A 288,358-nucleotide genomic window follows, 5' to 3' on the forward strand; every position below is an offset into this window, starting at 1 on the left:
TTGGATACTTTACGTTGAGAAGGGGACGTGAATATCTGGCACCAGGTAAGTATGTGTGAGTGTGTATGGTTGTAATAAATCTTTATTTTCACGGTGTGTGTTGTCTTTTTACACATTTCTTTACAGGTGAACTACACGTACCAGTGGGCCCTTAATGCCCTGCATGCTGGTATTTGTGGTTCTCCAAGTACCAGCATGCCAGTATGCTAAGGAGGCTTGCTGGGACCTGTAGTAAAGACAATGTGAATAATTCTAATTTTTACACACTACACCTACACTATCAACCCGCCACCCACCGCCAATGGGTGGCGGGGCTAGCCTCGGGCTATCAGCCTAGGCCAGGGGTGCCCTGGAGAGGGGGATCCCTTAATTGGGGCAGTCCCCAACTCCCCAGGGATCCCTGGCCTGGGCTGACTAGCGATCAGGACCGATGCTGCGGCTGGGGGGCCCGGTGAAAGGGCACCCCTGGCTGTGGCATCAGTCCCCCGCTAGAAAAGGCCCAGAGCTGGTTTTAAATATAGGTGGACCTCACGCATTTCCCCCCCCCCCCTATATTTAAAACCAGGTCTGACCCTGCAGCCAGGTGCTGGTTCTTAAATTACGGTGGAACCCTAAATTTTTTATTCCCCGTAATTTTAAGAACCAGGACAGGCTGGCAAGTCTGGGGCTGGTTAAGCCTTAGGAGGGGGGGCCCTATGTCATTTTTCTTTTTAACTTTTAACCTTTTTTTGTACGGGCTAGAACACAAGCAGCTTACACATATCTCATTGATATGTGCAGGGTACTTGCTCGGGAGAGTTTTGGAGAGCGAAGAAACTGCAATCTCGGGTGAGTAATCTCCTGCAAAACCTGCTACTCAGGGGAGAAATCTCGTTCTGCTTCACCATTGAACTTCTCACTCTCAGCTAAACGCACTTCTTGGTTAATTTGGGAGTTTCAGGAGCCACAAATCACCCGAGTTTCAGTGAAGCTAATCGAGTTGAAAAGGAATCAAACTCTCCCAGACTCGATTATTAGTAAATTTACCCCCTGGACTGATAAATCTAATTGCATTGTATTTTCATTCAATGACATGCTACATTAATTGTCAGGCATTAGGCCCGTGGCCACTGTGGGCGTTAAGCTCTAATCAGCAGGGACAGCCTTTGTTAGGCGGACAATAAGCCTGAGCCAGAGAGGGCACTAGTCCCACAAGGTATAAGGGGCATTAGGCCCTATAGGGTTAATTTGGGTTACAGATCATGAACCCATTGTTAGGTGGGCAATAGTCCCTACATAGTGTCATTGATCCCCTAGAAGGCAGGCACTAGGCCTGAGGCAGCAGAAGATCATTAAGCCCTGTAGTACTGTTGTTCAGATCTGATAAGAATGTATTGTGGTTTGTAACCTTGTTACCTCGTCATCTCAGCTACTGCAACCAGGTCTTCATTATAAGGTAGGCTGTAGTAAGGTACCTGTTTGTGAGTATTGTAATGCTTTGTAACTGAATTATTTCAATGTCCTGCAACAATTATTGCATTATTGGTGTAGATACATTGTTGGGGAGCATAGGAGTAGCATGGTGATATGGAGTGCACTACATCCAGCCTGTATTGCTGTTGGCAGGGTGCTGATGATGTATGTCAGGTTGGTGTGGGTGGTACACACTAAAGAAAGAAGTCAGTATAGTGAAGCCGTGTGGGTGGTTGTTTTTCTTTTTTGTTTATGTATAGGTACCGAGATCGGGACCATTTGTCCGTTGCCCAAATTATTTATGCCCAAATCCATGTTCGTCAAGGCAAATTGCAGGTGAGTCATATGTATGTGTCCACCCTCTGTTGTATTTTTTAAGTGTAAAATTTGATGACCGAAGCTAGTTAACCCCTGCACAACTACAGCTTCTTATTCAAAATGTGGTACCTGTGCCCGCTTTAATGCCCTATTCATGCCAAAATCCTTGTTGGTCAAGGCAAATGGTAAGTGGGTTATATGTATGTGACCACCCTCTGTGGGTTTCAAGTGTAAAATTTGATGACCAAAGCTAGTTAACCCCTGAACAACTATAGCTTCTTATTCAAAATGATAGAATCTGGTGCCTATGCCCACTTTACTGCCCACTTTACTGCCCTATTCATGCCCAAATCCTGATTGTGCCAGGAAAATAACAATTGAAAACTATGTAAGGGACACAGGGCCCCATTTACAAACGAAAAATGACCCCTTTAGCGCTCGCTAAAGGGGTTATGCCGCTTTTCTGTATTTAGTATACAGCGGCAATCTTAGATTACCGCTGTTTGTACAGCATCGCTCTCGCCATCTTTTAGATAGCGAGAGTGATGCGGGCCCTATTGCCGGCAATGGAGACCCGGCTGTGCCTTTCCGGCTACCACGAAGCCTTCCAGGTACTGCCGGGTCTCCCTGTTATGCATATGCGCAGACGTACCGTCGTGCATGCGCATAACACTGTAGCCCCGTTGCTTGCAGCGTTATGCTGCCAGCAGCCCAGCTGAGGACCTCACTGAGGACGAGGATTCCGCTGTACTTCGCGGGACCTCGCCGGAGGGGTAAGTATTACTAAGTACCAGTGGAATTTTCGTTTGTATCACAGTGATACTAAACGAAAATTGCTGCTGGTATTTCCCTTCATTTGTAAATGGGGCCCACAATTCTTTGTTTACATAGTGTTACTTTGGTGATCTAACTTTATTTAAATGTTTTAATATTACATTTCCTGAATAAGAAGCTGGAGCCTGAATAAGAAGTGGATAAGAAGCTGGAGCCTGAATAAGAAGTGAATAAGAAGCTGGAGCCTGAATAAGAAGTGAATAAGAAGCTGGAGCTTGAATAAGAAGTGAATAAGAAGCTGGAGCCTGAATAAGAAGTGAATAAGAAGCTGGAGCTTGAATAAGAAGTGAATAAGAAGCTGGAGCTTGAATAAGAAGTGAATAAGAAGCTGGAGCATGAATAAGAAGTGAATAAGCAACTGGAGCCTGAATAAGAAGTGAATAAGAAGCTGGAGCCTGAATAAGAAGTGTATAAGAAACTGGAGCCTGAATAAGAAGTGAATAAGAAGCTGAGCTTGAATAAGAAGTGAATAAGAAACTGGAGCCTGAATAAGAAGTGAATAAGAAGCTGGAGCCTGAATAAGAAGTGAATAAGAAGCTGGAGCCTGAATAAGAAGTGAATTAGAAGCTGGAGCCTGAATAAGAAGTGAATAAGAAGCTGGAGCCTGAATAAGAAGTGAATAAGAAGCTGGAGCCTGAATAAGAAGTGAATAAGAAGCTGGAGCATGAATAAGAAGTGAATAAGAAGCTGGAGCCTGAATAAGAAGTGAATAAGAAGCTGGAGCATGAATAAGAAGTGAATAAGAAGCTGGAGCCTGAATAAGAAGTGAATAAGAAGCTGGAGCATGAATAAGAAGTGAATAAGAAGCTGGAGCTTGAATAAGAAGTGAATAAGAAGCTGGAGCCTGAATAAGAAGTGACTAAGAAGCTGGAGCATAAATAAGAAGTGAATAAGAAGCTGGAGCCTGAATAAGAAGTGACTAAGAAGCTGGAGCATGAATAAGAAGTGAATAAGAAGCTGGAGCCTGAATAAGAAGTGAATAAGAAGCTGGAAAATGAATAAGAAGTGAATAAGAAGCTGGAGCATGAATAAGAAGTGAATAAGAAGCTGGAGCCTGAATAAGAAATGAATAAGAAGCTGGAGCATGAATAAGAAGTGAATAAGAAGCTGGAGCCTGAATAAGAAGTGACTAAGAAGCTGGAGCCTGAATAAGAAGTGAATAAGAAGCTGGAGCCTGAATAAGAAGTGACTAAGAAGCTGGAGCATGAATAAGAAGTGAATAAGAAGCTGGAGCCTGAATAAGAAGTGAATAAGAAGCTGGAGCATGAATAAGAAGTGAATAAGAAGCTGGAGCCTGAATAAGAAATGAATAAGAAGCTGGAGCATGAATAAGAAGTGAATAAGAAGCTGGAGCTTGAATAAGAAGTGAATAAGAAGCTGGAGCCTGAATAAGAAGTGAATAAGAAGCTGGAGCCTGAATAAGAAGCTGGAGCCTGAATAAGAAGTGAATAAGAAGCTGGAGCCTGAATAAGAAGTGAATAAGAAGCTGGAGCATGAATAAGAAGTGAATAAGAAGCTGGAGCCTGAATAAGAAGCTGGAGCTTGAATAAGAAGTGAATAAGAAGCTGGAGCATGAATAAGAAGTGAATAAGAAGCTGGCCGAATAAGAAGCTGTTACATTGTGTATATTAAAATCAACATATAATGTAGAATATATTAAAATCAATATATAATAATATGAATTCCTTATACAACTGTGGTCACATGATGGTGTGACTTGTTTATCCCAGAACTGGTTTTGCCAGATGGTTTAGATGGGGACAGATCCCACAATACAATCTAATTAGCATTTACATATAGCCAGCCTCAACACAGGAAGGCTTAAGAACAATAGCCCACGTTTCAATTGACCCTTCCTGAACACACCTCACAAGAGGATGGGACTCTACAGAGACACAGGCTGGGATTCATACAGAGACACAATGGGAACACACATTCTTGCAAGGACACACCAGGCACACACTTCTGGCAGAGACATTGAAGAGAGAGGTCTTAGGCAGGGTACACACCTAAGTGACCGGCAATCGTGCCGATGTTTAGGGCGATTTGCCTTCACCCTGGACATCGCATGATTGCCGGTACAAACTTTAAAGATGTAACGAAAGACGGAACAATCACTGTTCCGTCCTTCATTAACTTGTACAGGCTCACATGTGATATCGTATGATTGACTGTGCAGCACAGTCAATTGCACGATATCACATGCGACCACGGGTACGCGCAAATTGGGCATACACACTGCATGATATGCCTGATTTGTCATTCCGATTTGGCTAATATGGTGTATGCACCCTTACTCTCACAAGACAACAAAGATGGACCTAAACACTCCTGGTGGATAAGTATCTATCTCTCCAACCACACATGGTTTACAGGGAATATGTTGAAATCATGTATTTTAAGGGTTAATGGTTAATTAAGCTTTAGTTAAATATATGGCTAATGGTTAAGTAGTTAATGTAATGTCTGTACAAGTAGTGTGTCTGCACCAAGTTTGTGTTGATGTGTAGCAGACTATATATGTAACAAGTTTGCAGTGATTTAGTAAAATGTTCATAGTGGAGATTTGTCTATTCATACATCAGTTTTATGGCTGGCTGTGATATATAAATTGTTAATGGTAGATGTGTGTTATATAGTTATACTCCTTCCCCTCCACCTTCCCATGTGCTTGAACAATAGCACTGCTTGGGAGAGATAGGCTTGGTATGTTTTGTATACTTATATTTTAGCTACTATATGGGCTTACTAGAGATATTTGATGGAGATGACATGGTTGGACATAATAGAGGGCAGAGGAATCAGCTCATATATATTATACAACGTTATAGTATGTGATTAATTTGTATAGTATCATGGATGTAATCATTGGCTGGTATCAGTGTTATATCATGGAAGTTGAATTAATAACAGCTTTGAATGGGATAAGGACGACCCCCACATACCAAGATGGAGTCTGCAGTTTTTGTCAAATATGGCTGCCACCATGTTGGTTAGACAATGGCATTATGGGAGTCTTCAATGTGAGTTTTCAAAATGGAGTTTGTCTAGGGACCATGAGGCTTGTAAACAAAGGAAGTCCATGCGATTCCCCTCCCCCCATTGAACCATGTGCTTGATTCAATGGAAGTTGTGAATTACTACTCTTGTGATCATAGTTATAATTCTACCCAGTTTTGGTGTTGTATAGTACAAATAGGTTTGTTATAGTTATTATAATTATGATCATTAATGGATATATATGATTTACAGAGTTACAACATTATGTGAGTTTTCTTACATTCAAAATGGAGGGTATTATGGGAGTTTTCAAAATGGAGGTTATCCTTGTGCCATGAGGTTTGGACAAAAGCACCATCCCACCCCCACGCATCCACATTCTCATACACTTTTCTCTCTCCCTTTCTGTTGGTTTCTCTCTCACTCTCTCTCTCTCGGTCTCCCTCTCTTATCATCTTTGTATCGTTTATATTGTATTTTAACTAGTATTGTTAAGTTTAAATACTGTTTTATGAGGATTGATTTGATGAATATAAAAACACTTTACTTTATCACATCTTGTGTGCAATGTTATTATCCAAATGAACCAAATGATTTAAGTGTATATAATTTTGGTTAAACACTGTGCGAGTTCATATATATATATATTAGGGGTGAGCGGGTTCGGATTTCTGAAATCCGAACCCCCCCGATCCGAGGCAGATCCGAGTCAGGCTCGGCTTTTCCCGCCTGACTCGGATCTGAAATCGAGGCAAAACGTCATCATCCCGCCTTCCGGGTCTCGCGGGTTTTGGACCCTATATAAGGTACCCGCGTCGGCGCCATTTTCTCACTCGGCTGTGGACAGTGAAGAGGGAGGGTGGGAGTTAGGGCTGGCTGGGCTGTGTAGTGTAGTGCAGAGTAGTGTTGTGCTGCGCTGTGCTGCTGTTGACCATAGGGGCTGTGTCCACTACTTCAAAGTCCATAGGGGCTGGCTGTGTTGTGCTGTGCTGCTGTTGTTAATAGGGGCTGTGTCCACTACTTCAAAGTCCATAGGGGCTGTCTGGACTGTGTTGTGCAGTCAATTCTCCATAGTGTCCACTCCTGTGCAGTGTCCCAGTCCTAAAGGGGTGCTGTAGTGTTGTCCAGGGGGTGCTCTGTCCATCAGGGGTGCTCCCCCCAAGTGCTAAAAAAATAATATTTTTTCTGTGTTTGTGAATTCTGTGCGCAGTAGCCGCACGTGCATCAACAAAGTAGTGCCAAGCGTGCGCCTGTGTCATAAGTAAAGGGCCGGCTGGCTTGACCGTTAAAGGGTGCTGTAACCCCCAAAGTACACTCCAGTCCAAACCAAAAAAATATATATTTTCTGTGTTTGTGAATTGTGTGCGCAGTAGCCGCACGTGCATCAACAAAGTAGTGCCAAGCGTGCGCCTGTGTCATAAGTAAAGGGCCGGCTGGCTTGACCGTTAAAGGGTGCTGTAACCCCCAAAGTACACTCCAGTCCAAACCAAAAAAAAAAATATTTTCTGTGTTTGTGAATTGTGTGCGCAGTAGCCGGACGTGCATCAACAAAGTAGTGCCAAGCGTGCGCCTGTGTCATAAGTAAAGGGCCGGCTGGCTTGACCGTTAAAGGGTGCTGTAACCCCCAAAGTACACTCCAGTCCAAACCAAAAAAAAAATATTTTCTGTGTTTGTGAATTGTGTGCGCAGTAGCCGCACGTGCATCAACAAAGTAGTGCCAAGCGTGCGCCTGTGTCATAAGTAAAGGGCCGGCTGGCTTGACCGTTAAAGGGTGCTGTAACCCCCAAAGTACACTCCAGTCCAAACCAAAAAAAATAATATTTTCTGTGTTTGTGAATTGTGTGCGCAGTAGCCGCAAGTGCATCAACAAAGTAGTGCCAAGCGTGCGCCTGTGTCATAAGTAAAGGGCCTGCTGGCTTGACCGTTAAAGGGTGCTGTAACCCCCAAAGTACACTCCAGTCCAAACCAAAAAAAATTATATTTTCTGTGTTTGTGAATTGTGTGCGCAGTAGCCGCACGTGCATCAACAAAGTAGTGCCAAGCGTGCGCCTGTGTCATAAGTAAAGGGCCGGCTGGCTTGACCGTTAAAGGGTGCTGTAACCCCCAAAGTACACTCCAGTCCAAACCAAAAAAAAAATATTTTCTGTGTTTGTGAATTGTGTGCGCAGTAGCCGCACGTGCATCAACAAAGTAGTGCCAAGCGTGCGCCTGTGTCATAAGTAAAGGGCCGGCTGGCTTGACCGTTAAAGGGTGCTGTAACCCCCAAAGTACACTCCAGTCCAAACCCCCAAAAAAAATATTTTCTGTGTTTGTGAATTGTGTGCGCAGTAGCCGCACGTGCATCAACAAAGTAGTGCCAAGCGTGCGCCTGTGTCATAAGTAAAGGGCCGGCTGGCTTGACCGTTAAAGGGTGCTGTAACCCCCAAAGTACACTCCAGTCCAAACCAAAAAAAAAAATATTTTCTGTGTTTGTGAATTGTGTGCGCAGTAGCCGCAGTGCATCAACAAAGTAGTGCCAAGCGTGCGCCTGTGTCATAAGTAAAGGGCCGGCTGGCTTGACCGTTAAAGGGTGCTGTAACCCCCAAAGTACTCTCCAGTCCAAACCCAAAAAATATATATTTTCTGTGTTTGTGAATTCTGTGCGCAGTAGCCGCACGTGCATCAACAAAGTAGTGCCAAGCGTGCGCCTGTGTCATAAGTAAAGGGCCGGCTGGCTTGACCGTTAAAGGGTGCTGTAACCCCCAAAGTACACTCCAGTCCAAACCAAAAAAAAAAATATTTTCTGTGTTTGTGAATTGTGTGCGCAGTAGCCGCACGTGCATCAACAAAGGAGCAGCGCCAAGCGTGCGCCTGTGTCCCATAAGTAAAGAGGCGGCTGGCTCATTTCTTAAAGGGTGGTGTAACCCACAAAGTGCACTACTCTCCAGCAAAAATAAAAAAATATTTTCTGTGTTTAGCCGCACGTATATATCAAATCGATATAACATAAATGGAGGACCAAACTTTCTCCGATAAAAATAAAATAGAGAAAGATCAAGAACCACTTCCTCCTAGTGCTGAAGCTGCTGCCACTAGTCATGACATAGACGATAACATGCCATCAACGTCGTCTGCCAAGGCCGATGCCCAATGTCATAGTAGAGGGCACATACAATCCCAAATGACAAAGTCCAGGAAAATGACCTTGAAAAAAACATTTAAATCATCTGAAGAGAAACGTAAACTTGCCAATATGCCATTTACGACACGGAGTGGCAAGGAACGGCTAAGGTCGATCCCTAGTATGTTCATGACTAGTGGTTCAGCTTCACATGACGATGGAAGCCCTCCTCCCACTAAAAAAATCAAAAGAGTTAAGCTGGCAAAAGCACAGCGAAGAACTGTGCTTTCTAAGAAGATATCACAAATCCCCAAGGAGAGTCCAAGTGTGGTGGTGGTTGCGATGCCTGACCTTCCCAGCACTGGACGGGAAGAGGTGGCTCTTTCCACCATTTGCACGCCCCCTGCAAGTGCTGAAAGGAGCACCCACAGTCCACTTGCTGATATACAAATTGAAGATGTCACTGTTGAAGTACAACAGGATGAGGATACTGGTGTAGCTGGCGCTGAGGAGGAAGTTGGCGAGGAGGATTCTGATGGTGATGTGGTTTGTTTAAATCAGGCTCTGGGGGAGACAGTTGTTGTCCGTGGGATGAAAAAGCCCATCACGGTCATGCCTGGGCAGAAGACCAAACATTCCACCTCTTTGGTCTGGCAATATTTCTATCCAAATCCGGACAACAACTGTCTTGCCATATGTACCATATGTAAAGGTGGAATAAGTAGGGGTAGGGACGTTAACCACCTAGGAACATCCTCCCTTATACGGCACCTGCAGCGTGTTCATAATAAGTTACTGTCAAGTTCAGAAACTTTGGCTAAGACCATAAGCAGTCCAGGGACACCTAAATCCCGTTGTTCTGTTGTATCCAAGCGCCTGCAAACCACACCGTCAACTCCCTCCTCGTCAATTTCCTCCTTAGTCAGGATCGGAAGTAGTCCTGCAGGCCATGTCACTGGCATGACTGACTCTCCTATCCGGGATTCCTCCGGAGGATCCTGCATTGCTACGCCTCCTGCTGCCGCTGCTGCTGTTGCTGCTGCTTTGAGTCGTTCATCATCCCAGAGAGGAAGTAGGAACACCACTACTTTTACTAAACAATTGACCCTCCAACAGTCCTTAGCGAGGAGGATGAAGTACGACAGCAGTCATCCTGAAGCAAAACGTATAACTGAGGCCTTGACTGCTATGTTGGTGTTAGACGTGCGTCCGGTATCCGCCATTAGTGCAGTGGGATTTAGACAATTGATGGAGGTAGTGTGTCCCCGGTTCCAAATCCCGTCTAGATTCCACTTCACTAGGCAGGCGATACCGAGACTGTACAGAAATGTCAGAAAAAGTGTCCTCAGTGTCCTGAAAAATGCGGTTGTACCCAATGTCCACTTAACCACGGACATTTGGACAAGTGGAACAGGGCAGACTAAGGACTATATGACTGTGAAAGCCCACTGGGTAGATGTATCACCTTACGCAGCAACAGCAGCAGCGTCACCAGTAGCAGCATCTCAGAAACGCCAGCTCGTTCCAAGGCAGGCTACGCTGTGTATCACCGGTTTCAGTAAGAGGCACACCGACGACAACCTCTTAGAGAAACTGAGGGAAATCATCGCCCAGTGGCTTACCCCACTTAGACTCTCCTGGGGATTTGTGATATCTGACAACGCCACCAATATTGTGCGGGCATTACATCTTGGCAAATTCCAGCACGTCCCATGTTTTGCTCACACAATAAACTTGGTGGTGCAGAATTTTCTGAAAAGCGACAGGGGTGTGCAGGAGACGCTTTGGGTGGCCCGAAAAATTTCTGGCCACTTTCGCCATTCAGCGACTGCGTGCCGAAGACTGGAGCGCCAGCAAACACTCTTGAACCTGCCCCGCCATCACCTGAAGCAAGAGGTTGTGACGTGGTGGAACTCAACCCTCTATATGCTTCAGAGGATGGAGGAACAGCAAAAGGCCATACAAGCCTATACATCCACCTATGACATAGGCAAAGGAGGGGGTATGCACCTGACTCAAGCGCAGTGGAGAATGATTTCCGTGTTGTGCAAGGTTCTCCAGCCCTTCGAACTTGCCACACGTGAAGTCAGTTCAGACACTGCCAGCTTGAGTCAGGTCATTCCCCTCATCAGGCTTTTGCAGAAGCAGCTGGAGAAAGTGAAGGAGGAGCTAAGACGGAGCGATTCCGCTCGGCATGTAGGACTTGTGGATGAAGCCCTTCATTCGCTTTGCCAGGATTCCAGGGTGGTCAATCTGTTGAAATCAGACCACTACATTTTGGCCACCGTGCTCGATCCTAGGTTTATGTGGTGTCTCTCTTTCCGGCCGACACAAGCCTGCAGAGGTGCAAAGACCTGCTGGTGAAAACACTGTCAGCTGCAGCGGAACGTGACACGTCAACAGCTCCTTCTTCATTTTCTCCCACAACTGGGGCTGCCAGGAAAAAACTTAGGTATCCTAAGCAACCCGCTGGCGGTGATGCAGGGCAGGCAGGACCAAGTTTGGACATCTGGTCCGGACTGAAGGACCTGGCAACAATTTCTGACATGTCTACTGTCACTACTTATGATGCTGTCACCATTGACAGAATGGTGGAGGATTACATCGGTGGCAGCATCCAAGTAGGCATGTCAGACAGTCCATACCTGTACTGGCAGGAAAAAGAGGCAATTTGGAGGCCCCTGTACAAACTGGCTCTATTTTACCTGAGTTGCCCCCCCTCCAGTGTGTACTCCGAAAGAGTGTTTAGTGCAGCCGGGAACCTTGTCAGCGAAAGGCGTAGGAGGTTGCTTCCACAGAATGTGGAGAAGATGATGTTCATCAAAATGAATTATCAGCTCTTCCAGGGAGACCAGCCTCCAGAATGTACAGAGGGACCTGTGGTGGTGGATTCCAGTGGGGACGAGTTAATACTCTGTGAGGATGAGGATGTACACAACACTGAAGAGGGTGAGGAATCGGTGGATGAGGAGGATGAGGATGACATCTTGCCGACGTAGAGCCAGTTTGTGCAGGGATAGATTAATTGCCAGCTTGTTTTGTGGGGGCCCAAACGAACCAATAATTTCAGACACAGTTGTGTGGCAGACCCTGGCGCTGAAATGATTGGTTTGTTAAAGTGTGCATGTCCTATTTATACAACATAAGGGTGGGTGGGAGGGCCCAAGGACAATTCCATCTTGCACCTCTTTTTTTCTTTGCATTATGTACAGTTTGGGGCCTAGTTTTTCAAACTGCCATCCTGTCTGCCACTGCAGTGTCACTCCTAGATGGGTCACGTGTTTGTGCCACCCACTCGTGTCGCTTAGCATAGTCATCCAGCTACCTTGGTGCAACCTTTTGGACATAAAAACACTATTGTGAGGTGTGAGGTGTTCAGAATAGACTGGAAATGAGTGGAAATTAAGGTTATTGAGGTTAATAATAGCATAGGAGCAGAAAAACCTACAAATTCTGTGATTTTAGCTGTTTTTATGCTTTTTTTCAAAAAAATACAGATCCAAAACACAGAACCCAAAACACGGAAGGGTGGTTTTGGCAAAACCAATCCAGATCCAAAACACGAAGAAAGATCCAGATCCAAAACACGAAAAGTGGCCGGTGCACACCCCTAATATATATATATATATATATATATATATATATATATATATATTACGTATAACCTGAGGTTATTTAATTAAAAATAGAATATTTGCTTCAGATATATTAGGTTTAAACTGGCAATTGTCTGTGTGTACTAAACAAAGCAGAATAAGCATAAATACACAAGGAGGGAAAAAGAAAGCACCCCCTAACAGAAGCCAACTTCATCCTTGTGTCAGCACAAAGGTACGTAATACTGTGTGTTTTAAGCTAATGAAGGGATCTGATCTAATTAGAGGGAGGAAGGCACCTGGTATTGGAAAGTAGCTTAGCCAGTGAGGGTGCCGCTTGCTGGACTGAGGACACGGGTGGGTTAGTGAGATCCACCACAGTGTTATAACTACCAGAGGAGGGAGGGTGAGATAGCATGGACAAAGCACAGAGATACTGGGAGAGAAGGCACAATTTGCTGTAAAAAATGTTCATAGATAGCAACCAGACCTTTTTCAACCCCCCCCCCTCCCCCTCCTTCCTCCACTTAGCACATTACTGATAACAGTGTAAGCATGCTGTGGCACACTAATAAATATATCACTGTTAATAATCTCAGTGTGGGCTCTATTTACTACAATCCGCATTATGAATGCAGGTTGTAGTGTGATATTACTGACTAAAATCGCATTGCGAATTCAGCCAATATCACAGGGATTTACTAAAAATCCCTTGCATGGACAGAGCTTGTGATAAAGCTCTGTCACTGCGAATCCCCTCCACACACTTATCACAAAAAATACCGTGACAAGTGCCCACACATGCGCCGGCCGCCGCTAAGCCCTGCCCCCGTTGCTAAGCCCCGCCCCTGCGATTGCGACCCCCTTGACCCACCCCACGCAACTCCCCCCACGACCCCCCTAACGTAATTGCACTTACCTCCGGTGAACGGGCTCCGGTGATGTCCTCCATGGCTCCAGACACCTGACATCTCATCCTGCACTGGGATCTGGTCACCTTATGACTGGGTCACAGTGCAGAACGGGAGACTAGGAGACTAGCTGACCGGAGGGAGGAGATCACCGGAGCACCGATCTCCAGTCCCTGGACTCAGGTAAGTTATTTATTTATTTTTACTATTTTTTTTTTTTTTGGAGTGTGTCAGCGTGCAGAGCCGTAACTAGATGTTTTGGTGCCCTGTGCCTGAAAGAGTATTGGCGCCCCGCTCATTTTTCAAAGATACATAATGCACCCAAAAAAGGGCAATGGCTTCATGGCGAAGGGCCAGGGAAGAGATAGGAGAGGCCAGGGGATGCTGGGGATGAAATAAGATAGTGACAAACAAGAATGATAATAAACAGAAATTTGACAGGCCCAAACAGTGCCCCCTGACCTGTGGTGCTCTGTGAAATGGCACCGGCTACTCTACCCTAGCTACGGCCCTGTCAGCGTGTGGTCTGTTTAGACCACACAGCTGATCACTGGGGCCGGCTCCAGGCTCTGCTCTGCTTGTTAGAGCGGAGCAGGAGTCCGGTAACCAGGGGAGACTCCGGATAATATTATTATCACAGGGCTTCCCCCGGTATTTTTTTCACAATTTATTTTTAGTAACTACCAGGCAGATCGCATTTTCCATTACAATTATGGGAAATGCGGTCTGATTACTAAAAATAAGTGATACTTAGGGGTTGGAGTAGAATTTTAACGAATTCTACTCCAATTGCCCTTTAGTAACTTTAGGTGAAACTAAAATAATGTGAAAAGGGTGTGAAAACACCCTTTTTCACTTTATTTTAGTAAAAATAATGATAATAAATAGAGCCCTATGTGAGGCAGGGGTATGGTATAAGACATGGTATGTATAAGACATAGGGCCTGATTCAGACCCACTCGCGAGCGGCTGTCCGCTCGCAAGTGGGTCGATGTTATGGACTGAGCATGCGCACGACGGAAAGTCCTTCGCTCGTTGTGTCCGATCAAAGGGGGCGTGCTGTCAATGTTGATTGACAGCACGCCCCCTTTGGTGGGCGTGCCGGGGGCGTGCCTCCCTGACGGGGGCGTTCCCACGGGAACGCCTCCCGTGAGAAGCCGGCCCACTGACATCACTAGTGATGTCAGTGGGAGTGATTTTGGCTCTGATAGAGCCAAAATCACTCCGGAGCTTGCGGTTGAAAACCTCAACCGCAGGCTCCGGCTCGCAAATTCGATGGTCTCGACCATCGCGACCATCACAATGCACGCTCGTATAGCCTGTGGGTGGTGACCCACAGCTATACGAGCGTCCAGGAGGACGCTCCATGAAAATGGAGCCCGGCCCTCATTCAGAGCGTGCGCTCTGCTCAGAGCGTACGGCTCTGAATGAGGGCCATAGACAGTAATTAGACTAGATAGACACCAGATGTTAGACAGTTAATAGTTAGACAAGGATAAAAGTTCGACACAGACAAAAGTCAGACACACTAAAGTTAGACATGTAAAAAGTTTGACAGGTACGAAAGGTTGTATGTGTGTATATATATAATATATATATATACAGCATGTGTGTTTGTGCATGCATTGCTATATATGAGCAGAAGAGTATATAGGAAGGTACAAGGACAGAGTGCATGTGTGAATCAATACATTGATTGCTCCAAATTCCAAAGGCAATTTTATAGGGGGAATGCATTGTTAGCATAGGTGTTAAATGGCGCTATAAATAGTCTTTTCAGGGACATAATTAGTATACCTGCTACCTGTATATTCATGTATTGTTGCTGTCCTTTCTGTATGATCACACGGAGCGGTATTGAGGAGCAGATCGGCTGGCTTTTTGCACTCATGCAATGCTCCAAGGAAGAGGTCACATGGCCCGTGAGAATTCAGCATGTGCAACAGGCCCATGAACAACAGAATAGCTTAAGGACTACGACGGGCCAAGGGAATTTAACATCGGACAGCATATTACAGCAGATGGTCAATGCCAAATGTGCCGGACCAGGGACAGCATAGCCAGCATGGCCCCAGCCGTGTCGCAAGGTCCACGCCAATGCAAGCGAGACGCCAATACCAGCAGAGATGTCACCAAGGTCAGAGTACATATGAACATTGCAACAAACGGAGGTGAGCCAGCGTAATCCAGCACACCTAACTGAGGACAGAGCAATAAGAAATGACACTTTATGCAACATGTAGGAAAATAGGAATTCGATATATATAAGAATAAGCAACATACACTACCATTCAAAAGTTTGGGGTCACCCAATTTCATATTTTACAAGTTGAGTATCTGGACTATCACATTTGTGGGTTCGATTATACTCTCCAAATGGCCAGAAAAAGAGAACTTTCATGTGAAACTCGACAGTCTATTCTTGTTCTTAGAAATTAAGGATATTCCATGTGAGAAATTGCCATGAAACTGAACATTTCCTACAACGGTGTGCGCTACTCCCTTCAGAGAACAGCACAAACAGGCTCTAACCAGAGTAGAAAGAGAAGTGGGAGGCCTCAGTGCACAACTGTGCAAGAAGACAAGTACATTAGAGTCTCTAGTTTGAGAAATAGACGCCTCACAAGTCCTCAACTGGCAGCTTCATTAAATGGTACCCGCAAAATGCCAGTGTCAACGTCTACAGTGAAGAGGCGACTCCGGGATGCTGGCCTTCTAAGCAGAGTGGCAAAGAAATAGCCATATCTGAGACTGGCCAATAAAAGGAAAAGATTAATATGGGCAAAAGAACACAGACATTGGACAGAGGAAGATTGGAAAAAAGTGTTATGAACAGACGAATTGAAGTTTGAGGTGTTTGTGAATCACACAGAAGCACATTTGTGAGATGCAGAACAACTGAAAAAATGCTGGAAGAGTGCCTGACGCTATCTGTCAAGCATGGTGGAGGTAATGTGATGGTCTGGGGCTGCTTTGGTGTTGGTAAAGTGGGAGATTTGTACAAGGTAAAAGGGATTTTGAATAAAGAAGGCTATCACTCCATTTTGCAATGCCATTCCATGCCCTCTGGACAGCGCTTGATTGAAGCCAATTTCCTCCTCCAACAGGACAGTGACCCAAAGTACATCTCCAAATTATGCAAGAACTATTTAGGGAAGAAGCAGGCAGCTGGTATTCTGTCTGTATTGGAGTGGCCAGCGCAGTCACCAGATCTCAACCCCATTGAGCTGTTGTGGGAGCAGTTTGACCGTATGGTACACAAGAAGTGCCCATCAAGCCAATCCAACTTGTGGGAGGTGCTTCAGGAAGCGTGGGGTGAAATTTCTTCAGATTACCTCAACAAATTAACAGCTAGAATGCCAAAGGTCTGCAATGCTGTAATTGCTGCAAAAGGAGCATTCTTTGATGAAAGCAAAGTTTGAAGGACAAAATTATTATTTAAAATAAAAAACATTATTTCCAACCTTGCCAATGTCTTGACTACATGTTCTATTCATTTTACAACTCATTTCATAAATAAAAGTCAGTTTTCATGTAAAATACGAAATTGTCTGGGTGACCCCAAACTTTTGAATGGTAGTATATGTTATTTATTGGCTAACATTCACATAGATAAGCACAATCAGAACCAAAGCGTTAATACAAAAAGAAAAGGAATAAATCAAGGCTGGGTACCGACAAAGCAGCGTATTAGCAAATCCTGCCAGTAGTTGGTTCCCGCAGCTGCATTCAAAAATAGATTATAGGAGTAAAAAGGAGACTGGCAGAAATCAATGTTTGGAAAAGGGTCAGACAAATAGTAGATTAATTTTACAGGGTCATTTGTGGGATAACCAGATCTTTACAGCTAAGCCGCATCTGTCTAAGACACTCACATGTGCTCCCTACAGAGACGCCAGTGTGTGAGACGAATGAGATTAGCACAGACACCGGTCCGGCATTTCACGCTGGATACACTCCTGGCTAGACATATGGAGAGCGCACCTTGACAAGTGCAGGCTCATTGAAGCAGTGTCGGGAACAGATAAGTAAATACGGGGTTATACTACGATTACAGCGGACAGTGTGTATGGAGATCTAAAGAACTGTCTTTTACACGCCGTGCACGGCCAGACCCACTATCTCCCTACACACAGGCTGGGCTGCGGGACATTACAATATACATCTCTCAGCCAGCATTGTGACTAATAAAGTAAGGATATTCCGGTAACCATACACTCACTCTATGCACAGGGTGAGGGGTTCTCCTACATTGTTTCTAAAGATTGAGCTAATTTGTTACATACTAATGTAGCACTGTAAGTCAGTGGTTCCCAAACTGGGTACCGTGGCACCCCGGGGTGCCTCAGGGCACTTGCAGGGGTGCCTCGGGTTGGAGGTCCAGTACCAAATAAAATTATTTTTAGTCAGTGTGATAGGCAAAACCAGTGCTAATGGCTGTCAATCAAAAATAATGTGGACAAAAAGAAGCGCAGCCCTGTCAACCATCACATAACTGAAACTAAGGGTGACGGGGGCGTGGCCATGGTGTCTATGGAGTAGCACACGCAGCTGTGAGCTCTCCAATAGTCTTATCCTGCATCATCTCCTGCTACAGCGCCCCGGGGATATAGTGTACTGGGCAGTCGTCGGAGGTCCTGGAGTACCTGTCGTGCCGGGTTCGGGAGCATTCTGCAGCCTCCTGAGCCTTATTGGAAGCAATCTCCTCGGCGGGTATACTAGCCGCGGCGGGTCACGTGGGACGCCGGTGGGCTCCGTGTCTCCGCGCAGTGCTGACACACACAGCCCTGCTTGACTGGCTTTCCCTAGCGCTGGTTCTAACATACAATCCTGCCTCCTACTGGAAGCCCTTGCTGCTGCCTTGATCCTGTGCCTGGGTGCCTCTCTCTCCTGATTGCTGGAAGTGCTGCTGGATGCCATTTTGTTTTCTGGACTGTCTGCTGAATCTGTGGCCTCCTCTGTTACAAACACAGTGTTGCTGCTCCTGATATTTATTTATCTACTTTATATTACTATACAGCCTCACCTATTTAAATATGGGGAAAACTCATCATGCTGCTGCAGCAGCAAAGCTGGAGCGTTATTCTCGCTCATCAACGCCGCAGCCCCCGCCACGAGATGAACGGGATGTCGGATCTCCTCCTGCGTCTCCTCTTGCCGATACTATACCACATGACTCCTCTGCGGCCACTTTGCAGAGTGTGCTGAATGCAGTCACGGCCAGTGAGAAAAGGCTCACTGATAAAATTGGCTAAGTGCAGTCTGACCTATCTATAATTCATCATGATCTACAACGAGTCCGGGAGAGAGTGGGAGAGGTGGAAACACGTACTTCTACGCTTGAGGATACAGTATCTCCGCTAAAAGAGAAAGTGGCTGCTTTGGATTCTCAGATGGCTGTGGTACATAAGAAGATGTCGGATATGGAGGGGCGCCTTCGGAGTAATAACGTCAGATTTGTGAGGCTACCAGAAAAAGAGGAAGGCTGGAGCCCTGAGGAATTTCTGGAAAAATGGCTGCTGGAAACATATGGTCAGGAGGCCTTTACTTCACACTTTGCAGTAGAGCGGGCTCACCATGTGCCGACCAGACCGCTTCCTCCTGGAGCACCCCCGCGTACTTTTATTGCCAAATTCCTACACTATCAGGATCGGGACGCTGTGATAAGGCTTGCTCGCACTAAAGGTCCTATGGAACGTAATGGCTCTCGGATTTCGGTGTTCCCTGACTTTTCCGTCGAGGTTCAAAAGGAGAGGGCACAGTTTCTTCCAGTCAAGCGTCGCCTGCGGGATCTCAATCTCCCATACGCCGTGGTGTTCCCTTCTAAATTACGAGTGGTTGCGGATGGTGAAACAAAATTCTTTTTCACCCCGAGAGAGGCTGCTTTGTGGTTGGATCGCCGTGTCCCGGCCAGGAGGCCGTTAGTCAATGACTGAACATGGATCCTAGCTCCTGATTTGCATAGCACGTAACTATGCTATATATGTGTCTGCCAACATGGTCAAGTGTTCTTTTTTCAGGTCTTACTAATATTGATATAGAAATGTTATTTTAGATGGTATGTGAATTTTGTCATCGTATTCCCATATCTTTTTCCTGTGATTATGTATATGGTTACTTCAATTGCTGTGCGATTGTGCGGATTAATATAATAACCATTTTCTCAAATATCTGTGTAATATCTATGCTCCTTAGCCTAATAGTATTTTATTTTAGGTCAGGACAGTATTTTGTTCTTATTTTTTATTCTTATTCCCGGGGTGTGAAATATTGGGGGGTTCCCTGTGTTTAGGGGTCATTATATATTTTGCCTCACCCTGTATACGGGATAAATTGTTATATGTTCACTTGGTAAACTTATTTTTCTATTGATTACCTGTTGAGGGAAGGGTGTGGGAATAGGTATGCCACAGTTGGGGTTGGATATACAGGGAGGGGGGACAGAACGGATATGGGTTGTAGTTTTACTATTTTACTATTTTTTATTTTTATTTTTCTTTGATTTTCTATGTGGTCACAAATTATTTTATACTGCAATATTGTGTGTTTAATTCAGGGTGTGCTTATATTGTGGGTCTATACAGGCTTACCCTCTGGATATATATCTTGGGAGGAGAAGCTATACTAGCTAGAATATGACGCAAGCTAATATCAATGTTCTCACTTGGAACGTACGAGGTATTAACGACAAAATAAAACGTTCCCTAGTGCTGCGACAACTTAAACATTATGGAGCAGATATAGGGGGTCATTCAGACCCACTCGCGAGCGGCAGTACGCTCGCAAGCGGGTCGATGTTCCCCACTGCGCATGCACACGACAGAGGGATCTCCGTCGTGCGCATGCGCGAGACCCAACGAGCGACGGGCTTTCCATCGCTCGGGGTCTCGCTCCAAAGGGGGCGTGCTGTCGATGTTGATTGACAGCACGCCCCCTTTGGTGGGCATGCCGGGGGCGTGCCTGCCAGATGGAGGCGTTCCCATGGGAATGCCTACCGTCTGGAGCCACCCCCACTGACATCACTAGTGATGTCGGTGGGAGTGATTTTGGCTCTGATAGAGCCAAAATCACTCCAGGGCTTGCGGCTGGGAGACCCTACCGCAGGGTCTCCTTCGCAAGTCCGATGGTCAAGACCATCGCGACCATCTTTTAGGACGCTCATATATGCTGTGGGTGGTGACCCACAGCTATACGAGTATCCAGGAGGATGCTCCATTTTAATGGAGGAGGGCCCTGATTCAGAGCGAGCGCTCTGGTCAGAGCGTTCGGCTCTGAATCAGGCCCATAGTCTGCCTTATGGAGACACACCTGGTAGGTGGGAAATTACTCTCCCTTAAAAAGCCGTGGGTGGGTTGGGCTTATCAAGCGTCACACACGTCTGCTTCTAGGGGGGTTTCCATTCTTGTCCGCAAATCGGTCCCTTTTGTACTCGAGTCGGTGCAGATTGACCCAGGGGGTCGCTATGTCTTTTTGAAATGTAGGATTAATAATCTATCACTTTTATTGTTGGCATTATACATACCGCCTCCTTACTCTTCTGCAGTTTTAAAGAAAGTAGTGGAGTTTATGGCCCTATCCCCGGGAACGGCTACAATATGTGTTGGGGATTTCAATAATGTTTTGGATCAGGTTTGGATAGAAGGAGTACAACTCAGAAAAGTCCCTCATCGCAAGGCAACAGGTTTTCGGCTTATGTGTCTGGGCTTGGTCGATGCGTGGAGGACGAAAAACCCTACTGCAAGGCAGTTTCCTGCTTTTCATATTCTCACCTCACGTTCTCCCGGATTGACCTGGCGCTGCTCACGCGAGATATGCTGCCTAGGATTAAGTCTGTGCGCTATGAGACCAGGGGAATCTCGGACCATTCTCCATTGACACTTAGCTTAGTTCTGGGATGTCAAAGGGGCCAATCATTTTGGAAACTTAATTTATTTTGGTTGACCCGCATGGGGGCGGGCTCTGGTTTGGAAGAAATGTGGAAGGATTATTTTTAAATTGCTACGGCCCCAGATCAGATAGTATGGGACACTTTTAAGTCGAGTTGCTGATCTATGGTCTTTTTACAACAAAAAAAGAACTGGAGCTGGAGGCTTCATGCCAATCATTAGAGCTTACTTACCTTGCTGATGGATTAGAGTTGTCCAAGGTTGCATGGCTGTCTTCACAGAGGGCATGGAACAACTGTTTGACAGATAAGGCTCGATATAAATTTCGATTCAACGCACACTCTAGATATGCAACAGGTGATAGACCTGGTAGTTATTTGGCCAATCTGGCAAGATTGGAACGTCCTTCAATAACTATAGTAGAGATTGTGGGTCCAGGGGGTATAATTTATGACCAAACACCAGATATTACACAGGAGTTTGTTAGATACTATCAGCCGACTATATAGTTCTGGTGTGGCATATAGTATTGAAGAAATGCGCCACTATCTTATGACTATAGTTCTCCCTAAATTATCTTCTGGGGCTAAAGATTTCTTGGAATCCCCTTTGACTATGGAGGAAATTGACATAGTTATAAGATCCTTCCCAAACGGCAAGGCCCTGGGGTTAGACAGGATCCCCTTGGAGTTGTATAAAAAACATAGCCAGTTTTATGTGCCCCGCCTACTCAAGCTATTCAATCAATTGTACGAATATAATTCTCTCCCTCAGTCCATGTCAGAAGCCCCTATAGTTGTGTTACCAAAGCCGGGAAAAGACCCTAAACAGACGGAGTCATATCGGCCTATTTCTCTCCTCCAACAGATATTAAAATCCTTGCTAAAGTTCTGGCCATTAGGTTAAATCAGGTGATTGCCCAGTTGATACATTCGGACCAGACTGGATTTATGCCAGGAAAATCAACCTCGCTTAATCTCCGATGCCTTTTTACCCAATTGCAGATCTCACATGAGGACCCCTCTTCTAAAATAATAGTGTCACTAGATGCCGCTAAGGCGTTTGACTCTGTAGAGTGGTCATTCCTATGGGAGACAATGAGTGGCTTTGGGATAGGCTCTGGTTTCATTAAATGGGTTAAATTGCTGTACTCTGCGCCTGTGGCCAGAGTATCGGTCAATGGATTTACCTCATCCCCCTTCCCTCTTTCGAGGGGTACACGGCAGGGCTGCCGCTTGTCACCCATTTTATTTTCCATGGCCATTGAGCTATTGGCTTGTTTGATTAGGGCTAGTCCTGCTGTTCAGTCATTTTCAATGGGAACTAGATCGGATAAAATAGCATTATATGCTGACGATATCCTGCTCTTTGTCTCAGAGTATGACACTTCCATGCCTAATGCTCTTGCAATTATTAATTATTTTGGAAAATATTCGGATCTGTCGATAAATTGGGACAAATCATGTATACTTCCCATTAGAGGAGCGTGTCCTGTTGTTCCGCTTATATCACTCCCATTGAATTCAAATATTTAGGTGAATGGATAACTAATGATCCTCATAATTATGTGTCTTTAAATATTAAGCCGCAAATAGAATATTTAATATCCTGGGTGGATATATGGGGGAAATTGCCATTGACGCTCACTGGTAGAGTAAACCTTGTAAAAATGGTTCTACAACCCAAACTCCTCTATGTGGTGCAACATTCCCCAATTTATCTCCCTCAGAGTGTGTTCAGACAAATAGATGGATTGTTATCCTCCTTGATTTGGCTTAAACGTAGAGCCCGTATTCAATTGAATACACTTACTAGGTCACGAGATGCTGGGGGACTGGCGCTACCCCATTTTAAGTTTTATTATTATGCGTCACAATTGGCGCAATTGTGGACATGGACACAGGTATTGGAAGTAGATGAATTATCTGCTTTTCTGGTGGGACAGGAATCCCGGGGGCATACTCCACGTCAAATACTACTTAGTAGCAACCTGAGAGGTGTTAGAGCTCCATTAGTTAGACAAGCGGTCTTGATTTGGAGGCAGGTCACGCAGATTTTTCAGGGCCAGGGATGGGATCCTGATACCCCTTTACTCAATACCAGGGGACTCGAGGAACTTGCTTTGCTGCAGGTTAATAAGGCCTGGGGGAAATGGGGGGTGAACGCGTTAGGACAATTATATACGTCTGGGGTGTTTAACACGTTTGAACAGCTGCAATGTGAGTTTAATATCCCCAAACAATATTTTTATAGATATCTTCAGCTTCGTCATGCTATAGACGCACAATTTGTGGATGCCCCTCCAGTGTTCCGAGATTCCCCTGTTAAAATATTATTACAAGCTGCTGGACCAAGACATTTGGTGTCTGTTATGTATGCAGCCTTAATGCGAGAATATCATGTTACACATTTACCATCCATTAGGCAAAAATGGGAAGCTGACCTTGGACTATTGCTAGATGATGTGTGGAAAGGAGCTCTGGGTAGTCCAAAAATGGCTACTACAACAACTCGGTTCAACAAATTCAGTTGTTCCTGCTACATAGAATATATTTAACACCAGATCGCTTGTTTAAATTTGGTGGTAGATCTGATTCAAAATGTCCAAAATGTAATTCCCCTAATGCTAGTTTTTGGCACTTATTATGGACATGCTCTACTGTCAGTTCCTTTTGGGAAGAGGTTCATTGTATATTGGTGTCCACTGGTGTTCCCCCGGGATGTGCTAACTCCAATGGTGTGCACTCTAGCCGTTATTGGAGAAGATACATTAGATAAATATTTTGCACAATATGTTATTAATTTATGTATGCTTGCCAAGGTTTGCATAGCTAGAACATGGATGGCTCCTGAAGGTCCAACGATAGGACAATGGATAGCACTGGTAAATGAGACCTTGGCGCATGAGAAATTTGTGTATTTAGCTAGAAAGGCTGAAAAGAAATTTCATCTTATTTGGGGTAGATGGCTGGATTCATCATATGTGCGGAGACTGGGAGAGACTAGACTTGATATTATGCAGATAACCACTGGGGATAGAGCTGTGCGTAATACCGAGCTTCCTTATATGTATTGTGATGTAGTTGAGGGGATGTGTATATGAACAGGGATATATATTTGCATAAAGAAGTTGTGTAGTTGCTTCAATGTAGTTATATAATGTGTACCTAGGGTGTATGTCCTAAATGAGAACCCGCATTGAAGTATGTCCTGTTTGAGTTATACTATTGGATATAATCTATGTAAATGACCACACATAGACTGTTTACTGTGATGTAAAAAAAAATTTTTATTTTTATTATTGTTTATGTGAATGTTTTTTCTTGAAAACAAATAAACACTATTGAATTAAAAAAAAAGAAACTAAGGGTGACATATAAGCACAATTTACTTAATTTAATATTTGCTGAATTTCTCAATAAGAAACTGTTGACTCTTGGAAAAAATGCTGATACTCTAAGCGCCGTAATTCTAAAAAGTTTGGGAACAACTGCTGTAAGTGCAACCGGGAGCAGTGGGGTATTCTGGATGTTTAATGCTCCCAGGGTTTGGGGAGTATACACCCTGGTGGCCAGTAGCACTGTTCTCCACAGTAACAGAAATAATGGTATTGCGCAAAGAGGGAGCCTGTGGGTTTTCTGTACGGTTGCAGCATAGCAGAGAGTCTTAGGTCCACGTCTATACAGAGCAGACGTGGCTGGAGAAAGACGTGCAGAGAAGCGCGCAGTAGCACAGGCTGGAGTCCAGGCCTCAAAAGAGTTCTGGTTGGTTTCTAGAGACTGCTGGCTCTTCGGTTAAGGGATTGAGGCAGTGCTGAGAGTCCTCATCCAAACGTGGCAAGTTGTTAACATAACTTTAGTGGTAGGGCTGAGCCTTGCAGTCTCCAACCAACAGAGTGACTGGTGATGAGTTGAACCAGAGAACAGAAGAATGGAAGAGAGATAGTACAACTAGTATAGGGCAGTCCTAAGAAAGGTAGCTTGGTACGGGAGGAATGTGGGGAATCTGGGGAAGGTTTAAAAACTGATTCCAGGCTGGAGTGGGCTCATTAAGTGGAGCAAGGTGGATGGCAAGTCTTTCAAGCAACTCATTTGGAGGAGAGTTTGGGACAGAATTTTGTTGTTGTAATATAGTGTTCACCCATGTTAGGAAGATGCACTTAATGGACAGATACCAGTAGACTAAAAGACCATACAGATTTTAGTTAGGGGTAGATCGAGCACAGAGTTTGACCGAATTGGGACAAGAGGTGGCAGAGCAGTAAGATCATAGGAGAGTAGGTAAGGTACTTTCACTTGTGGGATCAAATAAGGAGGTGCCGGAACATTCAAGAAAGGAAGGGGAGCAAGGGGGAGGTCTAGGGAATGGTGATGCCATTTAATTGTGGGTCATTTTCAAGGTGGTCCTAATATGACGGTGCAGGATTGTTTGTGTGGATAGGAGCCTTGAAGTGAGATGGCCGGAAGGAGAGTAGGATTGGAGGCGGCAGCATGTTAAAGAGCTGTCACTGCAGTTAATTTTTACAGGGGTCAGCCCGTAATATAACAGGAGGCAGTTGTATAAAAGAGCAGGTCGGAGCAGAGGTTAGGAGTGAATAAATAACAGGACAGCCTGGTGTGCTGGCATTACACCAGGAGGTGCAAGCGGGTTAAGCAAACTCTTGCGTCAGTGAGGCACAGTCAGAGGGATTTGGGATTTATGTAGCAATAGTCAGGAACATAAGCAAGCTGTGTCACGATCAGCATACAGCTATAGAGTGGAAGATTTTGCAGGGACAGCAGTGGCAAGTACGACAATGCCTGATCAGTATAATAAATAAAAAAAACTTAGGCTGCAAGAGAGGGATAACAAGTTCCTTATCATAAAATGCCACCAGGTCATAAAGTAGCAGCCATCCCTTTGATATGGACAGCAGCGGTCAGGATCAAACTAGGAAGAGCCATGGTTTTGAAGCTGGGTCATAAGGGGCGACCGTAGTCCCCATGGAGAGTTTATTATGTGAAATATTTCTGCCTTAAGCTATTTGCCGCAGAAATGTGTAAAATGCATTTGAAAGAAAGCTGAAAAAGCATTCCCAGGCTTATCTATCATGGCAGGCTGGAAGGAGTCTGGTGCTAGTGGCTTGCAAGGAGGGTCATCAGGTGCCAATGCAGCCATCAGTAAGTTGGTAGCCTATTACAGTGGAGGCACCATTCAGTACAAGGGTAGTAGCTTAGTGTATATGTTATACAGAAGTGACGGAGAGCACCTGGCTGACTCAGTCTGGTCATATTCAAAAGCTGCTGGCAGGAGTGAAGGGGTAGATGTCGCATGGTGGCGCTTTGGTCCTCAGGTTACTGGGACCTCGTGTGGTGGGGGAAAGCAGTGGCATGGTAAGTGGGGGTTTGTCAGAATGACTCGCATATTCACCAATTAGTAGGCCGCACGCCTTGGTTCCAGCAAAATGCGGCATGGGCCATATGGGCTGTGCACCGGGTGAGGGTGTTATGCGCATGGTAGCTGGTCCCAAAGGTAGGGGGCGTGGTTGCGTGCCTACGAGGTTGGACCGAGCATGCCCCAGGTGGAAAACGTGGTAAAGGGTGTGGTTGTGTGCCTACAAGGTTGGGCCGAGCACGCCCCAGGTGGTACCACATGGAACTTGTGAGAGCCTTTGTGCACCACTTCCTTTTCCTTGCCCTGTGATTCGTTGTAATTGTAAATAAAGCTGTGACCTATTTATTTTGCCAAAAATTACTAGTATCGAGTCAGTTATTAGCTGGAACAATATGGTGGGGCACCGAAAAGTCAGCCTCTCTACCCTTATGCTGCAGAACTCGCAGTATTATGTGGCAGTGAAATTTTTACTTCCTCACTTTGAACTTAGCCATGGAAAAGGAAGGGAAGATGCCTCTATCACAAATGTATAATTCACCTGGCAGCACTTGGGGACACTGTAATACTTGTTTCACTTGCAGGACAGAAATATCAGTACCCACCCTACCTTATCTCTGTACACAGACAGATCATCCGACCTACTGTGTGAGGCACAACAAGGGCAAGCAGCAGAGCATCTCCACTGGCTGAGCGGTGTCACATGTTGGAATCTAATTGACAGACTGGCTCGGCATGCTGGGAGTTGTAGTTTACACTTTGCAGCAGACAGTGTCAGGCAACGTGCGGCTGCAGCATAGCTTAGGGCTAGAAGGTGCGCGCTGTGTTATTATACACATGTGATAATATATATTCACAACAATGATAATGTAATGTATCCACATACTGTATCTGAAAGGGAAATATGCTTGACTCATATCATCACATTCTATTTTGTGCTATAACCTTGTAAATTTTATTCTACATCATGTGTTTTATTTAAACAGGGAAAAAATATTTAAAACAGGGTTCGGGAATGGAGATTTAGGATCAGTGTTTTTGACAACTCCCCATGTTGGTCTATCTGTAGTAGTAGCTTCAGTCATAAGAAGGGAGCTTGGATGAGAGTTTGCTGTATTTGTTTTTTATTCCCTGTAGTTTGCTTGACAAAAAGATAGACATTTAACGATTGATAATAGTACATGGTAAGCTGAGACACATATATAATTTAAAATACAATTAAACCTGGCCTTGACAGATTATCAATCGATCTATCTGTATCTATCTATCTAAGGGATGGCCATCGGGGGTGTTCATCGATAGGTCCATCGGTGTTTACCATCAATATAATAAAAATATCAATGGTGAACCATCGATGGTTTGCACCCCTCGATGGTCACTGCTGCTGGGGACACAGCAGGCCGCGAGCCAAACAAAAATGGGGGCTTGCGCTGGGGCACGGCTATGCTCCGTCCCTTGAAGAAAAAGAAAAACTATTGGCTCCCACTCGTCCATCGATGATTGCAAACTCAATGGTCAATGACCATCCCTAATCTATCTATCTAACTCAGAGCCAGTCCTGAGCATACTGTAGGCCATGTAGGCAAATCCTTAGGGCACCATTGCTACAGGGGGGCACCCAGCAGGCACCATTGCCTGCCCCCACATCATAGGCTGCAATATAAGTGGCACTAGACAGAATATCACCTAGGGCACCAGTATACAATATAATTGGTCAGAGCTGGCTCTATCTATCTACAAAGAACTTAAAAAGAACCGCACTCTCCAGAGGTGAAAGGTTTAATAATCTAGAGACCAAAATGCTGGATTCATTATTGTTGTTTCATTGATCTAGTCAGACAAATTGCACTTTGATACATTTGTAGACATTAAGTTATCTCTGGTAAGGACCACAGTTTTTATAAAGTCTTTCATTATAATTTAATCTTTTTTGATTCCTTTTAATAATAATGTACCCCAGTTGTTCCCAAACTTTTTTGAAGCATGGCACCCTAGAGTATCAGCGTTTTTTGTACCGCACCCCTATTCCAAAAGTTTCTTATCGAGAAATTAAGAAAAATAAATTAAATTAAGTAAACTGTGCTTACATATTCTTAGTTTCAGTTATGTGGTAGTGGACAGGGTTGTGCTTCTGTTTATCCATATATTTTATGATAGGCAAAACCAGTGCTAGTGGCTGCCAATCACATTGACCATAAATAATTTGTTTTGGTACTGGACCACCGGCCCATGGCACGTCTGCCCTGGGGTGCCATGGTACCCAGTTTGGCAACCACTGATGTAGCCCATCTCTGAACCATCTGAAGTTATCCTGTCTTTTTTATTCAAAGATCCCCAAAAATGTACCACACAGTCAAGATATTGGGGAAACTTTATTAAAGGGCTTTTATCATTAACCCAGTTCAACAAAGGATTACCACTAGTAATAGCTTCACCTTACCTTTGTATCACTGAAATACTTGTTTTGTTACCACCATTTCTGCATAATCATTTTTTAATGTTCCTTTTTTTGTTCTAACTCACTCATGCACATACATATCAGTAAAAACTGGCCTGGCAAAATGGTTAGCCGACTTATTTTTAAAAAATAAATTATGGCAATTATGTTTTTTTTTGTTCTCTCTATGATAGGCGGTAATACAAAAATAATATATTTATCACTGGAGAAAGGGGCCCATTGATAAATAGACCCTATGTGCCCCATATTAAGCATCCCATGATTATATTATCTCTTGCAGCAGCTGTATGGTACTCATCTCAATATCTGCTTGTATGCATTATGTCCTTTTCCAACCCAGAACTCTCAGTTGTATCCCATTGAATGTGCAGGTCTCATACTTATTACCACAGATATAAATCATTAATTTATACTTTTCTACAAGAAACCTAAGATACTATCACTCTGCTGAGCTTCTGAATAGGGGTTTTAAGAGGAAGAAGAGAACAGCTATCTACAAAATTAGCTCATGAGAGATCTACAGTACCTGGTAGTTGAAATAGAAACCACACAATGCCATATCAACAATTTCTATACCATATCATAAACAAACTGAGCCTGTTAATGGGGGCCCCAACCTAAATAAGTCATCTTTATATACATTGGATAATTGAATTTCAATCCAAATAGTATGGAATTCTGACATTAACAGACATTATTATATCTTCTATGTCTCTTTATACATATCAATTTTTGTAAACCACTTTTTCACAGTTGGAGGGGATAAGCACTTCTAGCAAACTGGTGTCGCAAAGAGGAGGGAGACAAAATAAGTGGGGACAAATCACAGCTGTACCACCGATGCAGTGATACAGCTGTGATTTTTTGTCTTGTGCCAATTAATAAAAAGTCCTACTAGTAACAAAACATGTTACAGCCAACTTTTTGTTTTGTTTTAAACTTCTTTACATAATACTATTTATCAGAAATAAACAATTATAAACAGCACAACCCTCTTTGAAAACATTATTATAGCTAGCACTTTTTAGCAATGCAACAAAAAAATAGGTCAGTCTAAAATGCCTATTTATCATCTCTACAATTACTGAATAAATGCCTCTTCCATGAAGTGTTAGAAAGTTGTTCTTCATTTTAAGGGTTTGGAAACTAAATTTGGTATGTTAAAGACTGAGCAGGCACATTTTATTATGATCGGAGAGCTACCCTCCCTTCTTCCTGAGAAGGAAAAAGGAGTGAACACATTTAATAAAATATGGTGTCTGTATATTGGCTCTTTAGCAGTACATTTACAGGTTGAAATTGAGAGATCAACAGAATGGTACTTGCTTAGACAGCTATGAAAACTCATTTTACTCTTTCACTGATATTCTAATCCATTTCAAAATAACAATAAAAATTGAAACTCTAAATTGCGCATATGATGCAGCCTATATCCATACTTACCTACCTTTAATAATCTCTTCCCGGGAGAAGCCCGTGTAAGAGAATCAGCAGGGAGCCGATGGGGGCGGGGCCTAACGATTTGCGTCATTAAGCCCCGCCCCCTCGCGGGGAAACTGCAGCGATTGGGTCACATTTACATAGGGGGCGGGGCCAAATGCTGTGATTCATGCGATCGCCGCGGGTATTCTCCTCATTCTGCCCACTTCACTAGGAAGTGGGCAGAATGCAGGAGAAATGCCTACCCTTCCGGGTGTGCGGGGGGTTACCCGAAAAATCGGGAGCCTCCTGCGAAAACCGGGAGGGTAGGCATGTATGCCTATATCACACTTTCAATAAGCTCCGTCTAGTAAGCTTATAAAACAGAAATCGACACAATATACACGGAGAAGGTGGATACTGGTGCTTCAGTTAACAGAGAAACTTAATTTTGTTGTGGCAAATGATCTCAGTATCGTATATATATATATGTGTCCTTGTAGGCGGTAGTTTTTTTTTCTTCCGTATATTCTCCGTACACATGGGTCATTCCGTGTCAAATCAACACACTGATTTTACCTCACCAGCTCAGAAAACTTTACATAGCCATATTTTGGAAACAGCATGAGATATTTAAATAAGTTGTATTTTTCTTAGACTACATATATACTCTCCATATACCAAATTTGAACAAAATGTGAGCTGGTGAGGTAAAATTTTAACAAAAATTATGTTGATTTGACAAGGAATGGCCCACATATAATAAAGGAAACAAGAAAACTGATGGTGTAGTATGTCCAATACACTGATGACATCCTTAGTGCCTGAAACCGGTGTCCTACTGATGTGAAGTTTTTATGCTATTTTGTATTATATTAAATATAGTATTTTTTATCGATACCCACTGATTGGGAATTTTTTATCCCTTTATACATATACTTGGGAGCACTAATGCTTAAAAAAATAGAGATTTGAGGCGCGGTGGATTCCATAAAGAAACCTTTATGAGATCTTCAGCTGTGTATTCCTTGTGAGTAAGGGTACGCCCTATAAGTGTTTTCTGTGGGTCCTTTATATCGCACATTGTGATAAATGGAAACTAAATGAAGTTTGAACATAAAGATACCTTGATATATGGGTATTTGACGCTCACATTGTGAGTGGGGTATGATAATTTACATATGGTGTATGCACATGGGGATAAAACTTAAAGATACCTTTGTGGAGACATTAGAACATATGGCTATGTAAGTGAGGGGCATCCCCTTACATGTTGTGACGGGTGTAGAGACTATCAACACTGTTCCATCTAATTGAGTACTAAGGGTGTCATCAGTGTATTGGGCATACTACACCATCCGTTTTGTTGTTTCCTTTTTATATGGGTACGGAGAATATATACGGAAGAAAGAAAAACTACCGCCTACAAGGACACATATATCCGATACTGAGACCATTTGCCACAACAAAATCAGGGCCGACTCCTTGGGTTGTTCGACCAGTGCAGTCGAACAGGGGCCCACCCCATAGAGGTGTCCCTGCAGGTGGTCTAATCGGGAGGTTGGGCACCCCACCGCCGCAGCTGTGTGGTGGTGCCGGATCCCGGAGTAGCTGAATGGATGCTGCGCACATGCGCGCGGCATCCATTCTCTGCCGGGAGTGTTAGGGGGGAAGCCCAGCTAGCCCCCAGCCTGTTACACAGGAGGTGTGCCGCGTGACCTATGGTAATTAGACCAAGCCCCCATTTCAGTCGCGCTCGGCTTCACCGGGCACGACTATAGCCACTTTACACCAAGCGGGCAAAGGAGGCCGCTACCCCTGGAGCCGGCCCTGAACAAAAGTATCTCTGTTAATTGAAGCACCAGTGTCCACCTTCATATATATTTGTTGAATTCTCTTCCATTTATCTGTGAGCCCTTCCACGCACACCACCAAGATTCATACGGGCATTAAATAGAATAGATATCAAATAATATCTTTTGTTGACTTATTTGGATCCATGCTTCCTCCAAATATGGCATGTTTATTCTAATGCTCTGATGTTCATGATTTGAACTTGCTTACTGTAACACTGTTATTCTCATGGTTTTCTAAGCATATTATATGATATTGACTGTAAAGGCTGATATAGGCAAAATTTTACTTACCATGTAATTGTAACCAAGTTTGCCTAATTTTTATGTATTGTACTTTTCAAGGGATTTGTGATTCATACTTTTTTGTGTAATTCAATAAAAATGTCCAAAATGTACTAAAATTAGAATGAAAAAAAAAAAAATTGGACTAGTGGTGTTTTACTGTAGTCATTTTTACATTTACAAGCTATATATGTGCACTCACATTAAAAAAAATCTAATGAGAAACATAATATTTTATTAAGATAAAACAAGAATACAAAATAACATGTATTACAGATATCACATACATTTGGTTTAAACAATAAGCTAAAAAATAAAGACTATAAAACACATAATTTAATACTGATATGTTATATTTCATGTAAACTTTTTCATGGATATCCTTAATTCACTACCAGTTTTGTTTAATTAATAGTAGAGCCTTTTACCTACTGGAACTTTCATTGAATAATGAAAAATATAAATTGCTTTTAATCACATTTGTTCACTGTAGAAGTATGTATCTGTAATGATTAAAAAGCATGAAGAGAGCTAAATGACATATTTCACAATGCAGCAATTTAAATTATTGTTTTTATATCTGGATAATAAGACGGTTAGTCAGCATAATTACTGGTGTTTTAAACCATAAGACAGAAAAAAACAACATTACACTTACCAGCTTGTTTGCAGAAGGATAGGTGTTTTGTATTTAGCAGTGTGAGTGCACAATACACACACACATACACACACACTTATATTGGTGGAGGTTCAGAAGATGGACTTCCCCTTAGGGCTTGGTGCAATCTGACAGCCATCTGTTATCACATTGTACATCGCCATATTCCCCCTGTCAGCGTCATTTTGCGCTAATATTTTTTCCACAGAATCCTGCTTCCCATGCCCTAATTAGTCTCCCCACCAAATTTGGTGACATTCTGATTGTTAGATCAAGCTACAGATAGCTCTGAATAGGGGTAGTTAATTATGGGCACTGTGTATAGATGGATGGAAGATACTGTAGATAGATAGATAGATAGATAGATAGATAGATAGATAGATAGATAGATAGATAGATAGATAGATAGATAGATAGATAGATTATGTTCGGCAAACAGAAATATCGGTTATGTGTTTCTATTTTTGCTAAACCCTGGAGACTGCTGTTTCTTCCTGTTTATATGGAATCTAAAAGATATACAGTATACATTTTTTGTATGCATGTAAAATAGTGCCTGTTTTTTTTCCTGTAGCATTCACATACTGGGCTGCTTTATTTGTTGCTGAGATTAAAGGCATACATACACTAGCCAATTTCTATGAGCAATTGAACGATATCGTTATCGTTCAATCGCTCATGAATCGTGCATGAATCGGCCACACTGTCGGAAACGACCAGCGACGCGCGCTCCCGCTGGTCGTTTCCGACATCAATCATCGGCTGAACAACCTGACGATAACGTTAGGTTAAGCATGTTAGGGGATGATTGATGTGCCTACACTGAACGACTCCTCGTTCAGTGTAGGCACAGCACAGACTGTCAAACGATTGCACGATTACAATGTCGTAATTGTGCAGTCGTTTTTTGGTCTGCTAGTGGATGTGTACATTTAGAGTTGAGCTATGACCTGCCTCCCTCCAAACTCTTAATCTGCTCTCACAATTTCTACTTGCACCCTCTGGCTAAATTTACTATTAACGCTAAATGACTCCCAGAATTGGCAGTCATGTCATATTTTTCTGTACTACTTATGTGTCACTTATATTAACTTACTTAAACAACAAACAATACAAACTTAATTAGGTGCAAGTTGGCTTGGAGGGTGTGAAAAGGTAGGGAAAATGTATATTTCAAGGTAAAAATGTCAGGACACAGCACAGAACCCCTTGGAAAACCCCACTAATGACTAATTAGGCATTTGGAAGTTTTCAATTAGCTTAATTGACCCAATAATTACATGTCCTTTTTGGGTGTTAAAAAAATGGCCTCAAATTAGCCAGAAATCAACTTTTTTGTTAATTTAGGCACCCAAAATTTAATGAAACTATTTTTAAATGAAAAAAATAATTGCTTATTATAATTTTTTGGAAATAAATTAAAATGGCCTCAAATTACCACAAAATCACTTTTTTCTACTTTCTTTGCATTTTTTATTTAATTAGTTTGAGATTAAACTAAAAAAGTTAGCATAAATCACCCATTTGACACAGTTTAAAAACTTCCAATACTTTCCTTGCCCCTTATGATTCTGCTAACGAATTTGTCACTTTTGTGGGGTCCAGGGTGGTCTCACCACTTTTTCATGCACTTTTCCCAAGTCGCATTCTATAGAAAATTCGCACACCCTCGCTGTGAGTAGTGAAAAGAGGCATTTCTATTTGTATCTCACGGTTCTCGGGAGCGCGTATTCATGCGATGATTGAGAGTATCCTAAAACAAACTCGCTTTTGCAAACTCACACCTAATTGGATTGACCCGAATGACTGATTAATTGAAAAAATTACTTACATTCTAGCAACAAGGTAAGTAAAATTGAATATTATATAGTTTCTGCATGTAATAGGAGTGATACAATAATAATATGTATTCTCTTTCTCAAATTAATAATTTTCCAAATTATTTAGAAGGAACATTGTATGAGATTGTTTAAAGTGGAGTACACACAGGTACTAACACAGCTACTTAATTCAGCCTGGTGATTGCAGCTTAAAAAATTATAACTGATTTCTGTAAAGATGAACACCTGGGAATATATTTACTAAAGTTCAATTTTAATAAGTTTTGATCTATTAAAAAATCGATCTAAAATGATCAACATCAATGTTGTGTTTCTGGGACTAAATCACACATTTAATAACAGACAATTTATGATTTTTAAAAAAAAATATTAGTAAATGTTTGATTAAACCCCAGAAACACAACAAGGATTTTTAATTGATTAAAAATCGACCTTTGGCAAATATACCCCCGGCATTGAAAGTAAATGGTGCATGAACCATGGGTGCTAGAAAGTTGTGGTAGATCCAGTGCTCAATTAAAAGACTGTTATGTATTTCCCCACTGGGATCCAGAGCGATTACTTTAAAGCAATGACCATTAGGCAGCTCTTGCTGGATAAACACAAATGCATAAAAAGTACTGGATATCCAAATTAATTCTATCCAAACAAAAGTAAACTATGGATTTAAGGCAAAACAAAATCTAAACACAGATGTAAAACACAGATGTAAACACAGATTAGGGAAAGCTTTAAAGATGATGCTCTCATGTTTAAAATATTTTGGTTAACACTAGTACCGTGCCAGCATTATGTTGTCGGCATTACATTGTAACTGTCGACATATCAAACCAATCCCAAATTAGGCAGGTGTATGACTTTTTCAGGGCTATACCTATATAAATCATTTATTGAATTTATACATTTATTTTATAAACCAGCTACATTTAACTGAATGCATAATTGTGTGGAGGCAATATTTGTGTGGAGGGATAGGGCCTCTTATCCAGAAATGCATTATACTTAAAGTTCCAAAACCAGTAAGAAACAAAATGAAGAAATGTATGTTTTTTGGGGGCAAATGTTCTACACATTGAGATGATTCTATTGTAATTTGGCTGATTCTACTGTAATTTATCAGTCAGTAAAAGACTGACATACCGCCTTATATATATAGTAAAACATCATAACAGGAAAGCTGCAAATCTCTAGCATTTCAGATCATAGAGATCATACCTGTCCATCCCAGTTATTTAACTTATCTACCTAACATTGGTTCAGCTTCTCTCATCCAGAATTTCCAGGGCATGCCAAATATGTCCACATGCTAATAGGCCACAATAAACTAAGTATAAGCGAGAGATACAGCTGCTTTGCACAATATGACATTGATGTTTGCCTTAAATTGGTTGAAAGTATTTTTGACAATGCTACAGTACTCCAAGAAGAAGGAAAATGTAAGGCATGCAGGTTTCAGTGCAAAGATGTATGTTGTGAATCCTCTGCTGTACAATACAAATAATTCCTGAGGAGATAAACAGGATTAATGTCTAAACTGAACAAACATTCTCTGCTTCAGAAGTTAGGTCCTTTTCTGAAAGGGTCGTCCCTTATTCCATATGCAGAGAGACACATAGAGATGTCACAAGTACCAGCAGGTCCAGGTGATCCATGTTTTCCTGGTGATCCAGGTACTCCATTTTTCCCTGGGTTACCTGGAAGGCCTAAAGTTCCTTCTCCATTGCTCCCATTTCTTCCAGGTGATCCTTGCAGACAAAGATAAAAGTTTGTCATTGCTACATTTCATTTTATAAAGTGATACCATACTTTCCTGAAATACTCAGTTTTGCAAACTTTCATGGTTCTCTTTAAATGTTGTAATATATGCAGAAAATAGTATACACAAATATAAGCATGCGTAAACGTTATTTACCTTACTGATGGATAAAACTATTATGAATATAATTGGCATCTGTCAATAACTACAGTTCTGAACATGAATTATTATCTTTTAGTTATATGGTGCCATCAAGTGTCTGTAGTGTCGTACAAAGAGAATTGCAATGGCATATAAGAAAAATACATTATAGAAAGCAGCAGCACAGAATAAAAAATCATACAGTGATATAATTATACAGCTAAATGAGTGACAGTAATTAACAGCAATGCCGGGTACACACTGGCCGACATATCGGGCGTTCAATTGAACAGTCAATATACTGTGTGTGCGTCGTCCAGTGTGTACAGACAGATAATATGTCTGTGAACGATGTACACAGAATATCGCGTCGGCTGTGCAGCACAGCCAATGGCAGATATATCTGCTCATCGTGCTGTGTGTACAGGTGGTCAGATGACCGCCCATACACTTGCTGCACAGGCAGATGGCAGTGATGGTTGTTCAGTGTGTATGAACAACCATCATCTGCAGATATAGCTGCAGATCAGTCTATCTGAAGATATACTGTTTACCGTTCAGGAGTGTACCCAGCTTAACACTTAAAACCTGGGCCCTCATTCAGACCCGCTCGCAAGCGGGTCGATGGTGAGGGCCTGCGCACGCGCAGCGCTCGCAGTGTGCGTGCACAAGCCCCGGAGTGAGTGACAAATTCACTCGCTCCGGGGCTCACTACAAACGGGGAGGCTGTCGATGTTGATCGACAGCTCGCCTGAAAGAATGCCTGCCGTTTGTAGGCGGCCCTACTGACATCACCAGTGATGTCAGTAGGGAGCTTCCTGCTCTGTTAGAGCAGGAAGCTACCTGGGGTTTGCGGTAGACGAGACCCTACCACAAGGGTCTTGTCGCAAGCCCCAATGGTCGCGATGGTCTCGACCATCACCTGGTTACTCACTAAAGCTGTGGGTGGTCACCCACAGCTTAGCGAGCGGCCAGGAAGCCGGCTTTTAAAACAAAAGCGGCTGCCCTCATTCAGAGCGAGCGCTCGCATTCTGCGAGCGGCTCTGAATGAGGGCCCTAGTGCGCTGTGTGTGGAAACGCACTGGAGGCAAGTTGTTCAGGGTTAGAACAAAGAGTATGAAGACCCTACTTGTGAGATCTTATAGTCTAGGAGTGCTGGAGGACTGGTAGGTGAACTAAGAAGAGATGAGGAGAGAGGACAGAGGGTGTGAATTAAGAGAGTGAGGAGAGCTGGTAGACTTTAATGAACAGGCCTGTTTGCAGGGGAAATTTTAATCCATGCCAGCTGGTTAGACATTCTGTTAGGGTGGGGTAGTTTGTACCAGAGGAGAAGAGTAGCATGGATGTGTGAGTGGTAGGAGGTAAAAGGCGAGGATTCAAATCAGAGGAATAGCGGATAGGGTCAGGAGACTGTGTATTGAAATGAGGTCGGAAATGTATGAGGGAGATGAGCAATTGAGTGCATTTTTAGTGAGGGTGAGGAGTTTAAACTGGATCCTGTAGGGGAAGGGGAGCTAGTGAAGGAGTTGAATGAGAGTATTGATTGAATCAGAGGAACACGATGGAAGGTCAAGACAAGCAGTGATACTAAGCACAGATTTAAGAGATGGTAGAGAGGAAAACCAGACAGCAGGAGGTTGCTCATGGAGGGATTCATACAAGTTGCTCTGATTTATAAAGCCTGAGGGTCTCCAGGTAAACCTAATCATGAATTATATGATTACCACATTTTTTCAAAGAATTTCAATGTACAGTTAAGTTGTGAGATATACATTTTTGAAACTCGTCTCTCAAGGAGAGAGGGGGCCCAGGATCAAAATTCGTCATGGGGCCCATAATTCTTACTGGCAACCCTGAGGAGGAGGAAGGGGTACTTTGGCCAAGTAAAGCATTTATTACTAGCTTTCTGGGTGTTACACTGCTATGTCCAATACAGGAGAAAGCAAAGTAACTCCTGAATAGCATTTTATTATTTCTTTAGATCAATTACCTGGGGGTCCAGGTGGTCCAGCGTGCCCTATGCTACGTTCTCCTTTAGAACCTTTGTTCCCTTTTTGTCCTGTATCACCTGCAAGAAAATTAAATATTTCCAGACCTGTTTCCATTTATGGGTAATAGTCAAACCAAAGTCTTTTTAGGGTGCAGTCAGTTATCACCTGCTCTAATCACAACTGAGTGAAATTGGATGCCTCAAATAATGATTGTATTTTGTACTGGCTAATATTGTTTCCAAAAACAGCTTAGAAATTGTCATTTTTTTATGATTGATTTAAGTGAAAACCATCTATTTATAACTTATTCAACACAATTTTATTAATAAATATATATATGTTTGAAACCTATAACATTAATATAAATTTTTAACATGTCGGTCATCAATTTATTGGACTATAATTGATTGGGACATCATGAAATCTCGACTTTGCATTTCACCAGTGTTTGCTCCTCTGAGCAGCTGCCAGATATACACTTGGGGGGCTGAGGGCTCCTGGATTTACATATTTTCAGTGGCTGCTCCTCTCTGCAGCGCCAGGTGAAGGGTGCTGAAGGTGCCGCCCGATCAGCAGTGATCTGCAGCACAGCCGACAATATGGGGAGGGGGCAGGAATGCAGAGGATCTGGGAGGTTCCTCTGCCATTGGTGGCTGCTGAAAGATTACTTTCCAGCAGCCGCCCAGTGTGCTATCCTAATTAGTCACATTGTTTGCAACCATATCAGGTAAGGCACAGCCTGGCGCGGTCGCAAACAACGTGACCATGCCAGGCAAGTGGTTAAATAATAGCCTTGTAAGTGTCCTTTAAGTAAAAAATGTGCATATGTAGGACATAAGAAATTACTTACCAATGTGTCCCAAGTCTATTGTCATTATTTTTTATATATCCTTACTTTAGAGTACATACAAAAAATGCAGTCAAATGTCACCTTTCATCCCCTGGGGACCCGGTAATCCCTGAAGCCCTGGATAGCCAGGTCTGCCTCCTCTCCCCTGGTATCCATGTGGTCCTCTGTCACCAGGCCTGCCCTGGATACCTGGTAACCCTGGTATACCTTGTTTTCCTTCACAAGGTGGGCAGGTAGGGATCATGTTCTGTAGTAAGGATGGTAACTGTGCTAGAAAGTAAGGGTTACTCCATTAAACTAAATATAAATACAATCAATATGTGAGTTTAATGTGAGAACACATTTTAAAACAATTTAATTCTTGTACTGGTGCAGGCAGAAAAGCAAACTGGAAATGTGTTTGATGAGGGTTATTATTGATAATATACTTAATATATGTTAAGCTCTTCCAGCAGAATAATGTGCCCCGCCACTCTCTGCAAAATGGTACAGGAATGATTTGAGGAACATGATAAAGAGTTCAAGGTGTTGATTAGGCCTCCAAATTCCCCAGATCTCAATCCAATCAAGCATCTGTGGGATGTGCTGCAAAAACAAGTCTGAGCCATAGAGGCCCCACCTCACACTTTACAGGATCTGCTGCTAATGTAGTGCCAGATACCACAGGACACCCTCATATGTTTTGTGGAGATCATGCCTCGATAGGTCAGACCTGTTTTTGTGGCATAAAGGGATCTACACAATATTTGGCAGGTGGTTTTAATGTTATGGCTTATTGTACACCAGCAATACATCCTAAAACATTTTATGTAAATATTAGAACTAGACTATATCTGGTGAGGTTCTACACCGTTAATGCTGTTCTGTAAACACATTTCAATGTCCAGTACCCATTTTACTTTTGTGTGCTATTAGAAATGCATGTTGGGCTAGGCTCAGTGATAGTTTTTGAGGGAAATATACGAACATGTATCCCTTCATTCCCCTTTATAATTGGAGGAAGGGGGGGGGGGTTGCTACTGATTTGATATAATTTCTTTTAATAAGATGATTATTGAATACAATAAGAACTATGGTCAACATTTAATTCTGAAACAATGTCCATGTTAATAATTATGACAATATAATATGCAGAAACATATCACAGATCTTTTCAACTACAAACACATACAACTTACCACGCAACACATTACTACACAGTTTCATAATATGGTCCTCTGTCATGGATTTCCCCTGTAGCAGAAAAATAAGGTATGCTTTTATTATACGATAAGTAATCATTCACATTCATTTTAGAGATGTGCCCAGACCCCAGTGTTTTGGTTCTAATTCATCGTTGTATTTTGGTTATGCCAAAACCACCCCCACATGTTTTAGTTTTGGATCTGGATTTAGGAAAAAGAAAAATGATAAAAACAGCTAAAATTATATATAATTGGACCTATTTTTGGTCCTACAGTATTATTAACCTCAATAACATTAATTTCCAGTCAACTTTGGTCACCCCACAGCTCACAATATTGTTCACCAATATTGGCCAAAGGCTGGCTAAATTTAACAGCAGCGGCACAAACACACAGCAGTTTATAATAATGTAGCACATGTATGAAACATTGCTACAAAGCAGTGGCAGAAAGAATGACAGTTTAAAAAACTATATGACCCCATCATTAATCAAGGACTAGATCAGACAGAGGCCCAAGGGCTGTCCAGGGAAATGGAGGTGGAGTATGTAGTGGAAGTCAGGTAAAAAAGATTGATTAATTAAAACATTTAAATTGAGACGTGGCCTTGCAAGAGTTGTTTTGCAGTAACTGAGAAAAGTAGAGGCCATAAAAGAATACAATGTTAATAGCCAAGGATTCCTGACAAGGGTTGCAAGAGACAAAGTCCATACTACTCCCCTCCTTCCTACTAACACACCCCTGTAGGACATTTGTGAGGTGCACCAGAGAGTGAGTATGAGGGAACTAGCTCCGAGGCCTGAGGGCAGTACAGGGAAATGGAGGTGGAGTATGTAGTGGAAGGCAGGTAAAAATGAATGATCGATTGATTAATGAAAATAATTGAAATTGAGACATGGCCTTGCAAGCTGAAGAGAAATGCCATAAATGAATACAGTGTTGATAGCCAAGGATTCCTGACAAGGGTTGCAAGAGAAGTTGGCCATACTACCCCCCTCCTTCCCTCATTAGGTAACACACCCCTGTAGTACATTAATGAGGGACACCAGAGAGTGTGTATGTGAGAACTAGCTCAGAGGCCGGTGGACAGTACAGGGAAATGGAGTTGGAGTAAGTATGTATTTAGTGGAAGAGAGGAAAACGATTGATTGATTTATTAATAAAATCAATATTGCGACTTTGCCTTTTACCTTTTTGTTCATATTACCAAATAATACTAAATATGCTCCATAATTCTGTTAATTTGTTTTAATATTTTTGTGAGGCACACAATTCTGGCTAAAAATGTGTTGTAATTTAGTAATGTGTTAGTGCAATAACAAATAAAAATGTTTGTCTATACAAAAAAGACTTTCACCAATGCCCCCAAACAGCCCATAATAAAAAAAAAAGCTGTGTAAGATGGAATTGTCCTTGGGCCCTCCTACCCACTCATTGTGCTTAAGGCAGCTGTTATTAATGACCTCTACAGTTGGAAGACAACGTCATTATCCCCATCCTCATCAGTGTTAATATCATCATCACACAATATTAACTCATCCCCACTGAAATCCACCATTACAGAATTCTCTGTACTTTGAAAGGAAAGGTATTGGGCAGCACATACAGTGTAATGGTTAGCATCACTGCCTCACAGCACGGATATCGTGGGTTTGATTCCCACCATGGCCATACCGGTGTGGAGTTTGGATATTGCCCCAGTGCTTGCGTGGGTGTCCTCCGGGTACTTTGGTTTCTTCCAGCACTCACATACTGGTAGGTTAATTGGATTCCAACAAAAAATAACCCTAGTGTGTATGTGCGTGTGCATGTGATAGGGAACATAGATTGTAAGCTCCACTGGGACAGGGACTTATGTGAATTGCCAAATATTCTCTGTTAAGCGCTGCAGAATATGTGTGTGCTATATAAATAACTGGTAATAAATAATAAGGTCTTCCTCATGGAATTTGTAGTTTATTTTTCTGAAAATCATCTTTTCCAATTTTTGAGGAAGAAGCCTCCTATGCCGATCACTAACAAGGTTCCCGACTGTGCTAAACACTCTTCCGAGAACACACTGGAGGGTGAGCACCTTAAGTAAACTTTAGCAACTTTGTACAAGGGGCTCCAAATGGCTTTTTTTCCACTCAGTATTCAAAGGGACTGTCTGACATGCTTATTTGGTGGATTATTTTAATGACAATGTACAATCTATTGATGGTATACTGTACATGACTCTGTATTGATGGTATACTGTACATCGGAAAGGTCAGGTTTTTTTTTTTGGCGGCAGCAGCAGTTGCAGGAGAAACTGAAGCCGGAGACGTTGTTGTGTCATGTGCCACTCGAGCTGACAACTTGCTCATAAATAGCTCTATGCATATCTTAAGATCTGTGTTAGTTTAACTAACGAATCACCTGATTCAGGCTGGCAGTGTCTGAACTCACATCATAGGTTATTACTTCATATGGTTCCACAGTAGCTTGCATAAAATACAAATGCATACAGAACATATTCTCCACTGTGCTGGACTAAAGTACATTCTCCCTCCTCTCTCTCCATTCACTAAAGCATATTCCACATAGTTACTACCTCTTGCTTCAGTTGGTGGCAAGGCAAATTGAACTGTTTTTGCAGCCGCTGCAAACTTCTACATGTTGCTGAATGCCGATAATGTCCAGAATTTTTGGGGGCCACAGACAGCATCTCCTGCACGCACTTTAAAAATGTTTTAAAAAATTCTGGACCACCAAATTTATTGTGTGTGCAAAACATGGGACTTGTTCAAATTCACCCAGTTGTAATGCTCTCACAATATTACTTGTGTTATCAAAAATGACAAATCCTGAGGAGAGTTCTAGTGAGGTAAGCCATTTTGCTATGACATCCCTGAGTTTTTCTAATTGGTTGACACTGGTATGCCTCTTAGCGAAGCAGTTGAAACAGGGAGTAGCCTGCCTGTTAATGAGCAGGCATTGTGTATTAGATGCTGCTGCTGCTGAAGGCGATAACCCACCCAGTGGGCTGTCACAGTCATGTAATCTTTAGTTTGACCAGTATCGTTTGTCCAGCTATCTATGATTAAGTAGATAGTAGGTACAATGGCATTTTTTAGACCAAGAATTAGCTTATTTTAACCTCCTGGTACAGGTGAGGAATTGCTGTTCTAGTAAAATGGAACTGAGATGGAATTTGGTAGCGGGGACACAGGACCTCAATTAACTGTCTAAAACTAGCATAGCTGTCATGGCTTGAGATCTGCTGTGCAACTGGATGACAGCTGTAGCTGTCACACTAACTTACAAAGGATTGTTTCACAGTCAATTGTTTTTTTAAACCACTAGTCTTTTGCTCCCCTTCTGGATGAAGGTTCACCCCCAGCAGCAACAGGCTTAGCGCACAAAGGAATCCTGGATAGGGAAGGAGTCAGTTAGCCTTCACAAATTGGATGCAGAAGGACTACCTCCAATCATTAATAAGGAGACTGATGATGAAGGTGTTGGCGGTGGAGATTGCATGTGCTGGGATATAGCTGAGAGCTGGGAGCTAGATTTTTCTGATTTTCCCAAGTACTTTGCATGAACTAGCTGCAAGTGACATAACAGGGAGGAGGTTCCTAGATGTTTAACATCCCTATCTCTACTTACTTTGACTTCACAAATGGAACAGATGGCTTGACAAATTGTGTCTGGATTTGGATAATAATAATAATTCCACACAAAAGAGGTGGCTTAGGTGGCATTTCTGGTGTTTTGTCCAGGCATGACAATCGCCTTCTTTTTATCACGGGCAAAAACTGCTGCCACTGGTGGCTGACTTACACAAACAAAATGCTCATCATCAACATCCTCATTAGAATCAGATACACAAATATCCCCTCATCCTTTTGCACTTTCACAGTGGCATCCTCAATTTCTATGTTACAATCTTTATTTGTGCTGCTCATCCCCACATTTGCAGGGGGTGCATAAATGGTGGAAGGAGGTTTCTCTATGAGTACAGTGTCAGAAATGTCAGACTCACACATAGCACTCGTGGATACCCTTAGACTCTCTTCAGGGATTTGTGAAGTTTTTGATCACTCAGTTTGTTCTTCAGCCTTAGTGTTTTTTTCTGCACTGATTTGCCTGTTTTACATTTAACACTTCTTCTGGGCTCAGGGCCTGATTCATTAATTATCGTAACTGCGATTACGCACGCAATCGGATGATTGTTGCATATTGAGCATGCATCGCAGTGCTCGTGCACGATCCGGCCACTGCGATCGGGACTGCGACTGCAGTGACCATGCAGATCCATCGCATAGTGATTGACAGGAAGTGCTATTTGTGGGTGGTGATGAGGGGGTGGTCGGCAAAATGTAGGCGTGCCAGTGTGTTTGAACGCCATTGCAGGGGCGTGCATAAATTAGCCACTGCAATGCCGTAAGCAGCCTGAGCACTCATAGCGTGCGATGAAGTTAGCAATTTCTGAGTAAGGTCAGAGCTTGTGCAAGTGTGCGTGAGGCTGCGATGGTACACGATTGTACCGATGGTTTTGCAGTCTTGCTAAATATTACAGATGTATGTAAAGCATGGGTCTTCAACCCGTGGTCCGCGAGCCGTTCCCCGTGGCCCGCCGATGGTTAGTGTAGTGGGCAGAATGGGGAGAATATTACCGTGGATCGGCGGCTCCGCACATTGGAGGCGGGGCCTAATGATGCGATTCTATGGGAATTGCGTCATTAGGTCCCGCCTCCTCTTGTAAATATCCGGCGGTCGCGGGTAATTCCCACGAGGGGTGGGGCTTAATGACGCAACCCATCCCGCCCTTAACTCCGCCCACCTGCTTCTCCCCAGGCTTCTCCCGGGGAGGAGAAATGAAAAGTCGGCAACCCTGGGCTAGCTACATCTGTAGGAGAGAAGACAAAGCTTGAGGAGCATGTGAACCAATGCTACTAGTTGGTATTATATTGGACAATATGGGTATCTGGATACTCTGAGATAGCGATAGAGTATATATTGTCTGTTTTATTTTCAATAGACAGCAGTGTGAGGGTTAATTCCTGACAGACAGAATGCCAATTTGATGGACTTAGACTAGACATTTGATTCAGCAGTTTTTCATGCCTGCTGCCTAGAGATTCTCTGGTATTTAAATGGTCTATGTCTTATTCTACACCATAGATTTTAAGGAAGAATAAATTGTATATCTGTCTTTTCAAGTGAATACACTGCACACAAGCAATGTCCTTCATTACCCTGTGATGACCCTTTGCTATGATACCTTCATTATACTGCTGATGCTATATTTTTTTGCCTCTATAATATTTAATACAATATATACTGCACACATATTTTGTTCTGCACTACCATCTTTATTATGATGTACTTTACATAATACTGCTGCTAAGTAATTGTCTTTGAACTCTGGGCCCGATTCAGACCCGCTCGCACATAGCCTGCCAATGTTTGCAATGTGCGCATGCGTATAAGACACAGTGCGCTTGCGCAAACTAGTCCATGCGATCGGGAAGCGTTCGCACCTTGTACATAGACGCCTCGCTAGGATGAGTGAGAGGACGAGCTGTTTGTGGGTGGTGACAGGGGTTGGTCGATGGAAACAGGGGTGTGGTGGTGCGAACTCAGGCGTGTCAGTGCGTCTTAACGCCGTTTCAGAGGCGTGCATAATTAAGAGCAGCCAGATAGGCATGACAGGGGGGCATTGGCAGCACAAGGTGGCGGGGCCGGCCAGACTACGAGTATTTGTGGGCGTGGGGCGGGGCCACGCGATCACATCATTTTGACACCACACCCGCTATACAATGCCGATATTACAGTCATTGTGAAGCAGGGGGCGGGACCAAAACAACGCTAGCTAGGGTGGCCGGCAGCCGGGAGGATTACCTGCCTTCCAGGGAGGACGGGTGCGACAGACGATTTTCGGGAGGCTCTCAACCAAATCGGGAGGATAGACAAGTATGGATACAGCATTGAACACAAGTCAGTTTGGCAAACGTTTTCTATGTGGTTTTGCACTGCAGCCAGACATATGCTGGTATCAGTGATGCACAGTCATACACAATTTAGTTGCAGCAAAGTTGTGAGTAGGCTAATTCTGATATTTTGCACTAAGAAGGAGCACTGATGATGAGAGCAATGAAAGGAACTGTACAGATGGGATGGTGTAACTGCGTGGTTGTGTACAACTCTGCATAAGGATGAATATATGCATTTTCAATTATGGCATTCAACTCTGCATCAGCCCCTCTTTGTATATAGGGTCTGATTCTGAGATGTATGCTAATGCATCGCAGCTGCTGTGCTAAAATATGCTAGTGTTGTAGTTGGCTGTATATGCACTAAGAAGCCCACCGGCGGCTTCGCAGATCCAAGTAACTGCGTAGAATTATGCAGCCACTATCGCAGATCATTTGATAATCAACCATCTGAGTAGCCCTAATGGCCACCTGAACTGAACCGTCGGAACCACTTTATCTGCATAGGGGATCGCAGACTCAGGCTACGACACGCTCTGAAAACTGCTGGGACACAGCTGCGTTTTGTGCCTCAGCTCCCTGATACCTCCCCCAAACGGTCCCTGACTGTCAATCACTTAGCAAGTAATCCTCACAGTGAGCGGCATTGTATAGGTACCTTTGGCCTGCGCAGTGCGACCATGATACACGCGCAGTTGACCGATAATCGCTCAACTGCATAAATATCGGAATGGCGTACATCTCTGAATCAGGCCCATATTCAAGTGACGACTGGTCAGGCAATGTTTTGAGGACAAAACCTCAATCTGAAGTCAACATAAAGTAATACCCCTTTTCCACCAAAATTCCGGGTCTGATCCGGAGTTGGAACAGAGGGCCTGATTCAGACCCGGTCGCAAGCGCTGAGCGCTCGCAACCGGGTCGATGGTGGCTCAGAGCGCATGCACACGATGGATCCGGCTCCGTTGTGCGCATGCGTGAGACCCGGATAGCGACAGGCACTCCGTCACTCCGGGTCTTGCAACAAAGGGGACGAGCTGTCGATGTTGAGTGACAGCTCGCCCCCTTTGGTGGGCGGGCCAGGGGGGTGGCTGCCCAAACTAAGGCGTTCCCATGAGAACGCCTGTCGTTTGGGGGCGGCCCCACTGACATCACAAGTGATGTCACTGGAGAGCTTCAGGCTCTGTTAGAGCCAAAAGCTCTTTGGGGCTTGCGGCCACGAGACCCTACCACAAGGTTCTCGTTGCAAGCCCGATGGTTGCGATGGTCTTGACCATCATCATGGCCGCTCGCTATAGCTGTGGGTGGCACACAGCTATGCGAGTGGCCAGGAGGCCGCTCCATAAAAAAAAAAAAAAAAGACGCCCTGATTCAGAGTGAGCGCTCTTTCAGAGCGTCCGGTTCTGAATCAGGGCCAGAGTTCCTATCCGGATCAGACCCGGAATTTAGCCAGCAATCCAACCCACGTAAATAGCAGGGTTTAACACGAGAGTAACCCGTGAAACCCTGCTGTGTGTACGGTGCACTCCGGGTCTTGATGACCTGCAGTGCGCCGCAACCCAGCCGATTGGTCTGGCTTCAGTGGCGCTTGGAGATGACGTCATCTCCAAGCGTCCACTTCCATGCCAAAAAAGCCGGGTCTATGCAGACCTGACTGCGGTGTGAGCGGCGCCGACTCGGGAATATCCCGAGTTGGCGCTGGCTAAATTCCAGGTCTGATCCGGATAGGAACCCTGTTCCAACTCTGGGTCAGACCCGGAATTTTGGTGGAAATGGGTATTAGTAACAAAGGGCCTGATTCAGACCCACTCGCGAGCGGCTGTCCGCTCGCAAGTGGGTCGATGTTCTGGACTGAGCATGCGCACGACAGAGGGAGCTCCGTCGTGCGCATGCGCCAGACGCGACGAGCAAAGGAAAGTCCTTCGCTCGTTGTGTCTGATCAAAGGGGGCGTGCTGTCGATGTTGATTGACAGCACGCCCCCTTTGGTAGGCGTGCCGGGGGCGTGCCTCCCTGACGGGGGCGTTCCCACGGGAACGCCTCCCGTCAGAAGCCGGCCCACTGACATCACTAGTGATGTCAGTGGGAGTGATTTTGGCTCTGATAGAGCCAAAATCACTCCGGAGCTTGCGGTTGAAAACCTCAACCGCAGGCTCCGGCTCGCAGTTTCGATGGTCGCGATGGTCAAGACCATCGCGGCCATCAACCTGCACGCTCGTATAGCCTGTGGGTGGTGACCCACAGCTATACGAGCGTCCAGAAGGACGCTCCATTTTCATGGAGGCCGGCCCTCATTCAGAGCGTGCGCTCTGCTCAGAGCGTACGGCTCTGAATGAGGGCCAAAGTTCATTAATTAATCAGGACACATGCACAGTACTTACAACATCTGCCAACCAAGTGCATATTGACAGTGCATGCAAACTTATTGGGATAAATATAGTCACTTGTAGCATGGCATGCACTGGTTTTGTTTCTCTTTTTCTCTCTATTTATACATGATGGAATTCCTCACTAATATTGATTGTGGAGCTAAAGTACCTTAAATTATCAGCACATGGAGTCACACTGTGTCAAAATGTGATCTCTCCAGGAACAGGTGAGCATATTCACTCTACACAGATTTATAATATTGTTTTAAACAATCTAAACTAATATATATATTGGATCTCTTGTATTTTGATTTATATCGGAAGTTGACACATGAAGGAACCCCTTGTAATTATAATGCAATAACATTACCATTATCAGATGACTGTCTATAAGTATATATGTAATGTGCAAGCCATTTCACCTCTAAACAGCAAATACTATATTTAACTACTCTCCCTGGTTTTCCAGCTGCGCAAAGGAAACAAAAATATATATACTGGACCCTGAGACCCTCCCATGTCCCTTCAGGCTGTAAAATGTGAACTGTGTATTATTCTCCTATCTAATGGCACATCCTGTAAGGTATCGTTCATTGTAAAAGAAATTAGCAAATTAGTCTTCTATGCTCCAAGCCTCTGATATTGACCACAGGGTTATCTTGAGATTGGCTAACCAATAGGATTTCTGACATGGAAGCAGTTGTCATAGCTGGCATTTAACATTGTACAGTTTAACTAATACATTCATTTAAAGCAGAAATAACTAGCGAATGCCGATTTAGGCCTGTATTCAATTATTGACGAAAATCCTCGACCGGCGGAAAAGTTTCACCGATTACGTCATTTCGCCAGGCGGAAACTTTCCGCCCAATTCAATTGCAAAGACTTTCCGGTGCAAAAAAAGTCTGCGCCTTCTAACCAGCTGAAAATATTCACCTATTAAAGCAGGCGAGAAAAAGTGAAAAATTGGGGTTTTGGGGTGCAAAGTAGCGGGCACACCCCTGCAGCCTTGGGACAGTCCCCCAAAGGTAAACTGTATCATAAAACATTTTAAAAATACTTTAAAACACCCCAAAAAAGTACTTTCGCTTTGGGGGCAAGAAATACCAAAGTTGGGGAACAAACTTAAAAACTAGCAAAATAGACTTCAGGGGGTCCCCCAAGTATGCCCAAGCTGTTTTTTTTTATTGCAGGTGTTTGTTGAAGGTGTGATTTTTATGTTTTTTAAGCCATGCTTGCACCCATTTTCATGTACCCCAAATTTGGTGGGACTTATTTAAAAAAACAAAACACTGCAAAATGCTATTCTTCACCACTTGTGTAAAGACGCTAAATAGCAGCTATTGAGACCATTCACACACCCCAAATACCTTCAGCAGGGCTAATCGGAGGTATCCATTGGGGGGTGTCAGGCTGATCTTCCCATTTTTGACAGGACTTTTCGCCTCTCCAAGTTTCACCGGGACGTGTTTTCGCGTCCTTTGCAATTGAATAGGGCGAATAGCGGGGATGCGTGCAATACTTTTCCGGAGCCCAAACCAGCGATGTAGACGGAAAGTTCACCAGGACAAAAGTCCGGCACTTTTCGCCGGGAATAGAGCCTTCGAAAAGCTATCCCCATTTTTATCCCCCATTTCTTCCCCACACAAAGACTATTACTATAGCAGAAGACAAACAGCTTTTGAAAAATCCAATAGTCAGTAGGTGAAATATATGCAGTCACTATGATAAGTTGAATACTTAACCTTTTGTCATCATAAATTAATATTCACATACTGGTTTTCCAGGAATGCCAGGTATTCCAGATCTTCCTTGTGGTCCTCCTTCACCTGGAAAGCCACGAGGCCCTTGTGGTCCTGGCATGCCGACTTCTCCATTCTTACCCTCTATCCCTTTATCACCATAGTCACCGATTTCACCTTTCTGAAATCCACAACAATGGTTGTCAGTGTAATCAGAAGCACAGTACAATAGAGAACTGTTTCAAACACAGCCAGTTATGTCAAGTACTAAACAAGATTTTAAATGATGTAGGAAATCCAATATGACAAATTTATTAGGAATTGTAGTTAAATTATTGGTACAGAACTGGGCTGCATTCAGAATAGTATCTTATTTGAGGCATAAATTTCTTGACTTCAGTGCAGCTAGTGTTCACGTCACTTGATTGGTTCAGTGTCACTCATAAGAGTCAGGGAAGAAATCAGTGATTGTGGGACAAAAAATCACTAAAAGGTATTATCTCACCTTGGGGTACAGTATATTTACTAAGCAGTTCATTTTCAAAAGCCTTGATTTTTTTTGCAGATTTTGCCTGCCAGATTTAAAAGGCCAATAATATTTAATGCAAAACAAGTCTGATTTTGTACCTACTATTATTTCCCTTTTAATTATGGCAGGCAAAATAGGCAAAAATCGTGGGTTTTGAAAATCCATTGCTTAGTAAATATATCCCCTAATACAGAGAGTTTAAACATTTTTCAACTTGTGACACACTGAACACATTACCATTATCAGATGACTGTCTATAAGTATATACGTAAGATGCTACAATTGTTAAGGCACGTCATACGTTTTTTTAAGGAGAGATTTTATCCAAACAATGCCCTTAGTTTACATTATGACACTTTCCAATGCCCTTAGATCACATTAAGCCACATTGTAATGCGCCGTAGATCACATTATGTGACTTGTAGTATTGCTTAGATCACATCGGTGGAGATGTATCAAACCTTTCGAGAGAGATAAAGTGGAAAAGTTGCCCATAGCAGCCAATCAGCTTCTGTTATTTTATAGACAATGCTAAATAAATGATAGCTAGAAGCTGATTGTTGCTATGGGCAACTTCTCCAATTTATCTCTCTCGAAGGATTGATACATCTATCCCTATTGCTGTATGTCACAAAGTGCCCCAGTTCAGTGCCCCACTCAGTTGGTCCGCTCTCCTCAGTCAGACTTCTTTGAAGGGCACCTGCTGCAGCTGCTTCATACAGTTACCCCAGTCACTTTCACGCTGAGAGTGGTGTGCGCACCTGCTGTGTGTTTTTGTGCCGCCTACCCAGGGCAGTGCGTATCCTGGGCCGGGCCAGTGAGTGTCTCGGCACACTTGTGCACTAGTCGCTGAACCACAATGTGCCGCTGCACACAGGTTGAAAATCACTGCCCTAATATCTAACCTATTTGGGGAGAGAAAACTTCCTTTATTAATGTGAGGCAAATTTAGCACAAGGTGTACATAAAATGATTAAAGCAATCAGCAATAAGTTGTACATACAGTACATTATTTTTATAGGGAAAACATTTATTGATAAACTTTAGTATAATAAAAGATTTGAGGAACACAGCAAAATAAATGCTAGTGAAAGAGTGACAATTAGTCCTCGCTCTAACAAGGGGTCCAGTTTTCAGTACATTCAGAACATGTTCAGGACAACATCTCAAATCTTCCCTAAAGCCTTGCTGTGTACAATCATGGTCATAGAGAGCCTGGCTGTGCCTGGGTACTGGCAAGAGATAATGGCTTAATATAAGGAGCTGCAGCAGCTCCTTATGTATTCACTGCAGCCCATCACATGGCAGTGTGTGCTGGGCGCTTCTGCCACTGTAAGGACTAAGAGGGGCATGGGGGGGAGCGGCAGACCTCCAGCAAACCCGGGGCCAGGTAATCATTACCTGCCCCCCCCCCCCTCTTCCTCTCGGCACCCCTGTGTACAAAATGACTGACTCCCACCTCCCCTCCCAAAAAAACACCTTCCCCAAACCCCAAAAAATTAAAAGGACATCCAGTGACATACATTCCCTCTCAAACATAATGGGGACAATGCAGTTATCTGCGATGTGTGGCACTCACGCACATCATGGCTAGTTATGGCAAAGCAACATCACTCCTTTACTGTGTGTCCCCATAAGGGTGAGAAGTCAAAGCATCAATGTTGAGCTTGCCCTGTGATGCCAATACCAGTATCTCCAAGCCGTTTTAATTGAATTGGCCCCAATATGTAGAATCGTGAGTGCCAAAGTTTGAAGAAATTGTTGTACACCGAGTATTTTATTGCTGCTTTGCTCATTACTAGTTCACATTTGACATCATTATGAGGCCCACGCCCTTATAATATTGTAAGCATATTTTGTTAGAACTACACAAATACCACTATACCAGCTTCAGATGTATTAATTAATGTCATATGGTATACATGGTTTAATGCGTGTCCAAATTTTAGATACCTAATAGGGTGTGGTACAAAATGTCGGCATGGTCTGAATGTCGGCATGGACATTAAGTCAAGATGTAAATTGTAGACATTCATAATGTTGACAATACCAGAATATTAACATTGTGTCAGTATGTTAACATATCATTTTCAGGTGATTGTAGCCCTAACCGCACCCTAACCTTAAAATGAACTGTTGACATTCTGTGTGTCTAGATTCACAATGTCATCATTCTGACCAGGTCGACATTCTGAATGTCTGCATAGCACCTAATATATACACATTTCTCTTCAACTGGCCGGTTCAATGTTATAGCCTAATTAATATGTTTAGAACTGCTTTCTGGTTATCAACTACCTGGGTTACCCTGGCACTATTCCATATAGACTTTCTGGTTTCTCCCTCCAGGAGGGAACCAAGTCGGCGATGTGGGGTGCATGGCTCAGTAAAGTGGGCGGTGTGATGCTACACTCGCATTATTGTGACCCGCGACTACAGGCATTATAAAGCGGGGCCACGATGATACGATTCAGCACGAATTGCGTCATAAAGATGCCCAGTGAAGTCGGCGGCCTCAGGGAGACTTGCCCACTCTTCTGACATCCAGGAGAGACACCCTTGATTTGGGGTCTCCATAACGTTCTAGGAGAGTCTGAGCGCATGTGCCATCTTCTGAAACTATTGCACAGAAGATGATGCTGTGGGCAGAAGTTAAGGAGGGAGGGTGCTGCATTCATATGCTGCTGATAGCATGTAATATAGAGACTAGTGAGAAAATGTGTATGGGCTTTATGGTAATCCAGCAACATTACATTAAGAAAAAGTGCATTTATAGTCTATACCATCAAATTAAATGGTGCTTTTGTATGATATAAAACATTTTACCTCCCCTTTGGCTCCTTTGTTGCCTTCTTCACCCTATGTGGATTTCGTAAGCACGAGAAAATTATTAATATCATACATAGTTTCACATTTTATATACAGATAAGAAACATTAGAAGACCTACCCTTATTCCTGCAATTCCAGGCAGACCTGCTTCCCCCTTTTCTCCCTGCAAAACATGGACAATAAAAAAAATTATAATAATTATTTTAAAAGATAGATACGGTAAGAAGTGGGTTTGAGGAAAGGTTCGAAGATCTGAATGGTTGGGGTGGGAGGTTGTATCAGCTGAATATAGTAAGGTACAGGGGGCCTGACTCAGAGTTGGGAATAGAGAGAGATACTTGAGGGATTGTACAAGCTGGGAGGTAGGTGCTGTCAATTGTGTTATTGCTGTGTAGTAGGAGGGGCTATGATGGCAAAATTAAGCGCAAATCGTGTCATCAAGCCCCCAACCCGCCTTGGTCCTAATGGACTTTGGGCCTGATTCAGCTTTGGAAATAGAGCACTCAACTGATCATCTTGGTGAAACCATTTTGTATTGCAGGTGGGGCAGTTTTAAAATGTGCAGAGAGATTTAGATTTGGGAGGAGTGTGTCCAAACTGACATTTAAATTGTATTGTAATAATAAAGCTGTGCATTATTTGTGGGCTACATGCAAAAGCAGCCAGTATTTACCCTACATGCAAAAAAAAAATTATGTATTTACACCCCTTGCATTGCAACATGGTTTGTCCAGGTACACAGTTAAGTGCTATCTCTCTCTCTATTCACAACTCTGAATCAGGCCCAGTGTTCCAACATATAGAGTACACAAGTCACAGAATAATATAGGTAGTGAATGGGAGAAGAATGGATGATGTAAGTAAGCTCATATCATATTTTTTGTCCCAAGGTTTGGAGTGGGCCATAATACTGTAGAATAACCTTTAGCCAATTACATCATCAGATATTCACATCAACAAAGAGCATTTCAGAAAGTCAATGGGGTATATTCAAATGACCGCAAGAATTTCAATGCACAACATAATGCAGCTATTGTGACCATATTTTGATTAACACGGCTATGCGCGCCCCCGATTCTCATGCTAACCAATTGAAAAAAATGGGTGCGATAATTTTTTTCTCCAAAACCTGAAAAAAATGGGTAAATCAGTCTGTACCCTAAACAGTTTCAAATTAGTATTAGATAACAGTATAGATTAGAGGAGGACATTTAAATCTATAAATCCCCTTTTTTAGACCTAGAGAACTCTAAACAAGCTGAGAGTAACATTGAATATAAACTAAAATGGTCAGAAAAGTTATTAATTGATTACAAAGTAAAGAAATTCAATAGAGATAAAAGGGAATGTCTGGATGCTTCTGAGATATATGGAAATAAGATCTCACCTAAAAATAACACAGAAACTAATTTTGTATCTTAAATACATAACCATAGATACAGGATGTATGGAGACAGGACACCATCAAGAAAAAGAGAGCAGAAAAATCAATACCTCTAGGGAACCACTCTGGTGTCAAAAAGATGACAGAATAGTCATGATAGACATAGGGACATGACTCCTAAATGGAGAACTGTTCCACAAGGAAACTTTAAAGAAAATGGACTTCAAACAGAAAAAAGAATACTTATTTGATAGGTTTTCACCACTTAATAGGGGAGAGAGTCCATCCCCTTCTTTAGATCAAAGATGGCATCTATCCAAATTCAGATGAAACCTTTTGGGGACAGAATAGTCATGATAGACATAGGGACATGACTCCTAAATGGAGAACTGTTCCACAAGGAAACTTTAAAGAAAATAGACATCAAACAGAAAAAAGAATACTTATTTGATAGGTTTTCACCACTTAATAGGGGTTAGAGTCCATCCCCTTCTTTAGATCAAAGATGGCATCTATCCAAATTCAGATGAAACCTTTTGGGGAGGGAGGATAAAACCACTCAAAATACTAATGCAGGTAAAAAAAGAAAAAAACTAAGAGAAAGAATAATACAGATAATGACCCCCCAAATCTGAATAATAAGGTAATGCAACGAGCTACAGTTAAAATTTTTAACTTGAGTTCTCACATTTTTTCCAAGGATGAAACTTCTTTATTGGAGAAAGGGTTAAAATATACTCCTACTAATCATGTGAATACATTTGATATTTGTCAGAATGTTCACAGATTCATACATAAATTAACGATTAAAAAATATTTTCTGAATCAAATAAAGGTTGGTCTGTAAAGCTTAGAGGAGACGGCTACTATCCTTTTTCGTCCTAAATCAGTCTTCTATCTTCAACATACTAAAGGCCCCTTTATTGAAACAATTGGCTCCTTAGTACAGAAAGAATTTGAAAACTATTGAGTTAAGAAAGGTTCATAAGAGAATGCCCAACCTTTCATTTAAGGTTAGAAAAGCCTTGAAAGATCTAAGACAACAAAAACAATTGATTACCAAACCGGCCGAGGGGTTATAGTTATTATGAACTTGTCACAAGTAATACCTACCGAAAATACGAAGGAGAAGAGTGATCCTAAACACAACTCTGATAAGGAATATATTGTATAAGAACCAATTGTTTGTGAAATACCATAATTTTTGGTTACTTATCTTCTACAGCTATTAGTAGCACCTTATAATTGAATCACTACCATTTGTTTTGTGTATGTAGATGCTTTGAAATGTGACATTTTTGGGTTTTGAGATGGATTGGGGCTGCTTTGAGCCTTTTTTGAATATCTATCTATGTTTAGGTATAGATGTCTATTACTGTCCCAAAGAAATATATTTTAAGCTTTTCAAATATTTCAAATGGCTGATTTGTGCATTTTAATAGCAGTGAAAATAAATGATGCAGTTAATTTGGGGTGCATTCAAATGCTAGCATGTTGATTTTTGAGTGATTTGAAGCCACTTTAAAATAAAAAAAAAACTAACTCCCACCTGCAAGGTTAAAAACACCTTTCCCATCCATACAGAACCCCCATATACCTGTCCCACATCTTTTAACCCATTATACTACACTGTAGAATTTCACACCAATGTAATTATTGGCCCAATTGAAATTAAGCTAATTGAAAACTTCTAATTGACTAATTGATCATTAGGTGGTCTCCCAACATTTTACATTAAAATAACGAATTCCCCTATAGAAATTGCCTGTCTGAAATTTCTTGAGCCCAATTGAATATACCCAATGTATTCATCTTGTGGGATGGAATGATCTGTGTGATTATGTTAGTAAGAAGAGGAATACATGTGACAGGGGCAGCATCATGATGTATGGAGGAACACTGAGGTCATTGAGGAGCTACGGACTGAGAATGTGATGTGCAGTGAGTAGAGTCTGCCAAAAGCACAGAGCAGTAATAGTCACAATATATCTATTCAGTAGGTAAAACAAAGCTCATACATTTTTTTCACACTTTGGGACAGATTCAATTAGCCGTGAGCTATTGTTACCCCAGGTGTTAAGAACCAGAGGGTGCACTTAATGAAGATTTTTCCTCACAGCCTCAAGAGCTGCAAGGAAAAGTCTGTGTTGAATGCGCCCGCTGCAGCTTAATGCATGGGGTATCCAATAGATTCCAGGAATTTAACTTGGAATCTATGGGCTAACGCTACTGCATGGTTTATAGTGCAGAGAAATTGCCTGATAATTGAATAGCTCTGGGCGATAAATCAAGAGCTTTACCCATACAGTAAACATTGTGTCTAATTGACTCTTCCCCATTGTGATCCCTAGAAAGAGCTGTGTGTGGTGGTAGTAAACAAACCAATGGAGGTTACAAATAATTTACCTGGTCTCCTTTATATCCTTCATCACCATTGTCTCCCTGAAAAACAGTTTTAAAAAAGTAACTTATCATTTGGTAAATTTTATTTCTATGTTTCAGTTTTGCAATGCCTGAAATTATGAAAAAAAAATTGGTGCAGTATTTTTTAGATCTTTAATACTCCTTTCAGACTTGTGCCTAAAACCCAGGTTTTTGCACGTGGACATGCATCAACCCAGGTCTGGTGTATGTCTGAAAGGCGCGACCCGGGTTGACAGACCCGGGTCCACAACCTTGCGCACTAGCAGGGATTTTTCCGAGACTTGCAACCCGGGTCGACGACCTGGCTCAAATGTGAAAGGTGTGAACCAGGTCTTGATGACCCAGGTCACGCCTAAAACAACTGATTGGCCAGGGACAGTGGCACTTGGGGATGAGATCATCTCGAAGCGTCCACTGAATGCCGGAAGACCCGGGTCACTGCAAGACACAGGTCCGGTGTGAAGGGTGACAACCCGGGAATAAGCAACAAAAAATATGTCAGCTGCTCAATCAATCTGGTAGTACTTTTTTCAGGTGCATGAAAGCGAGGGGTCATACCAAGTAGAAAAGAAAGGGGGGTTTAACCCCCTATTGTTCCTCAGCACACTGAATTATACTAGCAACAATATATGAACACTAATAGGGGAATTCAATATGGAGCGAAAACTCATTTTTTTGCGTTAATATCGCACCTATGACGTCATTATCGCAGGTTTTAGGGGCCCATTTATCAAACTGCATTTGAGGTAAATTCCCCGAAAACACCTGTTTTTGGGGGTTTACCTCAAATACTAAGTATCCCCCGAATGCATGAAGGAGGGACCGTAGCAGGTATCGGAGATACCTGCTGCGATCCCTCCACTGCCGCCGGCAGCCGCCTCCCCCATAGGTTTCTATGGGGGATGCGATGCTGCCAAATGTATCAATATCGGGAATGCGATATGAAGATAGCGTTAGCCGCTGTGTCCTATGGGCACTCACCGCATTTCAGTATGATCGTATTTTGCAATGCGATCATGGGCGGTACTGCATGCCCTGATCGCATTGCAAAATGCGATCCTTAATAAATGGGCCCCTTAGTTTTACACTGTATTCAATTTCAAAGACTGAATGGGTGGCGAAAAAAAGTGCAGAATAGGGGTTTAGGGGTGCAGGCTTAAGAAAAATAGCCTGCACCCCTGGGAATGACCTCTTAAAAATAACTGTGTCAAAAAAAAAATAGGGACACCCCAAAAAATTAATTTACAAATTGGGGTGAAAAAAAAAAAAAAATTTGAAAAGTGTTTAAAAATAGGGAAATAGGTTCAGGACTATTCTGCAAGTATGCGGCAGGTGTATTCTAGAATAGGCTATTAGCGGCAGGTGCATAGTTGCAAAATTTTAAAAACTTACTTTAGGGACATAAAAATATGCTAGTACCCATTTTCATGTACCCCAAATTTGATGGGACCACTTAAAAAAACGAAAAAAATAACCTAAGTGCTCTTCTGCAACACTTCTTCAATGTTGGGAAAAAAACACCTGCTGCTGCTATTTAAATCCCCGACTTTCATTTGCAGGCTAAAACGGGGGTACCCATAGTGATCCCCCATGTTTTTATAACTTTAGGGGGGTCCTACAATTTATTTTAAGGAAAATTTCGTAACTTTACGCAAATCCCACTTCACAGGCTCCCGTTTTCATTAGTTTCATATTGAATACGGGGATAAGCGGGCGCGCGCCTGATACTTTATCCCAGGTAAAAGCTCCGATATGAAACGTAAACTTCGACAGCGAAGTTTAAGTTTCATATTGAATTCCCCTATATATGGTATTAAGTGGTGTATTAAGTGGTGATGCCCTCAGGAGGCCCAGCCAGAGCAGCCTCGGGGGCCCTAAGCCCAAACGCTCACCCCAAATGTAATGTATGCCAATTAAAGCCTCATAATAAAGGTACACATATATTTTTGGCAAATGTAAGGCCTCATGATAAAGGCACATACATAAATGCATCCGAATTGAGAGCCAGCTTACCTGGGAGTTACCCCTGGGAACTCCAACTAGCACTACTAGAACCAGCATGCCCTGCTAATGCTGGCTCATTCATGCATCGCATAACCATAAACAAAAAAATGGCAGCTGCTCTGGCTGGGCCTCCTGAGGGCATCACCACTTAATACACATGGTTACTTTTCACATCACCTTTTCATGTTTGTTTATTATTCATGTAAAATTTCACATATATTTTAGCCCCTTAACACATAGTAATTACTTGCACACTTCTATACTTTACACTGCACTGTCACTCTTTTTCCATTTTTCGTGTGATGCCCTGGGGGGGATCCTGGGCTGGACGTTATTTTGGGGTGCTCTGCGCCCCGGACGTGAACCGTTTAGTGTAGGGACTGCTAGTACAGAGAAGCCTTGAAGAGGCCTAGCAGCATCCCATGTATTTGCAAATGCATGCAACTAATATCTCTGAAATTCTATTACCATATAGTGTTCATATATTGTTGCTAGTATAATTCAGTGTGCTGAGGAACAATAGGGGGTTAAACCCCCCTTTCTTTTCAACCCGGTAATAAACCAGGTGGTCCCCCTAAGTGTGAAAGGGGTAGCCTGACTTCAACCTGTGCTCGGTGTCCCTCCTCCGAGCCAGGTGGAATCCGGGAATTTAAATTTGAAAGTGGTATAAGAGTCCTTATCTTGTGCTTAATATTATTACAAGCTTAGCAAGAAAGTGAACCTACAATATCAAGATGATTTATTTTTCCATTAATTAGTGCATTCATATAATCATAACAAACTAGGGGGGACATTCATAAAATCTTGGAGAGAGCAAGTGGAGAGAGATAAAGTACCAACCCAGGGGCGTATCTATAATGGGTGCAGGGCGTGCGGGGCACACCTGCCCCCGGGTCCAGGGGGGCCTGCACCGCACACCCTGCACCCATAGGTAATTATACTTACCTCTCCGTCGATTCCCGAAGTGCTGCTCCGCAGCACCGGATCGGCGCTGTAAAGCAGCAAACACTCACTGGGAAAATGGCGGCGGCCATTTTCCCAGTGATTTGTGCATGCACAGACAATATGTCCCCGGGAAAGTAGGTGCGGGCGTCATTTTCCCAGAGGCCCGCGCATGCGCTGTAGATTCTGGCATGAAGCCCGGATCTATAGCGCTCAGTGCCGCTGAGCCACTGTCAGAAAGGCGGGGGCCCAAACGGAGGCTGCACATGGGCCCCCTCCTTTCTTAGAATGCCCCTGTACCAACCAATCATCTCCTAACTGTCATTTTACAGGCTGTGCTAGAAATATTATAGTTAAAAGCTGATTGGTTGCCATGAGAAACTTCTCCACTTTATCTCTCTCCAAGATTTGATATATCTTCCCATGGATGCTTGTTGCATAATCTTTCTATATGTATTAATATTTTTCTCTTCATTTTTCTTATTGAGCTATGCTCAGTAATGGCTCTGGCGTTCTATGGAAGGAAAAACTGGAGGAGTATCAGTGGTAGTATTCAAAGAAAGCTGTTCTCTGCCACTATAGCTCTTGGCGGAAAGTAAAGTACAGTAAATTATGTGGAATGGGGAAGGGTGCATAAAGTGAACTTATAAGAATTATTAATGTAACTATTAGCTAATTAAATAATAGTATAGATAGGCAAAATATTAAGTATTGTACTCTGCATTTGTTTTTCAAATATGACTCAGTACATTTTTTTACATCATAACATGTAGTAGAAATGTGTCTAACTTCTCTAAAGTACTTACCTTATGTCCCTTTGGCCCTTGGATCCCCATTGAACCCTCCAGACCAGGCAAACCTGGATCTCCTCTTTGACCCTACAATGTCAAATAAACATGATGATGACGATTTATTTGCAATAGTAACCTGAAATTTTAGCTCATTTAAAATAAAACATTGATAGAAAATTATCAGACAGAGGAACATTTTGAAATGCACAAATACAGTTAATTTAAAGGTGGTGTGGTCAGGCCTTATTGGGGGTGTGGTCAATTCACCATCTTCCATCTTACCATGGTGAGTGGGACATGCTACTCTAAATGTGGACATTTGGTAGGTAGGAACAAATAACATTATTTGGCATAGTTATGCTTACTTGTGAGCTTTTACTACTCACTTCCAACTATGGGGGGGAATTCAATTAGGTGCGAAAAGTCACATTTGCCAAAAAACGTTCACAGGTGCGAACTTTTCATGCATAAGTGCGTAATGCGCTATCCAATTGCCGGAGTACTCACATGTGAGAAAACTCCATAGGCAGAAACCAGCGAAAATTATTCCCCATCTCAGAGCAGTGATAAAATGTGCAAGATCCCTATTTTTGGCTAAATATGTGGGGACTTGGTTCAGAACCCTTAGGACACCCCCCTAATTATTAATTAGGCAAAAAATGTAAATTAGCATAATTCCCCCTAATAATGGCATGTAATTTTTGGGGAGAAAGTGTTGGAAAATGGGTATAAAGCACTGGGTCAGGTATTTTGGAGGGCAGTATGGATGGGACAGGTGTTTTTAGGATTGCAGGTGGCTACAGCAGAGTTATTTTTAAAACTGCACTTTATAGACACAAAAATATACTATTACTCATTTTAATGTACCCCCAATTTAACTGCAGTAATTATTTTCTCCCCCCCAAAAATTGCTTTTTACCATTTTTCCACCCTTATACAAATATGCAAATAACAGCCATTTCACTTTAAGAACCCAAAATACTTTTATTAGGGCTAGTAATACACTTCTATATTGATTTCCAGTGTCAGTTAGGCTTTTTTGGGGGGTACAGACTGATTTCCCAAAAATGTGCTGTACTTTTCGTTAGTTTCGCCATGCGCAATTATCGCACAAATGCGTTTTCATGTGTTTTGCAATTGGATAGGGTGGAAAGCGGGAGCGTGCATTGAGAAAGTATGCAAAAAGATTGCATCAAAACTGGCGAATGAGGCAAAAACTTATCGACAAACGGGACTTTCTCATTTAATGGAATACAGGCCTATGACAGTGTATACTGCAAGCAACATGTCTATTAGTGGACTGGAGAGACACATTTATCGTGATCAATTCAGTTTGGTCTTACCCTGCATGGGCAATCCATAAGCACATCCAATATGATACTTGCGCCCATGTCATATTTAGATTAACTAAGAGAGGCATTCCTTTATTTTATACATGGTCACAGTGCTGGTTGCTGGTCACTTTGTTACACAAGTCCAGAGGTGTACAGCAAATGTGTTTACACTCCATGTTGTCACATTTCAAATGTGTCCAAGAAAATTAGCAAATGTTATCATTATTAATTCTACAAGTTATTTAATATAGAATAGTAAGTAAGGCCAACGTTTTACATTCACTTATATATATATGTAGTTTAGACAGGATGAAATGTGTTGTATTAAACACATTCTTAAAACCTGGTTGGACTTGGTCTTGAGGTTTTTACTACTTTGTAAAGTGCCACTTAGTACAATAATAAAAAAACCTAATAAATATAAAAAAATATGGAACCAAATACTGAATATGTCATGAATAATTAGAAACACTGGGCCTGATTCAGACCCGCTCGTGAGCGCTCGTGAGCATGCGCGAGACCCGAATACTGACGGCCAAGCCGTCGTTATGGGTCTCGCAGCAATGGGGGTGTGCTGTCAATGGTGACTGACAACACGCCCCCTTTGGTGAGCGTGCCGGGGGCGTGGCTGCCCAGACGGAGGCGTTCCCATGGGAACGCCTACCGTCTGGGGCCGGCCCCACTGACATCACTAGTGATGTCAGTGGGAGTGCTTTTGGCTCTGATAGAGCCAAAAACACTCCAGGGCTTGCGGCAGCGAGACCCTACCACAGGGTCTCGTCGCAAGCCCGATGGTCGCGATGGTCTTGACCATCCAGACCATCATTTTGGCCGCTCGCTATAGCTGTGGGTGGTCACTCATAGCTATGCGAGCGGCCAGGAGGCCGCTCCAGAAAGGACAAGGGACGGCCCTGATTCAGAGCGAGTGCTCTGTCAGAGCGTCCGTCTCTGAATCAGGGCCACTGTTTTAATTCTATTGTAATTCCATTGGTCATCAAATGCTCACCAAAAAGACATATACACAACTAAGCTGTTTTTAATCTTTTTTTGGCTAAACTTTTCCTATTAAACAATTTTTAACAAAATGTGAATCCACAGATTGTGCATATGTATTACAATGCCCATGTCAGTTATAATAAGTGAACAGAACCACTAGATCCCAAAATTTGAGGTTTAGGGATGCAATACATACATGCCTACCCTCCCGGTTTTCGCAGGAGGCTCCCGATTTTCCGGAAGGGTAAGCATATTCTCCCGCATTCTGCCCACTTCCTAGTGAAGAGGGCAAAATGAGGAGACTTCCCACGGCGATCGCGGGTCTCCGTGTAGGGGGCGGGGCTTAAGATGTGATTCTTCATGAATCACTTCATTTGGCCCCACCCCATATGTAAATTCTAGCCAATTGTGGCAATTTTACCACGCGGGGCGGGGCTTAATGACGTGAATCATCAGGCCTCGGCCCCCATTGCCACCCTCCTGCTTCTCTTACCCGGGCTTCTCCAGGGAAGAGATATTAAAAGGTAGGCAAGTATGATGCAATATTATCCATAAATTGCAAATGCATAGTGTCTCTCAACACTTTTCATGTTGTTATAACAGTAATCCGGCAGGCTTGACTGTTACAGTTGTTGAAAGATTTGCTAACACCAAGAGGGGTAGTAACAGATTTAAATCTTTATGTCTAGGTGAATCAAAGTGGACCTTTAAATTAGACAAATTACATCTTATTTAGAATAACCAACATTAATGAGCTATTAGTTCTAATAGGTTTTCCTATTGACGAGAATTAAAGATGCAAAACCTTACTTTTTTAATTATTTTGGTGATGTCAACTTTAAATATGTGTCCTCATACACCTGTCCTCAATAAACCATGTAGCTTGAGATGTCTGATGCGAGTGAGCAGCCAGGTCCCTCAGGACCCCAAACAGTTCACGTTTAAAGTTGTCATGAGGATCTTTAAAATGTGACAGATGGTAATACACCTGTGCACCTGCTAGACGCTCTGGAAAATGTGACAGATGGTAATACACCTGTGCACCTGTTAGATGCTCTGGAACATGTGACAGATGGTAATACACCTGTGCACCTGCTAGATGCTCTGGAAAATGTGACAGATGGTAATACACCTGTGCACCTGCTAGATGCTCTGGAAAATGTGACAGATGGTAATACACCTGTGCACCTACTAGATGCTCTGGAAAATGTGAACTGTTCTGCATCCTGAGGACCGAGGGCCTGAGTAAGTAGTCTACGGAATTGCAAATCTGCACGCAAGCAGCTTTGCAATTCCGTCCTTGCAATTATGGTAATGCAGCAGGAGGCATCATGCCTCCTGTATGCATCACTTACCTGAGCTGTGTCCAAGGACACAGCATCGGATAATCTGCGATCATATCGGCCGGCTGAGTGACCTATGGGGTCACGCAAGCCAGCCCTACTACAAAGAGGCCAGGAATTCTCCGTCAGCAGATGGAGATCATGGCCTCTCCCCCCCCCCCCCCCCCACGGTGGCGACATGTCTCCGTTTTGGGAAACAGAGGCCGTCTCCGCACCTTCCCACCCACAAATGGCACCAGACTGTCAATCACTGCTGCAGGACCCTTATGTATGGGGACGGCACCTGCAGTAATTCCCAACCATTGGGAATCTGCGTTCAGCAGTGCACGCTAGAATAAGGCCCCGAGTTTGAAAACTACTGGTATAGAGTATAGTGTTTCTAATTTGATAATTTATATACAATATTACATATTGGGACTGATATATAGGTATATGGGATATATCATTGATAACTATGGGCCATGATTCAGCATGGATCGCAGAGCTGCGTTCGCACACCCCCTCTAGCTGAGAAAATATGCTAATGAATGCAATCACACGGCAACCGCAGCACTATACCAAGACGCCCACCACTATATAAAGCCGCAAACTTCCCATGACATGCATCCGCAAGTCAGCGGAAACATCGGTAACATCGGAACTATTCGCACAGTTGTAATTGACCTGACCCTACCTCACAGACTGCTAAACGGTCGCTATCTAGACCTCTGCCAGCATATGCAATCGCTGGGGCTTAATTACACAGAGGGGCTTAATTATACACACCCCTGTAACGGTGTTCAAATGCACAGGCATGCCTGCATTCCGCAGGCCACCCCCAAATGGTCACTTCCTGTCAATCACTACGAGATGGACTGCGTGCTTGATGCGATTGCTTCCCGATCGCAGTGGCCTGTTCGCACACGTGCACTGTCATGCATGAGCAAAGCACAAACATCGACCGGCTGCGTGCGAGCGCAGCCGTGCGATCCAACCTGAATAAGGCCCTATGTCAACAATAATATAAGGAGTATTTTTAGATAAGGTATTGTATTTTAATTGTCATATATATATATATATTTAGTTATTTATTTTTTTCATTATTTGATCCTATCATATATGTAGATTTTATGTGAATCTGGTTTATCAGTTACAAAGTCAGTGTTATTGGTTTTATACATAAAAAAATATATATAACAGATTTTTTTAAATGTTTATGTAATAATATGTATGCTATCAGACACTCATATATTGGGCCTGATTCATCACTGATCGAAACTGTAACATCGTATGCAGATCGACCGATGGTGCGTACTGCGCATGCACAACAGTGCGCGTGAGTGAGTTTGCATTGCGCTCATAATGCGATCACCTATGCAGATACAAAGTCATCACAGACCAAGGGACGGGACGTCAGCATTTGGGGGGGGTGATGGAGGAGTGGTCAGAGAAATGCAGGTGTATCTGTCCGTTTGAATGCCGTTACTTGGGCATGTATAAATTAACCACTGAAATGGCATACGCAGCTTGTGTACTCACTGCGTGCGACGAGGTTAGCAATTTCTGCGTAAGGTCACACCTGTTGTAATTGTGCGCAAGGGTCCGATTTTACTCGATGTTCCCGATGTATACGCAGCACTGAAAGGTATTACGGATGTGAGATAACAGTAGTGGGCGTCTCTATGCTGGCTGTGCGACGGCTTTGTGATTGCATTCATTAGCATATTTTCGCAGCAGACCTGCATGGGTAATCGCAATAGCGATCTGTAGTGAATCAAGCCCATTGTGCGCTATGAAGAGTGTGTGTATTCCAGGGGTTAATAATAATTTGCAGGTGTGACTAACGTTTACTATAAAATTCGCCCTGCCTGCTCCCCAGTCAGTCTTGAGAAAGTTCTCGTTGCTAGGGAGCAAAACACGGAGTCTATGCCCACTTCCTACTTTGAGAAAACTCTCAGCAGTTACTGGTCAGCTGATACAATTATTGCTGATGCGGAATTATCCTTCACCACAGTGTTTCTATTGGAAGCTCTTCTAGGTTATACCAGTGCTGGCTGCGATTACCCCATCGGTGGCACAACCACACTGCTGGCTTACTTCATTGGCCTGGAGGTACACCACCACACAAAGCTTCTACTCCACTGGTGGCATGACTGAATGCGGGCTCCACTGCGGGAAAATCTTGCTGGCCCAGGAGTGCATTACACAGCTAGTATAAATCTCAGCATAAACATGACCAGAAGTGCCGGTTTTACAATCAGATACTTCGTAAATAAACCCCTTTATATATCATAATATTTAAAATAAAAAGATAATTTGCAGAGTTGTAGCGCCAGAAGTTCTTTTTTTTTCTGATCTCATCATGTTTTTGTTTTATTGGACACATCATTCATGACATATTCACCATAATTTATTATATTTCTTTTGTCCAATCAAATGCATTTTTTCCATTAAACCCCTTACCCAAGTAACAATAAATGATCTCTACACATGAGAAGCTCCAGGTGTAGTAGTAACTATTCAGAAGAATTGCACCTACTTTCAGTCCGGGAGGTCCTGGCGGTCCTGGAAGCCCAACTTCACCTTGTATGCCCTGGGATTAATAATCGTAAATGATTTAATTATTATAAATGATAAGTTATCTAGGAGCAGATAAAAAGAGCACTCATAAGTAACATCATAGTTACCTTTGGTCCTTGCAGGCCTTCTGCTCCTGGAAGTCCAATTGCCCCAATTTCACCCTGCAGCAAGTACAGATATTTATCTCTAGTCTATAATGCTGTTAATTTCTGTTTCCACAGTTGTGCACTAGGGCTGAGGGGTCTTACTGGCAGCTGCATAAACAGACACATCTTGCCTGTCCCACCTCCCCCTACCCTCTGTCCATTTTAGTGATTGGGGCAGCTTGAGTGGCATGTATTACCATCCGCAGTTCAGCACAGGGGGAGCTACCCCTATTACTAAGATGGCCCCATGGTGGGCAGAGGTGGCTCAGGGGCCAATGAATCAGCACACATCATATCACTGCATCCCACTACATCCACTGTTTAAAAAACTCTGTTGGTGATGCAGCCACAGAGTAGTCAAGAAATAAGGTCAAGTATAGGGGATGACAGGAGGAATAAGAGCAAGAATACGGGGAGGCAGGAGGAATAGATCAAGAATACGGGGACATGGGAGGAACATGGTAGTAAATAAATCACCAGTTACTATCAAAATATTGTATTTACTGTAAATATAGTGTTGTGTGTACTTTTGGTAAAACTATGTATGCTTCTCTCAGTGCTACTCCAATCAGAGGTATGGGAAATCAGGCTCAGAAACTCTTATGGGATGATTTCTTCTTCACTTTGTGCAGGTTTTCATATATGGAATATAGTCCAGCACCAAACAAACCAAAAAATCTCTAGCATTTGTGATTTTTGTATAGATAAATAATTAAAAACACACACAGTTTATAAACTTGACAAACAGCATATCAATAAAATACAGTTCACCCAGAGCCTAGGGAAAGGATGGTCCAGTCGATACATTTTTCACTTGAATAAATGGTTCCTTCCCAATGGCCGTAGTCCTTCCTGGATAAAAGTATCTTTAAGAGATAAACAGGAATCTCCAAAGCATTTTCTTTAAAACAAACTTTTTCAGGGATCTGAAATGCGTTATTTCTGTTCATCTCTTAAAGACACTTTCTGCTCTCAACTCTGGATGGGACTCCTCTTCATCTGTCCCTTTTGGGGACTCCTGTCCATCAGTCCCAGTTGGGGGATCCTGTCTATCAGTCCCAGTCGGGGACTCCAGCCTTGCCATTCCGGTGGGGGATTCCAGTCTGCCATTTTCTGAGAGGGTGTCATCTCTCCAGCCTGCTGCTGTGCCCATATTGCCTCACAGTGCCATCTTGTCAGCTGCCAGTCTGAATACTGCTAGTCCAATTGTTCTAGTGTCTTCCTCCATCCTTTGGATTTTGAACAAGACTAGACTTTGTTGGACTAATACATTAGAGACTTCTCAGCTGTCAAGAAGAAAAACATCCCAAAGTCCATTCAAAGCTCACAATCCATTGAATTAAGAGTTGGTTTAAGTTCTCTGTGTTCCTCCTGTGGTCTTTTGTGGTGTCCTGATTCTTCGGATACTGATGTCATTCTTTAGAAGAAAGATCCGATATTAACGTTGAACTTCGATTCTGACTATGACCCCATGGCGGACACAAGCCTGTTTTTTTCTGGGTCTTATGTTTCCCAACCATATTTTCATCCAGGAAGAAAGTTTTTAAAGTTTAAAGTTTTGGTAATAAATATCTTTCTTCTGGAGATGAGAACTGGGAAACTTTATCTGGAAAGGAAGATCATGAGGACTCAAGTTCATTCCTGAGAGGTGTCCCTCATCTCATCAGACGTCCCAGGTTCCCAGTTATTCAAGAATTTTTCGGTAAGTCCCATCCCAGTTTCCTGTGGCCACTTGTAAAGAGATGGGGTACTGTCACAAATCGGGGTTCTTAGCCTCACATACCCCTTCACCGCTCACATATTGCAGTCGTGTGCACGTATCCTGGTTGCCTGCAGCATATTCCCCGGCAGCATCTCTTTTCCTAAAGATCTTCCATTAACATATTGGATTCATCAGGTGATCCAGTCTCATTCAATCAGACTCCAGCTACAGCACTCACATGATCCGGTCAACCTATGAACATTTAGAGTGCATCTCCTATTTTTCTGCAGTCTCAGCTATAGACTACCAGGTGCACATCATCACCTGCCTGCAGTTTAATCTACATTCTACCAGGTGCATCTTGTTGCCAGTCTGCCGTCTCATCTACAGTCTTCCTAGGGCACATCATTACCAGCCGGCAGTACCTGTTACTCTACTAGTGTGCCTTCCATTATGCACTATTGATCCTGTACAGCATGGCCCCCGTTGTCGCTCCGTTGCTGCCCACATTGGCAAGTATGTATGCACTTGTCGATGCTGATGTCGGGCTGGGTACACATCGTCTAGTGTGTACCCAGCTTTACTGTTTAGGAAGTACAGCAATGTGTCATAAGGAGAAGTGTATCCAATTTGGGTCTTTTCTCAAAAAGCAAAATACTAAATGTATTGATGCTCTATTAGCCAAGATCTGTGACCTGTAGGTTGATCATAAGTTCTTTATTTCTGCTTATACCTTGCAAATGTTGCAAAATGCCAGGACTATCCTTAAACAATCTGTTAATTGATAAAACCAAATGGGCATTTTGACACTGTAGAATCAAATATTACCAGTGGGGGCATAAGCCCAGTAGATTGTTCAGGGCATTGATAGCTCAGTGCCCTTACCTACAATTCTTGTATTAAAGACATTAATGATACTCTAATGCACTTTGACCCGCACATAGCAGAAGCATTTCAGGAATTTTATTCTAAATTGTACAGCTTGTCCCTGGCTCAGATGTCTGTGGAAGCAGAGTCTCACTAATGGGATGTCAGTGAATCTTTGGAGGCTGTGGGTTTCCCCATTCTCTGTGAGTCTGTTGTGAAAGCATTAGTTACCTTTTTACAGCACAGGAACTCTCAGTGGCCACTGAGTAATCTCCTGCTGGCAAAAGTCCTGCGCCTGATGGCTTCCCCTCAAATTATTATAAAACATTTCATAAGTTACTCCTCTCTAACTAACTGGATGCCTTCAATGACATTCAGACATGGAATCTATTCAGCGCAGTCCTTGGAAAGTGATTCCGAAGGAGGACAAGGATCCCTCCATGTGCTCCTGCTATCTCATTACTAAATATAGACGTAAAACTCTTTACAAAATTACTTTCCAACCATCTTAAGCCTCTTTCCCCAGGCTGTGGCCCTCATTCAGAGGCGGTCGCAAGAAGCGATTGCTCTCTTTGAATGAGGGCGGCCGCTTCTTTTTTCAGTGCGGCCTCCTGGTCGCTAGCTAAGCTGTGGGTTACCACCCACAGCTTAGCGACCGACCAGGGTGATGGTCGCGATGCATCGCAACCATTGTGGCTAGCGACGAGACCCTAAGGTTGGGCCTCGGCAGCCGCAAGCCCCAGGGAGCTTCCTGCTCTGATCGAGCAGGAAGCTCCCCACTGACATCACTGCTGATGTCAGTGTGGCCGCCCACAAAACGGCAGGCGTTCCTCAAGGAACGCCTCCGTTTGTGAAACCACCCCTCCGCCCCGCCTACAAAAAGGGCTGAGCTGTCGATCAACATTGACAGACGGCCCTTTTTTAGTGAGCTCCGGAGCGAGAGACTTTCTCTCTCGCTCCGGGGCTTGCGCACGCGCAGTGTGGCCGCTGCGCGTGCGCAGGGCCTTAACATCGACCTGGTTGCGAGCACTCAGCGCTTTCGACCGGGTCTGAATGAGGTCCTATATCCATGACCAGGTGGCCTTTGTCCTGGGTAGGAAGGCAAGAGATAATACTACTTATTAACTTGATTTATCACGTTTCTACTTATTCCATCCCTCTGATGCTTTTATTTACTGACACTAAAAAAATATTCAATAGGGTGTATTGAATATTTATGATGAGGGTTTTGGAGCTCATGGTGCTTGGAAATACGTGGCTACATAGAATACTGGTGCTGTACACATCGCCCACAGCCTGTGTAAGAGCCAATAGGGTATTGTCTGGTTTGCTTTGTATTTCCTATAACACTAGACAAGGTGGCCTGTTCTCGCTGATGGTATTTGTTTTGTGCATGTAATCATTTATGAGAGCGATTAGTCTGAACCCAAACATAACAGGAGTTTGTGTGGGTCACACAGAATTTCACCTTGCCCTTCTTGCAGATGATGTGTCCCCATGTTACTCTCCTGAATCCTATGTTGGAATTCATAAGAATTAATAGAATTTTTAATTTTAAAATAAATTATCATAATCATTGACCCTTAGTATATCCCTTCTCTCCTTAGTTGGGAATATCCTAGTCCAGTGATTCCAAAACTTGGTCCTCAAGGCACACTAACAGTCCTGAATTTATATATGGTTGAGCACAGATGGTTACATCAAAATAACTGAGGTACTAAAACCTGGACTGTTAGTGTGCCTTGAGGACCGTGGTTGGGAACCCCTGCTCTAGTCCATTCATTTTGGCATTATTATAGCCTATAACTTCCAACTGAGGTGTGATTGTATATGTTTGTGAAAGTTATTTAGCATGTTAACAAGACTACAAAAGAGTTTAAATGAAACTAAGCCTGTGTGCAATCATTTTGCAAGTATTTTAATGATATAGATATCATGGTTCCTATCAATTTATTTTTGTGAATAGTTATAAATAGTTATTAAATGGTAATTGATGTATTTGTTTCTTTATTATACAAAGCCTTTAACAGCTTCTTTATCAGTATTGCTATGGCAATGATTCTCACACTATAGATGACAGATGTACTTGGAAATCCTCAATGAGCCCAGGGCATGCAGCAGGTTATTAATTTATCAAAAATGTATAAGGATCAACAGCAACAGAACTAGGAGCCACTAACATGACAGAGGTCAAGTGCACACAGCATCCAATCCAAATACAAAGATGAGGTCATGTTAAGGAGAATACGTCTAGTAAAGTGCCAGGCAATGGTCAGGCCTTCATCCAGGGACATGGCCGAAACTAGGATATCTGTCACCCGGTGCAAGGCAGTAATTTTGTGCCCAATCCCTTCCCGTACCTGGATTTTGTCCTTGCTCCTCCATAAGGCAGTGCACTAGTCAGACATCCCTGCTATAGTGACTTACATTATTCCACACACCATAATGCCCATTACATATTATGCCACACACTGTAATGCCTATTACCAAAGTGCTACTTACAGATTTCCCCTGACACCATTTTAAGCCCCACATAAGGCTTCTAATTACTTATAAATTACCTGCTCATTGTCAGGGGTTTTATGCTCATTACCAGGGGTTTAATGCTAGTTGCCAGGGGTTTCATGTTAGTTGCCAAGGGTTTCATGCTCGCTGCCAGGGGTCTCATGCTCTTGGTTTCATGCTCGTTGCCAGGGGTTCATGCTCGTTGTCAGGGGTTTCACACTCGCTGCCAGGGGTTTCATGCTCGTTGTTAGGGGTTTCTCGCTCGTTCGCCTGGGGTTTTACGATCATTGCCAGGGTTTCACGGGAGAAGATGCAGCTTTCTCCATCTTCTCCCAACAACGCCAGCATCCTCGGCACTTCTGGGAACGCTATGTGCTTGCCTAACAGACACTAGAGGTCCAGTAGGACCTCTAGCATCTGACTCCTCCTAAGCGGCAGCCATTTTTGGAGGGACGTTTTCATCAGATTCCATGCGGACGGCTAGTCTGCATGGAATCTGCAGCCCCCAAGCCACCACGCCCCACTCCGTGCCCCCAAGCCACCATGGGGTCTGCGGACGCTGAGTCAGTCCTTCAGCACCATCTCAAATCCGGCGCCCGGTGCGTGTGCACCTCTAGGCCCCCCCCCCCTAGTTGCAGGACAGTCCATGACAAGCATAAGCTGCAGAACAGATGTAAATGTACATGCTTGTAAAGGACCTATAGGAGTATATTTACTAAATGGCTGAAAAACCACTGCATTCTCTGCTGTTTTCTGGAATTTTTTGTCAGGATTGAATCCCACAGGTTTGCTAAAGCTCAAACTGCTGCAATCCTGTATAATATCCACACTTTAGAAGAACCATCAATCTTTTCCCCATTTAAAGTATAGAAACTCCTGATTTAACCAACTGAAAAACCAGCTCAAATAAATGATCTGCCTCAGACATGCGTGCTTGTTCAAAGCACTGCACATTTTCCTAGGATCTGTGCAGACTTCTGTATTAAAAATGTTGTGCAAAAATCATTTTAAAAAACCTAGGCTGATAGCAGAGAAAATTGTGTGCATGTGTGTGTCTCGCGGGGGGTAACGACTGTGGGCTACACTAAAAGTTTCAGCAAGCCCTGTCATTCCCAATTTTAAGGGTTTGCTGGGCATGTTGTCACTTGGAGAAACACAAGTGCCAGCATGCCCTGGTAAAAAAAAAAGGCCCACTGGCACCTATCAAAAAAATTCAATAAACAAAACAAAAACCCTCCTATGGAAGCCTGTCGTAAATGACAAGTCCATTTCTGAATCTGTCATATACAGTATATGCAGCTCTCCATTCGGTGCATTCGGAGCTGCCACACTCTGACCTATGGTGGACACCCGGCAAGAAGCGAGCAGGATCATGTGATGCTCTGGCAGGCTAGAGTGACTGCGATGGTCACTGCAAGTTTTTTCAAGCAGAGCATATTTCACTTCCTGGAAGGGGTTTTAAGAGAGGAAGTGGCCCGTATGCAGACAGTGCGGGCCCTCAACTCTTCCCAGCGGTGCCGCAATGCACCGATGCAGTAGATTCTGGCTTAGTGCCAGGATCTACTGGGCATGCGTGGGTCTCTAGGGACAGCAGTACTGCGCATGTGCGAGTCCCCGGGGAAATGTCCGCCGCCATTTTCCCAGTGATTTTTGCTGCTCTGCAGCGTCAGATCGGCGCTGCAGAGCAGCACTACGGACAGGTAAGTATAAGACTAATGGGTGAAGGGTGTGTGGTGTGGGCCCCCCTGGGTGCAGGGGCCCGTGTGCGCCGCACACCCTCCACCCATCATAGATACGAACCTGCTTCCAGGTCTGAACATGGAAGTAAATTGATGGTGTAAGTTATCACTTTACTTCGTACTGATTGATTGTAGGGTGGGCTCTTACTGGAGCCTGTGCCCTGGCAACTTCACAATTGTAAATACCCCTGAAAAAAAAATCCTTATTGCCGCGATTTACACCGATAACAAATGTTAATTTTGATGGTCATATCAGATTTGTTAATTAACAGACCTTTTAATGATATAGAAATGATTTTACTATATTTATATTTGTTTTAGACATGCGTTCCAATGCTTTTCAGCCACACTGCGTTCGTGTGTGCCTCCCAGTTGATTCACATGGATAAGTGCATGGTGCCCAGATCACAACGTTAATCTTATCTAGCTTTATTTTATAGTTTAATCTCAAAGGCCTTTTACATATGGGTGTACAATTATGTTTAATGCACACCTTGCACCTTGAAAGTCTGGTAAATGCATTTAACAATGATAGTCCAATAAAATATTGAGTGTACTTGTACAGCCTCACACTTTCTAACATTGCATGTCAATTTCTTAACTTTGCCTGCAGCATTTCTGAGTATTACTTGATACAATGTAATGGGGGTCTGTGGGAGCACTGTTTGAGTACATAATGCCATATGATGCCAAGAGGCTTTAATTACTGTTAAAGTACATGGTTTTATTTACACTTTTAAAGTCTGTATGTACATTTTTGATCATCTTTACAATTAAAAAAAAAAACTGCACAGGTTGAAATTTTCACTTTTACCACATGGTGGCAGTAACCGCCAGACACTGCAAGCGCAGATTTGTAATTGTAAACTGTACGATGATGAACGGTTACGGAATGTAACATCTTACAATTATTGGCAATTACCTTTAGGCCAGGGGGCCCACTGGTTCCTTTTTGTCCAGGATGTCCTCTTTCTCCCTGTAATAGCCAATTCATATGTGATTTATTATATAATCACATTTTACTGATACCTATCATTTCATAATGAAGCATGATGAAAAAACAAAGATTTTTTCAGTTATAGATTAACAACATAGTAACTTCAAGCTTCCTGATAGCATGCTAGACACAATGAGGGGCCAAGTGCTATTCAGCATTGGCTCAGGACTCTTTAGGTGCAGCACCAGATCACTTATTCAGGCACTACTTGCCACCCCCTCCCAAGCCAGGTGACTCGCCGATGCTGAAATGCCCTGGCCTGTTTCTAAATTGAAGTTTTCCATATGGTCTTACTATGCAATTTAACCTAAACCACATGTGATTTACCGGTTTTAAAACTGCAACACTTTGTATTGTTGCTGTTTGAAGATTCAGAGCCTGATTCAGAGATGGACGGAATTGCAGGGCCGCACACAAGCCACTGTGCAATTCCATCCAGCTAATATGCAAATATAGCGCGGGAGGTGTCTGTAGGAAACAGACACCTCCTTGCACCATCATATCAAGCTTGGGCTATCATTTTGGTCTTTATATCATAGAACCATGGCCGGATTTAGGGGGGGGGCGACAGGGGCGGTCATCCCGGGGCCCCCACATACTGTCGATGTGACCCTGCCGAGAACAGAACAGTGGAGGCTCAGCAGCCGTTCCTGTTCTACTGAATGCAGCAGCACAGTCAATGCTGCTGTATCAGCTTTTTTCTAAAGGGAGAGGGACCGGCTCCACAATAGCGGATGCAGTGGGGTGAAACACAGATTCCACTCTACAGTGACTGGCCGCATCGGGGGTGGAGCAAATACGGAAAGCCCCACCCCCATATCCACGTGAATCACGGTATAAAATCGGGGGGGCGGACCCTAATTAATCAAGGTGCCTGGCCCCTGTTGCAACCTATGACTCGTCGTGCTGCAGCTGCTGCATCAAGTGAAAGTATGTATGTGTACTGTTTCAGTGTCTGTATGTATGTGATTCTGCGTGTATATGTGTTAGTGTGTATACTGTGTATGTGTTAGTGTGTATGTATGTGTTAATCTGTATATATGTGTTAATGTGTATATATGTGTTTTTGTGAGTTTACTGCTTATGTGTAAGCGTATGTTATATATGTATATGGCTCAGTGTAGGGGTTTCGGGGAGGGGGGGGTAGGCTTTATGTGGCTTGGAGGGCCCCCACACAATTTAGTTGCCATGGGGCTCCCAGAAGCCTTAGTCCAGCCCTGCATAGAACCAAGTGAGATTTGAAAGTCTATTTACCCAGCTCTTCACCCCTTTGAAACACAAAACTTGTTGCTGAACTATAAAAGTTAATAATAAAATATAATAATAATAATAATAAGAATAAGAATAATAATAATAATACCATGCCTACACAACTTATCAATATATTTTTGAGGTTGTGATCCACAACATAAAAACTTATGAGACTAGTTATATAAATAGATAAACAATGCAATATGTCTTGTCTGTGGGTATTCAATTCACCGTATTAGCCATTTGACCTCTTCTTCATGTGTTTAGAAAAATCTTTTTCACAGGAAACATGATTATTTTAAAGTGAAATCAGTAAAATGTCCTTTTAGAATTAATAAATTGTATAAATTTTTAACTAATGTGCTAACATGCAGATATTAGATTGCCAGTCATGTACAGTTACCTTTAATCCCATTGTGCCAGGGGGACCAGGATCACCGTGATAACCCTAGAAAAACATAAACCTTCTTATGCAGTGCTCTTTTTATTTAGTAAATGTATACTGTTCGCCAATAAACCAGTGAGTACACTATTGATATCAAAATTACAGAAAGCATAACTAAGAGATGTGAAGGGAATACAATGGATAGGTTACCCCTTGTCATCTTTACATTATCAATTACGAACCTGAATATATCACTTTTGCATCAGTGCATCTCTGGTTCGAGTTCCCAATTTGGCCTAATAGCAACAGATATCAAACACCATAACCCATTGACTCAAAAAATAATCCAAATATCAGATAGTCTATACACAAGTGTGTAGGTAAGCTTAGCATATGGAGGTTATGTGGGCGGCTTAGGAATGAGATAAGCTTGTCTAAAGAGATGAGTTTTCAGGGAACGCTTGAAAGTTTGAAGCCTAGAGGAAAGACTTATTGTGCGTGGGAGGGCATTTCACAGAGTGGGGCCCCACACTGCACAACCTGCACCCCTATTACCTAAAACTCACCTGTCCGTGGTTCTGTGTCTGGTGTCAGTGCTGCACAGGATGCCGGAAAATGGACGCCGCGTCCATTTTTCTGGCGTTCTGCGCATGTGCAGTAGACTCTGGGCACACTCTAGTGCCCAGAGTCTACTGCTTCTGCGGTGGACGGCCAGCCGCTTCAGTCGGCTGCCGGCCTGCACCGGGAATGCACACGGGCCCCCTCCTCTCTTAAGACGCTCCTGGTGAGAGGCAGCAGTTTTCTGGGTATACAGTAGTTGGTGGCAGCTTGTAGCAGGTTGGTAGTGTGGTGCGAATAGCTTTAGGTCCATTTTTATATATATAATGTTAGGTAATTGGAATAGTGCACTTTGCTCCAGACTGTGTCTAAAACAGTTATTTTTCTTCCAGAAATCAGGGGGATGACCCAGCCAGGGCATGCAGATGTGTCCTCTTGCATCTTTTCAGCGTTTGCGGCAAATCGCGGCACGCATGGCGTGAGGCGTGCGCCCGAGAGCAGATATGTGCACTGCGTTCTCACAACTGCAACTCCATAGGATTGCAATGTGCGATTGCTGTGCACGCCACAGCGCACCGTAGCGTATGTTGCTGCAGGTAATCGCAGTGTGCACACGTTTGTAACGTGATCGGCAAAGATGTAAGAGGACACATCTGTAAGTAGCTTTATCGGAGAACCATGACGCCAGACATACTACAATATTCCCTAGATGTCTCTAATGTGCATATTAATATGAATTCATAAATTAATTTCCTCTGTTTTAAAGTAACTGCACAGTGTACATTTTCTCCCACTCACCCCATGCCCAGTGGGGAAATGTAAGAGGAAATACCTTCCTGATTCTAATACACTTTTTTTAAATCAGTAACTATAAAAAATGTTCACAAATATTGGATATTGGACTCACCTTAAGTCCTACAGGCCCGGGTGCTCCATCTCTTCCTTGTGACCCTGGCTCACCCTAAAAGCGGAAATACAACACATCACTGTTAATAAAAGCAGACTTAAAGCATTTCAATTAGACTGTGGTCACTGTTGCTGCCAATTTGGTGTTGTTGTGCTTTTTGTATTCTGTACTTGACAATAAGTTCTCCAAATCATAAATTATCTGTTGTCTTCACTTTGCTGTGCAAGTACTGTGTGGTGTTTTTAATCCCTTAGCGCAGATGGTCTTTCTAATGGCTCACATACACTAGCTGCTCTGTTGTGTGTACAACTGGTTTTACTGGTGATTTGAAGGCAGAGGCAAATTCAGTTGTCACTCAAGTAGTCCCGATATTGTTCACCAACCTATCCCTTACAGCCAAGCGCTCAAGTGCTTTCCACAGCAGTTCTGGTAATCTCTGGCATGGTGGGCCCCTGTGCTGAACCTATACGGTCCTGTCCATAGAAGAATTTAATTACCTACCTAATTAAGGATTGCTATGAGAGTGACATCTTCTGTAATGTATTTTCATTGCGCAATGTGTAGGTTCCCATCTTTGGGAAGCCTGTAGCTACATGGTAGTAGACCCACTACTTCAAAGCCTTTCAGCTCTCATCCTAACCTGCTGCTTACATGCTTCTTCCTCACTGTCTACCCTATCTGTGACACCCCTGTCTGTATGACCCTCCCCTTTAGAATGTAAGCTCTCACAAGCAGGGCCCTCTTCCCTTATCTGTTTCTCCTTCCCTCACTCATACGATCATCTACTCCAAACTCCCCACAAGGGCACCAAATACTTGGTAGCTGACACCCTGCTGCTTTTTTTGGGTGTTATGATCGCTATTGCAGCAATGTTTATAAACTATGGGTCTCATTCAGACCCAGTCGCAAGCGATGAGCGCTCGCAGCCGGGTCGATGTTGACCCACTGGGCATGCGCACATCGGGGCCGGCTCCGACGTGCGCATGCGCAAGACCCCGCTAGCGACGGGCGCTCCGTCACTACGGGTCTCGCATCAAAGGGGGTGGTGAGCTGTCGATGTTGAATGACAGCTCGCCCTGTTTGGGAGGCGGGCAGGGGGGGTGGCCGGCCAAACGGAGGCGTTCCCAACGGAACGCTTGCCATTTGGGGGCGGCCCCACTGACATCAGCAATGATGTCAGTGGGGAGCTTCCTTCTCGATCAGAGCAGGGAGCTCCCTGGGGCTTGCGCTTGCCGAGACCCAACCTTAGGGTCTCGTCGCAAACCCGATGGTCGTGATGGTCTTGACCATCGCGACCATCCCCCTGGTCGGTCGCTAAGCTGTGAGTGGTAACCCACAGCTTAGCTAGCGACCAGGAGGCCGCACTTCAAGATGCAAGCGGCCGCCCTCATTCAGAGCGACCGCTTGCATCTATCAACTGACTCTGAATGAGGGCCTATGTTCTTATCCTGTATTATTTTGTACTGTAAGTTGCTCTTTTCATGTTTGTTCATTTGTATATGTACTTTGTGAGGTGCTGTGGAACCCTTGTGGCGCCATATAAATAAAGGTTAATAATAATAATAAACAGATGTTAGACAGGCTTTAGGCCGATACAGACAAAAGGCCGACACACAAAAAGGTCGACATGTATGAATATTGACAGTTACCAAAGGTCACATGAAAAAAAATGGTCAACGCTTTTTTTTTTTCTAACCCTAATCTTCACCCTAACCCTTCCCTTAGTGCCAAACCCTAACCCTCCCTCCTGGTGCCTAGCCCTAACCATTGGTTTAAGTGCCTAACCCTAACTGTCCCTCCTAGTGCCTAACCCTAGCCCTCCGGTAAGTGCCTAACCCTAACCATTCGGGTAAGTGCCTAATCCTAACTATCCCTCCTATTGCCCAACCCTAACCGTCCAGGTAAGTGCCTAACCCTCCAATTATTGTGTCAACCTTTTGTACATGTCAACATTCATCCCTGTTAACCTATTGCCTGTCTAACATCTAGACACTGTCAACCTTTTTACTGTAGATGTATTGATTGGAACCTGTGTGGCTGATGCAGAGTTGCACGCCAGTCTGTTTAGCTGATTGATCTTGTGACCTTTAGCATTGTGCACCCTCTGTAGCTGAGCGTTGACAACTATGAGCAACTACAAGTCATGCATGTTTGTAACCATTACAGTAATCTCCACTTCCGGCTGAATAGGTGTAAATAGATGGCAGTGGGGTGTGAGTTGTGCATACGCAGAGATACATATGATTTTGGATGGATATTTTACATCAACTATAGTGCTGGTGCAAGTGTGCACGGATGGATAGAAGCGGTGCAGGTGCATAGTTGCTTGGTATACGGATGATTATGAGCATTTAGTTCTATGAAGTGCAATTGTGTTTGCTGTGCTTGCAACTCTGAATCACTCCCTGTGTATTCTGAGCATTATACAGATTGCAGGTGAGATTAAAACCCAGAACGTAGGGGTTTTCTGGTCAGCATGTGACACGCTATACATAGGACTTTCATGAGAAAGGATTAAGGTTATGGAGAATTTTATAGCTCCAACCTCCTAGACATACAGATGAGTGCCCAGAATCCCATATACACCATTCTTAGTTCTTACTGGTTAAGACGTTAGGAAATACTGTTGCACTTCATTTTGACTTCTGCATAAGAACTTGCAATGACTCCTTTTGTCAGTACTTTCTTATATGTGAACTTCTCCAGATAAGTTTGTATAGTCTATATTTGGAAACTGTAAAATGTGCTATATAGTAATTATATGGAAACGTATGTACTAGTTGTGAGCTTTAAAAGTCTCTCTAACCTTATACCACTTTCCCAGTATGGGTAACTATTAAAGGAGTAATACATATCTGGTAACCTTCCTCTCAGTATTTGACAGATACATAAAACAAAACAATACTTACTCGTGGTCCCTGTAGCCCCGGAGTGCCTGCTGGGCCCCTTTCCCCTTTACTCCCCTAAAACATAAATATTGGCGAAAATTACTAAACTTTCTTAACCTGGCAAAGTAAAAAAAAAACATGGACATATCTTCAAAGATATATATTTTGTGAAATATTATGCAGGATTCAGTTATGTGTGGTTATTGCAATATCTTCAGTTAAATATATATGTATATGTTCATCAATAAATAAAAAAGCATGTGTAGAACATAGGGCGATATCTCTTATATACCACAGGTGGAATTTAGACACAAGGATAGATACTAATCTTAAAGTGTATATCTGTTGTCCTTTGTAATGTTATATTTGGAACACTTGTGTGGGCATCGATGATTGCTACTATTATATTTATCTGGTCCCTTTCTTTATTCTATTTTACTGTACACAGACTCTTGTTTTACAAAAACAAATTCTGAAAATAAAGAATTTATAAAAATGAAGAAAACTTTCATGTATAAAACTATAAATGTTACTTTGCTCCATCACTAAATATAACTAAGTTGTGAAGTCTGCTCTGCAAACACTTTAGAAAAGCTGATTAGATTTGTATTCATTTTGTAATCATTTAAAATATTAAATAGTAAATTATATATTAATCTAAAGTCAAAATTGTACCTGTTGCATACATGCAGTGAAGGACAGGCACCATTATATGGATTAAAGTAATGTTCTCGACAATGCAGCTTATTTTAGGGAAGTTTCCCATAAACCATTTTCACGGCAGAAAAACAACTGGGAAAAAGCTCTTCAATATTCCAGAGACTTTTCCCTTCTGATAGGAAGACTACAGTACATCATAGAGGGGGCGCTGTTCAATCGTTTGTATAAAACAATGTAATTGTTTCAAACATTCTCTATAAAATGCTGGGTTCTATACGAATAAATTCTAATAAATAATATTGTTTTATGAAGCACGCCTTTATTTCAGCAGTATTCCTGCTGACAGAGCTGGCTCTAGGCACAGGCACACTAAGCAAATGCCTAGGGCATTTGGAATGCCTACGGGCATCCAAGCCCGTCTAAGGACGGAAGAGGTTTGTGGCAGGCATGGCCAGGGCACCTGCTGCCGGGTGGGCAGAGACTCCTGCAGCTGTTAATGCCGCTGCATAGGGTCCAAGATCGGAGCTCAGCTGACAGCTCCGATTGGGCCCTGGATGATGGCTAGTAGTTAGCGCTGGGGCAGCATGCACCAAGATGCGGTCTGCTAGCCTGAGCTGGGAAAAGCAGGTACCTCAAGTCATGCGCTCAGCAGGCTGCAGCCACTTCGTTCAAGTAAAGTAAGTCTGGAACTGATCGAGGGCCAGGGTGCTGTGGTACTCACTGATGGGAGAGAGGTGCTCTTCTGGGATAGGGGTGCTGGGTGAGGGTGGGTGCTGACACCATGCTGTGCTGGGTGAGGGCCGGGGTGCTGTGTGAGGGATGTTGTCATGCTGGGTGAGGGGGGTGCTGGGTCAGGTGAGAGGTGCCACCATGCTGTACTGGGAGAGGGGGGAGCTGTGCTGAGTGAGGGCCAGGGTGCTGTGTCAGGGGAAGGGTGCCATTGTGCTGTGCTGGGAGGTGATGGTGGTGCTGTGCTTGGTGAGGGCAGGGGTGTTGTGTGAGGGGTGTTGTGCTGGGTGAGGGGGCTGCTGTGCTGGGATAGGGGTGCTGGGTCAGGTGAGGGGTGCTGTCACCATGCTGTGCTGGGAGAGGGGGGTGCTGTGCTGGGTGAGGGCTGGGTAATAGGTGCTGTGCTGGAAGAGGGGTGGTGGATGTTGTGATCTGTGGTGTGCTGGGAGAGGGACAATACACTGACACTGCTAAAATACATGTTTACAGGTCAGACAGACACACTGACAGTGCTCACCCTCTTTCTTCTGTGAATTAGGCAATATGGGTGGTGGGCATGGTTACACTCCGTTGTGGACTCTGTAAACATTGTGTGTGTCGCCCATTCACAGAGGTACATGAGATGGTGACTGTGGCTGTCTGCATCTTAGGGGCATGTTTTGCCTCCCCTGTACTCCTCAGCCCCTAAAGAGGCCCAGGACTGAGTACTTTGTACCCACCCAACCCTCTCTAGCTGTACCTGAACATGAATACCACCCTGAGGGCACCCCTATGATATTCAAATTTCACATTTTAGAAGTATTTACATACCTACTGGGTATTCGGTATGATTTACCATTGGCCGCATGGCCGGCGGTTCAAATCCCGACAGCGTCTGCCCGACACAGGAGGAAATCCCGATCGTCTAGAGAGATAAGTATAACTAATCTAATTCCCCCCCCCTAACCCTTATCTTTAGGGTGCCTAACCCTAACCTCCCCCCCCAGTGCCTAAGCCTAATCCCCCCTCTATGTGCCTAAACCTAACCCACCTTCCCCGCCGCCTAAACCTAAGTCCCCGGGGGGTGCCTAACCCTAACCTCCCCCCGTGGGTGCCTAACCCTAACCCTCCCTCCCCCTAGCCTAACCCTAACCTTCCAGGGGTGTGCCTAACCCTAAATCCCCCCCGGCAGCCCCTAACTTAACCCTCCCCCCGCAGCTGTCCGCGCCCGTCATCCCTTCGATCGAGATGCCGGGCGCCAGTCTCCCGGCGTAGGTAAAATGACAGGCGTCGCGATTTCGACGCCTGTCATTTAACCCTTGCCGGGATTCAGTAGTCGGGAAGCCGGCTGTCGGGATTACGTCAGCCGGTTTCCTGAACGTATAACACCTACTGGTAAGTAAGATTTTATAAACCTAGAGATAAAATTAAATTGGGTGCAATGTGTAGGCAACAATTCACAAACAACTGGTTATTAGAACTGTTGCATTCTTCCTTGTGGTAGGGTTTAGGAATAGAGTCCTGCATAAAACATAATAATATGCACCTCCAGCACAGAAATTTGGACTGAGCATAACTCATTTACCCAGTAAAAATAAACATTGCTATATCATTACTTTCTTTCCTGAAATCCCAGGACTTCCAGATTGACCGCCTGGTCCAAGTGAACCCTAATACAATAAAAAAAATATATAATTAGATGCAGTAAAAACAAAAGAGAAGTTAAGTTTCACACTGTCAGCTTCACAAAGTAGAATTTCTACAAGAAATATGCACCATTCCTAGTTTCCTCAGATACATAATGAGAAAGCATTCACACCTTTTATAAATGCTCTTTATCTATACATTTTGCTGAGGGAAAAAGGGGGGAGAGGTGAAGATCCCAGTGTGGGGGCCACTATTGGAAAAACAAACCAAGTACACATGAGAATATTATTGTCCAAGAAAAGGTAGAGAGGAGAGGTCACCAAAATAAGGCATGAAACTATGACAATATCACAACAATATCACAACAGGTGCTCCCACAGTCCTTGAGATGAGGAGGGCTGGGAAGAGGTATTATGGAAGCAATATCAAAAACACTATGTTTGAATAAATACACTGAGGTGTCAAAAGGTAATGGTAGGTGACGTCACCATACTGTGATGTCTTGGAAATGCCCAGACTTGCATCAGTTGTAATCTAACATCTCGTGAGATAGTTTAAATACCAGCTAGGCAAGGCGATGAGAAATATCGGAGTTCGAACGTGACATGATAATGGGTGCCTGATGGATGAGACATTCCATTTCTGAAGTTGAGCGGACATTCAACATTCCTTGATCTCTGGTGTCATGTGTGTATTGGGAATACCTCATGGTGGCCTCACCACCCACCCTGGCTGACCACAGGTGCCTAATGATCATGACCAGCGTCATCTGGCAAGAATTGTCCGTGGTAACAGACAAGCGACACTGACTCAAATAACATCCACATTTAATGGAGGTACTAGACGCATATCCAACAGATCAGTGCAGCACTCTGTAGCTTCCATTGGATATGGGAGCAGAAAACCCACCAGAGTCCCTCCGTTAATACTACAAGCACCTCACCTGGGTTTGTGATGTCACTACGGTAGTTGGACCCAGGAGGACTCGATGAATCACGGTTCCAGTTGTTTTGGACTGATGGTAGGGTTCGGGTGTGGCGCAATCACTATTGGGCCATGGACACGAGTTGTCAATAAGGCACCATGCAGGTTGGTGGTGGTTCCATAATGGTGTGGGTTGTGTTCATGTGACTTAGGTTGGATCTACTGGTCTGCCTGAATACGTCATTGGGGGCGATTCAATTCAGCATGAATAGAATAGCGCCAGGAGGGAGCTCCCAGAGCTATTCAATTCAGTGCCATGTTTACTCGGACGGGAAGTAGTCGGAAGTCAGAGAATGCTGGTTCTCGTGACTTAATCTGGGTGTTTAGTCATGAGAATAGGCATTCTCCAACTATAGTGCCTGCCGTGAGACTGTTAGTGCCGCGCTAAGTCGGAAATTAGCCTCACAGCCGGCACTATAGTTGGATTTCTACTCGCACCCTCCTGAGGGTGCGCATAGAAAACTGAGTAAAGTGACGGCCGCGAGGTGTTTAGTCATGATAACAGGCATTCTCCAACTATAGTGCCTGCCGTAAGGATGTTAGTGCCGCGCTGAGCTGGAAATTAGCCTCGCGGCCGGCACTTTAGTCGGATTTCTACTCGCACCCTCAGGACGGTGCGAGGAGAAACAATTAGTCAGACTAAAAAGGCTCTGAATTGGATAACTCCAGCATTATTCAATTCACGCTGAATTGAATCGCCCCCAATGACCGGTAACCGCTATGTTGCATTGCTTGATGATCATTTGCAGCCCTTCATGGACTTCATGTACCTCCACAATGATGTAATATTCCAGCAGGATAATGCACCGTGATATCTGTCCCAATATGTCCAGAATTGGTTCGTGGAGCACTTTGGAGACTTCCGATTAATGGTATGGCCACTACGTTTGCCCGACATGAACTCATTCCAGCATTTATGGGACATGGTGGAGTGGTCCATTCGCACCCAAGATCTTGCACCTACAAGTATCAGGGACAGCATGGGTCAACATCTCTTCAGAGGCGTCTACTTGTGTAATAGATGCAATGTCGAGTTGCTGCACTTCGCCGGGCCCTACACAATACTAGGCACCTATCCCATGTGTTTTGTCACTTCAGTGTATGTAAGATCTATGGTTAAGGTAGGCTGTCATGTTTTTCATGACAGCAAGGGGCAGACTTTACAGATAACCAATCGTATTGTAGGGGTGTTATGGCGTTTTCCAATGGGAGGTGATCAAACATCTGGCTACCAGTGGTGGAATGCCCATGTGGCATGTGAGGTACATCAATCTCTACTCCCCCTCCCACACACACAACCACCTGCATCAGAACCACAGGCCCCTTTTATATTTTATTACAGGGTGGGGTGGGGGATTATGGTGCAGAAGGTGTGTGTGTGTGTGTGTGTGTGTGTGGGGGTGGGGGGATTGGGGCTGCCTACCTCCTCTCCAGGGGCGTCGGATTCAAGCCAAGCCCTGTCATAAAGGGTATGGAGCCCTGGCCGGCAGTGATGAGATGTCTATGTGACAGGCAGCGCTGCCTGCTGCTATCTATCACTGATGGGTGGCCCTGCTGAACTGCCTGTGCCCATGGAGGCCGGAGTCCTTATCTGGTATCTGTCTACTGTAACTGCCCACAGGAATTAATAGATAATTCCTGAGACATGATGTAGCAATTTACTGTACAATGACACGTGTATAGTTCTTTCTAGTGTCTAATGTCAGAAAACTTTCAATCTGTTTCTATACAACATTGATGTAGCTGCAATATGGAGGGGATTCAAGTGAAATAAAACAAACCAAAATGGGGGACACACACAAATAATGTTGTGCTCTTGGGCTGCCTGACCCATTAATCCGCCTCTGCTGACTGCATTAACATTTAGACAGATAAACTATTCATCAGCAGATGGATATATATTCCCGTCTATTGTAAATTCAGACAAACACTAATTCATATTGAATATGTGACAATTTGTTCTTGAGCGGATAGTCTATTTGGACACTACTGTACATTGATCCACTAGATAGTATTCTGGCTATCTCAACAAATTTCCAAACACGTTTACATTTTAACAGAGAGAGTAACTAAATTGACATTATAGGTGCTCATTACACTGTTTTAGCATTATTACTTGATGTTTACCAATTCTTTTATGGTGATACATAAATTATTATTATGTTGTAGTGATATATTTTTTAATTATTGTTCCGATTCTTAAAAAGTGGGAGGCACATATAGAAACCGTTGTAATTCCTACACCGTTCACCTGATTTGGATGTAATTACTCTCAAATTAAATCTGAAAGTCTGCAGTTAAAGCACATCTTGTTTGTTTCATTTCAAATCCATTCTGGTGGTAAATAGAGGTCAAAATATGAAAATTCTGTCAATGTCCCAATATTTATGCACCTGACTGTATATAGATGCTGATAATACATAAGAAATTGTTCACTTTATGGGTATTATTGCGTGGAGTATCTGTGGAGTGTTGCTCAATACTTTGTTGATGCACCTTTGGCAGCAATTACAGCCTCAAGTCTTTTTGAATATGATGCCACAAGCTTGGCACACCTATCTTGGGGCAGTTTCGCCCATTCCTCTTTGCAGCACCTCTCAAGCTCCATCAGGTTGGATGGGAAGCGTCAGTGCACAGCCATTTTCAGATCTCTCCAGAGATGTTCAATAGAATTCAAGTCTGGGCCCTGGCTGGGCCACTCAAGGAAATTCACAGAGTTGTCCTGAAGCCACTCCTTTGATATCTTGGCTGTGTGCTTAGGGTCGTTGACTTGCTGAAAGATGAACCGTCGCCCCAGTCTGAGGTCAAGAGCGCTCTGGAGTAGGTTTTCATCCAGGATGACTCTGTACATTGCTGCATTCATCTTTCCCTGTGTCCTGACTAGTCTCCTAGTTCCTGCCGCTGAAAAACATCCCCACAGCATGATGCTGCCACCACCATGCTTCATTGTAGGGATGGTATTGGCCTGGTGATGAGCGGTGCCTGGTTTCCTCCAAACATAACCGCTGGCATTCACACCAAAAAGTTCAATCATTGACTCATCAGACCAGAGAATTTTGTTTCTCATTATCTGAGAGTCCTTCGGGTGCATTTTGGCAAACTCCAGGCGGTCTGCCATGTGCTTATTACTAAGGAGTGGCTTACGTCTGGCCACTCTATTATACAGGCCTGATTGGTGGATTGCTGCAGAGATGGTTTTCCTTCTGGAAGGTTTTCCTGTTTCCACAAAGGAATGCTGTAGCTCTGACAGACTAACCATTGGGTTCTTGGTCACCTCTCTGACTAGGGCCCTTCTCCCCCGATCGCTCAGTTTAGACGGCCGGCCAACTCTAGGAAGAGTCCTGGTGGTTCCGAACTTCTTCCATTTACGGATGATGGAGGCCACTGTGCTCATTGGGACCTTCAAAGCAGCAGATATTTTTCTGTACCCTTCCCCAGATTTGTGCCTCGAAACAATCCTGTCTCGGAGGTCTACAGACAATTCCTTGGACTTCATGCTTGGTTTGTGCTCTAACATGCACTGTCAAGTGTGGGACCTTATATAGACAGGTGTATGCCTTTCAAAATCATGTCCAATCAACTGAATTTACCACAGATGGACTCCAATTAAGCTGTAGGAACATCTCAAGGATGATCAGTGGAAACAGGATGCACCTGAGCTTAATTTTGAGCTTCATGGCAATGGCTGTGAATACTTATGTACATGTGATATCTTAGGTTTTTTTTTTACTTAAATTTGCAAAAATGTCAAAAAAACTTATTACACATTGTCATAATGGGGTATTGTGTGTAGAATTTTGAGGACAAAAATGAATTTATTTAATTTTGGAATAAGGCTGTAACATAACAAAATGTGGAACAAGTGAAGCAATGTGAATCCTTTCCGGATGCACTGTACATCAGTGAGATGCCTGCATGTATGTTATTGAAAAAAGCTTAGAAAGAGTTACATTTTTTTTTAAATTATGTGGGTCCCCCCCTAAGACAGAACCAGCCTGAACTTTTCTTAGCCAGTCCTGGTTGTGTAAGTACAGGGAAAACATTGCGTAGGGTTCCCCCTGTACTTAGCACAACCAGCACTGGGCTCTGATCCTGTCCTGGTTCTGGAATTACAGGGTAAAAAATGCATAGGATTTCCCTGTAATTTTCACAACCAGTACCGGACCCTTTCACCGGGCCCCCCAGCCGAAGCATCAGCCCTGACCGCTAGTCAGCCCAGGCCAGGGATCCCTGGGGAGTTGGGGACCCCCCCAATAAAGGCGTCCCCCTCTCCAGGGCACCCCTGGCCTTGGCTGATAGCATGGCGCAATCCCCGCAACCCCTGGGTGGTGGGTGGCGGGTGCAGGTGTAGTGTAAAAAAATATGAGATATGGTAAGAACTTACCCTTGTTATCTCTATTTCTATGAAGTCCATAGGGTTCCACAGGATACCTTGGGGTATAGGTGATGACGTCAGGCATCTCTCACCACAGAGTTAAGTTTTTCATCCTCCCAGGATGCACTGGGGTCCCTCTCCTATACCCCACCGCAGAGCCTCAGGCACTCAGTTACATCACAAGCCATAGGCCGGAGGAGGAGAAAAGAGAGAGAAGAAAGTCTGGAACACACAAGAAATCACATTCTCACCAGAAGGAGAGAAAAAATGGTGACCGGATCAAAGCCCATCTGCAGTACAGGTTTGACAGGGCGGGAGTCCTGTGAAACCCTATGGACTTCGTAGAAATAGAGATAACAAGTTCTTACCATATCTCATATTTTCTACTTCAGGGTCCATAGGGTATCCACAGGATACCTTGGGGATGTCCCAAAGCAGTATCATTTAAGGGTGGGGATGCTCCTGTGCTGTAAGGAGAATCCGCCACCCGAAGGAAGCATCCTGAGAGGCGAAGGTATCAAAAGCATAATACCTTATGAAAGTATGGACAGATGACCACGTGGCTGCCTTGCACAGCTGAACTGCTGAAGCACCACGTCGAGCTGCCCACGAAGGACCCACAGACCTAGTGGAATGAGCCCTAACTGAAGATGGAACAGGAAGGCCTTCATGAACATAAGCTTCAGAAATAGCCATGCAAATCCATCCTGCCAATGTTTGCTTAGTGGCAGGCCAACTCTTCTTCTGGAAGCCATAAAGGACAAACAAAGAGTCTGACTTCCTAAAAGAAGTGGTGCGATCAACATAAATCTTCAAGGCCCGCACCACATCCAAGGTGGCTTCATCAACTGAGAGGTCTGGTGAATTAAAGGCCAGCACAATAATTTCCTTGTTGATGTGAAAACTATATACCACCTTCCGGAGAAAACTAGGGCGAGTGCGAAGCACCGCCCTGTCCCTATGAAAGGTGAGAAAGGGAGGCCGACATGAGAGAGCCCCCAATTCTGAAACCAAAGGAATGGCCAGAAGGAAAACAATCAGCTGTAAGCCATTTCATATCCGCTGAGCCCAGTGGTTCAAATGGCGGCCCATGGAGAGCCCTAAGAACCACAGCCAAATTCCAAGGAGCCGCAGGTGGAACAAAGGGAGGCTGAATACGAAGTACACCTTGCATAAAGGTGCGGACATCAGGAAGCGTAGCAATCCTACAATGAAACCACACTGACAGGGCAGAGACCTGCACCTTCAGAGAAGCAAGGCGAAGACCGTGATCCAAGCTCGCCTGTAGGAAAGCCAACACTCTGGAAATCCGGAACACCCGAGGAGCATAGCCTCTAGGGCAGGGGTGGGGAACCTTTTTTCTGCCGAAGGCCATTTTGATATATATAACATTATTTGTGGGCCTGGTGCAGACCGCGCCGCCTCCATGAGTCATCACACAGGGGCGGGGACACAATCGTCAGTGATTACAGCAATGCCCAGAGCATCCTGAGGATGCTCTGGGGTGCTGCAAAGGCAGCGGTTCGACTGTTTGAAGAATCCTAAGGACGCTCCAGGCAACACTGTTGCATAGATTCTGGCTGCAGGGTGCCATTCTAGGCACCCCTCAAGCTAGATGAGGCTAGCAGAAAAAAGCTTTGAGGGCCATACCAAATGATTTCGGGGGCCTTATACAGCCCCCGGGCCTGTGGTTCCCCATCCCTGCTCTAGGGCACCACTGAAAGAAAGTATGCCATACTCGATGGTAAATTCTTGCAGATGAAGGCTTCTGAGCTCTTAACATGGTGTTAACCACAGAGCTGGAAAACCCCTCGGACCTTAAGAGGGACGTCTCAACAGCCACGCCGTCAAAGACAGACGACCCAGGTCAGGGTGATGGCAAGGACCCTGAGACAACAGGTCCGGACGGTGAGGCAACAGCATCGGATTGTCTACGTAGAGACTCCGAAGGTCTGAGTACCAGTGCCGTCTGGGCCACGCTGGAGCTACCAGCAGGAGCGTGCCGCCTTCTTGCTTGAACTTGCGTATCACTCGAGGAAGAAGGGAGAACGGAGGGAAGAGTTATGCAAACTGGAAGGTCCACCTGACCGACAGTGCATCCACCAGAAGTGCCTCTGTGTCTCTTGTTCTTGACCCGTACACAGGTAGCTTGTTGTTGTGTTGGGAAGCCATGAGGTCTATCTCTGGAAGGCCCCACTTGTTCACCAGTAGCTGAAACACCTCCTGGTGAAGAAACCACTCTCCTTGATGCACGTCTTGACGGCTGAGAAAGTTTGCTTCTCAGTTGGGGACTCCTGGCATGAACACTGCCGATATTGCAGGGAGATTGCCTTCCGCCCAAGCTAGAATGCGGGACACCTCTCTCAAAGCCGCCTGGCTGTGGGTCCCTCCTTGGCGGTTTATGTAGGCCACCGTGGTGGCGTTGTCTGACTGTACCTGCACGGGTTTTCCGTGTAGGACATGCTTTGAATACTACCCGAAGTTCCAAGATGTTTATTGGAAGAGCAGATTCTGCTGGCGTCCACCGTCCCTGGAAGAAGTGTGGACCCGTCACTGCTCCCCAGCCCCGGAGACTGGCATCTGTTGTTAGAAGGACCCAGTCCGCAATCCAAAATGGGCGCCCCTTGTTTAGGTGAGCAGTCTGCAGCTACCAGGCCAGAGACAGACGAACCTCAAGGGAAAGCACCATTGTCTGTGTCTTTAACCGATGGGGCAACCCATTCCATCTGGAGAGGATCAACTTCTGCAGAGGACTGTAGTGAAACAGGGTGTACTCCACCATGTCGAACATCGACACCATGGAACCCAGTAACCTCATCGCCGAGTGAATAGACACCTGGCGACTCCGCAGGCAATTGCATACTTTTGCCTGCAATGCAGAGATCTTTTCCTCTGTCACAAAGGTCCTCTGATGTTGGGAGTCCAACAGGGCTCCGAGATGGATCATCCTCTGTGAAGGAACCAGGGAGGACTTCTTCCAATTTATTAGCCAGCCGTGATTCTGCAACACAGAGACTGTGTGTTGCAGATGGCGCTGAAGTTTCTCTGGAGACTCTGCCAACAACAGAAGGTCGTTCAGATAGGGTAACAAGTGAACCCCCTGCATCCACAGGTGAGCTGCCATAACTGCCATAACTTTGGGAAACACTCGAGGCGCTGTGGCCAGACCAAAAGGCAGTGCCTGAAACTGGAAGTGGTCGTTGACCACTGCAAACCTGAGGAAACGCTGGTGCACTGAGACAATAGGGATATGCAGGTAAGCATCCTGAATATCTAGCGAGACCATGAAATCCCCAGGTTCCATCACCAAAATGATGGTACGCACGGTCTCCATCCTGAACCGAGGAACCCTCAAAAATTTGCTAAGGGATTTGAGGTTGAGGATTGGCCGGTAGGACCCATTGGGTTTCCGTACCAGAAAAAGTTTAGAGTAATACCCCAATTCCCTCTGAGACAAAGGAACCGGCACTATGACCCCAGCTTGGATCATAGAGTGTAATACCTTCCAGAACTCCAGGGCCTTGTCCTGATTGGACTGAACACCTGTGGAGAAAAACCAGCTGGGAGGCCTCCGCCGGAAGGAGAGGGCGTACCCCTGAGAGACTACTTCTCTTACCCAAGTATCCGAGGTGGTCAGACGCCAACACCTCCCCCAAAGAGAGGCCCGTCCCATCAGGCAGAAGGCTTGTCGTCCGACTTGGGAGCAGGACGTCTAGTACTCCAAGTCTGCTTCTTGGGCTTCGCAGATTTCTTGGCTCCTGTCTGTCTCGGAAAGGACTGTACCTTGGACTTACCCCGGGTTCTGTAAGGCCGAAAGGATGATGAACCCGACCCTGATGGGACCGCAGCTGATGGCAGGCACGCAGACTTAGCTGCTGCCAAATTAGCCACAATTTTATCCAGATCAGGACCAATGGAGGTCTTTCCATTAAAAGGCAAGCATTCCAAACCCTTCTTGGAATCTGCGTCCACTTTCCAAGAGCGCAACCATAAGGTGCGGCGAGCCACCACTGCTGCCGAAGAGATTCTCGAAGTGAGGAGACCTATATCCAAGGCTGCCTCATTAATGTACGTGGCTGAGTCTCTGAGATTACCCACTAACTCCACCTGCTCAAGTGACGAGTCAGTGTCCAGAGACGCCTCCAAGCTATCAGCCCAGCGCTCCATGGCTCTGGCTACCCAGCACACGGCCATAGCCGGTCTGGTCGCCCCCCCAGCAAGGGAAAAAATGGATTTCAGGCATATTTCAACCTTGCAATCCACAGCATCATTCAAGGAGGACATGGAGGGCATGGCCAATGTAGCACTCTTCACCAGGCTTGTGACATGCGAATCAACCTGTGGAGGTGTTTCCCATTTTGAGAAATAATCATCCGCAAAGGGGTATGCAAAAGCCAAACGTTTTTGAGGCTGGTACCGCTTACCCGGATTTTTCCACGCCTCCTCTAAATGATCCACTAACTGACAAGATAGAGGAAATACAGTGGCATCACCCTTAACATCCTTAAAGAAGGCGTATGTGGATTTAGTCACGGGGGATCCTCATCTTCAATAACCAACGCTGTATGGACTGCCCGTATAAGGCCAGGTATATATACCTTAGACTTGGACTCCGCCTCCTTTGTACGAGGGGGCTCTTGGTCCGAATAGTCAAAAATCTCCCCGTCATCAGACGTCACATCATCCTCATCATACTGAGGGGTCTGAGACACCAACGACCGATTAGTAAGGATTCCCCTTGCAATACGTCCATCAGGTGCTGTACAGTATTGGACAATTAATTAACCCACGCAGGCTCCTGAGAGACCTGGGGGGGTGACAGCGGGAGACACTGGGGTATCATTGACTGCCGTGGGAACCCCTGAAGTTGGGATGAACCCACCGACTGCTGCGTTAACCCCAACTGGGGGAACGCAGGGGGAGGAGTTAACTGGTCCACAAGGGTTGTAAGTGCCTTAGCAAAACAAGCCCAGGGTGGTTCCTGCACAGGCATAGTGACAGAGATAGGGCGTGATATCACATAACAGGCCCTACACATTCCCATCTCCCTCCGCAAATGGTACATTACATTTAGTACACTTTAGCAGGAGAGGAAAATCACTCTCGGACATGATGAGTGACAGAGTGTATGTGACTCCCCACACAGAAAAACAATAATGGCCCTCATTCAGACCCGGACGCAAGTGGGCGTTCGTACGTTCGGCGTACGTACAGAAATATGTTAATTCAAGCACTCGCTCGTAATTTCGAACGCATCGAAACATCCTCCCCAAACTCTACCAACCCCTCCTCTAACTAACGAGCGTGCCAAATAGCGAGCGTACATCCCCAATGTGGCTTGCAGGGAACGCACGCACAAGTTCAACCCGGAAGTGGGCCTGTCAGATTCCGATTACCTGCTCCTTTATTCTGCCTACCTCCCTCAATCGTATCATGCCAATCAATATATCAATTATCTTAATTGCTCGTCATTTTTTTTTTTTTTTGGCAATGCAATAAACTTTACTCTTGTCCATGTTTGTGTTTACCCGCAGAATACGTACGGCTTAAACATTTGCTTTTATTTGTCAAAATACATGTTTGAGCCAATTAAACATTTGTTTTTTTTGTTTTTAACCACGCATATTTTACTGGGTTCATTTCTTTATTTAAATTAGATTACGCATGTCACTGCATCAAGCCTAACATAACTCGCAAAAGATTTGTGGCCCTGTCGAACACATGACTCATACACTAACCAATAGAATTTGTCCTGTTAATTACCCAAATACATTAGCCAATCAAATTTATTTTCTGGTCTTTATTAAAATTGTTTTTTATAAAATACACCATTGCCATCATGAGAGCCTCGGCATTCACCAGGCGTGAGCTGATGGTGTTAACCGAGGTGATGGACAGGCGGATCACCAGCCAGCCTCCCCCCATCACCAATAGGGAAAAGCGTTCCGCATATGCGGAGGTACGTGGCCGCCTGCGTTCCTTCGGCTCACGCCGCCACATCGGCCAGCTGGAGCGCAGGTGGTCCGACCTGCAACGGCGGACGCCCCGCTTGCTGGCATGCTTTCGCATGCAGATCGCAGAAAGTAAGTTTTTTTGACTGTGGTTTTCATGTTTATCTTTGTGGCCCTAAAAGCATGTGCATGTTTTCATGTATGGCCTATTTATTCTTTGTACTCATATCTGCATGTTTTCATGTATGGCCTATTTATTCTTTGTACTCATATCTGCATGTGCTAGTTTTCATGTATGGCCTATTTATTCTTTGTACTCATATCTGCATGTGCATGTTTTCATGTATGGCCTATTTATTCTTTGTACTCATATCTGCATGTGCATGTTTTCATGTATGGTCTATATATTCTTTGTACTCATATCTGCATGTGCATGTTTACATATTTGTGTTATCAAAAATTAGTGTTTAACAAGGTCAGGGTCGAAAATAATCACAATTTGTTTCCCATCTTTTAGGGGCAGAGCGAAGACTACGGCGTCATCGCCGTCAAAGACGGCGCTCTCGGCCCCTCTCCCCAACCCCCAGCCAAACATCCACACCCCAAAATTCCCGAATTTCCCCCTCCTCCCCAGCCTGCACAGACCCTGTGGAACATGTGTCGGGGCTCCTTCCCCTCCATCCCAATTCCCCCTCCCCTCCAACCACCCCTCTCGTAACTACCCTCTCCCCTGAATCCCAAATCACCCCTCCCACCTCGTTGGGGAATGTTGGCACCTCCGAGGAGGACGAGGGAGTTGCTTCTGGACCGGGCGTGATTTTGAACGGTATGTTTGCCTTTTTTTAATCTTTTTTTTTTTTAAATGTTTGTATCTAATCCTGTGTCTGTTCATTTTTTTGGGGGGGGTTTGTCAGAATTTGGTGTAGATTTCTGTTTGTCTTTACCTTTTACTGCTGATTTCCCCATACACATATTCCACCTGTCAAAATCAGATGTTTTTTGGTGCAATTTTTTGGGTGTCCATATTTGGGTCCTTGGATTTTTTGGGTTAAATGTGCTTTTGGTCACAATATTGTCATTTTTGGCTAGCTTTGTTTGGCTTGTTTTTTCATTGGGTTTCATTAATTATGTATTAAGCCCCACACTTTTCTAACCCACAGGGGACCAGAGGCGTTTGGCGGACCTAGCTGGATGCGTCGAAAGGATGCGGGGCTACGTCTTCGGGCTGCTGGTGGTCCTTGACCATATGTCTGTGATCCTGCGTCCCTAATTTTTTTATTTTTTTTAAAAATAGTTGTATTAATAAAAAATTTAAACTTAACGTTCTGTCTCATTCCTTGTCTCCAAATCTTAGATTGTTTACACTGACATAAGTAGACTCTTCCAGCAAGTATTTGAAATTAATGTCACTAAGATTGTGTGTTGTATTTTTAAGGGAAACAGGCACATGAAACACCTAACAGTAACAATCTGCTTGGCCTTTTTTTGTGTGTGACAATTTATATATTACTACATTTTACATGTTCCAATTTGGGGGGCAACCTTCTTAGGCCGAGATTACAAAGCCTACTGATTGTACAGAATTCCTTTTGGTGTTGGTTTTGACCCAGAAAGCATATTTAAATTTAGATCAAATTGCGTCATTACAGGATTAACCCTTAAAACATTTTAACGTGGGTGAACCTGGTTACACTTGCTTGTAATGGTCAATAAAATATTCAAAATTACACTCTCAAAACATTTATTCACAACATAACTAAAAATCCAAAGTGTTGACTCACAAACAATACACACAGTGAAAATAAAAAATACAACCCATCAAACACCATATGAAAAAAGAAATGAAAAATCAAGAACTGGTTGACGAAGGAGCATGCCAACATGATTCAACAAATGTTGCGTTGCAATATTGGTTCCAGAATATATATCCAATGTGTCCCCATGATGGTTTTTTTTGGGTAGCAGGAAGTAGTCATCGTTTGAGTCCCAAAGATTATGAAATCAAACAGAAGATGGGAACCAAAAAACAAAATAATTAGATGGTCTCCAAAAATCCTTACCACATTGTGTCTAAAAACTTTTTTGTTGCCAATAATTACCTAAAATATCTGGCCACCACATCATCGCGTATGGCCCCCCCACATACTGACCTCCGACCAACCTCGGGGGGGCCATCCTCAGGCAAGGCATCCTCTGGCTGCATTGGGACACCACTCCTTATGGCGATGTTGTGAAATATCCCACACAGGACCACAATTTTCGAAACCATATTCGGCAAATACCTGAGCTCGCCACCAGAGCAGTGGAGGCATCTGAATCGGCCTTTTAAAAGGCCGATACAGCGCTCCACCACTTGCCTAGTGGCTGTAAGTGCGGAATTAAAATTACTTTGTGGCCCTGGTGTGGGAGCCAAATAAGGAGTGAGCAGCCAGGGCGTGCAAGGGTAGCCACTGTCTCCTGTGAAAAAGAAGTTACAACATCAGGATCACTGTGTATCAAGCTTAACATTGTTATGTACTAAAGGTCTCCACTTACCCAGAAGCCACGCATCACCAGCTTGTAGGTTGTTTAATTTGTGCCATATCCCTGATTGCCGGATGACGAATGAGTCATGTGCACTTCCGGGTAATTTTGCATTCAGGGACAGGATCTGGAGGGAGGCATCACATACCACCATTACATTCAGGGAGTGATAGTGTTTCCGGTTGCGAAATATGGCCTCCAGCCGTGCTGGAGGCTGAAGTGGTATGTGAGTACCATCCACAACCCCTACGATGTGTGGGAAGCCAGCTATTTGGTAAAAATTGGCCTTGGCCACACTAAGGGCACCCATATCCAAAGGCATTGTAATAAAATGATGGAGGTGCTTGAAAAGGGCCTCCATCACTGCCCTCAGGATCCGGGAAAAGGAGGATTGTGAGATTCCCGCCACTATTCCCACCGTTGTTTGAAACGATCCTGAGGCACAGAAATGTAACACCGCCATAAATTGCGGAAGTGGTGGTATTGCTGTAGGACTGTCAATTTGCCGCTCAAGATCACTCTCTATTAATGAGAGAGTGTCTATGATGATTTGGGGCGGAAGACGGTAGCGTCTTAACACCTCATCATCGGGCATTCCAAAAAGGGTGACACGTGTTCGATATATCTGGGGCCTTGCACGCCTACGATGCCTACGCCTGGGACGCTAATTAATTCGCAAATACAAGGCAAAAATACGCAGATAAAAATGCGCTAATTAATTCGCAAATACAAGGCAAAAAAAAAGCAGATAAAAAAAGCAAATTAGTTCAGCCATTTCGGAATCACAAAACCAAAGTTTAAAAGTGTAAGGTCAAACAAAGTTGCGTTATAAAAAACATGACCATTTAATAAACAAGGGAAAATATAAACTTACCAATAGAGGATATATAAGTCACCGGATAAAAAGGTCGTTGGGGCAGAGCCAAAAGAAACCTAACAAAGGAGATTTTTAAAGAAATTAACGAGCCAAACTTCACAAAAAGAAGGAGACACAAAGTGAACTAAAGTAAGACGGGCAAAAACTTGCCAAAAAAAAACACGAAAAAGAAAACAACCACAGCAAAAAAAGCGAACGGAAAATAAAACTCCAAAAAGACAAAACAAAAACCACACCAAACAACGCCAAATCCAAATCCCGCCAACAATCCACTCCGACCAACGTAACCTCCAACAACCAACAACCGCCACCTCGACTCGAGACGCCCCAAGCCATAAATAGTGTTTATTTTCCCGCACAAATTAAGGAGGGATCATAGGAACGCACAATGAATGATGCGGACGAAAAATAAGGACGCATGTATAAATACGTCACGACCAAAAAAAAACGTTCTGGTGTATTTCTTGTTGGAAGATAAGAAATGGCTACAGACCAGGGAAACAATGGCCAAGAGTCTGCCGGTAAGTATTTCATGCATTTCCAAACAAGGATTATTTTGAAACATAATATAGTGCAAGTTGTCAAGCTTAAATTTCTCAACGTTTAAACAAATAGGTGAGGAGGATGACATGGAAGAGGCTGCTGGGCCCAGGATTCCGGGCAAAGCAGGGAAAAAGAAAAGGCAGCCACAATTCACAAGAAAGGAGATGGAGGTTTTGGTTCAGAAGTGTGTGGACATCCTGCCACAGGCAGACAGGAATATGGGCGTAAGCCAGAAGTGGAAAATGTGGGAGGAGATAGCCAGTGCTGTCAATAGGGTGGGTGATTATGTCCGTCTAGCCCGGGATGTCAAACGGCGGTAAGTAAAAACTTGACCCTCCTAAAACCAAAAGCCAAAAAAACCCCAGAATAATGGTTCCTTTTTCACCCACAGATGGCAAGACTTCAAATATCGCCTGAAACAAAAAATGGCGGACAGGGCTAGGCATGCAAGGGGGACAGGTGGGAGTCCCACCTCTGTGTCATTGGAGTTGAATGATTTAGAAGAGCTGGCACAGGGGTGTGTGCAGGCTATGGAGGTGTTTGGCGTGTCCAACATGGATACGGACATGCCAGACTTTGCGGCTCCTCATGTTGTCCCAGGTAAATATTGTGATGTCATCAACTCTGAAATGTAATTGTGCCAATATGTAGATTCTAATGTGACTTTTTTCTCATTTTTCAAACAGAGACACAGACGGATGAGTCTGCTCCAGAGGGGAGCCTTGGCCGCAGAATTTCTGCTGGCTCTGCAGGGGAGGAACCAGTACATCCGGCTGAGGACCCTGCAGAAGCCAGTCCAGGGCAATCCCCCTCGCAGGCAGTGTCCCTCCTCACAGAACTCAATTTTAAATCGGATTTCCATACGGAGATTCTGCAGAGGATGGACGCCAGTCTGGTACGGGTGGCTGAGGCCCTGGAGCAAAATGCTGCGGCCAACGTGACCATTGGTCAGGCCCTGGCGGAAAATACCAGGGCCAACATCCGCATCGCCAATGCCCTGGAGCAGCTCGTTCGCCAGCACATGGTGGAGCCGACCTCCCTTTCTGCCGGAACATCAGGATCCTCCACCTCTGGCACAACATCAGCCAATCCTCCAAATGTGCCTAGCCCTGTGCCTAGTCCAGAGGCCACAACATCTGCCTCTGGACGGGCCAGCCCGATGACATCCCGGACCCGGTCTGGCGCCCTCCCTCCCCCAGCCAAACGGGGGAAAAAACGTTGACAGCACTGGCTACTTTTCCCACACTCCTTCTGTGCTTGCCCCATATTCCTTTCTGGCCAAAACTTCCCTCTCCTTTCTTGTGAATTGTTTTTAATGTTTTGATTTAAGTTTCCATACCTTTTATGTTTGCACAAATTATTTTTTTTTTAGGAATAACACTGCCAAAAATGTTTGGGCCAAAAATGTGCCACAAATTGATTTTAATTTCCAATAAATTGTGAAAAAATGTTTGACATTGTATTCTGACATTATTTTAGAAATGGTTTACATTTAATCCTGGCCCACAAGGCAAAAACGAGCACCCAAAAAATTAAAAGTTGAATAAAAAACAAAGGGCACTTTAAGGAACACTTTAAAATTTACATAAGGATGCAAATTCGCCCGACAAATTCAATTTGGAAAAATACACACAAACATGATGACATTATTGTTACAATAGCACAAAAACCAAATATCAACCCCAAAAAAAAGACCAACAAATGTACGCGAATTGATTGTGTAAACCTAAATTAGCAGCTATGATTTCCACCTGCGTACGGTTTTGTGCTAACCAAAAAAACTGTTTGCCAAACACATTACAAGCTGGTTTTCAATTCAAAACTGATTGTTTTTCTGACAAGCCGTGATTAATCGATGCAACATCGTGGAGGGCCGGGACGGAGGAGAAGGCCATCGCCAATGTGGTCGAGTAATCCAGACCCCAAGCTGTGCGAGCAGTTTGAACGGAAAGAGGATCATCCAGTGACGTATGACTTGGTACGAACACATTTGACGTTCGCAGAAGATAATGTATGTACGCCCAAAAAACGCCTCGCCTGCGTTTTTCCATCTCCACCCCCGTCAACGCCCAAAAACGCCCTGTTCTGTCAATCACATTTGACATGTCACTTCCTGTACGCAATTTGATGAACGAGACAAAAAAAACTCGCAATATGCCGTACGCACATGCGCAGTGTTACACCGACGCATGCGCGGTTTCTCAACATCGGAACGCAACGTGCATACTGCTGTTAACGAGCGGCTCTGAATGAGGGCCAATGTTCACTGTTAGGTAATAAACACCCTGCAACACTGCACCGCAAGGGCTTTAGCAGAGGAAGAATAGGGATAGTAAAATGGCTGACAGTAGAAAGTGAAAGTACAGGCAGCAGCGCTAGCATGAAGCCACATACAATACAGAAGTAAACCCTGCACTATCAGCGCTAAGCTCAACTACGCAGACACAGAGGCCCTGATTCAGAGCCGGACGCTCTGACAGAGCGCTCGCTCTGAATCAGGGCCTTCCTTCTTAATTTTTAGAGCGGCCTCCTGGCCGCTCGTATAGCTGTGGGTGACCACCCATAGCTATAGCGAGCGGCCAGGAAGATGGTCTCGATGGTCAAGACCATCGCAACCATCGGGCTTGCGACGAGAACCTTGTGGTAGGGTCTTGTTGCCGCAAGCCCTGGAGTGCTTTCGGCTCTGGGAGGGGCTGGGCTGCACATCCTAATATTAAACATGATGATAGGTGCTAACATGCTGAGACCAGTAGTTCTACAGCAAAAAGGAGAGGGGGGGGGGAGGAGCAGGTGCAAATGATCATTTGTTTTCTTAGTGCTTATAGTGTGCACCTGCTCCTCCCCCCCCCTCTCCTTTTTGCTGTAGAACTACTGGTCTCAGCATGGTAGCACCTATCATCATGTTTAATATTAGGATGTGCAGCCCAGCCCCTCCCGTTTCCTGTGTGTGTATTTAAGGTACATTCTGAAGTTGAGACCCTTCTTTGGGCTAGCACTCTTCCGGCCTGCCCCAGGTGATTTTAACTGGTATGGGTCCTTGCATTGCAGTACACACATCTAATGGGCTCTATGATAGGTAAGTCCTTGATAAATTAATTAGTGTGTTAGTATTAGAGATGTTAGGGACCCACCTGTATAAGGTTCACCGTGACGTGGTAGGTGGGCAAACATCTTTGGCCAAACATGTACTAAGAAACCTTACATTTAAAACCATGTTAATTATTAGTCTATTATAGATATTTTGATCATTTGTTTTCTTAGTGCTTATAGTGTGCACCTGCTCCCCCCCTCCCTCTTTGCTGTAGAACTACTGGTCTCAGCATGGTAGCACCTATCATCATGTTTAATATTAGGATGTGCAGCCCAGCCCCTCCCGTTTCCTGTATGTGTATTTAAGGTACATTCTGAAGGTGAGACCCCTTCTTTGGGCTAGCACTCTTCCTGCCTTCCCCAGGTGATTTTAACTGATATGGGTCCTTGCATTGCAGTACACACATCTACTGGGCTCTATGATAGGTAAGTCCTTGATAAATTAATTAGTGTGTTAGTATTAGAGATGTTAGGGACCCACCTGTATAAGGTTCACTGTGACGTGGTAGGTGGGCAAACATCTTTGGCCAAACATGTACTAAGAAACCTTACATTTAAAACCATGTTAATAATTTGTTTTCTTAGTGCTTATAGTGTGCACCTGCTCCTCCCCCCCTCTCCTTTTTGCAAAAAGGAGAGGGGGGGGGGAGGAGCAGGTGCAAATGATCATTTGTTTTCTTAGTGCTTATAGTGTGCACCTGCTCCTCCCCCCCCTCTCCTTTTTGCTGTAGAACTACTGGTCTCAGCATGGTAGCACCTATCATCATGTTTAATATTAGGATGTGCAGCCCAGCCCCTCCCGTTTCCTGTGTGTGTATTTAAGGTACATTCTGAAGTTGAGACCCTTCTTTGGGCTAGCACTCTTCCGGCCTGCCCCAGGTGATTTTAACTGGTATGGGTCCTTGCATTGCAGTACACACATCTAATGGGCTCTATGATAGGTAAGTCCTTGATAAATTAATTAGTGTGTTAGTATTAGAGATGTTAGGGACCCACCTGTATAAGGTTCACCGTGACGTGGTAGGTGGGCAAACATCTTTGGCCAAACATGTACTAAGAAACCTTACATTTAAAACCATGTTAATTATTAGTCTATTATAGATATTTTGATCATTTGTTTTCTTAGTGCTTATAGTGTGCACCTGCTCCCCCCCTCCCTCTTTGCTGTAGAACTACTGGTCTCAGCATGGTAGCACCTATCATCATGTTTAATATTAGGATGTGCAGCCCAGCCCCTCCCGTTTCCTGTATGTGTATTTAAGGTACATTCTGAAGGTGAGACCCCTTCTTTGGGCTAGCACTCTTCCTGCCTTCCCCAGGTGATTTTAACTGATATGGGTCCTTGCATTGCAGTACACACATCTACTGGGCTCTATGATAGGTAAGTCCTTGATAAATTAATTAGTGTGTTAGTATTAGAGATGTTAGGGACCCACCTGTATAAGGTTCACTGTGACGTGGTAGGTGGGCAAACATCTTTGGCCAAACATGTACTAAGAAACCTTACATTTAAAACCATGTTAATAATTTGTTTTCTTAGTGCTTATAGTGTGCACCTGCTCCTCCCCCCCTCTCCTTTTTGCTGTGCTTTCGGCTCTATCAGAGCCGAAAGCACTCCCACTGACATCACTTGTGATGTCAGTGGGGCCGGCCCCGGACGGAAGGTGTTCCCATGGGAACGCCTCCGTCTGGGCAGCCACGCCCCTGGCACGCCCACCAAAGGGGGCGTGCTGTCACTCACCATCGACAGCATGCCCCCTTTGGTACGAGACCCGGAGCGACGGCTTGCCAGCACTCGCTCGCGAGTCTGAATCAGGACCAGAGTCTGGTAGGAAACAGCGCTGCATACTCTGACCTTGCACCAGAGGAGAGGTATGCAGGGGGGACCCGGACCACGATACCACCGTTTCAGCGTCCAGCAACGCTTGCCAAGCTTGTGAAGTTGGCCACCGAGGAGCAGAAGGAGGCGGGCCCGGGGGAGGAGCAACTACACACAGGCACAGAGAGGCCTTGTGCAGCAGGGGAGGCGCCGGCTGCTGTGCAGGGAAGGTGCGCTCCCCTGGACTGCATTTAGCCCCCAGGACGCCGGACGTGTCCGCACCGCCGCGGCCCGCTGTCCCAGGGGGGTAGTGGAAGTGCAGGTTAGTACCTGGCTCCACGCTGCATCCAGTCCCCAGGGAGCCCCCTGCCTGGAGACTTAGGACTGTGTTCACGACGGGGACCGTCTGCGGGACCCCGCCGCTTACCTTCTTCCCCTTACATCCAGCCACAGTCCAGGTAACCGGGGTCACCACTAGCTGTGACCCCAGTTACTCAACAGCATCCCCGGATCGGTACCGGTGGGGTGAAGGAGTGACAACATGGACGTCAGTACTGACTGTCCATGCTGTACACTCAGATGTGCAGCCACAGCTGCCAAAAACAACTTCAGGGGCCAAAACTTCCCCCCTCTGTTACAGGTGCTCCGACTCCGACCCGGGCATCGACGAAAAACTGAGTGCCTGAGGGTAGGGAGAGGGACCCCAGTACATCCTGGGAGGATGAAAAACGTAACTCTGTGGTGCCCGATGCCTGACGTCATCACCTATACCCCAAGGTATCCTGTGGATAATCTATGGACCCTGAAGTAGAAATTAGGAGTATAAACATTGTCCTTACGAGTAGAACTGCAGGTCCCAGCAAGTCTCCCCTGCATGCTGGTACTTGGAGGACCACAAGTAAAAGCATGGGGGCCATTAAGGGCCCGCTGGTACCTGTAGTTCACCTGTAAAGAAATGTTTAAAAAACCACAATACACACACACACACAGTGATGGTAAAGTTTTTAATACATACATACACACTCACACATACTCACCTACATTACCTGGACTGGTCCCCTTCTCCCTGTAGGCATCCATGGTCTTGGTAAAACGAAAAAATGAGTAACGCAATCCACGCAACAGGCAACAACCACGATGGTTGTTACCTCCCGAATGAAGAGATCAGACGCGGCTTCTGCCTTTGTAGAGCCGTATCTGAGCGTTCATTGGCTGAGAGAGGTCCCCCCTCTCTTAGCCAATAAACGGCTCCCTCCATTGAAGTCAATAATGGGATCTGCAGAATAAACTTTAGTAACCCTGTGGGTCTCCATAGACTTCAATGGAGGGAGCCATTCATTGGCTGAGAGAGGCGGGGACTGACCTCTCTCAGCCAATGAACGCTCAAATACGGCTCTACAAAGGGAGAAGCCGCGTCTGAGTTCTTCATTCGGTAGAAAACAACCATCGTGGTTTGCAGTTCGAGTTTGAGTTAGATTTTCATTCGATTTACAAATCGAATGTTAGTAAATGAAGGGATCCTATTGTCCTCTATTCGATTTAATTTCTAATTCCTTTTTCTGTTCGATTTGACATTCCAGTTTGCCTTTAGTAAATCCTTTCATAAAAAAATCGAACCGAAATCGAATGCAAAATCGAACAGAAAACAAAATCGAACTTTTAGTAAATTTACCCCCTGGCGAGTGAACTTTTTATTTATTATTTGAGATTATGTACTCGTATGTATAACTTGTGCAAAGTATTACTAAAATCGGTGAGCACCCCAGTGGATGTGGATTAATAAGTGAGTGTGTCGACTGTACTTGCAAAAATATAATGTTGATGCAGTAAACTGCTATAAATCCCATGGCAAAAAGTGCCTAAAAGTTGGTGTTCATTTATTTCCTCCAGAGTAAGATGCTCTGTCACTCCTAATCCTCATAGTGCAACGTTCTGCATTGTAATTTAATGTATTGTTTAGCTGTATGCTCTTTGTATGGTACCGCAAACTCTTGTGGAACCTTATAAAGAAATGATAATTATAATAAACCAAACATAACATTAAATAAAAATATGATTTATTCATTTATTACTAAGTGGCAGTTGCTAAGGTACAGTATCTAAAATGTAATACTGTTAACAGTCTACAGCAGTGGCGGATTTTACCTAGAGTTTGTGGGACTGCAGCCCCCCCAGTAAAATCCACCACTCGCAGGGACTGCCTAGCAGTGGTAATGACTTCTCATTGGAAGCACTCCCTGCTGACCAAAGCCAGACAGACAGTCCCAGGGGGCAGTGTTTTTCGCCCTGGGACTGCCAGTCTGGTCTGCAATAGCAGAGAGAGTGCTTCCCATGGCGTAGCTAGGGTATTTGGAGCCCAGGGCAAGTAAAAAATGGAGCCCCCCCTAAAGCATGTGCGCGCGTCGAAAAAGTGGGTGTGGGCACATGCCACAAGGCATGGTCACTGAAAAATGGAATGTCAACATGAAATGATCCACCGTTTCTCGTCACTCTGGGTACATTCCTTTCCATTCCAAATGCACCTTAATGCCCTCATTAGTAGTGCCCCTCTTGCAATGCCCACTGTAGTAGTTCCCCTTATGCAATGTCCCCAGTAGCAGTGCCCCCACTAGTAGTGCCCCTTATACAGTGCACCAGTAGTGTCCCTTATTCAGTGCCCCCAGTAGTGCACCCTTATACAGTGCCCCCAGTAGTGCACCTTATGCAATGCACCCAGTAGTGACCCCCAGTAGTGCCACTTATACAGTGCCTCCAGTAGTGCCACTTATATAGTGCCCCCAGTAGTGTCCCTTATATAGTGCCCCCAGTAGTGCCCCTTATACAGTGTCCCCAGTAGTGTCCTTTATATAGTGCCCCTTATATAGTGCCCCCAGTAGTGTCCCTTATATAGTGCCCCCAGTAGTGCCCCTTATATACTGTCCCCAGTAGTGGTCCCCCCTATGCAGTGCCCCCAGTAGTGGCCTCCCCTATGCAGTCCCCCTAATACAGTGCTCCCAGCAGTGGTCCCCCCTATGTAGTGCCCCCAATAGTACCCCTTATAAAGTGCCCCCAGTAGTGGTCCCCCTATGCAGTGCCCCCAGTAGTGCCTCTTATATAGTGCCCACAGTAGTGTCCCTTATATAGTGCCCCCAGTAGTGCCCCTTATATACTGTCCCCAGTAGTGGTCCCCCCTATGCAGTGCCCCCAGTAGTGCCCCTTATACAGTGCCCCCAGTAGTGGCCTCCCCTATGCAGTCCCCCTAATACAGTGCTCCCAGCAGTGGTCCCCCCTATGTAGTACCCCCAATAGTACCCCTTATAAAGTGCCTCCAGTACTGGTCCCCCTATGCAGTGCCCCTAGTAGTGGTCTCCCCCCTATGTAGTGCCCCTTACATATATAGAACAAAGACACACAAAAAAATAAACGCATAACACTTACCTGAATCCCCACTCCTGCGCCCACCGAAGTCCGCTCCTCCATCCTCCTGCCCGGCACTATAGGAGAGACGTCATGACATCTCCCCCATCACCCACTTCGGGAGCCGAAAGGCGGAGCTCATGAGTGAGCTCCAGCCCAGCTCTGGTCATGGGTGCAGCAGCCAATGAGAGTCTGTCTGACTCTCATTGGCTGCTAAAACAAACACACTGCCGCCGGGTAGTATGAGTGTAATACCTGGCGATGGCAGCGGTGTGTTTGTTACTGCGACCCCCCCTAGTTACGCCACTACCTATCTGACTTCTAGAGGCTGCCTCCCGGTGACATCAGTTGTCAATCACTGGGATGGCAGGAAGGAGAGGGCTGCATAGACTGCAGCCTATGGCCTATGATGTGCAGAGGATGGGTACGGGCGGTTGGGATGCTGATGCTGGATTTTTGACAGATGTCGGGAATCCGGCGCCGGCATTCTGACCGCCGGAATCCCCTCCGTCGGTATATTTACTGGATCCCAATGTGCATTTACCCCCGGCCAGACAAGGAGCTGGTGCTGGGCTACAGTATCTCTTACCTCCACGTCTGTTTTTAGGAAGTTGATAAACATTGTAAAATCTTCACTAAACTGAATACTACAGTATTTGGGAGATTTATCAAAGCTTGGAGAGAGATAAAGTGAAGATAGATAAAGAACCATCAAATCAGCTCCTAACTGTCATTTTTCAAACACAGTCTGTAAAATTACAGAAACTGATTGATTGATACTTTATTTTTCTCCAACTTATCTCTTTCCAAGCTTTGATAAATCTCCCCCTCTGAGTTCCTTGTTGTAAAATAAATCAGGCTGGTTTAATGTTATAAGACACTGTAATGGCAGTTTTTTTTTCATTGTTGTATCCATTAATTATACATCACAATTTATTTATTTTGTATTAAACTACCATGAATTTTAAATCCATTTTCCATGTGCACTTGTGATGTGATTTAGTCATATTATTCCCTAATTTATCCATTAACTTTTCCTATACTGATGATGTTCATCTATGCAGAGTAAGTTTACTGTGTCACTTAATGTCATGTTGGTATCAGGTAATATTGCTTTTTCTCCAAAAATTTGAGTATTTTTGGTCCAATATTTATGTGTATACACTTATACAATTGAAATGATTTCAGTATATTATTTCATAACTTTAATTGGTTGTATTAATAAAAAAAGAAACACTGCCTAATATGACTAAACTGTCTTACCTGGTAAAATATTATAGATCCTACAGTATATATGCAATTCTTTTTCTTGTTTCTTTTTTATATACATACAGTATCTCAACTCTACTCAAGAGGGCAGCAAGGTAGAGCTGATGCCTATATAATTAACAAGAGTGATAATATCCCTCATCATTTTTATACCTTAGGTCCTATAGGGCCTGGTATACCACGGATTCCAGGCGGCCCCTAGAGAAATTAAGACAATTAATTTTAGCAGGATCAATCTGATATTATTAACATAACACCCATATAATCCATGTTGATTGTCCCTAAAACTACTGGTCATTTACAGAAGGAATACCTGACAACTAGCACATAATATAGCACAATGATGCTCAAGTAGCAATGGACACAATTGCAATATGCTCCTTTTTTCCCCATGTGCACAAAAATGTTTAATGCGTCCATTGCCAATGCCAAACGAGATACGTTTTTGTGCTTACGTATATTTTAGCTAAGGCGGATGAGACTGGGGTTGGATGGGGCATGTAAGCACGATCAAAGAACAGTATGGTTGTGTTCGCACCATAGTTTGGAGGCAGATAATATGCAGGTGCTCGACCACTGGTGCGGAGTGCAAGCCGATTATAATGCATGGCAGCCACTTTTAATGGCTTAGTGCATCTGATACTCTTCCTTTTATGCTAGTTATATGTTGTTTAGGGTTATCCATATTCTGAATACTTTTGCCAAGTTGCTATTCTGGAGCAGTTGCGCCAACATGTGTCCAGCTTCCTGCTCTCTGCAGGAGAAAACAAGGCACATATACTGTACTACTGTTTTCTCCAGGAGTAAATCAGGCACATATACTACTGTTCTTTCCAAGAATAAACCAGGTGCATATACGGGTTGGGTATATCACGGCGGTAGGGATGCCACTGGTCAGAATACCGACAGCGGCATCCCGACAGCGAAGATCCCGACAGCGGTAGGTAAGTATAGTAGAACTAACCCTAACCCTCTCTCCCCGGTGACAAAACCTAACCTCCCCACCAGTGCCTAAACCTAACCTCCTCCTCCCCGCACCCTACACCTAACCCTCCCCTCTCAGTGCCTAACCCTCCCCCTAGTGCCTAACCCTAAACCTAAACCACAATACTTACCTTCGGGATGCCGGTATTTTGACCGTCGACATCCCGCACGCTGGGATGCTGACTACATCCTGCAAGTTCTCTTCAGGAGCAAACAAAGTATATATATACTACTCTTCTGTGCAGGAGTAAACCAGGCGGATATACTACTGTTCTGTCCAAGAACAAATGAGGCACATATACTACTGTTCTGTCCAAGAACAAATGAGGCACATATACTACTGTTCTGTCCAAGAACAAATGAGGCACATATACTACTGTTCTGTCCAAGAACAAATGAGGCACATATACTACTGTTCTGTCCAAGAACAAATGAGGCACATATACTACTGTTCTGTCCAAGAACAAATGAGGCACATATACTACTGTTCTATCCAAGAACAAATGAGGCATATATACTACTGTTCTATCCAAGAACAAATGAGGCACATATACTACTGTTCTTTCCAATAAAAAACAGGTGCATATACTACTGTTCTCTCCAGGAACAAACAAAGCATATATACTACTGCTCTCTGCAGGAGTAAACCAGGCAGATATACTACTGTTCTGTCCAAAAATAAATATGGAGCAAATAATACTGTTCTTTCTAGGAATAATCCAGGTGTAAAATGCACGTTTTGTGCTTTTGATTTAGGTGCAATTTCCATCCAACGCAGCATTACCTCCAATGTGATTGCATCTACAACAGTACTGTATTTCTTCATGAAAGTAGATGTGATATAAGTAGTTCTTCATGAAAGTAGATGTGATAGGTCATTGGGAGATGACACGCATTGTTGGACGTTTGGCACACTTTGTCTGTGAGCATGCAAGTTCTATTATGTAATATGTTACCAGGGCCGGCTCCAGGGGTTGGAGCACCCTGTGCCGGCCCTTAAGTAGGCACCCTTACATCGGGTAGCCTAATTACCATAGGCCATGCCCCTACGTGACGTTATTTGGAGGCGTGCCCATATGGCACGCCGCCAAATGTCAGGCTGGGGGTAAAGCCCAGACCTCCGTCACTGGCTGGGCTTCCCTCAGCCCTCTCCCGTCAGTGAATGGATGCCGCGCGCACACACTCCGGGGGTCCGGCACCGCCGCACAGCTGCAGCGGTGGGGGTCCCCAACCTCCCGATCTGACCACCCGCGGGCCATTTCGGCCCACGGGTGGAACAGCAGGATATTACTGTCCCGCTGGGATTGGGATGCTGGGGAGGGGTGCGCCCTCGAACACCCCTAGAGCCGGCCCTGTATGTTACCACCAAGTATATTTAATACTATATTAACATCTATATTTTACCTAGAAATCAGTATTTTTTACATTTGAAACAAATTTCTGGTGTACAATTGAGTGCCAGATACTGTGCACAAAATACATGATGGCATCCTACCTGCAGTCCAGGAGGGCCAGGATCACCTTTCAGTCCACGTGGCCCCTGAGAACCCTAAACCCACAGAAACAAACAGGCAAATGTCAGTCATGATATGATCACTGAGTGCCTCCTATCACTGATAATAGCACTGCTATACAACGGATTTAGGGGCAACATGGAGAGAGACATGTCTGAAAATAAAATGTAGTGTACTACTGTATATTTATGCAATAATATACATTTATCATGGGGATATTGGATAGAAACATACCTTTTCTCCTGGCATGCCAATTTTACCAGGTGGTCCTTGAGGCCCTAGTTCCCCCTGGAATATTAAATATACCATTTAGATATCCAAAACTCAAGTCTATATCACTTTAACTTAATCTCAGAGAATAACATTGCAGAAGTGGCACGTGTTAATTTCTCATCTCAGGATAGGGCTGTCTGGGCAGTGAAATGATATGAGAGGTGCCTATATCACAGGCAGTAGCAGCAATGTCTACATTACCATGTAAGCGTAGAAAGGTGCCTGCTGATTAAGGAGCTCATTCAGACCTGATCACAAGTTGCGGCCACTCGCTGGCAAAAAAGGGATGGATATTTAAATGAAGTGCTCGCAATACGTCGCGTAAGGACGCCCTCTATGTTTTAGCGAGCTACGGCAAACTGCGCTCGCAAGTGTATAAAGATGCCCCCTTGCCACTTGCAACATACGTCATCTCTGGGTAATGTAGGATTAATCGGGAACATCGAGAGCCATCAAAGCTGCTCGCAGCTCTTGAGGTTGCCTTAACCCGTCGCAAGCACAGCGATCATTGCGGGCTGAAATACATGCAGGTGACGTGTACAATGACGCTACTTTGCTAATTATGCACATCCTTTAAACTGCATTTTGGCGGCCTGACACGCCTGCATCCGCAACACCACTCCCCCATTTACAAGCACCTTCCCCTGTTACCACCCACAAACGGCACTATCTGTCACTCAAGCTAGCGACCTGATAGCGGCTTACTAGCAACTAAAAACAGATCGCAAAGACTGGCTTGCGCACGCGCACTGCGAATTATACGCATGTGCAGATGGGCGAAAATCGCTCAGAGTAAGCGAGCGCAACTTAGCGACCGAGTCTGAATCAAGTCCTAAGAGTAAATCAGTCATGGTATTAATACTATTGTAAACAATGTTTACTGAAACATGTCAACATAGCTCCATTTAAAGATACATGAAGTGTAAAAAAAAAATAATAATAATTTTATGAAAAATTATTTTTTTTTACTATTTCAGAACCAGGAGAGGATCAGCACTGCTGTAGCTGAGGGGGCAACCACACTGTCAGCCACCCGCACAGCAGATGCACCGCTTGCACCTATGGTTGTATTTAAACGTTACCTACTGCATGTCCATTACAGTACAGTATATATTCCATACCTCACATGTCAGATCAGCAGAATTTTCACAAGAAGACAACTAGGTCATTGTATTGTTCACATTCACTTAAACTATATTAGGTCTATAGGCACAGTGACCTGTCCACTACTATGATTACGTTAGTGAGGACAGACCTTAATGTGACTGGGGCAGCGGTATTCAGTGATGAGGGAAATGGAGGCAAGCAGGGAGCTATAGACAGAGTCAGGGCCGTTGAAAGCTGGCAAGGGCCCAGGTATTGGGGGCGTGGCCAAAACAGGAATATATGTCCACACCCCCTCACCATATTTTTTTTTAAATACTAGGCGCGGCGCCGCACACTGCAAAGGCGGACATTTGTCCCCTACAGCAGCACTCCAAAGGGGGACAGTGCTCCTGGGCCCCTCCAACAACCCCAGGCCTGGGTAATCAGTAACCCACACCCCTCTCTGCACCCCTGGACATAGCTAGATGGTGAAAGGTGAAGGGCCCCAACTAGTACAGAGAAGCAATATGAAGTTCCCATTCAAATAGTCCTCAGAATTAAACAAACTATATGTAACTATATTAATTTGTAATATGTTCTCCTTACATACCATCTGACCAACCTATTTATTTTTATCCCTATAACTATTGATCATATAAAATTCTGAATATTATGAGCTTACTTATATAGTTGTGTTTATACTAATGGCTTATTTGAACAGGATACACATGAAGATTACTCACAGGTTTCCCATCAGCCCCTGGGGCTCCATGCTCTCCTACAAGTCCCTTGTTACCCTAAGACAGTGTTGGCTAACCTTGACACTCCAGCTGTTGTGGAACTATATATCCCAGCATGCCCTGCCACAGTTTTAGCATGCCCTAATAGCAAAACTGTAGCAGTGCATGCTGGGTTATGTAGTTCCATAACAGCTGGAGTGTCAAGGTTAGCCAACACTGCCCTAAGAGAACATTTGAATGAAATAGAGAACCTCATTTACACAGGGGTCTATTTACTAAGCAGTGTTAGGAGACAGAGTGAAAATTGATAAGGTGCCAGCATCAGCTCCTAACTGCCATCTCACAGGCTGTGTTTGAAAAATTACAGTTGGGAGCTGATTGGCTGGCACCTTATCACTTTTCACTCTCTCCTAACACTGCTTAGTAAATAGACCCCTCAATGCCTAAAGCACAATGCTTTCATATGGCAATGTTGCTCCTGGAAGGTCCACAATGGAGGTGCATGCCTGCCTGCTCTCTGGAGAGGCCGTCACACTAGATGTGTGTTTCGGTGTGGGGGGAGAGTGGCGCACTGTGCAAACATGCCAACATCATATGAAAGTCCCTATCGCTGTACTCTTTACAGCAACGATCTCAGTTATTTTCCTAAAACATGGCTCATTAGCCTCATTTATGGCTAGAATCGGCCATGACAGTGAAGGGATATGTGGCAAAATGTACCAAGAACCAAGATGAGTCCCTTTAACAGTATAGAACCAGGAATTATACTGTATATACAATGTTGGGCTGACAGAGATAAACACAGTAATATACTGCTTGTTAAAGCAACAGCATAGAGTATAAAGTGTAGAGCGAATCCTGATCTCTATCAGCTCATATATGGTATAAAAATCGTCTTTTCTGTGGAGTAGAAATGGCTGTGTAGCAGGCAACTTCCCCCAAAATGTTTCTTTATTTGTTTATTGGGGAGTAGCCATTCTCACCAATTACAGGTTGAGTCTCCCATATCCAAATATTCCGAAATACGGAATATTTTTAACATGACTGAAATAGTGAAACCTTTGATTTTTGATGGTTCAATGTACACAAACTTTGTTTAAGGCACAAAATTATTAAAAATAAAGTATTAAATGACCTATAGGCTGTGTATATAAGGTGTACTGTATATATAGAAAATCACTGCACAGGAGAGAATCAGCAAGTGGGTCACCCACCACTAAAACACAATTCAACAATAAACAAAAGAGATATCCCCTTACTGCGCTCTACTACATATCACACCACAACAAGGTTCTCAATGTATAATAGATAAAGAACAGTCAAATAGTAGTTACAACAGTCCTTGATTCTTGATTCCTGAAGTTTCCAGATCTATCCTTTTTTTTTAAAACATATTTTTATTGTAAAACTGCAATCAACAATGTAGCATGTTGGTCAAAAAATTACAAGACATCAGTAGGAATACAACAGTAGTGTATAGTACAATCTATCCACGAGGAACATATCTTTACAGGATTTAAAATGGTGGTCCACCTAAGGATAACACTTCTTTATTATACCAAGCTGTGAGTTGGACTGCGGCACGGATCGTGTCTTTAACCGAAGGTGTTAATGTATGAACATATGGAAGCCAGATATTAAAGAATTTCTCTGTCTCCTTGTCTTTATTAAGGGATAATTCTAGCCAATCCATATTAAATAGGTACGTAATTCTAGGTTGCAAAAGATTAAGCGTTAAAGTGTCAGTTGAAATCCATTGGGATAATATGGTTTTTTTTGCAGCTGCTGCAATCTTTGCTAGTAGTAGACGGGCACCTCTAGGGGACAGGATGACCCAGATGATGGTACAATATCCCACATAGCCCACTCGGGTGTTAATTCAAAAACAATTCCCAGTGTGGTAGATATATATGTGTGCGCTAAAGACCAGAACCTCTGTACCTCCGCACAATGCCACATACAATGCATTAGATCCGCATCAGGTTGACCACATTTAAAGCAGTTTGAGTCTGTGGAAGTACCTGTAATGAATCTTAATTTGGGAGTGAAATAGGCGCAATGTAGTAATTTGTATTGCATTTCAGCATACGAGACCGAAATTAGTTGCTTATTAAGTCTAACAAAAGATTTTAGAATGGTAGATAGGGGTATGTCAGGGAATGTGGAATGCCATTTAGCGAGTCCCCCAGTTTCAACCCCCAGATTTATTTCCCAGCGTATATAAGTGTATAGCATAGAAGTGGAAAATGACATAGAGGAGCAGCGAGACAGCACATCATCCAAACCATTTTTCCCAGAAGTAGTGGGAATTTTAGTGAGTAAGGTATTGACATAATTACGTATTTGGAAATATATGAATTTGGATACAGGGAAATTTTTCCTGTATTTGGTTGTGAGAGTAAATAGTCATGGTGGATAGGTCTAATAACTGATATATATGACGCAGTCCCTGTGTGTTCCAGGTTTTGAAAATCTGTGTTAAAAAACCAGCATCAAACCCAGGGTTATGACCGATAGGAAGGAACAAGGAGACATTGGGAGGGACTCTCATTGGGTTCTGGCTCGTCGCCAAGCCATGCATGTGGTATGAAGTAGTAGATTTTGTGCAACGTGGGGTGGGAAAGACGAGGGTCGTGTGTGTAACAAACTAGCTAGTGGAGTCTCGACACTAAAAGACTGCTCTATTAGTGTATCAGCAAATCCATTTGTTCCTCTAATCCAATCGATTGCATATCGGTAATTTGACGCAGTAGCATAGGATTTTAAGCAAGGAAGATTGATTCCGCCTAAGGTTGGTGGTTGGCTGAGTTTGAATAGTGAAATCCTGGGTTTTTTGTCCGCCCAAATAAACCTGCTGATCGCCTTGTTAATTAATTTTAAGTCAGACTCCAAAGGAAGCAAGGGGAGCATCTGAAAAAAATATAAAATCCTGGGAAAGGATATCATTTTAATTAACTGACACCTGCCGAGATATGAGAGTGGGAGGTGCTTCCATTTTTTTAAATCTAAAAGTGTACGTTGTATTAGAGCGGGGAAATTAACTGAGTATAGTACCGAGGGATGTGCCGGTATATTAAGGCCTAGGTATTTCAGAGTTGTCTTGGCCCATTTAAATGGAAAAGAATCTTTCCAATTTTTGGTGGCGTCCAAGTGTATAGCTAAGGCCTCTGTTTTATTATAATTTATCAAAAAACCGGAGATGATGTGAAAATCTTTCAAGATATGAAGAAGTTTAGGTATAGCAGAATGTGGGTTCTCAAAATACAATAATAAGTCATCTGCATACGCGGAGACTTTCAAAGTGTTATTTCCGATATTTATTCCTTGCCATTCTTGGCATAACAAAAAGGTACGAATAAGAGGGTCTATAGCCAGGTTAAATAATAAAGGGGGTAAGGGACAACCCTGTCGGGTGCCCCTATGTAATCTAATAGATGAAGTATTCAGGCCGTTAACTGTTAAGAATGCTATAGGGGTACGATATATTGTTTTAAATAATGTGATAAATTCAGGGCCAAAATTTTGTAGCTGAAAGATGCGTAATAGGTGATCCCACGACACCCTATCAAAGGCCTTGTCAGCGTCACAGCTGACAAGGATCATTTGGTTGTTTTTCATTTGATGAGATTTAGTTAATCCTGCAATCAAATGTCGGACGTTGATCACTGAGTGGCGTCCTTTCATGAACCCAGTTTGTGCGGTGTGTATGAGATGTGGCAATACTAATTGTGAACGTTGAGCAATAATACCAGTGAGGATTTTAAAGTCCTGGTTGAGTAGAGATATTGGTCTATATGATTGGGTCAATGTGGGGTCTTTCTCAGGTTTCAGGAGAAGAATTATTCTAGCTTGATTAAAGTCTGGTGTTGCTGCGTCTCCCTTCAATATTGAATTAAATAGGGAAACTAAGTGAGGAGTTACAAGCGGATTTAGTATTTTGTAGTACTCGGCACTAAGGCTATCTGGGCCGGGTGTCTTTCCGTTGGCCAAGGATTTAATAGTTAGGGAAACTTCCAGTTCCGAAACAGGGGCTGTTAAGGAGTCACGGGCCTCCTCAGATAGAAATGGTAACTTAGCTTCTTTCAAAAAATTAATCCCCAGAGCAGGATTGTCATCCTGTGCGGAGTATAAATCTGTGTAATATTGTAGGAAAGAGGCCGCAATGTCTTCATTTTTATGTAGTAATCCTAGAGGGCTTTTAAGAGAGAGAATGGGAGAGGATGTTTTCTGACTTCTCACTATATTAGCCAGTAGCTTGCCCGCCTTATTTCCCCAACGGAAATATCGATGTTTCTGGAAATCTAGATAATATTGGGCTCTTTCAGTGCACAATGTGTCATATAAATTTTTGTTATTCAAGTAACTGCGTCGTGTCTCTACGTCATTATTCTGTAACATAATAGCATACGATTGTGGTAGTGCTTTACTCAATTCCATAAAACGTGTATTAAGTTTACGGCGTTTATGGAAAACATATCCCAGAATATGCCCTCTCACTACCGGTTTAGATGCGGCCCAGAACAATGATATGTTGTCAATATGTGAAGCGTTATCATTATTATAATTAAGAAATTGTTGTTCTAGGTATTTCTTGAAATCGGGAGAGGTAAATAAGTAGGAGGGAAATCTCCAATTGAAGGAAAATGTTTTAGGGGTAGATAATTGTAATGTAAACCATGTAGGCGCATGGTCGGAGATAACTATGTTTTCTATGTGTGAAGTTTAAATCCTATCAATTAATGAACTTGAGACCAGCCAGAAGTCCAATCGAGCTGAGAAGTGGTGGGGGTGTGAATAGAACGTGTAATCACGTGCTAAGGGGTGGAGGTGTCTCCATGGGTCTACTAAGGCGAGGGATTCAACTAGAAGTTGTAATGTTGGAGATGTGCTGCCTCGCCACTCACCGGAAGCTCCCGTTCTGTCCAAACTAGGAGAAAGAGTAGTGTTGAAGTCTCCTCCTATGATAAGGGCGCCTGCCGCCCAGTTCTGGAGTCGGGCGTAGAGATCGGAGAAGAATGCATTATTATGACCTGTGGGAGCATACAAAGTGACAAGCGTGATTAATTCACCTTCGAAATTCAGTTTAAGAAAGAGAAAACTGCCCTCGGTGTCTATGATCGAGTCTACAACTGTGTACTTTAAGGATTTATGAAAAATCACTAGTACCCCTCTTTTTTTGGATGTGAAAGATGCAGCTGTATAATCTTTTATCCAGGAGTCCCTAAGGGTATTGGGATCACTCTGTCGCCAGTGAGTCTCCTGTAAGACTGCTATGTCAGGTTTAAATTTTTTAAGTGTTGTAATATTTTGCGCCTTTTAATTGGGGTGTTTAAGCCCTCCACGTTCCAAGTTAAAAATCTTATGTCTTTTTGTGTTTTGGTGGAATCAGTAATAGAGTGAGACATACTGTGTTATCCTATACCTGTCCTGTAAATCAGGGAAGTGAACCATTGTAGAGAGACTGTGATGCTCTCGGTCCCAGCATGCAGAGAGCGTCTGCAGTAAAACATTGAAAGTGCCATCACAGAAACATATATAACATATAAACATGACCTGCAATAATATATGAAAAACAATAAACATAGTGCAGTCTTACAATTTTTAAACATTTAAGAACCAAAAAATAAGGCCCTACAGGCCTATTCAAACCCAGTGAGGTATAAAAGTACCGATAAGTAAAAAAGAAAAGAAATAGAAGAAAATCAAAAAGGGGATGGGGGAGAAAAGGAATGACAGATGGGTAAAGGGAAGAGGAAAAAATAACAAACCAGGGGTAATCTTGAGAATTCTGTTGTTGACATTTAACACTTGTTAAGAGAAATCTTAAGCTTGAAAACAGACTTAAGGTATATATTTCCAATATCAAGCTCTCCATGTTGGCGCTAGGAGATGGATCCGTGCAACTAAATGTAACTTCTTAATTCGCGTCATCATTTTGAGAAGTAGCAGTATCAGTTAAAGAGTCTAGGAAAGTCTTTGCAGATGACGGAGAATCAAAAAAGTGCTGTTTGCCGTTATATAAGACTTTCAGCTTCGCAGGATACATTAGTGCAAATCTCAGTCCCAGATCAAATAATGCTTTACAAATGGTAGAGTATTCCCTTCTTTTCATCGCTACTTGATATGAGAAATCCTGGAACAACAACAATTTGTGTCCCTGGTAGATGAGGCCCTCTGACTTGCGATAGGCATCTAATATACGAGTTTTGTCCAGGTAGTTCAGCATTTTCATTATGACAGGCCGAGGTCTTTTTTGATCAGAAGCACGGTCAGGGCCTATGCGATGAACTCGTTCTATGATGAGGGTGTTGGAGGGAATCGAACAATTGAGCTCAGAAGGCAGCCACTTAGAGACCAAATCCATAAGATCTTTTTGTTTAACAGATTCCGGCAGACCTATTAGCCTTAAATTATTGCGACGATTTCTGTTTTTTAAGTCTTCTAATTTTTCCTGCATGGCAGAGATCGCTGATTCCTGTGTGCGGATTACGCTTTGTGCCTCTGTTAGCTCATCTTCAACATTGGAGATACGTTGTTCTGCTTCCGTGAAACGTCGACCATGTTCCTTAAGTTGTGAAACTGCTGACTCAAGCTTCTTTGAGGCCGGCCAATTTTTGGTCCAGCAAGGGAGAGAGAAGCTCAGATATTTCCTGGGCTTTAGCTATTGAGGCGGTGCTAAATTGAGTCGAGTTAGAGGCTCTGTCCAGGGTGCTGTCAGCTGGAGGTTAAGTAGGGGAGCCAGGAGACAGAGACGGGGCTGCAGTTTTGTCTTTCCCTTTAGTCGTTTGACCTTTAGGTGCACGCTGTGGTCTGGCCACAAACTTCTTCATGGTATAAGGATGTGACGTGCAGTTTAATCAAGAGTCACTAGGGGGAGCTCCAAGTACTCAGGATATGTATGAGGTTAGGTCTGTAAATCAAAGCTTGTACTATGACCCAAAATAGCAATCCTAGGGTCCTGAGAATCTCAATATGATTGCGCAACTACACCTCCCTGCACCTTGACATGAGCAGCAAGTGGAGAAGATTGGGAAGGAAGGTGAGCGCTGGAGGCAGCAGCCTATTCAGGTCTCAAGATGGTGACCGCTGGTGATGTGGGGCCAGGGGGGGAGTTTGTGACAGGGGAGCTTCGCTGAAGCAATGTCCAGGTGTCCCGTTTACTCCTCGGGTCTAGTGAGAACCCGGAGGTATGTTGTTGAAGGTGGAGAGGGGCGGAAATATGCTTGGCCGCAGTCTAAGATGGCGGCCGCGAGCAGCGCCGCTTTTCCAATGTGGCTGTGTTCCGGTGTTGTAAGGCAGTGCGGGGGGCCGGGGCATGTGCCACTCTTACCCGCCTTATCCCAGGAGCTTTAGGGAGGCTCAGTGTGGTCCAGCGAGCTTCACTGACGGCGCTGGGTTGCGATTATACCGAGCCGGCGTGTGAGCCCATTAAAAAGTGCGGCCAGTTCGTTTGGCCCGCCCACCGGAAGTCTTCCAGATCTATCCTTAATGTAGTCTGATGTCCATTCCAATAGGTAGTTCTAAATTTTTCTCCAAGAAAAAATTATTTCCTTTTATTCAGTTCCTCATAAAGGGCGACATAAACCCAATAGTGTAGTAAGTCTAAGCCAACGTTAATAGTGTCTTTTAAGAGTCTGATAAAGATGTAAGGTACGCCTATTCTGTATTCCTTAAGGTGCCCACACACATAGCGATTTTTCACCCAATTTGGCCGATTTCGACGAATTGCGCAGATGATTCATGTAAAAAAAGGCCAAATCGTGAATTTCTACTCACGATCACGATGCTGTTGCGTGTCCCCGCTCATCGTACCTCGTATCTTCTGATCTGGCGTGCTGTAGGCCAGATTTGCCAATCCGGCACACGGTGGCTGCCAATCGTGTGGATTTTTTTACTCACGATGAATTGTACAATTCATTGTACAACGCAACGCAAAATTTGCCTGACAGGAGCCTGGACACGCCCCTCCGCCATCTTGTGCAGCATTTTGTATGAAAAAGAAGGAAGCACAGTCGGGAGCCTGCACACTGAAGTGTATTTTGTTGAAGTTTGGTGAGTATTTGTACTGTATAAATGCAACCACACTGACCACCAATGTGTGCCCCCCACTGCCCACCAATGTGTGCCACCCACCTAGAAATGCATGACCCAGCCACCACCCGCCGAAAATGAGGCGGGCGATGGCTGAGTCATGCATTAAGCGCCCACTGCCCACCAATGTGTGCCATCCACCTATAAATGCATGACCCAGCCACCACCCACCGGAATGAGGCAGGCAGTGGCTGGGTCATGCATTAAGCTCCCACTGCCCACCAATGTGTGCCACCCACCTAGCCCACCAATGTGTGCCACCCACCCACCCACCCACCCACAATGGGTGGTAACCCACAGCTATGCGAGCGTCCAAGAGGCCGCTCCAAGTTTAGGTAGGAGGGCCCTGATTCAGAGCGAGCGCTGATCAGAGCGCTCTGGTCAGAGCGTCCGGCTCTGAATCAGGCCCAGTGTACATTAAAGAGAAGAAGAAAGTCTATGACACCAAAAGATCTAGCGCAGGTACCAATGATGTGTATGAACCATCGCTGTGGTACTACATACAGATGTCCTTCTTAAGCGATCAGCAGCCATAACGGCAGTCTCTGGTATTGATGGCTGAGCGAGAGGGAGAAGAGGAGGTTGCAGAAGTGACTGGACCGTCTGCTGAAGTCTTGGAAAGTAGTGACACAGTTAATAAACCGAATCCTTATTGTTTTTGTAGTTCAATCTCAAATGTCCAATATAGTCAGTTAGTTCACAGACATTCCTCCTGCCATGGCACCACACCTGGTCCGTTGAAATAGACCATGTACTCCTCCCTCCCTTCTTTGGCATGTGCGGTCGATGTTGTTGTATTTGGTGGTGCAGACACAGATGTAAAATGGCCAATTTCCTCCGGAGGTCCTACTTCTTCTGGTCTAGCTGGGACTGGTCCTCGTTGGGTAGATTTTCTTTGCAGAAAGTTATGCAGCACACAGCATGCCATCACGACCCAGTCTATCTTCTCCACACATAGGTTGATGGTGGTGTGGAAAATGCGGAACCAGTTACTCAGTATTCCAAACACATTTTCCACAATGCGCCGTGCCTGGGATAGACGGTAGTTGTAGATCCTCTTCTCTCTGGTCAGGCCCCTCTGTGCAAATGGCTTCATCACATGTTCATGTAATGCAAAAGCCTCGTCTGTGAGGAAAACGTAATTTAGGCCGTACTTTGTCTGGTCCAGTGAGGGCAAGTTAAGGGTTTTATTGATGAGTCTCTGGTAGAAAGCAGTCTATTTGAGGGAACCACCATCCGAAGCACGGCCATTCTTGCCGACATCCACAAACAGAAATTTGTAGTTGGCATTCGCCACTGCCATGAGAACGATGCTGAAGAATCCTTTGTAGTTGTAGTAATATGATCCGGTGTTGGCAGGTGGGTTGATGCGGATGTGTTTTCCATCGATGGCTCCTCCGCAGTTAGGGAAATTCCAACGTTGTTCAAACTGTTCAGCGATGCTCTTCCACTCCTCCACAGTGTTAGGAAACTGTAAAAATAGTAAAAAAAAGGGTTAAAACATGACTATAATATTTTTTTTTAATTTGTTTCCTATATAGACTCCCACCCAAGACCCTGATTTGGCCTCCACACTGGACGTCTGTCTGCTGGGGGACAGTGATGTGGAGAATAACACCCAACTGGCAACACCCTTTGCACCCAGACCCTCATCCTCTTCCCGACCACCACAAAAAAAAAAAACAGGGGAAAAAGAAGGTTCACACTGAACGGCAGGACATAGGACCTCATTCAGACCCGCTCGCAAGCGCTGAGCGCTCACAAGCGAGTCGATGGTCGACGTGTGCATGCCCCGCAGCGAGAGTGAAATTCTCTCGCTCTGTAGCTCACTACAAAAGGGGCGGCTGTCGATGGTGATCGACAGCTCGCCCCGTTTTGTAGGCGTGGTGGGGGGGGGTTTCACAAACGCCTGCCGTTTTGTGGGCGGCCGCACTGACATTAGCAGTGATGTCAGTGGGGAGCTTCCTGCTCTATCAGAGCAGGAAGCTCCCTGGGGCTTGCGGTTGCCGACACCCAACCTTAGGGTCTCATTGCAAGCCCCGATGGTCTTGACCATCGCGACCATCACCCTGGTCGGTCGCTAAAGCTGTGGGTGGTAACCCACAGCTTAGCTAGCAACCAGGAGGCTGCATATCTAAATACAAGCGGCCGCCCTCATTCAGAGCGACGGCTCGCATTTTGCGACTGCCTCTGAATGAGGGCCATATTTCTAAAGAATGCAGAACGCCTCCTTCGAAAACCTCCAGATGCTATAGACGACTTTACGGCACATGTAAACAGCAGAATGAGGAATATGGACGAGGAAACAAAGAAATATTACCTCAGGCTAAATTATGACCTATTGAGTAGGTGTATGAGCAGAAACCTACACAACTCCACTTATATAGCTGACCCAATGCTATATTCCCCTGCCCCAAATGTCAGACCCCCCCCTAGCCCAGTTAGAGATTATTCCCCCGACCAGCACCCCAAGCACAAGCACTACCATGTTTAATGCTCTGATGGATGAAGCAGATGAATCGCCCCATTATACACAAATGTAATTTATTTACTTTTTTTTTTTCCTGCTTTTACTATCACCAAATTTTATCCCTCCATATAGGTTCTGCCTGAATGGGATAGGGTGGTGATGATGCTGATTGGACAAGGTCACTACACACATGGCACAAGTACACATTGATGGAAGCCGGGGCCACAATGTATACTCGTGCTGCCATGTGTGTATTGGCATGTTAAAACTGGCGTCTGACCCACCCCATAACATACAGCAGACTACCTATTGGGATTGATAAAATTTGTCGATAATGCTGTTTTGTAAAAATTTTATTGCAATATATATTGCATACAGGGCCTGATTCAGAGGCGCTCGCAAATAGCGTGTGCTCGCTCTGAATCAGGGCGGCCGCTTTTTTTTAAAAAAAACGGCCTCTTCGCCGCTCGCTAAGCTGAGGGTGACCACCCACAGCTTTTGCGAGCGGCCAGGTAATGGTCGTGACCATCGGGCTTGCGACAAGACCCTTGTGGTAATAGAGCAGGAAGCTCACTACTGACATCACTGACAGCCGCCCCATTTGAAGCGAGCCCCGGAGCGAGTGAATTTCTCACCCACTCCGGGGCTTGCGCACGCGCATTGCCCCACCATCGACCCGCTTGCGAGCGGGTCTGAATCAGGCCCACAGCACAGTTTTCTGCCTTATTGGCACTGTTATGTAGTGTTGTTTACACAAGATGGCTGCTATGCAGCACAGTTTTTGCCTTATTAGCACAGTTAAAAAGTAAAATTTAAAACAATATTTAAAAACAAATAGAAACATTTTTTTTCTTTAAACAAGAAAAAAATGTGTGGTGTGTTTTTCTTCTTACCTTGCAATACTGGTACTGCAGCACTTTAACGATCGCTTAGCAGGTCTCCGGAATGATGACGCCCAAGGACTGAGGTGAGATGAGTGTCCCAAACTTCAGGTCTTCAAATGACCTTCCTGTAGCCAGATACCTCAGGGTAGCCACCAGTCTCTCTTCAGCAGGGATTGCCCTCCGCCACCTTGTGTCCTGTCTCTGGATGTTGGGGGGTCACCAGATGCAGCAATTCCAGGATGGTGGCGTCATCCATGCGCAGGAAGTTATGATAATCCTCCGGGTTGTTTTCCTTGATCTCCATCAGCAGGGACATGTGAGAGCGGGTATCCCTTTGTAGCAGCCACTCCTTAATCCAGCATGCTCTCGTCCTTCTTCACTGGGCCCTCTTCCTAATCTCCCGGACCCCAGCTTCGGCAGCCAACACTCTATACTGATAGGGATGCATCATTACAGAATTCAGGAACAGGATGCAGGTAGAATGCAGGTAGCACACACTTGCAGGTAGACTAAACTTTGTAAAAGGCAAGCCAAATACAAAGAGCACAGTAGCAATGTACAGGATTCAGCAGGAATACACCTAACCTCATCTAGTAACAAAGCAGAATGTGCAGAGTTTAAAGGGCATCTGCTTTTTATACTCCCTAGCTAGCCCCCCCATTGTTATGACTATTTAAATTTCCCACCAATTGTCAAGAGCCTTTTTTTTTTTTTTTAAACTCACGATTTACAGTATGTTGCCCGATCTCACAATGCGTACGATCCGATCGATCGTGAGATCTCGAAACAGATTGGGTGAAAATTTTCCAAAATCGTGATAACGACGGCAAGCGAGCTCCCATTGAGAGTTCACGGGGAAATCGTACACGATATCGGATCGTAAGCACATCGCTATGTGTGTGGGCACCTTTACACGGGTGTGATTGTACCTTCTCCATATTGTGACCAGAGAACTGTTGCCAAAGATACCTTTTTGGGAGGATAACTCTGTGTATCAGAGTGAGTACGGTACGATAATTCATCTTTTTTTCCAGAAAGGTGAAGGGGATAACTATTCAGCTTTATCAGACATATACATTCAAATGGGATCATTAGTATCATTTCCCTGCATTGGTTATAAGGTACATTGATCCCTATGGCTACATGCATTATCTAAAAGGTATCAGTGTGTTTTCATCGACAAATAGATCTTACTAACAGCTTTGGGGCTCGTTTACATTTGGATGTAAGTCAGTTTTATGACACGCCTCTATGATGTAGCAGGACACGCCCACTTTACCGCCACGCTAATAGCTGCTGCTATCACAGTCTCCCTGAAATGCTTTTTCAAAGTAGGCAAATATGGGTACCATATAATAAATGTGAACGTTGCCTTAAGCGTGTCCTTTTGTTAACCACTGTGTTTCATCTCAAACGTACAAAGTAACTTCTAAAACTCTTACAGCTTAGTGACTCCAAAACACATAATAATAACGTAGGGGGAATGCAATTCAATGTGTTGTTGATAGCGCCAGAGGGAGCTCCTGGAGCAATTCAATTCAGCGCGCTGTTTAGTCCTACTAATGATATCTTCTCACACCCTCTCGAGGGTGCGAGGAGAAAACCGACTAAAGTGCCGGCGCAAGGCAGTTTTCCAGCTTAGTGCGGCACTTTAGTCAGAGAATGCTGGTTCTTGCAACTAAACACCCAGGTTAAGAGCCTTATTCAATCTGAGCCGAGCCGCGATACTTTTCCGCGTCCCGGACTTTTCGCCTACTTCGCCTGTTTTGTAGGCGGAAAAGTATTGCGCGCGTGCCCTCTTTACCCCGTATTCTATTTGAAAGTATGTGAAAATGGGACCCGGCGAAACTTGAACAGGCAGAAAGTACTGTCAGATTTGGGGAAATCAGCCTGACACCCCCCAAAAGATGCTCTGACATGGGGGTTCCCTATGGTGCCCCCCGATTTGGCTTGCTGAAGGTATTTGGTGTTTTTAAACAGGCTTAATAGCTGCTAAATAGCTTTTTCTATATGTGGTGCAGAATAGTATTCAGGAGTATGTTTTCCTGAAAATAACTTATCCCAGCAAATTTGAGGTACTTGAAAATGGGGGCCAGCATTTTAAAGTTGCTAAAGTGAAGTTGAAAAAATTGTGAAAAATCCACCTGCCGCAAACACCTGCAATCAAAAAAACACTTGGGGCATATTTGGGGACCCCCCAGAGTCAAGTTCGCTAGTTTTTAACTTTGTCCCCCAACATTTTTTTTTTACGCCCCCAAATTCAAAGTCATTTTTTGGGGTGTTCTTAAGTGTTTCTTTAAAATATTTTGATGCAGTTTACCTTTGGGGGACTGTCTGAAGACTGCACAGGGGTTCTAGCAATGTTGCACCACAAAACCCCAATTCTACACTTTTTTCCGCCTCCCATTCATTGGCGAACTTTTCCGCCTATTACATTGCATAGACTTTCCGCCTAGGCGGAAAGTCTTTCAAATTGAAAACGGAGTAAATGCAAAACAGGCGAAAATGACATCATTGGCGAAAAAGTATCGCAGATCCAGACTTTTCGCCTCAAATTGAATACGGGCCTAAGTTGTGAGAACCGGCATTCTCCAACTTAACTTCTAACTGTTGGACTAAACAGTGCGCTGAATTGAATATTTGCGGGAGCTCCCTCCCGGTGCTATCAGCAGCTCACTAAATTGATTTTCCCCCATAATGTTATATGTTTTAAGACACAATTTTTTGTACAAATAAACAAATATTAAGCACTAGCGACCCGCCCCGGCTTCGCATGGGAGCAATACCATCTCGCCACAGCCCCTGCATCTCATAACAACCTACACCACATCACCACAGTCCCCTGCATCTCACTCCTGCCCCCTGCATCTCACCACAGCATCGTATATTTCACCACAGTCCCTTGCATCTCACCACAGGCCCCTGCTTCTCACTCCTGCCACTGGTTCTTACCACAGCCCCTTGCATCTCACCACAGGCCCCTGCTTCTCACTCCTGCCACTGGTTCTTACCACAGCCCCCTGCATCATACCACATGCCCCTGCATCTCACCACAACCCTCTGCTTCTCACTCCTGCCACTGGTTCTTACCACAGCCCCCTGCATCTCACCACAGGCCTCTGCTTCTCACTCCTGCCCCCTGCATCTCACCAGTGACACCTTAACCATGTGCTGGAAAGGGCAGGAGGCTCATGGAAGAGAGATTTGTATTGCAGTTTCTGTAAGCATTATCAGTAGCATGTTCCTGGGGCACCTGTGCATATTTCCACAGCCTCCATATGCTCACCTTACCGGCTGCCGAACATGGCGATGAGCAATGTCCTCTTTGCACAATGTACCCTGTATTTCCTGGTCTTCCTCTTGAGCTTCCTCGTCGTGGTGCTCCTGTCCGAGAACAGCGCTGACTTCTATGGAAGGTGCCTCCTATTTACTGAGGGCATGCGGCTGAGCTGAAACATTAAGCTGGAGAGAGAGCACTTCACTGTGGAGTAGTGGTGGCCGGAGTCCGCATGCAGGTTCAGCGCAGGAACGGACATCAGAATCCAGTGGTCACTAGGGATGGGAATTATTTGATGTTTCATCAGAAACATCGGTCAGATGGTTCCAATGTTTGATGTTTAACCCTGCAATGTTTAGGATCCAATGTTTCATAAACTCCCCATCACCTGATGGGTACCTTCCCCGATACAGCAAAGGGTAAACCACAATATAAAACCTGAAATAACGACACTGAGACTTGCATAGGGGAAAGAAAGGCCAGCTTTATTTATATTTTATATTAAATTTATTTTAATGTATTTAAAATTGTATTCAAAATTTCTTAAGCTAATAAGTAACCTAACTGTAACTGAACTATAATAATTGTAAATGAACTAGCTAATGAGAGAAAGCAAAGAGACAGACAAAGTATGGTGGCTCAGAAAGAACGGTCCCAAAATGCAATATCGCCATCTACACCACGACAATCTTCCAAATGGGGGGGCGCTTATCCGCCAGCCCATAATCCTGCCTAAGGTATCCACCTCCCGCCCAATGACACCACGTGAAAACCACCGAGATCGGTGATGCCGCTGACCCCATTAGGGTGTAATCAGCCTAAATCATGTATTGGACGGGAGAGCACCTAGGCTGCTAAGGCAGATGGCGACTGCAACCGTTCTTTCCCGCCACTGGAAAGCTGACATCACAGTGAAATTAGGGATGGGAGGGTGGGAACAACTCCAGGAAAGCTGTCTAAAATGCCTTCTACCCACACAAACTAAAATGGCTCCTAAACTCCTCCCCCTATACTAAGGCTGCCCCCTGACCCCACCCACAATCTCAGCTCACCACAATAAACCCTTTTCTATCAGGAAAAGAGGTCACCCCCAGGTTCGGGTGTTTAATTTACCTCCGTGCATATTAAATGCACTACGTCTCCTGCCGCTCTGCACGGATCTCTCTAGCCTCTGAGCACTGCAGTTCCTTCTCTGGCCGTTTCCATCATACATTTTGCTGCTGCTGATGTTGTTGCTGCTACTGTGGGATTTCTGTATTTGGCTCCTGCAGTGCCTTTATCTTTGAGATACCAGGGACGGTGTTCATGGTCTGGTGCCTGGAGCTGTGATCCTGAACCCCCCCCCCTAAGGTATTGTTTAACCTCCTCCCTGTAACTGCCCCTCCTCTCTGTGCATCTCCTATTGTGTCTACCCATCCCTGGCATCCAGCTAGTGCCCCCCTGCAACTGTCCCCTTGCACCCTGAATATGCCCCCTCCAACAGCTACCCCTGCAACTTGAAATTGCCTTCCCTACATCTGACACCCCTGCACCTTCCATCTCTGCACCCTGTAACTGCCCACCCCTGCTACATGCACCTACCACCATTGCACCCAGTACCTTTCACCCCTGCACCCTGTAACTGCCCACCTCTGCCCCTCTACCTTACACCACTGCACCCAGTAACTGCCCACCCCTGCACTATGCTCTTTTCACCCCTGAAATCTGTACTTTCCACCTCTGCAGCCTGTATCTTCTGCCCATACACCCTGTTATTGCCACCACTGCACCTCTCACCACCGCACCCTGTAGCTACCACCACTGGAACCGCCACCCCTGCCACTACCGCACCTCCCACTACCGCAGAGTGTAACTGTTCCCCTGCAACTAAAACCCCCTATTCCCTCTAACTGCATGCAACCTCCTGCTCCCTGTAACTACCCTCCTTCAACTGCCTTCCCCCTGCTCCCTGTAACTGCCCCTCCTCTGTGTGTGTCCCGTGCAATCCTGTCTCCGGGATTAGTTGCAGATATCCCCTCCCTGCAGCTGCTGACATTTGAGGATGCCCACACATGCTCCCAGAGATATAGAGAGTGGGGGTTGACGCTAAGCTTTCAGTAACCCCTTCCTTCACTGCCTGGCCTCCCATGGTATTGTGTTAGTACAATTGGGTCTTTATTCTATTAAATCACATGATAAAATACTTTATTGTATGATTACAAGTTTTTTCAAGCATTTTAACTTTTGCAAATCTGCAGTGGTTTTATGGTCAGCTTTTATACTTTTCTATTGGCTGAGAAGAAAGTTACAAACTCTTCCGTATTTTTGGGCTTTAAGGTGCATTTTTGTTCTAATACAATAGCATGGCCCAAATATCCTTATAGTTTATGCCATATAGTATCAGCCAATCCGATATTTGCTTTTCCATTGTAACATCCACCCGCAGAGTGATGCTCTGGATTTTGATCTATCTATCTATCTATCTATCTATCTATCTATCTATCTATCTATCTATCTATGATATTGATGTATTAATCCCGCCTATTTTAATGTTAATTTTGCCTACAGCTGATTTGGTGTCGCCCGCATGGGTCCACTTCTAGAAATTTTTCCAGGGCCACTTTTATTTCCCAATCCGCCCCTGACCATCAGCGAGGCGTCTGATGGACTCCAAATTTATTCTGCAGCAAGACAACAACGCCAATCATACAGCCAATGTCATTTTGAACTATTTTCAGCGTAAAGAAGAACAAGGAGTCCTGGAAGTGATGATATGGCCCCCACAGAGCCCTGATCTCAACATCATCGAGTCTGTCTGGGATTATATGAAGAGACAGAAGGATTTGAGCAAGCCTACATCCACAGAAGATCTATGGTTAGTCCTCCAAGATGATGGGAACAACCTCCCTGCCGAGTTCTTTCAAAAACTGTGTGCAAGTGTACCTAGAAGAATTGATGCTGTTTTGAAGACGAAGGGTGGTTGATTTGATTTAGATTTCTCTTCTGTTCATTCACTTTGCATTTTGCTAATTGATAAAAATAAACTATTAACACTTCTATTTTTGAAAGCATTCTTACTTTGCAGCATTTTTTCCACACCTGCCTAAAACTTTTGCACAGTACGGTTTACTGTATATATATATATATATATATATATATATATATATATATATATAGTCAGGGGCGTATTTATAATGGGTGCAGGGTGTGCGGGGCAGACGGGCCCCTGGGTCCAGGAGGGTCTGCACCGCACACCCTGCACCCATAAAACTTACCTCTCTGGAGTCCCACGTCATATCCGGTGTCTGCGCCTGTTAAAATGCCTGCTGCGGACATTTTCCCATCGTTTGCGCATGCGCAGTACAGCCGCCGCGGCCATTTTCCCGGTGACCTTTGCATGCGCTATAGACTCTGGGCACACTCTAGTGCCCAGAGTCTATAAGTGCGGTGCTGGCCACGCACCGCTCAGTGCGCGCCCGGCTGCTGGATGGAGAGGGGGGGGCCATGTCGGAGACTGCACACAGGCCCCCTCCTCTCTAGAAATGCCCCTGTATATACTAAAATACAAAGAATGAGTGAAGGTGGAATGGCGCTAGTATCGCATATAAGACATGTAATAAATATAGTTGCATAATACGTTTATTCAATACTAAGACAAAATAGAATAAAAATATCGACATGTATAAATATAAAATAAAAATGAACTCTGCACCAATATTGTACCATCATTGCCTTGTGGTGAGCCAGCAAATGTGAGTAACTCTACGCCGGAGTATCTATATGTTATCTGGATTACTTGGTTCAACTGATTTACTTTTTTCATCCACCTCAATATTCATATATTATTAATTACATACGGATCCATATTTTTTGGTCTATCCTAACAAGGCTACTCTTTTTGGAGCTTCATATTTGCCAGTTATTGGGAACAGACATTTTAATATCCTTTTCCTTATTGTCATTTCATTACAACTTTGTGGCTATGTGATACCATAGTTGCTACTATATACTATTTGGAATCACGTACAATATTGGTGCAGAGTTCATTTTTATTTTATATTTATACATGTCGATATTTTTATTCTATTTTGTCTATTAGTATTGAATAAATGTTTTATGCAACTATATTTATTACATGTCTTATATGCGATACTAGTGCCATTCCACCTTCACTCATTCTTTGCATTTTTGGGCACCTCTGTGCTCATTGGGAGTGGTGGCATACTCCCAGGTGGTGGGCAGCTGTATCTATTTAGTTATATAGTAGGAAATTATGTTCATTATGTACAGATGTGTCCTTATACACTGTGGTTGAAGATTCACCAAGAAAGCATCTTTGTCGCTGCATGTAAAACTTGTGGCAAAGCTGAGGATAGGATAGACACACTGAGATGCGAGAGGGTCTGCGCCATGCAGTACACCTCTTAATTGCTAGGTGGCCGGTGCTCCGCTGATAAAAACAACAGTACTGTATACAATAGCAGTGGGTGGAGACTGCTCTACAGTATAGCAGGCCCTGACTGCAGCCAATCCTGTGGGACAGTAAAGTAAACATTCGCAGATGTTAACATGCAGTAAATCAAATTTCTAATGCACCCAAGTGCAAGTGGGAAAAACAAAGGTGTGTGGGGGGAGTCTTTATTTAATAAAATATATTCTCCATGGCTTGTGTGTCCTGATGTTTATTTAATTTGTATTTTGCAAATGGACTACAGGTGCCAACAGACTCTTGATTACCTGGCATGCTGGTAGAGGTGTAGCTAGGTGCCATGATGCAAGGGTATGTTTGGTGCCCTCCCCTGTACTGAATTGGGGGCGTGGCAAATATATGGGGGCATGTTACATTTGAGAATAAATAAAAAATCCTAAATTGGTGACACAGGGCCTGATTCAGCAAGGATCGCAATTGCAAAGCTGCACACAGGCTATAGATACAGTATGTATGCACGCAGGCAGCTTTGCAATTACGATCCTTGCAATAATGGTAGACGAAATCTGTATAGGATTGAGGATAGATAAGATTGATGGTTTCTGCAAGGTGTTTCTGTGTATGACAGCCTGGTTGCCTGAGTGAATGGTTTGTGTCAGGTGGCCAGATCATCCTATAGGCAGAGGGATAGGAGGAGTTAAATGGAGGATATATAAGGAAGGGTTAGAGGGCAGCTCAGCCTCTTTTGCAGTGGAATTTCGGAAAGGCTGAGTATCACTTGCATATTTATTCCTATCCATTTACACCAACTGTCTCTATCACCATGTCCCGTCCTCGTCGCGATGCCCCCCCTCCCCGCAGGCTTGCTGAATTTGCTTGTCCCCTGCGCGCTGTGCCAGCCCGAATATCTCCCCCATCCTCCCCTTCCCAGATATTTATGTCTTCCCCGAGCGGCTCTGCCCCGCTTACCGTCGGCTCCCCAGCGGCTGCTGGGTCCGCTCCCTCATCTTCCTGCACGCTTTGCCCAGGCGCGTCAGTATCTGGCCCGGCTGCATCCCCACCACGCCCCGGCGCCAGCTCTCCTTGCAGCATCACGGCCCCTGCTTCTCCGGCGCGTGACGCGCACGGACGTCCCCTTCCATGCACCCTCACTCCGGTCGGCAGCACGTCTCCTCTGGCGCCGCTGGGGTCCCCTACCATACCGGCTTTGTCCGCGGCTTCTGCGGGGGCTCTCGGCAGCGTCGCGGAAGTGCACGCGGCGTTCTCAGCTGGTCTGCCCCATGCAGTCAGCAGGGGTCACCTGACCTCAGCCCCGTCCTGGCCTTATGCGGGGTCCGGTGGGGGTATATACACCGCGGCTGCGACCTCCGCCGCTCTGCTTACCAGTGGCCCAGCCGGCCTGGCCCATGCGGCGGGCCCGGCGGCCATCTTGCCTCAGGCGGCCATTTTAGGTGCGGGGTCTCCCTATTTCCCCGGCACCTTTTCACATTTTTCGGGGGGTTCAGTGCAGCGGTTAAGCTCCCCAACTTTGCCCGCAACTCCATTCGCTGGAGTATCATTTGGGCACATGGTGCCGGTTTCGATTCAACCCCCATGGTACACCCCAGCTGGCAACCAGGCACCATCCTTTAATGTGCCACCTCCTCTTTCTGTGGCTGGCCCTTCTTGGGGTCAGACTTCTTGGAGCTCAGGCGTAGCTCCTCCGATTTTGTCATCTTCTGTTGCTGTTCCTCCTGCCCACTTTTATTCTCCCCATTTCGCGACCCCTCCTTCGGCATATCCTCCTGCTTTTCAGCATGCGCAGTTTCAGTACCCGTACCTGCCAGCTTGGCAAGTTTACCCACCTGCAGCGGGTGCGGCTCTGCCTTTGCCCCCAGTTTCCTCGTTCAGCTCACACTCCGGCCAAACTTCCTCTGTTTTTCCCCCGCCCAGTTTGTCGCCTCCTCCGCGGGCGCCAGCCATTCCGCCTCCTAAGCCGGTCACCCTGTCCCTTCCCACCCCGGAGGTTTCCGGGTCCGTTTCTGCGGTGGCTTACACGTCTTCCTTAGTTCCAGGCCTTGAAGTATCTGATGGTCCAAGTGGTGAGGCGTCCGCAGTTCTTTCATTGCCTGCTTCGGGACAGGAAGATTCGGCACCGGTATCTGAAGCTGTGGCGCCGTCAACGGAGAAGTCTGCTGAAGCGGGTCCGCTTCCATCTGGTTCTGGTGAGTATGAAACTCCTTTGTCTTCTTCTGACTCTTCTTCTTCTTCATCCCACTCTTCTGGTTCCCCCGCTCGCCCCCGTAAAATTGCTAGACTGGTTGCGCGGCGGCTGGCGAAAAAGTCAGGCGGCGAGTCTAGGAGATCTGATGAGTCAGGGGCAAAAGCGCAGGAAGCAGGGGCAGATACAGTGCATTGCGCGAATACTGCGGTGCTACGAGGCTTGCGAAAAAGTGTAAAAGGCAAAATTCGAAAAGGGAAATTTGTAGACCTGTTTTCACTCACTGATGACATGAGGAAGGGCTTGGTGCAGGCTAAAAAATCGGGAGGCATAGGAGAAGATGCTTTTTGCAACTTTAATACGTGGTTGAAAGGCATGCTCATATTTGCGACATGTTATTTGGAGAGCAGGGCGCAGGAGCACGTTAACATTCTCAGGTATCTATTTTTAGTGCTCGACATGTTCGTCAGGTCTCGTAACTTGGCATGGCGTGAATATGATTCACAATTTAGGAAAAAACATGACGGTTCTTTAGTTATTCCTTTCGGGGTTAAGGATGTTGAAGTCTGGTTAGAGGTCTCTCAACAGCGTCGGCCTCCGTTGGACGGTGCGCCTCCTCGGAAAAGCTATGCTGCCAACAGACAGGGGTCGGCAGGAGTGGGGAGAGGAAAATGCTTTGCCTACAACGACTCCAAATGTACTAGGGGGTCGGGGTGTCGTTTTCGCCACTCCTGTCATCTCTGCGGAGGTGAGCATCCGGCCAAGGACTGTCGACGTGGGGCAGGAGGTATTTCCCAGGACCGTGCTGAGGGCCCCAAGAGTGCTAGTTAAGGCTTGTTCTCCAGTCCGTTTAGATTCTCTTATTAGATGGTTACACTTATACCCATGTAGAGAGGATGCACTTTTTCTTTACAAAGGTTTTTCAGTAGGTTTTCGTTTACCCATTGACAGGCAGTTGATTGTTAGGGCATCCCAGAATTTGCGCTCTGCCAGGGATTTTCCAGGGGAATTGAGGGTTAAGGTGTGTGCGGAGGTTTTGCTGGGGAGGATGGAGGGTCCTTTTCCTTGTCCTCCCTTGCATAATCTCTGTATTTCTCCGGTTGGCGTAGTTCCTAAAAAAGTACCGGGCAAGTTTCGGTTGATTCAGCATCTTTCATACCCGCAGGGAGGTTCTGTTAATGATGCCATACCAGAGAATTGTCGTAGGGTCGTTTACCAATCATTTGACGATACCTTGAATTTAGTTCGTAGTTTTGGACATGGCGCTTTGTTGGCTAAATTAGATATAGAATCAGCTTTTCGTTTATTACCAATGCATCCTGAGGCCATGAGATTTCTGGGTTTTAGGTTAGATTCGGGCTATTTTGTAGATAAGTGTTTACCTATGGGCTGCGCGGTTTCCTGTGCCTATTTTGAGAAATTCAGCTCCTTTCTTCAGTGGTGTCTCCATGCCGGGACCGGACAAACGGGCATAGCACACTATTTAGATGATTTTCTCTTTATGGGTCCAGGAAGAAGTGACGTTTGTGCTGACCTCCTTTTTTCTGCGCAGTCCTTATTTAGAGTTTTAGGTGTTCCCGTTGCGAACGAGAAGACAGAGGGTCCGTCTGTTTGTTTATCTTATTTGGGAATTGAGATAGATACGATAGAGGGCTGTTGTAGACTTCCCATGGATAAGGTTGAGAAGCTGCGTGGTCTTATTGAGGTCTGCTTAGCAGAGGATTCAGTAAGGTTACGTAGAGTTCAGTCTCTCCTCGGCTCTTTAAATTTTGCTTGCCGTATTATTCCTGTGGGTAGGGTCTTTTGTAGAATATTGGAGAGGGCAACAGCTGGCGTGGTTCGGCCGCATCACTACATTCGCCTGTCCGCGGAGATAAAGGAGGATCTTCGCATGTGGAATAGATTTTTGATACACTTTAATGGTGAACGCATCTGGCCTTCTCCTCCATTAGCGAACAGTTCGTTGCAACTTTTTACGGATGCGGCCGGATCATCTGGTTTTGGGGCCTTTTTCAATGGGGAATGGTGCGCGGCTCCATGGCCGATAGCTTGGCGTGAAGAGGGTTTGACGGATAACTTGTTGCTGCTGGAACTTTTTCCAATTGTCGTATCAGTTGAACTTTGGTCCGTGCGACTGAGCAATTGTCATGTAGTATTTTGGTGCGACAATTTGGGTGTGGTTCATGCCATCAACAATCAGCGTTCGTCTTCGCATTTTGTTTTACGTTTGCTCAGACATTTAGTTTTGCGCTGCTTGGAGTTTAATATTAGATTCAGGGCAAAGCATGTGCCAGGGGTGTGTAATGACATTGCAGACGCGCTGTCCCGATTTCAATTTGATCGCTTCCGGGCGCTGGTGCCGTCGGCTTCTAACGTTGGTTTGGTCTGCCCCTCGTTTGTGTGGCAGATTATCAGGCCGGCTTAGAAGGTTTGGCGTTAAAGTCGCTTGCTCCATCGACTTTCCGGGCTTACTCAGCCGCTTGGCGGGATTGGTGCACGCATTGTGCTCTCCCAGACGTGGAGGGTAAGTCTCCGGAACAGTTGATTTCATCTTTTGTTTGGTTTCGTTATCAGCAGGGCAGATCTAGAGCGTTTATAGGTTCCGCGCTTGCTGGTATCTCCTTTTTCTGCAAATTAAAAGGTTTGCATGACCCCACCAAGGCTTTCGTGTTAGTGAAGGCTTTGAGGGGTTGGGCTAAGGGGTCGCCAGCTCGTTCAGACTCTCGCCGGCCAGTCGATTTGCAGCTTTTGTCTGGCTTGTTGACTTCAATGGGAAGGATAGCGGTTGATTTGTATGAAACTTTTCTTTTTAGGCTTGCTTTTGCGGTAGCATTTTTTGGGGCGTTTCGGGTTAGCGAGGTAGTGTCTACCAATAAAACTTCCACAGTTTCTGGTCTTTTGTTAAAAGACATTGTTTTTCGTGACTCAGCGATACTTTGCAAGCTGCGTTTCTCCAAAACAGATCAAACAGGCAGGGGGAAATGGGTTACTCTGCATAAGAATAGGGATTTAGACATCTGTCCAGTTCAGTTAGCTGCCAGGTTTATGGGGTTACGTCCTAGTGGGGGTGCGCAGTGGCTAATTCATGCGGATGGCACTCCTCTGACCAAGTTTCAATTTGCAGCGGTTTTTAAGAAATGTTTGTTAGAATTGGGTTTGAATCCGTCAGAGTATGGCACGCATTCTTTTCGTATTGGCGCTGCTACTTGTGCGGCCCTCTCAGGGGCGTCTGTGCAGGACATTCAGAAGGTGGGGCGCTGGAAGTCAGCTGCATATAAAAAGTACGTGCGATGCGATAAGGTATAGGGGCGCACCCTGCGTTAACCCGAAAACGTTGCTTACCCGCCAATTGGTCAACGGTTAGCGTTGAGCAATTGGGGGTGTGAAGGGATTTTTAATTTTTCCTCCCGTTAGCCATGATTTGACCCATTTGGTTCACGGGCAGGTTTTTTGGTTTTTCTTCTTCACTCGGGTTCCTGTTTTCCCCAGTTCTGCATCCCTGCTAGTCAGTTGCTATGTGTTACTAAAGTTGTGTCCGTTTGGAATTGGGTTTGGTGCGGTTCTCACGGTTAGGTTCTCTCTTTTTCCACAGCATTGACGGAAGAAGAGGGGCAGGTGTGGCTTCTTGGTCACTCATATATTTTTTGGGCGGAAAAATATGTGTTGTCCCAAAAACAGGTTTTGTGGCCTCGCAGGTTTAGAGTGCGTTGGATTGGTGTAAGGGGCTTGCGTGTGGCATCTGTGTTGGCACTGATAGTTTCATCGGTGGCTAAGTGGGGAGTTCCGAATATATTGGTTTTACATGTTGGTGGCAATGATGTGGGCCAGTTGAAAGGTGTGGAGCTGATTGTCAGGATTCGTGAAGTGATGGACGAGATACGTTTGCAGTGGCCCAATATTCGGATTGTATGGTCTGAAATGATGCCTCGTTTGACATGGAGGGGAGTGCGCAAGTATGGTGCTTTGGAGAGAGCACGTAAGAAAGCGAATGTTGCAATTGCCAAGCATGTGGAAAAAATTGGAGGAATTTTGGTGAGTCATGGCTTTTTGGTTGGTGATATTGGGAAGTTCCTTCGTCATGATGGTGTGCATTTGAATGCTGTGGGGACCAGTTTGTTTGTGAAGGATTTATTCTAATTTTTGGTGTAGTTTTTGGGTGGCGGGCCAGTCTTTCCTTAGGGCCTGGCTTTGGCGGGAGTTCGCTGCAACTCAGTGGCTTTAGGTGGCGTAAGACAACTTTGTGGGGGCACTGTCCCTCATTGCCCCTGGCGAATTTGTCCTTCTCTTTGCGGGGGGACCCGGGTGCTGTTTTAGTGCGAAAGCACCTCGGATTGGCCCAGGAGGGAAGTGAGACTCTTGCATCGTTAGTACGTCTTGAAGGGGGGTCGTTTAGTCGTCCTCCGAGTATTGAGCAAGGTGAAAGCTAGAACTGAGTTGCAGCGTCTCTTGGCCACCCTGGTTAGGTTGATTGAATTTAATTTATAAATAAAAAGCTGTGACCTTTTTTAGCCAAGCTCTGGTGTCCGTGTCTTTATTTATTTGTAACTTAAGTTAAGTAAGCTAATCAGGTGTTAAAGTATTGTAAAGCAGTAAACCAATACAGATCTTATGGTAGACGAAATCTGTATAGGATTGAGGATAGATAAGATTGATGGTTTCTGCAAGGTGTTTCTGTGTATGACAGCCTGGTTGCCTGAGTGAATGGTTTGTGTCAGGTGGCCAGATCATCCTATAGGCAGAGGGATAGGAGGAGTTAAATGGAGGATATATAAGGAAGGGTTAGAGGGCAGCTCAGCCTCTTTTGCAGTGGAATTTCGGAACCCACCATCCCACCCACATTTAAGTTGTGTTCACTAATCTGCTTTTTTCCAATTTAGGTGAGGCACAGCATGGCGGGAGTTCGCTGCAACTCAGTGGCTTTAGGTGGCGTAAGACAACTTTGTGGGGGCACTGTCCCTCATTGCCCCTGGCGAATTTGTCCTTCTCTTTGCGGGGGGACCCGGGTGCTGTTTTAGTGCGAAAGCACCTCGGATTGGCCCAGGAGGGAAGTGAGACTCTTGCATCGTTAGTACGTCTTGAAGGGGGGTCGTTTAGTCGTCCTCCGAGTATTGAGCAAGGTGAAAGCTAGAACTGAGTTGCAGCGTCTCTTGGCCACCCTGGTTAGGTTGATTGAATTTAATTTATAAATAAAAAGCTGTGACCTTTTTTAGCCAAGCTCTGGTGTCCGTGTCTTTATTTATTTGTAACTTAAGTTAAGTAAGCTAATCAGGTGTTAAAGTATTGTAAAGCAGTAAACCAATACAGATCTTATGCAAATGCAGCAGAAGGTGTATGACACCCCCTACTGCATTTGCGATCCCTGTACTGCAACCGAGGTCGCAGGCTGGGATCACCATTGCGACCATTTGCACCACTACCTAGATGCAAGAGATCCATCTGAAATTGCCGGAATTTTGAGTACTGTATGCTTGCCTCTAAATAGTCTGCAATTTCATCTACAGGTCCACAGTATACTAAAGATAAGTGCGAACAAGCTGTTGCTGCACAGTTACATCTATATAGCCTAGAGTCATCAGGTTTTTATTTCTTAAGTCATCAGATGCTCATTTCTTTCCTCCTTTCACCACTCTTTGGATGTAACTTAAATGCAAACCAATACCAGTATCCATGTGAAAAAGATTAAATAAATAAAACTGATGACATTAAATATTAGCTGGTACTGTCCATTGTAGGGAATAGCTCTGTGCCGATGTAGAAAATTTGGCTTTGTGATATACTGTATCCAGAGGTTCCCAAACTCCGCCATTACAGGTTTTAAGGCTATCCATGCTTGAGCACATGTGACTTAATTAGTACTTCAGTCAACTCAAGCATGGATATCCTTAAAACCTGGAGTGTAATGGCAGAGTTTGGGAACCTCTACTGGAGTGGTTCTCAAACTCTGTCCTCAGGACCCCACACAGGTCATGTTTTCCAGGTCACCCAGCAGGTGCACAGGTGTATTCATTACTTACTGACACATTTTAAGAAATCCACAGGTGGAGCTAATTATTTCACTTGTGGTTCCGTGAGGAGACCTGGAAAACATGCACAGTTTGGGGTCCTGAGGACCGAGTTTGAGAACCTGTGCTCTACTGTATGCAGGGGTGTAGCGAGGGTTCCAGTGGAGCTTAAGCTCCGGGCGCCAAAATGGACAGAGGGCGCCATCCAGGGTTCCCGAACTCATGGGGCGCTGCACAGTATGACGGCTGCCTGTTAGTTTTATCTCGGTTTGTTTTCTCTACATCCTAAATAAGTTACGGATCTGAGATCCGTCTCTACATTTCATGCTCTCCTAAGATGCCCATATTGCTTCCCCACCGTCCCTCCCATCTCTGTGATCATCTTCTGTCACCTCCCCTTTCCTGTCAGATTGATTACATTCACTTCTCACCTCTTTAATTCCCACCCTTCTCTATCCTGTGATTGGCTCTTTGCCCCTTGTCCACTCCTTTATTATTGGCTTCTGTCACCACCCCTATCTTATCAACTGTTTGCCCTTCCCCTATCCTTTCTTATTGGCTACTGTCACCACCCCTCTCCTCTCCTTTTCTTATTGGCTTCTGTCACTGTAATGGAGGTGTTTCAGGCATGACCACAAAGTGTTTTTGAAAGGTCTTTTAGAAAATATTAGGTGACCTGAAATAATAATAATAATAATGGTGGCAGACAGAACATGACATGGTTAGTAGTACCTCACATTAATATAGGTGCAATATATATTTGCGATGTAGGAGCATAGCTGAGAAGGGAGCTTCCCATAGGTGTCCCCACTCCAGTGACAGCTGCTTGGGGCAGTAACTGCAGTAATAAGCTGTGCACCCTGTGGAATCTCACTCTAGCACATGTCAATTTAAGTTAAATGATCAGAATATATCATACAATCTCCTCTTTTGACTAATAACAATAATTCAAAGGAGTTAAAAGTCAGATCCTAGGTGCTATACATAAATAAAGCAGTACCAAAGGAGCTACCCCTTAATGTCAGATAGTGCATCACCGAAGCATTCTATTCCCCAATGGGACCTCAATGCCCAGCGTCCTACTGCCACTGTTTGACGTTTTTCTCTTCACTTCAGTATTCCCCCGCAGGCTGGCCATACCCCACTGGCACAGTTCAGTACAGGGAGGGGGCGCTATGACATGCACTTTCTCCAGGCGCCATGGTTCCATGCTACTCCTCTGACTGTGTGATATGGCATTAATATTTACTCATCCCTGGAATACACAGTTACCATCCAGGCCATCTGTACCATGTATTCACTACAATATAGTGCTACAGATGGCCTGGATGGTAACTGTTATATAGTAAATGGATGGTCTTAGTAGAATGCGCCATTGCAAGTTTTATTATTGGACATTAGAATAAATGAAACACCAAGTTATTTAATAGACAAAAGAGGTTTATATGATGCATGTATGTTAAGTAACACATTTATCTATTTATAAACAGTTATTAATATAGCATATTCCGTTGCAGTTTACAATTGGGAACAAAACAGTAATAAAACAAGACTGGGTCATAACAGACTGACAGAGAAGTAAGAGGGCCCTGCAAGCTTACAATCTACAGTAAAAAGCTAAGAACTAACCTCTGGTCCAGGTGCTCCGGGAGACCCAGGCTGGCTTTCAAGACACTGGCAAGAAGATGAAGGCACTCGCTTAAGAGGGCACTAGAAATTGCAAAATATTTACAACTCCAAATGAAATAAATATGAATATAAAATGTTAACAAGACAAGTACATTGTACAGAAGCTTTGTAAAAGTATGTTGTGCAATTTTGTCTGAAAATCTAAATTAACTTTTTCTGATCCTAAGACTCGTTCAAAAGTTCCTAAAATAAAATGTAATTATAAGAAGATGCTGGCACAATGTTTCCAATGCCCTTTTTTATGGTAGTGCTGTTGCTGTCCATACTGACCGAACATAATGGTGACATTCAATACGTCGACATTTACAATGTCAACAATGACAGCATTGTGAAGGTCGCCAAGAGAATGTCGATAGCCAATGTTAGGATGATTAGGGCTAGGCTATAATGAGGGTTAAATTTAGGCCGTAAGGATCAGCAAAACTCACCGCACGCTCGACATGCCGTCAGTCGACATTCACAATGTTGACATTATGTCTAAATCGACATTGTGAATGTCACCATGTTACAGAACAAATCAACATTCAGGTGCTGACATTCTTAATGTGGACAAAATGTATGGATAATGTATATGTGTACATATAATTGAGCTGTGCACTGTACTTACCCTGGGGTCATGCTGTTAGAAGAAAAAAAATATTTTTGAAAGTTATTGGTTTTAGAATCATAATTCTGGCAAAACTTTACAAGTAATATAAAACAGGTATAGGTTCCATTATGTGGAATGCGATTTTCCGGGTGAGATAAATCTAAGTTACAGTAGAGAACCATGCCTAAAATATACCCATCACTTCACTGGCATTCCCTTCCTTTCATATAAAGTGCTAATAAAGCCAGATAACAATGCACCTATTCTTCTGCATTTCTGCACGACAGTTTGTCACATATAAGATCCCATATCTGCACATGGCATAGAGTTACCCATTTGCTGCAGTTCTTTGCCCACATTAGAAATACTGGAACTCACCACAGAATAGATCTCACAGGCCGTCTCTCTTTCACTCTGCTCTGGGTCACAGTACAACCTTAGTTTCTGTACCTCCATCTAAGCACACAGTAGGATATGTATTATCAATGTACAAATCAGCATTTTTGATTTTCCAACTACATCTATGAATTTTCCTTCAACATAATTCCCTAATATGACTGTTGTTATAATACAGGGGATGATCTTTCTCCCTCATACTGTACATACTAATCATACTGGATACTGTACAATATTGTACCCTTGCTAATTGCAGCATGGTCCTCAATGGAAAGGCAAAATGTATTTAAATATTTATAATCGTAGTGTAAATGTCACTCCTACTTGGCAGTGTGCAGAACACGTTATGTGGGGGTTTTCAGTGTGTTGGAGCAATGTATAGGTACACTGAGTGAGATGGGTTTAGGAGGAAAAATCAGCTGTCACATGCTTTCTTAGGCCAAGTCTCTGACTGTCGTGTATCCCTCCTTCAGCTTGTATAGGGTATGTACAGTATATGCGTAATGTACAGATATATCAGAGTTAGTTTAGTACAATGTGTGTGTTTCACTCTGATTGTTTTCTCTTTATTTTAGTATCTTCTTTCATAGGCAGAGCTTATTTTGTAATTAAATTCTCTTTCTTATCCATAAAAGGTTACTCACAGTAACGGATTGATCAGACATTTCCCTCTTTACGACTTGAGTTTTGCCATTGATGAATATTGGTCCAATTTCTCCAAGCGCTTGGTTTTGAATGAGAACATCATCCAGATATAGGACTGCACTTTTACCTCTCACTAGGATCTTCAGCTGGTGCCACCTCTCATCGTATAATGCCTGGACAAGAGTTATAGTATATCATATTCCATTATAATTCTGTACTGATCATTAGGCTTCATCTACTTTTCAGCTGAGATCTATCTGCAGTAAAGTGAACCTTGGACGATGTCTGGTTGTTGGTGCTATATATGCCAATGACTGTCATATGTTTTCTTAGTTAAACACTACAGGTTCAAATTATCAATATATCAGATATACCTTGCTTGTCAGCATTCTTATTTAGGTGTCAAAGATGTGATAAATATATTATTTCTTAAAAAAAAACAATGGTTAGCACCAGGGTCTTAACTAGTAATTTGTGGGCCCCATAGCAACATATGTAAGGGCCCCGTGTATGCTCAATGGCAAAACAGCTCACTAAGAAATATGGGACAGACAAGGAAGACAGGTTCTCCTCAGATGTGGACCCCACAGCAGCTGAACTCACTGCACCTAGGGTAGTTACAACCTTGGCTAGCACCTGTTGGCAGTCTTTTACAGCAATGGCCAAACGCTGCAAAAACTTACACGTGTCTGCTCCTGGTGTGCACAGCTTTGCTGCCAAGGACAGTGATGGTGATTTTTGTTGGTCAAATATTGGAATGAAAATGTATGATTAACAGTAGCTGAAAATGGGCAGTAATTTGCAGTTATCTTGCTTCCCAGCAATGAGTATTATGCCATAGACTGACTCACTCATTGTACACAAAAGCAATTTATAATAAGGTAAAGCACATATATCTTCTAACACGGCATTAACTGATTGTCCAGTATAAATTGATCTCTGTTTCTTACCTTTAATTTTGCATCTTTGAACTTAACCACTTGATGATTTGCATTGATCTGTGTGACAGTAAAGACGACTGAATTGTCTGTACCATTCAGTGTCACAGAAGCCTGGACTTCTCCTGCCTTTGACAATATTCTCCACAGGTCAATAACCTCCTGCGTCTCAGGAGCATTTAAACGTATGGTTGCCACAAATACATAGGAGGGTGGAAGGCCTTCTGGAAAGATGTCTCTATAAAACAAATGTTGTAATGTAAAGACTGCTACGATTTCCAAAATAATAATTAGAAATTATATTATGGTGACAGAAAGATGTCTAACCCTGGGTACACACTTAACGTTGTGTGTACCCACTGACATGACGGACAACCGCACTGCCGACGGCCGGTACATATTACACGATCCGGTGCCCGACCGCCTGATATGTCGGCACCCGCTGCATGGGGTCATCAGTCAGATTGAGCTGCATGTAGGGACGATCTGACGATGCGACTGACAACCAAACAGGAGTGCGCTTGGTTGTTAGTAGTGCGTACACACTGGCTGATGTGTCGGCCCGATCCGCCAGATAGGACGACATATCGTCTATATATCGGCTAATGTCTACCCAGCCTAAGTTAAAATCATGCTTCTATTTCTATGGGGTAAATTTACTAAGATTCGAGCCTGATCAAGTCTGGTTTTTTTAAAACTCGATTTCCATCGCCGAACTCGAGTGATTTTCCCATTTTTAAACTCTCAAATTTACTAAGAAGTGAGTTTAGCTGAAAGTGAGTTGGCCGATGGTGAAGCAGATCGAGATTTCTCCCTTGAGTAGCAAGTTCAGATGAGATTACTCACCCAAGATTGCAGTGATTTCTCTGCAATACTCTCCCGAGCAAGCAGCCTGCACATATCAGTGAGATATGTGATGGCTGCTTGTTTGTTGTACCTGCAAAAAACGGGTTAAATGTTTTAAAAAAATTACGTAGGGTCCCCCCCCAAAAGACATAACCAGCCCCGGACTGCTCAGCCAGTCCTGGTTCCTAAAATTACGGGGAATAAAACGTGAAGGGTTCCCCATAATTTAGGAACCAGCACCTGGCTGCAAAACCAGTCCTGGTTTTACATATGGGGGGGGGAATGCATAGGGGTCCACCTATATTTAAAACCAGCACCGGACCCAAACCAACCAGGGTGTAATGCCACAGCCTGGGGACCCTATCACCAGGTCTCCAGGGCCAAAGCTTTAACACCCCAAGTCAGTCAGCCCAAGCCTGGGATCTCAGGGTGGGGTGGGGACCCCTCCCAAGAAGGGGTCCCCCCTCTCCCGAAACCTCAGGCTTAGGCTGAAGCCCAGGGCTCTTTCCCGCACCCCTGGAGCGGTGGGTACGGGGGTAATAATGGGGGAAATAGTTAAAAACTATTGTTATTTACAGTGGAACTACAGGTGGCTGCATGTCTGCCCTTTGGCACTTGTGGAACTACAAGTGCCAGCAGGCGGACGGCACCCGTACCCCCACTGTAAAATAAATAGTTAAAAAACACAGTACACGCACACCGTCTAAAGTACAACTTTAATACATTCACCTACCTCACTCACACATACTTACCTGCTTCCATATGTTTAAGTCCGCTTCTCCTATAGAATCCAATGGGAGTATCTGGAATAAAGATCCCATACTCACCTACATCCTGGCGCCGCTCTCCGTAGCATCCCTGTACTTGGCAAAATAACAAACCATGTGACCCAACCAGATACTTACATTAGCTAACTGTAGAGTGGCCAATGATTGGCTGCCGGCTCCTGACAGTTCACAATGAGCAGTCAGGAGCCGGTTAGCGGTGTATGTGGTCACACACATACACCGCTAATGTAAGTATCTAATCGGGTCACTCGGTTTGTTATTCTGCCAAGTACGGGATTGCTACGGAGAGCTGTGCCAGGATGTAGGTGAGTATGGGATCTTTATTCCAGGTACTCCCATTGGATTCTACGGGAGAAGCGGACTTGAACATCTGGCAGCAGGTAAGTATGTGTGAGTGAGGTAGGTGAATGTAATAAAGTTGTACTTTAGACGGTGTTCTGTGTTTTTTTAACTATTTATTTTACAGTGGGGGTACGGGTGCCAGCCGCCTACTGGTATCTGTAGTTCCACAAGTGCCAAAGAGCAGGCATGCTGGCACCTGTAGTTCCACTATAAAATACAATAGTTTTTAACTATTTCCCCCATTATTACCCCCTACCCACCACTCCAGGGGTTCGGGGAAGATCCCCGGGCTTCAGCCTAAGCCTACGGCTTCTGGAGAGGGGTGACCCCTTCTTGGGGGGGTCCCCACCTCCCCTGTTATCCCCGTCTTTGGCTGACCGGCTTGGGGTGTTAATGCTTTGGCCCTGGAGACCTGGTGATATGGTCTCCAGGCTGTGGCATTACACCCCTGTCTGTTTGGGTTCGGCGCTGGTTTTAAATATAGGGGGACCCCTATGCATTTTTTTCCCTCTATATTTAAAACCAGTACTGGCTCTGCAGCCAGGTGCTGGTTCCTGCATTACAGGGGAACTCTATACATTTTGTTCCCCATAATTTTAGGAACCAGGACTGTCTGAGCAGTCTGGGGCTAGTTATGCTTTTGGGGGAGGACTCTACGTAATTTTTTTAAATAAAAACACTTTAAATTAGGTATATAGGCAGAATCATACACAAATCACACTGATCTGTGTATGTTTCTGCAAAACTCACAGCTCAGGAGGTGAAGTGTTTGAAACTCTGCAAGTTTGCTACAATCTCACCCGAGATTGTAATCTCGATTCTTGGTAAATTCCCAAGGTGCATCTTTTTCCTGAAATGTACTTCAGAGTTTGGCCGATGGTGAGTTTAATCGAGTTTGCAATCTCACCCAAGTTTTTCAGTGAAAAATGAGAACTCTCTCGACCAAACTCGAATCTTAGTAAATTTACCCCTACTGTATGTGTTAAGAATGATAGCTCTTACTATTGTCTGCATTGGTCTGCAGTGTATTGTGTGGGATTGACATGCTATCAGCTTATCCTTTTGTATTATCCATATTTAAACAATTTGCCATGCTACTGTCCCTCTGCACTATCCAATAAGTAGATTCCACGAACATCACTATTGATTTTTAAGGCTGGTTGGCAAAAATTATATCATTTTGAAATATTGCTCATCATTCTTCTCCTTCAATTCCAAGACCAGGGCCAATAATATTACACTATTTTCTGTCCTCTGCATTATATTTATATTTGAATTAAATATACTTATGTAACTAGGTATTTATGGCTACACAAAACCCTTTAAACACAGAGCAACTATATTTTTTTAATATAGTTGAGACATAACTTTTGCATTTCCTAATTTCAACGTACTCATGTCCTCCCCCGGGAGGAGATGATGCACCGGGGAGGAGAGGGAGGGTGCAGCCTCCTGAAGTGCCTATGGAGAAGGTGTGTTTATTACGAGGGACGATCAACCTGATGCATTCCCCCCTGGATATGCCACTGGGAGCGGGCTGAGGGCATATGTTAGTGAAGGGAGGGCAGTATCTTTACTTGACTATATATTGCACCTTGTGTTTTCAGTCACATCCACATCAGGGGTAAGAAGATAGGCTTTTTCGGAAACCAATGACCCTGTTATCTTCTGGCCTTTCTTATGAATGTTCATTCCCACAAGTAATTCAAAACCCTTCTCGTCCCGTGAAGCTACAGGTATTCTTGTTGGGCACACAGATTCTGCAAGAAATTAAATGTCTTTTGATTATTATAGGTATAAACATTGCTGCATCAAAACAACATACCACTTTTACTACATTCAAAAATGACACTAGAAAAATTGATGGTAATATCAATTATGCAGAACCCAAAAAAAAAAAGTGATTACTTGTTTTCATTTAAGATTTATGAAAGTTAAACTGGTTGCTGCATACTAGATTTCGCTAAAATTGTAACCTGGAAATATTGGCCCTGATTCAGACCCGTTCGCAGGCAGCTCGCAGGCAGCTCGCAGGGTCTGTGGGAGTGTTTTTTTTTTTGGTCTGGCCGCTCGCAAAGCTGCAATAATCGCGACCATCGGCCTTGCGACGAGACCCTGTGGTAGGGTCTTGGCTACCGCAAGGCCGAGTGGACTTCCTGCTCTAATAGAGCAGGAAGTCCACTACTGACATCATGAGTGATGTCAGTAGGGCCTCCCACAAACGCCAGACGTTCCTAAGGGAACGCCTGCATTTGTGCAGCCACCCCCCCTCCCCGCCTACAAAATGGGGCGAGCTGTCACTCACCATCAACAGCTGCCCCGTCTTGTAGCGAGCCCCGTAGCGACTGAACTGCAGTCGCATGCGCACACCGGACGCCGCGCATGCGCAGGGGGGTAACATCGAGCCGCTTGCGAGCGGCTCTGAATCGGGGCCATAGTGATGACAGGTCTTGGAAGAGGCTAAATAAACATAATGTTGTTGACTGAAAAATTATATTTTCATTGAAAAACTGTCAAAAAAGTTATAGGATGTTTAATCTATTTCTATTTTTCTCAACATACTGATATAGAAAATTTTAAATGAATTAGTAAATATTTTAACATTGGTTTTAAAAAGTCAGTTCCAGATAGAGCATACACATTGGGCTACCACATTTCACAACCCTTTATTCTGGCATTGTTTTCTGGTGGTTTGTTAAATTGCAGCTTTATAAATCTCTCTCTTTGGCCGGTATCCAATTAGCCCCGATCGTTTTTCTCACAAAAAAAAACGGGTTGCATTTGCAATTTTCATTATCAGGTTATCTAATTTGAGCCCGGTATTACCGTGACAAAAATGTCTTGTTACAAAACAAACAGGGTCCATGAAACCTGTGTGTTTTCGTGATTGCCGACACGAAAACGGGGTTGTTTTCTGGGATTTTGTTTCGTCTGACTGAGGCAGGTAAAACACAATCCCTGATAAGTGCCGGCTTTTGGGGCTAATTGGATAGCCCCGTGGATCCATTAGTGCCTGAATAATGTTCAGGGCTAATGGGATAGCAGCTTTTGTATTCTTATCATAGAAAAACGTGACAAACAGATATGCGATGTGGCACTTTATAAATCGGCATTGGACAGTTTTCTCTTTAATACATTTTTGCAAAGCTGCAAAATATGGTGTTTACACTAAACTGAACTTTAGTAAATGTGCATCCTGGTATTTGTGGATTACGGTACACTCCCCTGTCATTAACAAGCTACACTTGTGGTTGGCTTTTTAAACTCTGGCCTTCTCAGCAATTGGAGCCAGAACATTTACCCTGTTTCCTTTGTATCTGGAAATCTTGTTCCTGGCCTGACTATCCTGTGCCACTGCTTCTTGGCGTGTTTACAAAGGAAATGTACAATGGCAATACTATTCAAATCAAAATACACTGATCCTGAATTGGAAGCAAAGCAAAAGAGCAATTAGCTATGTAAATAGAACAAATCATCTTGTAATGCAAGGGGTTCAAATAGGTGTGTTTATTTATTTTAGTTTGGACACACACCTGTCAAATATAAATCTCTCTGTATATATTAAATCTGTCCTATCTGCAGTTCAACATGATTCTACCAAGGTGCAAAGTTACTTCCTTTTTTTTTGCTTTGTACCCAACTCAGAATCAGCCCACCGTGTTTTGAAAAGCAGAATATGTTTTGTGAATTTACCCCCTCGTATCTGACATGGCATTCCTGTGTATCTGCAATTCTATATATTTGCAACCGTTGCTCCTGATCCAGAAATCATGTGCATATGAAAACCTTGTTTATGATTTGACAATCTTATTAGCAAGAATTGCCAGAAAGTCCAACTACTTCAGCTATATGCATTGGTTTTTTACATTCATTGACAGAATATTCAGTTACTTCAACATCGTTACTTGAACAGCTTAGTTATGAACACTCCAGTGTATCAAGCTATTTCAGCTACTGTAACTTTGCCACCAATGTGTAATCTTCAGCTATTGTGACTTTACCACATCTGTGTACTCTCCAGCTATTTGCTACCCTTGTGCAATCATCAGTGCTGTGACTCTTTTACCTGTCTGCAACCCTGATTTTCCTCTCCAGCATAACTTACTCCCAACCATAGCCTATTCCTTCATTGATCCAGTTCTATAAAGATTGCTACATTTTTACAATCTGACTGACAACATCATTCCTAAAAATCCTTGTCAAATCTAATTTTAAACAGTAAAGTCTAAGGGCTATATTTATTAAGAATCGTGTCTGGTCGAGATTGCATTCTCGTGTGAGTTTCCCCTGATTTTCAAACATGGACATTTACTAAAGACAAACACGGGTGTAAAAATACGATTCGATCTGCAAAACATGGGCAAACACACAAATGGAAGTCAATACACCATTGAACCAACTCACAAGTACTTTCCATAGACAGGAATACAACACTGGAATTTACTAAGAATCGTGTTTGCAACCACGATCATACATGGAGCAAACTAGGGCCAAAATAGAAGAATCAAATAGACCACTTCCTCAGCAGCGTGTTCTGCAGAAGCGCAGCACAGATCAGTGTGACCTGTGCAGTGCTTCTCTACTACAGGTGTAATGAAGGGTTAAAAATTAAGAAAAAAATGAGTGGTCTGACTCTTAGCCAATCATGGCTCTAGTGCAGGAAACCTCGTGGGTCCTGTCAGTCTCGGGGGAAGTGCTGTATGTACAGTATGTATATACAGTGCTTGTGTTCGCTGTTGCCAAGCTCCCTGGATGTCTACTAGAGAAGAGGACCGATCAACACCATGGAGCAGGTAAGTATGTAGTGTGAGTGTAAGTGCGAGTGAATGTGTTATAAAGGGTTAAAATATATGGTGTCTGTGTCCTGTCTTTTTTGTATATTTTCTTCACAGCTCGCACTTGTGGTTCTACAAGTGCCGCAGGGCAGGCTGCTGGGAACTGTGAACTGTGAAGAACAATATTATTTATATATTTAACCCATTATCCCTGCACCCACAGCATCCAGGAGTGCAGGGGGTTGATCCCCACTTTCCTAGGATTGCCAGCCCTGGGCTGACCTGTTTGGGGCTGGAGAATGCTTTGGCAGGGGGACCCCATGCTGTGTTTCTCTCCACTTTGGCATTACCACCTCAGCTGGTTCAGCCTGGTGCTGGTTATAGGAAAATAGGGGGAACCCCACATTGGTTTCCCCCCCAATTTTCCTGTACCAGAGTAGGCTCAGACGGACAGGGTTGGTTATGCTTTTGGTGGGGGACTCTATGCCATTTTCGTCTTAATTCTTAATTTTTAACCCTTTATTACACCTATAGCACAGAAGCACTGTACACACTACATCTGTGCAGTGCTACGCCAGAACACACAGCTCACAGGCAGGTTTATTTATTCCAGCCCAATACGACTGAAGTAGCACACGATCAAACACAGTTCCATATACCATCGAAAAACGTGATTCTTCAAAATACGATTCTTAATAAATTTAATCCTAATAAATTTGAGTGCTTGATTGGGAAAAACTTTTACATAACCCAGTGATGACCAGCATGTTTAATCTCGACCAAATGCGATTCTTAATAAATGTACCCCTTATATCCCAAACAACAGGGTGATAGAAATTTCTTGACCCAAGTAATCCAATGTTTTGGGTTATATAACAAAAAATAAGAAAAGCATAATCTCAGTTTAACTCGTTTTGTCATAGGGCCTGATTCACTACGGATCGCTATTGCGATTGCAGCTGTGATTACGCACGCAGCCTCGTAGAGAAAATATGCTAATGAATGCTATCGCAATGCCTTCGCACAGCCAGCATAGAGACGCCCACTGCCACCCACTACCGCTGTCACACATCCGTAATACCTTGCAGTCCTGCATATACATCAGTAATATCGAGTAACATCTGCCCCTCACGCAGAATTACAGCAGGTCTGACTTTACTCAGAAATTGCTAACCTCTTTGCACGCTGCGAGTACTCAAGCTACGTATGCCATCGCAGTGAATAATTTATGCACGCCCATGCAACAGCGTTCAAATGGCCAGGCACGTCTGCGTTTCACTGACCACCCCCCCTCACCACCCCCAAACGCTGACTGCCTGTCAATCACTCTGCGATGGCTCCCTGTGGTGCCTGATTACAGTGAGATCTCAGTGATGCCTTTGCACATGCTCTCTGCAATGCATACACATGCACAGTACACAACAATCGATCATCTGCAAACACTTTAGCGGTTGCGATCCATGCTGAATCAGGCCCATAGTCCTCACTCTTGCTCACATCAAGTATTATTCCACATTTTAATACATGAGCAGTATGCCTAACATTAGTCTAAGCAGATGTTATTACCATCAACTTATCTCAATATATAATACAGCTCTTATCTCTTCCATACAACTGAAACTGCAAAAATGAAATGCACTACATACAGTATTCATTATGGTGTCGGGCAAATGTCTGCTTATTTTCTTTGGAAGGTTTTTTACTTATTTAATATAGCAACTTCACAGCTGTATTCATTGTGTGACAAGTCTGTAGCTGGGCATATACCAGGTCTGAGATTTATGAATGTAAAACAAACATATGCTGTATGTTAACATTACCATCTAGTTTGATAGGTGTACTGTATTACCTCAGCTGTTTAACATGAGCCCTGGCCAAGTCTGTAAGGTGTTTATGCTAAGATGATGATGGCTTTGTTGAGAGCTTCTTATAAAGTTTTACATGTTAGCATCATAGCGAATCAGAGTTGACCAATAAGGATAGCTTTCATCCTTGATGATGCTTGTAGTTGCTATAAAGTGCTGTTTCCTTGCCGGAGAAGGGTGTTTTTGAAAACATTTATACGATAATTTTACCTGCCTTATATCTCGGCGTGCAGCTTTAAGAGTTACATATCAAAGTGTGCCTTTTGAATACATATACAAAAAATTGGTCTGAACAATTACACATACATGATTCCATCTATGGTTGTTAGATAAACTTACATAAAGGTGAATGACAGATGCTTACAGAAATGGTGTCTTGCAGTTAGAGAAGCTTCTAGAAGCATCGGAATGACAGTGAGAATCACAGGGGGAGATTCATTAGTTTTTAGGGCGCCTGACGAAGCTATTCAATTTGGGCGCAACAAGCGTTATAAGTAATGGGCGTCCGCGGCACTCACGTCCATCAGAACAACAGTTAAATAGCTCCTTTGGGTGCCCGTTTCTTTTGGACACGCAAAAGACAACTGGATCTTCCCCACATAGCGCATCTTGCAGTGCGGAGAGAGTTCTTGCACAGGCCTATGAATGAGTATACTGGGGGCCGAGTGAGTATTTTTAATCAGGTAAAATAAGGGAATGACAGAATATAATGGCTCTATATCCAGTTTTGACAATGATATTGGGGACAGGGCCACATGTATAAAAATAGGGGAATTATACTGCCAGCCCAATGATATTCAGGAAGAAAACAAAGTGGCAGTTTTACTGAGCATCATGGGCCCTATAGTTTATTGGCTCCATTGAAACCTGCTGACAGTGGCATCACTAGAACCTTGTGGGTCCGATAGCAACATATTGAAGGGGCCCGGGCACTGAAGCTTCTATAGAGGCACCTCTCTGTGCAGCAGTTGTTCATTTTATGCCCCATTGCAGTGCCTAAGTTCACATTTTGCCACTTTGTAGTGCCCCCAGTACATGTTATAAAATACAGATGAATTAATGGATTGTCACAGGATATGTGAAAGGTGAATCCCACTTACCCATGTATGATTAGGACTCAAGAGGTCAAAGTTTATTAAACAGACCTGTTCTGGGCTATACATCCTCTTTAAGAATTTATTTCACCATTACTGTATGTAATTGATGGCCCAAGGTTTATGCTTTACTGTACATTTAACTATGAGGTTAAGCACTCCACCAAATCACCTACAGTAGAATGTGATGTAAAATGTTTACTGTATCCTGTAAATAGAATGGTGTCATCAATCCTTCCAAAATGTAACTGCATTGCATCCTTTTTGGCAATTACCAAGAAGAACCATCCCAGTGATAATTCAAAATAACAATTATAGCGGGTTCTACAACTTGCATTAGAAGCAATTAAGACTGTTTCTACTTGCTTACATTTTAGAAGTCAATTAAATATTTGTTCACATTTCTTGCTTTTTGAAACATAAATTAACAGCAGCTTTTAGAGTTGATGAATCAATAGCAGTTCAGCTGAAGTTAACATAGAAGCGTGTCCCACCGCTGTCCAGTGTGATAGGGAGGAGGTAGAGCTAGGGGGAATCAGTATGAAATACCGCCAGATGTTAGCCCGGCGGATGTTATAGCGACGCCGGAAAGCAGAACAGCAGGATCCCGACTAAGGTAAGTTTCTAACTAATCCTAACCCTCTCCCTCTCCCCCCCCTAACCCTAACCCTCCCTTAGGGTGCCTAACCCTAACCTCCCCCCCCGTAAGTGCCTAAACCTAACACCACCTTCCTGCAGCCCAAACCTAACCCTCAGGGGGGGTTCCTAACCCTAACCTCCCCCCGGGGGTGCCTAACCCTAACCCTCCCTTCCCCTAGCCTAACCCTAAACCACCTGGGGCGGTGCCTAACCCTAAGTCCACCCCAGGAGCCCCTGCCTAACCCTCCCCCCAGCGGCTGTCCGCACCCGGTGCCCGGCTTACTTTTGTTCGGTAAGACGAGCGTCGGGCTCTCGGCGTAGGTATAATGACAGGCATCGAGATTTCGACGTCTGTCATTAGTCCCCTGCCGGGATTTGACAGTCAGGAAGTGCCGACCGCCGGCTTCTTGCCTGCATCCCAGCTAGCAGTGGCGGGCTGGGCCAGGGGGCAGAGTGCCATGTGCCCCCCAGGCCGCAGCGTCATGCTGGCCCCGGGCAGTCTGTGTCACTATGACACAGACTGCACCACGTGTGTAGTGCTGACCGGACGGAGTTCGGTCAGCGCTGCACAAGTGACAAACACACAGCCGCAGGCTCCGGCAGCTGTGTGTTTGTTTTGATCAGCAGCCAAAGAGAATCTGTCAGACTCTCATTAGCTGCTGCTGCTCCCACTGCAGGAGCCACTCCATCTTCCGGCTCCCGCAGTGGGCAATGGGAGAGGCGTCATGATGTCATGACGTCTCTCCCATAATGCAGAGCGACCCAGCCCGGGAGGACAGACGGAGGAGCGGATGGCGACGGCGGGAGTGGGGATTCAGGTAAGTGGTTTTGTTTTTTTTATTACTTGTGTCTGCTGGGGGAGGGGCGGGCCACTACTGGGGGCACTACAAGGGGGGGGACTACTACTACTGGGGGCACTACAAGGGGGGAACCACTACTGGAGGCACTGCAAGGGGGGGACTACTACTACTGGGGGCAATACAAGGGGGGGACTACTACTACTGGGGGCAATACAAGGGGGGGGACTACTACTACTGGGGGTACTACAAGGGGGGGACTACTACTACTGGGGGCACTACAAGAGGGGGGGACTACTACTGGCTGCACTACAAGAGGGAGACCACTACTGCGGGCACTACAAGGGGGAGATCACTACTGGGGGCACTACAAGGGGGAGATCACTACTGGGGGCACTACAAGGGGGGGGACTACTACTACTGGGGGCACTGCAAAGGGGGAACCACTACTGGGGGCACTACAAGAGGGAGACCACTACTGGGGGCACTACAAGGGGGAGATCACTACTGGGGGCACTACAAGGGGGGGACTACTACTACTGGGGGCACTACAAGGGGGGGGACTACTACTACTGGGGGCACTACAAAGGGGGAACCACTACTGAGGGCACTACAAGAGGGGGGGACTACTACTGGCGGCACTACAAGAGGGAGACCACTACTGCGGGCACTACAAGGGGGAGATCACTACTGGGGGCACTACAAGGGGGAGATCACTACTGGGGGCACTACAAGGGGGCGGACTACTACTACTGGGGGCACTGCAAAGGGGGAACCACTACTGGGGGCACTACAAGAGGGAGACCACTACTGGGGGCACTACAAGGGGGAGATCACTACTGGGGGCACTACAAGGGGGGGACTACTACTACTGGGGGCACGGGGGAACCACTACTGGGGGCACTACAAGAGGGAGGGACTACTACTGGGGGCACTACAAGAGGGAGACCACTACTGGGGGCACTACAAGGGTGAGATCACTTCTGGGGGCACTACAAGGGGGCAACTACAGGAGGGGGCACTACAAGGGGGAACCACTACTGGCGGCACTGCAAGGTGGAGACCACTACTGGGGATTATTACTGGGGGCACTTCAAGAGGGGGACTACAACTGGGCGGACTACTACTGGGGGCACTACATGGGGGAACTACTACTACAAGGGGGGACTACTACTTGAGGCACTACAAGGGGGGACTACTACTACTAGGGGCACAAGGGGAGGGGACAACTACTAGGGGCACTGCATAGGGGGAGGGGACTACTACTAGGGGCACTAGATAGGGGGGAGGGGACTACCACTGGGGGCACTGCATCGAGGGACCACTGCTGGGGGCTCTATAAAAAGGGCAATACTGGGGGTACTGAATAGGGGGGAGACTACAACTGGGGCCACTATTTAAGGGGCACTGCATAAGGGTTACCACTATTGGGGCACTGCATGGGGGGTGGAATGCTACTGGGGGCACTATATAAGGTTCTTACTACTGGGGGCACAAGGGGCACTGCACAGGTGGGACCACTACTGGGGGCACTGTATAAGGGGCACTGCATAGGAGGGATCACTACTGGAGGCCTGCATAAGGGGGTCCTATCCTGGGGCACAGGGGGCACTGCATATGGGCACCACGACGGGGCTGCCCCTAATCTTTATTTTTACTTTACATTAATCCCATATGGACCCGCCTCCTCCCTGGAACACTTGAGGGGGGGGTGGGGTGGGCGCCATAGCACTCACGTTCTTCGGGCACCCTGGCTACATGCTACTCCTCTGCCAGGGCCGCCTGCATACATTTGCCCCCCAGGCTAAAAGTTGCCAGCCCCTGCCACCTAGGGCCATGCACTACAGCAGAAAGCAGCTCTGACCAAGCCAGCTCACTCATACCCCTTTCACACTGCCATCAAATAACCTGGGTTATTGCACATGAGCGCGCAGCAATACGGGTTACTGCGCAGTGTAAAAGGGGCCAGTTGAAATAACCCGGGTCGAGCGAGGTAGTGGCACAACTTCCTGCTAATGTCTTTTAAAGCTAGGTACACATTGGAGCGATGGGCATTCATTCCGACATCGGAACGAATGCCCGTCAACAGTGATTGTGCATCCACACCCGTTACGTCATTTATTAACAATGCATTGGCCGCTAGCGATATCACTAGGTTTGATGGGCAGCACATCAAACCTGGCAACCATTGCTCGCGACAACGGGAGCACACAATCGCCGGTACTACCTAGCTTAAGGATATTGTGAACAGTTACAGTTACAAAGCCATTAGTGATTTCTGAGAGATTCCGGTTTCAGCACTAGGGCGATTCCATAACAAAATATGTGGCTGAATTAAGGAAATTATCAGAGCACTGACAGTTTGGAGCTGGACTAACAGGCAACATTACAAACCAATCAGTATGTGCTATGAGCAGCAAAAGCATTCAGAAAAGACTGCTGTTCGAATCTGTCCATAGTTATTTCTAGGGAAACTGCAGAGAGGGATGCAGCTGAACTACGGTAGAAAGGCCCAATGTGCACAATACATAAAATGATGTTTGGCCACAGATGCCCATGTTTTCATTGTGGCAAATCCAACTATGACGCCAGTCAATGCTCTTTATGTGACAAAGGGCCTCATTCAGAGGCGGTCGGAGGATGCAAGCGGTCGCTCAGAAACTGGGCGGCCACTTGCATCCTGACCGGCCGCCTCTGTTTCGGTCGTTAGGCTGTGGGTTAACGCCCACAGCTCTAACGACCTCTCGGGTGATGGTCGCGATGGTCAGAGACCATCGCGACCATCGGGGCTTACGACGAGACCCTAGGGTAGGGTCTCACTTGTCGTAAGCCCCGGAGAGCTTCTGGCTCTGTCTGAGCCGGAAGCTCTCCACTGACATCACTAGTAATGTCAGTGGGGCCTCCCCCAAACGGCAGGCATTCCCATGGGAACGCCCCCGTTTGGGCTGCCACCCCCCCGGCCCGCCTTCCAAACGGGGCGAGCTGTCAATCAACATCGACAGCTCGCCCCCTTTGGATCGAGACCCGCTACGACCGGCGCTGTTGGTCGTAGCGGGTCTCACGCATGCGCACGACGGCGCCGTCGTGCGCATGCTCTGTGGGGGGCCATCGACCCGGTCCGAGTGCATCGGCGCTAACGACCGAGTCTGAATGCACCCTAAGGTCTGTTAAGATTGAAGAAGCATGGTCACTTAGAAGAAATGTGTCAGTGGGGAAGGTAAAGGTAAACATTACATGCAAAGACCAACTATAAAACATTTATTTGTATGTGCTGCATAACATTGGTCTTACAGTCTTTACAGCTGCCCATGGACACTGTTAAAAGGCTACAACAGTTACTATAGTGCATCCAACCAATCTCTGATAAGGGATTAGCTACTCTAAAAGACATATAAAGGCCCACATTTGAACTGGAAAGCAATGCTGGCCCTGAAATTCTGCAAGGAAGGTATTCAGTGTTATCAAGAAGAAAATATTGTCTCTGCCAGAAATTATGTAGGACACCAAGATAACGTAACAAAGGTCCTTCATTAACTACAGGAATATAAAATTTTGTACTGTAGACACGTGATCGATAAGGAGGGGCTACACAAGTCAAAGGACAATATAGATGATGTGCTGCATCCCCTCGTCCACAGTCAGTGATGTAGCTCAGATCATGCCTGGTCCAGAGGTTCCCATACACAAACTTCAAGGCACCCCAACATTTCAGGTTTTAGAGATATCCATGGTTGAGCACAGGTGGTTAAATCAAACTGACTGAGGTACTAATTAATCCACCTGTGGTTAAGCATGGATATCCTTAAAACCTGGACTGTTAAGTTTGCGAACCTCTGGTCAATTACTACCATAAATTCTTAGCAAACATGTCCACAGACTTACAGCTGCTGAATGCATTCTAAGCGACCTTGCACCCTGTCACACGCCGCTCTGGAGACCCCAGAATCAGACCCCGTCGCTTACCTTTGCGGGCGCTGACCCGCACTGTCTTCCGGCTCCCGCGGCGTACGCTGCTTCCTTCTCTCTCAGGGCGGTCTCCGCTGTTGTCCTCTGGAGGGTCCCGCTGCTGTGCTGCTTCCACGCCGGCTCCTGCTGATCGCTGGTCAGCGCTGGCTACTTCCAAGAAGCGCTGTCCTCCGGTCCATGGGCGCGGCCATCTTGGATTGCCCATGTGACTCCACTACCACCAATGAGGAATCTTCTCCTTCTCTCTCAGCCTGTCAACGTCTTCACACAGCTATCCAGCCGCTCCATGAAGCCACCCAGCTACCAACGTCTTCATACGGCTATCCAGCCGCTCCACGTAGCCACCCAGCTACCAACGTCTGCCCACGGCTATCCAGCCACTCCACGTAGCCACCCAGCTACCAACATGTACCCACGGCTATCCAGTCGCTCCGCGTAGCCACCCAGCTACCAACGTCTACCCACGGCTATCCAGCCGTTCCACGTAGCCACCCAGCTACCAACGTCTACCCACGGCTATCCAGCCGCTCCACGTAGCTTCCCAGCTCCTAACGTCCACTCAAGGCTATCCAGTCGTTCCAAGTGGCTTCCAAGCTACCATGCTACTTCTGCATTACTCAAACTCCTTATCAGTTCGCTGCACCCTCTCATGCGGAGGAACTTTATCAAGTCAAGTCTCCTCCAGCGAGTGTCTGCGCCCAGTAGTACAGGTCCAAGGCCCAGTCCGGGAGCACAGCCTCTAAATCCCACAATTGTGACACACCCTCTCTGGCTGAATTTGGAGTCCAGGGATAAGCAGACAAGATCACCTGACAGAAGTCTCCTGGCCGCCAAGTGGAAGCTCTCTGGTGCTCTCGGGAAACAATTATCTGGCTTTGCATCTTCACATACCACTCTGCTGTAGGAGGTTGCATGGGAGGACATTCTATTTCCCTGAAAGGGGGACTAGGGAAACGAGTAGCCAATGGAGGGCTCAGGATCCTCCAAGACCACCAGGGAAAGGGTAAGTGCATTTTACTTTTAATATACATTTAAAACTTTTTACCATGAAACTAGAATACTCCTGGGTGATCCTCTTATCACGTTGCCTGGTGAGTGAGTGCCGGACATTCTTTCTTTTAATTTCATTTACTCAGTAAGTTATTATTTATTTATTGTCTATTATCAGGTGTCTACATTTTAATTTGTATTGGATTAAATGTTGGACAAGATGAACGCAGACATGTATGCAGACATATGAAAATGTCCTGGAATATTTGTATATGTTAAGACCCCATGGGGGCGATTCAATTCAACGCGAATTGAATAGCGCCGGGAGCGAGCTCACGCAGCTATTCAATTCAGTGAGCAGTGTGGTCAGAAAATGCCGGTTATCGCGCCTTAACAAGGGTGTTAAGGCGCGTTAACCGGCATTATCTGACCAAAGTGCCGGGCGCACGGCTGTTAGTGCTGCACTAAGCAGAAAAACAGCTGCGCTCCCGGCACTTTGGGCGTATTTCTCCTCGCATTCCCAAGGGGGTGCGAGAAGAAATCCTTAGCGCTTCCAAATAGCGCGGTGAATTGAATAGCTACGGGAGCTCCCTCCCGCGGCTATTCAACATCGTGTTGAATTGAATTCCCCCCCATGTATATTGTTTTCTCAAACTTGTGCTGGACCTTTTTTATTTATTTTATTATTTTGATGTACGGTGTTTTTTGCTTCAATAAAAAAAAAGTATATATATATATATATATATATATATATTGTGAAATATATACTTTGTGTTTGGTGCCCTGCACCAGACTTTACACACCGCAGCACAGCAGCTTGAGATCAGCTTTCTTTCCCGGATCAGTGCTGCGCATACCTGTAAAAACACAGTTATACATTTTATTTATACATTATATATATTAGCGTTCCCGTGAGGCTGTTTTAGCGGGGCGCGGCGCCCTGCCCTCCTTCTGGAGGGCAAAAAGCACCCTGCCCTCACAGCCTGCGGGTGCCGTCTTCACCCAGGTCGCAGTGTCCCGCGGGTGGAGAAATGTGCGGTGACCCGATCACCGCCGGAGAATAGATGCCGGGCACATACGCCGGGCATCTATTCTCCCTGTCTGCAGCGCTTTGGGGCTGCCCGGCGTGTCCGTAAGTGCCGGGCACGCCCCCAAGAGTGGCGAAAAGGGGACGCGTCTTATAGACACGCTCTCTTTTCAATGGTCACGCCCCCCTTTTCGGCACGCGCACAAAGTGCCCTCTCTAGCTCCGGCGCCCTGTCTGCCACCGGAGCTAGAATGAACACTATATATATTTATCTGTGTTGTTGTATACAGATACTTTGCCCAGTGCTGGACTTTCATAACACAGCCCTGAAGTGCTGGGGGGCTGGGAACTAGGTTCACGGTCCCCAGCGTGGCACAATCAGCCCTGAAGCCTGAGACTATGGCCCTCATTCAGAGCCGGACGCTCTGAGCAGAGCGCTCGCTCTGAATAAGGGCCGTCCTCCATAAAAATGGAGCGTCCTCCTGGACGCTCGTATAGCTGTGGGTCACCACCCACAGCACATACAAGCGTGCAGGATGATGGTCGCGATGGTCTTGACCATCGCGACCATCGCCAGTGCGACTAGAAGCCTGTGGTCGGGGTTTTCGACCACAAGCCCTGGAGTGATTTTGGCTCTATCAGAGCCAAAATCACTCCCACTGACATCACTAGTGATGTCAGTGGGGCCGGCTCCTGACGGTAGGACTTCCCTTGGGAATGCCTCCGTCTGGCAGGCACGCCCCCGGCACGCCCTCCAAAGGCGGCGTGCTGTCAATCAACATCGACAGCACGCCCCCTTTGATCAGACACAACGAGCGAAGGAAAGTCCTTCGCTCGTCACGTCTGGCACATGCGCACGACGGAGCTCCCTCCATCGTGCGCATGCGCAGTGCACACCATCGACCCACTTGCGAGCGTACAGCCGCTTGCGAGTGGGTCTGCATGAGGCCCTATGTCCTGGCTGCAGCAGCTGTTTATTTCAACCCCTCCCCCCAGTGCAGTGCACCAAGGGTTAAATTCATACTTCCACAGCTGCCGGACATGGTCAGGGCTGCGGCGCACTTGGTCCCCTCTCCGCACTGGGAGTCGGCTTTCCCGGTGTGTATGGCTCTGTGCACACATAGCCCTGCAGCACAGAACACCTGTCCCAGCTGCAGCAGCTTCCTGCCGCCAGGTCCGTAACTAGGGTGGTGCTAGGGGGAGGGAGGGTTAGGCTCCCCCAGTGGGGACTTAGGGTTAGGCCCCCCCCTGGGGGACTTAGGTTTAGGCAGCGGGGAAAGGGGGGTTAGGGTTAGGCACTTAGAGGGGGGATTAGGGTTAGGCACTTGGGGGGGAGGTTAGGGTTAGGCACCCCTAAGGAGGGTTAGGGTTAGGGGGTTAGGTTAGGTTAGTTTATAGTTACCTTAGCGACGATCGGGATTTCCAGCGCTGTCGGGCTTCCGCTGCCGGGAACTCTGCTTTTGTCGGCCAGGTGCTGCCGGCGGTATTTCATACCGATTCCGCATAAACACCACAAGAAGCAATCTTTCTATACCATCAGTCGTGATTTACACTGCCAGCTCCAGGCTTGTGCACGGCTGTGCTGATGGACAAAACTTGCTGCAGGTGCAGCTTCACCAGCGCTCTGCTACATATAGAGCTGGTAAGTTATACTGCATAGTTATTGTGTATCATCATTGCAGCCATTGAATTCACACTGTATTTGGCACTATAGCGCATCCAACCAATCTCTGATAAGGGATTAGCTACTCTAAAAGACATACAAAGGCCCACATTTGAACTGGAAAGCAATGCTGGCCCTGAAATTCTGCAAGGAAGGTATTCAGTGTTATCAAGAAGAAAATATTGTCTCTGCCAGAAATTATGTAGGACACCAAGATAACGTAACAAAGGTCCTTCATTAACTACAGGAATATAAAATTTTGTACTGTAGACACGTGATCGATAAGGAGGGGCTACACAAGTCAAAGGACAAGATAGATGATGTGTTGCATCCCCTTGCCCACAGTCAGTGATGTAGCTCAGATCATGCCTGGTCCAGAGGTTCCCATACACAAACTTCAAGGCACCCCAACATTTCAGGTTTTAGAGATATCCATGGTTGAGCACAGGTGGTTAAATCAAACTGACTGAGGTACTAATTAATCCACCTGTGGTTAAGCATGGATATCCTTAAAACCTGGACTGTTAAGTTTGCGAACATCTGGTCAATTACTACCATAAATTCTTAGCAAACATGTCCACAGACTTACAGCTGCTGAATGCATTCTAAGCGACCTTGCACCCTGTCACACGCCGCTCTGGAGACCCCAGAATCAGACCCCGTCGCTTACCTTTGCGGGCGCTGACCCGCACTGTCTTCCGGCTCCCGCGGCGTACGCTGCTTCCTTCTCTCTCAGGGCGGTCTCCGCTGTTGTCCTCTGGAGGGTCCCGCTGCTGTGCTGCTTCCACGCCGGCTCCTGCTGATCGCTGGTCCCCGCTGGCTACTTCCAAGAAGCGCTGTCCTCCGGTCCATGGGCGCGGCCATCTTGGCTTACCCATGTGACTCCACTACCACCAATGAGGAATCTTCTCCTTCTCTCTCAGCCTGTCAACGTCTTCACACAGCTATCCAGCCACTCCACGTAGCCACCCAGCTACCAACATGTACCCACGGCTATCCAGTCGCTCCGCGTAGCCACCCAGCTACCAACGTCTACCCACGGCTATCCAGCCGCTCCACGTAGCCACCCAGCTACCAACGTCTACCCACGGCTATCCAGCCGCTCCACGTAGCTTCCCAGCTCCTAACGTCCACTCAAGGCTATCCAGTCGTTCCAAGTGGCTTCCAAGCTACCATGCTACTTCTGCATTACTCAAACTCCTTATCAGTTCGCTTCACCCTCTCATGCGGAGGAACTTTATCAAGTCAAGTCTCCTCCAGCGAGTGTCTGCGCCCAGTAGTACAGGTCCAAGGCCCAGTCCGGGAACACAGCCTCTAAATCCCACGATTGTGACACACCCTCTCTGGCTGAATTTGGAGTCCAGGGATAAGCAGACAAGATCACCTGACAGAAGTCTCCTGGCCGCCAAGTGGAAGCTCTCTGGTGCTCTCGGGAAACAATTATCTGGCTTTGCATCTTCACATACCACTCTGCTGTAGGAGGTTGCATGGGAGGACATTCTATTTCCCTGAAAGGGGGACTAGGGAAACGAGTAGCCAATGGAGGGCTCAGGATCCTCCAAGACCACCAGGGAAAGGGTAAGTGCATTTTACTTTTAATATACATTTAAAACTTTTTACCATGAAACTAGAATACTCCTGGGTGATCCTCCTATCACGTTGCCTGGTGAGTGTGTGCCGGACATTCTTTCTTTTAATTTCATTTACTCAGTAAGTTATTATTTATTTATTGTCTATTATCAGGTGTCTACATTTTAATTTGTATTGGATTAAATGTTGGACAAGATGAACGCAGACATGTATGCAGACATATGAAAATGTCCTGGAATATTTGTATATGTTAAGACCCCATGGGGGCGATTCAATTCAACGCGAATTGAATAGCGCCGGGAGCGAGCTCACGCAGCTATTCAATTCAGTGAGCAGTGTGGTCAGAAAATGCCGGTTATCGCGCCTTAACAAGGGTGTTAAGGCGCGTTAACCGGCATTCTCTGACCAAAGTGCCGGGCGCACGGCTGTTAGTGCTGCACTAAGCAGAAAAACAGCTGCGCTCCCGGCACTTTGGTCGTATTTCTCCTCGCATTCCCAAGGTGAATTGAATAGCTGCGGGAGCTCCCTCCCGCGGCTATTCAACATCGTGTTGAATTGAATTCCCCCCCATGTATATTGTTTTCTCAAACTTGTGCTGGACCTTTTTTATTTATTTTATTATTTTGATGTACGGTGTTTTTTGCTTCAATAAAAATTTTTTATATATATATACATATTGTATATATATATATATATATATATATATTGTGAAATATATACTTTGTGTTTGGTGCCCTGCACCAGACTTTACACACCGCAGCACAGCAGCTCGAGATCAGCTTTCCCGGATCAGTGCTGCACATACCTGTAAAAACACATTTATACATTTTATTTATACATTATATATATTAGCGTTCCCGTGAGGCTGTTTTAGCGGGGCGCGGCGCCCTGCCCTCCTTCTGGAGGGCAAAAAGCACCCTGCCCTCCAGAAGGAGGGCAAAAAGCGCCCTGCCCTCACAGCCTGCGGGTGCCGTCTTCACCCACGGGTCGCAGTGTCCCGCGGGGGGAGAAATGTGCGGTGACCCGATCACCGCCGGAGAATAGACGCCGGGCACATACGCCGGGCATCTATTCTCCCTGTCTGCAGCGCTTTGGGGCTGCCCCGGCGTGTCCGTAAGTGCCGGGCACGCCCCCAAGAGTGGCGAAAAGGAGACGCGTCGTATAGACACGCTCTCTTTTCAATGGTCACGCCCCCCTTTTCGGCACGCGCACAAAGTGCCCTCTCTAGCTCCGGCGCCCTGTCTGCCACCGGAGCTAGAATGAAGACTATATATATTTATCTGTGTTTTTGTGTTTAGTGTTTTTGTATACAGATACTTTGCCCAGTGCTGGACTTTCATAACACAGCCCTGAAGTGCTGGGGGGCTGGGAACTAGGTTCACGGTCCCCAGCGTGGCACAATCAGCCCTGAAGCCTGAGACTATGGCCCTCATTCAGAGCCGGACGCTCTGAGCAGAGCGCTCGCTCTGAATGAGGGCCATCCTCCATAAAAATGGAGCGTCCTCCTGGACGCTCGTATAGCTGTGGGTCACCACCCACAGCACATACGAGCGTGCAGGATGATGGTCGCGATGGTCTTGACCATCGTGACCATCGCCAGTGCGACCAGAAGCCTGTGGTCGGGGTTTTCGACCACAAGCCCTGGAGTGATTTTGGCTCTATCAGAGCCAAAATCACTCCCACTGACATCACTAGTGATGTCAGTGGGGCCGGCTTCTGACGGTAGGCGTTCCCTTGGGAACGCCTCCGTCTGGCAGGCACGCCCCTGGCACGCCCACCAAAGGGGGCGTGCTGTCAATCAACATCGACAGCACGCCCCCTTTGATCAGACACAACGAGCGAAGGAAAGTCCTTCGCTCGTCACATCTGGCGCATGCGCACGACGGAGCTCCCTCCGTCGTGCGCATGCGCAGTGCACACCATCGACCCACTTGCGAGCATACAGCCGCTTGCGAGTGGGTCTGCATGAGGCCCTATGTCCTGGCTGCAGCAGCTGTTTATTTTCAACCCCTCCCCCCAGTGCAGCGCACCAAGGGTTAAATTCATACTTCCACAGCTGCCGGACATGGTCAGGGCTGCGGCGCACTTGGTCCCCTCTCCGCACTGGGAGTCGGCTTTCCCGGTGTGTATGGCTCTGTGCACACATAGCCCTGCAGCACAGAACACCTGTCCCAGCTGCAGCAGCTTCCTGCCGCCAGGTCCGTAACTAGGGTGGTGCTAGGGGGAGGGAGGGTTAGGCACCCCCGGGGGGGACTTAGGGTTAGGCCCCCCCCCTGGGGGACTTAGGTTTAGGCAGCGGGGAAAGGGGGGTTAGGGTTAGGCACTTACAGGGGGGAGGTTAGGGTTAGGCACCCCTAAGGAGGGTTAGGGTTAGGGGGTTAGGTTAGGTTAGTTTATAGTTACCTTAGCGACGATCGGGATTTCCAGCGCTGTCGGGCTTCCGCTGCCGGGAACTCTGCTTTTGTCGGCCAGGTGCTGCCGGCGGTATTTCATACCGATTCCGCATAAACACCACAAGAAGCACTCTTTCTATACCATCAGTCGTGATTTACACTGCCAGCTCCAGGCTTGTGCACGGCTGTGCTGATGGACAAAACTTGCTGCAGGTGCAGCTTCACCAGCGCTCTGCTACATATAGAGCTGGTAAGTTATCCTGCATAGTTATTGTGTATCATCATTGCAGCCATTGAATTCACACTGTATTTGGCAGTGACATCCGGATAACAGTAATACAATGGGTTAGGTACCCCTTCCTCATCATACGGGACAAATCAGATTTGTCATAGCCCCTAACCATGAATTCCCCTCTTTTGGGAATTCATCCTATGTCTCCATTTGAAAAATGGGGGGGTGGTGCCAATGCTCTTTCTGGCCAAGGGCACTAAAGAATCTAGTTACGGCCCTGCCCGCCACCCTGTAGTGCTAGGGAGCTAGGAGCTAAGCTCCCGGTCCCCAGCGGTCAGCACACTGCCCTGCAGCCCGGGACTAAGACCTGGCTGCAGCGCATCTTTGTATACAGTCCCCCCCTGGTCGGTCAAACATTCGAAAATTGAGCTTAGTGCTAATACTGTAGGTGAATTTAAAAATGACGCCGCGGCATGAGGATTAACTCCTTCAGTGCCGCGGCCTCCATTTTAGTCAAGTGGGGGGAGCAGGAAGCCGGCAACGGGATTTGGACCCGGCCACAGAGTGCTTTTCAAACTTGTATCCTCTGCAGCTTGGGTTTTCACCCTTCTAAAATTCTGGGTATTACATCTGGCAATTTGAAGGGCAAAATTCATAATCCATATCTTGAGTTCAGAAGTCAGTAGATGGACACATTTATTTTTTGTAATGGCAAACACTGTTTTCTTTTTATATGAGAGTTGTACAAATGTCACATGCCGTGCTTCCCATCGAATGTAATGTATCACTATGAAAGGTTCTAAACTCAATACTTTTTTGCATGACATAATACAGCATTTCAATGTACCAAAGCGATAAAGTTTTTTCTTTGTGGCCATCTGCCAAAACCCTAACAAGGTTACATTCCAAAATATTATATGATTTACTAACTCATGCATGTCTTTGGTTAGTGTTAATTTCATCTTAACTATTTGGGGTCAATCTAATTAGGTGTGAATTGCGAGGTGCTGTTTTCTCTTCGAATTCGCATAGTGAATTAATTTTACAATCCAATTAGCAACTCGCACTGAACCAGCCAGAGTGAATTTGCATTTTTCTATTTGCACCTCCCTGGGGGTGAGATGTGGAAAGGAAAATCTTTATTTTAAGGTTAAAATGTTGGGACATCGTGCTGAACCCCATTGGACCCCCGTCCCCCCCAATGATTAATTAGGCAATTGAAAGTTTCCAATTAGCTTAATTAGTTATTATTTATTTATCACCAGTTATTTATATAGCGCACACATATTCTGCAGCGCTTAACAGAGAATATTTGGCCATTCACATCAGTTCCTGCCCCAGTAGAGCTTACAGTCTATATTCCCTATCACATGCTCACACACATACACACTAGGGGTAATTTTTGTGTTGGGAGCCAATTATCTTACCAGTATATTTTTGGGGTGTGGGAGGAAACCGGAGGAAACCCACGCAAGCACAGGGAGAATATACAAACTCCGCACAACTGCCTATTGTAACCTATGTAGTGTGCCCTAGATGGCTACCTGGCTTGGCACAAGGGCCGGATTAAGAGGAGGGCGACAGGGGCGGTCGCCCTGGGGCCCCCTCACAAAGAGGGCCCCCCACAAAGAGTCGGTCTGACCATGCAATAGCAGAGAACAGGTGCCCAGCAGCACCTGTCCTCGGACGGGGGTTGCTGCGGCTCTGAGCGTCTCCTGAGTCCCCTCATCAGCATCACGTGACACATCACGTCCATGATGCTGATGAGAGGACTCACTCGGGTGCTGCACTGTATGCATGTCACTGGAGGTGAGTACTTGGGGGCACATTGAGGGGTTAAGGCATTGTGTAGCAAACGGGGCAACTGTGGGGCATATTGGGCGGGAGGCACTGTGGGGCATACAGGGGGGGCACTGTGGGGCAAGGTGGTGGCGGGATGTCAATTTTATTGGAGGAGCTCCCACAATATAGTTGCCACGGGGCCACCACAAGCCTTAACCTGGCTCTGCCTGGCACTCTCAAGGGCAGGATGAGCAACCCATTGAAGTGGTGATGTAAAGGGTATCCTGTTAGCTCACTGTTCTTTCTATCCTTGCACGTCTTATCTCCATGTATTGCTTATTCGCACTCTGTAATCCAGTGTAGTGCGCCCAACATCGATGCCTCACTTGTTACTCAGTGTGGAATAAAAAATGCACGGGTCTGATGAACTTGCAAGGATCTGGCCTAGTAATTTTCTCTCTCACTGTATCGTCGATTCCAGATACTGTCTATTCTGCTCAGTGTGATCCTATGTAGTGCGACTAAATGGCTGCCTCACCTGGATCCTTTATAAGGGAATCGGTATGAAATACCGCCGGCCGCACGGGCAGCGGTCCGATTCCCGGCAGCGCCTGGCCGACCAAAGCAGAGTTCCCGGCAGCGGAAGCACGACAGCACTGGAAATCCCGATCGTCGATAGGTAAGTATTGACTATCCTAACCTAACCCCCTAACCCTCCTTAGGGGTGCCTAACCCTAACCCCCCCCAAGTGCCTAACCCTATTACCCCCTCTAAGTGCCTAACACTAACCCCCCCTTCCCCGCTGCCTAAACCTAAGTCCCCCGGGGGGTGCCTAACCCCAAGTCCCCCCCGGGGGTGCCTAACCCTCCCACCCCCTAGCCTAACCCTCCTGGGGGAGTGCCTAACCCTAAGTCCCCCCCGGGTACCCTAAACCTAACCCTCCCCCCCCCGCGGCTGTCCGCTCGCGGCAACCGGCATGCCGGGTGACGGTCTCCCGGCTTCAGGGAAATGTCAGGCGTCTGCATCTAGACGCCCGGCATTTCACCCTTGCCGGGATATGACAGTCGGGAAGCCGGCTGCCGGTATTAAGGCAGCCGGCTTCCTGATTGTATACTCTTTATGAGTAATCCTGCAACTGATGACACAAAATGTTCTTTATGTTTATATTATGTTTTACATTTCTATATCTACATCATGTTATTTCTATCTGTTAAGCATCTTCAGTCCTACTTGAGAAAGGCCTCTGTATAAATAAAATTATTATTATTACTTCCGGACAGGCCCTGTCTATCATTCCCATCATGGTTCTGCAAGGGGTAAGTTCTCGTTTTTAATTTTGTAACCATTGGAATCCCAAAGAAGAAAAGAATAGAGAAGATGCAAAAGAAGAAGAAAGAAGAACATGCCTGAAGGGACTTCGGGCCTGATTCAGACCCGTTCGCTAGGCTGCGTTCGCATGTAGCCTGCCAATGTTTGCAATCTGCGCATGCGTGCAAGATGCAGTATGCGTGCGCAAACTAGTCCATGCCATCGGGAAGCGTTCGCACCCTGCACACAGACGCTCCGCAAGCATGAGTGACAGGACGTGCCATTTGTGGGTGGTGACAGGGGGTGGTCGATGGTAACGGGGGTGTGGTGGTGCGAACACAGGAGTGTCTGTGCATTTGAACGCCGTTTCAGGGGAGTACATAATTAAGACGCAGCATCAGCATACACGTCACATGGCTGAATTACACATAGCAGCACTCGCGGTAAGGTATGGTCAGCCACAAGTGCTGCGAATGGGTCCGACGAATGGGTCCGATGTTACTCGATGTTACCGATTGTTTAATACACTTCCTGGACATGACGTATGTTACTAAGGGAAAGTGGGCGTCTTGTGTCAGGCTGGTGGGTGTCTATATACACACCACGATTGCACGGCAAGACATAGTGGGCGTGCTAATATCTTGCTAGCGATCACGGGATTTGCATACCCAGGCTGCTGATGGCAAACGTATCCTAGCGAACGGATCTTAACCATGCCCTTCTATCGATAAAACTGCTTGTGTACAAAGAGGCAAAGATATTCCATAGAAATATAAAGTAACCCATCATAAGGCTGCCAGCGTACAGTAAGTGCAATGTAACAATTTTCACAAAGCAGAGTTTGCTAATACAGTTTGAGTCTCCCATATCCAAAATGCTTGGGACCAAGGGTATTTTAGATATCGGAATATTACATATTTTGGAATAATTGCTAAGGATACTGGATTTCATCCTCTATACGCACCTACCTATACCTTCTAAACCCTGCCTATAAACCTCTAAAATTGACGCTATTTGCGTACGCAGTCATACAGTAAAATAAAGACTTTAGACCTTGAACATGTGTTTCCAAAGCACAAAGTATTATTCAAGTAAAGTACAATCAGTTACACGCTGTGATCTAAGTACAATTTAGCGCAAAGAATTATACAGACCCAAGATACAGTCATACATATGCACGCGCTCTGGACCAGATACCGGCATCAGCAAGAAACCTCCGTCAATCAGCAAGAAGACTCCAGACTGGGGTCACAACACACACATTTATACCCTTACAGAAACAGACAACACAATAGAGAGGTTTGTTGCTGATCCCATTGGTTCCCAGTGCGGGTGCATCTGTTACATGATATTTAACAGGTTGATTCAAATGGACACAGAACAGCCTCTAACAGCTTGTTGCCTCCTCCATTCCCCCTGCGTGCAAATCTAGGCTGTTGGTTTCACAAAATACATTTTGGTGCTTTATATCTCTACGGTCCATAGGTTGAGAATGCATGTTGCGATCTTCACACCGATGATACCGGGAAGCTGTTGATCAGTATAATACCAAACACAGCTTACTTATCACGTATTAAACCTTAGATACAAAAATAGCCTTTATTTCACAGCAGTTGTTATAAATGAATAAAACTTGGATCCTATACTTTATAGCTATGGAGCCTTTTGTGTAAGTGTGCATTATGTAAGTATTAGGGGTTTGGGAATAGACGCTAGTTAGGTTTATCTGATTTGAGGCAGATGTGCACGCATGCAGCTAATAAACAGCGTTCGCATGCAGGTTATTGTGCATTCGCTAATGTGCGTCATGTGATTCTATTTATGATGGATCTAATATATATATATATATATATATATAATATATATATATAATATATATATATTTAATTTCTTACTAACATTTTCAAACTGCAATGCAAATGTGTTATGGGCAGTGAGCTTCACTCTCAAACAGGGTGGAGACCCCCAGCTGTGAAGCTGGGGCCATTCTGTCTGATAGTGAGACTAAAACCTGTTTAGGATTCAGACAAATTCAATTGTGTAGATCAATGTCTGGGTTATATTACAATTGCCACAGCTCATACACTCTATATGTAAAATGCTTACAGTATTCTGGTGTATTGTTTGTTGTTTTCCTAGTATACTGTGATTGTTATGGTATCAAGGATGTCCCCAGAATGGGCTTTGTGTACATCAGGGCATGATTTCTGGAAGGATTACTAAAAAGTGTTCTAATGCTAATAAGTCATTTTTTATGTATGTTAAACACTGTCAGTATGTGCTTGGGGAAGATTGTTACTCTGTGGTTTTGACAAAATGGCGTTGTGTGATCTATTTCTAAGATGGAGTCTTGTCGCCATTCGTGAGATGGCATCGCGCAGATTCCGATTGTAAACAGATTATGTCACCTTATATCATACCTCCCAACATTTGCAGGGAGATAGTCAGGACCTGCGTGCGCCTTCGGGGGCGTGGTCAGATAACATGCCCCCGTTTACATCACTAATGGGGCATGCCCAGCATCTCCGAGATGCTGGGCAGTCCCCGGGCTTCCCCCCGTACTCTCAATAGATGCTGTGCACATGCGCACAGCGTCTATTCTACCTCTGCATACATGCTGCTCTGCACAGTAGAGCAGCGTGTATGCTTCCCCCAACTTCCCCTCCACCGCAGGACACTGCGGCCCGCGGGCGGGACAGTCCCAGAAAAACGGGACTGTCCCAGTTGGGAGGTATGTTATATACACAGCCTGAAGGTTATTTTATACAATATTTTCAATAATTTTGTGGCTCAAACAAAGTTTGTGTAGATACATGAAATTCATTTATATGTCATATACACCTTATATACAAAGCCTATAGGTCATTTTATACTTTATTTTTAATAATTTTGTACCTTAAACAAAGTTTGTGTACACTGAACCATCGAAAATCAAAAGTTTCACTATTTCAGTCATGCTAAAAATATTCCGTATTTCGGAATATTTGGATATGGGAGACTCAACCTGTAACACATATATGAGTGCACACCATATAATTTCTTATTAGAGCTCCAGTTCTCAAGCAATACCAGGACACCTATGTTATATAATACTCTCTCAGATTATAATGTGATCTTCCTATAAAATTATTACAGGAATCTAAATTGCATTCAACTTCATCAGCACAGTGACAACCAATTCAAATTGGGTCACAGTTGCCTTATCTAAGCTCTGTGTACTTGGACTTCCCTCTTTCTCATATTTTCCTGCTTTTCCTAACTTTATTTTCACGGATGTGTCCTCATACAGCTAGCGTCTATACACCATACAGCACAAGACGCCTGACGCGAGTAGCTTACTGTATTTTTATTTAAATTTTGCATCTTATTCACATCCCAATTGCATCAAAACACCACAGACAGTGTACTAGAGACACTGGCCTGCGACTTCTACAGCACAGGAATTAGTTTTGAACACATACAATGTCGCAGATGAAGCACATTGGTACTTGGCGTGAGAAAAAGCCGTGGCGGCTGCATCGTAGCACTTTGATGTACAAATGTTGACATCAAATTGATCAGTGCAAGGTAGCAATGTAGTTTTGTCGCTTCCAGTTTTATTTTTGCAAATAAGACGCACATTTTCAACTAGAAAGACATTCAGCGTGGCCATGTCGCCCAGAACCTGGCGTGCCGAGAGGGGCAACTTGAGCAAGGTGTCAGGGGTGTTTCTAGAGAGAAGGGGGCCCGTGTGCAGTCTCCGACACAGGCCCCCTCCTCTCCGTCTGGCGGCCGGCGGCACACTGAGTGGTGCACGGCCAGCGCCGCACTTATAGACTCTGGGCACTAAAGTGTGACCAGAGTCTATAGCGCATACACAAGTCACCGGGAAAACGGCCACGGCGGCCATTTTCCCTATAATGCGGATGAGCAAACGATGGGAAAATGGCTGCGTTGGCAATTTTCCAGCCGTTATTACAGGCGCAGACACCGGAGCTGACGTGGGACTCCGGAGAGGTAAGTTTTATGGGTGCAGGGTGTGCGGTGCGGGTCTCCCCTGGACCCAGGGGCCTGTGTGCCCCACACACCCTGCACCCATTATAAATACGCCCCTGAACAGTGTATGTTGTATATGTTGACAATATGGTGTTTATATAATACCTGTTTGATATTGTGATTATCGACAAAGCATACTGATCCTCTTGCTAAGTACAAAGAAGTTGTTAGTGCAAGAGCAACATGTAATTGGAACTAGATTACTGAAAAGAGATAAAGGGATAGACAAGGTTCGCTTTAGTGCATTTCTCCAATATCTAAGTATACAGTATCTGCATTTGTGTTATCAGTAGTGCATAGTGTCTGCTGTAACAACACAATATATACTACCATTCAAAAGTTTGGGGTCACTTAGAAATGTCCTTATTTTTGAAAGAAAAGCACTGTTTTTTTCAATGAAGATAACATTAAATTAATTTGAAATACACTCTATACACTGTTAAAGTGGTAAATGACTAAACTAGCTGCAAACGTCTGGTTTTTAAAGGAATATCTACAAAGGTGTATAGAGGTCTATTTCCAGCAACCGTCACTCCAGTGTTCTAATGGTACATTGTGTTTGCTAAGTGCCTTAGAAGACTAATGGATGATTAGAAACCCTTGAAAACCCTTGTGCAATTATGTTAGCACAGCTGAAAACGAGTTTGCTCGTTAAAAAAGCTTTAAAACTGGCCTTCCTTTTAGCTAGTTGAGTATCTGGAGCATTACATTTGTGGGTTCGATTATACTCTCCAAATGTCCAGAAAAAGAGAACTTTCATGTGAAACTCGACAGTCTATTTTTGTTCTTAGAAATGAAGGCTATTCCATGCGAGAAGTTGCCAAGAAACTGAACATTTCCTACAACAGTGTGTACTTCTCCCTTCAGAGAACAGCACAAATAGGCTCTAACCAGAATAAAAAGAGAAGTGGGAGGCCCTGGTGCACAACTGTGCAAGAAGACAAGTACATTAGAGTCTCTAGTTTGAGATATAGATGCCTCACAAGTACTCAACTGGCAGCTTCATTAAACGGTACCTGCAAAACGCCAGTGTCAACGTCTACAGTGAAGAGGCGACTCCGGGATGCTGGCCTTCTAAGCAGATTGGCAAAGAAAAAGCCATATCTGAGACTGGCCAATAAAAGGAAAAGATTAATATGGGCAGAACACAGACATTGGACAGAGGAAGATTGGAAAAAAGTGTTATGGACAGACAAATCGAAGTTTGAGGTGTTTGGATCACACAGAAGAACATTTGTGAGACGCAGAACAAGTGAAAATATGCTGGAAGAGTGCCTGACGCCATCTGTCAAGCACAGTGGAGGTAATGTGATGGTCTGGGGCTGCTTTGGTGTTGGTAAAGTGGGAGATTTGTACAAGGTAAAAGGGATTTTGAATAAGGAAGGCTATCACTCCATTTTGCAACTCCATTCCATACCCTGTGGACAGCACTTGATTGGAGCCAATTTCCTCCTCCAACAGGACAATGACCCAAAGCAAACCTCCAGATTATGCAAGAACTATTTAGGGAAGAAGCAGGCAGCTGGTATTCTGTCTGTATTGGAGTGGCCAGCGCAGTCACCAGATCTCAACCCCATTGAGATTTTGTGGGAGCAGCTTGACCGTATGGTATGCAAGAAGTGCCCATCAAGCCAATCCAACTTGTGGGAGGTGCCTTACCAAGCGTGGGGTGAACTTTCTTCAGATTACCTCAATAAATTAACAGCTAGAATGCCAAAGGTCTGCAATGCTGTAATTGCTGCAAACGGAGCATTCTTTGACGAATTCAAAGTTTGAAGGACAAAATTATTATTTCAAATAAAATTCATTATTTCTAACCTTGCCAATGTTCTATTCATTTTGCAACTCAATTGATAAATAAAAATCAGTTTTCATGTAAAACACGAAATTGTCTGGGTGACCCCAAACTTTTGAACGGTAGTGTATACAGTATATCAGGTAACAGTTGATATGGTGGATATCACTGCATTGTGTTTTTAAATTAAATAAATAACTGTATTATTTTTACAATGATAACACAATTTACATAAAAGAGAGCACAGCTAGTTCTGCAAAGTAGAAGTGCTTTGTAGCTGTGAGTGAATGGTGTACATTGACTAAGTGAAGAATTTGTGCTATCATGTCACAGATGTTTCATTACTTTAGCTATAAAAACATTTAAAATACATACAGTCCTCTGACACGCAAATCTATACTATTTCAGTAATACACCACCCTGTAACGTATACTGAAGGTGTATGTTACAGGAAAACAAAACAAAAATTGTAACGGTAAAGAGAACCATTACATTGCTTACTTTGAATACTTTGATGTTTGCATTTGTGAGAAAAAAAAACAAATTAATTGCCAGTACAGAACAGATCCCTGCTAAAGAAATGAAGAAAACATGCACAACTGGGCTTACGAATATCAGACTGAATTCTTATGTGGGTAAATAAATTCTTTTATGATATTTATTTTTCAATAAGGGTATGATTCAATGGCATTTAGGAAGTGAAAATGTCTTGCACGGGAACCATCTGGCTCATTCATGCCTAATAGGAAACTTTGCATATGCCTTGCGCTCGGAATATCCCACCATTCAATGGAAGTCATGGCTCAGTGACCTTTCATGAAAAGTGTGCAGTAGGTTAGGGCAATGAGGGACAAGTTTTACATCCAACTTTGAGAACCATTTGTCCCTGCTTCTAATAATCATCTCTCTCTCATTTATCCCTCACAAGCAGTGGCTCCTTGGTTTAGTGTAAATTGGGGACAAGACTACTCATCTGCAAAAGGGAACTCATTTGAAAGCCTGCACACACAGGCTTGGCCTGCCACCTTAGCCTGCACCTTAAGCATGCCATCTGAAGCATGGAGTTAGAACCGGAGTTCGAACTGGATTTGGACTTTTGACTACTTTCTACCCTAGATTTAAACCATCTCACAAACACAGCAGCACAGGAATGCTGCCACTCCATCTTCATTTACACTCCCCTGAGACTGGGTTCGGCTGCTGTCTCATGCTGCAGCCAAATCGAACTCCACAAACTGCTGGATGTGACAAGACTACACACTCGTGTGAAGGAGATGCTACGGCTTTTTGCAGAACACTTTTCATTTTTTAATTTCTGATTAAGTTTAACATGGTTTTAACTTAAAATACGGTCACCATTTACATTTATTCTCTTTTATTTTTTTCTCCACCTGGACATTATACTTCCGCTACTTGCACACCCTGCCAGATGTAACCTACGCAGTGCGCCCCAGATGGCTGCCTCGGATGGTTCTTTCTTGGGCAGGATGAACAAACACATGGATCTATTCATTCAGTGCATTTCATATTTCAAATATTTCAGTCACCCGGAAATCTCATGCCCGAACTGCAGCACTGTTTGCTGTATTTACTATTACTTGTGCTGTAAAATGTACTTCCACTGTATGATATACTGGTGTGCTATAAATCCACTAACGTTCATCCTCCATGGGCAGGATGTACTTTATGTGGATCTATTCACACAGGCTATATCATTCTGCCACACGTGTCAGATTTCCCATATATGCCTTGGCTTCTTGTATGGTTCATCACCCACAGTGCCAGCTTCATAGTGCGCCCACCATGGCTGCCTCACATGGTACACTCGTGGATGAGATAAAAATTACATGGACCTGACTATTTTGGTGGGACCTTACTCCTAGCGTCAGGACGCTGCAACCACCCATTTTGTGTTTTCTAGGCGTAACTTATTCCACCCAGGGTAATCCTACGTAGTGCGCCCAAGACGGCTGCCTCTTTTGGTACCTTTTGTAGGTGGAATATTTAACCCATAGAAGTTATTTTCAAAAATGTCTGCACCAACCCTGCAATATGCTTACTGTGCTCTTCGGTTGATTTTAATTATCTGTGTGGTTTTCTAATTTATTTATTTTTTTGCAACACCAAATCCTTGTACAATGTACCATGTTTTCTGATGTCTGTAAAGCGACTTTGAGTCCTATGGGAGAAAAGCGCTATATAAATAAAATTATTATTATTGTTATTATCTTCACTGACCATGTGCTGTGCATGCTGCCATGATGACATAGTTTTCACCCCCCCTAGAAAAAGATAGTATAGATGAAACTATAGGACAGATTGAATTAAAATGTTCAGAGAGATTTATATTTGGTCCCAGAGTGTCCAAAAAGCAGATGTATAGCAGTGTAAAATAAAGCTGTCCAGCATTAGTGGGCTACATGCAGAAGCCGCTAGTATTTACACTACATGCATAAAAATTAGGGATGTGCAGGCTCGGATAGGTTCGAGTTTGCACGTGGAGTTCGGATTTTTCCCTCCAAAAAAACGGAACTCAGAACGAGGCAAAACGTCATCTTACATGGACGAACATCATCATTCCTTGTCTTTTGTCCAGGAATGATGATGTTTGTCCATGTAAGATGACGTTTTGCCTCGTTCTGAGTTCCGTTTTTTTGGAGGGAAAAATCCGAACTCCACGTGCAAACTCGAACCTATCCGAGCCTGCACATCCCTAATAAAAATACACATTTTCTTTTTTTGCTTTGCTCCCATTCAGAATCAGCCCCTATGCGTGTATTAAGCTTTATGTATTTCATTATGCAAAGTGCAACTAGAACAAGTGGAAGTCACAAAATGTGATCCATCTAAAGTTATGATCTCCGCCAGTTCAGAGCTGGTACAAAAATCACTCCATTTATGTGTGAATATGGTCATGCAATACTATGCACAGCGCTGACCAAAACAAAAAAACGGTTGTGCTAGTCGCTGCAAAGCATCGCCGTGTGCTCAGTGCAGGGGGGCAGCTCCAGTAGCGGACACTACTCCTCTCTGCCCACCAGTGCTGCTACCGCGTCTGTAGTATAGCAATGCACCGTAGCAGCACATCGGGCAGGGAGAGGAGACTGCTGCAGCAGTAGTCAATATGACCAAAATTTTAACAAGTTATTCACATATAGTATCAGGTGAGCACACTCATGCGCTGACAACCACAGGATGGGCCTGACTTTCCTCCCCAGTTGTTGCAACCACTTTAGAGTCTATTGCCGTAATCACGTCTCTGACTTTATGCTAATGCTAAAATCAGCCCTTCCCATGGTGTACAAGCATGCACCTGAATGTGCAAGGTCTGGGATGCCCACTTTGAGTGTCTTTAGATGCAACCATCGGTCGCATCATCAAAACATGTACCGTCCCATTGCTGGATTTAGATTCTCTGTCATAGTATGGCCCCCAATGTGAGTCTAAGTTCACAGTCAGTTCAGCGACACTGCCATAACACGCCCATACAATGGACTATTTTTCTGCGTCCAAGCAGCCACCGCCCAGGACATTTCCAATACATTTCTGATACTGTGTTTCTCAATCGTCACTGTGCATACACCCTGTGTAACGCATGCGCCGTATGAGGTCTAGGGATTTCAGCCCATACACAGTAGCAAAATATCACTCAACTCCATGAACAAGGGCATTGTGTGTGACTCTAAATCAGGCCGTATGTGAGTGGATGGGACCAATACAGCACTACTTGGTATATACTGTCCGTGCCGTTAGGAACCAGGATATGCCATTGTATTCAGTTACATGTGATTCATCTGTATAACTTGTAAAAGCACATTAAATAATGAACTGTAGCAAGATTATATAGTAAGGATTTACCTTCACATATCTTCTGTTGCATAGTCTCCTTTATCCTGTCAATGGTGGTATAGTCCTCTGCATACAGCACATAATCTGTGGAAGGCATATTGGCAATTGCGACTAATTCAGACTTGGTTATTTCAGAACCAACTCCCACTGCAAACATAATGATGTCTTGTTCTCTGGCTGTTGCAGCAGTCTCCACCACATCATCCTGGGATTTGCCATCTGTAACTACAATTGCAATTTTGTTTTTCGCAAGGTTAGTCCTTTGAGAGGATGGAAAAACATTCTCAGTTGCAAATGTAATTGCTTGTCCTGTCTGGGTATTCCCACCCAAGTATTTCATGCTTTTTAGGGCATTAATGAGTTGCTGGTTTGTCCGATGTTGTCCAAGGTGAAATTCCAGCCTTGGTAGATCACTGTACTGAACCACAGCAACCTGAGTGTAAGCCGGTCCAATGTCAAAGCTGCTGGTTATGTTTATCAACCAGTTCTTAGCAGTGTCAAAGTCAGCATATCCTACACTCCATGACCCATCAACAATGAAAACTAAATCATTCACAGCAGTTCGGCATCCTGTGAACGAATTACAAACAGTAAATTAGATATTCCCTTATGGACTGTAGCATTAAAATATTGTCTACATAAAGAGGACCTGTCAGCTTTGTGGAAAATTCTGTTTAACACAACTCTATATACAAATTCTATATGCAATTTCAATGTCTAAATTACCCTAGGGATGGACATCAACCATCGATGCTTGGCAAACATCAATGGTTTGCATTGGAAGGTTGATGTTTTCTCAGACATTGATGGCTGTGTTCCAATGGTGATGCATCAACATTTATTTTCTTCCATTGCACATCACTTAGCCCTGCCCACCCATCGGCCGTCCCTTAGCTCTGCTGTCCATCTCTGATTGGCCTGATGCTGTCACATGTCTGCACCTGTGCTGCCCACCTATGGATCAAACTATCAGTGGTTTTCCAGCAATAGTTTCCTGCCATTGACAGAAGGTACTGATGGTTCCATCAATGGTGAACCATTTGATGTCCATCCCTAAATGACACTCAGTCAAGTTGCAACACTCTATACTTTTTCTGTGGTCATGAGCAGAGTCGTGAGACACAGGAAGGTTGACATAGAATAAGCTGCGGAGCTGCAAACCTGACACTAATAATGGCATTTGTATATGGTCTAAACTGATGTGTTTGGTATGGGATCCCAGAGGTCAAGATGCCGATGGTCAGAATACCGACAGTGGCATCCCAACAGTCAGAATCCTGACAGAATTTTGTAAGCGTTATAACCCTAACCCTCCTCCTAACCCTAACCCATCATTCCCACAGCCTAACTCTAACCCTCCCCTCCCACAGCCTAACCCACCCCCTAGTGCCTAACTCTAACCCTAATACTCACCGTTGGGATGTCAGTGGTTGGAATTCTGGAGCCAGGATTCTGACCATCGGCAACCTAACTGTCGGGATGCTGACTGCATCCCTAAACTGATATGTTATGCGCTCTCCTAGTATATATAAATAGTACCTAATGCACTATGCAAAATGTAACTTTCCACATGCCTGCCCTTTTTAATTATTCCTGGCACGGGGGGTGATTTTATATACTATGCATACTGTAGCTGTATGTTATCTCTCAGTGTAGACTGTGAGCTAACTCAGATACTGCGAGGGGAATTCAATTAGTTGAGAGTTGGCAAAAGGCGAAAAACGTGCACAACTTCGCCTTATAATTTGCACACTTCGCCTTCATGCACGCACACGAGAAACGCACAATTCAATTAGAAATGCAAATTCGCACTACTTGCAGTGATAGTGTGCAAATTTTGTCCAAAAAGTGAACAGGGAAAATACAGTAGCATAAACAAGTGGCATAAACCATCCTGGATCCCAAAAAATGAAAACTTTGTTAGCAGAATCATGTAGAAGACTGTTAGTGGTCATAAGGAAAGTACTGTACACTTTTAAAAGGTGTCAAATGGCTGATTTCTGCATTTTTAAAAAAATGCAAAAAAGTAGAAAAAAAAGATACTTTAGGAGTAATTTGAGGCAACTTTAAAAATTTTAAAAAATTATATAAAGCAATTATTTTTTCTTTTAATAAATACTTTCATTATATTTGGGGTGCATTGTTTAGCTAAAAAAGCTATTTTGGGGTAATTTGAGACCATTTATTTTTTTTCACCCCAAAAATGACATTGGCCCAATTAAGCTAATCGAAAATTTCCAAAATGCCTAAGTAGTCATTAGGGGGGTGTGATTCTGAAGCAAGTCCCAACAGATTTTCCTTTTCTTTTCACCTGCTCAGTGGGGTGCGAACAAAAACAGGTGAATTTACTCTAAAACATAAATGCAGATTTGGAATTCAATTGCTAAAGTAATTTGCAAGGCGAATTTGCAGTGATTTCACCTTGCGGGACCAAACTTGTACCTAATTGAATTCCCCCCCTGCATCTGCTAACTCTGTTGTATGTTCAAATATTTTTGAACCCTGCTACTCCCCCACTGAAGCTACAGGTATCCCTTGCCACTAAATCATGTGACCCAAACTATTGTACTGGGAAAGAATTATCATTTCTCAGTAAGATTAATGTAAAAGAGCAGGTAAATGTACTGGGTGGAAGAGAAGGGAAACAACTGTCTATTTACTGAATGATTAGCTTTGTAAGCAGACTTTATAACATCATCAATAAAACTAGGTAATGTCTTACAACACTGATACTTTGATATCTTTAATATATACATTAGATAAATGCAAAGAGAAATACAATGAAACTATTAGACCATTTAATAACATTTCTTCCTGATTAGCAAATAACAACAGCATTATATTTTACTTACAGTCCTGCAGACATCCTAAAATTATCTTTTAATAAAAAAGTGTATTATATTTTTTATATTCTTTCTGTCTAAATATGGTGTTTATTCAACGGAAAAGGTTACCTTATAAACACCATGATTTTGTTTTTGTCTGCCAGTCAACTAGCATACTAGTATATAGTAACTAGGCAAACAGAATGTATAGTGACATAAAAGTACTGTAGCAAGCTTCCAAAATGCTAACACCCCACAAATTACATGGATTTCCCGAATTTCATATTGTGTTCAGCCAGTAATATTGAAAACCTAAACTGCTTTTTTCCAGTATCTTATGAAATTTAGCAATTTAGAACTTACTTGTATTACTACAACTCTATACTTGGGTTGGTTCTAATGCAGACTGATTCCAAAAACAACTGGGCACTCATACAATTGGTTTAGAAAAGATGAACACATAACACTCCTCTTGACAGTGCAATATCTACTCTGTAGTTCCAAATAAATTGCATATAAATAGTGAATTGAGACAGTTTTGCTGTTCTTCTATTCATGGCATAAATTTAGCTGGCATTATCATTATTGACAGAGGTTACTGCACATAAGGAAATCATTAATATATATTGATTGAAAACATAAGTTATTTTTTCCTTTAAAACAGCTAAAAGATGCGTTGCAACACTGGCTAGCCAAGGTTCCAGCACATTGGCCTGGACAACAATGCAGTAATGTATAGTAAGGATGTGGAAAGACAGGGTAAGGAAGCCCCTTAGAGAAGTATCCAGTAATTTACATATCGTATCTTTAAGCTATGGCCCTGATTCAGAGCCGGACGCTCTGACCAGAGCGCTCGCTCTGAATCAGGGCCCACCTCCATAAATATGGAGCGTCCTCCTGGACGCTCGTATAGCTGTGGGTCACCACCCACAGCATATACGAGCGTGCAGAATGATGGTCGCGACCATCGCGACCATCGCCACTGCGAGCAGCAGCCTGCGGTTGAGGTTTTCAACCGCAAGGCCAGGAGTGATTTTGGCTCTATCAGAGCCAAAATCACTCCCACTGACATCACTAGTGATGTCAGTGGGCTCGGCTTCAGACAGTAGGCGTTCCCTTGGGAACGCCTCCGTCTGGCAGGCACGCCCCCGGCACGCCCAACAAAGGGGGCGTGCTGTCAGTCAACATCGACAGCACGCCCCCTTTGAAGAGACACTACGAGCGAAGGAAAGTCCTTCGCTCGTCGCGTCTCGCGCATGCGCACGACGGAGCTCCCTCCGTCATGCGCATGCGCAGTGCAGACCATCGACCCACTTGCGAGCGGACAGCCGCTCGCGAGTGGGTCTGAATGAGGCCCAATGTCTTTTTGGAGGAGTAGATTTACACATTCCGTAGGAATGGTGAAAGGTAACAAGGTAATGCTGAAGACAGACAAATCTTTATACTAAATGTAACAATACACTATATATAAAGTTGAATGTATCTTAGAAGAATACAATTAACTCAAAATACTGCCATAGAAACATAAGTGTATTGATATTATTGTGCACGTCACAATTTTCCATTTAACCCCAAATCCTAGTGTTTGGCGCAATAGTGGTGTAACCAACAAACCACTGGTCCTGGAGGAAGGACTCTAACTTCTCATGATTTTCATTCAGAGTCCACCCTAAACTACATTTGAATTAAAATTTTTATAAAACACCCACAATCTCCTTTCCCCAAGTATATTGCTTCACAAAGTAAATCCCACACTCCAAATAGTTGGTAACATGGACATAGCTATAATCGGTGCCATTGCTTTGGGGCCGAGAGACTTAGGGGGCCCTGGACTCAACTAAAATAGTTGTCTACCAAGTTCCCAAAATTGGCTGCTAAGAAATTGGGTCTGGCCCATTGCCTAGGCCTGAAAAGGGGGACACGTCAGTGGTTATCTCTCCCTCTCAGTAAAGCTCCATACTAATATGATCCATTTCACACACTCCTGTTTCACGTTCACGGGTACAGCTGAGCTAATCAGTAAGCCCAGCACTGTGGTGAGAGTAGGCATCTCCTTGTTGACAGCCTTTGTGAAGCTGGGGGGCAGGAATTGAGCTCCGAGATTAGGACTGTCCCAGAAAGGGACAGTGTGCCTAAATTAAGAAGATCTCCACTCAAAGTGGAATTTCCTGAATTGGGAAGTATCCTCCTTAGGTAGGAACTAGTTGGTCAACACCCCGTGTGGCATAATGTTAACTGAAGGTACTGTATGGCATAATGTGTATTGGCAGCACGTCAATGTGGAAAGATTGTGAACTGGGGAGAATACAATGTGGCATAATAGGAACTTTATGGCACTGTGTGGTATAATGTGAACTAGGGCACTTCTAGGAAGCATAAAATGAACTAGGGCACTATAACTCTATGGTGCATAAAATGAACTAGGACAATATTATGGGGCATAAAAGGAACAACCATTGTGGACAGAGGTGTCTCTCTAGAAGCACTGGTGAGGCGAACCTTCACAATGTTGCTACAGGGCCCACAAAGTTCTGGCAATACTCTGTTTGGCAATAAACAGTACGAACATAGCCCCAAGTTCTGTTTGAATATACAGCAAACGTATTAACCAAAGCTTATCAAATCAAGATAATGGAAAGATAATCTATATAATAAAACTAACTGCTGATAAAAATGCTATAACCACATGTAACCGTGCACGCCAGACTAATGCCCAAAGCACACCTGCTTATAATACTGGTCAGACTCCAGATAAAAATATATACAAAATTATCCCCATCCATATACTACTCCAGCAGAATATACTGAAAGCTCCATGGGGACCCTTGAGGTGGATGGAGGCTGGGAGAAACAGGAGAGGTTTGAAAGAGAGACAGAGAAAGCTGAGATGAAAGGGAGAAGGAGAGAGACATGGAGATCTGGAAAGAGAGGAGAGAGGCACCACAGAGGAGAGAACAGGAGAGGAGAAACGTGGGTTGAATAAAAGTTAGTGTATGCATTAATGGAGAATATACCTGCTTGAGTATCTTCATCATTGTCTTCTGTTATATATTGTCCACTCAATAAGTGTGTAAATACTGATATTGTAAGAGCTGCTAAAGCCCAGTAAGATTTCATTTCAGATGCAATTGTTGTTTCAAGTAGTCTGAAAAAGGAAAACAAAATCAAAGAATCATAAGGATATGTATTATTATTTAGAATTGGAAACATTTCCCTTAACAAAATTCTTAGTAGTTTGTGCTCAAGTAATTGTGATTGATTTTAATTCTAAAATAAGACCCAGGACCATTTCATGGGCAACAAATTGGCTTAGTGCAAGGTACACTAGAGGTGAGCAGATCGATCTGTGTGAAGTTGATATGCATAAATACATGTTATATATTTTTATATCTTTATCTATCCTTATATAGCCAGATAACTGTTTGTATTGTAAAACCTGTATTCACTCAGAGAATACAGAAATACTGTAGTAGGCAAAGTTATAGGAGTACATTTTATCAGAGGTGTCACTCAGGGTGGTGACACCCTTTGCGATATTCACCAACCCTTCATGCGTGCCTCTGGCACCTGGTATGTGTTGTTTTGGGGTGTGACACCTGTTTTTGTCATGCTGGGGCTTGCCCAGAGCTCTAGGAGCTTCCCTGAAGCCCCCAACCTCCTGCAGAACAGTTTGGATGACGTGCATCATCCATCATTGCTGCATCAGTGACTCCATTTGAGGGGGTGACACCAAAATAGCAGAGCAGCTGTTATTTTGGTATCATCCCTCAGATTGGTGTCACCCAATGCGATTCACACCCCCTAGTGACACACTGCACTTTATGCAGCCAGAAAGTTTTTTAATTTCTGTTCAAGTCTTAAAAACACCCTATTTAACTTATAGAGAAAGAGATATTATTCAAAATACAACAATCTAATATGTAAAATTAACAAAATGTGTATATATTACACAGACAAAAAACCTTAAGGTTTCACATGTCCCATTAAGGCTTCTTAGATATGATCTGAAATATCACAAAACCTACTGAATTTCTGCCACTCAAACTAAGAAAAGCAATTAAATTCCGATCATTAAGACTGATGCACAACTGTTTTCCACCCATCTGCATCACTTTGTTGTCCTCCCCCCATCAGCACCACTGTTTTAAGAACCCATCTGTATCACTTTGGCTTTCCCCCATATGTGTTGCTTAATCTTCCCCCCTCTCCACGCCTTTCTTTCTCCCTCATCCACACGGCTTTGTCTCCTCCCCCCATCCACACCACTCTTATCCCATCTGCGCAGCTCTATCTTCTGCTCAGATCTCAGTAGCCTAAACTGCATGTGTGTATTCCAATGAGCATACAATTCTGTGAGTGACAGCAATCTCACTATGGGCCTGATTCGGAGCTGAACGCTGATTCAGAGCTGAACGCTCTGACCAGAGCGCTCGCTCTGAATCAGGGCCGTCCTATGTAAATCTGGAGCGGCCTTTTGGACGCTCACATAGCTGTGGGTGACCACCCACAGCATATGCGAGCGTCCATGATGATGGTCGCGATGGTCTTGACCATCGCGACCATCGGGCTTGCGACGGAGACCCTGCGGTAGGGTCTCGCTGCCGCAAGCAGCGAGTCATCAGAGTCAAAATCACAAGCAGCGAGTCATCAGAGTCAAAATCACTCCCACTGACATCGCTAGTGATGTCAGTGGGGCCGGCTTCAGACGGTAGGCGTTCCCATGGGAACGCCTCCGTCTGGCAGGCACGCCCCCGGCACGCCCATCAAAGGGGGTGTGCTGTCAATCAACATCGACAGCACGCCCCCTTTGGTGCGTGTCCCGGAGCGATGGAGAGCCCGTCGCTCGCCGGGTCTCGCGCATGCGCACGACGGAGCTCCCTCCGTCGTGCGCATGCGCAGTGGGGGAACATCGACCCGCTTGCGAGCGAACTTCCCTCGCGAGCGGGTCTGAATGACCCCCTATGTAAGAGTGCTGAATCTGCAGTTAACCACAGGGTGTGATGGCATACCATATCTGTATTGCGCAAGGAATATGGCCATTAAGGCATCAGCCTTAATGATCAGAATTTCATTGCTTTTCTTAGTTTGAGTGGCAGAAATTCAGTAGGTTTTGTGAAATTTCAGATCATATCTAAGAAGCCTTAATGGGGCATGTGAAACCGTAAGGTTTTTTGTCTATGGAATATATACACTTTTGTTAATTTTACATATTAAATTGTTGTACTTTGAATAATATCTCTTTTTCTATAAATTAAAAAGGATGTTTCTTTTTTTGTTTGGACTCAATAGGCAACGCCATCTATAGATGGCACTGCCTAATAGAAGCCTATGGGCTTCTTTTTGGGAGACTTCCCCGAGAGGGTCCCCTGCAACTCATGCATGTGCTGGCCCAAAGGCTGTGGATGTGCAGAGGGACTCCCGGGTCATAGACCAGGAAATTCCCACACTGCAAAGGACAGCTCTTATTGGTACGCATGTGATGATTGGCGAGATGCATCACATCCAAAATGCGATGCTTGATGCATCCCTCCCAATGAACATTATTTACATTTAGCAGCTGGTCCGCTAGCCTATGGGCTGTCTACTTTTGATACCGTGTTGTTGTTTATGTTTGCACCTGTTTCCTAGTTGACGCTGGATCTTGTGACACTGGATCTTGCAAGAGCTCTGATGCTGATGTCCGCACCTGGAAGTAAACAACAGAATGACCGGCACTCCAAATCTTTTTGAACAACTGCCCATGTGACTTCCATAAAATATTTTGAATATTTACCGACCCACACTGGCTGCACTCAAGGTTCTCAGCAACCTGATAAATGCGCTATAGGCTGCCGAGTTATTCCAACGTTTCAATTCTTTTTATTTTTAACTTTCTTCAGGGATACTGGATCCCTGAAGAAAGAGCAAAATAAAAAGAACTGAAACTTTGGAATAACTGTGCAGCGTACATCACATTCATCAGTTTGATGAGTACCTTGAGTGCCGTCAGTGTGGGTGGGTAAATATATATATATTTATATATATATATATATATATATATATGGACATACATACAGTATATATATCTATAAATATATGTGTGTGTGTGTGTTATATTTTGTCTTTCCTTCTGAACCACACACTGTATATGGGAACTCCCTCTAGAAATCCTGTGCTCACCCCCTCATACAATTTATGTTTCCAGGTCCAGTCTGCTAAGCTCTTAACGTAGGTATATTACTTTGCATTTTTTCTTTATAACATAATACACATTTGCCTTCTATCTGACGCAGCCAGGCATAAAGCAACCTGCCTTATACATATGACTGGAAGCCTATACTGTAGTGCAAGCACTCTGGGACATCATCAATTGTCAATGCATTTCCTGGATCTCACAAGTATAGACTAACTAGCTTGTTAAGAGTAAGAAAGCAAGGAAAGTAATTATTGCTGTATTTTTGTTAAATAGACATGGGCCAGGTTGGGTGCAATGTCTGCTAACAAGGAATGTTTTCACTTCATAAGCAAATTTTACCAGTTAATGAAAACAATTTGACAGAAATTATGATTCATGGTTTCTACAGTATGTCATTGAATTCTAGGATTGCCTGAAGTGATATATTTAGTTTAACTGAATATAACCGTCAAGTCACTTTAATTTCCCCCTGGTTCACAGAAGACCTGTCAGCTTTTTAATATTTTATTGAGGGAATTTAGATAATAGCACTTGTCTTGTTTCATGAATTTTGGGCTGTTTTTTGGAGAAGGTTTGAGGTTAGAACTACTCCCTGTTACAGGTCATTTGGGACATTAATCGGTTCTATGTCCATCATTACAACTTAGAGCTGGGTTATCCTTGGACTTTTTTTTTTCTATTGTATGTCTCTTTATGTTGTAATAAATATCTTTAACTCTCAGATCCAGTCTGTGGTGTCTGTACATTTGGTAAATATAGCTGAATTAGACATAAAGATGTCCCAACTTCATAATGTGAAGTCCCTAAAATGATGTCCTGTTTTACTATTATCAAGTTCTTAGAAGTGGGTGCTCTGAACCCACTGTATGTGTGTACCAGCCCAGTATGTCCAATTGAAACAATCATTAATGTTAGAAAAGCATTGGGTCTAAATTTCCATCCACAACCAAGTCACTGGGCAAACAGAATGGGCACAGCTACTGGTCCATGTACTGCATTTCCCCAGCAGGTATAATACATTCCCATAGACACCATTCCAAGCAGTGAGCAGAGATGAGCAGTTAGATGTGCTGACACTTACAGGAAATATATGTAACTACTGTAAACATAATTGCTAAATAGGTGAATTTACATAAAAAGTTATGTGCTGGCACATTACACATTAATTAGCACATTAATAAGCACATTAATAAGCACATTAATTAGCACATTAATACTACATTTTAGCAACCTGACTTTATTTTTCATGTCCATCCATCCTTGCTGTCCATAGGTAGGAGCTCATTGAAGTTACACAAATCATGATACTTAATATAACATAATACCACATATAAACTCATAGTATTATTAGTGTATTCAGACAAAAAAAGACATTTTAACTTGCAAACCAAAGTTTCCAATATTTCTAGCTACCTGGTATGTAACAATAACACATATAAACCACATTGTAATAATAATAATAAAGAATATAAGCAACACAATTGTCTTATATTTTCTTAACACTATACTAAATTAAGTTATAAAAGAACTTAGTTGCTATATACAGGGGGGGAACCATATAATGGTAACACTTACCTCTGCTACTGGGCATGCACTTTGCTAGCAGATGTTTCAGTATGATACCTGTGTGAGAGCACAGCAACAGTCATTGATACATGTTTATATGCTTATGCTGCACAGCACTCCACTCCAGTCTATGGCAGAAGCTCTTCTTCTATCCTATGTGTACAGACTGCCTGGCTCTGCCTGCTGTCACTAGTTGCAGCTCAATTCAAACCCTGCCCACCATGAGCACACAGGAGATTTACTAAGGATAGGGGCAGCTTATTCAACACATTCAGGAAGGTCGTGCTAAGTGTGATATTATAGAGAGGTCACACAGCAGAGAATAAACATAATACTGACTTATGGCAATATATAGGATACTAGTATACAAATTAACTATATAATGCTTGTTTGATTAATTGTTAAAATACAATAAATGTTAGATGCTACCTCATATAACAATGTATTTTTGATGGCTTTGCTTGGATGCTTATTATTCACAGGGCTGGTGGCAGTATGGGCATCCTTAAGAGGCATATTTATCATAATTTTTAATTCAAATGTGATAAATACTTTTCACCCAAATTCACAATGTGATATACTGTATACATTCACACTAATTTACTAAGTTTCTCTTGCCAGGAGATGGGCTCCGATAGCAGCCCGTCGGCTGGTGCATGTTTCACCAGAACCTCTGTCCCTGGGTGTGAATAAATGTACTTTGCAGCACTGTGAACAATCAAATAAATTACCCCAAAATTTGAATTAGCTTAAGGTGCAACTTGCAGCCCATTGGCAGATCTGTTGCATGCACGAACATTAAAGGTACTCCTCTTAGGAGATGTATCTTTGTACCTATCCAGAAGGCCTGGTATAGCTACATGCTGATCAGGGGCAGAACTACGGGAGACAATGGAGGCGCCTGCCGCCAGGTTCCAGCTCTGAAGGGGCACCTTCTCCATTGTCCACAACATATTCACCCCACTTAGGGCTGTAACTATGTACCCGGAGTATACCGTCACGGCCGCCCAATACATGACACCCCTTCCCGGCACCTGGGAAGCCACCATACACTAGTGGGAGCTCCATGTCAGACCATCACCTGCTACCGTCATCTATCTATAGCCCGTCTGCATGTGAATTGCTACATTACAGTGTCAGCGGCTGTGACGGGAGGCACCACATTATAACTTGCCTCTGGGCGTCTGGGATGAACTTACGCCACTGATGCTGATGGTAGTGACAGCAGTGGCAAGTATCTTTACTACCATACCTGATTGAATGGTTTGGGTACAGGATGCTGGCGCTCCGGATCCCAGTGGTCAGAATCGCGACGCTGGCATCCCGACAGGGTTAGAATAGCAACGGGATGTAGCCGCCGGTCTAAATGCCGACGCTGGAATCCCGACAAGGGAGTTAAGATAGGCGTTAAAATACAGACGCCTATCTTAATCCCGGCGCCAGAATCCAGGAGGACGACAGCCAGAACGAAGGTAAGCCGGGCGCCCTTAGTGTTAGCCGCAGGGCGTGGGGATGGTTAGGTTTAGGTAAGCTAGCGGGTTTAGCGCTAGGTTTTGGGGGGGAGGTTAGGGTTAGTCATCCCTAGGGGGGAGGGTTAAGGTCAGGCACCACTAGGGGGCAGTTAGGGTTAGGCACTAAGGGGGGAGGGTTAGGTTTAGGCATGAAGGTGGGAAACTTAGGTTTAGATACTAACGGGGAGGGTTAGGGTTCGGGATGGGAGGGTTAGGCTACAAGAAGGGAGGGTTAGAGGGGGAAGGGTAAGTATACTTACATGACCCTGTCGGGATACCAACCATCGGGATGCCACTGTAATGTAAGCCGGCATTACATACCCATTCCAATAGCGACACCTGAAAGTCGGTATCCTAACCCTCCCCCTCTCCCTACACCTTCCTCCCCGGTGTCTAAACCTAATCTCCCCCCTAGTGCCTAAATTTAACCTCCCCCTCCCTGCACAGACCTAACCCTTCCCCCTTAGTGCCTAACCCTCCCCCTAGTGCCTAACCCTAATGCTTCCCCTAACCTCGCTATTTACCTTTGGGATGCCGGTGCCGGGATTATGACCGCATCCTTATTGAATAACCAGCACTGATGCTATAGTCAGGATTGCTTACTGCTAAATCAGAGGGACAATGACTGTGAGAATGGGGTCCATCTTTATCATGTCCTGAATTCTCTTCTTTCTTCAATGTACAGTATATCTGCTTCACTTTTTATTTCTACAGTGTAACATAAAACACCATTCCATTCATTCTTACCTTGCACATATTTATTCATCCAATTTGTTTTTCTATTAAACCATCTGAAATGTCCTCTGGTTAGAAATCACTCAATGTCATTGTATACTGTACCTCATAACCTCCCACACACCCCGTTGTTACATTAGATGCATACTGAGCGCTACAATAAAGCTTTGGACCTGCACTTCTTTGCCCTCAGGGTAGCTGCAGTTTCTGCCTTTTCATTGTCATTCAGACTCTGCTGTTTTCAAGCAGACACCACAAAAATCACTCTCTAGTCAGAGAACTCTGGAGGGTTTATTTATTACTACAGTATATATTTAACCGAGAATTTGTTGGCTTTTAAGGTTTTTCTATAAGGGAGTGTTTTGATACCCTTCAATTGCTGATATTTAGTGTAAAGCTCTGTATTTATATGTACAGCCATACACAACTCTTTTAAATCTCCAAATGCAAAGTGTTTAGTATATTCTCCTCCCTCCAAAAACACAATTCTTCTTCCTGTGATGTACATTGCTAGTTTGGGTCTTATAGAGCTGCAACCAAACTAGCAATGTACATCACAGGAAATTCCATATGATGTACAGTATATGTGGTCTGTTTAGCTTTAAATACAGTCAGGTGCATAAATATTGGGACATTGACAGAATTTTCATATTTTGGCTTCTATTCACCACCACAATGGCTTTGAAATGAAACAAACAATATGTGCTTTAACTGCAGACTTTCAGATTTAATTTGAGGGTAATTACATCCAAATCAGGTGAACGGTGTAGGAATTACAACGGTTGCTATATGTGCCTCCCGCTTTTTAAGGGGCCAAAAGTAATGGGACTATCAACTCAAAAGCTATTTCATGGACAGGTGTGGGCTATTCCCTCATTATTTCATTATCAATTAAGCAGGTAAAAGGTCTGGAGTTGATTCTAGGTGTGACATTTGCATTTGGAATCAGCTGCTGTCGACTCTCAATATGAGATCCAAAGAGCTGTCACTATCAGTGAAGCAAGCCATCATTAGGCTGATAAATCAAAACAAACCCATCAGCATAGGCAAACGCAGGGGGGGTTTCCGTCTGCCTGGAAACCCCCCTCCCCAGCACACACTATGACCACAATAGAAATAGTAATATAATACAATGTTACTAGTGCTGCATCTTCTTCTCAGTATCACAAATGAAATGATTAGCAACACCTTTGGTTCTTTTAAAATGTGTCAGCCAGTAATAAATATACCTGTGCACCAACTAGGAGATGTGGAAAACATGCACTGTTAGGGGTGCATCTGTTATAGACCATCAATAGGGTTAATTATTAATACTGTATAATAATACACTATCCAGTACATAAGGAGACCAATATGTACATACATGTCCAGGGCAGTATTAGGTTCTTCTTCTGCTACCCCAGACTCTCGGACTTGCTCCAATGCTCAGGAATGGTGCCCACATCTGAAAAACAAACATTCTGCTCACACAGGATGGACCTTCTGCCGCATCTAATGGCTTACTGTGATCGCTGGTCCTGTATATGCTGGAATTATGCAACACAATATACTTTGTATGATGCATATTAAAGCTGGATAAGTGCTAATTATGCCCTCTTCATGGACTGGCCACACTCACTCTAAAATCAAGTATTTGGAAACCCCCCTCTAGAAATTCTGCGTTTGCCACTGATCAGAGAGATAGCAAAAACATTAGGTGTGGCCAAATCAACTGGTTGGAACATTCTTAAAAAGAAAGAACGCACCGGAGAGCTCAACAACACCAAAAGACCCGGAAGACCACGGAAAACAACTGTGGTGGATGACAGAAGAATTATTTCCCTGGTGAAGAAAAACCCCTTCACAACAGTTGGCCAAATCAAGAACACTCTCCAGGAGGTAGGTGTATATGTGTCAAAGTCAACAATCAAGAGAAGACTTCACAAGAGTGAATATAGAGGGTTCACCACAAGATGTAAACCATTGGTGAGCCACAGAAACAGGAAGACCAGATTAGAGTTTGCCAAACAACATCTAAACAAGCCATTACAGTTCTGGAACAACATCCTATGTACAGATGAGACAAAGATCAACTTGTACCAGAGTGATGGGAAGAGAAGAGTATGGAGAAGGAAAGGAACGGCTCATGATCCAAAACATACCACCTCATCAGTGAAGCATGGTGGTGGTAGTGTCATGGCGTGGGCATGTATGGCTGCCAATGGAACTGGTTCCCTTGTATTTATTGATGATGTGACTGCTGACAAAAACAGCAGAATGAATTCTGAAGTGTTTCATGCAATATTATATGCTCATATTCAGTCAAATGCTTCAGAACTCATTGGACGGCGCTTCACAGTGCAGATGGACAATGACCCGAAGCATACTGCAAAAGCAACCAAAGAGTTTTTTAAGGCTAAAAAGTGGAATGTTATGCAATGGCCAAGTCAATCCCCTGACCTGAATCTGATTGAGCATGCATTTCACTTGATGAAGACAAAACTGAAGGGAAAATGTCCCAAGAACAAGCAGGAACTGAAGACATTTGCAGTAGAGGCCTGGCAGAGCATCACCAGGGATGAAACCCAGCGTCTGGTGATGTCTATGCGTTCCAGACTTCAGGCTGTAATTGCCTGCAAAGGATTTGCAACAAAGTATTAAAAAGTGAAAGTTAGATTTAGGATTGTTTAGTTTGTCCCATTACTTTTGGCCCCTTAAAAAGTGGGAGGCACATATAGAAACCGTTGTAATTCCTACACCGTTCACCTGATTTGGATGTAATTACCCTTAAATTAAATCTGAAAGTCTGCAGTTAAAGCACATCTTGTTTGTTTCATTTCAAAGCCAGTGTGGTGGTGAATAGAGACCAAAATATGAAAATTCTGTCAATGTCCCAATATTTATGCACCTGACTGTATATATTTTGACACTACACTAATACAAGAGTTTGTAATTTATCAAACATGTTAATTTTAACACTTTTTACTGTACACTGTGTATTGATAGATGGTTTCTTGGTTCTTTCAGGGCATTTTAGGTGTTGAACTTGGGTAAATAACAGTAAAGCTGCATTCTACACACAGCTCCCCTCACCACAGCCACAGGTGCTGCTCCATGCAGCGCTTCTCTCCTTGAGGATGTGGATTGAAAGATGTACAGTAAAAAGGTAGACAATGTGTAGATAGACACCAGATGTTAGACAGTCAATAGGTCGACAGGGACACAAGGTCGACAGGGACAAAAGTCGACACACTAAAGGTCGACGGGTACAAATAGTCGCCATGGTCAAAAGGTTGATATGTAAATGGTCGACACAAAAATGGTTGCCATTTTTTTTCTAACCCTAATCTTCACCCTAACCCTCCGGTAAGTGCCTAACCCTAAAAAAAAAGTGCTTCGACCAATTTTTTTTGTGTCAACCATTTTCATGTCGACCGTTTCACCCTGTCGACCATTTGTACCTCTCTTACATGTCGACCTTTAGTGTGTCGACCTTTTGTCCCTGTCGACCAATTGACTGTCTACCATCTGGTGTCTATCTAGACCAGTGTTGGCCAATCTTAATTGAGGTGTGAGTTACTTTAGAAAAATGAAACCTCCTGAAGAGCTACTAAAATTGTAGAAAAAAAAATCTGGCTAATAACCGAACAACTGAAGGTGATTTAATGAAAAAAATGTTTCATAGAAAATAACAATGCATTTAATTATTACAGTGATATTGTTGTAGTTTGTAATTAAATTTAAGCACAGGCACATTTCACTGTTAATTACTGGCTCCAAGGAGGTACGTGCAGTAGAAGGGAAAAAGATATAGGCAGGGCTGCTGTGTGTTTTTCCGGCATGGCTGGGTGGGAGTCACTTGCTCCGATATAGCGTAGATGCTGTGGGTGAAACCACGGGGAATCACGGCAGATGATTGCTGTAGAGGCTGCGGAAATCACCTGACGTGCTTCCCTGTGGCGCCACCCGTGGTGTTGATGTCACGGGGGAGCACACATCAGAGGTCACTTCCTCCTAGCTGACTTGGCAGTACTGCAGCTAGGTGAGCTACCAAAATTAAGACCGCGAGCTACTGGTAGTTCGCGAGCTACAGGTTGGAGACCACTGATCTAGACATTGTCTACCTTTTTACTGTAGATCTTTAGACTGGATATCCTCCTTGGGATCTGTCACACCAATTGCAGAATGCTGGTGTCTGTGTAAAGTTGTGGAGGATGTGGCCCAATATTAGGCGGCAATCACAGCGAGTTCAGCGTATAATTGGTCCGTTGCTCACAACTCTTTCCACCCATTTTAAAGGATGAGAAAGAAAGATTTGTGGGTGGGATCCAACAGAAATTGAGGATCCCCAGGAACAGCTGTTGCACTGTAAATTTACTGGGACTTCACTAGGAGGAAGTGGCACTGCCGCAGCTCAGAGAAATGTGTCCAAATAATTGGGAATGCTATTTTAAACCATTATTACAATTTTACAAATAAACCCAGATTTATAAAAGCACTTGTATTTATCATCAGTACCCTGTTCTACCAACTGGAAACAGAGATGTACTATAGAGGAAAACTTCACCCCTCAAAGGCACTATACAGTGGCTTTAAACAATATTTACTCCCAGTTCTTCAATCTTTGCTCATCTTTATTCTCCAGTCTCCCTCCTCCTGAAATTGTGTAAGAGACTGTCCCTTACTAGTACCTTCTTTGTCTAAGTTTTGCTGGCGCAGTTGTGACCCAGTATACACAATAATGCACATCTTGTGTGACTGCCCTATTATTTAACTACTTTGGAGAGAAGTCTTTGACCTGATCTGACCAGTCTTGAAATCTCCAGTTAAGACCTATCCAGAGCTAGCGCTCCTCCACCTATATCCCTTATCTGTTCCAAAACACAATCGGCATGTACTCAGCCATATCTTGATAGCAGGTAGAGCAGTGATCACCCAAAACTGAAAGAACCCGGCCCTCCATTTCCATAATATTCTCCAAACTCTGATTCCACTATGAGAAGCAGGCCCTATGAATATCTTATTAAACCTGTGCAACTACCATTGTGCAATGGTGTGCCGAGGAGGAATATGTCACAGATGGGGAGGTTTCCCCCACTTGTTGGCCTAGTCCCCTCACCCACTGCCATTCAGCATGAACTAAGGGTCTGATTCAGCACAGGACGGAACTGCAAAGCTGCACGCAAGCAGATTTGCAATTGCATCCTGGCAATTATGGTAATGCAACAGGAAGCGTCATGCCTCCTGCATGCATTACTTATCCGAGCTGCGTCCAAGAACGCGTCATCGGATAATCTGCTGTAAAATCGGCTGGCTAAGTGACCCATGGAAGCATGCAAACCGGCCACCGCAGATACAAAAAAGAGGGCAGGAAATCTCAGTCAGCCGACAGCGATCCTGGCCTCTTCCCTCCCCACGCCTCTAATTCGGGACACGGAGGCCATCACCGACCGCTCCCATTCACAAATGGAAGCAGACTGTCAATCGTTGAAAGTATGTTGCCGCTCTGCGTGCGATCACACAGGAACCGTACTGCACATGCACTGTGCGGATTTGGTGCCTGCGCAGATTCCCGACCATGCGTGCAGTGCCAACTAAGGCCCTAAGTTAGTGGTTCCCAAACTGTGCGCCGTGGCACCCTGGTGTGTCTCAGGACACTTGCAGCGGTGCCTCAGGTTGGTGGTCCAGTACCAAATCAAATTATTTATGGTCAATGTAATGTAAGTACGTGGACAAACAGAAGTGCAAACCTGTCCACCACCCCATAACTGAACCTAAAAATGATAGGTCAGCACAATTTACTTCACTTTTCAACTTCACTAAATTTTTTCAGAATTTCTCAATAACAAACTTTTGCATTAGGGGTGCTGTGAAAACAATGCTGATGCACTAGGGTGCCGTGATTCAAAAAAAGTTTGAGAACCACTGCCCTATGTTCCTCTCAATTGAACCCCTTGAGAATTGAATTGTTTTACCTTTAATGAACGGTTTGTGTACTGAACTGACCGATTCCATTAATTAATATGTACCTAGTGCCTGACAACATGTACAACTACAGTATGTTCTCCCCCCTTTTTTTGTACTATTCCTCCCCTCCTTTCTTTCTGTACTATTTAATCTACAGTTCTCTAAAAAAAAAAGAATAATAATGACAAAAAGTAAAAATAAAGTATTCAATCCATTCAGCAATTTACCCCTTATTTTTTTACAACATGGAACCAAATTGATTTTTTAAGAATTATTGCCATTGGTCAACATAAAATAATCTGTAATGTCAGTAACAACTTTAAAGCTTTTTATTCATTAAATACAAATTACATCACCATTTCCTTCTAGCTTTAATACCTTACTGAAGCAATTTAGCATAATCACAGCTGGGGGTCCATTTAGGTAAGTCATTAGGTAAGTCTCTGCCAGCTTTGCACATCTGGCCATGATTTTCACCCATTCTTCTTTGCAGTATTGCTCTAGTTCCATCATGATGGATTTCGACCATAACATCTATTGAAGAGGTTACACATGCCAGTACAGTACATACTCTAAAAGGTTTGTTTAGTGTGATCAATCGACAAGGGCATACATGGTCAAAGTCAAAGAAAAACCTTCCCGTAAAGTAAACTTGCTCATTATCTGTATATAGCAATCACATACTGTAAGACTAGATTTAGCATAATCTTATTTTTCATATTACTGTACTAGGCTCAATTAGGCAACACTCTCACCCCCTCCCCCTTCTAAACACAAAAAAAACATAAAACATTTTGTTTAGTATTTTAATCAATAAAATATACATTTTATGTTAAATATTGAATGAAATAAAATGTAATACACCATTCATAGAATAACTCTGACCTGTTTGTCTGTTACTTTGACCCTGTAAAATACAGTATATTTATTTAAGACTTAAAATAAAAATTGTCTGTTTATAAAATTGCACCATAATTTTTTGATAAACAAAATTAATCATATGAACAATTGTGCACAGATTATAAATTACTGCATGGAATGGAAATAGGAGCACAACCTGTCATTTTAATACATCATATAATTTAAAGTCATAATTACACAATGTTTGTTTATCATGTGAATTTAAAATAAATACAGCAAAGTTATTTCAAAACATATCTACTCCTGAAACTCAAACATCGCTCTCTAAAATATGCTTAATGGATATGGCCTCAGATTCTGATGTCATCGCTGTAATATTATTACTGACAACAATAATGATGGAGTCCTTCTACATGTATGAAATTGCTAGATAATCACTAAATGACTAAATTCTGTTATTTACAGAACCATACCATCAGCTCTAAACTACCTTTGTAAATGGAAGCATTACATAACTTACCAATGTACGTTTTTAGATCGGAATATGTAATGCTTAGTTGAAGTTTACAAACATGACAGAGTTTATGTAAAAGTGTCATACTCACCCAAAACAAACTTCTCAATTGAAAGTATTTTTTTTTTTTTTTTTAAACCAATGTAGATATTTTCTCAAGAATACTAATAATAAATGATGGGATATAGAAATGAAACAGCATGACGCCTGGTACTGTATTACAATCTTTAGTTCATTAGCCACATTAATTTAAGATCTACATTTATAAATATTGCGTAGGCCCAAACACGGAACATAAAATAGCCAGGGGCTCAAATTTCAGGGAGGCAATGGATTAAAGAGGTAAAAAGTTGAATATGCTGTGAAATATCTATGATGCAACGAAGAGAGAGGAGGAAAGAGAGGGCCTGTTAGTAAGGGAAAATGGGGGGGCGAGAGGTTGAAAGATAATTAGAGAAATTTGTCAGAAATGTAAATATTGTTGGAGGTGGCCCCGGGGCCACCTCTCTCTCCCCAAGTGCCATGCTCATTGGTTAGGATTGGGTTCAACTATAAACCTCAGGTCATTGGCTCCTACTAATGTGCTTCAACTGTGCTGTTTGGTAGTTCATGTATCTGTGGTACCCCCAAGTTTGTGCCAAAATGGGGTACCCCAATTTTTTTTATATAAGGGTCTTACCCCCATAGACAGGGGTATAATGTCAAGTACAGTCCCATTCACTGTAATTGAAGGGTCATGAATTTAAGCTGAGCCCTCTCTCTCCTGGGGCTGCTGAGCCTGCGCAGCCCGGGAGGAAGATGTGACAGCCAGCCAGCACCATTAACAGCCCGGGAAAAGAACCCACACCTTATTGGTGGCACTGGTCGCAGGGTAAAGTGTCCAGGGGGCTGTCCATACAGAGATCCCCAGAGCCAGTAAGAAGGACAGAGGATCTGCGAGGAGAGAGAGACAACCCTTGAAGTCAGGATTTAAAAGGGGCAGCTCGGACCGGAACGAGGTCCTTTACCCCTCCCCGAATGCACCCTCCATGCTGTGTACCTGTTTGGAGGGGATGCGGAGCTGACTGGAGCCTGACTTGCTAGGCTAGCCGCTAGGACTGGATGATGGACTGCCGCCGGGGACGAGACCTTGCCGCCGGAGGACAGAGTTGCCGGGACCTCAAGGAGAAAGGCCCCCACTTGCTGCGGGCTGCCCGAATAACTGCCTGCGGAACTGAAGACCCCCAGAGAAGACCTGCGCTGTCGGGACTCAGAAGAAGGAGTCCCACCCGCGAAGAACACCCCTCCGTTGGCGCCCTGGAGGACCTTGTGTACCGCAGACCCCGCTAGAGGAGACAGACCATACTGCTGGCCAGCCGCAGGCAACCGAAAGACTGCCCCAGACCAGGAGAGCTGGAGGTCCCCTGGAGCCATAGAGCTGTCTGTCAGTGGAGAGGGCCCCAGGATCTGCCTACCTGTCAGCTGCCCGGATCACACAGTGCCGCTGCTGCCGGGGAGTGTCCACTGGAGGGAGCCGCTGACTGGGGGCTCTGCATGGTACTGGGGAGGAGAGTGCCGGACACACTGGGCGTCAGCAACCAACGGGCAAAGAATCCTTTCCTGCCGCTGACTGGACCACTCTCAGAGGAGCATCTGGTGTTGCTGTGGAAGAGCCGAGGGTGCCAGGACTACGAGTAGGAGCAGCCTCTGCCTGACATAGGAGCTGCTGTCAACACAGCTGGATTACAAAGCTGGAGCTCTGGTGCGGTGCCTACCATCCCGGAGCTCCACTGGATTTCGGAGGAGGCTGAGCAGCCACTGCTTTGGGGTGAGATACACAAGAGCCTCCCTGTACCTGCTCCTTCCCCTGCCTTGCCCCTAGCCATTAGGTCCTCATCCTGTTAGGTCTCTTCCTGCTACCTGGGGCCCAGGGAAGGGAGTGATTCAGCCCGGCCTACCACCAGCCCTGATTCCAGCTTGTATACTATGTTTATTTGTCCACTACCAGTCCTATTAATGAAAAGATCCTACCCGTTTACAAATCTTAACAATTACCATCTGCCAGTTGCAGCTCTTTTGCTGTCTCCACAATGTCACATCAGGTGGTCCTGCTTAGAGTCCTGTCCATCCTCAAATCAGCACCATGGGATGATAAGACGTACTTTCTAGAGTTGAGGACCCGGGGGCATCAGTGTACTTGTAAACATTCCAATCTTTAATGGAAAGACATCTTCCAAAATATGAAGATCTTTTGGGATAGTTTAATAAATAGGTCATTTAAATCTGTTGATTTTAAGTCCAAGGGGAGCCATGGACTACAACAATTATTAGACCATTTATTCAGGATACTCATTATGTGTTCTAGCTGCTGTGTTGTTTACATTATGCTGTCAAGTGCTGTGATAAATGAGGCTTTGATTTCTTTCATTTGGCCACTGATCTACAAACAGTATAACAGCATTTAAGATATGTCTAAACAAGAAAAAGGGCTAAAGAAGAACAGAGGCATTTGGTGGCCAGTTATAAAACATTTCTCCGTCCCCAAACCTGGAGAACTCTGTTGCTGTCCACCAGCTATTTAAGTACATTAGGAACAAGCTGGGCATCGTGTAGGATGGTGTGATATATATTAGTAGGATAATGAAAGTGATCCATGCCTAGAGGCAATGGCCACTCTAATGGGTCTACACCAGACCCCAGCTTTTGGACAAATCACCCCTGCACAGTTCATTATCATCTATGTACATTTCAAGTGGAAAGCTGATTGCTAATAGTATATATAAGTATTCATACTAAAAACATCAAATAATAAGATAGATAATAGTCATAATCTTTATATAGACAAGTAATTTATAGCATATTCCTGCAAGATTCTCTCACCTGAAAACTGGTGGAGATAGAGGTCTGTTACCAGATAATAAAATAGACAAACATGATTATATGGTGTATTTTAATCCACAAGCAGGGGATGGGATTAAGTAAATAGCTAAGATGCTATGTCATGTCAGTACTCATACTCCCATGCCAAGCATCAAGGAAGCTATTACCAATATAAATAAGGTGAATAGGTTAAGAGGGACTGGTGTAATCTCATACTGGAATGTTCTATAATGCTAAGGTCGTGTCTGTCTCGGGGGGGGATATTGCGGTCTGTGGTGCAGAATAATGGGACCGCATAGTCCCTAAGATTCTGCATCACGCGCCACATCCCCTCCCTAGAGGACGCAATTCAATTCCACAGCCTCATTCAGACCCTCAGGGGAAATGGTATTGAGCTTGAACATCCAGTAAAGTTCCTGTTAACACAGATGTCGGTAGCCACGATCTGTACTCTTTATATGTTCTAGACCCACAATTCTTAGACACTCTTCCTTGCTGTTATGACATTCCATAAAGTGTCTAGAAACACTGTGATTGTTTTATAATTCATAACATTTCTTCTATGTTCCAAGAACCTCTTTTTCAGAGGTCTTGTAGTGCGGCCTACATAATAGAGTGGACAGTTGCAGAATAGTAAATATACCACAAAATCTGTATCACAGTTTATAAACTATTTCATATTAATTTGTATATCGCCAATCGGGGGCGTAAAGTTGTTATGTACCCTATGCACATGTTTGCAAGTAATTCACTGCTGCTTTCCACATTTATAGAAGCCTTCTGGTCTATTTGGCAACCATTGTTCCTTGGTAATAGACTGTTTTCTGGGTGTATTCCTCAGAAAGCTGGGTACCAACATATTTTTTTAATTTTTATTCTTTTAATAGATAGCCGTTGGTTTATTAGGAATACTATTTCTGAGAATGGGATTGCACTTTAGAATAGAGTAATTCTGTAAGATAGTATTTTTAATCTCTGATGACTTGCAGTTGTATTTAGAAACATATATTAGCGCTTCTGCCCCTTCCTCATATAGATTATCCTTTTTCTCGCCTTTTTTATGTAATAAATCTAACTGACTTAAATCCTTTGTATCTTGAATTGCTTTTTGTAATAATGATTCTGGGTAGAATCTCTCTCTGAAATGACTGATCATGGTTTCTGCTTGTCTGTTAAAGGTTTCCTGGTTGGAACAATTTCTCCTAACTCTCAGCAATTGCCCCCTCGGTATGTTGGTTTCCATGGTCTATGATGGCTGCTGAAGAAATGTAAGTAGCTGTTTGCATCCGTCGGTTTACAGAATGTTGATGTAACTATTGTATTTTGTTGATGTAACTATTGTGATGTAACTAGTGTTATGTCCAGAAAATTTATAGTGGGCTTTTGAATGTATGTGTAACAGTGAGATTATATGCATTGGAATTGAGGTATTCCACAAAGGCAGCAGCTGTTTCCATTGAACCATTCCATATTATGAATAGGTCGTCTATATATCAACCGTAGAGCACCAGGTTCGCAGCCCAGGGCCCCCCCCCAACTTGGGTTGACTCATAGTCGCCCATGTAGAGGTTGGCATAACTGGGCGCAAACCTAGCGCCCATAGCAGTCCCCATCTTTTGTATATAATAATTACTTTGAAATAAGAAGTAATTATGATGCAAAGTGAAATTTATGCATTCAACAATACATTTTTGATGGTCCTCTGTGAGGTCGCCATCCCTAGGAAGTCTAGATTCAATTGCAGAGACACCTAGTTCACGTGGAATGTTGGTGTATAACGCTGACACATCCAGTGTCAAAAATTTGTATGTGTCCTGCCAGGTAATATTTTGAATTAGTTGTAAAAAATGAGTGATATACCTGATGTATGACTGTAATCTGGTGACCCTAGGATGAAGAAAATAATCAATGTAAAATGAGAGATTAGATGCCAAAGAATTTATCCCGGAAATAATTGGGCGACCTGGAGGTGAGACCAAGGATTTATGTAATTTGGGTAGATAGTAAAAAGTTGGTGTTAACGGAAATGGAATAAACAAAAAATATTTTTCTTTTTTAGTGATAATGCCCATATTATATGCTTTATCTAATATTATCAAAAGTTCTTGCTGGAAACGGGATGTAGGATTCGAGGGGAGAATCTGGTAAAAATTTCTATCCCCTAATTGTCTAAGCGATTCTTGTACATAGTCTATTTTGCTTAATATAACAAGGCCCCCCCTTATCAGCCTCCTTAATAACTATATTAACTTGGCTAGCTGTGACCTGTGGGCCGTAGAACAAGATGCGGCCTTTGGGACGAGTAGCAGCCTTGTGGGCTTGTATAACTTGGCTAGCTGTGGCCTGTGGGCCGTAGAACAAGATGCGGCCTTTGGGCCGTATAGCAGCCTTGAGGGCTGGTATAACTTGGCTAGATGTGGCAGATGATGGAGATAAGAACCACAGGGGTGACACGGGCGTTGGTACGCAGGATTGCGTACTTAAGGTTGATACAAGCACCTGACACTGGAGTGCGGCCTGTGCTGCCGGGTTGACACAAGCAGCTGACGCTGGAGTGCGGCCTGTGCCGCCGGGTTGACACAGGCAGCTGATGCTGGAGTACTGTCCGTGCCGCCTGGATGACACGAACGGCAGAGGACAGATATGCGGACCATGCCGCCTAGATGACACCAACGGCAGGTAGGTGGTATGCAAACAGTGCTGCCTGGATGACACAGACAGCAATATAACAATATAGGCAGGAGAACAGGGACTCGACTGGAAATAGGAGACAATGCTAGAACCGGAAACACAAAAACTCTATCACCGGCATCGGAGCAGCGTTTGCACCAGAAAGATAGATGCCAGAGCTAATCCGGACTGATCCCAGAATGACGGACAGGAGGTAGGCAGAGATTTAGCGAACGCTCATCCTGCGTTCGCCTCGCACAGCATTCGCAGTGCGGTGGCTTGTGACAGTATGTAAGGAATTGTATTACTAATATATAATGGAATAAAATGCTTCCTAATGTTTCCTCATGGTGCATGAACCACAACTCTAATGCAGCTGTCTCTCAGTTGCTCTCCTGTATCATAATTTCTGATCACTGCATTCTGCAATGATTGCTGCTTACCGATAGCTCCTGGGTACAGAGTAAGCAGGGTCCTGTCGCAACCTGCTAGCCGTGGTCTGTGGTAATATGCCAAGCGACCCTCACCTTCAAAGCAGTAACAGTAGGGGAATATTAAAGTGATCTGAGCAACTGAAAACTCCCCCTAAGTGCATACCTAAGAGAGGTGGAGAGAACAGGAATGTAGCAGAAGATGAGTGGAGTGAACAAGAAAGTAGGAAAAGGGGCTTGGAGAGAACAGGATTGAGATGTGGAAGTAGAAGAAGAGGGTGAAGAGAACAGGGGAGATGAGGTGAAGTAGGAGAAAATAGCAAGTATGGGAAGAGGGATGAAGAGAGCAGGATAGAGGTGTGAAAGTAAAAGGAAAGGGTCGGAGAGAACAGGAAAGTAGGATGTGAGTGGATGATAGAACAAGAGGAAGATGTGGAAGTATTATGTAGTGGTGAGGAGAATGGGAGTGTGGAGGGTAAGTAAGAGGAGAGAGGCTATCACTAGCGGTAACCTCTTATGATATAGGATAATACCCTATTGCCTATGTTTTTAAGCTCATTGGCCCTTCATTTTGTGGATGTTATGTGCACTGCTCTTCCTCACCCTCTTGCACAGAGAATCTTTGTTTTCTTGCACTACAATAAATATTTAAACTTTCAGAAAAAGGACTTGCTTGATGTTGGCCAGATTTAGAAAATATGTTTAGTTTAGTAATGCATTAACCCCTATGTAGCTGAGGATTTTTTTTGCTTCTTTACTGAACCTATTCTGGCACTCTTTGGGCAGGTTACATTCCAACATCAATGTTAGTCATTCTTCTGTTCTGTACCTGTATAAATCATACTTCGTCTTACAGTATAAACAAGACTTTGTATTTTCCAAAAATACCAATGCTTTTGGTATAACATTGGCACTGCAAAGATATTTTAAATTGGCCAAAAAAGTGTTTTCTATTAAAACGGCAAGAAAGTGATCTGTAAGCAGATGTGTGTTTTTGTTTCCTGCTAAGCTCCACCAGGAAACTTTGCGGTCACAGTTTTGGTATTAATCTGCCTTTCCAAAACAACAAAATCAGAAGTGCTCACACAAATTCTCCTAATAAAATCAGCATTTGAAAGTATAAATTAAATTATAATTTATTTTGCTAGCTTGCACCATATTGTATATAATGCACAAAATGTATAAACCAACGAGGCACAGCATCTAGAAAACGAAACATCCTACTTGTAGGGCCCTGGGCAGCAAAGAATAGTGGCGACCCCTCCCCCCATTTTTAGGTTTATTAGTAGGCACACTGTAGACATGTTGTTACTACACTGCAGTTTGGGCATAACCTGTGTTTAATTGCAGCACAAATCTAAACATTATTTAAAGACAAGGTACACTACTTTTATAGTAAAGCGAAAGCTTCCAAACGGTGCTCTCTTAGGGGCAGATGATCAAGGCAATTTTCATAAACAGTTTGCGAAAATGTCAGTTTTCTCATGGTTTTCATGCTAATTTATTCATGAAATATATTAAACTGTTAATGCATTAGATATCAATGTTCACACTGTAAAATGTCGCCAAACATCACTTTTTTTTTGAAAAGTCATATTTTTCAAATGCATCAAGCACAGAAAAGTAATTTTCATTTCTGAATTTGATTGCTTTAGTTTTCACCATCTTTAGATGACAATTTAGGTGGAAATGCATGGGAGAAAGGCATCTTGTCTCATCCCTCCGCTGTATCTCTGTGTTGTGGCTCCTCTCCCAGCACAGGGAGCATATCTTGGTGGAATCGGAAGACTGTATAGAATTTCTATACTTGTCAAAACATCTGATTCATATACACCCATCTACTCTCGTTTTAGCTAAGCTTCACACTGTCTTCACTAGTTACATCCAATTACAGGGGTAGGCAACCTGTGGCACTCCAGCTGCTGTGGAACTACATATTCCAGCATGCCCTGCCACAGTTTTCTTGCACAGTAGCTGGAGTGCTACAGGTTTCCTACCCCTAAACCCTGGTTACTTTCCTACCCAGGGGCGTCTATAGAGAGGAGGAGGCCCGTGTGCATCCCCTGACACAGGCCCCTTCCTCTCACTCCGGTGGCTGGCAGCCGACTGACGCTGCTGGCCGGCCACAGCAGAATCAATAGACTCTGGGCACTAGAGCGTGTCCAGGGTCTATTGCGCATGCGCAGATCGCCGGGGAAATGGTGTGGCCGCCATTTTACTGGCAATCTCCTCACAGCGCATGCGCAAAACGCAGGAAAAATGGCCGCAGCGGCCAATTTCCGGCGTTTGAACAGCGCTGGGAGACCCGACGCGGGACTTCGGAGAGATAAGTAATACAAAGTATGGGTGCAGGGTGTGCGATGTGGGCCCCCCTGGACCCGTGTGCACCGCACACCCTACACCCATTATAGATACGCCCCTGTCCCTATCTATTTTAACATGATCCTTTGATATCTTTAAGTTATCTGTCATATCCAGGTCCATCAATAACAAAAATATTTTCCCCAAATAACCATATAAAATATAAATTTGACCAACACCAAACAAATCACTGCGCTATGGTACTCTCTGTTTAATAAGGATAAATCTGGATAATAATATCTGCTTCCTATTAAGTGAGATCACACAGACTCAGAGGTATATATTTGGTTTATAGTTTACCAATATAAGTCATAAGTATAATCAATATCACATAGACATAATTACACTAACCTGTTCAAAAGGCTACTGTTTTAATCTAAACAGCTTAAGTGCTATTAACCATTCACATGCTCTCTGCACTTTCCCTATTTCTATCTCGATAAAGGGAGTACAGAGCGGATTTAGATTTTAAGTACCTGTGTTATTTTATTGTATTCTTTTATGTCTATTTGATATTGATTATTCTTGTATATAATTTTTATATATGACTTGTTGATAAACTATTAACCAGTGGTCAAAGTGGGAATTTTGAAGTGGGAGTAGGGAGGTACACTGTGCGCCCGCATCTTAGGCACGTACAAAAAAAGGGCATGGCCAAATATTACAAGGGGTGTAGCTATTTGTCACAAGGGGTGTGGCTATTTGTCACAAGGGGTGTGGCCATTCAAAACAGGTGATGTCATGCATCCATCTCTCATTTCTTCCTTTCATCTCTCAGCCTTTGCACCTCTCACTCATTCCTCCAAACTCTAACCCTTTGTACTTCGCACTCCCACCTTCCATCTCTCACCCTTTGTACTTCTCACTTCCTTTGGTGGTGAGGCACATAGAGGTAATGAGGTACACAGAAGTAATGAGGCACAGTGAGGGTGGTTAGGCTTACAGCGGTAATGAGGTACACAGAGGGTGATGAGGCACACAGTTAATGAGGCACACAGAGGAGGTGGGGTACACAGAGGAGGTGGGGTCCACAGTGGAGGTGAGGGACACAAGGGGGGTACACACTACAGAGGTATAATACCTGAAATCTGCTGCTGAAAGAGCTGAGGAGGAGGCTGTCTGACTCCAACTAGGTGGAGTAGAGAGGGATCCATTCAGAGGAGTGAAGCAGAGAGCAGTGCAGGAGCTAGTGGCAGCAAAAGAGTTATTAGAGGGGATGGGGGGGAGCCCCAGCAATTAAGAGGCCCCAGCAGTCACCCCCACCACAGTGGGCAGTATGAGGTGCTCTCCTGTCATTAAATGAGGGTAGCACTAGACCGTAGGCGCACAACAAGCCCAGAAATATTCGGTGGGGGACGGGCGCACACTGAGGGGCAGGCAGTGGCAACACACTGCTGGGCTTCACAGCTGGATGAGACAGAGGACCTTCCGCGGGTGACAAACACCCGGCACACACTGGCATTCCTGCGATTCAAAGATGCCGGTTGCAGAATCAGTGAAATCCAACATGTTGGATTTCACTGTTTTGCCAATCATGATCAAAATATGATTGTAATTAGCAAATCGGTGAAATTTATCACAGAGATTTTCACCGATCCTCCAAAGTATCGCGTTTACGACCGGCGAATCAGCGTTTCTGATCTGATCGCAGGATCGTGCAATCCATCGTTAAGTATATGGGCCCCTTTAGTCACAAAAACGTCTCTGTGCCAGCAGAGTTGCATGGGACGTGGGGGCTCACTTGTGCCAGACGTCTTACGCCATGTGGTGTATTAAGGCTAAATATATGGGGATATATATGTATGCTTATCACATTTTAATCACCTTTGCTATAGATGGTTTTTGTGGTTTGATGCTGAAGCCATCTTTCATCATTTCTGCTTATCACTGAAAGTACACTTTGAATTTGAATTCACTTTAAAAAATTCAGGTGAAAAGTCCTTTTTTATCACCATGATAATAATTGAGCATTATCCCATGAAAAATGCAATAATACATCTGCTCCTTAGCCCCTAAGTCTCTGATTTGTTAAAGTCTGTTTACAGTTAGCCAGTTGGTTACAGATGCATTTCCTATATTAAATCTGCTTGTAAATGCAGGTGTTTTACTGATCATTGATCCCTTTGGTAACACACTTGCCCGGTCACAGTTTTGCATCTGTTAAAGTCTGATGCACTGGAAACACTGAACTAATTTATACAGTACTGAGCTAATCTGTGAGCTGGCAGCAATGTTATCATAAGGTCTAATAACCACCAGCAGTTTGTCACTATGACATCCTCCATTCCCAAGAGAGTGTTACAGTCACATGCATGCTAATGTACATGAGGCTAATCTGGAATGAAGGGGGGAACATGTTCTGGAGTGAGGCAAAGTCCTGACAGTTTGAAGAGTCCCTCAATATTGGGACAGTTGCAGACTGTGCTGCTCTCTCATACCTTCTCTTGCAGCCTTGACTAACTGCTGAAGCTGGTGTCTTAAGCTCTGTTACTTCTTCTCTGGATCCCAGAAATCTCTAGATAAGCCATTGTGCAAGTAAGGTGGTAAAGGCCGGTACAAGTCTGTACCATTAAGAAATTAGTAGCAGGTACGCCGTACCACCCGACAACCTTACCGCCACCATTAGCTGCATGTCTGTGCCACCGCACTAGTCACAGCTCTCTGTGGCAAGACGGGCCCTGGCACACAAGCCGGCCCATGGGTAACCAAGAGAGATGCACCACGGCTGGTCTGTGAGTGACCGGGGGCAGCCAAGCAGTGCATGCCCCAGAGTGACATGAAACGAGGGGGAGGGGGTTGCACAGACAACTCTCCCCGGCAGCTCCAGTGCACAATGTACACCAGATCTATCGTGTATGATCTAATGATTTGCATATTCACTAGATCGTGTGCGATAGCAGACAGATGCATACACGGATCAGGATCAGTGGAACTACAGGTCCCAGCAAGCCTCCCTTGCGTGCTGGCACTTGGAGAACCACAAATACCAGCATGAGGGGCATTACAGGCCCTCTGGTACCTGTAGTTCCACTACAAAATAAATATTAAAAACATGACAGAACACACACACTGTGAAAGTAAAACATGCATGCACACACAAATGCACATTCACACTCACTATCTCACATACTTACCTATGTATCCCGGTAGCCATTTCACGTCCACTTGTCCAGTAGGAATCCATAGGTACTTGTAAAAACAAATCCATACTCACCTCCTATGCGTGAATCACGTCCTCTTCGTTCTAAAGTAGGCATCCATAGGGCTTGGCAAAACAAAAATTCACAGACCAGCGGACATTAGTACTGTCCTCTAAGGACAGTACTACCCGAATGACTGCAAAGCAAAAAACGAACATTTGGGCACCAGAAGACATTTGTACTGTTTCTGAGCCGTTATTCGGACAACCAGTACTGGGTCTCCAAAACCTGGGGCTGGTGGTGCTTTTGGGGGGGAGGGAACGCATCTTTTTTTAAAAAGTTTTACACAGGTTTACATTTTTTTAAACACAGAAGCACAAATGGATCTCACTGATCCGTCTAATGCATCTGTTTATTTTTTTACCTACAGACGCATGCATCACGGATCTCCCTGTTCTGGGCGTGCATCTGTGTCGGCCATTACATTGTTCACCGTGTATACATCTTTCTGCATATTGAAGAGATTATCGATCACGACCAGCGGGAGCGCGCATCGCATTGTTAGCGTCCCCACACACGGCACATTTTTAAACGATATATGTCATTCCAATCGGTCGTAAATGGCCATATCGTTTGAAAAATTGTACCGTGTGTGGGGGCATTTAGGGGTATATTTACTAAAGCTTTATTTTGGTGTTTTTGGTGTATTTATAGGTGATTTTAATTCGATTTTGCAACTCAGAGATTTACTAAAGTTAAAAATTACTATAAAATCGAGTGTACAGCCGAATCCTGACCAAACAATGGAGAGAATGTCGCACTACAGCACCCGGCTCCTGTCACTGAGGAGGAGCTGGCATTTTGTTCCTAAATTTCAGTAACAACTAGCCTCAGTGGGCAGCCCAGCATCACCGGCGATGTATCATCCATGCCCCCGGAGGGATTTTCTGCAAGGTCTATGGGCAAAGCGCTGATTGGCTGAAAGAGCCATGAGCACTACTCTCTCAGCCAATCATTGTTCTGCCTATAGATTTCTATGTAATGTACTGCGACTCGATCTTCATTCAGAAGGGCGGGCATACTCATCTGTAGTCCCAGTGTGAAAATCAATATTAACCCTTTATTACTACCATTACCCCTACATCCACTGCCATCAGGGGAAAGCTGGTTGATGGCTGGGAGGGGGGATCCCATTTTTTTTAGGTGGTCCCCACTTTCCGAGAATTGCCAGCCCTGGGCTGACCAGTTTGGGGGCTGGTTTAATGCTTTGACAGGAGGACCCCAACAAATAATCAGGACACTTCAGTCACCATGAATCCATTATTATAAAATTTAATAGTGGGCCCTTTTTGCCACTTTATTAAGACAGCCTTGATTCAACTAATCATTGTGTAAGGTGGTGAGCAAATTAATTGAGACAAAGGTTGTTGTCAGGGCTCTGCCGGGGATCAGCGCAGCCTTACCTCCTCGCCGGCTTCCTTTGATCTCCCGGGCGGTCGGGCAGCTGGCGCGGCGGCTGAGAGGACGCTGAGCATTCTCCCCGTGCGTAGGGGACTGCGGGCGGTCCGGTGTCTGGACTCGGGGTTCCCGGCATGGGCGCCGCCATGTCAGTCGGCCCATGTGACTGTACTTCTGGCCTGGGATAGGTGAGCGTCAGCTGATCGCTGTGCACCTATCAAAGGGTTCTGTGGGGTATATAGCCTGCTTCCACCTTTCTGCAAACTGCCTGAACAACGGTTGTCTCCTAGTCCCTAGTTGAGTTCCGGTCCAGGTTCCTGGCATTCTATTTTCTCTACAGTGTGTTCCATCTCTGCCTGTGTGCCAAGACGTTACTGTGATCCCTGTGCAACAGTGAGTTACCATCTGCCTGTGTGCTAAACGTGTCTCTAGTGAACTTCTTGCAACAGTGTATTACCATCTGCCTGTGTGCTAAACGTGTCTCTAGTGAACCTTGTGCAACAGTGAATTACCATCTGCCTGTGTGCTAAAACGTGTCTCTAGTGAACCTTGTGCAACAGTGAATTACCATCTGCCTGTGTGCTAAACGTGTCTCTAGTGAACTTCATGCAACAGTGTATTACCATCTGCCTGTGTGCTAAACGTGTCTCTAGTGAACTTCATGCAACAGTGTATTACCATCTGCCTGTGTGCTAAACAAGTCTCTAGTGAACCAGGTGCAACAGTTAATTACCAGCTGCCTGTGTGCTAACGAGCCTCTAGTGAACTTCATACAACAGTGAATTACCATATCTGCCTGTGTGTTAAACGTGTCACTAGTGAACTTTGTGCTACAGTATTGCCAGACTTCTTTACGTTGTTTGTGGATCACTCCACAGTGCCTTAAACCTTAGGCATCTCTTATTAGGGCCACGGTTATTTGTGTCTCCAATTCCCACTGAGCTCGGGTACCTGGTCAAAGGACCGCGACCTGCTCACAGGGTGCAGCTAAGCCCAAATCCCGATTGGAGGGGTCACTGGCGAACACCATCCTGTGGGTTAGACTCCGCACCATTGCCCAGGTCTCGTCAACACTCGAGAGCTGTGGATGAGGAGAACATATATCCAGGCCCCTCGCCTTCGTTTCCTCCCGCAACCCGGACCCAGAGTTTCCACTCCCCCAACGCCAAGCGTGACAGTTGTTTTTTGCTGTGGCTTTCTTTGTTTATTGCAAAAATACTGTACCAAAACACCATAGCTGGCATAATACTTGTGCCTGCTGTGTGCTGCAGCATTGTTTGCTCTTCATCGTGAAACACTGACTCTGGGTTCCGGTGCCTCTTTCCCCTGTAGGGGCAGACAGGTGCACAACACGTCACGGTTTCTTTCCTGCTGACAATAACAAGTTTTCTAATCAACAGTCTGTCAGTTTGGGTGGTTGTTTAAGTGTCTGTCCTCGTTTCCCCGTCCGTTTTGGTGGAACAGATCCTGTTTTACTGTAAGTTTAAAGCAGCCTTGGAACTCTAGAATTACTGGCTCCAACAAAGGGCCTGATTCACTGTCAGATGCAAATGGTAAACTGGACAGATCACAGCATAATGCATATACACGAGAGAAAGAAATTAGCAACTGCACATGCTCTGGATTACACTTATGTGCTGGTGGATATTGCTCCTGTGAACAGATTTATCTGGCTGTTGATGGATCACACTTTCCGAGAAATGGGCGTTTCTGGGTGGTAACTGACCGGCGACCATGCAATCGCAATAAACAGCCTAATTTAGTAAGAGTGTCATGGGAGTGTCGTCATCGGGTCATTCAACTTCTACAGTATGCATGATTATAGCTTTCAAATGAATGTAAGACAGGGTCGTATCTATAATGGGTGCAGGGTGTGCACCCATAGTCTTATACTTACCTCTTCATAGTCACTGGGAAAATGGCGGCGGACATTTTCCCAGTGACCTGCGCATGCGCAGTACTACTGTCCCCGGGAAAATGGCGCAGGCGCCATTTTTCAGGAGACCTGTGCATGCGCAGTTGATTATGGCACTAAGCTAGAATCTAATCTAGAATCTACAGTACACCGCGGGTCCGTCGGAGAGAGCACGTGGGGCCCCCTCCTCTCTTAAAATACCCCTGATATAAGATGTCTGTTTTTGACTGATCTCTTGCACCTAGTATAGGGCTGATACAAGTCCAAATACTAATGATGAAGGAAATTCGGTGGTGCGGGTTAGGTGTCCACTCTCACTCGCACAGATTTTCTGCAGATTCTCGCATGTGAAAGTAAGTAGTATTCTGTGACTAAAGGGAAAAGCGGACGCAGATGCGAATGACTCAGAATCAGGCCCATGGCTTTTTATCTAGCCCCCACATTTAAAGGGATGTAGTTATTATTCCGGCTGTCGGTATGCCGGCGCTCAGAATGCCGGTGCCGGAATCCTGACACTAGTCAGTATGGCGACACCGTCATCATGACCACCGACATCCTGAAGGTAAGTAGTGGGGTAAGGGGGAGGGTTAGGGTTAGGCACTAGGGTGGGTTATGGTTAGGCACCATGGGGGGAGGATTAGGGTCAGGCACAAGGGGGGAGGGTTAGGTGTATGCACTAGGGCGAAGGTTAGGCTTAGGGTGCTGGAAGGGAGGGTTAGATTAAGGGCTAGGGTTAGGATACTTACCCTCAGGTGTTGGTATCTTAACCCTTCGGGATGCCGGCGCCTGGTTTTTGACTGCCATGATTCCGAGCGCCGGCATCCCGTACCCAACCCCATTTGAAACTACAAAACACAATAACTTATTTGTCCCAATTAATTTACACACCACTATAAGGTTGAGCGAACCAAAATCTCCAGTTAGTAAATCACATACAATGTTATTGCAGAAAATGACATGAGATAAACTGTCCACCTTCTCACATACATATTGTAGGTAAAGTATGATTGGGTTTATTTGATTGCAGCTTCCGTAACAAAGGTATAATGTTTGCATTTATCCGGGAACTTAGAAGATGTTTAACATACCACAGGGCTTGGAAGCTGTGGGCTAGGACTGTACTGTGGGCAAGTCTTAGTTTATCTTTTATTGAATGAATTTGCCCTCACATGTGCAGTCAGCTATGATCATATCCCAAAGACAAAACACTTGTAGAATATAAACACTGGTAACAAATATGCACAAGCTATTATTTGAAATAATTTAGGCATAGAAAAACATAGTCTACACGATCTTTATTGCCAATATGTACAGAAATTTTTTTCTATTACTCTCTAAATGAGTGTAAGACTTACAATGAGGTATTGAAGACATTCTTGTGAAATAAAATTGTGAGTTGATATATACACTATAATGATGATACTGCAATATACTGTATATATAGTAATTCGTGTTCTTTTCTCCCTACATCATATGTCTCTTTCATGCTATTATCACTACACAAATATGTGCTTAGCCATGCAGCTGCCTAAATTGGAAACTGCAATAATACCTATGCAACAGCATCAACATACAAAGCAAACTTTTGCATTAATTATATAAAACAAATTATACAAAAAGGTAGAAAAATAGAAGGTAGAGAAAACTAATTGAGGTACTGTATTTATGGTAAAAATGTATAGTTATTTATAAAATGTAAATGAAAGCTGATGTCTTAGGCAGTTCTTCATCATTTCATTCTGAAACATTATACGAGGGTCAGTCAACAATGATCCGCACTTCTGTTGGACACACTGTCTTATTAATGCTGGCCTAAGGCTATCTGTACTAGGTCGCTGTTTCCCCAGTCCCTGCTGTGCAGGTTTGAATGTGTTACGTCAATTCATTTGTGACTGCAAAGAAGTGTGTATGAATGAATAGAGAAGTTCAAAGAAGGTCGCACAAGTGTCAGCCATGAAGAAGGAGCCAGACGCCTGTCCACGTCCATGACTAGCATTCCCGCTAGGCTGTTTTAGCGGGGCGCGGCGCCCTGCCCTCCTTCTGGAGGGCAAAAAGCACCCTGCCCTCCAGGAGAAGGGCAAAAAGCGCCCTGCCCTCACAGCCTGCGGGAGCCGTTCTCACCCGCGGGACGCAGTGTCCCGCGGGTGGATAAACATGCGGTGACCCGGTCACCGCCGGAGAATAGACGCCGGGCACATGCGCCCGGCATCTATTCTCCCTGTCTGCAGGGCTTGGGGGCTGCCCGGCTGGTCCGTAAGTACCGGGCACGCACCCAAGAGTAACGAAAAGGGGACGCGTCTTATAGACACGCCCCTTTTCCGACAACCACGCCCCTTCTCGGTCGCGCGCACGCCTTCGGCGCGCGCACGGCCATGCCCTCTCTAGCTCCGGCGCCCTGCCTCACGCCGGAGCTAGAGGGAACACTACATGACTGATGAGAACATTGAGCGTGCACGTGAACTGATTCTGTTGGATAGACAAGTGAAAGTGGATTATGCTGCAAACCATTTGCAAATCAGCCATGGCTCTGCCTATGCGGTGCATTCATGGCTCGCAGCTCAGCCTAAAATATTTTTTTTAATGAGGGAATACGAAAGCTTGTTGACAGATGAACAAAGTGTATTGAAAAGCAGGGAGATTATGTCGAAAAATAATGTATTTGTCTTTTCTGAAAGTTGATTAAAATAAATTTTACAGCCAGACTGCGGATAATTTTTGAATATGGGCATTCACATACTGGGCCTCATTCAGAGGTGGTCGTAGGATGCAAGCGGTCGTTCTGAAACAGGGCGTCTGCTTGCATCCTGAATGGCCGCCTCCATGACGGTCGTTAGGCTGTGGGTTAACACCCACAGCTTTAACGACCGACAAGGGTGATGGTCGCGATGGTCAAGACCATCGCGACCATCGGGGCTTACGACGAGACCGACTCTGATTGAGCTCCACTGTATCTGTTTTAAATGTGATAAAATCCTAAAACACATAGACGCTATGGGGTAAATTTACTAAGTGGCTGCTTTTGCAAGCTGACACTTCTTAGCATGTTTAAGCCTGAAAACAAGTCATGTTTTGCTTTTTAATATCATTTTACATTTTAAAACCAAAAAGTACTTTGTAAATGTACCCACTCACTATGGGGTCTATTCATTATTGGGGTTCATTCGCCTTCTATAAATAAGTATTCAACCTGTCACGTGTTGCAACAGTGAATAATTAAGTACCAGAGCAATTCTGTAATGTTCTGGTGGTAAGAAGCTTCTCCAAAAAGCACCTGTCCCATGAGTACTATCAATGTCACTTTCACTGCTACTTATTGGCAGTGAAAGTTTATATTGCCAGGCAATATAATACCCCTTTTCCACCAAAATTCCGGGTCTGACCTGGAGTTGGAACAGGGTTCCTATCTAGATAAGACCCGGAATTTAGCCGGCACCGACTCTGGATATTCCCGAGTCGGCACCGCTCACAGCGCAGTTGGGCCTGCATAGACCCGGCTTTTCCGGCGTGAAAGTGGATGCTTGGCGATGACGTCATCTCCAAGCGCCACTGAAGCCGGACCAATTGGCCGGCTTGCAGCGCACTGCAGGTCATCAAGACCCGGAGTGCGCCGTACATACAGCAGGGTTTCACGGGCTACGCCCGTGTTAAACCCTGCTATTTACCTGGGTTAGATTGCCGGGTCACTCGACCCGTCGATCCAACCCTCACCCATTTTACACCAAGGAGCTGTCCGGGTTAACTCTGCATTAACCCGGGTTTTATCTTCGGTGTAAAAGGGGTATAAGTGTGCTTGCATGAAATGAGTTCACGCATGTGCACAGAGAAGGTGACTGGAAGTGGAGGGATCTGATGTGTCAGTTCCAAAAAGCAAAGATGTTGTCTTTGGAATTTGCTTAATTTGGGTTGGTCTCTTTGAATGGCAAATAGTGCATGGGCCAGTTGCTTAATTTATGCAGAAACTAGTGCAGTGGTGCAGCTACAGTAGTATGGGGCCTAGTCATCAACACTAAAATAACGTTTTTAAGGACATTTTCCTTAATTACCGTTATTTTAGTATTCATGAACAGACTTAACACAGGAGATATCACTGATATCTCCTGGTTAAGTCCCCATACGTATTCATCAAATTCCGAAAATTATGTATTTTTGGAATTGGATGGAGTTACTATTCGCCACTGTGAGGTGGCGAATAGCAGGTAACACTTACCTGCTTTCAGCTGGTCAGGTCCCCGGCGTCTTCCTCCGGCGCTCTGGTCCGTCCTCTGGCTCCGGTGGCTGTTTGGACACTGTGTTCTCCCAGCTGAACACAATAAAGTTTAAGTTGTTTTTTTTTCTTCTAAACTGTACTGTGTTCTGCTGGGAGAAGACGTGTCAGAGCAGCCGCCGGAGGGTAGGTAAGTGCGGGACAGGGGGGGAGGTATGCGGAGGGGGGAGGGGGACATACACAAAGTTAACGCAGGTGTAGGCAGTGCTGCGCATGCGCTGCTTTTACGAATGTAACAGCGCATGCGCAGCACAGATTCCAGCTGCGGTAAGTTAGTGTAGAGAGGGAAAACTATTTCCCGAAAAGCTGTCATCGCAAAAATGTACAGCTTTTCGAAATAGATAGTTATGGAGAGGAGGAATGATGAATTCCTCCGGTAATTAGGTAGAACTCCATCCAAGTTCTAGACCTAATTACCTCCATCAATTTTTAAGGTACAGTATGATGAATAGGCCCCTATAACTGTAATCATGCAGTTAAAGCAGCATGTTTAAAGTTATACTAGTGATGCAGTTAAAATGCTAGAAGTATCATTTAAGCCTTGTCAGCATACTGGTATGAGTAAAGTGCCATCTACATAAGCAGTGCCAACATAATGACTGTCGACCTATTGACTGTATCCCTAAAAAGTGTCACACATCAGGGTCTTAGCCACAGTTACCAGGTCCAGTGGTGTCACATCACCGCCCTCCGTGCCATTGCTGGTCACTTTAGCATTCCTGAGACCTGCGCTGGCACTACTGCTGAGTGGCTGGTGTTTACTGTTCTGTCAGTTCCCTCAGCGGTAGAGCATGGGCATTGCAAATTTGGATTTGTTTTCATTACTACTATCTGCCAACCAGATTCCAGTAGCTGTGCTCATATGACCTGCTCCACCAATAGGCGCTGGGAGAAGTGGCGTCACAAGAGGGGTGACACCAAGGTGCAGACTCCCCTTCAGTGACAGGAGGTGAGTGCTGCACTTGGCTCCTGACATTGTAAGGGAGCCGGCACTGCAACAAGGCACCTCCTGCACCCCTCCTCCAGTAGCAAGAACGAGACCACCGGGGTTCGGGCTATGAGGCCACGCCCCCGCTCCACGAGGTCACGCCCCTGTCCCACTCGCACAGCGTCCCTCCCCGCACCAGGTGACACCGCGGGGAGGGACGCCACTGGCTGGGAGCACCCTATTTAAAACATCCAGCTCATTGCCAAAACAACTCTCTTCTCCCTGAGAACAGTCTACTGGCTGCATTTGGCTCAGCTCCCAGTGTCCTGCACTTACAAAGTGCACCAGCATCTGACTGAGCTTCCAGTGTCCTGCACTTACAAAGTGCACCAGCATCTGAATCAGCTTCCAGTGTCCTGCACGTACAAAGGGCATCTGCATCTGTCTGAGCTTCCAGTGTCCTGCACGTACAAAGTGCGCCAGCATCTGACTGAGCTTCCAGTGTCCTGCACGTACAAAGGGCATCTGCATCTGTTTGAGTTTCCAGTGTCCTGCACGTACAAAGTGCATTTGTATGTGACTCAGCTTACAGTCACCTGCACTTACAAAGTGCATCTGCATCTGACTCAGCTTCCAGTGTCCTGCGCTTACAAAGTGCATCTGACTCAGATTCCAGGTTCTTCTGCTTACAAAGTGCATCTGACTCAGATTCCAGGTTCTTCTGCTTACAAAGTGCATCTGCATTTGACTCAGCATCCAGTGTCCTACACTTAAAAAGTGCATCTGCATCTGACTCAGCTTCCAGTGTCCTGCAATCTAGTGCATACTGACCCTAACACCAGCTACCTGCGTATCAGTGATTCCTGCATGCATTCAGTCTGCACTCATCACAAGCATCTACCATCTGGGCACTTCACACCCATTCCAGCAGGTGCCTCTCTACACGCTGGTGCATCCATCTATCAGTACTGTTCAAATCTCAAGAATCAGCATCGCTTTCAGGCTGACACCAGTACTACAGACACTTTGCTGTGGTCATCTGTTACCTGCTGCTGCACACTGCAGTTCTGAGTACAGTATCGACAAAAGACTATGGGGTCTATTTACCAGTGGTGTAACTAGTGTATATGAGGCCCAGAGCAAATTTAAAAATGGAGCCCATCCCCCCCCCTCCATGTGCGTGTGCCGAAAAATGGGTGTGGTCACATGGGGCATGGTCACTTAAAAATTGGGCGTGTCATCATGACAAACACCCCTATCTCATCACTCTGAACATTCCTTTCCATTAAATATGCACCTCAATGCAGCGCACCTTATACAGTCCCCCTTATGCAGTGCCCCCAGTAGTGGTACCCCTTATGCAGGCCCCCAGTAGTGCCCCTTTTACAGTATCCCCAGTAGTGGTCCCCCTTATGCAGCCCACTGTTAGTTCCCCTTATACAGTGCCTCCAGTAGTGGTCCCCCATATGCAGGCCCCCAGTAGTGCCCCTTATACAGTGCCCCCAGTAGTGATCTCCCTTATGTAGCCCACCGTTAGTTCCCCTTATACAGTGCCCCCAGCAGTAGTCCCCCATATGCAGGCCCCCAGTTGTGCCCCTTGTACAGTGCCCCCAGTAGTGGTCTCCCTTATGCAGGCCCCCAGTAGTGATCCCCCTTATGCAGTGCCCCATGTAGTGGTACCCTCTATGCATTGCCCCTTATACAGTGCCCCCAGTAGTGGTGCCCCTTATGCAGGCCCCCAGTAGTGCCCCTTATACAGTGCCCCCAATAGTGGTCTCCCTTATGCAGGCCCCCAGTAGTGAGCCCCCTTATGCAGTGCCCCATGTAGTGGTCCCCCCTATGCAGTGCCCCCAGTAGTGGTCCCCCTTATGCAGGCCCCCAGTGCCCCTTATACAGTGCATCCTGTAGTGGTCCTCCCTATTCAGTGGCCCCAGTAGTCCCCCCCATGCAGTGCCCCCAGTAGTAGTCCCCCGATGCAGTGCCCCAGTAGTAGTCCCCTCCCCAGTAGTAGAACCCCAGTAGTAGTCCCCAGTAGAGGTCCCCCAACGATGCAGTGCCCCAGTAGTGCCCCCCCCCGATGCAGTGCCCGCAGTATTACACAAACACACAAGTAAAAAAACAAATACCACTTATCTGAATCCCCGCTCCGGTTCCAGCACCTACTCCCGCCGCCATCCGCACCACCGCAGTCCTCCTGGGCTGGCACGCTCTGCATTATGGGAGAGGCTACATGATGTCTCTCCCATTACCCACTGCAGGAGCCGGAAGACGGAGCTCATTAGTGAGCTCCAGCCCAGCTCTTGCAGTGAGCGCAGCAGCAGCAGCCAGTGAGAGTCTGTCTGACTCTCATTGGCTGCTGATTAACACACACACCAGCTTGAGCCCGCCTCCCACCCTCCGTCTGACGCTATTGGGTAAGCGCTCAGGGTGAGGGAATGGGCTCGGCTGTGCAGCACAGGACCAGCGCTGGACGCAGGGAAGCCTAGCGCAGGTCCTGAGTAAATGTGTAGTGCTGACCACAGTCTCTATGGTCGGCACTACACTGGCTAACTAGGACGGGCCGGTACTGTGATCGATGGCGCCCAGGGCACGAGCCCCGGCGGCCCTGCCCTAGTTACGCCACTGCTATTTACTAAGCTGTCTTAGGAGATCAAGTGAACGGTGATAAGGTACCCAGGGGCGCCGAGAGGGGGGGAGGGAGCAGGTACAAATTACCTGTGCCCGGGCTTCCAGAGGCGCCCCCTCCCCAGCGCGCAGCGCCGCGCAAAAGTGTGTTTTTTTTTTCTTCTCAAGTGGCGTGGCCACGCCTCCCATGATTAGGGCACGCTCCCTCTTTACCTGGGCCCGGCGGCGCTCTCTACTATCATATCTGTTAATTCAAGCACCCATTCATGGCCTCCTAGTAGAGGTCTGATGGGTAGGAGCATTATCAAGGCCTCAAGCTTCCACTATTGTTCCGTTTACAAAGCTAATCCCAAGGGTCCTGACCCAAATCTACAAAACCCCAGTGATGTTACAAAGAGCTAGTATAAGGCTAAACTATAAGGTAGACAAAAAAAGAGTTTATGACATCCTAGTGAATATGTTTATAGTAAGGATCCTTACAATAGTGCATTATGGAAAGGCCTTGCATTTGAACTCAGCCAAATCTGGCAACCTAGGCCCTCATTCAGAGCCGTACGCTCTGAGCAGAGCGCACGCTCTGAATGAGGGCTGTCCTCCATAACTATGGAGCGTCCCCATGGACGCTCGTATAGCTGTGGGTCACCACCCACAGCCTATACGAGCGTGCAGTTTGATGGCCGCGATGGTCTTGACCATCGCGACCATCGAAACTGCGTACAAAAGCCTGCGGTTGAGTTTCTCAACCGCAAGGCTCGGAGTGATTTTGGCTCTATCAGAGCCAAAATCACTCCCACTGACATCACTAGTGATGTCAGTGGGCCGGCTTTTGACGGGAGGCGTTCCCTTGGGAACGCCCCCATCAGGGAGGCACGCCCCCGGCACGCCCAGCAAAGGGGGCGTGCTGTCAGTCACCATCGACAGCACGCCCCCTTTGAAGAGACACTACGAGCGAAGGAAAATCCTTCGCTCGTCGCGTCTGGCACATGCGGACGACGGAGCTCCCTCCGTCGCGCGCATGCTCAGTGCTGAACATCGACCCACTTGCGAGCGGACAGCCGCTCGCGAGTGGGTCTGAATCAGGCCCCTAGTCCATCTAGTCCATCTGGTCAATATTACTATCTGGAGATCAAGAAAATTGAGAGACAGTAATTTATGCCCATATCTCAGAAGATACAATCCTAAAGTGTCCTAAATTTTGTACGTTTATGACAGTCTGAATAGTGACAGTGAATTTGACAATATTGTTTTGGTTGTTTTATTTAATCTGTACCTGAGGGTGACAGAGAGATTGAGCACTGAAAGATTGAAGTAACCTTACAGTAGAATCCATACAGGGGTAGTTTAGGAGAGGAGAGGGGCCGCTTGCAGTCTGCCTATTAAAAAACTGGCACTTTAGCCAACTCGGACCTTATTATCCCCCCGGTGTGTTTACGCTGTGATCCTTCTGGATTTTTCATTGCTGTCTTTATCCTGCTGTCCTTACTGTCATGGGGACAATTAAATTCAATGTGATTTGAATAGTATCGGCAATGAGTTCACAGAGCTATTCAATTCTCCCCATCATGCCCTGCACTTAATCTGTAGATGCAGGTTACCGCGCCTTAAGCCGAGCGTTTAGTCACGGTAACTAGCATTCTACAACGTAAGTGCCAGGCGAGCTGCTGTTAGTGCACACGCTAAACCGGAAACCAGCATCGCGGCCTTAAGTTTAGTCGGATTTCTGCACGGAACCTCAGGAGGGTGCGAGCAGAAATCCTCTAGTCAGGAGTTTACAGCACGGTCAATTGAATTCAACATCGCACTGAATTGAATCTCCCCCAAGGAGCCTTGAAATGGCTCTTTAGATTCAATCTATACAATCTATAGATTGTAAGCTTGCGAGCAGGGCCCTCTTACCCTTATGTATGTCTTTTATGTATGTATGTCTTTTACAGCCCAGTATAATGTTAATGTTGATTCAAATTGTAAAGCGCGTCGGAATTTGCTGCGCTATATAAGAAACTGTTAATAAATAAATAAAATACTTCTCGGTCAGTTTGTCATTTTACTTGAGACTAAATCCTGTGGACAGTCAAGTAACAGGGGTTGCAATAGGTGAAGCTTTCAGGGAGATCGGTTCTAATAACTTAACAAGTAAATGGTCTGGCTGTGCTTCCCTACCCAGTCTTCTATAGTGTGACAATTATAAGGGCTTTTCACTTAGTAGAGAAGTTGAGGTTACATTAGGTTGCTTGTAGTCACATTGTTGAAGTATTTTTTGTCTGTTGACAGTTTGTCATACTAGCGCAAGTAGAGCTTGGCCTTTGTTGCCTAGTAATGTTTCCTAGTTATCAACCTGGTCTTCAAGAGAGCCTATTCATTTGTTTTGTGGTATAATGATTTATTCAGCCACTTGAAGGTACTTTTCAATGTTAGAAATTCTTTCCTAAGCAGTTACTATTCTCTGAGTTTATTGGAGCAATTGTTACAGTTGCTACTATCAGTGGGACCAAAACAGAGACATTTCAGAGTCTTTTATCCTTAAAGTGTTTGTGTTTGGTGGGGTTTTTACAACTGCTTTGAGAAGGTGTTTGAGGAAATGGGTGGTCAGATTGAGTAGGTTAATAGTAAAGAGAGTAAACAGGATATGGTGTTATTACAGGATTTCTAGATTCAGGTTTAGATTTATTCTGGTATTTTCCGTTTAATTATTTTCTGATAAAGATTAATGCAGAATGTTGCCATCTGGTGGAAGATTGGGGAATTGCCATAGTCTACAAGACATTTGTAAAAGGCTTTAGAACAGTGGTTCCCAAACTGTGCGCCGTGGCTCCCTGGGGTGCCTCGGGACACTTGCAGGGGTGCCTCAAGTTGGTGGCCCAGCACCAAATGAAATTATTTATGGTCAATGTAATGTAAATATGTGGACAAACAGAAGCGCAAACCTGTCCACCACCAAATAACCGAACCTAAGGATGACATGTAAGCACAATTTACTGTACTTTACTACATTTTTTTCTGAATTTTTCTATAACAAACTTTTGGCATAGGGGTGCCGTGAAAACAATACTGGTACTCCTAGGGTGCCGTCATTTAAAAAAGTTTGGGAACCACTGCTTTAGAATTTGGCAGATAAAAGAGCAGTACTTATCATTATTGATATATTGCACTCAGCAAAGACTCAACAACATTATTGAGATATCAGAGGCTGCAAAAATGTATAAGACGCCTTCAGTGAGTTAAAATAAATTAGTGGTTATTCAAGTTTCACTATATGTCACTTTTTCTGATAATTTCTAAAATGTCCCCTCTTTTTGCTTTGTATTACTTAGGGCCTTCAGGTTTAAAACTTGTTGCGTATGATAAATGGTGCACAAGCCAATCAGCTCCCAATTGTCATTTTTCAAACAGATGACCGTTAGGAGCTGATTGGCTGGAGCCACGTTTATCATACGCAACAAGTTTCAAAACTTGTTGCATATGTTAAAACTCATTGATAAATATGCCCCTCATTATGTAGATCTCTGAAGCTGAACACACAATGAGATGTATTTTATGAGCCTTTAATATGACATCAATAACTGAGGTTCCAGTGACACCTTCTTGGATATAGCTTTAATAGATTGGAAGTACACATTAAAAGTGTCTGAAGCAATGTTAATACAGCCTGGACCCTAAAGCTGGCCTAGACCAACTTACATCCAACCAGCCAACTAGTTGATTGGTTGGAATGAAAATCTGGTAACGTATGGGAGTAACTGATGATCAGCAATTTGCTCCTAAATGCAAGAAAAGAGATGAAAATGGTCGTCAGACAAGTTTGTTAAATGTTTGATCTAAACAATTTGTTCAAACAACAGTTTTTGTCCATTTTCCCGCGTTTGGGAGCAAATTGCTGATTGTCATTTGCTTTCATACCTTACTAGATTTTCATTCTAACCAATAAACTAGTTGGCTGGTTGGACAGATAATCTTTAGATGTGTGGCCAGCTTTAGGCCCGTATTCATTTTGCAGTGAAAAGCCATTTTCGCATGTTTTTGGCGAAAACTTTTTGCCTGAAACAGGAGAAAACTTTTCACCATATTCAATTCCGATTTTTTTGCCCAAAAAACAGGCGAAAACGTTTCGCTTGTTTTACTTTTCGCCTGTTCAGCCATTTCCCATAGGAAATTATGAGTTTTCGCCAGGTCGGTATTCAATTAAAATTAGGCAAAAAAAGTATCTCCGATTTTGAAGTACTTTTCACCCGTTTTTTTTCTCCACTTTGAGGGTGGAGAAAACCAAAAAAACATTTATTTTTCTACTTCAGGGTCCATAGGGTATCCACAGGATACCTTGGGGGTATAGGTGTGACGTCAGTCGCCGGGCACCATAGAGTTAAACTTTTCAGCCTCCCAGGATGCACTAGGGTCCCCCTCCTATACCCCGCCCCCGAGCCAAGGCACCTCAGTTTAGTTTGGTGCCCGGCCGGAGTCGGGTGCACCTGTCGGAGTGGGGGCTAGAAGGGCCCCTGAAGTTTTCTTCTATGCAGCTGTGGCTGCACATCTGGATGTACAGCATGGACAGTCAGTCCTGACGTCCATGCTGTCTTCCCTACACCCCCGCCGGTACCAGAACGCCGGTACCGATCCGGGGATGCTGGTGAGCATCTGGGGTCACAGCGGTGACCCCAGATGTTCCGGACCATGGCCGGATTCAAGGGGGACTAAGGTAAGCAGCGGGGTCCCGCGGAGGGTCCCCGCTGATCACATGGTCCTGAGTCCCCAGGCAGGGGGCTCCCTGGGGACAGGCTGCAGCGTGGAGCCAGGCGACCAACCTGCGCTTCCACTACCCCCTGGGACAGTGGACCGCAGCGCGGTAGCGCTGCGGCGTCCCAGGGGTTAAATGCATGCCAGGGGAGCGCGCCTTCCCTGTCTCACAGCCGGCGCCTCCCCCGCTGCACACAGCCCTCTCTGCACGCTGCCGACTGGTCCTGTGGCAGCGCTCCTCCCCCAGGCCAGCCTCCTCTCTGCTCCTCGGCGGCCATCTTCTCCAGAACGCATGGTGAACGCTGCTGGAAGCCTGGACGGAAGCATCGTGGTCTGGGTCCCCCCGCATACCTCTCCTCCGATTTGGGTCAGGTCTGTGTGTGCTGCGCTGTGTCCTACCAGGCCCTGTGTCTGCGTAGTTGAGTGATCAGCGCTGTTAGTGCAGGAATTGATATTTCTTTGCATTGTATGTGACTGTGCTAGCGCTGCTGCCTGTATCTTCTCTTCTGACTGTCAGCCTTATAACTGTCCCTGTCTTTCCTGCTAAGCCCTTGCGGTGCGGTGCTGCAGGGTGGTCTCTCGTCTTTTTAAAATATAATTGGCGAGAGGAGTCACATACGTGGTCCATCATGTCTGAAAGTGATTTTCCTCTCCGGCTACAGTGTACTACGTGTAAAGTACCGTTAGCGGAGGGAAGGGTAGCGCGGAGGGCCTCTGCCAGCAGTGTTTGTCAATGGCGCGGCCTCTAACGGTTACAGCACCGGTACAGGAGCCGCCCTGGGCTTGTTTCGCTCAGGCGCTTACGACCTTAGTGGGTCAGTTAGCTCCGCAGCCCGCGTTTACGCACATGGGTTTGTCCCAGCGGTCAGTGGTGTCGTCACCCATGCAGGGCTTCCCAAGACAATTGGTGGTACCCCGCAGTCTCCCTATATCCCCCCTCCCGGTTTCTCAGGAGCCGGCGTGGGTTAACTCCCTGACGAGTTCTGTACAGCACTTGTCGGATGTGTTGCAAGGGGAGTCTGTGATGCGGCCTCATAAACGGCCGGTGGCTTCTCTGTCCGCTCCTTATGAGGATGACGAAGGGACGTCTGATGATGGGGAAATTCTGGATCCTTACGATCAGGAACCTCTCCATACTAAGGACCCTGACGCTAGGTCCAAGGTATATATTCCTGGACTTATTCGGGCAGTCCGCACAGCCTTGGTGATTGAGGACGAAGTTCCCCCAGTGGCTAAATCTAAGTATGCCTTTTTTAAAGATGTGAAGGGCGATGCCACAGTCTTTCCTCTTTCGGGTCAGTTAGTGGACCATTTGGAGGAGGCGTGGAAACAGCCTGGCAAAAGATACCAGCCGCAGAGACGTCTGGCGGTGGCTTATCCGTTCGCAGATAACTATTTTGCTAAGTGGGAATCCCCTCCACAGGTGGATTCTCACGTGACCCGTCTTGTCCGGAGTGCCACATTGCCGATGCCATCCATGTCCTCCCTTAAGGATGCTACGGACCGCAAGGTAGAGATCTGCCTGAAGTCCGCTTATTCCCTTGCGGGGGGGCAGCGCGGCCGGCTATGGCCATTTGCTGGGTTGCCAGAGCGATGGAGCGCTGGCCGGATTCATTAGAGGCATCTTTTGATTCCGACTGTCCGGCCGATCAGGCGGAGTTGATTGGCAATCTCCGTGATTCGGCCATGTATATCAACGAGGTGGCCTTAGACATTAGTACTCTGGTGTCTCGAATTTCTTCAGCAGCAGTGGCTGCGCGTCGCACCTTGTGGTTGCGATCTTGGAAGGCGAACGCCGATTCCAAAAAGGGTTTGGAGGCGTTACCCTTTAACGGAGAAGTTCTCTTCGGTTCGGATCTGGACAAGATTGTGGCCACGCTGGCGGCAGCCAAATCGGCTTGTCTCCCGTCGGCCGCTGCTCCTTCTGGTTCTGGACCATCGTCCTTTCGGTCCTATAGGGCCCAGGGCAGGCCCAAACCACAGTCCTTTCCTCGACAGGCTGGCCCTAAGAAATCGGCCAAGCCCCGGAAGCAGGCATGGAGTACCAGACGTCCGTCCCCCAAGCCAGATGACAAGCCTGCGGCCTGACGGTCCGGGCCTCCCTTTGGGGGATCCCAAAGTGGGAGGCCGTCTGCTGCAGTTCGCCCAGTGTTGGTCGGTCACTACGACAGACACTTGGGTTCTCGAGGTGGTCTCCCACGGGTACGCCCTCTCTTTCCGGCACAGACCCCCGGCTCGATTCTTCACCACGGGTCTACCATCAGACCGGAACAAGGCTACGGAGCAGCGGAAGGTATTGCACACTATGCTCCAGGCTGGAGTTATAGTGCCTGTTCCGTTCTCCCAGAGGGGCCAGGGTTTCTATTCAAATCTTTTTTTGGTACAGAAACCCAATGGGTCGTATCGTCCGATTCTCAACCTCAAAGCACTCAACAAGTCTTTGCGGGTACCGAAGTTTCGGATGGAGACCCTACGGTCCATCATTCTGGCGCTGGAGCATGGGGACTACATGGTGTCATTGAACATACAGGACGCTTATCTGCATGTCCCTATTCTTTTGCGCCATCAACAGTTCCTCATTTTTGCAATCTGCAGAGACCACTTCCAGTTTCGGGCGTTACCTTTTGGCCTGGCGACAGCACCACGTGTGTTCACCAAGGTGATGGCGGTCATGGCGGCGTCTTCGCGGCTGCAGGGAGTCCGCATGTTGCCGTACTTGGACGACCTTTTATTGGTGGCAGGATCTCCGGAGCTCCTTCTACGCCACTTGGACCTGACCATTGCCCTACTGCAACGGCACGGCTGGCTAATCAACTGGCAGAAGTCCACTCTAATCCCGTCTCGGAGGATTCTGCATCTCGGAGCCTTATTGGACTCGGGACAGCAAAGGATCTTCGTGACGGAGAAGATCTCTGCTTTACAGTCCAGGGTGCGCAGTTGTCTGCACAGCTGCCGGGTGTCTCTACACTCGGCGATGAGGTTACTGGGCTCCATGGTGTCGGTGTTCGACATGGTGGAATATGCCCAGTTTCACTCCAGACCTCTGCAGCACCTGATCCTGTCCAAGTGGAACGGGCTGCATCAGTCTCTGAAGTCCCAGACGATTGTGCTCACCCCGGAGGTTCGCCTGTCCCTTGCTTGGTGGTTACAGACGACTCATCTCAACAAGGGACGTCCGTTCTGGGTTCCAAATTGGGTCCTGTTGACAACGGACGCCAGTCTTCGGGGCTGGGGAGCAGTTTCGGGTCCACACTTGTTCCAGGGCATTGTGGACGCCGACAGAAGCGGAGCTTCCAATAAATATCTTGGAAATCCGTGCGGTCTTCAATGCTCTCCAGCAGGCACATTGGTTTCTCCAGGATCACCCGGTGCAGGTCCAGTCGGACAACGCTACCACCGTGGCCTACATAAACAGGCAAGGAGGAACCCGAAGTCGGGCGGCTCTCGTAGAGGTCTCTCGGATCCTGGTTTGGGCGGAGCGCAATCTTCCGGCCATATCAGCGGTCTACATCCCGGGAGTGCTAAATTGGGAGGCGGACTTTCTAAGTCGCCAGGACGTTCATCCGGGGGAATGGTCCCTGCACCCGGACGTTTTTCAACTGTTGGTGGACAGGTGGGGTCTTCCAGAGATCGACCTCATGGCATCCCGGCACAACAACAAGTTGCCGGTGTATGGGTCTCGCACAAGAGACAAAGGGGCGTCTCTGGTGGATGCTCTGTCCGTCTGGTGGACGTTCCAGTTCGCATACCTGTTCCCTCCGGTCTCCCTTCTTCCACGGGTAATCCGGAAATTCAAACAGGAAGGAGGGATGCTCCTGTTGATAGCTCCCGCGTGGCCCAGACGGCACTGGTTCTCAGACCTTCAGGGTCTGTCCGTGGACAGTCCTCTGCGGTTGCCGCTACGACCGGACCTTCTGTCTCAGGGTCCTTGTCTTCACCCGGACCTGACTCGGCTGTCTTTGACGGCGTGGCTGTTGAGACGGCCATGCTAAGGTCCAGGGGGTTTTCCAGCTCTGTGGTGCGTACCATGTTACGAGCTCGGAAACCGTCTTCCGCGAGGATATAACACCGCGTGTGGCATACGTTCTTCCAGTGGTGTCGACCGAGAGGTTATGCACCGAGGGAGTTTCGTCTGTCTCGGATTCTCGCCTTCCTACAAACGGGACTAGATCATGGGCTTCGCCTTGCTTCTTTGAAGGTACAGGTTTCGGCCCTGTCTGTCTGGTTTCACTGTAGGATTGCTACAATCCCGGATGTGCGCACCTTTATGCAAGTTGTTCTCCGCATTCAGCCGCCCTTTGTTCCACCTGTGGCGCCTTGGGATTTGGCTGTGGTCCTGAGGGCTCTCCAAGGACCGCCGTTTGAACCACTGGGCTCAGTGGATCTTAAATGGCTAACAGCTAAGACTGTTTTCCATCTGGCTATTGCTTCGGCCAGACGTGTTTCTGATTTAGGGGCTCTTTCTTGTAGACCCCCTTTCTTGGTTTTTCATGGGAACAGGGCAGTGCTCCGCACTCGGCCCGAGTTTCTTCCCAAAGTTGTTTCCCAGTTTCATGTTAACGAGGAAATCGTTGTTCCGGCCTTTAACTCACCGGGTCTTTCCGTGGGTGAAGCCTCTTTGGATGTTGTGCGGGCCTTAAGGACTTATGTTGACCGCACTTCTTCGTTTAGGAAGTCGGACGCTTTGTTTGTCCTCAATGGTCTTCGTAAAAAGGGTTGGCCTGCCTCAAAGCAAACTTTGGCAGCCTGGATCCGTATGGCTATTTCTGAAGCTTATCTTCATGAAGGCCTACCGGTTCCTCCTTCTCTGAAGGCTCATTCCACTCGGTCTGTGGGTCCTTCGTGGGCAGCTCGACGTGGTGCCTCTGCAGTTCAGATCTGCAAGGCTGCTACGTGGTCCTCTGTCCATACCTTCGTGAGGTATTACAGGTTTGACACCTTCGCCTCTCAGGATGCTTCCTTCGGGCGGCGGATTCTCCTTTCTGCACAGGAGCGTCCCCACCCTTAAAGGATACTGCTTTGGGACATCCCCAAGGTATCCTGTGGATACCCTATGGACCCTGAAGTAGAAAATATGAGATATGGTAAGAACTTACCCTTGTTATCTTTATTTCTACGAAGTCCATAGGGTTCCACAGGACTCCCGCCATGTCGCACCTGTGCTGCAGATGGGCTTTGCTCTGGTCACCGGTTTTCCGTCTCCCTCTGGTGAGAATGTGATTCTTGTATGTGTCTAGATCTTTTTTCTCTCTCTTCCTTCTCCTCCTCCGGCCTATGGCTTGATAACTAACTGAGGTGCCTTGGCTCGGGGGCGGGGTATAGGAGGGGGACCCTAGTGCATCCTGGGAGGCTGAAAAGTTTAACTCTATGGTGCCCGGCGACTGACGTCACACCTATACCCCCAAGGTATCCTGTGGAACCCTATGGACTTCGTAGAAATAGAGATAACAAGGGTAAGTTCTTACCATATCTCATATTTTTTTTATTTTTTCATGTGTTAACTGTTACTAATAGTATTTTAATATACTGAATAGTGATTATTTTAGTAGAATTTTTTTTTTTCAATGTAATATTGTAGGTCAAAAAGCTTAGCCTCTGAATAGCAGGCGGAAAGAAGTGCAGAATTGTGGTTTTGCGGTGCAAACATCTGGAAATCACTGTGCACCCTTGGTACAGCCCCCCAAAGGGCAACTGTGTCAAAAAAAAAAAAGTTACGATCACCCCAAAGTACTTTCAATTTCGGGGGCGAAAAAGTACAAAGTTGGGGGGCAAGCATAAAAATTAGCGAAATAGGCTTCTGGGCCTGGTGTTTTTGGGATTGCAGGTGTTTGCAACAGCTGCGTTTTTTACGCTTTTTAAAACTTAACTTTAGCAACTTTAAAATATCCTAGCACCCATATTAATGTACCCCAAATTTGTTTGGACTAGTTAGTTTGACCAAAAAATAATGCTTAATGCCATTCTTCACCACTTATGCAAAAGTCGCTAATAGCAAGAGAACTTAAGTACCAAAAATAGCTTTATTAGGGCAACTAGTTCTACCCTTTAGTGATCCCCTATGTTACTGCATATTTTCGGGGGGTCCAGACTGATTTCCCCATTTCTGACAGTAATTTTTGCCTGGTCTGAATTTGCCGGGTGCCGTTTTTGCGTCCTTTGCAATTAAATAAGGGGAAAAGCAGAGGTGCGGGCGATACTTTTTTGTCTGCATAAAACACACGATGTAGGCGAAAAGTGCGGCAGGTGAAACTTTTTAGAGGCCTTGGAAAAAATTGAATGCCGCCCCAAATTGTATATATGTATGGATATATATGTGTGTGTGTGATATATATATATATATACAGTCAGGTCCATAAATATTGGGACATTGACAGAATTTTCATATTTTGTCCTCTATTCACCACCACAATGGCTTTGAAATGAAACAAATCAGGTGAACGGTGTAGGAATTACAACGGTTTCTATATGTGCCTCCCACTTTTTAAGGGGCCAAAAGTAATGGGACAAACTAAACAATCCTAAATCTAACTTTCACTTTTTAATACTTTGTTGCAAATCCTTTGCAGGCAATTACAGCCTGAAGTCTGGAACACATAGACATCACCAGATGCTGGGTTTCATCCCTGGTGATGCTCTGCCAGGCCTCTACTGCAAATGTCTTCAGTTCCTGCTTGTTGTTGGGGCATTTTCCCTTCAGTTTCGTCTTCATCAAGTGAAATGCATGATCAATCGGATTCAGGTCAGGGGATTGACTTGGCCATTGCATAAGATTCCACTTTTTAGCCTTAAAAAACTCTTTGGTTGCTTTTGCAGTATGCTTCGGGTCATTGTCCATCTGCACTGTGAAGCGCCGTCCAATGAGTTCTGAAGCATTTTACTGAATATGAGCATATAATATTGCCCGAAACACTTCAGAATTCATTCTGCTGCTTTTGTCAGCAGTCACATCATCAATAAATACAAGGGAACCAGTTCCATTGGCAGCCATACATACCCACGCCACGACACTACCACCACCATGCTTCACTGATGAGGTGGTATGTTTTGGATCATGAGCAGTTCCTTTCCTTCTCTTCTCTTCCCATCACTCTGGTACAAGTTGATCTTTGTCTCATCTGTCAATAGGATGTTGTTCCAGAACTGTAATGGCATTTTTAGATGTTGTTTGGCAAACTCTAATCTGGTCTTCCTGTTTTTGTGGCTCACCAATGGTTTGCATCTTGTGTGAACCCTCTATATTCACTCTTGTGAAGTCTTCTCTTGATTGTTGACTTTGACACATATACAGCTACCTCCTGGAGAGTGTTCTTGATTTGGCCAACTGTTGTGAAGGGGTTTTTCTTCACCAGGGAAATAATTCTTTTGTCATCCACCACAGTTGTTTTCCATGGTCTTTTGGTGTTGCTGAGCTCTCCGGTGCATTCTTTCTTTTTAAGAATGTTCCAAACAGTTGATTTGGCCACACCTAATGTTATTGCTATCTCTCTGATGGGTTTGTTTTGATTTTTCAGCCTAATGATGGCTTGCTTCACTGATAGTGACAGCTCTTTGGATCTCATATTGAGAGTTGACAGCAACTGATTCCAAATGCAAATGTCACACCTAGAATCAACTCCAGACCTTTTACCTGCTTAATTGATAATGAAATAACGAGGGAATAGCCCACACCTGTCCATGAAATAGCTTTTGAGTTGATAGTCCCATTACTTTTAGCCCCTTAAAAAGTGGGAGGCACATATAGAAACCGTTGTAATTCTTACACCGTTCACCTGATTTGGATGTAATTACCCTCAATTTAAATCTGAAAGTCTGCAGTTAAAGCACATCTTGTTTGTTTCATTTCAAAGCCATTGTGGTGGTGAATAGAGGCCAAAATATGAAAGTTCTGTCAATGTCCCAATATTTATGCACCTGACTGAATATATATATATATATATAATACGCAACTACATATGTTATACACATACATACATACCTGCCCACATCCCATTACTACTATGTGTATTGAAATACGCACCAACGTACCTACATATACACGTATATGCATGAGCAGGGGTTGGGGGTTGGTGAGGAAGTGGGTTGGGAGAGGAATGTTTAAGCAGGGGGGGAGGGTGGTGGAATTCTTCTTCCCACTGAGATATGGGAGATGAAAGTTACAGAGCCTGCAATGGCCTCACCAGCGATGGTCATTGATCAGAACCATCATTAGAACAATCGATGGAAAGTGCTTTGCTCATTCACTGTCTGCAGTTGCTCGCATGCAAAATGCATTTGTTTCCACCATTGTCTGCCTCCATCGATATACTATCAGTTGTTGGCTATGATGATTAAATAATTAGCAAATTGCCTCTGTTTATCGATGTTTGAAACCATCGCTTGTCGATGACCATTTGGGACTTATGCTGGGTACACACAATTGATTGATTGGCCAATATATTATTTGTGCGTTGGTCAGTGTGTACCAGTGACATGTCCGTAAACGGTGTTGTTCATAGACTCATGGCCAGATGACTGTTCCGTGCATATGAACAACCATCATCTGAGGTATTTATCTGCAGATCATTGATCTGCAGATATATCTTTTCGGTGTGTACCCAGCTTTAGAAGACACAATTTGGCTTAGGAGGAAATGGAGAAGTAAAAAAAAAAACAACAACATTGCTTGGACAGGGGACATACTCACAGAGGGGCAAAAAGACTCGTGAAGATGAAAATAGCACAGAAAGGCATGTATTCCGTGTGAAACACCAATAGACTTTAGCCTGAAACCTTTAACGAGCGCAAGTATAAAATATAAAAGTACTTTATCCAGATACGCAGCACCCAAATTCACTGAATGGAATGGGGAACACTTCCAGTAATCATAATACCATCAACACATCATTGCCACACCTTGGACCTCATTCAGAGTCAGTCGCAAGCGCCGATGCGCTCGTAACCGACTTGATGGCTAGTCCTGCGCACGCGCAGCGACCGCTCTGCGCGTGCGCAAGCTCCGGAGTGACAGAGAAACTGTCACTCCGGAGCTCGCTACCAAAGGGGCGGCTGTCAATGTTGATTGACAGCTGCCCCCGTTTGGTAGGTGGGCAGCGGGGGGGTGGTTTCCAAAACGGAGGCGTTCCTTTACGAACGCCTACCGTTTTGTGGGTGGCCGCACTGACATCATCAGTGATGTCAGTGGGGAGCTTCCTGCTCCATCAGAGCAGAAAGCTCCCTGGGGCTTACGAGTCCCCAGACCCAACCTTAGGGTCTGGTCGTAAGCCCCGATGGTCGCAATGGTGATCACCATCGCAACCATCAACCTGGTCGGTCGTCAAGCTGTGGGTGGTAACTCACAGCTTAACGATCGACAAGGAGGCGGTCGTTCAGGATGCAAGCGGCCGCCCTGATTCAGTGCGACCGCTTGCAACTAACAACCGCCTCTGAATGAGGTCCCTAGTCCTTGCAAACCTTTCCCCTGGAATGGTGATATTAGGTTTATGGGGGTTATTCCTGAGGAGGGGGGGAGGGGGTTAGTAAGAACCAAAGGGGCTTAAAGTTGCTTGGAGTTGGGGGATGGGGCCCGTATTAGAATGATGGGCTGTGGTAGAAGAACTGAGTATGCCTTTTAGATTAACAATTTAAACTACAATCACAGCAGTTATAAAACAGAAATGCAGCGATTGCTGCTTGCAGATGAAAACTTCAGTTTCAATTTAAGCTACAACCACAGTGTCGAAGCCGGATGATTGGCTGAGACCAAATCTTTTAAACTAATATCAGGCGACGCCATTTTGCGTCGCCTCTGACGACGCCATTTTGCGTCGTCAGCACAATACCATCGGGTACAATGCTATACTTGGTTATTAGTGTCGTGCGTCTGCTTAACTACTGCATATTGTTGAAAGTCCAATCAAAACCTATACGCACATTAGATAATACATATAAAATATACAAGACGCACAACGCATACTAGCAAAAGTACACAATATTCTCACACTCACACATGCACGTACTTATAAAAAGGTTCCTTCATATTAAGCTTAATATTAGAGGTTTTATTAGCAAATGCTTATGTTGTGAAATGTAATGTATATGATATTTAAGGTGCAAAAACTAGTAGACAAGTCATGTTTGGTACCATTCTAAATCCCTGTTTATTCGCAGATCTCCGGTTCTATCGGCAAGGAGATCGCATCATGCGTCCGCAAGTTATAGGGAATTAGGGATTAGAATGTATACCTCTGTATGTAGTGTCTTTGGCTAGTTTAAACCAGTTCTTCGGTGGGAAAAGCACACAAAGAAACTTCTGAGGAGCTGGGACATACCCCTAGTGACACTGTATGAACTGACCTATGACCTGCATCGTACCAGAATGCCCTGAAGCAAGAACCAATGAGCATCTGTTATTCTGTGCCTTTATTGTCTCTGAAACCTGTACTGAATATAGGCTTGTGAGCTGGGGCAGTAGTCAGTCATTTCTCCATATCCTTGGGTGACGGTGACCGCAGATTCAGGATTGAAATACTGCTTACTGGAGCAGTGCGCACGCATATGTATCGGCTTGTACCTTTGTATTTACTTTCTTTTTGCGCTAATTGTATAGATCACAGCGCGTTATACTTTTCATTGAATAATATAACTTTTTGTGCTTTGGAATCACAATTAGATTGGAAAGCAATTATTTCTTATGCGACTTGTAGCGTTAAATAGCGACATTTAGGTATAGCGATTAAGGGGTATCAATAGTTGGGGGCTCATAGTTTTAGAGGTCACGCTACCAAGATTCGCACAATAGCGTACGGATCTCGATTTCTCAAAAAAGGGTGGAATAAGGCGCCATATGAAGGAAAGAACGCACTTTGGCCCTCATTCAGAGCCGCACGTTAACAACAGTACGCTCGTTGCGTTCCGATGTTGACTAACCGCGCATGCGTCGGTGTTACACTGCGCATGTGCGTACGGCAGATTGCAAGCTTTTTTTCTCTCGTTCCTAAAATAGCGTACAGGAAGTGACATGTCAAATGTGATTGACAGAACAGGGCGTTTTTGGGTGTTGACGGGGGTGGAGATGAAAAAACGCAGGCGTGGCGAGGCGTTTTTGGGGCGTACATACATTAGCAGATGCGAACGTCAAATGTGTTCGGACCGTCTCATACGTCACTGAAACATCCGCTTTCCCTTCAAAATGCTCGCACAGCTTAGGGTCAGGATTACTCGACCACATTGGCGATGGCCTTCTCCTCCGTCCCGGGACTCCACGATGGTGCAGCGATTAATCGCGGCTGGTCAGTAAAGTAATTAGTGTTGGATTGAAATCCGGCTTGGTATGTGTTTGGAAAGCAGTTTATTGGGATAGCACAAAAGCGTACGCAGGTGGAAATCAGAGCTGCTAATGTCATGATTACACAATCAATTAGCGTACATTTTTGGGGTTTTATTTTGGCCACAATTTGTTGGTTATGGCCTATTGTAACAATAATGTCATCATCTTTTAATTAGCTCCCCTTTTTTTTGGTTTACTGTGGAATTTGCATCGCTATGTGATTTTTGAAACGTTCCTTAAAGAGGCCTTTTTTTTTTTTTAAGAGGGTCAGTTTTTGCCTTTAGGGCCAGGATTAAATGTAACCCATTTGTACAATAATGTCACAATACAATGTCAGTTTTTTGTTTTTAATTTATTGTTTAAACACAAACAAATTGGCCTAATATTTTGTTGCCTTTTTTTGTGGCCAAGATATTTGATCCAAAAAAAAAAAAACCATAACTGCTAACATAAGCGTAAATACAAAATTTAAAAACATTTCACAAGAAAGGAGAGGGAAGTTTTGACCAGAAAGGAATATGAGCCAAGCACAGAAGGAGTGTGGGAAAAGTCGCCATTGCTGTCACCGTTTTCTCGCCCGTTTGGCTGGGTGAGGGTGGGCGCCAGACCGGGTCCGGGATGCCATCGGGCTGGCCTGTCCAGAGGCAGATGTTGTGGCCTCTGGACTAGGCACAGGGCTAGGCACATTTGGAGGATTGCCTGATGTTGTGCCAGAGGTGGAGGATCCGGATGTTCCGGCAGGAAGGGAGGTCGGCTCCACCATGTGCTGGCGAACGAGCTGCTCCAGGGCATCGGCGATGCGGATGTTGGCCCTGGTATTTTCCGCCAGGGCCTGAGCAATGGTCACGTTGGCCGCAGCATTTTGCTCCAGGGCCTCAGCCACCCGTATCAGACTGGCGTCCATCCTCTGCAGAATCTCCGTATGGCAATCCGATTTAAAATTGAGTTCTGTGAGGAGGCCCACTGCCTGCGAGGGGGCACGCCCTGGACTGGCTTCTGCAGGGTCCTCAGCCGGATGTACTGGTTCCTCCCCTGCAGAGCCAGCAGAAATTCTGCGGCCAAGGCTCCCCTCTGGAGCAGACTCATCCGCCTCTGTCTCTGTTAGGAAATTGGAGAAAAGACTCACATTAGAATCTACATATTGGCACAATAGCATTTCAGAGTTGGTGACATCACAAGACTTACCTTGGCCAACATGAGGAGCCGCAAAGTCTGGCATGTCTGTATCCATGTTGGACACGCCAAACACCTCCACAGCCTGCACACACCCCTGTGCCATCTCTTCTAAGTCTGTCAACTCCAATGACACAGGGGTGGGACCCCCACCTGTCCCCCTTGCATGCCTAGCCCTGTCGGCAAGTTTTTGTTTGAGACGATATTTGAAGTCTGCCCATCTGTGGAATGAATTTGGAACCATTATCCTTTTTTTTACAATGGGGTTTGTTTATAGGATGGGAAAGTGTTTACTTACCGCCGTTTGACATCCCGGGCTAGACGGACATAATCACCCACCCTATTGACAGCAACGGCGACCTCCTCCCACATTCTCCACTTCTGGCTTTGGCTCATATTCCTGGCTGCCTGGGGCAGGATGTCAACGCACTTCTGGATCAAAACCTCCATCTCCTTGCTTGTGAAATGTGGCTGCCTTTTTTTTTTGGCAGCTTTGGCGGGTTGACTGGGGCCAGCAGTCTCATCCATGTCATCCTCCTCACCTATTTGGGTAAATATTCCGATTTAGCCACTTCACAACTTGACCAATATATTTGTTTGAAAATAATCATGGAGACAAAATGCATGAAGGCCTTACCGCCGGATTTTTGGCCATTGTTTCCCTGGTCTGAAGCCATGTTTCTGCTTCCAGAATGAAAACAACCAGAAATTCAATGTGATTTCGTGACGTATTTATACATGCGTCCTTTGTTTGCGGCCGCATCATTGATTGTGCGTCCCTATGATTCATCCTTAATTTGTGCGGGAAAATAAACACTATTTATGGCTTGGTGTGTGTGGAGTCGAGGTGGGGTTGTTGGAGTGTTGTCGGTTAAGTTGTTTGGATTTGGTTGTTTGCGGTTGGAGGATTTGGCAGAGTTGGTTTTTTGTTTGTTTTTGCTACATTTCTTTTGTTTTTCCGTTCGCATTTTTTTCATTTTTTCCACATCCTTTCCTGATTTGGTAAGTTTTGTGCAGTCAAATTTGTGGCCAATTGGTGTCTTCTTCTGTTTTGTGGTTAGTTAATTTTTTTAACACTCATTTCATCTTTTTTAGTTTTTTTTGGTTTTCGGACCCAAAGAAGTTTTTTTGGGAAATCTTATATATTCGAGTTGGGTAAGTCCATTTTTTGTCTTGCATTTGCGAATTAATTACCGCATTTTTGACTGTTGGTGTAGTGACTTGCATTTGCGAAATAATTAACGCATTTTTGGCGGCTTATTCATCATGTAATCCAGTTTTGCTTTTCCCTTTTCCATTTTTTGGGTCCATTTGAACCCTATTTGACGTACGGTGTGCAATGTCGTTTTCATCGATGGCCAAATGTGTGTTTCCGCTATTTTCTGTGTTGGCTTGCAACAATTTGAATTAAAAAAAATCACCCTCTAAATTTTTGAAGTCTCATTGTTGGCTTTTTTACAGTTTATACGTATCATGACAATACCCCGGCATGTAAGCAGCTATGGATGGTATCAGAAAGCTAAGTTGTTTTTTGTTACTTTTGGGGTGGGTCAAAAGCCTTACATTGTAAACTTTGAATTTCAGGTAGATCTGGGGCGAATTGTTCTGGCCCTGCTCCCGGAAGACGACCAACCTCAAACTCGTCCCAGGCGTAGGCATCGTAGGCATGCAAGGCCCCAGATATTTCGAACACGTGTCACCCTTTTTGGAATGCCCGATGATGAGGTTTTAAGACGCTACCGTCTACCTCCCAAAATCATCATAGACACTCTCTCATTAATAGAAAGTGATCTTGAGCGGCAAATTGACAGTCCAACAGCAATACCACCACTGACGCAATTTATGGCGGTGTTACATTTCTGTGCCTCAGGATCGTTTCAAACAATGGTGGGAATAGTGGCGGGCATCTCCCAATCCTCCTTTTCCAGGATCCTGAGGGCAGTGATGGAGGCACTTTTCAAGCACCTCCATCATTTTATTAAAATGCCTTTGGATATGGGTGCCCTTAGTGTGGCCAAGGCCAATTTTTACCAAATAGCTGGCTTCCCACACATCATAGGGGTTGTGGATGGTACTCACATACCACTTCAGCCTCCAGCACGGCTGGAGGCAATATTTAGAAACAGGAAACACTATCACTCCCTGAATGTAATGGTGGTATGTGATGCCTCCCTCCAGATCCTGTCCCTGAATGCTAAATTACCCGGAAGTGCTCATGACTCCTTCGTCATCCGGCAATCAGGGATATGGCAGAAATTAACCAACCTACAAGCTGGTGATGCGTGGCTTCTGGGTAAGTGGAGACCTTTAGTACATAACAATGTTAAGCTTGATACACAGTGTTCCTGATGTGGTCTATTTTTGTTCACAGGAGACAGTGGATACCCTTGCATGTCCTGGCTGCTCACTCCTTATTTGGCTCCCACACCAGGGCCACAAAGTGCGTATAATTCCGCACTTACAGCCACCAGGCAAGTGGTGGAGCGCTGTATCGGCCTTTTAAAAGGCCGATTCAGATGCCTCCACCGCTCTGGTGGCGAGCTCATGTATGTGCCGGATATGGTGTCGAAAATTGTGGTCCTGTGTGGGATATTTCACAACATTGCCATAAGGAGTGGTGTCCCAATGCAGCCAGAGGATGCCTTACCTGAGGATGGCCCCCCCGAGGTTGGTCGAAGGTCAGTATGTGGGGGGGCCATACGCGATGATGTGGTGGCCAGATTTTTTAGGTAAGTTTGAACAAAACTCCAGTGTTTATACCTAATGTGTTTGTGTTTTTTGGCGAACATCTAATTTATTTTTATTTTTCTCACCATCTTCTGTTTGTTCACATAATCTTTGGCACTCCAACGCTCACTACTTCCTGCTACCCTTACCAAACCTGGATCTGGTCCTTTTGGGCATATATTCTGGAACCCATATCGCAACGCCATGTTTGTGGAATCATGTTGGCATGGTCCTTCGTCAACCAGTTCTTGATTTTGTGTTTTTATTTAATTATTTCTTGGTATGTGTTGTATTTGGATTTATCACTGTGTATTTTTTTTGGGAGTGACCACTTTGTTTTCTCTGTTATGTTGTGAATAAATGTTTGAAGAGTGAAATGGTCTTCCTTTTTTGGAACGTTAACAGCAAGTGTAACCAGGTTAACACAAGTTACATTTGACTAAGGGGTAAACCAGTACTGACGCCAGTTGAGCTAAACTGAAATATGTTTTCAGCTTCCCAATCCACACCAAAAGGAAGCCTGGCCCAACCTTGGGATTTGTAAGATTGGCCTAAGCAGCTTGCGCACCAAGTAGGAACCTGGAAAATGTAGAAATATGTAATTGACACTACACCCAAAAAGGGAAATGACATTGTTACTGTTATGTGTTTCTTGTGTCTGTTTGACATACAAAGACAAAACACAATCTAACTTTTAAAAAAGGGAAATCCTTGCAGGAACAGTCTACTTATGTCAGGCTAAACTATCTTGGTTTTGGTTTTTAAAAATGAGCCACAACGTATATTTGTCTTAATAAATTTAATTGGAAAATAGAACAAAAATAAAAAAACTAATGCCGAAGGAGGCCAGACAGCCGGTCGAGGGCCACCAGAATGCCGATGACATGTTGGCGCATCTGCCCCACAACATCCGCCACCTCTTGCCGACGCCTCTGTTCCTCTGTGGGTGAGAAAAGTGTGTGGGTTAATACAACAATAGGGAATCCACAGAAAAATAAAAAAAAACAACCAAATCACTCCTAAACCCAAAAACAAAAATAAAAAGGGTGGGCTGGCAAAAATACAAGGCCTAGGTACAAATTCCCACAGGTATGATATGTGTATGTTTAAATCACCAGGAAGAGGTAAAGGCAAACCTTCACAATCAACAAAAGTCAAGCCACAAAAACACGAAGAAAGGCACGACACATGATTACATACAAACAGTTTGTGCTTTAAAAAAAAAAAAAAAAAACATACCGGGAGACAAAACGGGAGCTCCGGGCAAACCTCCATGATCCTCCTCGGAGGATCCGTCATTACCCAAAGAATGGGGCGGAGTTATGATGGACTCCGGGGAGGGGGTAATTGGAAGAGGGGTGGGTGGAGGAGAGGGGGAAGTGGGACGGAGGGGAAGGAGGCCCGACATTTCCGGGAGAGGGTCTGGGAAGGATGGGGAGGAGTGGGGAATAGGGGAAAGATTTGGGGTGGAGTGTTGGCTGGGGGTTGGGGATAGTGGGCGGGAACGCCGTCTGGACGGACGGTGACGGCGGAGTCTTGGCTGTCCCCCTAAAATATGTCAAAGAAATTGCGTTTAGTTTATGGACAAATCCGGGCAACCAAACTAAAAAAAAACAAAACAAAAAAAAAACAAAAAACCAAATAGCAGTAGAATTAAAAAATCAGAAATAGAGGGGAAACATGCACACGCAGATATGAGTACAAATAATAAATAGAACAGACAGGAAAACATGCAGACGCAGATATGAGTACAAATAATAAATAGAACAGACAGGAAAACATGCACACGCAGATATGAGTACAAATAATAAATAGAACAGACAGGAAAACATGCAGACGCAGATATGAGTACAAATAATAAATAGAACAGACAGGAAAACATGCAGACGCAGATATGAGTACAAATAATAAATAGAACAGACAGGAAAACATGCAGACGCAGATATGAGTACAAATAATAAATAGAACAGACAGGAAAACATGCAGACGCAGATATGAGTACAAATAATAAATAGAACAGACAGGAAAACATGCAGACGCAGATATGAGTACAAATAATAAATAGAACAGACAGGAAAACATGCAGACGCAGATATGAGTACAAATAATAAATAGAACAGACAGGAAAACATGCAGACGCAGATATGAGTACAAATAATAAATAGAACAGACAGGAAAACATGCAGACGCAGATATGAGTACAAATAATAAATAGAACAGACAGGAAAACATGCACACGCAGTTTGCCCCACAAACACAAACATTAAAACCACAATACATAACACTTACTTGCCAGGATCTGCATGCGAAAGCATGCCAGCAAGCGGGGCGTTCGCCGTTGCAGGTCGGACCACCTGCGCTCCAGCTGCCCGATGTTGCGGCGTGAGCCGAAGGACCGCAGGCGGGACCGTACCTCCGCATACGCGGAGCGCTTCTGCTGGTTGGTCATGGGTTGAGGCTGGCTGGTGATCCGGCGATCCATGACCTCCGTAAGCACCAGCAGCTCGCGCCTGGTGAATGCGGAGGCTCTCATGATGGCAATGGTGTTTTTCTTAAAAATCATTTTTGATAAAGTGTGTAAAAATTTTCTGATTGGCTAATGTATTTTGGAAATTAACAGGAGCAATTTTATTGGTTAGTGTATGAGTCATGTGTTCGACAGGGCCAGAAATCTCTGGAGAGTTAGGATAGGCTTGATGCAGTGACATGCGTAAGCAAATTTAAATAAAGAAATGAACCCAGGGAAATATGCGGGGATCCACAGCAATAGTACAATTGTTTAATTGTGGTTCACATGTTTTTTGAACAATAAAAGCGAATGTTTCATCCGTACGTATTCTGCGGGTAAACACAAACACGGACAAGAGTAAAGTTTCTTGCATTGTGTTGAAAAAAACAAACAATTAAGCTAATTGATACATTGATTGGCATGATACGATTGATGGAGGTAGGCAGAATAAAGGAGCAGGTAATCGACATCTGACAAGGCCACTTCCTGTTTATACTTGTGCGTGCGTTCCTTTCAAGCCATTTCGGGGATGTACGCTCGCTATTTTGTACGCTCGTTAGTTAGAGGAGGGGTCGTCAGAGTTTTGGGAGGAATTTTAGATGCGAACGAAAATACGAGCGAGCCATTGAATTTAAATATTTTTGTACGTACGCCTAACGTACGTGCGCCCGCTTGCGAGTGGGTCTGAATGAGGGCCTTTGTTCAAATCCTGTATCATCTAGTGTTGTGAAACCGATATCCGTTGTGTGATTTCAAGGAGTGCTGACTAGGACCTGGGGCAGGAGAGAAAAGTTTGTTTCTTGTCTGTCTTGGCGCTAGAGTGCGAGTCGCACAATAGCGTATGCGTGTTTCCTGTATTGCTGCCACGTGTTCAAACAATCGTTCTGATAGTATTGTTGTATTAATAGCGTGATTACATTGTTTAAAACCTCTGAATCATACTGCCATACTAGCGAAAAGTCTATTTTCTGCGCAGAAAACTAAAGGTGTATGAAAGCAAACGTGTGATTGTAATGTGAATAGGCTACTACTGTGTGTGGGGCCTATGCTAGGTACCGTGTTTTGGACCTAAAGACTCGGTAGGTATCTGACGAGGCAGAAAGCTACTGAGTGTGTACACATAGCAGGTGTATTGCAGCGAGGACAGGGATTTTGTACCTCAAAGAAAACAAGGGGTTTTGGAAATTTGGCCCCCAATAGTAGTCGCAGGGCCCACTGATCAGTTAGGTTCTCTGGACACTGCGACTGGACCGCACAGTTGGGTAGACTGTGATTGTGACTTGGGTTGTAGTGGAGGAAATCACTCGAAAGAGTAAGTGTTATTGGAACACTTAAATTCTAACAGGGGAGAGTACTCAAGAAGGGATAAGCTACCGGACAAGGGCTTAAAGGTGTCCGGAAAGACAGTATAATCGTATAGACGTTATTCTGTTCCTCGTTGTGCACGCTGTGCACAACGGTTAGCGGGCCGGTTGTGCACAACGGGATAGGAGTGCGTGAACGTAGCTCTATTGGAATCGTTCACCGGTCCACATTCTCTAGTGATAAGCTGCTTAGCGGTTTCCCATATGGGTGCTAAGCAGACGCTGGGAATGATCGACAATGCGCTGCTTGTGGGTGGACCGACAGGTTCAGCAAGGCATATAATGTATACAAAGTATGGTGCATATGCAACTACGTACTGTGATGTATGGGTTAAGATGACCGAGAGATGTGTGAAACCTTTTCCTAAAATTGGCGATTTTGATGTGGAGGTGTTGAATAATGTTAGAGATAGCATCTGTGTGGTGAAATCTCTAAAGAAACGAGTAAAGTATAATGATTGTTTGAAATTATGGCAGCACGAGGGGAACACGTGGTTGCGTGACGTGCACTTGGCGCAAAATAGCATCGCGCACGCGATGCAAAAGAGCGCGCACGCGATGCAAGGTAGCGCTTCCAAAGGTAAAGGGGATCGCGCATGCGCACCGTCACCACCTGATGGTACAGCCAATAGCAAAAATGATAAAAATAGTAACATGTAACCTAATACCCTGTTTAATTCACCTCTAGGAAAAATTTAACTGAAAAAAAAAAAAAAGTGTTTAATTCACCTCTAGGAATTACATCTCTAGGAATTTTAAGTGTGTGCAAGCTTTAGTCATTGTGCAGTGTGAAAAAAAAATCAGGTGTCCTTGTTTACAGTAAATATTGAGATTGAGAACTGAGGTCAGAATAGCTACTATATATGTTAATTTTTCTTTTAACTACTTGGAAGTCTAGACAACAGATCCATTATCTGCAGTGAAACTTATGCATTAAGGTACATGTACAGTGCATGTTGTAAAAGTACTGGAGAATTCATAATCACAGCAAACCCAAATATGAAAGTTCTATATGTATAGTTTGTACATGCTGCTTATGAGAATTTTCTGTGTGGAGTTTTGTATGTGCTCATTTGTATGTACTTTTGAAAAATCCTTGCAATACAGCAGTTAAGGAATTCACTTCTGAGTAGGGTAACATGTGGTGTGTTATACTGTATTATCTGTGTATTAGATTGCATGTAAACCACATTTAATATTGCAGTTATAACTGAGTATGATTTGAAGGTTTGCTGAATATGAGTTTTGCTCTAATTCGTTTATGTCATGTTTAAATGATATTAAATTGTTGCTTCATCTCCCACAGACAGGACACAAGGTCGAAAAGGACAAATTACAGCCATGCCAGACTAAAGTTAAATACTTGGGACACTGTCTAACCCAGGGGCTACGACACTTGACAACTGACAGGATACATACCATGACACTGCTGCAAAACCAGCAGCAAATTCCGTACTTTCTTGGGCATGTGTGGATACTGCAGGACGTGGATCCCTGTTTTTTTTATTTTGGCATTACCTTTGCAGGAATTGGTGTCATCCTCAAAACCCGACCATGTCACACACACTGAGGAAACAGAGCAGGCTTTCCTTAACCTTAAGGACAGTCTGACAAGAGCACCTGCATTTGGAATACCAGATTATGAAAAACCTTTTGATTTATATTGTACGGAGGCTGATGGCTGCGTGGCAGGTATCCTCACACAAAAACATGGTGACGCTAATAGACCTGTAGTATAGCACAGTGCACAATTTTACACTGTGGCAAGATCACTCCCAACGTGTTTAAGAAGTGTAGCAGCAACCACTCTTCTGGTCAGTAAGAGCGAGGATGTAGTATTAGGTCATGATGTGATTGTTTATACACCACATGATGTATCTGCTTTGCTGAATTCTGCCCAAACCAGACATGTTTCCTTAGCTAGTTTCACAAAATGGGAACTAGCTCTAACCTGCAAATATCACCATTAAATGGTGCATTACGTTAAACCCAGCAACGTATTTACCATATGTGCCTCGGGATGCACAAATTGTGGAGAGGGGTGAGTCGCTGGGTGAAGGTGAGTTTTGCAGGTATACTGATACACATGATTGTATGGAGTATTTGAATCAGACTTTTACTGCAAGACCTGACATACGTGATACACCATTAGAAAATGTAGATGTGACATTTTACACGGATGGGAATTGTCATAGACAAACTGACACAGGAGAATTATACACAGGTTATGCTGTTGTAGATGACGAGGATGTTGTAGAAGCCGAACCACTTGGTCCACCTCACTCAGCACAGGTGGCTGAACTGGTGGCATTAAGGAGAGCATGTGAGCTGGCAGAAAGTAAGTCAGCTAATATCTACACTGACTCTAGGTATGCCTTCGGGGCTCTTTGGCGTCTGAGAAATTTTATGAAAGCAGTAGGCACACCAGTTGCACACTTACACCACATAAAAGGACTCTTGACAGAGATCCAGCTACCAAAGGCAGTAGCTGTCATCAAATGTAAAGCCCATACATGTGAAGAAGACCTGGTGTCACTGGGCAATAACAGAGCAGACGAAGCTGCCAAATGGGCAGCAGGGTTAAAAGCAAACATGCAAATTGATAAAATGATGGTTTTTCAAATGATTGACACCCAGTAATTGAGATGCAAAATTTGTGTTCCATACAGGAAAAAGCAGTCTGGAGATCTGGAGATCAAAGGGATGTGGTCAGGAGTCCTCTGGACTCTGGAGAGATGGACAAGGTAGGCCGGTTGCTCCCAAGGTAGGAGGAAAAGGAGGTATGTGCAAGTTAGTCAGAGCATACTGGTGTGCATCTGGATTTTCTTCTCAAGCTGAAAAGAGGGCTATGTCCTGTTTGACTTGCTTGAGGAAAAATGTCGGGAAGACGATCCCTACAGAGCCATCCCATATCCCTCCGACAGACGGACCTTTTCAGGTAATACAAATTGATTTCATCCAATTACCACCCTGCAGGAATCTCAAGTATGTATTAGTTTGTACCGATGTGTTTTCTAATTGGTTAGAGACATATCCAGATGCCACTAATACTGCTGTTTTTACTGCTAAGAAGACTGTTCAGGAATTTGTATGCAGATACGGTATCCCTAGAATCATAGAAAGTGATAGGGGTACTCATTTCAATGGAGATGTTTTCCAGAACATGTGTAAGTTAATGGGTATTAATAGTAGACCTCACACCCCCTACCGACCGCAAGCCAGCGCGAAGGTGGAGAGAGTGAACGGTACTATTAAGAACAAACTGAGCAAGATAATGGCTGAAACTGGATTAGGATGGCCAGAAGACTTACTGCTAGTCCTCCATAGCATCAGGACCACTCCTAGACCTACTCTTAATCTGTCCCCCTTTGAGATACTGTTTGGGAGACAAACTCACTTGTCCACAGGATGATTTGAAGAGCAATAATCAGGTTACTGTGAAATATCTTATAACAATGAGTAAACAATTGAAACAGCAGCAACAGAAATTGAAAATATTGTTACCAGACATGCCTGAAACAAACTGTCATGATGTTGAACCTGGAGAATATGTTATGATCCGAAATTTCTTACGTTCAGGTTGTTTGACAGATCGGTGGGAAGGTCCGTATCAAGTGTTACTGACAAGTACGACATAATTGAAAGTAGCAGAGAGAGATACCTGTGTCCATTCCACTCACTGCAGAAAGGTCAATCATCCGGAGGAGATACAAGGTGGAGTGGAGACAGATAACGTGGACCTGTCGATTGCGAGACTGTTCCGAAAGAGTTAGAGATTGCAGTGGAATACCTAAGCTAGGGAAATTTGCAGACCACTATTCCAGCAATAGAGTGGCAGGCTGGGGTTGTGTTTGTGTTTCCTTCCAGGGTTCTCATCATACTCATTTGTTTCGGGATTTTCTGTTTCTGTGACGAAGGACAGATGACGGAGAGGGAGGTTGATGGTGATATCGATGGAGTGGGGTCAGGAGAAGGAGCGATAAAACAAATCAGGGCGGTAAATGGCAAAACTCAGTACAGTAATTGTTAAGAGATCTGTTATCCTAGAGTCAGTGTGAAGGTCTATTGTCTAAGGAATACTGTATGTGTGTGACCTGTGGATCTCTAATTGATGAAAAGTGCATCCAATGGTGCCAGTCCGAGAGTAATCTGTATTTGGGCGAGCATCCTTTAGAGGATTACCATTCCTTAGTGGGTAAGGTCTTAAACCAGACTGAATGTTGGGTTTGCACTCATGTGCCTCAGGGACAACATAATGTAGGTTTAGTATCATTCCCGTTAAATGTCTCTGAGGTTCTTGGATTACATAAGGGGAAAACGCTGGACGGGAAATTCAGTATGTCCAAACCTCCAAATTTTAAGCTCCATCCGTATCAAGTAGATAGATCTCTCTTATGTTTAAACATCAACAATTTCAATAAACCAGGAAGTTGGGAGGTGACCGGGAACAACCAGACAATGACCTTCTCATCCAGAGCTGATAATGAACCACTAGATGGTAAACTTGTATGCAACATTACTACCAGTGGGAGATATTTTCCGGTATAGGTATACGCATAGTCCCATCAAGGAAATGGTTGGCAGAGTACCAGTAGGGTACTGTGCAGATGTTATACAACCGGAGACATATATCAGTCAAATGGGAGAACCAGGGGTAGGATCCTTTGTGAGAGTACTGTGTTTAATGGTAATGATGCATTCTATTCCTTATGTACTCCCAGACGATGTGTATTTTATATGTGGAAGGAAAGCGTACAAGTGGCTCACTCCGAGTTCTGAAGGTTTATGTTATCTAGGAAGGGTACTTCCAGAGGTTATGACCCTTACACATGGTGAAATGCTAGGTATTCATAAAAACACACCATCACCATATCTTCATACACAGTATGAACACAGAGACAAAAGAAACATGATACCTGGTGAAGTACATACAGTCACACAGTTGATTAGCGAAACAACTGGCTTCCAAATTTTGGTAGCATTAGATCCCACCGGGATCACTCGGGGTACCTTGCTAAATTAATAGTTAATATCACCGAGATGTATGATGACACGTTCAGGTACACAGGTAAAGAGCTACAGGCTTATAAGAAAGAACTTGTGCAACATAGACTAGTGTTAAATTATTTAACAGCTGTTACTGGTGGATACTGTGTGACTCTGGCCACCCAAATTGGTGTCAAGTGTTGCACTTACATCACAAATAATACTAGTGATCCCAAGGAGGTGATAGACCGGAAGACGGATGAGATTCTGCAGCTGAAATGGGAATTTCGAAAGAACCATAATGCCTCATTGACTGAGGTGGAGAAAAAGGTAGAAGAGTGGTTCTCATGGTTGAACCCTGTAAAATGGTTCTCCGGTCTAGGAGAGTGGGTCCAGGAAATAGTTGCTAGTGTAGGTAAGCTCCTGATCCTCATATTGGTTGTCATCTTAGTAATTGGCTTATGTGTCAGATGTGTTCCTACTGTGTTGAAGTGTGGAAAATGTAATGCTAAGGAAAACCAGGAGAATGAAATTATGATGGTGGTTAGTAGTAATAGTATGGATACCAAGGTAAATGAAGAACTGCATTACAATCCTGAACTAGAATGTACCATCAGATGATGAAAGGTGGATAGATTTAGCCATGCATGAAATGTATTATTAAAATGTTACTTTAAACATCTTAAATAATGAGAGTCCCTATCCCCTTCAAGACTTCCTTTATAGGTTAGGTGCATCCCCACATCTTTCCCATGATCTTCAGAGATCTGCGGTGTGCGTATAAGGGTAGTTTTATGATGGTTTAATGACCAAATTGTGCCATCCCATAAGATAACATTAAATAATATTTTATAGTATATGACTGAATAGCTTAAGACTAAGACTGTGATAGTGCTTTGGTTGCTATTAAAGAGTGGACTGGTGAAGCCGGATGATTGGCTGAGACCAAATCTCTTAGACTAATATCTGGCGATGCCATTTTGCGTCGCCTCTGACAACGTTATTTTGCGTCGTCAGCACAATACCATCGGGTACAATGCTATACTTGGTTATTAGCGTCATGCGTCTGCTTAACTACTGCATATTGTTGAAAGTCCAATCACAACCTATACACACATTAGATAATACATACAAAATATACAAGACTCACAACGCAAACTAGCGAAAGTACACAATATTCTCACACTCACACATGCACGCACTTATAAAAAGGTTCCTTCATATTAAGCTTAATATTAGAGGTTTTATTAGCAAATGCTTATGTTGCGAAATGTAATGTATATGATATTTAAGGTGCAAAAACTAGTAGACAAGTCATGTTTGGTACCATTCGAAATCCCTGTTTATTCGCAGATCTCCGGTTCTATCGGCAAGGAGATCGCATCATGCGTTATAGGGAATTAGGGATTAGAATGTATACCTCTCTATGTAGTGTCTTTTGGCTAGTTTAAACCAGTTCTTCGGTGGGAAAAGCACACAAAGAAACTTCTGAGGAGCTGGGACATACCCCTAGTGACACTGTATGAACTGACCTATGACCTGCATCGTACTAGAATGTCCTGAAGCAAGAACCAATGAGCATCTGTTATTCTGTGCCTTTATTGTCTCTGAAACCTATACTGAATATAGGCTTGTGAGCTGGGGCAGTAGTCAGTCATTTCTCCATATCCTTGGGTGAAGGTGACCGCAGATTCAGGATTGAAATATTGCATACTGGACCAGTGCGCAAAGCGTATGTATCGGCTTGTACCTTTGTATTTACTTGCTTTTTGCACTAATTGTCTAGATCACAGCGCGTTATACTTTTCATTGAATAATATAACTTTTTGTACTTTGGAACCACAATTAGATTGGAAATCAATTATTTCTTATGCGACTTGTAGTGCTAAACAGCGCCATTTAGGTATAGCGATTAAGGGGTATCAATAACAGTGATTATAAGTCGTACTTGCAGTGTTGTGTGTTAGCTTAATATTTAAAACTACGATACGGCAAATATAAACAACCACAATTTTATAATACAAATGATGTGATATATGTTAAAATGCAAGCCCTTAGCTAATATCTTAATTACGCAGGTACTGGCAATCATAAACAATAGCAATAGGATGATACAAAAGACGTGTTCTGTATATGTTCAAAGCAACCTCAACCTAATGTCATGAACCTCAGTACTACCAGCTTTGTTAGGAAATGAAATATGCCTATCTTGACACTTAACACCCTGAACAACAGTACACAGCATTTACTGTACCAACACTCAGATTACTGTTATAAATGCAACTGCCCAAAGATAAGGAATTTATTATCCCAGGGAAAAGATGTAGGAAATGTAGCAAGGGGAGGGGGGGTCAAAGGGATAACACAGCTAGCAACCCTTTTTGTTGTTTTATTTATATACATATTTCATATATATATATATATATATACATACATACACATACACCAACAAATGCAGATGTGCAAGGGTATGGGATCCTGGAGCAAACAATAGGCCCGGAGGGGAATATTCAGACAATCAACTCCAACAAAGGACCAGCGATTGGTACTTACCTGTCCCACGTGATCCTGTTTCCAGAAAAATTCCCTAGAAAGAGAAAGCCTCTTCCTCTGTCGTTTCCTTTTGTTGATCTTGATTCCTCCCACTTCTCCTCCTCCCAGACTGGACCTCCTCTCTCTTGTTACTTCAAATCTGTATGGTCTGGGCCATGTCCCAGCTCGCTCTGCTCAAGCATACAGTATGGCACATTTGCCAGCACCAAAGGCTATTCATCTAACTAGCCCCAATTTATATCCCCAACACCACATCGCTTATCTACATCACGTCCAGAATACGGACGCTGCTGCCGTATTTCGCTAGTTTTAAAGTGTTTTATCCCCAACATTTTTTTTTGCCCCCAAAATGAAACCACATTTTTTGGGGTGTCCTATGCTTATTTTTAATTTTTTTTTGACACAGATTACTTAAAGGGGACATATTGGGGCTGCAGGGTATTTTTTTAATTCTACGCCCCAAAACCCCAATTCTGCACTTTTTTTCGCCACCTATGCAGCGGCGAAAACTTATCCTCGTTTTTTTACAAAGACTTTTCGCACCTGCGAAAAGTCTTTGAAATTGAATATGGGGATAAGGAAAATGGCGAAAGTGACGTCATCGGTGATAAATTATCGCAGATAACGGACTTTTCGCTCCAAATAGAATATGGCCATAACACTGCCAGCACACACACACACTAACACTGCCAGCACTCATAAACACATTAACAGTGCCAGCACTCATATACACACAAACTAACACTGCCAGCACTCATACACATACACACTGACTGCCAGCACTCATACACACACACACTAACACTGCCAGCACTCATATACACACACTAGCACTGCCAGCACTCATGCACACACACTAACACTGCCAGCACTCGTACACACACACACTAACTGCCAGCACTCATACACACACTAACACGGCCAGCACTCATATACACAGACTAACACTGCCAGCACTCGTACACACACACACTAACTGCCAGCACTCATACACACACACTAACACGGCCAGCACTCATATACACACACACTAACACTGCCAGCACTCATATACACACAAACTAACACTGCCAGCACTCATATACACAGACTAACACTGCCAGCACTCGTACACACACACACTAACTGCCAGCACTCATACACACACACTAACACGGCCAGCACTCATATACACACACTAACACTGCCAGCACTCGTACACACACACTAACTGCCAGCACTCATACACACACACAGTAACACTGCCAGCACTCATATACACACACTAGCACTGCCAGCACTCACACACACACACACACACAATAACACTGCCAGCACTCATACACACACACACTAACACTGCCAGCACTCATATACACACACACTAACACTGCCAGCACTCATACACACACACTAACACTGCCAGCACTCATACGCACACACACACACACACACACACACACACACACACACACACACACACACACTAACACTGCCAGCACTAATATACACACATACACTAACACTGCCAGCACTCATACACACACACTAACACTGCCAGCACTCATACACACACACTAACACTGCCAGCACTCATACAAACACACACACACACTAACACGGCCAGCACTCATACACACACTAACACTGCCAGCACTTATCCACACACACTAACACTGCCAGCACTCATACACATACACACACTAACACTGCCAGCACTCATATACACACACACTAACACTGCCAGCACTCATATACTCACACACTAACACTGCCAGCACTCATATACACACACTAACACTGCCAGCACTCATATACACACACTAGCACTGCCAGCACTCATACACACACTCTAATACTGCCAGCACTCATATACACACACTAACACTGCCAGCACTCATATATACACACACACTAACACTGCCAGCACTCATACACACACACACACTAACACGGCCAGCACTCATACACACACACTCTAACACTGTCAGCACTCATACACACACACACTAACACTGCCAGCCACACACACACTAACACTGCCAGCACTGATACATACACTAACACTGCCAGCACTCATACACACACACACACTAACACTGCCAACCACTCACACACACTAACACTGCCTGCAATCATATACACACACACTAACACTGCCAGCCACTCACATACACTAACACTGCCAGCACTCAGATACACACACACACACACACAGGGGCATATTCAATTTGAGGCAAAAAGTCTGAGGTCGGATTATTCGCCATCATCGCCGTTTTTGCAGGGGATAAAGTATCAGGCGCATGTCCGCTTATCCCCATATTCAATTAGGAATCGGCAAAAACGGGACCCGGCGGAAAGGTAAGCATCGAAAAGTCCTGTCACTTTTTAGGGAAATCAGCCTGTCACCCCCCAAGAGATGGTCTGACATGGGGGATCACTATGGGTACCCCTGATTTGGCCTGCTGAAGGTAATTTGGGTTTTCAAAAAGCTGTGGCAGGTGCATTAATGCGTCTTTGAAGAAGTGTTGAAGAATAGCATTTAGCTTTATTTATTTTTTAAAATAACTAGTCCAATCAAATTTGGGGTACATGAAAATGGGAGCAAGCATATTTTTAAGTCCTGCATCCACCTGCCGCAACCACGCGCATTCTAGAAAACACCTGCTGAATACTTGGGAACCCCCTCTTAGTCAATTTTGCTAGTTTACATTTTTTTTTTGCCCCCAAAATGAAGCCACTTTTTTGGGGGTGTCCTATGCTTATTTTATTTTAAATGTTGACACAGATTAATTAAAGGGGACATTCCAAAGGCTGCAGGGTATTTTTTTAATTCTACACCCAAAAACCCCAATTCTGCCCATTTTTTAGCCACCTTTACAGTGGTAAAAACGTATCCCCAATTTTTTACAAAGATTTTTCGGACCTGCGAAAAGTCTTTGAAACTTGAATATGGTGATAAGTGAAATGGCGAAAATGACGTCATCTGCAATAAATGATCGCTTATAACGGACTTTTCACTCCAAATTGAATATGGCCCTAACACTGCCAGCACTCATACACACACTAACACTGCCAGCACTCATACACATACACACACTAACACTGCCAGCACTCATATACACACACACTAACACTGCCAGCACTCATAAACACACACTAACACTGCCAGCACTCATACACACACACACTAACACTGCCAGCACTCATATACACACACTAACACTGCCAGCACCCATATACACACAATAACACTGTCAGCACTCATACACACACACTAACACTGCCAGCACTCATACACACACTAACACTGCCAGCACTCATACACACACACACTAACACTGCCAGCACTCATACACACACACTAACACTGCCAGCACTCATACACACACACACTAACACTGCCAGCACTCATAAACACACACTAACACTGCCAGCACTCATACACACACACTAACACTGCCAGCACTCATATACACACACTAACACTGCCAGCACCCATATACACACAATAACACTGTCAGCACTCATACACACACACTAACACTGCCAGCACTCATACACACACACTAACACTGCCAGCACTCATATACACACACACTAACACTATCAGCTCTCATATACACATACACTAACACTGTCAGCACTCATATACACACACTAACACTGTCAGCACTCATATACACACACTAACACTGCCAGCACACACACACACACACTAACACTGCCAGCACTCATACACACACACACACACACACACACACTAACACTGCCAGCACTCATATACACACACATTAACACTGCCAGCACTCATATACACACACACTAACACTGCTAGCCCTCATACACACACACTATCAATGCCAGCACTCATATACACACACACACACTAACACTGCCAGCACTCATATACACACACACACTAACACTGCCAGCACTCATACACACACACTAACTGCCAGCACTCATATACACACACTAACACTGTCAGCACTCATATACACACACACTAACACTGCCAGCACTCATATACACACACACTAACACTGCCAGCACTCATATACACACACACTAACACTGCCAGCACTCATACACACACACTAACTGCCAGCACTCATATACACACACACTAACACTGCCAGCACTCATATACACACACACTGTCAGCACTCATATACACACACACACTAACACTGCCAGCACTCATACACACACACTAACACTGCCAGCACTCATATACACACACACACTTTAACACTGCTAGCACTCATACACACACACTAACACTGCCAGCACTCATACATACATAACATACCTGACTCCGTTTAGCTGCAGCAGAGCAGGCCTGTTCCTTGTGTTGCTTAGGGGGGCGGAGCTTCCGATGTGAGTGACAGGCTGGCAGCTCCGAAGGGAAGGTGGGGAATGCAGGAAAAAGGGCTGCCATCACTGCTTCTGAGTGCTGACTCTACCAGAGTGACAGGTGAGATTGTAGTCCCAGTGGCTGGGGGAGATCAGGAGGCTTGTAGGGACTGAAACAGGCATCCGAACCCTTTCTCTTTTTTTTTGTGGATACAGCGGTGCCCTCTAGTGGCCAATGCCCTTAGGCAGGTGCCTAAAGCTGCCTAATGGTAGCGCCGGAACCTGGTGGCATGCAATAACTAGGTGGGCACAGGCCATGGGGAGTGGAAACATCGAGTCATGATGTCACATGTGCAGGGGGTAAAGTGGGCCAGCATTAGTGCCCTGTAATTGCTCTGGTCAGTGGTGCATAATTAAACATGTAATAACTATAACAATCTCCTGTGTAATGTAAGTGTAAATTATTCAGATATACTTTTCAATGACACCTGTATGTAAATTCACTTTGTAGAGCTGTGAGGTCAGTATGAGAGAAAATAAAAAAGCTGACCCTATATTTATTATCACCATATAACTAACTACTAATCACAGGTGAGTTTGCACCCTAAAACCAAACACTTCACACCAAATCTATTTTCACACAATATATTTAATATGATAACACCCACTTATATTACTGTAGTGCTGTGTAAGGTTTGCTGTATGCTAAGCATGTATTATGCACATTGTGCCCTGACATCTGCTGAGATATACATGTGTAAGGCCGGGTACACACTAGAATGATATCTATCTTCAGGATTTGTCATATTGGAACAACAAATCATGAGGAACATTTAGTGTGTACCCACAGTTGCGCTCTCCCACAGGTCGTATATGAGATCTTTTGGTTGGCCTTGCTGCAGAGCCAATCAGATGATATCGTATGCGGGGCTGTGCAGTTTAATGAAGGACGGAATAAGGTATAGTTCCATCGTTCATCAAATCATATATTGTGTAGGGACAATCTTTGATGGTGCGGGATGAAGGGAATTCGTCCTGACCATCGGTAAGATTGCCTGTTTTGTAGATGTGTAATAAGTGGAAAGGAGGGTGTTGTAGATACTGCGCTGTCATTACACTGGCACAGCAGGAGAGGTCCTTCCCTGCAGCTCATCAGGGGTCAGGGGAGCTGAACCCCGATTGGAGGAGCTCATCACATGCTCCTCTGACCCCCTATGTTGCTCAGCATCATGGGACAGACCAGTGACTGGCTGCAAGGAAATGTATATTTCCCCTTCAGTATCAGTACCTGGAAGTGATGTGGAGAGAGGCAGAAGCGTGTTTCCATGCCCATACAGTCCTCCAAAAAAAGAAACTTGTCCCCTCGCGGGCTCACTTCGCTCACCAAAGCCGGCCCCAGTGGGAGTGATTTTGGATCTGATAGAGCCAAAATCACTCCAGGGCTTGCGGCAGGGAGACCCTACCGCAGGGTCTCCGTCGCAAGTCCGATGGTCGCTGTGGTCACACACAGCTATGCGAGCGTCCAGGAGGACGCTCCATTTTCATGGAGGAGGGCCCTGATTTAGAGCGAGCGCTCTGGTCAGAGCGTTCAGCTCTGAATCAGGCCCTCAGCCTCTGCTTCCATCACAACCCTTGCACCTCACACTGCATACTTCCCTCTCCCACACCCTGCACCTAACACTACCTGATTCCCTCTCCCACCCCCTGCACCTCACACTACCTGCTTCTCTCACCCTCCCCCTGCACCCCACACTACCTGCATCCCTCTCCCACCCCCTGTAGTACCTCACACTACCTACTTCTGTCACCCACACCCTGCACCTCACACTACCTGCTTCTCTCACCCACACCCTGCACCTCACACTACCTGCTTCTCTCACCCTCCCCCTGCATCCCACACTACCTGCTTCCCTCTCCCACCCCCTGTAGTACCTCACACTACCTACTTCTGTCACCCACACGCTGCACCTCACACTACCTGCTTCTCTCACCCACACCCTGCACCTCACACTACCTGCTTTTCTCACCCACACCCTGCACCTCACACTACCTGCTTCCCTCACCCACACCCTGCAGCTCACACTACCTGCTTCTCTCACCCTCACCCTGCACCTCACACTAACTGCTTCTCTCACCCACACCCTGCACCCCACACTACCTGCTTCCCTCACCCACACCCTGCACCCCACACTACCTGCTTCCCTCAGCCTGCACCTCACACTACCTACTTCCCTCACCCTCACCCTGCACCTCATACTACCTACTTCTCTCAACCACACCCTGCACCTCACACTACCTGCTTCTCTCAACCACACCCTGCACCTCACACTACCTGCTTCTCTCACCCTCACCCTACACCTCACACTACCTGCTTCTCTCACCCACACCCTGCACCCCACACTACCTGCTTCCCTCACCCTGCACCTCACACTACCTGCTTCCCTCACACCCTGCACCCCACACTACCTGCTTCCCTCTCCCACCCCCTGCACCTCACACTACCTACTTCTGTCACCCACACACTGCACTTCACACTACCTGCTTTTCTAACCCACACCCTGCACCTCACACTACCTGCTTCTCTCACCCACACCCTGCACCTCACACTACCTGCTTCCCTCACCCACACTCTGCAGCTCACACTACCTTACTTCCCTCACCCACACCCTGCACCCCACACTACCTGCTTCCCTCACCCACACCCTGCACCTCACACTACCTGCTTCTCTCACCCTCACCCTGCACCTCACACTACCTGCTTCTCTCAACCACACCCTACACCTCACACTACCTGCTTCCCTCTCCCACACCCTGCAACTCACACTACCTGCTTCCCTCACCCACATTCTGCACCTCACACTACCTGCTTCCCTCACCCACACCCTGAACCTCACTCTACCTACTTCCCTCACCCACACCCTGCACCCCACACTACCTGCTTCCCTCACCCACACCTTGCACCTCACACTACCTGCTTTCCTCACCCACACCCTGCACCTCACACTACCTGCTTCTCATACCCACACCCTGCACCTCACACTACATGCTTTCCTCACCCACACCCTGCACCTCACACTACCTGCTTCTCACCCACACCCTGCACCTCACACTACCTGCTTCTCTCACCCACACCCTGCACCTCACACTACCTGCTTTTCTCACCCACACCCTGCACCTCACACTACCTGCTTCTCTCACCCACATCCTGCTCCTCACACTACCTGCTTCTCTCACCCACACCCTGCACCCCACACTACCTGCTTCCTTCACCCACACCCTGCACCCCACACTACCTGCTTCCCTCAGCCTGCACCTCACACTACCTGCTTCTCTCAACCATACCCTGCACCTCACACTCTCTGCTTCTCTCACCCACAACCTGCACCTCACACTACCTGTTTCCTCACCCTGCACCTCACACTACCTGCTTCCCCCACCCACCCCCTGTACCTCATACTACCTGCTTCCCTCACCCACACCCTGCACCTCACACTACCTGCTTCTCTCACCCACACCCTGCACCTCACACTACCTGCTTCCCTCACCCTGCACTTCACACTACCTGCTTTCCTCACACCCTGCACCCCACACTACCTGCTTCCCTCACCCACACCCTGCACCCCACACTACCTGCTTCCCTCACCCTGCACCTCACACTACCTGCTTCCCTCACACCCTGCACCCCACACTACCTGCTTCCCTCTCCCACCCCTTGCACCTCACACTACCTACTTCTATCACCCACACACTGCACTTCACACTACCTGCTTTTCTAACCAACACCCTGCACCTCACACTACCTGCTTCTCTCACCCACACCCTGCACCTCACACTACCTGCTTCCCTCACCCACACCCTGCAGCTCACACTACCTGCTTCTCTCACCCTCACCCTGCACCTCACACTATCTGCTTCTCTCAACCACACCCTACACCTCACACTACCTACTTCCCTCACCCACACCCTGCACCCCACACTACCTGCTTCCCTCACCCACACCCTGCACCTCACACTACCTGCTTCTCTCACCCTCACCCTGCACCTCACACTACCTGCTTCTCTCAACCACACCGTACACCTCACACTACCTGCTTACCTCTCCCACACCCTGCAACTCACACTACCTGCTTCCCTCACCCACATTCTGCACCTCACACTACCTGCTTCCCTCACCCACACCCTGAACCTCACTCTACCTACTTCCCTCACCCACACCCTGCACCCCACACTACCTGCTTCCCTCACCCACACCCTGCACCTCACACTACCTGCTTTCCTCACCCACACCCTGCACCTCACACTACCTGCTTCTCATACCCACACCCTGCACCTCACACTACATGCTTTCCTCACCCACACCCTGCACCTCACACTACCTGCTTCTCACCCACACCCTGCACCTCACACTACCTGCTTCTCTCACCCACACCCTGCACCTCACACTACCTGCTTTTCTCACCCACACCCTGCACCTCACACTACCTGCTTCTCTCACCCACATCCTGCTCCTCACACTACCTGCTTCTCTCACCCACATCCTGCACCCCACACTACCTGCTTCCTTCACCCACACCCTGCACCCCACACTACCTGCTTCCCTCAGCCTGCACCTCACACTACCTGCTTCTCTCAACCATACCCTGCACCTCACACTCTCTGCTTCTCTCACCCACAACCTGCACCTCACACTACCTGTTTCCTCACCCTGCACCTCACACTACCTGCTTCCCCCACCCACCCCCTGTACCTCATACTACCTGCTTCCCTCACCCACACCCTGCACCTCACACTACCTGCTTCTCTCACCCACACCCTGCACCTCACACTACCTGCTTCCCTCACCCACACCCTGCACCCCACACTACATGCTTCCCTCACCCTGCACCTCACATTACCTGCGTCCCCCACCCACCCCCTGTACCTCACACACAACTGCTTCTCTCACCCACACCCAGCACCTCACACTACCTGCTTCTCTCACCCACACCCTGCACTTCACACTACCTGCTTCCCTCACCCACACCCTGCACGTCACACTACCTGCTTCCCTCACCCACACCCTGTACCCCACACTACCTGCTTCCCTCTCCCACCCCCTGCACCTCACACTACCTGCTTATATCACCCACACCCTGCACCTCACACTACCTGCTTCACTCACCCTGCACCTCACACTACCTGCTTCCCTCACCCACCCCCTGTACCTCACACTACCTGCTTCTCTCACCCACACTCTGCACCTCACACTACCTGCTTCCCTCACCCTGCACCTCACACTACCTGCTTCTTTCACCCTGCATCTCTCACTACCTGCTTCCCTCACCCACACCCTGCACCTCACACTACCTGATTCCCTCACCCACACCCTGCACCTCACACTACCTGCTTCCCTCACCCACACCCTGCACCTCTCACTACCTGCTTCCCTCACCCACATCCTGCACCTCACACTACCTGCTTCTCTCACCCACACTCTGCACCTCACACTACCTGCTTTCCTCACCCACACCCTGCACCTCACACTACCTGCTTCTCTCACCCACACTCTGCACCTCACACTACCTGCTTCTCTCACCCTCCCCCTGCACCCCACACTACCTGCTTCCCTCTCCCACCCCCTGTAGTACCTCACACTACCTACTTCTGTCACTCACACCCTGCACCTCACACTACCTGCTTCTCTCACCCACACCCTGCACCTCACACTACCTGCTTATCTCACCCTCCCCCTGCATCCCACACTACCTGCTTCCCTCTCCCACCCCCTGTAGTACCTCACACTACCTACTTCTGTCAACCACACGCTGCACCTCACACTACCTGCTTCTCACCCTCCCCCTACACCTCACACTACCTGCTTTCCTCACCCACACTTGACCTCACACTACCTGCTTTTCTCACCCACACCCTGCACCTCACACTACCTGCTTCTCTCACCCACACCCTGCACCTCACACTACCTGCTTCCCTCACCCTCACCCTGCTCCTCACACTACCTGCTTCCCTCACCCACACCCTGCACCCCACACTACCTGCTTCCCTCAGCCTGCACCTCACACTACCTGCTTTTCTCAACCATACCCTGCACCTCACACTCTCTGCTTCTCTCACCCACAACCTGCACCTCACACTACCTGTTTCCTCACCCTGCACCTCACACTACCTGCTTCCCCCACCCACCCCCTGTACCTCATACTACCTGCTTCCCTCACCCACACCCTGCACCTCACACTACCTGCTTCTCTCACCCACACCCTGCACCTCACACTACCTGCTTCCCTCACCCACACCCTGCACCCCTCACTACCTGCTTCCCTCAGCCTGCACCTCACACTACCTGCTTCTCTCACCCACACCCTGCACCTCGCACTACCTGCTTCTCTCAACCACACCCTGCACCTCACACTACCTGCTTCTCCCACCCACAACCTGCACCTCACACTACCTGTTTCCTAACCCTGCACCTCACATTACCTGCTTCCCCCACCCACCCTCTGTACCTCACACTACCTGCTTCTCTCACCCACACCCTGCACCTCACACTACCTGCTTCTCTCACCCACACCCTGCACCTCACACTACCTGCTTCTCTCACCCACACCTTGCACCTCACACTACTTGCTTCCGTCACCCTGCACCTCACACTACCTGCTTCCCTCACCCTGCACCTCACACTACCTGCTTCCCTCACCCACCCCCTGTACCTCACACTACCTGCTTCTCTCACCCACACTCTGCACCTCACACTACCTGCTTCCCTCACCCTGCACCTCACACTACCTGCTTCTCTCACCCTGCATCTCTCACTACCTGCTTCCCTCACCCACACCCTGCACCTCACACTTTCTGCTTCCCTCACCCACACCCTGCACCTCTCACTACCTGCTTCCCTCACCCACACCCTGCACCTCACACTACCCTTTTCTATCACCCACACCCTGCACCTCACACTACCTGCTTTCCTCACCCACACCCTGCACCTCACACTACCTGCTTCTCACCCAGACTCTGCACCTAACACTACCTGCTTCTCACCCTCCCCCTGCACCTCACACTACCTGCTTCTCTCACCCTGCACCTCACACTACCTGCTTCTCACCCACACTCTGCACCTCACACTACCTGCTTCTCACCCACACCCTGCACCTCACACTACCTGCTTCTCTCACCCACACCCTGCACCTCACACTACCTGCTTCCCTCACACACACCCTGCACCCCACACTACCTGCTTCCCTCACCCACACCCTGCACCTCACACTACCTACTTTCCTCACCCACACCCTGCACCTCACACTACCTGCTTCTCACCCACACCCTGCACCTCACACTACCTGCTTCTCTCACCCTCACCCTGCACCTAACACTACCTGCTTCTCTTACCCTCACCCTGCACCTCACACTAACTGCTTCTCACCCACACCCTGCACCTCACACTACCTGCTTCCCTCTCCCACACCCTGCACCTCACACTACCTGCTTCTCTCACCCTGCACCTAACACTACCTGCTTCCCTTTCCCACATCCTGCACCTCACACTACCTGCTTCGCTCCCCCACACCCAGCACCTCACACTACCTGCACCTCACACTACCTGCTTCTCTCAACCACACCCTGCACCTCACACTACCTGCTTCTCTCAATCACACCCTGCCCCTCACACGACCTGCTACCCTCTCCCACACTTTGTACCTCAGACTCCCTGCTTCCCTCTCCCACACTTTGTACCTCACACTACCTGCTTCTATCAACCACACCCTGCATCTAACACTACCTGTTTCCCTTTTCCACACCCTGCACCTCACACTACCTGCTTCCCTCACACACACCCTGCACCTCACACTACCTGCTTCCCTCACACACACCTTGCACCTCACACTACCTGCTTCCCCCACACACACCCTGCACCTCACACTACCTGCTTCCCTCACACACACCCTGCACCTCACACTACCTGCTTCCCTCACACACACCCTGCACCTCACACTACCTGCTTCCCTCACCCTGCACCTCAGACTACCTACTTCCCTCTCCCACACCCTGCACCTCACACTACCTACCTCAGGACTACACATAGTCCTGTTCTCAAGATCACAGCAATACAAAATACAAAGAAGAAAGTGCTTACCTTATATCCCTTATGTGCAAGTTCATTCTGTCTCCGGAGGTGAGAGCGGCGCGCACGCCCGTCCTGCGGCGCTGGATGGATGACATCAATATCACATGGGCTAATTGTTACTCTGGCTGGCCTCTACCCTGAGTAACAATTGTAGTGGCCACCAAGTGTAGTGACTACTCTTCGCATCTGTTAGCCCATGTTATATTTATATCATGTATTGTACACTTTATTTCAGCTGTCTGCCAGAGGGAGAGATGCCGCATAGTGTTACCTTAGGAACCTGACGCGACCAGGTGTTGACATCAGCCACCGCCGCAGGACAGGTGTGCACGCCGCTCTCACCTCCGAAGACAGAATGAACTTGCACTTAAGGGTTATAAGGTAAGCACTTTCTTGTTTGTATATTGTATTGCTGTGATCTTGAGAACGGGGCTCTGCGTAGTCCCGAAACGTCGATCAATGCTTGTTGCATAAAAATATTTATTTAAAAATCCTGGAGTGACCCGTGGTCTATACTTATTGTTGTACTACCCAGCGCCAGTATACTACGAATAACGGGAGCACCCAGGTAGTTAACATTTTTTAAAAAGAGTGCTGTATTGGACTTGTATATTTATAAGTATATATATGTGTGTAAAAAAAACACATTTACCCGCACAGAAAAAAAATTAAACACATTTCCCCTGCAGAAAAAAAATAAAAACACATTGGCCCCTGCAGAAAAAAAATAAAACACTTTGGCCCCTGCAGAAAAAAAGAAAACACATTGGTCCCTGCAGAAAAAAAAAACCATCGTCCTCCACAAGAAAAAAATAGGGTAAGCAGTGTATGTCCCTGGGGCTGAGGGACTTGATGGATAGTGTATGTCTAAGGGGCCTGGGGTAGGGTATGAACCGGGGGGTAAGGTGGGTTAAGGGGATGTTCCAGAGGTGGGGATGGTGATTTGGGTGGGTTCTGCATTGTGAGGGCTAGGGGTAAGGCTGATTAGCAAATCCACCCACCAGAACCAACACCTAAAGCACGAGCGCCATAGACTCAGCTGCTGCTGGGAGTCAGGATGAGATAGTAAAAGTAGTGGGATGCAGGAGGCAGGATGGGAGTAGTAGTGGAAAGTGGGGACAGGATGGGAGTAGTCGTAGTGGGAAGCAGGGGGTTGGATGCAGATCAGGGGGCAGGAGTAATGCAGATTAGGGCTGGATGAAAGTAGTAGTAGGAAGTGGGGGCAGAATGGGAGTAGTAGAGTAGTAATGGTGGAGCAGAGGCAGGTTTGGAGTAGTAGTAGTAGTGTGGTTCAGTCTGGGAGTAGTACTGTGGAGCAGGTGGCAGGGTGGTTGTAGTTGTGGGAATAAGCAGGCAGTAGAAAGAACTCTGCTGAATAACTTTCAGGGCTGCTTTAAGTTGTAAATCCACCCCTGCCAGAATCACCATATGATGTCTCCGACAGTAGGCAGGGGATCTCAGAAACTCTGTCATCTTGGAAAACTCTCATATAGTCATGTGTCCGTTATTAAGGCCCCAACTGAAAACCAGGGGGATGAAATTAGCCGGACCCATGGGGCTGCTCCTTGCCATTATAAAAATCATTAAATACATACGCTTGACTCCTTGATATCTAAGTTGCACGTTTGGAACAAACCTCCCTTGACCATTACAGGTCGGGTGAATTTGGTTAAAATCGTAGTTCTCCCCAAATTTTTATATGTTTTTCAGCAGGCCCCTGTTTATATTTCTCCTCGTATTTTTCGACTGACAGTTACTTGTCTTCTTTAGTATGGGCAAATAAATGATCTCGAATTAAACTGAAGACTCAATGTAGGCCAAGAGGGTTGTGTGGCTTGGCACTGCCTTTATTATTTGGCTTCTCAGTTAGTCCATTTGCGGAGATAGGTTTTGGGTGAGGAGGAGAGGCAGGTGCTACCAACTTTATTGGTGCATACTGTTTCTAGAAGATGCTCCCCTTTGCAGCTCTTACTTGATGACAGCTGTCCTTTGGGGGCTCCACTGGTCACACAGGCTCATACGTTGTGGAAACAGGCCCGTACTTTAGTGGGGGCGTAAGGTATTGACCCTGAATTGTCCTTATGTCCTGTTGGAGAACTGGCTCTATTTGATGGCAGCTCTTTGTGGTCCAGGAGGGGGGTCTTCTTCCTCGGACATTTGTATAGTGATGGAGTTTTTAAAACCTTTGATACTCTTAAGACTGAAATTGGGGCCCCCGAATTCTATGTTTTTCCGCTATTTATGGCTTAGACAAGCCCTATCCGTACAGTTTTCTTCTGGCCCCCACAATTGGCTCCTGATCCAGTTAGGGCTTTGTTGTAGTAACTACTCCTAACTAGGGATGTGCAGGCTCGGATAGGTTTGAGTTTGCCGTTGAGTTTCGGATTTTTCCCTCCAAAAAACGGAACTCAGAACGAGGCAAAACGTCATCTTGCATGGACGAACATCATCATTCCTGGACTTTTGACCAGGAATGATGATGTTTGTCCATGCAAGATGACGTTTTGCCTCGTTCTGAGTTCCGTTTTTTTGGAGGGAAAAATCCGAACTCAACGTGCAAACTCGAACCTATCCGAGCCTGCACATCCCTACTCCTACCTCCTTACTGTTAACTCAGATGATGCCCTAACACCGCTTAGACCAGGGGTCTTCAAACTTGGCCCTCCAGCTGCTGTGGAACTACACATCCCAGCATGCACTGCCATAGTTTTAGCATGCTGTTATATAAAAAAGGTGGCAGTGCATGCTGGGATGTGTAGTTCCACAGCAGCTGGAGGGCCAAGTTTGAAGACCCTTGGCTTAGACTTAAAGGGGCGGAGGATTTGGGTCCATTAGAAGATGAAGAGTGGTCTTTAATGCAGAGTAGCCCACTGTCTGCCACCTCTTCAGTGCGATTTCAACAGATTACATTTTTCTTATTACACGGGGTGTATCTTACCCCCTTGCTATTGAGTAGATTTGGGTCTGCTGCCTCTGACAGTTGTCCTAAATGTTCTACTCCACAGTGCTCGTTCTGGCATCTCCTCTGGGAATGCTCTGCTGTCCAAATGTTTTGATCCCGAGTCACCAATTGTCTCACTAGAACTAAAGTGTGTATATTGGTTTCGGGTCTCTTCGACAGGGTTAATCACTTAACGGGCCAATACATAATTAATGCATTGACTCTGGCAAAGGTTTGTATTGTCCGCACTTGGATGGCATCTAGGGGCCCTACTTTTGCTGAGTGGTGTGGGCTGTTGAATGAAGTTGTGGTGCATGAATGATTTTTATATACTAAGCAAAATTGTATTCACAAATATGATCATATTTGGGGCCCATGGATTGCTTCTTCCCATTATGTTGCTGGAGGGAGTGGGATTTCAGACGCTGATGGATTGGCACCCGACGGGCGGCATGATAATGTTTTGGTATTCTAAATCTTTATTTGTAATTTTTCTACTGTTTTTGATGGTTGAGAATTATTGCGCAGATATTTTAATTATGATTCTATTTTCATGGGTTTATTTGATAATGGCTGTTTACTACAAACGTTTGTTTTTTTTTCTTTTCTTTTTTTTTGTTTTATTTGGAGTGGGGGGATTTTGTTTATTGTATTGGTTTTGTCTTTTGTTATGGAAACAAAAATTTTCATAATAAACTCAATTTAAAATACATACTGTACGCTCAGCTCAGATGAAAACAGCATAACAATTTATTTAATGCATACATGTATGGGTGTCCTGTCCTCTTAAAGTCAGAATGAAAGGAGACAATTCTGTACAGATAACATCAGATTTAAATAGCCAGGTTCCATTCCACATGTATTGCCCTATTCACTACAAGCCGCATTGTAGTGTGATATTTTCTCCTAAATTCACATTGCAAATTTAGGAAATATCACGGGAATTTATAAAAAATCCTTTGCAGGGACAGAGCTTGCGATACAGCTTTGTCCCTGCAAATCCCCTCTGCAGTCTTCTCACTGTATCTTTCGCAAAAAATACAGTGAGAAAGTGTCTGTGCATGCGCTGCACTCACCAACCCCCCTCCCCCCCCCCCCCCCTGCCGCTGACTTAAACTCACCATGATGATCTGTGCTCCAGTAAAGTCCGCCCTCTGGGGCTCTGGTCAGCTGGTCTCCCGGCTCCTGCACTGTGACCCCGGTAAGCTATTCTATCCAGGAAATTTGAGACTGGTTCACATCTGCTTGCTCCCACAGAAGAGAATTCCCAGGTCCTTTGCAGATTTAGAATATTTTTGAGGAGCTTTGGACAGTTACCGCTGACTCACTAAATGTTGTCAATCTATTTGTGCTTTACTCTGATCCTTACTATGAACCCATTCGGAGTAGATATTTGATTATCAGACTTGGATCATATCTGGGCCTGATTGGGTCGTGATTGGGTCGTGATTAATCAGCTGAATTACAGCGATACCCACCAACTTTCAATTATTACCTGTAAATCATACCCCTATGGGTTATCAATAAATTTTTTTATACCTACCCCTGATGAAGTTGAAGGACAAAATGCATAGGGTTTACTAGTTACAGTTTCATTGACCAGCTGTGTGAAGATTCCCTCCCTATTGAGCTCACACCTGTGTAAAGGTGAGGGTGGGTCTCAAAAAAAATCTCCACTCTAACATCACTGTCTACATGATGAATGTTGACATGGTCAATGACCATGACAACATTCTCATTTCAACATTATAGATAAATCAATACATGCATACCACATCATCAAGAAAGAGTGCTCGGAGAGAGTTGGTGGCTAAGTTTATTATCTCCCACTGTCTGTGAGGGGAGCTCGGCAAAGACATCAAAGTAGCAGTCTGTTATGCCACGGACATGACTCTTTAGGGTATTGATGCGGCCTTTGGGCCGTGCAGCAGCCTTGAGTGCTGGTAGGGGTGTGGTATAAGTAATAGACAGTAATTAGTTAATGTCCAGATAGACATCAGATGTTAGACAGTTAATAGTTAGACAAGGATAAAAGTTCGACAGACAAAAGTGCCTAACCCTAACCCTCCCTCCTGGTGCCTAACCCTAACTGTCTGGGTAAGTGCCTAACCCTAACCATGGGGGTAAGTGCCTAACCCTAACCATCCAGTAAGTGCCTAACCCTAAACCTAACCTTAATCTTAAAAAAAGAAGAAAAAAAAATTTCAACAATTTTTGTTTTTGTTTTTTATCCCTAATCTTCACCCTAACCCTAACCCACCCCTTGATGCCTAAGCCTAACCCTCCCTCCTGGTGCCTAACCCTAACTGTCTGGGTAAGTGCCCAACCCTAACCGTCCAGTGCCTATCCCTAACCCTCCAGTAAGTGCCTAACACTAAGCCTGACCCGTAATCCTAATTTTTTTTTTTTTTAAAAATGTGTCGACCATTTTTGTGTCGATTATTTTCATGTCGAACTTTTGACCCTGTCGACATTTTGTACTTGTCGAACTTTAGTGTGTCTGACTTTTGTCTGTGTTGAACTTTTATCCTTGTCTAACTATTAACTGTCTAACATGTGGTGTCTATCTAGACATTGTCTAGCTAATTACTGTCTATCTATAGTCCAGAACCCTGCTGGTAGTACTGTGGCTTGTGGGCCGTAGGATGAGATGCGGCCTTTGGGCCGTGCAGCAGCCTTGAGGGCTGGAAGTACCTTGGCTGGCTGTGGCCTGTGCTACGTAAGATGAGATGCGGCCTTTGGGCCGTGCAGCAGCCTTGAGGGCTGGAAGTGCCTTGGCTGGCTGTGGCCTGTGCTACGTAAGATGAGATGCGGCCTTTGGGCCGTGCAGCAGCCTTGAGGGCTGGAAGTGCCTTGGCTGGCTGTGGCCTGTGGACCGTAAGATAAGATGCGGCCTTTGGGCCGTGCAGCAGTCTTGAGGGCTGGAAGTGCCTTGGCTGGCTGTGGCCTGTGCCGCCGGGTTGACACTGGCATTTGTACGTTGACTTGCGCACTTTAGACGCTGGAGGGCAGCTTATGCGGCAGGGTTGACACAAGCAGCTGAGACTGGAGTGTGGCCTGTACCACCGGGTAAACACCAGCGAGAGTATGCTGACTTGCGTACTCAGGACACTGAAGTGCAACCTGTGCCGCCAGGTTGACACAAGCGAGGGTATGCTGACTTGCGTACTCTGGATGCAGGAGTGCGGCCTGTGCCGCCAGGTAGACACCAGCGAGAGTATGCTGACTTGCGTACTCAGGACACAGGAGTGCGGCCTGTGCTGCTGGTTTGACACAAGCAGCAGACGCTGAAGTGTGACCTGTGCCGCCAGGTTGACACAAGCAAGGGTACGCTGACTTGCACACTCTGGACGCAGGAGTGCGGCCTGTGCCGCCGGGTTGACACAAGCAGCTGAGGCTGGAGTGTGGCCTGTGCCGCCGGGTAGACACAAGCGAGGGTATGCTGACTTGCGCACTCTGGACGCAGGAGTGTGGCCTGTACCACCGGGTAAACACCAGCGAGAGTATGCTGACTTGCGTACTCAGGACACAGGAGTGCGGCCTGTGCCGCTGGCTTGACACAAGCAGCAGACGCTGAAGTGTGACCTGTGCCGCCTAGTTGACACAAGCAAGGGTATAAATAAGTAAGCATAAAGCTAGGACCAACAAGCGCTCACAAACAATCAACTAAATGATACTGTATACAATGAATATGCACGTTGCGGTACCCCACATCAATCAATGTAAACCATTGATGAAATTAATAGGATATATAAACGAGAATCAATGTTCACATAAAAACATAAATGGTATTTTAATAAGTTGTAGACAGATCAGTCCAACTACATGAATTGTCAAGGGTATGCTGACTTGCGCACTCTGGACGCAGGAGTGCGGCCTGTGCCGCCGGGTTGACACAAGCAGCAGACGCTGGAGTGCAGACCATGCCGCCTGGATGACACAAACGGCAGGTAGATGATATTTGAACCATGCCACCCAGATGACACGAATGGCAGGTAATACTAGGTAGGCAAGAGGACTGGGTACTTGACTAGCTAACAATGCTAGAACCGGAATACACGTGAAATGCTATCACTGGCATCAGGGAAGCATTCGCACCAGAAGGAAATAGATGCAGGAGCCAATTCAGAACACTCTGGAATGATGGACAGGAGGTAGGAGGAGTTTCAGCGAACGTCTCGCCCTGCATTCAACCTCTCTGACCAGATGAGATATTGGTTGATATTTGCCATGGAATTATGGATGGTGGAAAGTTGGTGTTGTATTCCGCGTATATATGCCTGAACCATATCTTCTTTCTTAATCTCTTCCATCTGGCCCAGCTCCACATCAGGGGTCTGAAACTGCCCCAGCTCCATTTGTTCATGGTGTGACTGAACTGTGAAAAGCAAAAATAAGGTAATTGCAAAGTAGTGTACAGTATATTAACCACTTAATACAGCAAGAAGGTGAAAGCCTGTTCCATATTAAATACAGTATTGCAAAAAAAAAATATCCATGCTAAATACAGGAAAAGTCGGTTCCGTGCTACATGAAAATATACATGTATATTCAGTACTGTATAACTCTTAATTATATAAAAACAAATGTCCTGACTTACTCATCAATGCTCAGCCCAAACCCCTGGACCTAGAAACATAAAATGTAGGGAGCATATTCCTTCCATGACCTAAGCAGCCACTAAGCAGGAATTTTTTTAAATTCAACTCCTAAAAGGCTGAAAAGTGGTAAAAGGTGATTGGATGACAATGCAAGATAGCTCAAGTGTTGCGGGACTGTAAGCTCATTGTCTGGGATGAGTGTCGGCTCCAGAGGTGTGGCTGCAGCGCAGACCAATATTCAAATAGGGGAACCAAACCAACTGCCAGTGATGTTTGGCAGCATTTGTGGTGGCAGTTGGTGTGACTCCCCTATTTGAATATTGGACTGCGCTGCAGCCACACCTCTGGAGCCGACACTGATAAGGACTTAACACTTTGACTAGGTTTTTTTTCTTTAGAAAATTCACTTGATTTGTATTTTGATATTTTGATAACTTACCTTAATTTGGATTGAAATACGGTACTTCACTTGATTAGCGATTTGGATTTCGAACATGGCAATTGAGTTTTTTAATGTTAATGGGGAGATGGTGCTTCACATTATTGTCCCCATCACAGGAGACGGAGCCTGCCTGTTCCGGTTCCTCTCCTATCTTATGGCACTCAGCTAATGGCTAAGGAGGTGCGTGAGCTAAACGTGCGGCACGTGTTGGACAACTAGAAGGACTTCTCCATCATGTCCCATGACAGCAGGGGGGCAATTATACCAGGTCCACTGAGTACCTCCTTAACATGTTCCAACCCTTTACTTACGGTGGTTTATGCGAACTGGTGGTGGTTGGGCAACTGTTTAAGTTTATCGTCAAGGTTTACTGCACTGGTGAGCTCTGAGAGTTTTGGTGCTGAATGTTTCCCTGTGAGAAAGCTACACATTACACAGGACTTCTCCAATAGCCATTGCAAAGAGTATCTGCCACATGAACCTTAAGAGGTGTCCACCACATTCATCCTCCAATCTGACTCCACCTCACACAACTCACGTGCATCACCTCTTCATGTCCCCAAGAAGGCTCCTGCCAAACGTTGTGCCAGATACATGGATGCTAAAAGAAGGTTGCAACTTCAGAATGGGCAAGAAAATATGTGCACCGTGCTTCAGTGGCCATGTACCATCCAAATAACTCAGAGGTGAAAAGAGCAGTGGTGGCCAGGCGCCAGCCAGATCAGCTTGAGGTGCACAGGGCAGCACATTCTCAATGTGAACAAAATAATCCTAGAAAACGAGTAGAAAGGTGAGCACTTCTCTGGAAGGTCAAGGCTCACTCAGGCATGACGTATGATCCTGACATGGCTTGTGAGGCAGACAGCACTGTAGCCCTGGGTACCATGAGCCACAAGTGCCAGTGTTGCAATGCCCTTGGCATGTGCTGCAGAGCTGGCAAGGTGCAGCTCTTGCCCTTCAAACCTCTGCCCGAGCCTCTCTACAGCCTGCTAATCTACAGCCACCTTGAGCATGTTCACTTCATGGACTGTGTTTGGGAATACAATGGCTGTTTCCAAATGACCTTAAGGTTTACATACGTCTTATAACCCACCTTCAATTCATTCATAATAAACAAAAAGTTTAAAAAACGAAATTTAAATGGATACTACCATGCTCCTTTACCCCAGAGGCATAAAATGAACTAAGCATATAAGATAAGTTAAAATGGGATGAAGGAAATGGAAATAGTAAATATCTAAGGTCTACCCAGGTGAAACCGGGCACATCAGCTAGTATAATATAGTGTTTATATGGCTACTTTGGTGGGAATTTAGTGTGCACATAACAACATACATTAAGGGATAAAATGTTTCCTCCCCTGTGTAATGTCCTGACTGACTGTCTCATCAGACCGTTAATGGAATACAATATTACATTGAACATCACTATTAAGACAAACTATTATGTGGCAAATAATGTACCTGCTGCCTGCTCCATATCTGGCTCCTCTTCCTCCCCCTCCTCCTGGGCAGACAACTCCTCCTGGGCAGGTACATGTTGTTGGCCTGTATTGGTGTAAGAAGTGAACACCATTTATTATTATTATTATTATTTAGCATATTGACACCATCTTCACACATGTGGTAATTACTGTACCTGCTGCCTTCTCCACATCAGGCTCCTCCTGGGCAGGTACATGTTGTTGGTCTGTTTTGGCATAAAAAATGGAAATTATTTATTATTAATAATTATTATTATATTGATAGCTTCTCCACAAATCTGTATATCTAAAGTACAGTATATTAATATTACAGTCATGTTCAACTGCAGTATACAGTGCACTGTTTCCCCCTCTGTCTCTCGCACATCTATTGACATGTAAGAAGACTGATAATATGAATATGAATGGCTGACTTGATATGATGATATCACATTTACTGTATCCACATGACTAGTTATGTGATAGTATGTTGTTAGTACACAGCACTGTACGCTGTACAGCATACCATATACATTTGGGCTTTAATGGCCTACAATTAATGTAATATTAAAAATCACTATTAAAAGAAAACTACATTATTTTGTGTTAATAAACATCACATTTTTCCTGCACTACATCAGCCTCCTGTGGCCTCTCCTCCTCCTGGGCTGAATCATGGGCCTCTCCTCCTCCTGGGCTGAATCATGGGCCTCTTTGTCAGCTATGTGGCAATCCGAGTGTAATGTAACCAAGAATGCAAATATGTATTGCTACAGTAAATGCTTTTTGATTATCTAATAAATAGGTTAATTACTAACTTACTGTATTACTTATAAGGAATGCATGTTCCGTGTAGGGATCCCACGTACTTGGCAAACAAAAATACTACACCCTACTTCTCCCTATGGGAGACCAAAGTGCAAGGAGGGGAACTTAGTTCCCCCCGAGCACTGTTTGGCTGATCTCTGCGGATTTCAGCTGCAGCAGGGGGTACGGATCATCACTCCCCCCTGGCCCACACTCTGCTGCACTCTGCATATGGGGGATGGGTAATGCTCCATGGTGATGGGGGTGATACAAACATGGGGAGGAATCTATTGGCACTAGGGGTGGGGGGAATGGGGTGTAATGACCCAATTAAAACATATTGGGAATTGAGGAATTTTGAATGGGGGATGGAGGGGGGCATGTCCGAAAATTGTGATCTATTACACTGGAGGTGGAGGCTTAGACAACTTGGGATCTATTACCACTAGGGGGGGGTAGGGGTAATACTAATAGAGAACATTTACACTGTGGGGTCTATTTCCAATGAGGGTAGGAGGTTACAATGGGGCCCTATGGAAATGGGGGATGGGGTGGTGGAAAACACCCCCTAGGTAAATTATATTGAAAAAAAATATTTAAATATGTTATTAGAAATACTTTTGAAACCTTATGTAACAAAAAAAAAATTCTGAGTGGTTTTGTGGAAAAAAATTGTCTGTTAAGTGGTTAATAGTTGTAGATTACATTTTCTGATAGGTTAATTACAGTACATTTTTCATTGAACTGAATTGCAACACTCAATTTCTCTAAAAGACTTGGGGAAAATCTTCTGTCGTCTTAATGTTTAATTTGTAAAAAATACACATGCACAGTCCAGTTGAACACAAGCACCATCTGCAATCAGAATACCTGTACTGTTTTTGCAAAAAATATGCTATAGGTTGGCAAAACCATGGCACGGGATACATGGCTTACTAAAGCACACATACATATTGTACCACTGAGGTATATATATTGTAATAATAGCAAAGATCTGTATTATGTAGTTATCTAGTTAATGTTACCTTGGTGGATGACGGCTATTAATTCCAATTGTTTCTTTTTATCGTTTGACTTCTTTCTACAACTACAAAAATATTAATAAAAAATGCTCAGTTACAACACGTAGAAAGAAACAATAGAGTCTACATATTGTATATGACTTCAAAGGGCAGTGCACATTATATCATAGGGCAGCATATTGTATTATAGTACAGCACAGCAGCACAGGTTTGATTATAACACAGGCAGCACATTGTCTGGGCGTAATTCATTCTCTTGTTGTACTTTCCAGTTTCCATAACCTGACAAGCACATATGAGAGTTTAGGATGAAATGGATAAAAATGTTTTACTCTTTTGTCTCTTATTAAAGGTTGCTGCCAATGACAGTATTGATTAGTCACCAGTGACAGCTTTCCCATGTAAAGAATAAGAAACCTACGTAACATGGGTCACAATAGCAGTAAAAAATCAACTTAAAAATGCTTAAATACAGCAGTTTAATTGGAAATATTTTTATTAACTTTTTTTTTTATATTTTCATACAGCCTAATACCTGTTTTCAGTTCCATAATTCAGTAGAAGTGGAGACAGATACCTCCCAACTGTTACAATAGCAGCGGGACAGTAGGGGAGCTAAGGGAGGAGTGGGTACTACTTACCCTGGCCGGATGGAGGGGCACAGGTCAGTAGTACATTGGGAAGGTAGAGAGAGGAGACAGCAGTTACTCAGCTGCAGTTTCTTTCCCCAGCACACACTGCTTGAGTTGGGCAATGGAGGGTCCAGGTAGGTTTCTGTCGCTCACAGCAGCAGGCCCTGAGTCCTCTCTCACTGAAAGTGTTAAGGAGAAGGGGGGCTGATCGCTTCCCCTGGATCGGTCCCTGGCAGAGGGGGACAAATTTGCCCCCCTTTTCAATGCATGGCGCTGTGCAATGTACATAAAAAAATGGGCGGGGGTGTGGCCAGACCTTCTTTGATTTGGCCACGCCCTCCAGTACCATCACTGCTCTGTCTGCCGGGCTGTCCTAAACTGAGAGGTATTCCAGCTATATGCAGGAGAGGTAGGTGTCTCCACTGAGTGTGGCAAGAAAAATGTCATTTATCTTACAATGGCCACGCCCACTATAACATAGACACACCCACAGTGTGCCGCAGTCACTCCCCTGTAGTGCGTGCTCCTAATATTGGGTGTTATGTTCGTTGTGGAAACATCATTTATTTGGTTGTTGAACAGTGAATCTTTATGTGGATATACAGTATTCAGAAAATTTATAGGAACTTTATCCTGTAGTAATCTACAGAATTTGTGCAGTTATATTTGTCTGTGGATGACTGTAATGTATTCACTTGCACTTCACTAATTACATTGTTTTTTCTTTAAGCCTTTATGTTCTCTACAGTTATGTCTTTATGGGCTCTATTCATGTAGTGAATAAATTGATTTTTCACTGCTTCGTCCTATTCACAGAAGGGGTTACAGTGGAGAAATCTCAGATCTCTCCAGCGGTGTCCCAGCTCTGTGTCAGGATCACTTCCCCATACACTAGTATGGGGAGAGCGATTCATAGAAGCACAGAAAGCTCAGCTTTCCATTTTGCTTGTACATTTTTTTTCTCCATCTCAGGATGGCGTAATGAGCCTCCTGAGGGGAGAGGAGCAGGGAAGACAGCTGTGACTTCCCCCCGCCCCCTTCCCTGACACGGGCCAATCAAAAAAAATAAATACTCTCTTGCTCCCTGTGTGTCACCAGCTGTGAGCCCGGGACACATCAGAGATTCTCTTCCCGGAGAGTGTATAATAGTGGCCGGGTCACCTCATTTTGCCAACATATGCCGGGTCACCTCATTTTGTATACAGCCCGCTGCCGTCTCGCTCTGCCCACACCCCCGCTATACATATATATGCATATGCTGGGTCACCACTAAATGCTCGCTCCCCCCACCGCTGACTCGTCCTGCTCACCCCAAGACCGCCGCGGCCTGTAAGGCAAACTGGCGCATGCGCAGAAAAGACCTATTTGTCAGTCGCCAGTTACACAGAGAGGAGAAGACAGGGGTGCTGGAGCCCTCGTTTTCGGATTGCTTTGTTGGAAAGGTAAGTATGCATGCATTGCTACTTACCAAAGCTGTATATTGCATCGAACATATGTGATATATAGTGAAAAGTAACAATTCTCTTTTCACATGTTTTATGAATAGACATGAGCACATGGAGTTGTTTATTTTTTATATAAAAGTTAAATCCAGTCTTTTTTTTTTTTTTTTGATAATTCATAAATTAGTTTATAAATTGCAAAGTGGAAATAATACAAAGGATCTGACCAGGTGTTGAATATATTCACTATTCACTCTGCTCTACTCTACTACTGTATATGGCTCCCTCATTACTAACCACTACTATTACACTGTAGTGCCAGGAGTCATGGGATAGGTGACGACCCAGAAATGCTCAATTGGGTTCATGTCGGGCATATGTGGTGGCTACACCATTCTCACTATCCTGCTGGAATATTTCATTGTTGTGGGGGTACGTGTCCGGTGTCATAGTGTTAACAGGGGCATTCTGGTGGGTCTTCTGCTCCCATATCCCACTAACCTGTTGGATATGTGTCTGGTATGGCCATGGTTGGCCACTGTACTGTCCATGGTGGGTGATAATGCCTTCCATGAGGTATTCCCGGGACACACGTGACACCATAGATCAAGGAATTTTGAATGCCCACACAACTTTTGGAAATGGAATGTCCCATTGTTAGGCACCTACTATCATTCCCCGTTTGCACTCTGATAATTCACGTTACCTTGTCATAAGCAGCCTAGCCAGTGTTCAAACTGACTCATGAGATGTCAGATTACAACTGATGCAGGTCTAGGCATTTCATAGATGTCACAGCATGGCACCACCTAGCATTAACTTTACATACTGCTATCCCATGACATTTGGCAATTCAGTGTTTGTATAAGGTATCTCCCAGGCAATGATTTATCTCACTCAGGGCCCCATTTACTAATGAAGCTAAACGTCAGCTGAATTTTTCATTTAATATCACTGTGATCCAAACGAAAATGGCACTGGTACTTATCAATACTTACCCCTCCGACGAAGTTCAGTGAAGTCCTCCTCGTCGGGGAGGTCCTCTGCTCACCTGCTGGCTGCTTAATGCTGCCAGCTACGGGCTCCTGTGTAATGTGCATGTGCCATGGTCCGTCTACACATGTGAATGACACAGGCACCAGGCAGTGCCTGGAGCGCGTCGCTGAAGTCGGAAGGGCAGCACTGGGTCCCCATTGTGATCAATGGGGACCGTATCATTCTCGCCATATAAAGATGGCGAGAACGATGATGTGACAAACACAGCTGTTTGTTAAATACAGAAAGGATGTTATTACCCCTTTAGCGAATGCTACAGTGTTTATGCTTCATTTATAAATGGGGCCCTCAGACTGTGCCATGATGACTCCTATAATAAGTGTCTCTGACAATACAAGGACAGGGGTGGCAACACTAAAGATACAGGTAACATTGCCCATCTCTGATGGCATTAAGGCCAGGAACTAACCTGTCGGCACCAGCCTACTAAAACAAATAGTATATCTGCTCCTGTAAAACTAGAGACATATGCACATATGGGCCAGCTACTTCATATTGTTATATTGCGTAATAATAATATAGTAATAATACAGATTTTACCTAGGTACATAAACTGTAACACTCTGTACACAATAGTAACTTACACGTAGCAAATGGCAAAAGTCACTATAGCTGCAACTATCACCAGGAGCAGTAGAGCCAAAATAAATACGGAGAGCTCCACAATATGTATCTTCATGACATCTATAAAAAGAAAAGAAACAAGTTAGGTGAATAAATATAATTTCAATTGCAGCCATATTACACATATTAATTCCTTATATAAAACAATTATAAATACAACAGAGCTGCTTCTGTAAGATGAGCAGTGTTGTTACTATGTGTAATACATAAAATAAGACAGCATGGTGTACTTTCTCATCTCTGTACACAGGGCCTGATTTATCACAGATCACAATTACAACAGTGTACACAGATCGGCCGATGGTGCGTACTGCACATGTACCGCAGTGCCCGTGCGCAGGCCAGTATTGCGATCGCACTGCGATCATGTACGCAGATACAAAGCCATCGCAGAGTGAGGGATGGGACGACAGTGTTTGGGGGTGGTGACGGGGGAGTGGTTGGAGAAACGCAGACGTTCCTGTCCATTTGAACGCCGTTTCCTGGGTGTGCATAGATTAATCACTGCGATGGCATTCACATCTTGTGTACTCACTGCGTGTGATGAGAGTTGCATTTCTGAGACAGGTCAGACCTGCTGTAATTCTGCGTGAGGGACCGATGTTACTCTGTGTTAGCAATGTATACGTAGGACTGCGAGGTATTACGGATGTGAGAAAGCGGTAGTGGGTGTCTCTATGCTGGCTGAGCAGCTGCAAACATTAGCATATTCTCGCAGCAGAACTGCGTGCCTAATAGCAGCTGCGATCCCAATAGTGATCCGTAATTAATCAGGCCCACAGTCTGGCTGGCTAGCTAATCATGGTAACCACACCTGGGCCCATACATGTGAATAAGGCTTCACACCAGTGGCCAGAATGAAGAGTCTGCTCACAATTGCTGGGTTATTAATTAGCAACAAAAGGAGTAGGAATGTGCTGTGCAATGTTCATGGGGACCCTTTTGTTCCTTAGGTGCAGAACCCTAGACCCTGGCCACCATATCTACTAAGCACAAACAACCCAAGTACACAGTTGTCAGCTCTGTCATTTCCAGGGATAGTCATGGGGTTTAATGATTTATCCCTTGAAATCTATGTCAGCAGAAATGTCACTATTGTTGAATATAGGCCAAATGCACAGTAAGAAACCTCATTTTCTCACATAGAATTCTTCTTACAGTATATATCGTTATTTTGTAAGCTTTATAATTCAACTATTTATCAAAGAACAGTATTTAAAGTACAAAAATGAAATTATCTTTAGCAAAGCCATACCCTAGGCATAGGCAAACTAAGCAAATGCCTAGGGCATTTGGAATTCCTAGGGGCATCCAAGCCCACCTAGGGTCGGCTGAGGTTTGAAGGGTTCTTTGCTGATGAGGGCTGGGGTGCTGGGTGAGGGGTGTTGTGCTTGGTGCTGGGTGCTGTGCTAGGAGAAGGACAATGGGTGCTGTGATCTGTACTGGGAGAGTGGTAATAGGTGGTGTGCTGTATTGGCGCTGTGCTGGGAGAGGGGTGCAGGGATCTGTACTGGGAGAGGGGTGCTGTGCTGTGAGAGAGGTGAAGGGTGCTGTGCTGGGAGAGGTGTGCTGGGTGAGGGGTGCTGTGCTGTGAGAGAGGTGAAGGGTGCTGTGCTGGGAGAGGGGTGATGGATGCTGTTATATGTGCTGTGCTAGGAGAGGGGTGCTCTGCTGTGTGAGGGGTGCTGTTATCTGTGTTGGGAGATGGGTGATAGGTGTTGAGCTGGGAGCACAGCACAATGGGGGAAGGAGCCACAGCACAGTGAGACCACACCCCTTCCATGAGGCCACACCCCATTTCAGGATCCCACAGGGGGGCACCACCACCAAAAATATTGCCTATGGCAGTAATTTGGCTATGGCCAGCTCTGATCTTTAGTAAACCTGATATGATGGAATTTGTAGTGCTCCAAGGGCTACACATGATGTGCTTAGATGCAGCAGATGAGCAGAAAAGTGTCCTGGGAAATCATTTAAAATGCTGGAACTATTTAAATGCTAAAGGCCACAATGGGTCTACAGTCCATCCTACTGTCAGTGGCAGAGGCAGATTTTCCACAAGGCAATACAGGCGGCCGCCTAGGGCCCGGGAGCTCCTAGGGGGCCCGCATGAAACTGCCACCAGCATTACAGCATTACAATCAAAGTGGGTTTTTTTATATAAAAGGGCCCACAGGAAGAAGTAAAGCATGACCGGCGGTGGCGGCACCGAGGGATAGTGGTGAGCTGAGCCCGGGAGTTATGTCATGTGTGGAATCTGCCAGCACCCTGCCGCGGCGTATTTGTGACAGCCGGATGCAGGCATGACTCTCCCTGATCGTCCCGCCCCCTCCCTTCTCTCACACTACTAGCTGCCCGGCCGCACAAAGCCACTGCCTAACTTCACTGCTCCCACCTGACCTGCTACCTTTCGTTCTGTAACTCATTGCTGATAACTCTTGACAGGGGCCCGCAGTGCTGATGGTCCCTGCTGCGAACGGCTCCTTAGTCACATGACAGGCACACTTCAGTCTGTGACTTGGAAGTCGTTTTCTGCACGGGAGCATCAGCACTGCGGCTTCCTGTCAGACTTTATCAGCCCTATCCCTTCTCTCCCGCTTGGCTTAGAGAAGGAGTGGAGCGTGCGCGCCTGTGTGAGACAGACAGGTAGTGTTCAAAGTCAGGGAACCGAGGATTCACACTAGGGTATCTTTCTGGGGCTGGAGTGGGGAGAATGTTTTGTTTTGTGAGGCAATCTGCTACTGTTATACCAGCGTTGAAGAAAGGGATAAGGGTGTGTACGGTGAGGGGAACAGGATGCACAGGATGGGTAAAGTTGGTGGGGACAGAGGAAGGGGGTAAATGGATGATAGAGGTGATAGGAATGTGGGAGGTTTGAAGGAAATGAAGCAAGCACGTGGTAAAGGGAATGAGTGTTGTAAAGAATAGTGAATAAGGCCCTCATTAATTAATGATCGCATTTGCAATGCATCATGGCATGTCAGTACCTCCCATGATTGCATTGCAAAATGTGATCATAGCGCCCCGATGTATCATCCGGGACATGCAGGGACACGGGATCCGAAAAGGAGCCCGTCCCTTCAATATCCCCGGAGAGCAGCCAGCCAGTGCCAGGGCTGCTGCGCATTAGCAGTCACGCTGACTGCACATGTGCGGCGGCAATAAACCCTCCGCCAACTTTTTATGCACGGTGTAGCCCATAAGCTGCAACAGCTAACGCCATCTTCAGATGGCATTAGCTGCGGGGGCCAAAATCCGGAATGTATCGCCTATGGGGGATGTGCCTGCCACAGGAGTGGAGGGATCACAGCAGGTATGGGAGGAATACGTCTGGGGGATACTTAATATTTGAGGTAAACCCCCAAAAACAATGATAAATGGGCCCCTAAGAGTGAAAGGAATGAGAGGGGAAGACTTCAGGTAAAGAGGAGCTGGATAGGGAATGTAGGTAAAGAGGAGCTGGATAGGGAATGTAGGTAAAGAGGAGCTGGATAGGGAATGTAGGTAAAGAGGAGCTGGATAGGGAATGTAGGTAAAGAGGAGCTGGATAGGGAATGTAGGTAAAGAGGAGCTGGATAGGGAATGTAGGTAAAGAGGAGCTGGATAGGGAATGTAGGTAAAGAGGAGCTGGATAGGGAATGTATGTAAAGAGGAGCTGGATAGGGAATGTAGGTAAAGAGGAGCTGGATAGGGAATGTAGGTAAAGAGGAGCTGGATAGGGAATGTAGGTAAAGAGCAGCTGGATAGGGAATGTAGGTAAAGAGGAGCTGGATAGGGAATGTAGGTAAAGAGGAGCTGGATAGGGAATGTAGGTAAAGAGGAGCTGGATAGTGAATGTAGGTAAAGAGGAGCTGGATAGGGAATGTAGGTAAAGAGGGAGGAGGTAATATAAAGAGGCCGGTGTAAAGGGAGGATAAAGCACTATAGGCAGAAATAGAGTGCTGAAGGAAATGAGGCAGTATTAGAGACATAGGGTAACAAGTATGAGGTGTGGATTTAGGGAGTTCAACATATTGAGGTAAGGGAAGGAAGAGTAAAGGAAATCAGGCAGGTAAAGAACATAAAACAAAGACCCCCACAATGGCTCCCACTACCTGCGACTGAGACAGGACAGTCAAATGGGGTGAGACGCTGCAGGCTGAACTGACTGTTACTAGAATATACGATCAGATATACAGTTTATAGAATATATGATTATATATAGACAGAGAGAGAGGGCCCAAACGACTATCTTACCTAGGGCCCCATGAGACCTATATCCACCTCTGGTCAGTGGTATGCCATAACTAGGTGGGCACAGGCCATGGGGAGTGGAACCATCGAGTCATGATGTCACATGTGCAGGGGGTAAAGTGGGCCAGCATAAGTGCCCTGTAATTGCTCTGGTCAGTGGTGCATAATTAAACATGTAATAACTATACCAATCTCCTGTGTAATGTAAGTGTAAATTATGCAGATATACTTTCAATGACACCTGTATGTAAAATCACTTTGTAGAGCTGTGAGGTCAGTATGAGAGAAAATATAAAAGATGACCCTATATTTATTATCACCATATAACTAAACACTAATCACAGGTGAGTTTGCACCCTAAAACCAAACACTTCACACCAAATCTATTCTCATACATTACGGTATATTTAATATGATAACACCCACTTATATTACTGTAGTGCTGTGTAAGGTTTGCTGTATGCTAAGCATGTATTATGTACATTGTGCCCTGACATCTGCTGAGATATACATGTGTAAGGCCGGGTACACACTAGAATGATATCTATCTTCACGATTTGTCATATTGGAACAACAAATCATGAGGAACATTTAGTGTGTACCCACAGTTTCGCTCTCCCACAGGTCGTATATGAGATCTTTTGGTTGGCCTT

The 288,358-nt window shown here is 45.0% G+C and overlaps 1 protein-coding gene across 1 annotated transcript; it reads right to left on the minus strand.

The window, feature by feature from the left end:
- Positions 1 to 55,658: 55,658 nt before the first annotated feature.
- On the minus strand, positions 55,659 to 201,128 carry LOC148524760 (collagen alpha-1(XXI) chain-like). The gene is made up of 17 exons (XM_088471634.1): positions 200,999 to 201,128; positions 192,433 to 192,480; positions 190,568 to 190,574; positions 190,300 to 190,368; positions 187,697 to 187,827; positions 181,867 to 182,427; positions 149,652 to 149,817; positions 146,094 to 146,319; positions 145,143 to 145,316; positions 144,435 to 144,558; positions 95,026 to 95,186; positions 79,166 to 79,219; positions 68,216 to 68,269; positions 68,068 to 68,121; positions 61,892 to 61,963; positions 58,122 to 58,157; positions 55,659 to 55,718 (listed from the first exon to the last, which is right to left on the minus strand). Exons 1-17 carry the CDS (start codon positions 201,126 to 201,128, stop codon positions 55,659 to 55,661), a joined length of 2,127 nt encoding a protein of 708 aa, XP_088327760.1.
- Positions 201,129 to 288,358: the final 87,230 nt, after the last annotated feature.

Source organism: Taudactylus pleione, unplaced genomic scaffold (assembly GCF_031769625.1).
Source record: "Taudactylus pleione unplaced genomic scaffold, aTauple2 ptg000116l, whole genome shotgun sequence".
Lineage (NCBI taxonomy): Eukaryota > Metazoa > Chordata > Amphibia > Anura > Myobatrachidae > Taudactylus > Taudactylus pleione.

Excerpts from the sequence above, each read along its gene's own strand:
- LOC148524760 (XM_088471634.1), bottom strand. The coding sequence starts at position 201,128 with ATGATGGAACTAGAGCAATACTGCAAAGAAGAATGGGTGAAAATCATG. Across the intron at positions 182,428-187,696 it reads TGATGAAGATACTCAAGCAG|GATGCCGAACTGCTGTGAAT; the intron begins GTATATTCTCCA and ends ATTCGTTCACAG. Across the intron at positions 145,317-146,093 it reads TCAAAGATGCAAAATTAAAG|GCATTATACGATGAGAGGTG; the intron begins GTAAGAAACAGA and ends ACTCTTGTCCAG.